This window comes from Melospiza melodia, chromosome Z (genome assembly GCF_035770615.1).
Source record: "Melospiza melodia melodia isolate bMelMel2 chromosome Z, bMelMel2.pri, whole genome shotgun sequence".
NCBI classification, from domain to species: domain Eukaryota; kingdom Metazoa; phylum Chordata; class Aves; order Passeriformes; family Passerellidae; genus Melospiza; species Melospiza melodia.
The window spans coordinates 30035286-30323643 of NC_086226.1; the positions used below are offsets into that span (position 1 = coordinate 30035286).

The 288358-nt window shown below is 37.3% G+C and overlaps 1 protein-coding gene across 1 annotated transcript; it reads right to left on the reverse strand.

The window, feature by feature from the left end:
• Positions 1-19809: 19809 nt before the first annotated feature.
• On the reverse strand, positions 19810-214500 carry HCN1 (hyperpolarization activated cyclic nucleotide gated potassium channel 1). Its single transcript, XM_063180279.1, has 8 exons — positions 214052-214500; positions 190308-190731; positions 111889-112050; positions 88540-88758; positions 63922-64068; positions 42778-43018; positions 25626-25790; positions 19810-23938 (listed from the first exon to the last, which is right to left on the reverse strand). The coding sequence occupies exons 1-8, from the start codon at positions 214423-214425 to the stop codon at positions 23106-23108; spliced, it is 2565 nt and encodes an 854-aa protein (XP_063036349.1). The 5' UTR covers positions 214426-214500; the 3' UTR covers positions 19810-23105.
• Positions 214501-288358: the final 73858 nt, after the last annotated feature.

The following is a 288358-nucleotide window of genomic DNA, read 5'->3' on the forward strand; positions in this document are numbered from 1 at the left end:
CTGAGATTTACATTTACCAATATTTTGTTAATTGTTGTTCTACTTCTGACTTAGCTGGTTGCATCTAATTTCACGGTTGAATTCCTAATAAAATTTCTGAGCTTTACTGAGCTTTATTAGTAGTGATCTGGTTATTAAGAGACATATGGTAAATTAAAAAACCCAATAGCTTGTTAAAAGGGGACCGGATGTGCAGTCTATTGAAATCAGTGGAAATTTCCCTTTGACTGTGGACCAAGCTCAAGGGAAGCAGCATCTGAGCCACCAGGAATGCTGGTAACTCACTACCTTCCCACTGCCTCCCTCCAGCAGTGTCCTGTAAGCAGTCCCCTGTCTGCTGTCTGCTTCAGTTTTACAATCTCACTATTAAAGAAGGCCATTCTTTTTTGTTGCTTTGTTTATAATTTGAACAATTTTAAAGCAGCCACATTTTATTTTACAATGTTCACTAACAATTCACTTTTGCCCACAAAATATCTAGGTGGATTCCAAAGGTCCACCTATGGCCAACACCTAGAATAATTTCTTGACCTCTAATCAACCTTCCTGCATTAAATCAATATTTATACTCCTTTCCTTATAAAACACATTGATGTCAAAAGCCAGTGATATCAAGGAATCATTGTTACTGCAGTGAAAAGTGAACCTCTATTGCAAAAAATGGAGACTATTGTAATATATTATACAACAAGTATGTGTCAAAGTCACAGAAATCTTACTTAAGATCCCAGTGTAGACAAATGTCCTTTATTGTTCTAGCTTAAATACATAAATTCACCATAGTAGAATAATATCCCACAGTCCTCTTTACAGTAAGAATCAGATTTTAAGAGCATTCCTTGCTAGATTTTCAAAGAAATTTATTTCACCACCCAAGAAAGGCCTTCTGTATTTTCTTTTTTATTTTTTAAAAAACTTTTTTCACTTCATTTTTTTCAGTAATTCAGAGTTTAAGATTCTGAGTTTAAAAGGAAATGCTGCGAAGTATGCAGCAGGTTTACATTTACCAAGCTACTTATTAATATGACAGACATTAATAAAGATTAAATTTGAATTGATATTAATTCCATTATAGCAGCACCATGTATGCATTTAGATAGGAATTGCAGAAACAGAGAGATTTAAATGCCTGCCCCCAATTCCTTTTTTGACCCTTTTCTGGGACTCCTAAAGCTACTGAGGCATGCTGATAGCTAGGACCTGGTTAAACTTGGCAGAGTCAAGTCATGTGAAAATACACGTAACTAAAATGTTAGGAAGTGTTTATTTGAGTAAAATGATACAGAATCACGAACATACAGAAATGGACCAGGTGATAGAAACAAGCAGGACAGTCTAGGCTGTGTGCCTGTGCAGTGCAAGTGCCAACATGGAAAACAGGCACACTAAAGCCACGTCATGAGTGGAGAGCAGATGTGAAAACAGCACTGCCTCAGTGATGCCTTGTAGCACACCCCTGCTCTCTGGGGACACAGTGCCCCATTTTTCACAGAGGAAAAGGTGAAATGTGCTCTTATGACTTCACCAAACATGAGAGTAAATTAGCAGGGAGTTGCTGGCACTGCAGGTTCAGCCCTGACCCACTGCAGCGGCTTGTAGCCATGTCTGTGCTGCAGCAGTGTGGATGCTCTGACACCGTGAGATTGATCTGCTGTGCATGACAGGGCCCAAGGGCAGGCCTGGGTCCATAAACAGGCTAAATTGTGCCTATGGAGGCAACACAGCTTACTGATGCCTTTACTGCAGATTTCCATCCACTGAACTTGCGAAGGTGTTCTGCTTTTCAAAACTGCCCTAAGGAACAGCTTCCACCTCAGAGCTGAATGCTGCTAGCAAAACGAAGAGTATGGCACTGCCTGAGGCAAGATAACAGACTTGAAAGAAATAGTGTGGTCTTGGCACAAATAATTTCCTAAAATGTAGGTATTTCTGAGGAAAAAAATCATGCATTAACAATTTTTAACATAAAAATGTCTGAAATAAATGTAAATTAATTTTAGAAGCCCTCTGCCAAGTATAGTCGGCATCTCCAAATGTTAGGAGGGGAGCATGCAATGGCCTCTGGAAGCAACAGTGGTGTAACATCAGGGAAGCTGAGATGGAATTAGATAGCTGGCTCTGAATGCACTCTGCAGTGTGCCCACAGTCCACAGCCAGACAGCCCAAAGCTCCCCCACCAGCACACAGAGAATGGAGGAGGCAAATAATGCAGAGGAACAGAAGATTGCAATGCAAGGACCAGCAGGAGGTCCTTGATCCTTCACCCAATGCATGAGGTGCCCTTGCTGTACCATTTTCCTGCTCTGCAGACTAAAGACATATCACATCAGGGGGCATGCTGGGGCTGGGTAAGGCAGCCTGGCCTGCTTGCTGTACAACCGTCAGCAAAGCAGCCTGATCTGCCCATATAACACCCAGCACAGCTTGGAAAAGGTGACAGGGGACACTAGTGGGGGACTCTTCTGGCAGAAGCAGAGGCACCCCTGTGCTGACTTGACACACTCTCTAGAGATGTGCTGCTTGTTGGGGGATCATGTCAGGGGTGCCCGCTGGACCCTACTGAGCCTCCTAAAAACCACTTATTACTCAGTGCTGTTGTTCCACGTGGGTGGCAGTGATACAGACAGGAGCAGTCTGAAGAGTACCAAGAAGGATTACAGAGCCCTGGAAGTGGGATCATCAATCCTTCTGGTCAAAGGGAAGGGGTTTGAAGGGGGACATCTTCCTCATATAAGAGATGCAGCAGTCCTCCAGTCATCTTCCTAGCCTCATCTTCCTAACCCTTTACTGCATCCTCTCCAGGAGTTCCCTGCCTTTTTTGAACTGGGGCTGGACACATTACTCCAGCCACAACCTCACCAGGGTAAAGTAGAGGGGCCAAGATCACTTCCCTTTACTGGCATTACACTCTTTGTAATGCAGGATACCCATTGGCCTTTCTGGCTACAAAGGCACACCAGGAACTTCAGGCTCATTTCTGCAGTTTGTTTTTCCATCAGGCCAGGCCCCATGCAGTACATGCACCTGTACTGGTGTATGGGTTTATTCTTCCCCTACTCCAGGACCCTGCAAATTTGCCTTTGGGGAACTTCATTACGTTCCTCTCCACACAACTCTCCAGCCTGTCCAGGTCTCACACAGCACCTGGAGTATCAACCACTCCTCCCAGCCCTGTGCCATCCTCAAACTTGTCCCTTCATCCCATGTCCCTTCATCCAGGTCACTGATCAATAAGCTGAACAAGATGGACCCAGTACTGAGCCCTGGGGAACACGGCTGACTGCAGGCTGACTGCAGGCTCCAACTGCACTCTGCACTGCTGATCACAACCTCTGAGCTCTGACAGTCAATTCTCAACCCAGTTAGGTGGCACAATATAAGAGATTTTAAATTATTGGAGACCGTCCAAGGGAGGGTCACAAGGGCGGTGAAGGGTCTGAAGGGGAAACTATGAGGAGCAGCTGAGTTCACTTGGTCTGTTCAGCCTGGGGAAGAGCAGACTGAGTGAAGACCTCACTGCAGTCTATGAGGAGCTTCCTCATGGGAGAAAGTGGAAGGGCAGGCAGTGACCTCTTCTCTCTGGTGACCAGTGACAGTTCCTGGCTCCCTGAGGTGCTGGTCTGTCTTTCAAGGAACAATGGGGCACTTTGCAGGATCTCAGTTTGTCAGTGTAATCCTATAACTTATTTACTACAGACTGCTTCTAAAATCCATCCAGAAAAATCTATTATGCTTTTGAGAAAGGCATCATAAGGGCTTGAATGCTGCAGCCGCCTGTACTCCAGTATTAGAGCAGTTACTTGCAATGTGACCAGATGTTTTTTAAATGGCCACAGCCTATTCTGTCTCTGCAGGAACAGCATTTCTCATGTCTGTCTCCACCGTGTCATCTGCTCAAACTGAAGGCAGCTCTCACAGCACTCCCCTGCAGCTCCTCAGAAATGGATGAGCAGAAAAGCATTTGTAAATCTCATGAGATCACAGGAAGAATGTAAACACACAGAGAAGAAATGCAGAGGTAAAAGGTTTCACAGCATGTAACTCAAAAGGTATGCTCTGAGTCAGAAAATGGCTTCTACCTGGACATTTTGAAACTAAAAGTTGATGAAAAATTACGATTTATTGGGGGTCAGGTACTGGCAGAGATGTTTTTTCTTTCCTAGTTGCAAATATCAGAGCAAAATCTGAAAGGGAAGATAGATTAATGTGTCTGGTCCTGATGAAGTACTCATTAAAGTATTTGCCCAGGTGAGCATAAAAGGATGTCATCACAGCCCCACAGCTAGGAGAGGAAGCCTGAAGTACCTTTTCCACACCAAAATTACCGACTCACAGAATACCTGAGAGTGGATGGCATGTACAAAGACCAACTTTCCATCCTCTTTTCTCACAGCAGGGTCACCTGTGGCAGATTGTTTGAAGCCATGTCCAGTAATGTTTGAATACTCCCAAAGATACAAAGTCAACACTTGTTTTTGGGCAAACTGACTCAGTGTTTGATCACCTACACAGAAATAATAAAAAAAAACCTTCATAATTTCAAGTAGAAATGAAACTTGTGCTTATTTCTTTTTGTCTTCTCTCTGGGTATCACTGAGAAGGGTATAACTTCATCTTCTTTATTTCCTCCCATCATCAGGCAGTTACCGATTGATAAGATTTCCCCTGAGATTTCTCTTCCCTGGGATAAACCCTCTCAGTTCTCTCAGTCTCTCATGGTATGCCTGATGCTTTAAACCCAGCCTCAATCATCTTAGTGACCCTTTGTTAGACTGTCTAGTATGTCCACACCTTTATTGTACTGGGAAATTAACTCCAGCTGTGTCTTACCAGTACTGAGGGATTGGATACCTTGCTCAACCTGCTGCCAGCAGTTCTGATGCAGTCCAGGATGGTTTTCACCTTCTCTGACACAAAGGACTTGACTGGCTAATGGCCATCTCATCATTTTCCAGGATCTCCAGATTCTTCTCTGCAAAGCAGCTTCTTAAGTCAGCATTTACTCATGCCTGGGGTTATTCCTCCCAAGGTCTAGGATTTCACATTTACTCTTGTTTGACTCAATGGGTTTCCTGTTGACCCATATATTTTGAATAGTGGCAGAAACAATTGGTGGCAGAAACAACTGCTGTATCAGGTACTCTTTTGTATCATCTGAAAACTAGCAGAAAACTCTGTCTCATCACCCATTAAAGAAGATGCTAAATGGGATTTGTCCCTGTATTGGAGGGAGGAGGTAGCTCATGTTCAAGGAGAGGCAGAGTATGAAATGAGTAAGGGACAGTGGCAAAAATCTAGCCTTTGATCAGGTCTTCTACTACATGATTCATCTTCATACACATTCATTAATGCAGCTGGTTTGTGACAACAAACCACCTTTCAATGTAAGTTTTCATTTCTGTAGTCTGATACTCTGTGACTGTGACTTGCTCCTTTCTACAAACCTTTCTACTTTTAGATTGTATCCTAAACATGCCTTGATAGTTGAGAGCTATTTAACTTCCAAGACCAAAGAACAGGAGTACTCATCCCAATGTGCCCAAATGTAATACACTCCAGACAAAAGACTGAGAAGGCAAAAGAGGCTACACAGCCCTGTCCCCACACAACTCTTTGGAGGGCCGAACAACAAGTAATTTGCTATGATATCAACAAATCAATGGGTTGAAACAGCTGGGGCTGAGGCCAAAAGGTTGCAAACTCAAAGGCTGCAAAGGTAACCGAGCCCTTCTGCAATCATAACCAAGCTGGGGAATGATCAGGAAAATTGCTTGAAAACCACAACTGCTCTGACACAAAATACTAAAGTAGGCACAGCCAAAAGCATAGACAGCAGAGATGGAATTTTCTCTATTTCCAAGAAAATGCAGTAACAAAATTAGTCTGAAACATGTGAGGGAACAAATATCTTTTTCCTTATTATCATTCCCTCATTTATCTCTAAGAATCAGGAAGTAGTTTCTGAGGGGAAGCAAGATAAGAGTCTAGAGAAATTAACAGGAGGCAGCTATATACATACACACACACACACACACACATATATATATGTGTGTGTGTGTGTGTGCGCACACATATGTGTGTATAAGTCCAAATGCATAACCAATCTTTTCCAAAAACTCAGAAAATTTGGGTCATGTAAGTCCTTGTTCTTTCTGTATTGTAAAGAAACACATTTTGTTTTTTAGACTCAGTTTAGAATTCTCTGAATTAGTGCAGAGGAAGCCTTGCCAGCTTAGTAAATTCCTGATGAGACCCATATATCACAACAAAACACAGCATTCAGGGGCCTAGCCTACCTTGCATGAAAAGTTGAGAATACAGCCATCAATAGGTATTTAATGTTGCCTTGTAAGTTATTGATTTTTTTCTTAAAAAAATCAAGAAAACAATGTGAGAATAATAAATCATGCCTACAAACTCTAATTATTTAATAATGTATACAAATGTGTGTATAACTGTGTATAACAGCCCTGAAAACTAGGTTTCTATTAAAATCCCTGGTGGTACTAAAGATCAAATTTACCTAATTGAAAAGCAAATACAAATGAAGTTAATGTACTGAATGTTTTTAAAAGCCATTTTTACTTTTCACAAATGTTTCCTTAGACTGTTAGAATTATTTCAATTTAAAATGGCATACTTACATTTTTATCAGCTGCAGGTTTGTTACACTAAGCAATTAAGGAGCTTTGTATCATCCATATAGAATGCTGAATCTTCTGTCAGTGTGATGATTCATATTTAATAAAATTAGTGCAAAAGTAGCAATTGGTTGAACATTGAGCCCAAGAGAGTATAAAATTTGACCTACCTTTTGTATCCCATGAACAGAATGTAATTAATCAAATAGTATTAACACTCTGGAGTATTGCAAAATAGCCCACTGCAAAGACTCTGAGGATGCACCATGTTAGGGACAGGCTTGCTGCCCCTCAGTGAAGATATCAGGTGGCAAAGTGAAAAACAAGATGCCTTTTGTCCTTCCCCCCATACTTGCATTGGTTGCAGTGCCACCAGGGAACGAGTGGGTGTCAATCTGTCAGGCTCTCCTGTCAGGCTTTCCTTTTGTTACATTCAAAGAAGACTGACAGTGACAAACTTTAGCTTTCAAATATCATGCATTAGAGCTAAATAATAGTGAAACTCTGCTCCTTTCCTTGTTTATCTTACATCCTGAACATATTTTCAGCTTGGGAAGATTTACTTTATTTTTCTTTTAGTGAAGTTGACATGCTGATATGTTCATTATTCTAGTTTTAGGGCTGCTATGAAAACTATGAAATAACAGAAGAGTCACAGTAAATTAGTGAGGATTGGTAACACTGTACCATAATAAGATGGCTGTAGCAAACACCACTGGACATTGATGTCTGCATAAAATTTTTATAAGAACTTCCATTAACTATGTGCTTTACAGTCTCCTAAATTGTTTGAATCAAAAAGGGATCCATTTAAATATAAAATCAAGGCATATTCAGTTGGCACTAATTCTCTAGGAAGATTTGAGATAGGAAAATGTTTTGACTCAGGCTAAAAGTTTGTTGGTTATTGGAGGGTTTTAAAAATAATTATGTAACCACTTTCAGAGCAACTATTTACTCTCTTTTTGAATTTGTTGAACCATTTTAGCTTACTATTTACCTAAAAGTCTTGCAGAGTGTAGCCTAAAATAAGAACTGTAAAACCAAGACATGGAAGTGAAGCAATATATGCCTGGATGCTGTTGATATTTTTGCACATTGGTTTAAACCTAGGAGGGACTATTTCATCTGCACTCTCAGTAGATAGCCAAACACCCTGGCAGAGGCACACAGATGACAAGTGACACAGCAGAGCACTGGTGTGAAGTGACACAAGCAGCTGAAAGGCAAGGAGACTTTTCTGTGTGCTTTGCTCATATGCTTTCCCTTCATGTTGCAAGATCTTAATTTTAAGGGTTGATAAATTCTTTGGCTAACAAGGAATCTCTGGAAATGGACCTCGGTGTTCAAGCAGCCAAGCAGCCAAACTAATGTCAAACAAAACAAAATACTGTCTCCTAGTTCTCTCCTTCTGCCTTTTGAGCTGATTTTGACTGGACCCCAGTGTCTAAATTTTGAGTGTGCCTAAAGAGGCTTGTTTTACTGTTTTAGTAGGCCCACATATTCTGTGAGAACATTAAAAGATATTCTTACCACTAAGCATTATACCATGTGTTGGGAGGAAAGGGTTATAACCAGATTTGGTGAGGAGTGAATAATTTCACTTAAAGTCATCTTGCAGCTGGGAATACTAGGAATATAAGTGTGGGAAAACTCCACTTATTATACCTAGTATTCACGCCCTGCCTGTTCTAAGCAGCAGAATTCCTGTGTAGAGACACTCTCACAGACATGCTTGAGCCTCCTGCTGGAGGAGAGAGAACGTGGAAGCACAGCCTCGTGGTAAAGTGTGTGTGGCAATGCTCTTTCCTACACTGGGGCAGGCAGTGGGGCCCCCGCACTGTCAGCCAGGGTGAACTGAGCCTGGCAGAGCCTGTGCCCCACGTGTCTCTGCTGCCTGATATTGGTAGGAAGGGAACAATGAAAATCTGCTCTGCATTGTGGCTGTGGTTTGCTGGTCTCCCTGCCTACCTACATCCGTCAATTCACACACCATGAAATACAGGGCACGAGCAGTACCCAACTGATATCAAACTCTTGAGCTTTCTTATGTAACCTGTCTAGTTACCTGAACCTCAATTTAATAGGTGTGTACGGCCACATCCATGAAGACAATTCTTCCTGCATTTAAGGAGAGATGTTATAACAAGCATTGGAATTTGCGCATGCACTGAGTTATTTTCCCTTCTAGTGTGTTATATTACAGCCTGGTGACTTCAAATTCAAGTGGCTTACCAAATTCTTACTTTTCTACTCAAAGGAATTCCTTCTTTGTTAAAGAATCCAACTTGATTCTTATTTTGCATCTCTGGGGCTACATGTACCACTACTGCAACAGATAATAAAATATGCAGGACCTACATGACTTGGACTTACTCTGTTTTGAAGAAGAGCCTGAGTCCAGAGTACATGTGTGATGATACAGTTTAGAGAGAATGACAGTACAAGATGCCCGAGAGAGATTGAATCTATAAGCTGCATGTACTGTCTGGGGCAGAGTGAAATCTGGGCACGCTTAAAAGCAAGGCTTGTTTTACTCTTGACTGGGGCAATGTTTTCTAGTCCTGTTTCTCTGTTCCTTGTGTGTAAATTCAGGACAAAAAAATTTCCTGGTTTCCCACGTGATTCCAAAAACTGTTCAGAAATTGCCGATATCTTTGTTATATTGACTAGCCAGGAAATTATATTAATTAGCCAGGAAATTACATTGAATAGTCAGGAAAAGTGTTACCCACTAGGTAAAAGAGGATGTTAGCAAAATACAAGCTATATGGAAAGAATAATTGTATGATGGAGTCATTTTTTAAATCATCAGATACGTGATGTTGTACAACGTTCTTTCAATAGGATGACTTAAGGACACATTTGCTAGCAGTAAAGAGATTCAGGAGAAAATAAATCTGATGGGTAAGGAAGATAACTTTTAACTTCTTAGTGTTTAAAAAAACATAACTATCTCAAAAATGTTTAATTTCTAGGGCTGTGTAAAGTATGCCCTATACTTTACTGCAAATTTTAAGAAAAAGTTATTTCAGGACAGCTGATTCTACATAGTTGAAAAGAATCCTGATTAATTTTAGGATAACTAACTAGTAAAATATTTTCTCAACATAAGGAAATGTTTGGCAGAAATCACAGTGCATGGTTTTGGCACTATTGTAAGATCCCTAAAGCAGCAGCTACAGGTGCTATGAAAAAAGAGGGGCTCTGGTATGAAAAGAAAATTCTTGCCACTTCCTCGAGTTTCTTGGGTAAGGGAAATTGGAAATTATATTAGAAGATATGTGTTTTATTCATAGAGAGATTTTAATCAACTTTGTTCTTATGTTACTATTTTGAGGAGAAAAAAAATGATTAAGAACTGAAAATAAGTTTATGTATTTCATTTAAGCACAGGTCTTTCCAATTTCAGAAACCCCAAATCTAAATGCTGTCTGTCATATCACTAAAACCCATGCCCATACTTGCTCCTCTAACAAGCCTTTAATGAAATCACAAAAAACTTTGAAGATACAATCCATCTGTAATTCACACAGAGTGCAATTAAGAGAAATCTTTTCAGCAATCTTTTCTGAGCTAATCACACCCAACTTCTCAGTTTCCATTGCACTAACAAGTCTATGCTGACGCCACCTTTCCAACACAGAACTATTCTGTCACTGATATGAACTGTGCCTGATCCGTCATTAATATGGCCTGACTTCTATTTCACCTAGAATGAACACAGCCATGATCACAAACACTGCGAGATGGGTTTAAATAATTATTTTTCTTTCTTTACAAAGCAGTATATGTTTCTTAAAACAAAGATTTCCAGGCCCAAGAAAATTAAAGCCTGACTTGTTTTGGAAACCAACTAATCACATCTTCGGATCACAGAATAGCTCAGGAAGACTTTGCTCAAATGGTTGACTCTGTGAATTCTAATAAAGCCACTAAAGTTGCCTATAACAACTTGTTTCTTGAGTTTGCACTCCAGTGTTCTGCTGACACAGCTGCAACAGAGATACACGGTGTCCCTGAGCTGCAGGATCCCTCTTGGACAAAAACATTGATCAGCAAAACTCTACTGTTAGCAGAGTTGTTCATTTCATTCACTGGACGAGCACTTTGCAGACTGTATAGATTGAAACTGTACCTTCCCATTTAGAGCCCTTATCTGGGAAACCACATTTACATCTCAGTCAGCAGTCTCAGTCCCTACTTCACTATGTTCCATAGGACTTTCTTTCATCCCATTGCACATGATAGAAACTAAGAAGCAGAAGTTGCAAGACAGCTCTCATGTCACAGGAAAAATTGCTTCCTGCGCATCATCAGTTAATACAATTGGATTTTGTTCTGGAATTTGCGTATAGACACTGCTCATCTGCACACAGGCCAGCAGAGCTATTAAGATGTCTCGGTTTCAGCACCAGTCATTTGGCAATGTATTTAAGGCTAAGTAGCATCAATAAAGCTTACGGCAATAGACAAAATTGCCAGACTGACTTTACACTTTAATTAATTAGAAGTACTTGTAAATTATCGTTATATCTTTTAGATGTAAGGCTAGCATTAAGTAAAGTAAATCACCATTAACTGTTAAGAGAAGTTGACAAGAAAACCAAGGATTTAAAAAAAAAGTCATTAAAATTAATAAAAGATGACATTTTTTATAATGGAGACAGAAATTAATGCAAGGACGAGAGGCTAAGAAAACATGGAAAACAAATTTTAAATAAGAGAGTGGCAGTGGCAGATACATAAATTGCTATTTGAGCTTTCAGACTTCCTTAATTTTTTGCTGCCAGGAATAAAGGACCATTGTGTATTCTACAAAATCACGAATGTCTGTGGGGGGGCCACAGAGTGCAATGCAGCACTTTGCAATTTTTATGCAATTTTTTATTGCTGTATGACAAATACAGGTTGTACACAATCCAAGATGTAACAAACTGGGAACAAACATCATTCTTGAAAAGGTGACTGTAAAAATTCGGCTGTTTAGGGCTCTGCATCTTATGTGTCTCAAAGGCTGTAAATCACATCTGTTCAAAGCAGAACTTGTTTTTTTTTTGCTTCTAGAAATATGGCCAGAAGGCTTCCTTTGGGATAAGAATATTCTACTGTGTTTCTTTTGGATTATGCATCCTCCTCAGGAAGATGATTTATTTGAATACATATTTCTGAGTGTGATAGGTAAGCCAAAAGGAAAGCAGAAGCTTCTTGTAGTACCAGCTGCTTGCAGAAAACTTTACTTATAGCATAATGATTCAGAGCTGACTCTGAATGGTGGTGGAGCACCTCACCTGGCTACTTATATTAACTGATGAGTAGAGTTAAAATGGTAATATGGTTACCATGGCTATCTGCTCAGTAACTAACTGAGCACAAAGGTTTGAATTTTGCAGCATGTACCTAAAAATGACTAAAAATCCATTTGACACACATAGAGGCCCTACCCCAACTTTGAGATAAATAATAATAATAATTAACTTGCAGCAATATGCAGTATACCACTGCTTCGTGCCATGCTAACATTTAAAATGCAAATTAAATGAGATACTATGAAGAGCAGTCTTCAACTGCATTGAACGGGATCTCCTCTCTGGGGCTGTTAGCTTACTTCTAGATGTCAGGTCTGAGAACAGGAAGGGGATGTTTCAAAAATGCCTGGAATCTGTCACCTGAAATAATAAAACAATCTCAGCATCCAACTTTGGTTTGTAGAACCCTTTAGAATGTCACTTGGCCAGCAAAGACAGAGAGGCCCCTGTACTGCTCAGATTTCAACCAGAAAGCACCTTCTAACCTCAAAAATGAAACAAAATAGATAACCATCTTTTTGAAGCCTAATTGAAATGTCTTCTTGAATGACAGCAATGCCTGTCACACAGTCCAAGCATGTCTGGAAAGAAGCATATGAATGTCTGTCTTCTCACATACCAACTTTTACAGGTATGAATTCTTCCTATTTCATTTTTTTGCAGCATTATTGGTCTATAAAAATCACTGCACACACACAAAATCAGTTTGATGTATAGTTAAATAGAATATTTAATTTCTTTCAATACAGAGTGAACATGCAAGGCTATGTTCAGCCTGTGTGGGGAGACAATACATACAAAACAAATATACCCTGGTTTCTGTATTACAGATGGGGAGGCTGGGCTATAATCCACACAGAAGCATAAGCAAGATGCTTCTGTCACATTTAGTATTACCTGTTGCACCTCTGCCACAAATGAAGACTGAGTTTTGGATGTATAACTACAAGTTTTCTGACAGTTTTTGTTCTGGTTTATAGCAACAGACAGAAGGGAATGCAGCCTAGCCTGCTGGCACCATAGTGTTAAGTGCAAGAGATAGTAAAATACTTGTCAGCTGAGTGAACAGAAGAGGTTTGAGAGCATGCAGAAATAAGATTGCCTGAGGAAAAACTGGCAGCTTTACTGAAGAATTTTCCATCAGGAAGGACACTCTATTACCTGGGACATTTCATTGCTTTCCCCTACTCCTCTATGTTCTTCTCTTTCCCTCTTGCTTTTAACCTGAGGAGTGATTCCAGGGAGCTCCAGTTCTCCTCAGGCATCTCGTACAAGGGCTGCTCTACAATGCCCAAGCCAGAAAAGGTCTCTGTATTAACAACAAAGTAGCAGTGGCTTTAACTTTGTGACATAAGGACGCAAGCTTGCTCAGACAAACCGGCCGGTGCTGAGATTGCAGGAGTGGTGGACACATTATAATCACAAAATCATAGAAAAATTTAAGTCAGAAGTGATATCTAGAGTCTATCCAGTACAAGTCTGTTTGAGACAGGTCTAGTTAGAGCAGGTTCCTTGGAGCAGTGCTCAGTTTAGTCTTGCACACCCACAAAGATGGTGATGCAACAATCTCACTCAGCTTGTTTTCCAGTAACTGTGTGTCCTATTAGCAAAAAACATTTCTCCTTTACATCTATATGGAACTTCATTTGTTCTAACTTATGTTCATCATCTTTCAACCTGCTGCTTGCATCAGCAAGAAGAGTCTGTGGGTGTGTCTGCAGCACATCCGTATCCTCTGATCAGGTGTTCACAGACAGGAATAAGGCTTCCCTAAGGCCCACCCACTTCATCTTTAGGCTAAACAAGCTCTCCTTGTCCATCACCCTGGATATCTTGCATATTCTTTCCTGGACTTGCTCCATTGTTCAATAGCTTTCCTGCACTGGGGAGCCCTGAACTGGACACAATACTCCCGGTTTAGTCCCACAAGTGCTGCATTGAGGGACAGGATACCTTCCCTCAGCCTGCTGGCTGCTGCTTTGCTAATACAGCTGAGCATGTCAAGTGCTGCTTTTGCTGCCAGACCACAACTTTGACTAAAGATCATCTTGTCATCTGCAGGACTTGTCAAGTCCCCAGCTCTTCTGCAAAACTGTTTTCTACATAAACATCCCTCAGTCTGTAATGCTGAATAGAATTATTCTGTCCGTACCAGTTGCAATGTTTTCCATTTGCTTTTTTGACATTCATGAGATGTCAGCCCATTTGTCCAGCTGCTGAGGACCCATTGAATGCCCTTGACCTCTGTCTTATGAACTTCTTGTCCACGCTGCCCCCTGTGGGGTGCTGGTAAATTTGCAGACAGTGCACTTTGTCCCACCACCAGAGTTATAAAGCTACTGGCTGGAACAGCGGTCCCAGAGGACCACTGCTAATTACTGACTTGTCAGCTGGACTGTGCACCCATCCCATGCAAATGGTTGTATACATCGTTTGAACTGCCTTTAAATACAGGCAATGGTGGTAAATGATCTGTTTGTCCTGAAAAAAAAAGGAGTAAAAGTTCAAGCTGGACTAGGGAAGAGTAGAAAAATAAAGGTTAGTGAATGAACTGTTAAATGAATAACCCTGAGCAGAAGAGATGCACTGAAGCTGAAGGTCTGGTACTGCCATGAGACTGGGGGAACAGAGCTGAAGATTTTGTCCATAGTGCTTTGTACAGTGTGAGATTTCTTTACTCCAGCCCTTACAGAAATTCCTCTGTTCAGTTTTATTACAATAGGGTTTCTTTCTTGTACCCCAACACTATTCCGTAATGTCAATATAAAATATAAGAAATTAAGGTAATAACCAAAACTTATTCCTTGTAACATAACCTTAATCTTAGTATACAGTATAAATCTAATATATTATCTAAATGAGGGTTCTACTTGCTGAAAAAAATCTAAAATAAGATGTCTGAAGTATTATATTTAGTATTTTTATAACTGGTTAACAGTTTAAGATTAGGAAATAATTTCAGCTAAATTTCCCTGCACTGAAAGTTTAAAATAAATAGTTTTGAGTACAACATTCTGCTGGCTGAAAAAACTTCCCATCAGCCACTGATGATATTGCATGCACTTATCAATGGCTGGAGACTACAGATGGCTGTAAACAACTTAATATCCAAGGTGCAGTCTTTGGATTCAACGTATAGAAGGTTGAGTTGTGCTGCTATCTGCATAAAACCCCATGCACAAGATTTAGACAGATGTAGATAACTGTTTCAGCTTTGTTCTATTCAATTTGGTTTGATTTATTTATACATTTATACATTACTGAATAGCTTTCCATCATTTTGCTACAAGGGCATGTATTCAAAGTGCTAGTAACAATAAAATTTCAACTAATTTACATGAGGCCTAATGAGATATGATGTTGCATCAAAAATGCAGTTTGTATGAGTGTTCCTAGATGGTAATGGTTAAATGAGTGGCATCTCTTTTCCTCCCAAAACTCATCTGTTGTAGGGTCTTAGGTATAGTCACTATTTATTTATCCTAGATTTGATGCTATTATCTGTTAGGAGCTTGCTTTTCCCCAACTATAGTGTTAAAACCTTATGTATAAAGAGAATTAAATCATATTCTAGTTATTTTATTCTTGATGGATTTCAAAATAATGAACAGCTCTCTTTAATATTTGCAGGACATTTATGAAGCAAACAAGCAGCCTTTCCTGATTATAGTCTCTGCCAAAGACAGTTTTATCACAGTTTTCTGGGGCACTGTCATGATTTGTTGACTTTCACCATCACTACAGTGATGTTCTGGCTTCACTCCCAGAAGCCAACAAATGACTTACAGGATGTGCAAAAAAAAAAAAAGGGGGGGGGGAAGGAAGATAGGGTGATGTGTAGGGCTTAAATTAGAATGAATCTTTGGGAAAAACTTCATTGGAAATCTCATATGCTACTTTTGCTGCATCCCAGCCTCCAACAGGCCCTGACCAGTAGTATTTTTGGGGGATTTTCATCTTAGTTATTTGGACTGATTCACATTAAACTTTTTTCAGCCTATGCTGAAGTTTAATTAGCAATGCTGACAAATCTTGTGCACATTTTCCAATAATTATAAAAGGAATTGTTAGACACAGAGTGCAATGCTATTGTAACAAGAAAAAAAATGCTCCAGCATTTTTCTATGTAGAAAAGGTGCTACAAGGATTCATACGTAAGTGAAGATAAAATCCTAAAATATTCACCACTTTTGTGATGTTCTTGATCATCTTTCTTACATCCTTCTTCTAGCAGGCCCATCTCTGATATTAACAGAAGGAACAAGCAAAGTAGGTCTATCAACTTTCATTATTTTCAAAATAAACAAAATAAATTACCTAAAAGAAGTCCAGTATTTGTGGCAGAAACAAGAGAGATTGATTTCTGCTGCTCCCCCAGCTTTATGGCTACCCTCATGACAGAGGCGACTGGTAGCCTTAAATAGGACATGACATGTTGTCCTCTTTGCTCCCCTATCCTTTTCAGGTCCTTCAGGGAATCTCAACACAAACGCCTTATTTCAAGGAAATAATTTGTTTCTGCCTCTGGAAATTCTCTTTGCCTTTCATCTATTCATTGTTATTGTCACTTTTGCTCTTTTCATTGTGCTTGGGCAATGACATCAGTATTTCACAATTACTACTGAGAACCTTCTGCAAACATATGAGAAAAAAAGAAAAAAAAAAACTTTAGAGAACAATCATTCCCTTGATGCAATGAATTTTTTCACCTATCACGGCTGAAGTGTTGAAAACATTGTTCTAGAACAATTTTTGTATGTTCCAGATATTCACATGTCTGTCTTGCACAGGAGTACTAGAGACAGGATAAGAGAGCAAAAAGTGACCCAAGCAAGAGTGCAGCAATAAACAATACATGACCTCATTAAAAATCATGGACTTGAAACAGCCAGTGTAACCAGGACGATGACATATGGTGCTCTGTGCTAAGTGTTGTCTGCTGTAATAACACTGCTTACAACTATGGAAGTTTACCCCAGATATGTCAGTTTTTGCCACTTATTAACAATGCCAACTTTCTTTTTCTTAGCAAGCTGCTAAAACAATGACAGAAGACCCGTTAAAAACGACTCCTCTCACAGAACACTTCACTGCCATAGAACTGAGCAAATAAACAACAGATATATAGTATTCATCTTCCCAAACTCCAAATCTAGAAGATGACATATGTGAGATACTTTCATTATGATTAATGCAGCTCTCACAGAAAACAGGAAACCAGTTGGAATTCTTATTTATAGAGGATCAAAACCTTAGGGATTTGTAATGTCCTCTTTTTGTTACTGTTTTTGTGTTTGGATTTCTTATTCTGGGACATTAAAATGTGTACAAACAAAATAGGAGATTAAAAGCGTAAAGACATAGCTTCTCACTTTCTGGCTCAGAGGTTATCTTTGATGTTACCCAAAGACAGATTAGAGAGTGTTTAGGGACAGACACCACCTTAAGCCATATATGCAGTGGTAAAAAAACGATTTTTTTTCATTGTCTAAAAGCTTGTTTTCTGATGTTATGTATTAAGATTAGCATAAACTCTATAATTTCTCTGTCTGTATTAATTCAGTAAAGTTTTCATTAGCAGCTCTGAATTGTGTCCACATCTTTTTGTCTAGCAAAAAAGACATGAGCAGAAGCAACAGCCTTGAACTACACCATCTGTATTCTTATTTGTCTTGTGGATCTGATGAACAACTTCTTGCTATTGGAGAGAACAAAGGAGATGTCAAAACCATTCTCTAGAATCTTTCCATGGCATTCACCATTTCTGGCAAGAGTGCGATTATCTGTGATACAATATCAAAGGTCCAAGTGCATCAGTGAATGTACTCGAGTCCTTCCTGAGGGAGGGCATACCAGTTGATAAAACGTACACATGCATTTCCTTTATCACGTCTGGTTGTTTTTTGTCAATGTTTTGTTTGGTTTTTTTAAAAAACCCAGATTTCTTAATATTTTTTGATATTTAACATGCAGGTATTAGCTAAACTGAAACACAGTTGAGATGCACTGTCTACAAATATTGGTACATATCTCTGTTGCCAAGACGACGTTGCAGAGGATGAAGACACATTACAGACAAAATGGGCATTGACTAGCAGGTTTTAAAAAAAGCAAAGTCTGCATCTGCAATATGATCTAGCATACCACAGAAGGTTCAGATGCGAATTGATCAGTCTGGTTCATATTTGGGAATATTTCTGGTTTTTGTAAGAATTTAATATTTAATACTGCTGTCCATCTTCTCGCTTTACCTAGATTTCCTGTAGCAGTGGACAACGACCTGGCAACAGTTACTGCTCACACTGCCTCTCAGCTGAAGTAGAGGAATAAATATAATAGGATGTAAATCTTTCAGCACTTAGAAATAATTAAACGCTATAAAAGACTGCAGGCTTCTCCTCAAAAATAAAGACTGCACATTTGGTGTAACAAACACAGCACACCCATTATTAATGTTGACTTTGCAGAGAAACAAAAAATCCAATTCAAGAACAGCCTGGCCTAGGAACCCAAAATGCCTAACTGCCCACATGAGAACAGAGATCTGCATTTATTGCCCTCTGATACGCAGGAACTTTTTAAACTTCAAAACCAGATCTGTACTTAAAACCTCTACACTGCAGTGACAAAACCGGAAACAGACTGCACATATTTGGCTTTCTGAGGAAAAGGTGTTGAAGCATTAATAGTGGTCATACTCAATGTACCACCCACAGAACACTGCAGATTTTGTGATGTTAAAATGATCAAGAAGATGATTCACAGGGCTAAGTATGCGAGCACTGTGTACTGATTGTTGGGGAAAAATCTATAAATTCAAAATTCACAGCATGTATTTCTCTTAGGACAGTAGTCAAATAGTCTAGGACAATATTAATGCTCTTACAGTCCCTTGATTAAATAAAAAAATAGAAGGCCAAACCACTAAAGAAATACATTTGCATACCCAATTCTAATAGACTGTTACAGTAATGCTTGTAGCTCAGACCTATGATTTGTAAAGAAATGTTTTCTGTTCCTATAGTGTAGCAAATTTTTTTGTGAACAGAGGACTTTTGAACAGCAGAAATTACTGTCACTGAGTATTCCCAGAGCAGCTGAATTTCAGATTAATTTAAAAGTTTATCATCTTGTTTTTCAAATAAAATGCTTTTTTCTTCACTGAACAATGTCACTTATACAGTAGAAAAGAATGCACCTGTATAGAAATACTGAAGTCAGTGTGAGAACTCAAATGTTGAAAACAGAAGTATTAAGTTAACCTCTTACTGACATGCACCAAGGCATGAAAGTTTGCTATTCAGAATAAAATTTACTTTGGTTCCAGTCCAAGGTAAGGTAGGAAGTAGGCTGAGGTAGATAGAGATATTAGACATTAAGAGATTCTAAAAAGATATAAATTAGTGTGTAAATACACATCAATATCACATATAGTGATATAAAATACCACTTAAAAACAACCCTTTGTTTTGCTTGGATCTGGACACAAAAATGTATAATAAGACTGGACCAGATAGCAATGTATACTCAGTGAAGTGATCAAATGCAGACAAGAGAACTGGATTTTGCTGCTTAACAAAATTCTTCTGGTTCAATGCTGGTATTTTTGAAAATCACCTCATTGCCTACCATTGGAATAGAGCTACATCTTAGCAATGCAAAGTAAAAAAAAAAAAAAAAAAAAAAAAAAAAAAAGAAGAAATACTAGTGAAATGAATTCACCATACACTTTACAGTGCAAATTACAAAAAATACATTAAAATAGAATACAACTACCCGTGCTTGCTTAAAATCAGTTTATCAATTTAGGATTCTATTGACCCTACTGAAGGTAATGTAAAACACACAATGTGCTATTGATTTGAACGGACTGTGCTTTTTAATTTACATTGACCTAAAATGCGATTAACGAACATTACTTCCACGTCAATGGTGCCTTGAAATCTCAACTTTTATACACAAGTTCAGAGGTACATCATCTGGGATTGGCACACACAGTAAGATAAAGTGAAATATGATAGAATACATTTTCCTTAAGTTACACTAACAACTATTTGCAATTCTCCCTCAGGATATTTAATCTATAAAAACAAGCTTAACTTTCAAATATTTGTAGTCATGATATATTTCTAATAAATGGCAATATATTTCTGATACATGAGAGTATTTTGTATATTTCTGATACATAAGTGTTTTTTGGGAAAATAAATTTCTCTAATCTGCAGAGGAAACACAGCTTAGGAATTGCTTGTGTAAATCACATAGTATCTTTGAATTTCTAAGCCTTCTTATTCCAGGAATGCACAGAATTACTCAGACAGCTTTTTCTCCACCTCCCCATACTCAGTGCATATCACTTTTGGGCACAGAATAAAGAAAAGAGATAAGCAAACAGTTCTTCTTTTATGGTAAAGCAAAAGTTGGCTCAGTTACACAGATAATGGAAGGAAAAAAATATCATGGTTTAATTTTTTTATATATTTTCTTCAATTTATTAATAATCTTTTATATTTATTTATGGCTTTGAGCAAAGACAAAAAAAAAATCTAACTCATCCCTGATCATACAATTATTGTAAGAACCAGATCTATAGTCTTCCCAGCAGCAGTAAGATCCAACCTTTTTCATTAATACATTTCATCTTGTACAGATGTGAGATTTCATACTTATGGGCCTACTTATGTACAGAGAAAATAGGTCACTTCTGAAACTAGCAATGGACCTTTATGTTACAGGAATGTGAGTCATTTGTTTCTTAATCTAAGTATATATACATTCATACATACATATATATATATACGTATATAATTTTATACCCTGTACCATTTTTTTTAAATTAACATACAAATCCTAGATATTGTCCACTCTATTACAAAGTCATTAAAAATTATTTATGGTTTCACTGAAAGACCATGTGAATTAATATTTCTTCATAGTGCTTAAAATAAAATAAAAATATATATAAAAATATTTTGCTACTAACCCCATTTCTCCTATTAAATGTAAACCTTAAACAGTTTTCAAGATCAGTATATGATCTTAATTAACTGACAGAATTTGTTAGCATTAAAATAATATAAGGGGTATTGTACTCATAAATAAATGGTCTTGCAGCGTATCCATAATGTTTGAGACACTTTTTTAAACAATCATTTCCCCATTTCCACTCCAGGTCACTTAAATTAATGGCAGCAGCATGTTAGTGGGTTAATTACATCGATCTTTACTGGTGAATGTGAGTCAGCAAAAAAAATGGACGATTTTAAAAAATTTTATTTGATGTACCCCTTTAGTAAAAGGTATAACAGGCAGCACGGGTTCAAGCTCTGTTAGCTTTAGAGAATTTACTTGGCTCTCAAGTACATCTGGATTCACTGCATTACATAGTTTGTGATGTTATTTACTTTTTCCATGCATTGTTAAACTCAGCATTGATGGGAAGAGGAGAACTCCTTTGCATCCATTTCCTTAACAGAGTCAGCTGGGTTTTAAGGAACAGAATATATGCTTGCATCATATCCATAATGCTGATTTTTTCAGTGAGTTAAATTATGACACATTTAGTTTCAATCTCTATTTAATGTGACAAATCAGGCACAAATGATTACGAATTTTTTTTTCTTTTTTTTTGTGGATAAGATAATGTGAAGGTTTGAGCAAACAAAACAAAATGTTCACAAAACAGTATGCTTTAACCCTGCTTTCTGTCACCATTCCCTTTCTGTTTTGAAGACATAAAAAATAATAAACCTCATACCTATGGGCTATGTTTGACACTACATGCCTTAGGATATACTAACCATTTAATTACAATATACACAGAGCAAATCGTGCATTTCCAGACAGACTTGATGCTATATTATATTTATTTTTGTAAATTAACACCACAGTCAACTACAAAACTACAGTGAAGACACAGAAAGCACCTGAAAGTCTAAATCAAGCTGTGGTTTACAAATAATCCTTTAAATGAAAAACCTCACTTCTAGACTTAAACCAGAGATTCAAAGTCAGCATTATAGGAATTTTAAGGTAGACACAATTAATGAATGGTTATTATTTTCTAAGATACCGTAAAGCCTTTTCCTACTGACCAAACCTATTTTTATTGTCTTTTTTTTTCCAAAGCATGCATGGAATATTCTCAGATGCTATTGAGGGCAAGAAGAAGAAAAGTGATGGCATTGGTGAAGTACAAGCGATTTGCAGGATCAAGCGTACAATTTTGCATAAAACATTGCATGTAAAAGTAACACTGTAGGTTTTAAGCCATTGCATTACAATTTAACAGTTGTGTTGCACTTAGTTTTAACAAATTTTAAAACTGTAAATTTTGAAGTGAAAAGCGGAACCTAAATTCCTAAACAAAGACCTTGCAATGGTACACCACACAGCATCTATTTTTGCTTGGGTCTAAAAAGTTATTTACAATGGAAATATATTTAGTCTTTGAAAAGTCTTTAGCAGTGTGAAGATCAAAGTCCACCCAATTCCCTTAGACAACAGACGGGTTGTCATGCCATGAGGTTACAACTTATCCAGAGGAGTGCTAGTGCCTCCCTTTACACTGCGGGTGTTTGCAATATAATTCTCTTCCAATCTAAATTCCAATGGATGGTGCTAACATATGAAATGCAATGTGAAATAACAACTGAATTCTTCACAAGAAATTAACAACGTATACACAATAAATGAAGTAACAAAGGTTTCAGAATATCACTCAGTCAGTGCTATGTGTTAGTTAAATTGATGGTTTTCTTTCCTTTTTTTTTTCTTTTTTTAAATATACTTGTTTGAAGTTTGTTGTTGTGTTGACAATTTCCCCATGAAAACAGCCAATCTCATAAACAGAGAAATCTGTTAGGCTGATTTTAAAGTCAACACATTAAAAATAAGTAATATTAGCGCTAATTTTAATCTTCTGCAATGGTTGCAAAAAGGAAGACGTGAACTCAAACAAGTTTTTTTAATTGCCTTTATATATATATATTTAGATATATATATATATAAAACTTTTACATTCGTTACATAGGGCAAAGCTGTCTAAATTATTTTTCTGATAGTAGACTGCTGGGGCACATTAGGAAACAGGCTAAAACAGTTCGGGGGATGGTGCTCGGTTTGTTGCAAGTCTATTGCTCACAGTCACCAGGGATCATAAGTTTGAGGCGAACCGCGGTTTGTCTCCCTCGGGCTCTGTGCTTAAGACTGTGGAAGAATCCCTTTGCAGCGGGGCGGCGGGCGGCGCGGCCCCGCGGTTCGGGGGGATGGCTCCCGAGGACATCTGCCGGAACAGCGAGACCCGCTGCGGCACGGTGGCCCGGCCGGCCGGGGGCACGCCGGGGCCCGGCGCGGGCTGCGGGAGGGAGGCGAGGGACTCCCCCACGGTGGGGTGAGGCCTGGCGATCAGGGTGGAGATCTCGTGGGGCAAGGAGGGCTGCGAGGCGGACAGCGGCCGCACCTCCCGCGTCAGGTTGGTGTTGTGGAGGGCCTGGGTGCTCTTGTGCACCTCGTTCTTCTGCGCGGCTCCCGGCGGCTGCTGCGCCGCCTGCGGCTGCTGCTGCTGTTGCTGCTGCTGCTGCTGCTGCATGAGGGAGAGCTGCGAGGCGGTCGGCGAGGCGTACTGGAAAGTTCGGCCGGCCAGCGGGCTCTGTACCGGCGGGCTGCAGACGGCCGTGGTGTAGGAGCAGGGCGACAGGATGACAGCCTGCTGTGGCGGCTGCGTGCTGGGCGAGGGCGAGTGCAGGTTGGTGTGCGAGAGGCTGCTGCTGGTGTACACGGGAGGGGACTGCGTCCTGCCGCGCGACGACGAGGCCGAGGTGCTGGAGTTGAGGGCTGGCATCTGCTGCAGGCTCACCGGGGCGATGGTCTGCACCATCTCCCTGTCGTGCTTCACGATCTGCTTCAAGATCTCATTCTCCTGGTTGTTGAAGACGCCGGTGTTGAGGTCTTTCTGGAACTTCTGCAGCAGGATCGAGTTCTTCTTCCCTTCACAGAGAGGCAGAAGAGTTAGTGAGCCCGAGGTGCGGAGGCAGGGCCCCGCTCTGGCTTTGTGTTCCAGCACCCATCGCGGAGGACTGTGTGTTGTAAAAGCCTCAGCAGGCAGCGGGTGGCTGAGCGGGCATGGCTCGGCCGGCCGGCCCAGGGCAGGAGGGGGCTGTGCCCCGCCGGCACTGCCGCAGCTTCCCGCGGCTGTGCTCCGCATGCAGCCCGCCCCGGCCCTGTCCGCGCCGCGGCCCTTCGCAGCCCCGCCGCGCTCCGGCAGCGGGCCTTGCTCTGCCCCCTCGCCTGCAGCTCACTGCTATTACTGCAATTACATGTAAGAACCGTCATTTCCTGAACATCTGTCAGAAAAAGTCATCGTGCTCTGCACCTACATCATCTTTCTCGTTGCAAAACTGAATTTCCACTAAACAGTTACATATGTTAAGAGCACATCTGCCATCTAGCACATTTCTGGTAACTAGTTACTAGATATCGGTAATAACCAGTGTTTTTAAGTGTTTGTGAACTAATATGAACTCGTGGATAATATGACACCTGCTTGCACAGTGAAGACTTCTGTACACTGTGACCTGATGTCTGCATGATGGCTCACAGTGTCTGTAAGATGTAGACGCTATTCTGTCTGAGTCATCAGATGCTTGGGAACACAATGGCACTCAACTGCTCTTTTTTTTTTTTTTTTTTTTTTTTCGATAAAACACTGCACTTCAAATGGGATTGCTACTCCAAGAACAGACTGGAGCTTTAGTGCTAATATTTTTCAAGAACATATTACTTAGAGCTGGACTGCAAGACAAATTGTCTTGCAAGACACATTGTAGAAGTTTAATGCATTGAGTTGATCTGGAGAAGTCCTCAGACTGAAATTTTCTTGTGAAGTTGCAGAAACACCACCAAACAGGACAAGTGACTTTTTTTTTTACAGCTGTATTTTAAAATGAGTGCCAGTAATGATGATCAGAATGCAATTCTCTTCACTGAAGACTTTATGCTTTGCCTAGTATGTCCTGTTTGGGGTCCCAAATACTGGAACAGCAAGTTTACACCTCCTGATATGATAATCTGGCATACCCTTCTGCCTTTCACTTGCATACCCTTTTGCCTTTTACTTGCATATTATTGGACAGCTTTTCTGATTGCAGGCAGATCTGAGCAGTGCCTGTGTGCAGCCATCAAGGCTAGCAGTGCCCATGTTGTGAGGAAAATGAGAGCCCTGCTGCAGAGGATTAATTCACTTCAACAAACAATGGGTTTGTGAGTGCTGAGAGGCTTCAGCTCTTCCCAGCATTATAGATGTCATCCGTAAGCAATTTATTTAGGAAAATGTCATCTACTGCTCGTGACACAGCATAAATCCTATCAAGTGCTGAAGGCAGCAAAAGAAATCTACCAGATTAATAAATAATACTAATGATAATTAAAGTATGAAAAATAATCCTCAGAGGAGTACAAGACCTTTCTAAAACTCAGAGGGTTTTATTATTTAAAAGTGAGACTGCAAAATTCTTGTCTGCACACATGTTATTTATAGATCAAGAAAACATTTATTGCAGCATGACAGAAAAAAACTTTTAAAGAGGGCTATTTTATCATGCAGCTCAAGGGAAAGAAAATGGATTTTAAGAAGGATTTTAAGAATTAATCATGTGCAAAAAATCGAAATAAATACCTATCCTGTCAAGTCTGTCAATTGCCACGGTTTCAAAGGCCCTTCTCATCATGGGGTACTCTTCCAGGACCTCGTTGAAGTTGTCCACGGAGAGGGAGTACAGGCGACAGTACGTGTCTGCTCGTACGCTGGCAGTTCGACGGCCCTTGGTTAATAAGCAGATCTCTGGGGAGAGAAAAATTCAGCACACACTGAAAACAAAGAAGTTACTGAACCATGTGAAACTTTAAAGGTAGAAATTGACTCTGTGCTAACAAGTTATAATTTAGTACTCAGCAGCAATTTTTCTATTTCTGCTTACGTAAGGTTGCAGGGACATTTCTGAAGGTATTTGATTCTATTTTTGCAACTCTGAAAAAGTAATTCATGTCCTTTAAGAGCCTTGCCTATATGTTTTCTTGGTATTAACTCTGATTTTATGAAGCCTTTTTAAAATAGTGCTTCAAGTTCTAAGAAATGATACATCAGCTGTCAAACACAGCTTGATGACTTTCACTAACCCAAGTGCTGAACTAACCCAAGTGATTCTGTTGTTTTTTTTTAAATATACAGCTGCTATAGATGACCAATCCCTTTAATCATTCACCAGATTTACTGAACTAATGCAATACATGATATTAGGATGTAATGATATTTGAATATAAGAATTGTTCTGAGAAAAAAAATAACTTGAAGCATGAACATGCCTTCTGTTTCCTTGATGTTTATGTCCTAGGTATTTTGGGGAGAGAAAACTTGCAACTTTTGTCTCATCAGATTAAAAAGTGGAATTCATATGATTAGTCTAGTAGCCTTTCTCTGCAAGTGCCCCCAACAGGAATTCATTGTTCTGGAATACTGGAAACTGAAGCTAAGAACAGCCCCAAACTTCTGACTTCTAATTCTTCAACCCACAGTATCAGGGTGACTGCATAGAGGCCAATGTCGGTGTCTGAGGCTTGTATGAGCAAAACACATGGGGTAAAATATTTATTTACTAAAATACAGAAAATTAAAAACTCATTTGCAAAAAGTAGTGTTTGAGTTCATCCTATTTTCAAACTTAAGACTAAGAACACACTTAGAAATACTGAGAATTCTTGAGCTCAAGCACAGTGAGAGACCGTTTCCCTACTCAGTTCCAGCAGTCAAGGGCTGACAGTTCATACTTCATATTTAAATAGAAAAGTAGAAAACTGTCTCCTACCTTGCTTTTTTGTCCATTACATGCTCAATTTCAATCAAACTATCATTTTCAAATGGAGAACTAATAAATAATTCTGGGGACTTCAGTTCTATAAAGTACCAAGCTAGTTCTTGGTTTGGGGTCTTTTTGCTGTATGTCTTGCAGAAACGTAATTTTTATTAATCTAGAATATGAAGAACCTTGATTTTTTTGTCACATACTTCTTGAGGAATTTCCACATGCTATCCAACCCTGAAGGCTGAGGGGATAAGATGCTTAAATTACAGTGGATAAATCAAAGTAAATTAACATTGGACCAGTACTAGTACAGAATGTACTTAAACCCCAACAGCTTTGGGGAGAATTTACAGAGACTATTGGGAGAGTAAAATACAGAATTTATAGAGAATGCTGGTAAGACCCTTGACCTAAAGTCCCTCACAAAACTTGATGCCCATGAAATAATGACAGTTTACTGTAAAGAACCAGCCAGGTATAACAGAAGTCAGTCCTTTCCTTTTCTCACTTCTAGCTTAGCCTGACCTTTTCTCCTTAGATTGAACCCACTGCATTTTATTTAGTTTAGAGAAGGACATTTTGCCCAAAGGGAGCAGTCAAATGCAGACAATACCTGTTCTATTTCCTAAGATATTCTTTAGATCTCACAAATGATAAAGTGTTACAATGCATGGTTGAATTTAGAGAAAATTATCTGGAAAGTCTGTGTGACTAATGATCACCTAGTGATTTTCAGCTCTCTTCAATTAAAATTGCTGCGAACAATAAAGATACATAAATAGGTGTCTTCTGCTACTCTCAACAAATACTTGAGTATAAAAAGTATCAAATGCTCCCCAAAAACCCAACATCTCCTAAATCCCTATCATCCTGAAGAGTGCAGAAAAAATTAGAGAAAGTACAGTTTTCATCATTAATAGTCTTGACTACTGTATTTAGATTACTTAAACAAGAAGAATGGGAAGAAACCATAAGAGACAATGTTAGGCTTCATGACAGGACAATGGGACCATAGAATTCATGGATATTACTGAACAAATAATTTCTTTTTCTCTTCTGCTTCTTTCATCTTCTATTATTTTTTGTCAAGGTGAAGGGAAAAAAATCAATGAACACTCTGATGTGCAGACTCAGTCAGCCCACAACTTCTGGTTGAAGACTATAAGTCTGGAAGGCTTTTAATATCTGTAATCTTACTAGTTAGATAATATAATAAACAACATGTCAGAAAAGATATGACAAATGTCCCAGTGCCCAGAAAATGGTCAGGGAGTGCTGGTGTGGAGCCTGCCTGCTCAGAAAGCAAAGACAGCTTTGTGTTCTCAACTCCAGTTGAATGGTCTGAACTACAGTTTCCTTACAGAAAAAATACTGTGAATGAATACCCACATACTGCATTTTCTGTAGTATTTCTTGTCTGATTAGAACTGTATTATAGTCACTGATACATTTTCTATATTGCCTTGTAATATGTATCAATAGCATCATTTGTAGTCTGTTCATAAAACTAAAGTGTTTGCTAATTGCATGTCTTAATCTGTCATCTATTTGTTTGGACAGACCCTCAAGCATAATAAGAAATGATATGTGAAATCTTTCTTACCAGGACCAGAGAGGAGGAACACAGAATACTGAAATGCGTTCCCATTAAACACTTGTGTTCATTTAAATAAACCAAAGTGTTTGTTTTTCATGAAAATAATAAAGAAATGAAAACAGCCATGACATATTTAAAATGAGCCTTTGTGGCATCAGGTACACCAGGTGCCCTTAACAATTACACTCTCCTTGATGTTCAATTGATTTAAAAAGACTAGGAGATACAATAATAGCATAGGATTGTATAGGGGAACACAAAAGGCATAGACTGTTTTTAAATAACTTGGATAAACAAGATGCTCTGTTAGCATAAAAATAAAGTGTCAGCAGCATATTACTCACTAATATTACTATGTGCATTTGGCATGGTGCATTGCCTTCATGCTGACACTTTCAGTGTGTGAAATATTACTATCTTTCCTTTCCAAACAAAAGAATGTCTTAAGTTCCAGTTAAAAATTATGTATTAGGCTAGAATGAACCTGTAATTTAATTCTAAATGCAAATTTTACTTTAATTATTTAATCTCTGTGGACAACTGTTACCTAGAACATTGTGAAACAATTGTCAATCACTGAACTAATGAAAAATGACTGTTTGAAAACACAGAATGATGCTAAAAACATTCATTTGTTCTTATAGTCCATGTTTAATGCAAATTTAATTAATTCACTTGTGAAAATCATAATTCGTGGTCTGCAAGGATCAGGTCTTTCCCATGTAAAAAGACAGCCCTCAAAGGAATATGGAAATGGGCTCAAATACAGTGTACTTTCTGCTGTGAAGTCTCTAACTGAAATGTGCAATGATAGAAGTTTAAAGCTAACCTTGTTCGGAACGTTGTAATAATCAAAATTGATCACTAACATATCAGTTGCACACCTGTGTGGGAGGTGGCTGTATGATGGAGTTGTTAGTGCTGGGTTAACGGTGGTACTCAACGATCCAAAGGTCTTTTCAATCTAAGTGGTTCTATGATTCTATGGCAGGATTTCAGCAAAAGCTGGATCAGGTTCAATTTTTGGAACCCTGTGAATTTCTAAAGGAGCTTGCCTGTATCAGTTTCTCATAAAACAGGGAATGCACAGGTTGTGTTTTACTATTGCATTAATTTGACAGAACACTCTGCATGGGAAATTCTGCATCTCTGAAAGACAGCAATAAGGAAGGCTGATTTCAGGAAAATCTGAATGAGGTAAGGTGAGTGACATAGCCCACAGTATGAATTTTAAAGAATAGGATTAATAGATCTTTTGTAAGGATCAAGTTTTGATCCTGAGACCAGGTTCATTGCTCTTATGGACTGTACTGATATGCCACTATAGGAGATAATTTTTAGCCCTCCTCTGTTGCTACATGATGCCTGAACACCTTTTTGAGAAAATAAGGATGTGGGGATGTATACGTAATGTATTACGTATCAATCTTTCCCACATCCGTGTATATGAATGTGGGGGAGATTAATGACTAGTAGCATGTATGATATTCATCTCTTCTTTAGTCTTTGCTGGATGGGTATGTATCTACTGGTCATCCTAGCAATAACTTCTGGTTTCCATTTTATAGAGAAAATTTTTAGATAAGAAAATTCCTTTTTTTACTTTGAGAAGCAGTACAGTTTCTGTGAGAGTGTATACTTGTCCATTCATCATCTGTTCATTTTACATATCATTTATATTCCAGATGTAATTACTCTACCTCATATGTCACATTAACATTTGACTACAGAAAATCTACAGAAAAAATGTGCCCACCAATTGTGTTGACAAAGGAAAGCTATGAGTCCAGTAGTTAGCAAGTTTACTGAAGGACACCAAACCAGTCGTGTCTGCATGGACCATATTTCTTAGCTTAGGATGTCACATTGTATGAACAGAAAATTCTTACAATGAACTACCGTATGTGCATCTTTGTCTTGCAAGGACAAAGTTCACTTTACTAGGTGCAGAAATTAAATTTGTGTAGTAATGAATGAATGAATTCAACAGTATTTCAGCTATATAGTGCCTATATTAAAAACAACTAAAACCAACTAACAGTTTTTATACATTTCTGTCCCCTTCCAAAGCTGTGTGATTTCCCATAATCTGTTAGATTAAACATTACAGGATCTAGTGAGAGATCCTTTCAACTGAGGACAGCTGACTACTGCTTCAGTTCCTCAACAGCAGACTTGTTCTTGTCGTGGGCATATAGGTTGCTCTGCGTGCTGTCAGATCTTCAGGCTGACTACTTCCAGCAGCAGAAGAAAGATGGAAAGTCAAAGCAATTCAAAAGCCTGGGTCAGTCAGTCTAACAGACTTAGGAATATTTTTTTAAGAACAGGACAGTGGATTAGAATATAGTTTATTTTATACAGAGCAGTGAGTTACTGAACTACCACAGACAAATGTCTAAGTGCTCTTTCCCTCCACCCATCTCATAAGACTTCAGAGTAAGCTTCCCAGAACCACCATGGCTATCCTTATTTTCCAACAGCTCTTCATAACAGCATCTCCTTGGCATGCTACAAAGATTGATAGTTCTTTACTTCTTTCAAGCAGCTGAAGTTGTCCACTGAGCAGAAACTAGCTAATGGGCACTTTCTTGCTGTGCCAGTCACAGCAAGGGACATTCAGCATGGGGCACTCAATTCCCAGCTTTACAACACACAGTATGAGTGTGGCTGGGTTCTTTTTCCCTTCAGGAAAGGACTATATGAATTTCAAGCAAGTTAAAAAAAAAATAAAATCAGTAAGCTTCTAGGCATCCCCTTCTTTCAGAAATTGAGTGATTTTCCAGTTCCACGTTGACTTAAGCATCCCCCATAGAGAAAAGAGGGAGAAGCTGTTTCATATGATAACATGTTACTTTAACAGAATCATCTACACTTCTGTTTTCTTTTTCTTTATTAAACTCTGGAAAACTCAGAAATACATTTTTCTATAATTTTTCCACATTTTTAATGTGTTCAAAATTTCACTGTATTGTTGCTAGTGTACACAATGGTGAACTCAGAGATATTATGTTTTTTTTTTTAATAGTTACTAAAATATCTTTCACCATGTCTTACAATTACTCAGAATGTAGTTTGATGCAATTAAAAGAATTTCAGTAATCTGTGTTCTAAAAAATTCAGTCCTGCATTTAAGAAATCCTAAAATATAGTCACTGCTCAAGAGGAACATTTCTGCAGCAAGGAAGAGAGCTTAAGGATAACAGAAAATGGAGATAAATCCTGCCTTTTACAGCCAGATTTGTAATCTGGACTGTCCAAAAGGAAGCTATGGAAAAACTGCCGCTTTTGCCATCATGTTTACACTAAATATGGAATTGCAGAAAAGTGAGTTTGAGTTGGGAGATACAGCCTGCATAATATCTTTGTTTAAAATATGACAGCAATAATTGTCTGTTGAGTTGCTTTCAGATATCTGGGCTCATCAGTTGGAGAGAGGTAGCCTGGATACATAACTGAGAAGTTATTGTTTTGAAGAGGGGCTGAAAATGGCTGATTGAAATGAAAAGCAATTTCTGTAATATCCCATCTCCAGTCTTTTATCACTTTTTAAACTACCTACCTGAACTTATTTTAAATATATCTATTTGTAATTTGTGATAGCTGTTGCCCTTATTAGTCATCCTATATAAAAATCCAACCAAACAAATAACAAAAAAACCCCGAAATTCCCCAAACAAAAACCTCATACATTAGTTTAGCTAACATTTTTATTGCCTGTTTGTAGTATGAAATTTCTGTCTCTGAAGACTGAGACCTGAGCTCTCTACATGTTCATAGTTTAATTAATAGTATTTTATTTAATTTATTGTAAAAATAGGAAAAGACATAGCAAAAAATTACTTGGGGGAAAAATACTCATTTGAAAAGTGCCTACATTTAATTGACCCAAACTTTGATAGAATTTATAGACAAATACTTATTAAATAAAAAAAAATATTTTAGGGTTTGCCAACAACCCTTTCTTTACTTAGCTACAAATGTGTATTTTATGCCACTTAGCTAGGAGAAACCAGTTTCTCATCTAAATAAAACGTGGCAAGTTACCTGAGCAGGAACTTCTTATTTTTCATCCTGACCTCTCTTTGCTTTCTTCCATGTGCAGGTTCTGAAAATAGCTGTGGCCAAGTTTTTATTACTAGTGCAGACAAAAGCCAGTAACAGAAACACAGAATCACTGAGGTTGGAAAAGACCTCTAAGATCATCAAGTCTGACCTTCAACTGAACTCCACCCTGTCAGCCAGACCCTGGCACTGAGCGCCACATCTAGACTTATGAACATTTCTTACATCCTGACTATTCTCCCATGTTCTACCAAATTCTTCTAAGAAAGGTCTGTAAGTCAGAACAGAAGCTTAGGATCATTTTATAAAATAGAAATAAAAGTGCATATTTTGTCTTCAATGCTATTTATGACAGAGCATCCATATGTTTTTCTTCTTACTTATTAAAGCATTCTTTCTAAAAAGAGTGATTAAGATAGTCTATTTATTATCTTTTAAAAGCCCACAACTTTAGGAATTCTATATGCTTTACAAAATTAATAATTAAGCTAAGATTCTAAGATAATATGCCTAAGTACATGTGTAGTTTCCATACTCACTGTGTCAAAGGCCAAAAGTGATTTTATCTAATTAATTTACTCCTACTTTTATTGTGACGGATGCTTACTGCCTATTGAAAAAAACCCACTTAGTTCCTTATGTATTCAGTGGTATGCTTTTGTTGAGTTTGGCAAACACTAAGAGTTACAATTTAAACTATTCAAGTTAAATTAAAGTTGACTATAAAAATATTGTACTTCTTTTCATTAAATTATTTAAAAAATTATCCGAGACTGTCAGTTCTGAATTAAATATTTAGATTAAATATTTAATCTAAATTCAAATATTTAGTTAAAATTCTACTGTGTGAAATTGAAGGTGCCTGGAAAATCTTCTGCTTTATCTGTTTTGACCACATTTGATTTCCAAGGCATGCTATGTCATATTTTACTTGTGTCTAGTTATATAAAGTTTAAATTAAAAATGTATGCTGTTAATGAATTAGTAGAATTATAATTTTAATTTATTTATGCTTTTAGATTGCAAGACATATTACTTGTGTTATGATTATGAATACTGTTAAATTTATGTTTGCTACCTAATAAAACTCCTAAACCCAAATCAGCTTCTACCTTTTAGCATAAAAGATTAAGTTATTTTCATTCTATCTTCCTAAAAATTCTCTTGTACTTTTAAAAAAATTATTGAGTTTGAATAGCAAGAAGTCCTTCTGACTATTATTTTCAATATAAAATATGATGCCAAAAGAACAACACAACAATTTATTGTCAACAAGAAATTATGCAATATTATGAGGACTATTGCATATTATGTAGCCTCAAAATGGCAGATTAGTCTGTGCCAAAAAGATATTTAATTTTTAGGCCCTCTTGCAGACAATATTTTTAGAAAAATGTACTATACTGTTCAGCTGAAAAATGTTTTACAAACGAGCTGGCATGGAGATGTGGAGATCCTGCTCCCTTAAAGCATTTAATTATGTCCCTGCTATTAAGAATACGAATAATCACACCTCAGTGGGGCTACTTATAATTAACTGTCTGGATTATAGTATGAATATTGAAAGACTTAATCCACCACTACCTTGAATAACGAATTGCCATATGCAGTATTTCTGCAAAATGTAAAATTATAAATCATACTATATCATAATGTCCATATGTAAAGCACTTCAACAGATTTTTTCCTATTTATAATCAGTATTATACTGCAAAACTTTTAAAGTATTCTATCAAAAGGAAGCACCTAGAGTGTAACCAGAAAAAAGTAAGTGGGAAAATATAATCTAAAGTGACTCAACATTTCCCATGGTATTATTTTCCACTGCACTGGTCTAAAATATACTGACAGTTACTGTTCCGAGAGGGGGAAAAGTTCCATAAATAATAGGTAGGTCAAAGAAGTTCTGTCTAATTGGCCTTCTACAAGCCGAAGTAAATGCAAAATAGAGTTTATTAGAATTTTAAGTGCAGAAGGGTAAATGTTAAAACTGCATTAAATAATTGAAGCAAAATAAAACATTTAAAATTGAAAGTATTCCATGAACTACATGTTACAAAAAATAAACCAAAAAAGAAAAGATGCTATAATATGTCTCTGGGACATTGTCTGGGAAGATGGCAATGAGAATCTGGTTTCTAGATAGATTTGCTAGATGAATGATGACATGAAGCACAGATAGTGATATCTGCCTTTGAGTAAGTAAAATAAAACATGTATTTGTCTCCTTTTACAACGCAAGAGATGTGCCAATACAATTTCATATTCACACACAGTAATTCTCATATATACAGCTCATAATTATTTTTTTAAAATCACATTCATTTCTTTGTGTTCAACACACCTGGAAGTTGATAGGAAAAAAAATAATTTAGAGGTATGAGTTTTAGTTAGTCTGAAAACTGATTTATCTACTGATTCCAAGTGGCATAATACCAGGGGGAAAAAACAATGGAGAGCTGGATCTGCAATGGATACATGAAAAAATTGGGCAGTGTGAGTTACTGAAGATTTATCTACTGGAATTATGAAACTCCTTCAGCTAACAAAACCTCCATGGGGCCCTCAGACCTAATTAATAAAAATATATCTGCACTTCATAAACACTAAGTTTGGATTTCCCTAGCAATGTCAACATTTCTTCAGCTCTAACATAGTATCTGTTAAAAACAGCAAAAAAGGGGTTAAATTTCCAGGAACATGTCTGGGCTGCTGCATGAAGGAAAACCTGTGTAAACACAGGTGGGAAAACAGATGGAGAAAGGAAAAGATAGCAGGGAGATCAGTCTTATCTTGTGTCCTTTGTGGTTGAGAGGAATTTTGCCAGTGACTACAGAAAAGAGCAGGATGAGACCACAGTGAATCAGGCCTCCGTCCATCAGTGAGTAAGCAAATGAAGTAACAGCAGAGTGCAGAATGTGTTCCCAGAAATCCTCCTTTGAGTAAGCTGTGCTGGGCTTATTGGTTGGGCAGTGGGGGATTTATTCCTTTCTTCTCCTCTCTGTAGGCATGTCAGCCCCACTCTAACACACCAGCTCATGGAGGCAAGTGCTTATATAAACCAGGACTACCTGTCCTGAGTCACTCCTCCGGTTCTGATTCTGACAGGGCTGGCAGCTGACAGGGCACAGAACCTCATGAAACCACTCCTGCTCATCAAAGTCCTCTGCACTAGCTTTGGGAGAGCTAAAACTTTTTATGTTTGCAGGGGTAACAATCTCAGGCAAGTTATCAATGGTTGAAAGCTGCTTTTCCACTTGGCTCTCGAGGCAGGAGCCTGCTCTCTGTAGGTGAGTGCATGGGAACAGCATCTGACTGAGTCTGCAGTGAGGGATGTGCAGAGGAGGGGAGGGTCACAAGGTATCAGGGAGCAGAAGGCCTTTCCAAAAGGGAAAGAGAATTTGCAGGGCTTGATCTTACTGTCATGACTGAAGTACCCTTAAGACCCACACATCTTGAGTAAGAGGAAGGAGATAATTGGAAAGGCTTTATTGTATTAAAGCAAACATCTCTTTAGTTTATTACACTACTGCATGTTTGATAATTAATGTCAGATTAATTATCAGAGATTTTGAATTACCAACTTACATAATATTATTATGGAGTGTTTCTGAAACAATTCACCACAGCAAAAATCAGAATATTCGCACAGCAGTGGTAGTACATCAATTTCTATCAATATGTATTGGTATAGGTAAATTAGATTAGTATTAGGCTCATTAGATATGTTAATAATTCTGCTCTGTAAAGCCCCTGTAACTGATGAATTAATTTCTTCTATAGGCAAAAGACTCATATACTTATGCTTCATCTCAAAAGATGTCAAAATCTTTGCATTTTGACGATTTTGTATGTATAGTCAAGAATTAAAACACATTCTGTTCAGTAATTGCTCCTGTCACAAGAAGAGCAATTTCTAATCCAATCACCTGCTACTGAGAGAAAAAGGTTCAACAGGATTGGAACCTGGCAATTTCCTTCCTACCATTTATTACTAGGATTATATCATAAATGAGTTTGAACTACCAAGATATTAAAGAGAAAGACAAATATGCACTGAGACAGAGAAAGCAAAAATGGGGGAACTGTCATTATCCACTGCTTTTTGTAAACTGTAGATACTCAGGACCAGGGACAAAATGACAAGAAAATTAAAGCACTTCATAATCACAACATCCTCAAAATACAATTGCTTACATTTTTCACCTTTTTATTCTTCATTCGAGGAAGCTGAGGTCAAGTGTGTCAATCTCAAGTTTCCAGTTCAGCTTAACTGCAAACACATGTGCAGTCAGGTTTTCCAACTTGCTACCCAAAAGGAATAGGTGTAAGCACCTTCCCACTCTTTTCCAGCTTCTGGAGGTTGTTCAAAACTGTGCTTGCCACTTGCGGTTTCCTCCCTTTCCCATCAGTCTCATGCCCATGATGTTCCCCTGCACTGTCAGCTGCTCTGTCTCCCATTTATTTGCAACCTGACTCCTACCCACAGAGTTCTCTCTCTGTTGACATCTATATCACTCCCCACGCTCTTCCCTACAGTTTTGTCCTATGTGTTAACATAGTTTGTACCATCCATTCATTCTCTCCTGACCTTCAGTCACATGTCACTAACCTTACAGGCAGCTAGATCATAATTCCTTGGATAAAGAATTTTTTGTATGGTCACATCTAGAGGGCATTTGTCAATGCTGAGAGTCCTGATGGACATCAGTGACAAGTGGTGTCCCTCATGGATCCATACTGGGACCAGTCTTGTGTAGCGTCTTCACTAATGAAATAAATTAAGGAGTTGAGAGCACTCCCAGCAAATTTGCGATGAATCCAAACTAAGCAGTGCAGCTGACACTTCTGAAGGATCGGATGCCTTGTCCAGAGGGACCTGGACAAGCTCAAGAAGTAACTCATGAGAATATGATGAGGTTTAGCAAGGCCAAGTGCTGGTGCTGCACCTGGGCTGGGACAACCCCTGGTACCAGCACAGGCAGAGCAGCCCTGCCCAGAAGGGCTTGGGGGTGCTGTGGGTGAGAGGCTGCACATGGCCCAGCCATGGCACTGCCAGCCCAGAGAGCCACACGTGTCCTGGGCTGCACCCAGAGCCCCGTGGGCAGCAGGGCAGGGAGGGGATTCTGCCCCTCTGCTCTGCTCTGCTCTGCTCTGCTGAGACCCACCTGGAGCACTGCACACAGAGCTGGGGTCTCCAAGATAGGAAGGACTTGGACCTATTGGAACAAATCCAGAGGAGGCCAAGATGATAAGAAGGCTGGAGCACCTCTCCTATAAGGCAAAGCTGACAGAATTGTGTTTTTCAGCCTGGAAAAGAGAAGGCTTAGAGGTGACCTAATTGAGATTCTCTGGTACCTGAAGGGAGTCTCCAAGAAAGACAGAGAGAGACTTTCTACAAGAGCATGTGGTGAAAGGACAAGGGGAAATGGCTTCGAACTGAAACAGAATAGATGTAAGACTCTAAGAAAAAACGAATTTTTTCTTAGAGTCTTACATCTGTTCTGTTTCAGAGTCTTCATCTATTCTGTGAGAGTGGTCAGGCACTGGCACAATTTGCCCAGAGAGGGTGCAAATGCCCCGTCCCTGGACGTGTTGAAGGATGAACACCCAGATGGGGCTTTTAGCAACTCAGTCTAGTGAAAGGAATCCCTGATCATGGTGGGGGGAGCAGAAGTAGATGATGTTAAACATTCCCTTCAACCCAGGCCATTTTATGTTTCTATGGTAATTTTGATTGAGAGCAACTTTATCTCCTGCCATATGAAAACTCCGTCAGTGTCAGTGTGAGAAGTTTCTCTTGTACTTGTACAAGGAAAAGAAGCATCTACTGCTATCTATGCTACGATAGTGGCAATCCCATTTCTAATAATGGGGAACTAGGAACAAAACTTCTAATAATGGGGAACTGTTACCAAACAGAGAACAAAAAATTAAGGACATGAAAAATCCACTGATGTTTTGGAAAAAACAAGATATAGTTAAATTAAAAATAAATCCAATAAAAGCCATCATAGAGTTTTATAATCCCATGATTCTTCACCGTTAACTGTGGCTTACATAATTTCACTGAAGTAGAAATAACTATATAACTGCACAGTATAGTGAAAAGTAGTTTCATGTCTTCTTCCTTGTCTAATTCCTGTCCCTTTTATAAAAATTCACATGAGCATACGATGAATATGGTAGGGGGAATATGGCCTATTGAAAAGGATAGTACCAGAAACTGCTTTCAAATTCCTGCTAGCACTTGGAGGAGATAAGTAGGATGATAATGTCCTTCAACTAGCAGTCTGAAAAAAACCCACTTATTGGGAAGAAATGAAATGCTGAGCTAAAAATTGCTCCTGCACACAAAGTTCAAGAAGATTACTTTTATGGACAAACATGAAGGTCAATGGACAAAAAGCTCTTCCCACAGAAATACCAGGGAGTAAACCACAAGATCTTTGTGGTTACAGAATTGTATTTACTCCTTCCCTCCCCAAAGGAGAAACCAGTGAGTGCAGATGAGGAAGGAGGCAGACAGTAGCCAAGCCCAGATCTTTCTGTTTGTCACCACTTTGCATGTCCCTGTCCTAGGGTGATGTTAATGCTGGATATCGTATTCTGTGCCTTCAAGACTGGTTCTGAGAGGAAAGGCAGGGAGAAGAAGCACGGAGTTTGTTATCAGAGACTTCACTCACTCCACATACGGCAGAACACAGAAATCCACTGTAGTGTCTGGGCATAGGCAGGGCAGAACAGGACCCTCCTTTGCTCTTTGGTTAGTTCAGCTGGCTGAGGCAGAGAAGTTCCCTGGACTGGTTTTCTCTTTCCCTTTTCTTAGAACTGTTCTAACCTGCTCCAGACGGGGACCCAGGGAAACACCGAGAGCTTGCACTTTGTGGCCACTGGGGCCTGCTGTGGGCAGCAGCCTTTGCCAGCACCGGAGGGATTGAAAACAGAGAGATCACCCACAGGAGAGGCTTTCTGAATTTGTCATCACTTCAGAGAGCAAATGAGTTTTGTCATCTGGTATTGTTCATTTTGTGTGCTGGGGAGTGCTCTGCCTGTTTAAATAAAAAGATTTTTTCCCACTTCTCGCTGAGGAAATTTTTTCCTGATCTGGCTGGGGGAAGGGGCCATGTGGCTTGGCTTTCTGCAGGGGGGGCCTTTTGGAGGTTTTCTCCCAAATTTGCCCTAAACCAGGACAGTCTCTCAAAAATGAACAGAAAGTGTACAGCAGAGGTGTCGTCTGATTAATCTATTCCACTGGTGGTTATCCAGGCATATTCTTTTTGAGAAGAATTACCAACCAACTGTAAGGTTTAATTGGTTTCCTATTAAACCAGATCTAAGCCTGTTTTTAATTAAAAACAAAGATCAGGCAAGAGAATTTAAATGTTCAACATCAGTCCTCAAACCTCAAGATGTTTCCTCTTTTTTTTACTGCAACTTTTGGTTTCATTAATTTCATTCATTTCAACTTTCATTCTCCCAACAGTCTCCATTCAAGTCACTCCCAAATACTCATGATTCTGCCTTGGTTCCTCTTAAATCTTGGCTTTCACACTAATCTCCAGTTCTCCCACAACTTAAGCGTTGTTGTTTTTTTTTATTGGTAAGTTTTTTTACCTAAATTGTTTTCCTGATATAATGTTAATAGCACAGAAATATTTTACATAATAAGAGTTCGGTTTTCCAAATCCAAGGCAGGATGCTGGTGAAAACCTCCACTGTTCTGGAAGTGAGCCTGCAAATCTCTCCAGAGCCAAGGTCCCCAGGTAACTCAGCTCGGGGACATACCCGACAGACAGAAGTTAGCATCTCTGAGCTGGGACAAGGAAGTTTCAAAACATAAGATATTTTAAAAAATTATCTGTTTAAGTATAGCACCCTGTCACCTGTATGCCCTTTGCTTGCTTTTGGGAGCTCAGGTGTTGATACTGATGTATTGTGTCAGACCTGGGAGCTATACAGATCAGTTGTTACAAGTAGCATTTTAAACATAGCGTGAGCTTCGGATTTATCATGTGTCCTTTAAGCAAAAAAAGAGATTATTGGTTTTAGGATTTTAATGCAGCCTTGACTTCCAGTTTATTATTTTATCACTATGCAAAATTCCTTGTGTCTGCTTTGGTCAGGAAGCTTTACTCAGATTCTGATACACACTTCAGGGAAAGTGGGTATTCTCCAGAGAGATGACAATTTTAGAACTATTTTATATTTTCTCCTTTGAGAATCCCAACCTTTTCAATTCACATATATCTGATTTGCAGCTTGTTTTCTATCTTTTCAGCTGCAGTCATAGAATTATAAAATCATAGAATGGTTTGAGTTATAAGGGACCTTAAGGATCATCTAGTTACAATGCCTTTGCTATTGATGACATTCACTAGATCAGGTTGCTCAGGGCCCAATCCAGACTGACCTTGAACGTATCTGTGGATAGGGCATCCACAGCTCCTCTGATCCAGATAGGTCTTTCTTCTCCCCAGCTGGAGATACACTTCTGGAAATTCGCAATATATGGTGTTTTTCTACAACAGGTCTGAGCTACATCCCTCTGGATCTTGGGGCATTTCCTGTCTCCCTGTGCACTTGTCTTTTCTCACCTCTCCTCACCCCTCCATGCCACAGCAGCAGCTATTACCTTCTGTTTGCCCCAGCAGGCTTTGGATGCATTACCACCCATTTTTGCAACACCTGTCTCATCCCAGCTGCAGTTTGGATGAGCAGAAGTGCTTTGGTATGCAGTATAGTTAGTTCCTGTAGTGTCTGGATATTTCAAGTAGCTTACTTTTTTGTCTGCATTCCTGTTAAGAAGGGTAGCAGTTGAATAGGATGAGCTAAATAGTTGTTTGCACTTCAACAACAGGCTGACAGTTATGTAAAATACTTTTATGTGCAATCTCTTCTGATCCTCTGCTGGTTCAGAGGAGTATTATGGCCAGATTCAGTACGCAGGCTCTTGCAAAGACATTTTCATAAACTAGGGCACTGCTAAGCATAGAGGAGACCAAGACCAAGGTTGCTCTGTTTCTTCATCCTCAGCATTTACCTTTTCTTTCTACTTAATCTCCTGTCTTCAGCATCTACAGTTTAATCCTGTGGGATAAGCACAAGACCTCTTTACCAAAGTGCTTCTACAAATACTGGTGATACAAATCACCTTGCAGAGGCTACTTCGAAGTGACAAGGTCTTCTGGCCAGATCAGTAGGAGTTGCTTTAGCGTATTATTCTAAAATGGGATTAGTTAAGTAACTCTATAGCCCAATTGAAATGCTGAGCCCAATTCACTTTTCTTAGCTTCCCCCTTCTCTTTACCAACTAAATGGCACTGATTAGGCTGTCAATTGAGCATTTTCTGAAAGGGCAGTTATGGCATCGTTAATGGAATTCAGCAGCAAATTAATACACTGACCAGCTAACTGCAATTTTCATGAGCAGCAGTGGTACACACACAAATATTCAAGCAGCTTCTGAAAACCAGCCTGCTTGTGAAAGCAGACACCTATTCCATTGCATAAAGATAATTTACAGTCACAGGGAACAACTATTTTGTATTGTCAATTATTATATGTAAGAAAAGCGATTGCTTTCATCAAGATATACATATTCAGATGCCTTCATCTAAGCAAATAACTATTTTTCATTGGGAGTACCAGACTAGTTTAATTAGGATTAAAAGTAATGCATGATTTAATTTTTTTATATTATTTAATAATATACATCTGTAAGAGAGCTACCTAGTCAAATAGGAAGTCCAGTTTCTCTTAGTATATATTGTCAGGATAAACACTGATGTGTGCTAAAATTCATTGAAAAAGCACAAATAACATATTAAAATATGAATGAATCACAAAATATCCCATGTAAAGAATGCTCTTCTATTCATTGTTAATTTTTCAATTCTTACTATGATTTTTACCATCAGATTTATGATTCAAACATTTTATTATTTTTTAAAGATTAATCCTGTCAGTTTTACCTTTGAAAAGCTATAAAATAACTATGCAAATTATTATATTTTTATTTAAATATATTCTGTTAAATAACAGCGATTTTAATTCAAAATAACTTCAAAATTCTGGAAGGTCATTTTGCATTTGTAACAGCTGTCCTCACAACAGTAAGCAGACTCTGAATGTTTTGTTCAGAAATATTTTGCACACTTCACTGCGGTTTGAATAGTCTAGGCAACTGACTCTTAGTTAACTTATTCAAAAGTCTCTTTTAATCTGTTATCTGTATGTGTTTTGTTTATCTGTATGTGTTTTGGTTTAGTGTATTCACTCCAGTGTTATCATTCATTTTTTCTACTCACCTCCAAAGTAAGAGCCATCTGTCAGCTTGAGCTCCTTGTTGGATTTGGTGATGACACCAGCAACACCATGTTGAATGAAATACATCTTCTTACCCACGGCCCCTTCTCGGATAATATAATCTCCAGGCTGGAACACTTCAAATCTCAGTTTGCTTAGCATGGCAGTCACAAAATTTGGGTCTGCATTAGCAAAAAGAGGCATTGTAGCCACCAGCTTCCGACAGTTGAAGTTGACAATCTCCTAAAATGGGAAGGAAACATTATGATAATAATGGTCAGTAAATATGTTCAATATGATGGGCTTTGAAAAAAAGACATTCTGCTTTCTTAATAAAGAATTTGTTTATGCTCATATTAGACTTTTCTGGGTCTCTGTGGTCACTTTATAACACATTTTCATGTGTTTCTAGAGAAGTGATTGAAACAAAAGTGCAGTCTGACTTGTATTTCTAAGGTTAAAAGTTGTCTTCCTTTGGTGACTTTTCACATGTTATTTATTATTCCCATTGGAGTTTAAGAGGACAATGTGAGAGAAAGGTAAAAATTACATAGGAATGACACTGCTTGACAACCAGATTGGCTGTTGCAATAACTATATTAAGTGATGAAATTATGCAAGCCCTATGTTTCCAAAAATTACACCATCTTTCTGTTTTGAACATATCTAGTGGTAATATAAATGTATAGTACATTAGATAGTTGAAATCAACAGGAAAATTTCCTGCACCTTTTCTAATTAATTTTGTAAACACAGAAACATACATTTCTGCCTGTTAAAAAGATGTGTATAAAGTAGGCCCCTAAATGCAGAAAGCACTACTATTCTCCTAGGGCCTTAAGGATTTCTCCTACCAAGAAGAAACTGCATTTATATTTACAGAGCACACTGTAAGCTCATCTGCATGAAAAGATTAGTACCAAAAAAAGCTGATAATGTCATACTTGCTTTAAATAAATAAAAAGAAAACAAAACCATAGGAATAATTTATGAAATATTTTCAAGCTCATTCTTGCAGACCTTACATTGTCTTGGGAAATGAACATGGTCAGTTGCCATTACAGATTTAACACTGTATTGAAAATCTGAGACTAATCAATATTTGCACACTGAGAATGGCTCAGGCAGGCAACATCTACTGAGGTAGCAAACCCAACACGACAGGAAGAGCAAATATAATCATCTGTATATAAATGCAGACAGAGCAAATAAAAGAAAAATACAGCCAGCAGTCACTTAACTGCTTGCAAAACTAAATATGCCTTCATTGTCTGCAGAGTACCCCTAGCATTTCTTAAATACTTCAAGAATGATGTAAAGGACGCAGTCTACCTATCAGTGCTCTCACTCCCATGACTGCATTCCTGCTGAAAGTGGCTCTTTCAACTTCCCATGCATCTGCTGTCTCATATATCCCATATATGCCATGCAGAACAACCTGAGCATGAAGCTCAGATAGAATTATCCAGGAATCACACAAATTCTTTTCCTCTCCCTGTCCCACAATATAATAACCTGCTTGTAGACGTGTTAGGGAAGTTCAAGTAATTTCACACCATAAGCAACAAAACCATAGTGGGTTCTTCAAATCAGTTCCCTTGCATCTGGGAAAGATGTAGGAATTCCCCTCTGAAGGGAAGACATTTGTTACTGAGGCAACTAACAGGCAAGTGCATTAAGAGTGAGAAGAGTGAAGAAACAACCACCTTTCCCTGAGCAATCAACATCCTTTCCAAATAAATCTAGTGGGACTTAGAAAAGTAAATTTGAACAAAATGTCTCACTACAAACTAGCCAGCACCCTACAAACTAGTTTCCCATGTAAAAAAAAAAAAAACATGGTAAATTTGATGCATGACGTCTTGTGTTTACCTGAATCCAAAAATTATTGCAAGTAGCAGCACGTGGACTGCCATATTGGTGACATTCAAATCTGTGAATACTGCTGAGTCAGTAGGTTAAGAAGGGCAATGCCAAGATACCCTCTAAGTATATTTTTTATGAGGCAATAAGTATCATAATGAGATTCCAACTGTGTGTCTTTCTAAGGCATGAGGACGAGCTTATTTTCCTTCTTGTTTAAACTCTACATTTATTAGTAATGCTCCAGCCATCACCTCCCTCCCAAAGGAAAGTTATTTGCTTCTCCAACTACCAGCAATGTGGTGGCATCCCATGAGGAGCCCCAGACTACATCCCCTGCTCCCCGTGAGACTGCCTCGCTGCCGACTCCACTGATGCTGGCAACAGCTATTACTTGTCTTGTCTTGCTCAGGGACTTTTCAGTAGGCTTGCTGCTTGTTTTCTGCTTCTGAAAGTGAATAGCTTGTCTTGCATGCCCAGGAGGAAGAGAAAGGAAATTACTAAAGAAAGCAAAAATTGACTGGAAATTATATAGAAGCTGGTGGGGAAGCACAGAAAAGGCTGGGAGAGTAGAAAGTTCAGCTCCAGTCAAGATTAGGAAGAGTAAAATAGATTTAGGTGGAGTAGTACTATGAAAGAGAGAATGGGAAGAAACACAAAGAAGGAACAGTAAGACCTAGAAAAAAATAAAGAGACAAAATAAGAAAGCAGGAATCTTGACTTTAAAAACAGGTTGAGAAATGGAAATTGCAGAAAAGTGAGAACACAGGAACACAAAACCTGGAGAATAGGTGTCCGGAGTGAAAGCTGAAAAGTAGGGCAGATGAAGTAAACAAAAGGGAAATTGGAAAAAAAAAGTTATCCCTAACGTATCTTTAGTATAGAGAGGGGAGAATTCAGACCTGGATGAATCCTCTGTGCAGATCCAGTCCTACCCACCCAGAAGGGAATTCATAACATCTTGGGAATCCCAACAAAACATACCTTTGAAAGAGGATTTTCACCCATGGAATCTCATGTCCTCTTATGGCTCAATCTTCTGCCCACTTTTCTGTCACATTATGTAACCTGTATCTGGATATACCCATGTATGCACACACATTATCCTGCTCAGCCTGAGTTGCCTAATGAAGGTACCAACATAGCTACAAAACCACCCTGCTGAGGTAATTTCAGCTGTTATTCCTAGTAATGCGTTCATTTTGTTGATTAGTTTTCTGTGAAAGTTTGCACTAAAGTACAAACTTCCCTTATTTAAGATGTTAGAAGGTGGAAAATTACCGAGGGAGAAAGAAATGTGTCATTTTAAAGTGCTTTGTTTTTCTTTAAAGTGTTCTTTTATTTAAATATGAGATCATTCGGAGCAGTAAAATACATTTCCCTGAATCTTAATCACAGGCAGTTCTGCAATTTCAGGTTCTTGTGTATTACTTTAAATATCATCCTGGGGAGAAAGAAACAGTAAAGATTATGAAAGTGTTTTATGTAACTCAGAAGGTACTAGGAGAAAAAGTTCTGAGTTTTAAAAGAAAGGTAACAAAAGAACAAACTGACAAATTAAGAGTTGACATTTTGTATAGAGAAAAATCTTTCGCTCTTATTTTTCTTTTAATTCTTTGGAGCTAGACTGGTGCCCAATATTATATCTTCATTAAATGAGATTTTGGCTCACCTCTACTTAAAGAAAATACCAAAAGAAGCCTGAGGAAAGGATCATGGAAGACAATACCAAATGAAGCTTGAAGAAGGGATTAGGAATGCATTATATAGCTGAAATGGTTAAAGAGCAAGAATGAATCAGACCTGGATAGAGCAAGTCTTGATCTATTCCAATTGCTGGTCTCTTACACAATAATTAAGAGATGCAATGGTCTGTTTTATATAAGAGATTGGTTAGGAAATTACACTGGCTTCTGCTCCTTTGTACTATATTGGATTTATCACTCATCCTGACCTTTCTGGATTTTTTTCCAAACTGATGTTAAAGCATCAGATGTTATCATTTTGTGTGGGTTCGATATTTCTTGATGGCTTCTCTGAAACATCTCAAGATGTTATAGAAGCAGTCACAAGGCTGTCCCAGCTGTGACTGCAGTTCTCTGATGGCATCTCTAGAAGTTTTTAGGACCTCTTTTCCAGAAGATTTTTAGATGGATTGTAGTTAGACTGACTGGAAAATCCTGTTGCCATAAAAAAGGAAAAGTTCTTGAAAGAAAAGTTCTTTACTTTTTTTACTTGCCTGAAAAGTCCTTTACTTTTTCTCAGTAATCCAGTTGAGCTAATAAAAGGTACTACTTCCATCAACAAACTATGTTATTCCTATGTGTAGGCCATTTGGAAAAATGGCTTAGTTTAGCTTTATTATGGGACTTCTACATACTATTGCAAAAATCTAGTGTATAACTGTAACACCTTTTTTTCCCCAAGTGTTCCTTTACATTTTGCTTTAAAAGGATGTGAAATTAAATCAGTCTTAATTTCCTGATCATTGAAAGGAAGAAATCACTTTACTGAGAAAAGTATTTTTTCCCTTAGAAATAACTTGCAAATGAAAAATTACTCACCCATCATTAAGAGAGAACCATAGGCATTATATTTAGGGATTGGGGTTAGTTTGAGCAGGTTAGATATATTTAAACCCAGTTCTAAGGAGCTATATTGTGTATATGTTCATAATTTCCTGTAATTTTTTAACCCTTTGGTCAATTATAGTTGAGTTTGGCAGAAAGGAGGCATCTCACTGATACTAAGTTCTCACAGGTTTTATGACAGCAGGCAGTCAGGAGGACTAGGATTAGTATCCCACTGAGGGAATGACTACATCATTATCTAACAACTTGTTAAATGCCAGAAAATCTACATGTGGCAATAGGATGCAATATTCTTCATTTCTGGTGCACCTGAAGTTGTTCAAATTGCTTTGACACATTCTGTTTTATCATCTCTACAGAGTGTATGACTTAAAAATAAATTTTGCTCAGAGGCCTTTCATGTAAGTAAAAACAACTACGTAAATTTTTTTTCTCTTTGAATGTGATTGCCTCAACTTTCCATTTTTCAATTACACTGATAAGTTTCAACATAGAGAATCTGCTTAAATTTTACTTTTAAAAATGGTAACTCTTCACCAGTATGTCTAGAATTGTGTCAAGAAACACTATTCTTTTTCCTTCAGGATTTGGTATTTTGTCATTTTGTCAATAGAACTGGATATTCCTTGTGTCTGTTTTAGAAGCCTGTGTAGCCCCTGTTGTTATATATTTTAAAGCCCAAGAATACTCTGGTCTGAGGTACCAACCTATCTGACCCAAAGACAAAGCACAAAACCTGAAAAAAGCCTTTGATCTCTAAGGCAAAGAGAGTCCATGGAATCTCAATTGCCTTGAAAACCAGCGACCAGCCTGTCTATTTCATTTTCAAGGCCCTCCAGCTCCCAAGAGTCCCAGTATATACCTGGATACAGCATATCCAAATGCAGAAAATTTGCCATCCAGCTGTGAGATAAACAGGCACAATGAAGGAAGGAATGCATAGGCATTGCAGAAAAACAATGAATGAAATTCTGATCCTACCAAGACTGACAGGACTGAGGTAAAGCAGGATTTTTTTTTTCTGTCTAGCTCTTTTCAACTGCGATTAAGACAAGTCAGCCCTAAACTGAGCATATGGTAGATGGTATTGCTGTATTCGAATAGAAAGCAATCTTTTTTATGCATTTGCAATCAGGAGGGATAAAGATTTGACCAATTATATTTTCTTGGCTTAGTTGATTAAATGTTGGCCTTCTGCATACTTTTCTGTCATTCCCTTCTTGATTAGAATTTTCTATTCAACTCTTTATATGCATTTTTTACGCTTCAGTATTATTATTGCATTAAATTCAAATGCAGACAGAATAATCCTTTTGAGGCAATATGGTTCAACCAAACCTCCAATAAAGGCACTCTGATGAAAGATATCCATCTTTTTCCCAGCTTGTTAATTGATTTAATGGAGCTTAAGAGAAAGCAGTCCTGTGCATCTCAAGCTCCTCTTCGGATTGTCCATTATATTTGGAAGATTAGAAAAGAGAAAAAGAAAGAAAAAAGACACTACCCACTCTTTCATTCATCCAACTGCTTATCCATTTTCTAACTGTTTTTAAATGGAATTCAGCTTTCATCTTCTTCAGTGTTCTGAAATATTAAATGCTGCTTAAGTTTGTTTTCCGGCTGGAAAAAGGACAAAAGGCTTTAAAATGGAAGCAGCAACACAGCCAATGTTTTAAGGAAGCCTGTCTTCCTTAAGCCAGTCTAATTTCAAAAGTCTGAGAAGTCCTGATAATTGAGATAAGTACTTAAAGTTTGGTCCATTTGACCAGTCTCTACTTCTTGAAGGTTTTACCCTTTAAACTATTCTGCTGAACAAATTTTTTCTGTATATGCTTTTTGGAAAAAACACCCACAGTTTATTAAAGAAGGTCATGTGGAATTAGTGCTTTACCATAACAGCAGTTGCTGTAGAGACTTTTCTGTCTTATTAGCTGAATAAATAAACTGCAATTCTCAAAAGTATTTAACAATCACTATTTCAGTTTTTTGCCCCTGAGTAACTAAATATCTTTCTTCCCATTTGTGTGTACACTGGAATGTTGTACTTGTTAATCCTATACAGTATTTAAAAAATAATATCGGGGGGGGGTGCTAATTAAGGCTGAAATCTTTGTTCATGAGGAATTTTAAATATTGAAGTTGCCCATTAAGCCAATGCGAATACAGATTTAAACTCATGTACTTTAACACTGCAGCAGAAAATGAATACTAAGGGATATGAAGTTGAAAAACTAACTGTTGGTATCCTGTTGGTATCCATATGACTATCCATACTTTGCGTTAGTGCATGGAAAAGTGGCACAAGTTAGATTTCATGTTTGCTTCACAATGAATGAAGCAACTTTCATGTTTTCCTAAACATCACTTTTAGTGATTAAGAAAGAGGAGAAATTTTTGCTAATAATCACAAAATTCTGTCCAGTTTGCTTGCTCACAGGTTATTCTCTACTGCAGCACTGCTTCTCCATGCCTTTGGAGCCTCCAGTCACCTCCTCCAGCTGGTGAACTGATTTAATGGTTCTGGAAACCATTTCCACTACTATGCCTTTGTATTAAAACTCCACTTGCCATCACCAATCAATATCCTTCAGTTTACCTTCTATGTCATCTGTGTGGCAGCTACTACTTTTTGATAGTACATGCTCAAAAAAAATTAGTTCAATTGCTACTTACAGCTTTGCTCAATGAAGACTACCTCCAGCATCCACCAAAGTCAGTAAGATTTTATCTGATCACCACAAGAAAAGGGGGTTTGTTTTATAATAGTGCTGGAAAGTGCTGCTGTTCTCAGGACCGTGCTTGATTCACCTGATAGCAAGGTAAAGTAATGTGCTTGAGAGAAAGAAAAAGAGGACAGTGGAGTTTCACAAAGGCAGCCTGAATTACATTTGTGTAAATTATTTGGTAAAATATATTGATTGGGGTGCTTTATTCTTTAAAACACACAGTTAGAATGCAGGACAGCCTGAAGAGTTTCTCTCACTTGAGAAAAGGAATGTCATGCATAGAATAACTTGTGGATGAAAGCAGGGAGGAAGAAATCTGTGTTTAAAGCTATCAGGGGTGACTGGGGGCTAAAACAAAGTTTGAAGCAAGGATTTAGGTGGTGGGAAAACATAAATATGCCTTAAAAGAAATGGAAACTATGGTTTGGGTACAATTTTTTTTGTGTTATTTCTGATTTGCTCTTGTTTGTTCAAGATCAGAAATGGAAGCTGCGAATGCATCCATTAATGTGTGCTCTGAAACAGGCAAGTAATTCCTTCTGCCATTCCAACTCTGCCTTTGTCCTCTCCTCCCTTCTTCTGTTCTCCATGTACTGCAACCCAGATGGCCAAAACTGAGCAAGAACACATTTCCCAAGAGAAGGTTCTTTATCTACACCCTATGTGTATGGTTTAGTTGGCACAGTAGCAACAACAATCAGGAAAACAGTTATTTAAAAATCAGTGGTGACTTTTTCACTGAGTTATTTTACAGCTCTTGAGCAGCTCTGGATGAGAAATACTGTTATCTTGTTAATTGCTAGGTTAACACTTACTCTTCTTCTAATGAATTAAAAGTCTATTGGTTCAAAGGCTCTTTCTATAAATTTATTAAGTGGCTTAAATTAAGTCTTACTGATTATACTGGATAAATCCCAGTTAGCTGAACTTGAAATATCCACTCTGAAATTATGTTTAGTGTTTTTAAGTACATTTCAGTTTGCATCTAATTTGATTAGTAACTACTCAATAAAGGCCTACATTATATTATGTGCAAGAAATATCAAAGTCTTAACTCTACCTAACACACAAAATTTAGACAGTGTTAGACCATGTATATTCCACATTTTAAAGTGAGAAAAAGATATTTTATAATGAATGAGAATTATTTAGGTTTCTTAGGTAAATGTGTGACAGGACCCTGAATGCTTGCATGTATACGTGCTAGAATATTTACAATGCCAGCTAGAGAGGTACACAGCTATATATAACAGAAGGATATAAAAAGAAAGATAAGGAGGATGCACAATCCCTTTCTAATTCTGAACTCGGCCTTCGTCACTGCTTTGCAATGTAAACTGGGGCAAGCTAATTGTAATACCATTTGAATTTGCCTTCTAAAGGAAACGGCTGGCAAAGATGCTGGAATGGTATCAGGTGCAAAGGCTCAGTGATCTTATGTTGTGAGTAGCAACTTGCAATACAGGTGTAAGAAGTCCATGACCCACATTCAGGCCACTGTACCAGAGCTCAAGCATGCAGAAGTAGAAAAATACTGAAAGTGCTGATTTTAGAGCCCTGCTTTACAGTGAAACATGAGGGTGATGCTCATTTGTAAGGATGAGACATAGAGAGCTGGCTCCAGAAAAGTTATCAGCAGGTCATAAAAATGGAGATGAATTTTCTGGGAATAATTTAGTAGAGTGTCAGCCAGACAGCCCTCAAGACAGAATTTGCTTGAGAGTACCACTTTGGCTAATATTGGTAGCTGCAGGGAAAAGAGATGAATAAATTGCAAGGGAGTTGTAAAGAGTGGAAAAAATTTGAGGAGGGCAAATGGTGACAGCAGAAGCAGCCTCAATAGCAGATCATGTGGAGCAAAGAGAAGGAAATCTGGCAGGAGTAGACAAGTCAATGTGTATTAGTAATAACAGCTAGAGTAAAAATAATGCATCAGACTTTAAACATCCAGTGTTTAGTGTGTAGGCAGACACACTAAATAATGGCATGGCATCTGAGTAACAGAGTCACTTTACAACTAGGAGCCAAATCACAGTCAAGACTTGACATATCAAGGATGCACCAGGACATCTTCAGCATTTTTACATTCTGAAAACTCTTATTCTATAGAAAATGGAGAAGAAGCAGCTATGTAAATAATAATAAAAAAAAAAAAACAGGGAAGATGCCTACAGCCTTCTCCTCTCCACATTTACAGCTGTTACTCTGTTTTGCTCTCTGAATGCCATCACTGAGGCCTTAAATACTTGTGCTTGTGCTTCCACTACAGGATTGGACATACATTAAAAGTGAAGGGGTCGGAAGACAGCAGGGCACTCAGGATCTGCCATTAGCATCTTGCATGAACCCAGGCAGCCATGTTATGCAGTTCTTTATGTAATTTTAATATTCTTTTTCAAAACAATTTCAGTTCATCTGCTTGCTCAAAGTTTAAAATGTATTTAACTATTAGTAGCATTTAATTAACTTATATGTACAATTTAATTGCTCACTTTGTGAATTAAAGATAGGCTGAGGTTTATTTCCATAAGAAATATATTCCTATAATTTATTCTTCAGAAAGTTCTTCAAATTATCTTTAGACTATATCTTAATCTCTAGTTTTATTAATAAATTTATCTATATTGATTTTATATCATAGGAGGACCCCTAACAATTGTAACAACAATTCATTTTAAAGTAATACATTATAAATGTAGTCTGGTGCCATAGTAAATAAGTGCTGAGATATATGGCAACAGCAGAAGAAGAGAGACCATATCAGAGTACCTAATGCAATATATGCACTTAGCACTTTGCAAAGGTATCAATAGGGTTCAACACAGCATTCTTCTCACACAGACATCCTGGACATGTGTTTGCATGTATGTGCCAGAGTATATGTATATAGGTGTGTATGTATATGTATGTATGCATGTATATATGTGTGTATAGCTATATATATAGATATATATGTATAAACATGTATATACATATATACACATATGCATATATATGTTCTTCCACACATGTATTGGTATGTGTACTGGACATACCACTGTGTCTTGTACATTAAATGAAAAAAAAAATCAAAGTGTAACTAACTAATGTGTCCTATTAGAAACTATATTTCAAATTAGATTTAGTTATCTTATTTAGAGGTTGATACAACTCACTAAGAGTGTGTGCTTGTATAACCCAAGTTATAATCTCCAAGCAAAGAGGTGAGAGGAAAGAAGATTCTGCTCCAAGTCCCAATTATGTTCTTTGGAAATGAAATGTCCTGATGTTCTATATTCTGCAAGGACACATGATCTGTATCTATTTTCAGTGAACATCTTCTCACATGGTGGCCTAAAAATAGGCCAGCCATGAACTTTAAATAATGGCTCAGGAAGGGCATTAACCTCTTTCTCACATTCTAAGTTTGTCCCATTGCTCTAAGTATCAATATTATGAAGAACGTATCTGGTGTTAGAGAATGACAAAGCAAGCTACATACACTCCCTTTCTGCTCCTCTACAGATGCCTTTGCCTCTTAATTCCCTTCAAGGTCTGTTATATAAATTAAGCTGTCCACACACAATACTGACAGCATTTCTCTTCCTCTACGTAGTGAACCTGTTTTCTGCCAGGTGTTAAAAAGCATGAACTATTTCATTTCCAACCCTGCAGGGTGGAAGACTTTCTAGTCTTAGTGAAAACTTGCATTTTCATAAATACACAAGTGTTTATTCAATGTGTGGCAATGATTGGTACATTGAGTTTCTGGATTTTTGTTTTGGGTATTGTGGATATCTGTATTACCTGCATTTCCCAAATACTCTCTTACAACTCCCATAGCATAATGCAGATTTTTCAAATGTTTCTCAATAATTCTGCTCTTTTCTTACTTTTTTAAGAGACACAAATACATTGTTGCTTCCTGATTTTCAACTTAGTAAAAGAAAAAATTCTCACTATGAAGCAAACTTCATTTTTTAATACATGTAAGGGATATTAATGACATTACAAAAATAATACTTTCAGTTGCACAGTGATCTAGTGACAGCCATACAGGCTAAAGTGAAAACTGCTAATTACAAAGAATGTGGCTTTTCTTTAAATTGATACCACACAGGCGTTTATTTTATCTACAGAATATTTTAGTAGTGTAGCAATCATCCCATTGCTTCAGTCAGTGCACAAACATGCAATGATCACTTCACAAATTTGCAACTGTTCATGTTTTAGGGTACCTCATTTGGATCCTTTCAACCAAGCATGGATTTTTTTTTGCATTTCACAAGTGAGGGAAAGGAAAAATTGATTTATTGAGAAGAAAATTAACACAGAATCCACAGAACAAGCTAGGAGATGAAAATCTTTTTCAAGGAATTCCTTGCCTGTCAGTGCTCTACTACTACCAAGGCTGTCTTAGGATCCAGTGCCACTACTGAGCCAGCACTGTGAAAAGGTATTGTGAAAGAGGCAGTGGGGACCGATAAAAATACTGCCTTGAACTCAGTCCAGGAGCTACCAGGAAGTCTGTACCTGTACTCACAGTGTCAGACACCACATTTTGCTCCAGCTTTTAATTTCACTCATCTCTGAGATTCTCATTAATCACTACAAGTATCATATATTAAGTTCTTTCAGCGTTAGACACTATCTTTAAATGAAACAAGTGTAATTCAACACCTTGTGCATCCATACCTATGCTATATTTAATTATCTGTCTATTTATAATAATTTCAAAAATTTTAATTCTATTTTCATTTCTATTTAATCCCTTACATAGAAATGATTCATCAAAAGAGATTAGATTTTCAAAAGATTATTCTGGAGCTGTAAAGGAGACTCCAGATTTTTATCATGTACCAAAAACCATTCAGTGTTTCAACTTTTACTGCAGTAAAATTTCTGGAGAAAAGATTTTAAGCATTTGCTTATTGCATCTTCTAGAGAACAGTTACAATACAAAAGTATAAATTAGGCAGAGTTTTGTGCAGGTTTCAAAGTAATGTACAACTTTTTTTGCTCAAGTAGCACTAGGATGGAAGTAAAACAAGGATTTAGGATTGCCTTGAGGTGCAAAATTTAACTTGGATTATCGCCCACAGCTATAACTAGGTTAACCTTCCTAAATCATTGGTGCACCAACAGGAAATTACATTCGTAAATGTACCTTCAAAACAGATCTGGTGCTCTGTTGTTTTTTGCTCTCCTTGTCTTTGCCTTTGAGATCACATGCTTTTAAAAGGCAACTACAGATTTATGCATGGGAAGTGCTGTGTACCCTTCTGTATGCTGTTACTACCATAATGTGCAACTGAGTGCATAAAAATAGGCACATGCATTTACTTCTGCATCAAACAGTTCATGGCATATTTATTTCCTCTTGCTGGAGGTGAGTCACAACTCGGATCTTTGTGATGACTTTCATGGACAGTGGCACATTAAAAGTGTGCCCCCTCAACACCGAACCTTTGGTATTTAATGCCCCTCACAGCATTTTTTCTGGTTCCAAACAAATTTGCTTCAAAAGCCTTTAGTCTGCTTTCTGAATTTAAATTCCACAATGAAAACTCAAGGAAAAGATGTTCACTTTCAACCACCGCCATTAATGAAATTTACAGGAAAGGGATGGATGTGGGCATGTCTGTACTGTGCATCTCTGTGTTGTTTGAAATATGTTTTCTACTGGAGTCCTGGCTGCATCCTGCCCTCTGCTTTCCCCTTTCACATTCCCATGCTTTCATTATGGAATGCCGTGACTTTGTTTTGCAGAAGTCAATGAAGAAGAAACAGAGAACCCTGGAGTACCAGGGTGCCAGGTCCTAATCTTGAATTAAGAGAAAGAATGAGTTTCCAGCTCTGCATCAAGAAATTTAATTTACTTATTTTTCATTTATCTTCAATTATTCTCTAAAGAGTTCAGAGGAACATATTATAAATTCTGCTGTTTTACTGTAATGAATTAGTAGTCACAATTCAGGGGCTAGGGACAATGATCATTTGGTTTTAGCTAAATAAACCAGAATTTCTTCATGTCCTACCAAAAAGGACACCTGTCAAGCCAAAGCAAGTTTAGCATTAAAAGAATATATTTACAAAAGAAGACCTAACTCAGGAGTTATCTGAAGTATGTTACTATTACTATTTTGAACCTCCTAAAAATCAGCAATGCTATTTCTAATTGCAATAGCCTATTCAGATCTGATAGAAATGAACATGTTGTGGTAGGCTCCAATTTATGGCAATGTCTCTTGGCTTTCACCAGAAACTACAAGAAGATTTAAAAAAAAAGTGCTTGACTCTTTGCATCCACTGCCCCAAGCACCACCTTGGTATCAAGCAGCTGAGCAATTCTTTGGTCTGTTAAAAACTGAGACATGACAGACACTTGGAAGCACGGTCTTGGGCAGAACAAGGCAGTGGGTGAATTTAGTCTCAGCAGGACAACTGCTATTCTCTCACTGCACTGGACCTGGTGCCCACAAAAACCTTTCTGATTCTGCTCTTCAGATGCCTGAACAGCACAGGAGCTCACATAGACTGGATTTACTTTTCTGTAACAGGATTTTACCTCTCTCACAGCATCCAGTTTGCATCTAAACAGTTTGGAACTTTTATGAAACTGCTTGCCTCGCTTTATATGAAAGACAACTGCTGCACTAAGAATCAGGCTTTATTTGGATTAGTATATTTGCAGAACTCATGAAAGAACTGTCATGTCTGAAATATTTATTAAACAATTACAACAAAGGAGTCTTGTAGGTGCAGTAACATGACTATTCAAAATCATAACTACTGAGAAGTACTGGTGTGTTATTATCTGTGCTATCGGAAGCAATTAGATCTGGGACTTGTCAAAGCATGTCTCAGCTCAGGATGGATTTGCTAATAAAGCATGTCAAACACCAATAGGACCATGATCAAAGTTTCCTGAACATGGGGAACAGCAGTGGAAATGGCTGACAATTTCACTGCAGCATGTACACCGTGAATGTGCATACATCAAAGGGCAAACACTCCCCAGAGCTCAACAAATCAAACCACATTGTCTTAGGTCTCTGGAAAACAGCTTTGAGTGTGCACACCGTTTGTTACCACGTCACACCCGTGGAGAAAAATCATCTTAAAACACAATAATCCAATCACCACCTGGTGATTGTCTGCCCATTTCCACATTAAAATGGCCATTTGCTACTATTTCCAGTTTTAAAAACTTCAGTATAGTTCCTTCTAAGAACTTTTCTTTCAGCCTTGTATACTTGGACTGCAATTTAGACATAATTTACATGGATATTTGAAAACCACCAATTTTCTTTTTCAGCGTTAGCCAAATAAATCATGCTGTGGTATATCAGCATGTATTCTGCAAGACTGACATTCTGCATAATTCACTCATGATTCCGTACTCCAGAATATGGACTACAACTCTGAGAAAAACAAACAAACAAACAAACAAACAAACAAACAAACAAACCCCCCTTTAATTCACTAATTAAAGATAAGGAGATATTTAAGTGACTTCCAATGTGACTACCTCTATAATAAGGATACATTTTTTTAGTTCCTCTCTTTAAGCTTTGTACAAAGGATCATTGCATTTTAAAATGCAGAAAAATACAGTGGATTGCAGTGAACCAGTTACCTGTTTTTATGAGATAAATTCATGGACATAAGTTGTAATGGAATCAAAATCTCCAAATTCAAACATTTCTATGATGCTTTTTTTTGTTTTAATTAAAAAAAAAAAAAAGCTACCATTATTTTAATATTTGAAAGTTCAATCACAGCCCATTTTGGCCTTATATTATTACTATGGAAATGAGTCATCTTTTGTGCACAGGACTATAGTATAGTCTAAATAAGAACACATTGCTTAGTGATTTCTAAAGATAATTACTAAATAAAAAGAAAGATATTTAAAAAGAGATAAATTTTAATAGGGAAAAGGAGAAGGACAACAATTAAGAAAGAACAATTAAGAAAGGTTACCAAATTGCTAATTTTAAAACTGACTTTAAACGCACAAAATATTTCTCTACAAAAATACCTAATTTGTTTACAAGTAACAAACCATCTGGTTTTGGTCCAATTTTCATTTAGATACAATATAAATTATAAATCCAGTAATGGAAGCTTTCCTTCACTTTCTTGTGAGAGTACATTTCTTACAAGAACTGCCACAAAATGCCACTCCTAATGCAGCACTAAGCGGTTTCTCGGAACCCTACACCTGATTCATTAGGCTGTCATAGGTACCACAATGTACCTACATTCACTATCCCCACAGGAACAACAAAGGTCAAGGACTTCACAAAGGTCTGCTCAGTTCCAGAAACAGCACCATGTAAAGGTAGAGCAGCTTGTTAAAAAGAAACTACAAGAAGCTTGTTATGGTCTGGTTGGAAGTTACTGGTGGGGAGAAATATTAAGTGATACACCTAAATAAATGCATGAAATAATGTATTTGTTACCACTTAGAGTTAGTTTTTACCATTACAATTTAAAAGAAAAAGTAAACTCAATGTTTGGCAGTGATTAGAAAGCAAATCAATGTTAGGAATTACTTGCATTATTATAGCATCAGTATTCTTGCTGCAGAACTGATGCTTTCACCTCTAAAAGACTATAGTAGACCCAGGGAAAAATAATGAAAATGGCAAGAAGAATGATCTAGCTTCCATGAAAGAAAGAATTTACATTTAAAAAATACAGTTTAAGGATGTTATCCCAAAACTATAAAATCATAACTGGCATGCAAAGAGTCAGTAAAAATTGACTGTATTATATCATTTTTGCTACAAGAATTAATGGCCACCTAAACAAAAAAAAATTTGGAGCCATTTTCAATTCCAAAAGAAGGTGGTGGTTTCTTATGCAGGAGGGGTCAGGTCTGTGCTCTTTGACAAAGGATGGTGTAGCTGCAGAGAGTACTTAGAATAAAGAATTCAAATAAGTAATTGGAAGAGATGTGTATTAAGGATTACCCAGTACTGAACCTGAAAATACTGAAACCCTCCACCTGAAAATACAGAGAGTCTAGGAGAGTCATTAAGGGACACACCACACTTTCCCTGTTCTTGTTCTTTCATGGGCATGCACCCACAGCCACTGCTGGCAAGACTGATGTCTTAAACAAAGGCCAGAGTTGAGTCACTTTGACTTATACTCAGTTACAAGATGGAACTAGCAATGTATATGTATTTCAACTTTTATAACTCAGGTGTTCTTTTGGAATATATTTCTCTTAGGAGCATTTGGGTTTTTTAGCTTCTTGTCTGTAGAGTCTCCATTTCATGTAATGACAATTACAAAGAACACTTTGGGATTAAGGTCTCCTGAGGCCAAAGGATATTCTTACCTTGTAGAAGGTAAGAATTACAAGTTTAAAAAATGTGAAGTTTGATAACTCAGCCTGCTGAAGAGCTAGAGATGATATTTATATAAGGACAACAAGCTAATTGTTTCTACTTACTGACTCAAGAAATGAGGGAGAGAGACAGTTAACTGGAACTGCTATTAAAGACAGAATTTATTTCACATGTCAATTGCTGTTAGAAAATGCAGTCTTTTTTCTAAGCTAGTCAGCTATGTTTTCTTTACTGTGAGAGCATGTGTGTGTGGGTGGTGTGTGCAGACAGAGCCTGATTATTATCTTAGACTTGTTGCAGAACTTGTATGGAGCAACAGATAGGTTGGATGAATCCAACACTGCATGGCATCGAAGAAGAAATTTAAAATCTGTCATCTCTACCAAAATTGTAACTTCCAGGAGTCTCTTGATTATCCTGTTCTTGAGAAGAGTGGATGCTTATTATCAGATAAGTCTGTCCGTGGAAATGGGGATATGCTTTCAGTTCAAGTGAAATTTCTGAATTTAACAAAAAGAAGCCCTTATCGTTTACTTTTGTCAGAGAGCATGTATCCTTACAAGCAGATATGCACATAGCATATTGCAATTTATGGTTAATTCAGTTTGAGTGTGCAGAGCTGAGAGTATCCAGTTAATTACATTACTGGTGGACTAATACACCCAAATTGTGCAATTAACTAAACAGGGGAGAATATAGAGCTTTTCAGTCTCATAAATGTAGTCTTAGTTCCCAGCCATTGAATGCAATCTCTTTGATAATACTAGATTATCCTTGAAGGATACAGGTCAGGAACCAGCTGCTTTACTCAGCTTTGAAGTACTCACACAGAGCCTTGTACACTTTAAAAAGGTTCAGGATTCCTTTTCCCCTTTTTTTTAATGAAGCCTTGTTAATTGCCCACAATAAGCATGACTCTATTATCCAACCAAGCTAGGCACTCACACACATGCATCAAATCTTTTCTCAGATTTTCATTATTTTAATCATCCAATCCACCATGTATGTTCCATGCATATTGTTCACAAGCTCATTAAAATGAACATTCATCCTCTTTTACAAAGTCTTAACCTCTGCTATCAAGGCAGATGATTGTGCTGCTCACCTTGAGTCCTGTGTGCCGTTTTGGGTGCCAGAGTATAAAATGACATTGAACTATTAGAGGAGGGCAACAAGGATGGTGAAGGGCCTTGAGGGGAAGATGAACAGGAGCAGCTGAAATCACCTGGTCTGTTCAGCCTGGGGGAGACTGAGGGGAGACCCCACTGCAGTTACAGCCTCCTTGAGAGGGGAAGAGGAGGGGCAGGCCCTGATCTCTGCTCTGAGTGCCCAGTGACAGGATCCAAGGGAATGGCCTGAAGTTGTGCCAGGGGAGGGTTAGAAAAAGGTTGGCTATTAAAATAGATATTTTACCCAGAGGGTGTTTGGGCACTGGAACAGCTCCCCAGGGCAGTGGTCACAGCACCAGCCTGACAGAGCTCAAGAAGTGTTTGAACACTCCCAGGCACAGGGTGTGACTCCTGGGGATGGTGGTGTGCAGGGCCAGGGGTTAAATTCCATGACCCTGATGAGTCCCTTCCAACTCAGCACATTCTATGATTATATGAGTCTATGAGTCTATAAGCACATACAGCTTTATTACTAGCATTGATCATGTAAGAATTATTTTTACACTAGAGTTTTGCAGCTAATTCTATGTACTTTAGCTATTTTTAATGGTTGAATGATCATATTTATATCATGCATAATTACTTTCTTGCTAAAAAAACCCCCAAAATTTTAAAACGTGGACCAAAAAGAAGGTCATCACTCTTAAAGAAAGCATAGCTGTGGAAAATTTCAGCCATACAGTAAATTTGAATGGCTGAGAACAAGAATTAGTGAAAACCCTGCAATTTTTTCATAACATTTTACGATGCTATAATTACTCATCAGTTAGTATAGTTTCTTTTGTTCTGCTTACTCCAAGTGAGGAAATAATGGTTTCAGATTAATATCTTCATCAGAAGCTACTTTCATCAAGCTAAATATGTCCTATGGAGACTCTGAATGTTTACTCTCAATTCCAAGTACAGTCAAATGTAGGATTAATTACAAACTTAAGAAATGCACTAAATATTTAGTTTTCAATGATGCATCCAGGGTATTTTTGCTATTACCTATTATGGCCTTGTGCAGCTAATGGCATGTAACATGGTAAAGCCCATCCAATATATGAACAACTGTGTTCCACCTTTAAAAGCCTCCAATTTATTATCCATTATTTGCATCAAAAAGACACCACCTGCACTACTAAGCTGCACGTACTGAAGTGGTTGCTAAAACAGAATTTGAAACTATTAACTAAGCAAAATACCTAAGTGATGTTTTCAAGCCACAGTTGATAAGCTGCCATGAAAATTTGGACAGATTCATTGAGAAACCTGTTCTGGCACTGCCAGTGGCCAGTTATTATTTTTTCTCTTTCTTTTTTTTGACCTTTCTCTGGAACTCTACTGTGCTGTCAGTAGGGTAATGTGCAACCTGATTGTACCTAATTTTTTTGTTATATAATAGAGAGGACAAAGAAGACCTGCTAAGTACAGCATAACCATAGCAAAATCAGAAGCCACTCCTTCCATAAAATTCTATTATTCTTTCATGTTTTTAGGGGCTCATTAATTTTTGAAATTTTACATGCTTGATTTCTCACCAGAAGTGCTTTTTGTTTTTTATGGTTGACCAAATTTGCCTTTCTGCTTCTTAGCTGTTAGAAAAAAAGGAGGGGAAGGGGACAGGGCTAGGGGAGGGAGAGTGGAAGGAAGGAAACAAAAAGGGAGGCAGGAAAAGCTGAAAACACAGGTAATTAGGGTGCCACAATTGCAAATTGCTGATAGTAAAATAGTATTTTGCAATGGAAGGGTTCAGGCTTTACTTTTGGATAAATGCTTTTCTTAGAAGTGGAAACAGATGAAACTGTTTCTGCTGTCAGTGTCTGTACATACTTCTGTTCTCTTAACAAAACACAAGCTCCATACTGGCCAAGATTGATGTTTTTACCCTCACTGTAGTCTAGGGATGGTTTCCACACTTCTCCTGTCCCACAAGGCAGATTCCTGCAGTACATTCTCCTCTTAGCATTTCAAAAGCTACTGAGGGGAGGCACAGTGTAAACAGGCCTCCCTGCAGAAGCCAGGGCCCTCTACCTGCACTCCAAAACACTAATTCAAAATATAAAGGAAGGCCTCAGTCTACACCTGTGTGAGGGAATTAAGTAGGTCAAGGATCTGGAACTTAGTCATGGGTTATTAAATTGTTAGAACAACCATGGTGGGCCTGATTTTGACTTTAAGCATCTAGCAAAGACCAGCAATTTTGGGCAGCACTCACCATTACCACTTGGCAGTTTGTAGGAGGGAGGCTACTATAAGACTTACACAACAGAGGTGTGGATAAACTGTGACTTGGCAAGGCTTTGTTTCTTTATGACTATTTTAAATATGGAACTTGATTGAATTTGGCAATGGATTGTATGGCATTCTCCCCTGCCAACAAAGTGCAGGATTCAGTAGAACAGAAAATCCACCACAGACAAAGATTCTCTCTTTATCCCTCAAAACTTGAAAAAAACCCTGACCAACCTTCATCTATCTATCTATCTTTCCAAAAGTACAGATGTCATGCTGTGCTCTGTTGGATGTTATATACATATAATATACAAAGCCATATATACACACACGTATGGACGCATAATCAGCACCACTCCTCCAAAAGCAGAGGATATTAGAAGCACTGAAAATTACACAAGTTTCACATACTAGACTCTTCCACCCTTAATTTTCTTGTTTCTTTTTCTCTTTCGCTCTCTTTTTCTTTTTACGCTCTCTTCCCTCTGAGATTTTCAACTTCTTCTTCTCTGGGTTTTTTTCCTCTTCTTTCAGTAGAGGATATCAGCCAACATCCTCGACCAGGTCAGGCATGAGCACAAGCCAACAGAAGACCATCTGATTTCTATTCCCATTAAGGAGCTACTTCTGCTACTGCAAGATCCCACACCAGCAGAGAAAATTCCAATTGCTTCCACACATCACATCACTTAACATAGCAAAGCATAACCCCTAAAAAAGAGATTTTTTTAATGGCTTTGATATATAATATTCCAGCTTCCTCATCTCAAGTAAAGACCACCTTTACCAACAATGCTACTTTAGAAAATGAAAAAAAGCAACCCTCCCTTTGTGGTGACTCTCAGTGGTTTTATCTGTATAGATGTATGGCTAACAAGCAGGGAGAGTAGAAAAAGAATTTCACCCAGGATCATTTTAGTCCAGCTGATCTCTGTTTTAAAAAGTGGCCGAAAAACATGAATTTCAGTCAACAATAAGGGTGTGGTTTTACTCTTTGGCAGATTTTATCCTTTGACATCCTCATGTGGCAGTGATTGACTGGCTGGTCCTGAATATAGTGTAGATCTTCTTATTTCTTTGCATCAACCTAGTATAAATTTAATTATCCTGGTCATCCATTGACTATGGTAAAGAAGCTGAAATTCTATAGAAGGTAAAGAGCATTTCAACACAGAAACAGCAAAGACAAGAAGTTTTTTCCTAGCATGAAGAGCTATTCAAATACTTTAATCTTACCTCCCTTAGAGGATCATTGAGCTCATTCAAAATATTTTCTTCATCAAAGATCTTGCCTTGGTAGCGATGCTCATAGTAATCATGGATCTTCTGGCGCATTTCAGCAGGTAACTTGTGGAATGACATGTACTGTTCCACTTGCTTGTACTGTCAGCATAAAAAAAGGAAGGAGAATTAGAAAAAAGCCTCAAATTCTTGCTATCTAAAAGCACCTACAAAATACAAATTCATTCATGTGTCCACTTAAGCTCTACATATTTTTTAAAGGTAACAATTTTTTCATATATCAGAAAACTCTCACACAAATATTAATTATTGTAATATTACTCACATGACAGCATATTTACAAATTACAGAAACTACCTTTGGCAGCAATGCTAATATTCATATGAATATATAAGTTTTAGAAGCCAAACCCTCATACTTCTCATATGTTTCCTAAATTCCCAGCTGTACAGGAGCTGCAAAAATACACCAACACAATTTTCAGCTTGTGCTGTACAGGAAAGCTGTACACAGTGTTTAGCCTGTAGCGCTGCATTCGGGGAGAGCTGAAGTTGTGAAATTTTAGAAGCTGGCTGTGCTGTATTGCTAAGCAACATATTAATGTTGTGTATGCTTATGAAGTTAAAACCTGTGGAGATAATGAAATAGAAAACATTCCTCAGAAGGGATGAAGAGAAGAAAAAGGTAAACTAGAAAAATATGTGTGGGATCAGGAAACAGAAAATGAGGGAAGAAAAAGATACCAGGATCCAGGAGACCAAGAAGAGCTCACATCATTTACCCTGTACATTTGGTTTCTTAGTTTTTACTAGTCCTTTGTCCTATATTCTGGGGATTTACCTTTTTTTGGTTTGTTTTTTTTTTGTTTTTGTTTTTGTTTTTCTTAATAGCATAATTTTCAGAAGATGAAGTCCCAAATCAACATACTCATAGTTGTAGTGTACTAAACTACATAATAATCCAAGACCCACAAAAAGGACAAGTTGTTTAAAGTGCAAATGGACCAACCCACCAGAACAAGATTTTTGCTCCTCAGAGCCCCCATCCTGGTTTCTGAAAGGGATAAGGCACTGAGGCAGAGAAGGATAAATCCCTTCTCAGGCTGAAAGGTGAGTTAAAACTTGGCAGAAACTTGATTCACGATGTAAACCGTCTTAATTTATTTTATTAGTTATTTCATGCTTAATTAGGGAATCTAAACTGTTTCCAACGAAAAAACCAATGAAGTCCTAATTAGGATTGGCATCCCTGTAGAACAATTAAGCAAATGTATAATGTACATGCCCTCTTTTGTGAACTGCAGCATCTATCCTTTAACTTACATAATTGAAGACTGCTCTATCTTCTGGAATTGAAATTAGCTTTTGCTTTGCAAAGTGGCAAAAGATTAGATGAAGCCATGTGTACAACATACATTCCAAAAATACAAGGAAAGTAATTTTGCATAGGATTATTTAACAATGAATATGTTAGGGTGATTTAACCCCTGCACAGCCATTTTGCCCCTCTGCAGTAACAATTCTTCACCCACATCTTTTAGATGTGCGATTTAAATTTGCATGCTTGACATTGGTTTCTGATCTGATATGAAGAAATTTATCCATACATTGTGGGTTAGCATTAGACATCATCACTATGGCCCCCAGGATAGAGGCTGCTCCCCCACACAATCTTATTCACACACAAATGTGGTTAAGTAATGCTAATAACTAACAATCCTTGCTAATAAAAGAAATACATTTATTCTGATGTATATTGCAAGCAAGCTGCAGAAGATTTTTATGCCAGAATGACCTTGAAATAGAGAAAATCCGAGCTTCAAGGAAATTGCTTGGGCAGCAATTTTCACTGCTGCCTTTCATTAGTGCTGTTATTTGAATGGGGGCTTTCTCCTGCACTAGCAAGATATTTTCTTTAAAAAGATTTCTGCTTTCACATGAGACTTTTAGGGAAAAAGAAAAAATAAAACTAGTAGGAAAGTACTGCTTATCACTGGCATGTCTCAAAGTGTTTTCAAATTAGTAATATGTAGAATAATAGGCACAGATGAATATTAGCATCCTTTTCTTTAAAAATCTATGAAGAAGTGAAAAGCCTTCCCCAATTCCCAGAAGTTTTTAATCATCGAATATAATACCAAGGTCTCTTCTCATATCTAAATATCTGGGCCTGTGAGTAGGTAGTATACTACCACTAGCTCTTTAATCAGTATTTTCCTAATGTTTCTCAGTGTGTGATTTTGGCTCATTTTCTATATCATTCACTGTTCTACTATCCCTTATTGATGTTCTGTTCAAAAACTTTTAACTTGCCCTCTTGTTCAGGAACTGGTATCTCTCATTAACTCAGAACAAGAAATAATTACTTTTTCAATTCCTCAGAAAAGCAAGTTCATATTGTCAGCCTGCTACATGTTACTGGCAATACTGTGGGTATTCCAGATTAGTTGCCACTGTGATGTGCCACATGACAATTGCAAAAAAAAAGTGCTGAAATGAAGACACAAAGAGAGCAAGATTAATATGGTCTTGTTAATTTTATGTAGTAAACCAGGAATTTGTCTAAATTAATATTGGAGAGTATTTTCTTTGTAGATACGGATATCAAATATCAATATCAGACCACAGATATCAATAGTGGTTGGAAATAATGGTATTTTTCACTTTAATATAATTATACTGGGTTTTATTCCTGGGACTGTTTTATGCATTACAAAAATGCAAATAGCTTTAAGAGAACTGAAATATTTTCTGGAAAACATAAAATATGTAACAAAGATTTAAAATTTTCATTAGTGTTTTGAACCCCTGAAAAATATGATAATTCAGTAGCTTTTTGATTTTTCTAAGTATAATTTTAGATCTGAAGTGGACAAAACTGTTAGTAAAGTTAAATTTTGTTTAAAAATGATATTTTAATAATATTTAAAATGGCTGTAACCCATCCACATTTGAAACTACATTTTCATATGTGAGAAAAACAATTTCTTTCTAATGACTCTTCTCATTACACTGCATCCTCTATCTTTTCCCCTCTAGACTTAAAATTTTGATTTGCTTGCTCTTTTGTTTTGGAGTGGGATTTTTGCTACTTTTTTTGGGGTTTTTTTCCCCTTGTTTGCTTTGGTTTATTCAGAAAATAGATGTCTTAATCCCACATTTATAAGAACATCTCTGGTGTTTATTACATTTGTGTAAAAAAACTTTCAGAGCCACAGTAAGCCCCCTCAAGATTGACTTCCTTTTTTTTTTTCTCTTTTATTTCTGGCTTTTTGTATGTCATATGAGATGCACCAGACTACATTCAAACACAAAAGACTGCTGACCCCCCGCTTTTTAACTTCTAATTACCTTTCCATCCTTGCTCCTACATGTAGCACTTGATTTTCCAGGAAGAACTATTTAATAAGGATGTGTGCACATCTAAAGGGATGCGCCATAACTGTTACAAATATGTATTCCTGGTCTTTTCAATGCTATTGAATGGAGTAAGTACTGTGTTGCTGACCACTCTACAACTATATATTTTTTAAAATGAATATTGAGTTGTTTCTGCTAAAATGGCTATGTATATTAATGAGATTTATATATTGCACTGCCATAATTTCAGTAATTTATACACGTTTGATATTCATCACTGAAATGAAAATGCCCATATATGCTACAAAATTGCTGAAATAGGTAACAGCTAAGTGGATTTCAAAGTTTCAAAGTAACATTCCACATATTTTAATGCAAACCACCACCCAGTAGTATCTGAATCTTGCTGTTTCAGATATAATTTTATTCATGGGATCTCTGTATGTAGCAAAATTCTGCTACTGGGCTCCTCCAGCAAAAGGTGAAGAGTATGACATCAGTTATACAGGGCCCATAATAGAATGGGTTAAATACAGTTATCTTAAAAAAATAGATATGGAAAAATGCAAAGGAGAAGAATGACATACTGTGCATAGCAATTTGCAACTGAGGCAGGGAAAATATTTTAACATTAATATAGTGTTAAATCACAATACAAAAAAATTCCCAGTGAAACCAGTAGAACAGAAACCTGAATGTTGATCTTCCATAATATATTTTAGCATATATGTTGAGCCTACCAGATCCTTTCTTCACAAAGTTTTGTAACTAACTAGTTGACCTTTTTAGCTGAAAAATTTCTTGGAGTCCTAATAATCTTTACAGCTCAGCATTCTGTCCTTGATACAATAAATGGCATAAATATTTGAAAGACATGAATCGTATCAGTTGAAAAACATGAAACGAATTACCTTCATGTGCCTGGAACTGCTCCCACCTAAACTACCTGAATACTTTTCAAGCACAAGTGCCAAAGTCAGATTTTTTCAAAATGTCAACACTCAACAACTTCCAAACCAGCTATTTTTTCAAAGAACCTAGGTGCCTCTACCATCAGTTAAAATTTCAGCTTGAATAATAGGCCTTTTTCACTTCTTACAATAATTTTGTCCTTGGCAATAGAGCCTCACTTCTAAGAAAGTTTCCCCCAAAAAACTGAGCAACTATAAATAGCATTTTATTGAGACTTATAGCCAATCAAATATATTTATAGCCAGCTATATCTTTACAAATACAAAGTTCAATGAAATCTGGGGAAACAAAATCCTATATACTGTTTGCAAATGTAAAAGAAAGCAAAGACCATTAGTGAAATCCTTCTACTGAATCAAGGAAGTTCTGTCCCACAATTTAGATGCAACAAATCCATCAGTACTCTTTAAATGGTTTGAAGATACTTGCATATCATGTACGAAAGAAGAATCTACACAGCATTAAAATATGAAAATGATTTAACTCACTGATAAGGAGTAGAAAGATAAGAGGAGGAATTTGATTAAGATGAATTCTTTCTAAGTAACAAACATGTTGTTTCAAGAAGCTCAGTGGTCATATATAGTTCTGAACCTTATTTTAAATTTTAGTCTAAATATATTCAGATGCAGTTTAAATGAACTAATGTTAGTACAAAATTATCTAGCAGTTTCAAAAGATTCTGTCTCTTGGTGTATCTCTCTGGAGTGTTTATAGTGAATTGTGTCTCTTCCCAGCCTCTTGCAGGTAGTTGATTCTGCTTTTTGTTCAGATCACAGCATTTTTGTTCACAGCATTTTTGTTCAGAACTGGCCCTCTTCTCTTTCATCTGTTCTAGTTTGAGTTCATTTCTATCCAACTGCAATTACTAGAATAGCACATAACATTTTAGAAGAACTATTTGTAGTTCAGACTGAGTTCCTTCCCATCTATTGCAAAACCAAGACACATTGAAAATGTTGTTTGCAGCCATTTTATGAGCAGCTTCAGCACTCAGATTTCTCATTTTCTCCTTGCCACTTACAGTTGCTGTTCTCTTCATCTCCCAGTTTGTAACAGCAGCTTGTATACTAGTCCCTGAGTCCCTGGATTTTGAGTTTCTGAATTTCATCTTATTACTATTACTTGATCTCTTAAAACTCAGTTCATTCTATTTTGATCTTTCTGCAATATTAGCATCTGAAGCTTTATATCACCCTAACCAACCTTTATACTTACCAAACCATTGCTTAGCACAAGCCTTATGGGAATATCATGCCTTTTGATATTTTTCTACCACACAATCACAAATCAATTAGGATGGAAAAGGATCATCAATTCCAAACTGTGACTGAACACTACAATGTCAACCACACCATGGCAATGAGTGCCACATCCTTAAACGCCTCCAGGGAAAGTGACTCCACCACTTCTTTAAGCACCAGCCCATTCCAATGTTTTATCATCTCTTCTATGAAAAATTTTCTCTCTAAAGTCCAGCCTGAGACTCCCTTGGGAAAGGCTGACACCATGTCCTCTCACTCCAGCTTGGTATCTCAAAAAGTTGCAATTGGGCCAAAATAACCAAACTTGTGTGTAGACTGGTAGTAGCACATGCGATACCAAAGAAAATTGCTGTCCCTCACCAGATTTCCTCATGAGAGAAGAATGAGGTCTATATAACCTAGCAAATCAGTTTTGTGTAGGTGACATGTTATGATCTACATGGCAAATATGTACACAGAAGAGGTGCCAGAAACATGCTGTATATCCGAATATATAAATGTACATAAAAAGCTTTTACTTCTGATTAAACCCAGGATTCAGCTGACTGACAGTTACCAAGCATTTCAAAAACCAGCTGATCTTAATAGGCAAGCATGGAATAAAACAGTCAACCTAAATACTTTTATAGTGTTCAAATAGATTTTTAGTGGTAGCTTGTTTCTATAAACACAGTTTAAAACATTAAAAAACTATTTTCCAGTATTTTTAAATCCCTATGACAGCTCAGTGGCTTTACACCTCAGAATTATTAATATCAAAGTTCCTTTTCTCTCTGCTATTGAGCTGTAAAGCCTTGAAACAAACTGAAGGAACTGAGGAGCTTTGACTCACCTCTTGTCCTTCACTTTGCAGAGCTCAAGGTTTTATTTTCTGATTACAGATTTTTATTTACTTTTCAATGAAGAAAGGGGAGAAAATCTTTCTGATTTTCATACAGACTGGGGGAAGATGGAGGAAGAGGTCCAGGAAATTGTTTCAAAACATATAAACACTCAGTTTAACAATATGCAGATACATGGAGTTTAGGCCCCTCATTTCTCTGCAGGAAGTACTCAGCAGAAAAATTGTGAGGAAAAGAGGGAAGGTTCAACAGGGATCCTGTGATACCGAACAGGAGGGATGGCATTTGCAACAACTGTATAGCCAAATACAGTGTAATATTGAAACTACCCAAAACAAAATGCAAAATGTTGTAAGGTAAAATAACATGATGTTGGAGGTTTTGCTGCAGGCTTTTTGTTTGTTTATTTGTTTTTTAATGGAAAAATAACTTTCTTGGAGTGTATAAAAGCTAATGATTTCCATGGGAAATTTTGCTTTGCGGAAAGTGTGCTTGTTATTAAAAATATCTGCCTCCCTCTCAAGCAGCAGTGATGCTCAGCTCTGGAGATAGCATGAGCTGTATGGAAGGGACAAAGCAAAATTGCAAATTGCAGACGGGGAGAAGCTTTGTCATATTAAAGGCATGAGAGGTTTTCTTCCTCTCTGAAAATTGCTCTAATGCATGGTGGACTTGGAAAGCGAACAATCAGGGAATTACACAAACTAAGAAATATTCAGGAAGCTTCAATTTCTAGTTAAACATTAAGTGTATAAAAATTATATTCTGGCTTACAGTTGATAGTAATGTCTACTACACCTACATTTGGCATTCAGCTGAGTGTTGACTTGTCACTCAAATTACATTGAGGAAGAAATTTTTAAAATAAACAAGCAAGTTTCATCTGATCAAAAATTCACAGGCAATTAATTTTAAGCATTTTATCTAGATTTCATTTGTTGAAATTTTTTTCTGTGCAGAAGGATAACTTCAAGTGCAATGAGTGACTAATGAAAAATTATAAAGCAGAACAGTTTTTTCATATGAAAAAGAAGTAATATCACTTTTTAAAAACAATCTTTCAGCAAAATATACTTTTAAAAAATACAGGTATAAGATTTGCAAAATACTGCACAAAGATCCCAGAATGAAATAATTTCTATTTAAAGATATTATTCTGAAATAAAATGTGCATTTTAAGAGCAGCTACTTTGCTAAAACACTTTATAAATGACTTCAATTAAATTCTACTCTATTATGCAATGCTATTTAAATGGTACATAAAAATTACCTTATTACCCCCCAAAAAAATGTGTCATTTCATACAGTACATATCCCCCTTTCTGTGGTATCTTTCTCTCATATAAAATAGTGAATTAATTTGCTTTTTCACTCAATCTTATGAAAAGGCAGATACTAGATTTACAATCTTTTATCTCAACCCCGTATTCAATAGTGCCAACTCCCTAGCTCAGTGTGCAGTTGGATGTCTGAATATCACATGATATTGCTTCAGTGTGCTAAACAAATAATCTAATCTGTATAAGTAATGTCTAGGAAAAAAAATCCCTGAGGAAGAATTTGAATAATATTAGACAATCATAGACACCAGGCTATCATTTTCTCCATTTGCAGGAACTTCCAATCTAACATTATAAGTGGGTTCTATGTTAAAATAATTTTAAAAGACATTAAGTTGTAGATTATTGGGAAAGGGATGAGAATTGTATAGCTAATATTTATTAATGGCTACTTAACAAATATCAATTTTTCTTGTCACATTTATTGTGAGACCCTGGTATTTTTCTCTTCTTTAACTCCTTAACTTATCATCAGCTAAAAGCATTATTCCTGACACATAGTGGTGTAAATAAGGTAAAACTGGTATTCCTGCTCAAAAAAGATGGGCCACCCATATTTCCAGCCCTGCCAGTGTTTGACTGTGGGAATCTGGGCAGGGCATGTAGCCACTGCAGGATGGTTACATGCTTCCTCTCTGTCTGATACTGCAAACCATGCTATTTAATAAGTCTGTCATCTGCCATCTGACTCTGCATTGTCAGCCTCGCAGTCCAAACCAGTTTGTGTGCCTTGACTCAGTTAAAGACCCACACAGTAACAGACTGGGTCTGCTGCTCTCTATTAGCTGAGCTGATGACTCTAGCCCTGGAGCTCAGCTACCAGCAGCCAGAATAAAGTGGAGAGCATAATCACTGACCATCTCTCGTCTACCATAAGGAAATCCTGCCTCACTAACAAGGATTCCGTATTACTGCAAGGACCTCAACTTTATGTAAACACAAGGAGCTACTGCCCTTGGGTTAGAATCAGAATAATTTTTGATTACTGGGGGACAGAATGGAGAGAAAGGCCAATACCTTCCCAAGCTGGAAGGAATTCTGGATAAGTACTCCTAAAGTGTTTAAGCTCAATGTCTGTTCAATTTCATCTGTCATTTAAAAGCATGATCTTCAGTAGCTGCTAGTATGCATTCCCTATTTGGAGTGTTCGTTCTCTTCCATAGAACAGTTTTTTCACCTGTACAGGAGTACACTTCTTCATTCTGTCCTACTATTAAAAATAATCTCTTTAGGATACTACTTCATATGTGCGAGAGGGCTTCAGCCAGTTTTCAGACACTTGGCCATTGCTCTCCAATGGAAATTCAACCAGGAATCAGGTGACACAGCTGTGCCCCTTGCAAGGGTTTCTCTTTATACTCCTTTTTGTCCTTTCTTTGACTGGTATTATTAGGAATGCAAGTTGAAATATCTCCGTGCTTCAAATGGGGACAATACTCCAATTGCTGTCCCTCTCTTGCATTTTTCCCCAACCACACTGGAAAAACAAGGAATTTCAATTTCAGAAACACCCCCTGTTTATGCGTGGTCCTCTGGCATGCAATGGCTATTCATGAGCCAGCTGAATTTTTAACCTGACCACCAAGGCACCAAAGGACACTCTCTAACCAAATACTTGGTCAGACTTGAAGTTAGCACTAACTTTAACTCACAGGACGATTACCTGTGATGGTAACTCAAAAATGAGTAAGGCCAGATGGCTCTTAAATGACTAGAGATCTGTCTGTGTTCAGAATAGACATCAAGAAGGGCACATGGCAGTCAAATATTTGGTTATCATATTTTGGTAGTAGCAAAGTAATAAGCTCACCTGTCCATCCCACAGTCACTGAAAGCTGAATTTATCAGGGCTCAAGAGATATTTCTACAATCTGCTTTCTTTACTGCGGCTATACTTCACATACAGATATTAGCACATAAAGAAAAAAACAGTTTATAATCAAACACAGATCAAAATAAAATTTAAGTATTCCTACTGAATGGCATGTTAATGGTAAGTTCTTTTTTATAATTCTTTATCATGAGATGGAACTGAAGTGATTTCTTTAGCCTAAAAGCTATCATCTGTTTACCATCTATTTTTCACTAATTACCCCCCAAAGAGTATTGTTGCTTACAAGAATGCTTTAAACTGTCATTTTACTTACAAGCAGTAATTAAACATTTCCTTTCAGTTGCCACAAAATACACAATCTCTTACTATTGTTCCTTTCAATTAGTGTAATTGAGAAATTAATTAAGTTATAGGGAGATTTCTGAACAGGATTTGTTTTCTCAGACCGTTCTTTATCTTTCACAAATTTGCTTTTTACTGCTTTAAAAAGGGGAGTGAAGCAGCATGAAAACCAGGATCAGTTCCTTTCTTCACAGAGGCAATGACAGGACTCTGATTTAATGAAACAACAATCAGAGCCCCAAGGCATGAGAAGAAAAACATCTCTCCTCTGTGCTACTCTTGGTGAAATTGTATCAAGTCTAAGGCAAGATGATTTTCTTTCTTAACGAGAAAGATACTGTAAAGATGACAACTTATTTAAAAATATCAGATATGCTGTAATGGCCTCCTTAGAGCTGCCAGTTTCAACATGAAATTTAATACCTATCCTGTCATCTTGTGCAATAATTTTCCTTATTTTTTAAACAACTTGAGTTTCTTTTTCCTTTTTTTTTTTCTTCCCCTTTTTTGAATTTACTTGGCCAGTAAGAAAGAATGTACATGCAAATAAGCGCCTAGAGGGGAGGAGCAGGAGACAAAAGGAGTTACTCCCCTGACAAGCAGACTAGGGCAAGCAGTCTAGGGAAGCAAAAGGGATCAGCTCATCCCTACTGGGTCACTTCTTCAGTTCAGTTCTGAGCATGAGCAGCATTTTCTGCAGCTCTAGGATCCATGATGGGGACATCTGGACCTGGGCACTGAATGCACACTTGTCAATCACCTATTTCCTTTTCGATGTAATGTTTTTTAAGATGTGTGTTAATTCTGCTTATCAGAAGCCCTGGTTTCCTCTGGCATGGCCTTCACCTCAAACCACCATCCTGCTGCACAGAAACATTGCATAATGCTAAATTCTGTGTGTCCCACAATGCCTTTAGCTAAATTGGCATGCTTAGTTGTGAGCACTTCACCCACAGGAAATCCAGTTATTTCAAGAAGCAAATTGAAGTAGCAATTTAGAAAAGAAATATAGAAAAATGTATAATTAGGTTGAAATTATGTAACTTCGTATCTATTGTTTAATAGTTGCAATGAAAAGAAGAAGAAAGTAAGTTTTATTAACAATGTAATTGTTACATCTGCTTGGTGTTGTGCCAACAGCTATGCTACCAGCAGCACCAGCACACACAAGACAGGAACACTGGCACAATACAGCTGCTGATCTCTGATAAAACTTAATTATGGCTTCCCAGTTCCTTTTGTATTAATTAGTGAAAAATGCCAATTCATCAAAAAGAACTTTCTTTTTTAATGCACCTATTTTCCCATTTTTCACTTCCATGTCAAGATATTTGCAGGCCAGTAAGTTTATCTTACATGGGAAGATCTGTTCAAAGCTAAAGGGAGAAACAAAGAGATTCTTCAGTAAGTAAAGTTGCTCTGTTAAAGGATGTATTGCTTTTCTTGACCTCTGATCAGAGACCCAAAACTGGCATTCCCTCATTTCACAGCAATGTCTTAATGATGGGGAAATGGTTCTTCTAGGCTGGGCAGGGCATCTCCCAGTGTCTCTTCTACTTGTCTATTACATGCATATCAGATAAAGACAGAAACTTCTCTTGTCCCTTGTTGGGACAAAAAAAAATTGATACAGACGATCACATTTGACCTTGCTTTTCCAGGAATGCATAATCACTTATATAAAATCAGGGTGCTGGGAAGCATGAAGAATCATCCCATGCACATGCTATTCATGGGGAAGAAAAGCCTACACAGGGCCATTGGCTGCAATCCATCCACCTCCCTGCAGGCATTTCACATGTCAGACAAATGCAGTACTAAGATTTTTTTAAGACCCATAGGAGCTTAAAGGAGACCAGACAACCTCTGCTCTGAACAGGTAACCTCATTAATACTATCATTACTTTACAAACTATTGTTTAATATCTGCAGTGTGAAAACTTGCATATTTTATTTGAGAGTACAGCTAGATACTCTAGCATGACACAAAGAGCCCTTCCACTTAAAAATGAGACTTGAAGACTACAACTTATTTTTTAGATAATCTAAGACTCTTTTTTGAACTGTTCAGGTGTCCAGCGTCACGTAGAAGACTGAGTTTAACAAACAGTATCACACAATATTAATGCATTCTTCACCAATACTTGCAGCCATCTTGACAAACTGCTCTTCATCTTCACGTTCACAGCTGTTTTGTTTCATTTTTTCTTCTAAACTACCCTTAATCTTCTTTTTGTTACCTTAGATTTTTATAGTCTTGAAGCATACACACTTCAGAGGCATCCTTAGAGAAATAAATTTATGGCATCTGAAGGCTTCTTTGATAATTGACAGCCATGGCAGGAAAGTAATATTCCAAGCAACCTTTTGTACTCTCCTGAAAAGCATCATTACAGACCTCATGGTTCCAGAGGAATGGCTGAGCAACAGGATGTATTCTCTTACATTCCAGAATTATGGAACTTACTCACTAGGTACAGGAAAAAAAACCCCTTCAATTTGTAATGACTTAAAGATAATTTTTTAATTAGAATAAAAATGAGGTATATATGAGAACTACAGGCTCTATCAGGAATGGAAAAGCCAATGAAACACTCGGCAAAGAACAAATTTTAAGGCAATTTATAGCTTTCTTCAAACAAGTAGACTAATTATTCCTGTAATAGTTCTGGTTATGAAGACATAATTCAATGCATTGACCACTTGATCATCCGAATGCATCAAATCTTACATAAAGAGTAGGTCTTACTTTTTATTCTCCAAAACAATGCAAAAAGTTCTTAGTAACAGTGGATTGCTTCCCAAATCTCCATGGAGATTTAACTCTCAAATTAATGTTGATACTGTACTTCTGTGCTGATCATTTCTGCAGAAACATTAGGGAAGGCTTTAATTCAGTATAGCTGGGTTCATTCAAAAGTGAAGCCACAGAGCTGTAACTGTTAAAGAAAAAGAACAGAGCTTCTGTGAAATAATACCTTTATTTTCTTTCCCATCTTTTTTCAGAACAAGAAGGAGAAATAGAGAGTGCTTTGAGGAAATGGGCAAAACACCTATAAGGTGCTATGGAAAAAAACACGAAAAGAGTAAAAGGCTAATAAAGAGTTCTTAAACAATTCTACAAACAATTCTAAAGACCTAAGCATTCCTCATAGTTTCTTCCACTTAAAGAAATACGGTTTATGAAGTGCATATTTATTTCTTCCCATCCTAAGTATTTTAGAACCACTCAACTCAGCACCTGAAATTTTAGGAAAATTTGCTTTAGAGTTAAATAAAGGATCCTTTATTTCCAGAGCAAGAGAACCAATTTGCACTCTAGTACCACTGGCTGTGACTATGATAGTCTGCCATGTGTACTGTTGTTTGGGCCAATGGGTAATTCACTTTTATTCTGAGCTAGTCCCCCAAACACCACTACAGCACTGACAATGGTGTCTCACGGAAAAGCTGCAGTGCAGGACCCCTGCTGAAGCTGAGGAGGCACCTGCATAGCCCTGGCAAGGAGGACTCTTCCTGGTAGGCAATGCAAAACACTTGGTTTTGCTAAAAAAATTGGTTTTGAAAAGAGCCTTTCTTTTTTCGTTCAGTTTTTAAAGCATGAAATAGATAAATAAAAGATCACCTTTTCATTATTCCAGAGATATTTGATGTAGACCACACGGGAAACCTTGCAAAGAGAACAGCAGTGCACCCTCAATAGAGAAACCTGGGCTCTGTGAAAACCATAATGAGGTGCTGAGGCAAGAAAAACCTTTTCATTTGCATTTTGCTTTTAAACTGAATCTGAAAAAGATCTGGAAGAATTCAGAATGTCTTCCCACTAAATCAATATATTTTGAAGCTGTACAGACAATGAAATTTTGAGTAATCATAATCAAATATAGCATAAGGATCTGCAATGCTAATTCCTGAAACAGAATATTGCTTCCACTAAAACTTCAGTGTAATGTAAGAACCTCACTCCAGATAATAACTACCTAACAATTAGGTGGTAACCTAACAATTTTAAGGCAGCAACCACTTCAGGTATAACCTGGCACTTCCTTCTGTTTTTTAAAGCACAAATTGATGGCTAAAACAGAAGCTCTCTTGGCCACCCAGGAAGAGCATGTTAGAAATGGCATATAATGAATGGTATAGTGCAAAACTTTGTTTTGAGAAATTTTCTGCCTTTAGCCCTGGTGTGGTGCAGAAATGCAGGCTAACACTCTGAGGAGCTGCCTTCAGCGGCTGCAGACAGAGACAGCTCATTTTCTCAGCCTACCTGATTGATCCCTCCTCTGCTCAGAACTGTACTGCAAATTTAAAAGCCACATGCAATGGGGCTTACACCTAAATTAATGGATATGCCACAGCACAATGCTTTCATTATTAATTTTTACCCTTTTCTTCTCCTTTTTCACATTATTCTATGTAGTTACATCACTGGGCCCTCCCCAGGAAGCTCTAACTTTCTTGAGGTTAAGTGATACTGAATCGTTTGGAAAATGAAAGCTTTCTTTTCCTGCCATGGAAAGCATGGTGCAAGGTTTAGATGAGTGTCCTATCTTCTCCAAACCACACAAAATAGACTGGTTTCATGGAGAGTTTTGAGGAAGAAGAGGACAAATGGTCTCTGCCAGATGCAGAGACTGCCTTAGAAAGAGACCCGGGGACTGAGGGCAGTGCTGGTAGACTGAGAAATAATGAAAGAAAATAAAGCTGAAGTAAAACCAAGGAAGAGCAAAGGTTTATATCTGTTCCAAATAATATCTCATTTTGGTACTATTTTGCAAGGTTATACTGTTCTCTACTATCTTAAATCATAAACTTTTGCGGAGCAAGTGCCTGTTTTTTAAATATTCTGCAAACAAATCTAAACCACAATCTCTCACCAATAAAAAAAAGGTATCTTTTCATTTACTGAGTTACATATACTGTTGGTTTTATTGTGCTATCATTTTTCATGCAGAGTTACTCTCTGACTGTTATAGCTTTGTTTTGAAATCAATGGACCAATGTAGTTCATCAGAGTTTTAAATCTCTATTTTCCATTTTTACACCAGATTTCAGATTTTTTTCCTAGCAACACTTCTTAAAGAGTAAATACTGCTCATGCCTTACAGCTGCACCTGACGGAGTAGGGATTATCAGATGCTATTTTGTCTCTGCTCATGCAACTCAAAACTTCCTGGCTGGCTGAACTGGGCAATGTGATATAGTAATCCAGGTAATCATTCCATTGATCATCCTCACTTCAGTTCTCTTCTTTTATTTGCACTGTCCGCATACAGAAGCTGCTGTTCAAAGTGAGGGGAAATGCAGGCGGAAATAGAAGGTTCATCTCTATCTCTTTGCCAAAAATTCAGAATGTGTGTCAAATGACACTCTAAATTCTTTCAGATGACATCATGTACTGCCCAATGAGAGGTTCTTGCTTAGCCATCAACAAATCCCTCAACACATGCTCCTCTGTCAGCCACAGTTCTTCCCTAAAACAAGTCAACATCATCTACCCCATGGTGCAGTCCCTGTTGTTTCTTTCATCCTCACTTCCTCACATATTCTTTGGCTCCTGCCATTTCAGACTGGTTTTCCTTGCAGGCATACCATAGGAAAAAGCCAGAGATGCCTTTCCACTATCTCTGTTACACTGACCAGTCATCTTTTGAGGCTCTCTGCCTCAATTTTCCTTTAAGTCATCCTTTTGGGTTGCCTCTGGTGTCAGTGGTACTCCTGGCTGAGGTGGGGCCACATCCATCCTCTGATGCTGCCTGATGATGCCCAAACATGGGCTGAACAACATCACACAGTGTGCAGGAATAAAGCAGCAACACAGACAGATGGACTCTTCAGCCAGGTGATCACCCACCTCTCTTACTTACATTCCCTACTCAATCAGGGGAAGCAAAGGCCTATGCCTTAAAAAATGTTGAAAAATTAAAAAGGATTGGGAGGTATCTTACATAGGGAAATTAACTCCACAGATTCTAGTTACCAGCTTCTTCATATGCACAAAAAGAAACACCCGAAGACTTCACTTCTCATTTTAAAAAATTCTCAGTGTTTTCCTCAAAACTTTATAAAATTACTTTTACATATACATCAAATTCTGACTAACAAATATTTTGTCTAGAAGGAGATTGTATAGTTATCTTTCTGAAAATTACATTTTCCTAACACCAACCTGTGAAAACATAGCACTGTGAATTTTTATTTTAAAAGCCCTTTTATTATGCTTAAGTAACTAGCATTTAGAAAAATGTTTTCTGAAGGTTTTTTTCCCTTTGGTAGCATAAGATGTAAAAGGCAGGTCTAGTGTATTTTATGAAAACAAATGGAGTTAAAAGCATTCTACTGCTACATTTATTACTGCTTGTCCTTTCTAATACATTTTCTTGAATTAGTGTTACAATATTTTTCCAAGGTTAATAACTACTTGAATTAAACTGTTAATTTATCACACAAAACAATACAAAAGGGCTTTTAAAACACTCATTTGAAGGGAAAATGCTTTGATTATTTTGCTTTCCACTGCACTCCAAAGCATTTATAAATATTGCATGTCTTATTTATACAAATTACTATGTTCTCAAAGTATACATGTGCTAATTTCTCAAATATTGAGAAAAAGAGTGAGATTGGGAAAGAACTATGATGTACAAGTCAATATAAAAATAATAAATCCTTCTTTCTTCCCCTTTTCCCTAACAAAGTAAAGAAAAAAAACCCATAATCTTTCACAAAAAGGATTATCTTCTCACTCCTAATATTATATTAGATAATATTGACGGCTATTTCCTTCTATCCATTTACAGGACATAAGCACAGTTATTCTAGTGCAACTTGGATAATTGCTACCTGCTATAGCTATCTGGTGTGAATCACAGTTTTCGCTTGTTAAATTTGTAAATTGTGCTGTGTTTGAACAGAAAGTTTGAAGCCCAAAACTTAGTTCCTTGTTTTTTGTTTCTCACTTTTTAAAAAAAATCTATTTAGTGTGGGGACCTATGGTAATTACTGTGGAAAGAAAGCAGATTGTGTGTAAAATCTGACTCTGGAATAACTTCATACCTTCACAGCTAATTTTATATAGTCATCGTGAACATGGTTGCAATTGTAATGAGCTTGCTCTGCAGTTTCATATGGAAAACTGCTAGAAACCTAATCCATAATGCAAGACAGCAGAACACTTTATAGGTATATTACCCACAACACAGCAATAAATCAGAGACAGTCCCATCTGCCATTTTAGAAGCAGCAGGAGCCTATTACAGTTTGGCACAGGTATGGTGCAGCCGGGTGGAGAGCACTAGGCTTGCACAGTACCTGCTGCCAGGAGGGACCGAGCGCCTTTTCAGAGCAAAGGCAAAAATCACCACCCGATTCCCCCAGCAAGAATGGGGTAATGAGAAGATGAAACAATAATAAAGTATCAGGACAAAAGAGGAGAGCATGTTCTGACTAATTTATATATCTCTCCAAAGTTTTGCTCTCAAACTAAACATCATATTCAGTTCAACTTGCAGAGAAAAAAAAAAATTTGATTTTTTTAATGTTGTATCATTAAAGGTGAGTACTTTCTGATTTTTGCTTGGGAGAGGGAAAATATTTTGTTCCCTGAATTTTTATAATGCTATCTATCATTCTTTCCTGTTTCAAAAATTGTGAAGACCAATGTCAATATCACAAGTATGTGCAGCAAAAATCCAAGTAATCATTATAAACAAAACACTGATAAAGATGAGAAAGAGAAAGAAAGTGATGGCAGTGAAGGCCTTATCATGACACAACAAATATTCTCATGCTCAGTGAATAAGCTTCTGTCTGCACAGCCCACACTAGTTCTCATGGCTGAGAATTTACATATTCATTTATATGTCAGTTGATTTCATGATGGCCTTAATTACACATCAAGTTAAAAGATGCATATAAATGAAAGGATTAATGTACCTACAAGTTCTATTATGTGCATGTTCTATCAAATAAAAGGATGCATCCTGTGAACTAGATTACCTGAAAAGATTTTTCTGAGATTCAGCTGTTTTTTCCCTTCCAGAATGTTTTCCCTTTCAGAATATTGAGGGATACCAAGTATCTTTTAATAGCTTGCTTTGTTCTAATAAATCTCATTGCTTTCTACAAGGACCAATAAGGCTCACAGAAGCCAGGAATACTACATCTGTACAATTAGCAGTCAGTGATATGATGTATGCCAAAACAGCATAAGATGCTTCAGAAATAATCTTAAAGCCAACACTTACAGACCCTTCTCTAACTATAAGACTGGACTTCCAAATAAAATCACAAATCCAGGAATTATAACTACCAGAAACAATCCACAAATACTATGGTGTGCAATGACTCTCAGTCATGCCTAAATATTTAGGGAATAATGAATTTTGTTGTTCACAATACTGTGATGACTATATGGCTTCTGATAAAATGAATACTTACTACTGAGGTCCTAACATGTACAAAGCTGTTAGCAACTCTTGTACTTGATCACTTGATAAAACACTTCAAAATTCTTTACCATTTAAAATACTGCACTGTGGCAAAGCTGAATAGGATATATGTCTGTGTAAGCTGATGGGAATTTTCTAAAAACCTGCAAAAGTAGAGAAACCCTGCTGAGAAAAGGGTTTGCTTTATTTTCCTGTTTTGGTTTGGGTTTTTTTGGTTTTGTTTTGGTTTCATTGTGGGGTGGTTTTTGTTTGTTCGTTTATGTGTTTTTTTCAAGTAGGTCTAATTCAAGGATAAAGGAAACCACCCCTCATCTTCCAAAATAAATAATTCCTTTGGTGTGCCAAGTATGCTGTGCTTCAAGATTTATCTTCCAAGTCACTCACCTTCTTCAGCAGCCATATGACATGACTTATTGCTAAAATTATGCTTTATAAATGAAAACAGGCTATTTTTAAGTAAAGAATCACAGAACATTTTTGTGTTACAGTATTGTCAGACTTTCTAAAAACTACTATCAGCCCCAGAAAAGCATTACTTCCATTTTTAAAAACCATGTGTAAACCATGAAAAGCTACTGAACTTAGAAATCAGTACTTAATGAGTACTTTGCTGCTCACATCACACCCAATCCAGTAATAACATTCTATGACTTCACTCTTGCAAATTCGTCTGTGTGTCTAAAATTCAGGTTCTGCAAATTGCTGTTTGAACATCTGCTCAATTTAAGCAAAAAAAAAAAAATCCATAAATCTAAATTTTCAAAGATTTTATGAATAGCATATTATGTGTAGGCATTGGAAACTTTATCAGTTTCACTCTATTTCATCTGACTCAAGTCCAGCATGGATATCTGTATTTAGTTTAATAAAATATATACACCACAAGCTGGTGTAAGCCTAGCTAAATAGTGATGTGGTCTTGAGTTGGCCACAGCTCTTCCTTTCCTATGAATTTCCATCATGACCAGAACAGCCATTTCCCAGATTCATGTGGATATACACAAATCCCTGATACTTACAGATGACATAGTTACAAATATCTAAAATTTTCCAGAAATATTTCCTAAGAACTGAAGTAGTTTTAATGAACACGCCAAGAACACGGTATTCACCTTGCTCCACTTTCAGTTTAACCACCAACTGCTTGAAACTCAAGAAAACATGGAAGTGATGTCTCCCATTCCTCTTTAGGAAGATGCAGAGGTGTCACTGGCTGGATGAGTGGCTACAAGCTTTGATTTACTCTGTGGCAGAGCCCCTCCACTGCACCCTAAAGCAACTGCCCAGCGAAGGAAGATCAGAGAGGCGGCCCCCAGTTTTGGAAGGGAGGACCTCAGCTGCATCACTGCCCAAGGTGGCAAAGCTGTGTAAGCTGAGTGTGTGTGTGTACACACACCTGGAGAGGCAGGGAAGTGGGAACATGTCCCCCCCACAGCTCCCCCAAAGCACCCCAAGGTGCTGCTATCTCTTGCAATGCATGCCAGGTATTTCCCCACGGACTGAGAGGGCAATTTAGATATCCTGTGTGTGTGTGTGTGTGTGACAGACAGACCAGAAAAGCTGGGGCAAGGCCTCGTGCTGCAAAATCTAAAGATGCCTGCTGCCCTAATTCGGTTATTCCTTTCAAAAGGTTTCTTTTGATGCTTAAGAAATGAAAAATTGGCAATCTGAGCTCCAAATCCCAATGCTAGCTATATAAAAATGCACAATATCGTATAATTATGTAGTACTTGCTTACTACTTACAACTTACTGGTTGCTTTTAAATTAATTTTATATAGTTATTACTTTTTCTCTGTAAAAAGGTACATTTAAGTTATCCTCTTCTTTTGAACTAGACTGATTTAACTGAAGACATGCTCAAAGACCATAAATTAAGAGATAAAATAAAAGCAATATATGGAGTTAGAAAATGTTCTTTGGGACATTGAAGGCAATTGTAATTTTTTCCCACTTCCTATATGTGTATAATTTAATTAAATATTTTTATGTCTCTCATATTGCTTGCAATTGGCAAAAATTGTCTTATTCTTTTTTCAACGCCTTATGTGGTTTGAGTTCTATTAGACAATAAACAATATATATAAAATGATAGCATAAAGATAATGGAAAATGATAGCATAAGGAAAATTACAATAAATTAAACAATAACCTCCCAAGCTCATACCTGGTATTTTATCAAACCAATTTAACAATCTTTATGCTATGAGACAATCTGTATGCCACTACAAATCTTGCCTCTAATAGCTTGTTGTTCCTTGATACTTTTTGCCTATGACACAATGTAACAGAGGAAATTTTAACCTATCTTAAATCATGAAAATTCTTTGACACTCACAGCATCAGGCAAACATCTTCCTGCTGGGAACTGCCAACATCTAAAGGAGGAAATATTTAACTAATGATCTTCACCTCCTTGTCAAATGACTGCTCATTTTGCCTTCTTTATTTCACACTAGATTGTTAACAAGTTTAGCATATGCATTTCTGGTTCTTTCAAATAAATGTCTTTGAAAAGGCAAAAATCTTTGAGAGGTGCTGACTTTCTAAACATTATAAAATGTCAGAGGTGTTGTCACTTAGAATATTGCTTTTAGTTATTACTGCATTTCTCTTTGACTTACACCAAAGTCAGGAAGGAGAGAGTGCTAAGATTACATTGATTGTTGATTTATTCAGTGCTTTTCTAAGGTAGAATGGTCCATCAAAGTTTATTACTGTAAAGAGAATATGGATTAAGTAGACCTGAACAGGACATCTCTCTCCTTTTTTAGGTATAAGCCCTTCACTAATTCATACCAGAATCTGATGTATGTATTAAATCTGAGAGACTTTTTTTCCTGTGAGAACAGTTCCACTACTTCAGCAGAAAAAAGACTGAACTTCAGCAGAGTGAACAGAATGTATCAATGCATTCTTTTTTGTACTGCTTCTCAGAGCACAAGTTTACTGTCCATTTCCTACATCTGATGGCTTATAATCACTCTTAATTTTCTGATACATTTTGGCCCATAAGAGTAAACCTGTGGAACAGTATTTGCTTCATTAACATGTTGTGATTTCTCTCAGCATGTAGTGATTGGCACAGATCAAATGCTTTGATAGAGTTTGACATTTGGCTTAATGAAATATCGTTCTTCTCTTCCTGTGTGTAGTTCTTCCATTTCGAACTATGTTTGTTCTAGTTTTGCATACCTTGAGCTTTGGAAGGACCTGAATGAGAGAGATTTCAGCAAATATTTTATTTCTGGCTGCTTTCAGAGTGAGAAGGACCAGAAATTTCCTTTAATTGGTTGCATTCCACAGATACATTCATGATGTTATTCAGAGAAGAATCAAATATGAACCTCTTTCTTACCTCCACTATCATTCTGTGTTGCCTAGAAATTCATACTCATTTCATTATTTTACGTAATTCTTACAAGGAAACAAATGGAACCAATAAATATACAACTCAAGATATACTTGTCTAAAAAAAGAAGTTGATCCTGGCCCTTCAAGTCCAAAAAAATGAAAGAAGTCCCCCTCTTTTTTTTTAATTTCAGAAGAAAAAAACCAAAACAATACACTATGCAGAAATAGATTATAGAATATATTAAAACTCTGAAATCTGTACCTGGAATTTCATCTACCTTTTTCTAAAGTGTCAGATACATGAAACATAAAAAAATTTTGTCTGCCAGTATTTTAGACAATATAATGACAAGATGGGTACAACAAAATGATGTTGAATGCCATTTATGTAGTTTGCAGAATAAAGACAAATATAGAATACCCTTTAAGAATTTGTAGTAATGACTTATGCTATAAACAAAGATTCATTTTAAAATAAGATGAAACTATGATAAAGAAATGGTTAAGAATGTACAGACAAATCTGTACAGTTGTTATCATTGTATCAGGGTCCAGGCTCTCAGAAATCAGTAGAAAAATAGTATTTGCTCAAGACATCCTTTTAGCCCTTAATAAACAGCATAAGAATAGATTCCAAAAAATAAGAAAAATATTTTCTCAAGGATATAAATATGCAATTTCTGGCTTATTTCTTAAATTTCTGATTGTCAGTGCCATGCTATTCTTTACCTCAGAAGTCAGGAAACAAGTCAGAAGAAAAAAAACAAAAGAAAAAATGAATGTGTTGAGAATGGCAGGAGCTGAAAAATGCTGGATATCTCCATGCTAATTTTTAACAATGTGTGTGCATAAAATCAGAGAGCAAACAAATAAACAGAAAGTTTTGTTTGCTGTTTTGCAAAAAGATGAGAAATGCAATACTGATTGATTGTTGCTGGGTTTTAATTTACAAAACAAGTGCAATTGACATGGCTTTACTCAGCACAGTTTAAAATACACAGATATATTTACGATGTACTATATTTCTGATGCTCAAAATATTGTGATATACTGCTTCAGCCAGCAAGATCTGAGGATAATGATTGACATGAGATTTCAGGTGAATAGTGACATTTCTTCTGATTTCTTAAATCTATGTATATGTGTGCATATATGTTGACCCTAGCCTGTAATGATGCTGCAGTCATACTAAATGTCCATGGTTATGAGATTTCTGTCCCAGCTTCCTAGAAATGTCCCATTTAGAAAAAATTACTTTCCTTCTTGTTCACAGAACAGACCTAATGAGCCAGTTGAGTCAGGTAACCCACCAGGATTAGCCCTTTGACATTATACTGAGATGAATAAGGGGGTTTCGTCACTGACAGAACTCATTTGGTTTTAATGATCATCTCTACTCTCTTTCTAAACCTCATATTCTAACTTATATTTTATGACACACTACAGTGTGTGAAATTTCTTGCTTCCAAACTTGAACTGTTTTGCTTCCAAACTTGTTTTTGAACTGTTTTGTCAGCCACAAGCAAATTTTTCTGTCACTGAATTTACCTTTTCCTGTCTCTCACATGCTGAACCCATGATCTGGATGCAATTTGAGCTTAACAAAACTGTATATAAACCCTTCTTCACCCACACATTCTCATTTCCTCCCTCTTTGCTTCCTTGTAAAGAAAATCCCCCAGTCCATCCTACTCTTTTTTTCCCCCTCTTTCCTTCCCAGCAAATTCAGGTCATTCCCCTTCATCCTCAGCAGATGCCAGGGTCATCCCCTTGGCTATTTAGTCTCTGCCAGTTTTCTCCCCCAGGTTTGTATTACATCATACTGTGATTTCTGCCCAGTTTGCCCTTCTGGACCTTGTTATGGACACATGCCAAATACCATTGCTCAGGCTGTGTTTCCTATTTGCTGATGCAAACTTTGATTTCACTACTTTGCCCAGCTGCTCACTACCTCTCCCCTGCTATGGCTCCTCCAGTTCCCCATTTACTATAGCAATGAATTTTGTCATCTTTTAAGCACCTCTAATTCTGCATGTTCTTTTTGTCCCTTCCTGAGGTTCATTCTGATCCTTTCTTCCTTATGCCATCATTGCTAGCCATATCTTCCAGTTGCATGCCTTGATCCACGCCTGTCTCTGATTTTTATTACACAACTGACAGTTTTAATTAGTACTTCATGAAGATCCAACCGTGTAGCCCTTCATATCTTTTTAATTCCAATCTTACACGGAATAAAACAACTTTTAATTCCTGCTTCATAGTGAACACTCTTCCACTAACCTTCCTCTACTTTTCCATGTCTGGCCAAAATCCTTTTTGACCTTGGAGAGGACCTTACAAATCATGGAGTCACATGTAAACAATACTGTTACTAAGCAAATGAAGACCTTTTCTGAGCACTCCTCTGAGGAAGTTACAAGCAAAACTAATTGAATTGGTCTGGTCCTCATGTCATGCCATTCTTTTGACATGTTCAAGGATGATCCCTGAACTGCACTCCAAAGGAATGACCGGAAATTGTAAAGACATGGCCAAGCTACCAAGGTCAAGGCCATGGTTGAAGCTACCTAGTTCAACTGCCTACAGAACGTAGCAGAGGGATACAAAGCAAGTCTGAAGCAAGGGACAGAGTTTTCACAGAAGACTACAAAGGAAGTTGAACATAAGAACCAGCTTCTCTCTAAGCAAAGTAGGTTCCTGCAAAAATATACTGATCTCATGGAGAGTTCTGAACTCCTTTGTGTTCAATGACATCTGCCAAAGGCTTCACACGCTACTAGACCATTTCATGTAAAGAGTTAAAACATCCCATTAATCCATTCCACAACCTGAGGAGTTGTGAGAAAGTGAGTTACCTTTTCTTGGTATTGTCGTCGTGATGAATCCAGGGACTGGATGAGGGCAGTGGCATGACCAACAAACATGGCATAGCAAGTAGCCCCCACGATCATACTCAGCATTGTTATCCAGAGGTCGGACATGCTGACGGGGGCGCGGGCCCCGTACCCAATGCAGAGCATGTGGCTCATGGCTTTGAAGAGTGCATAGGAGTACTGCTTTCCCCAGGAATCGTTCTGCAAGAAAAGAGACAAGTGACTGAGCCTGCAAGCCGCTGGAGAAAAAATTACATTTGTACCTGTTTAGTGGGATCATAGACTGCTGCCTCTGAAAGACTAGTCGGGTAATGTATCCTCTATGCTTGAGAAGAGATATTCCTTCTAAATTAACTAAAGTGTCAGAGATTCCAGCAGATAATACTTATCACAGTGAAATGAAATAAAATTGACAATTTTTAATACATTATTACATTCTTAAATGTGGGTGCTATCCTAATTACAAGGAGACTAAAGGTCAATTTTATTTTACAACCCATGGCTGATGGATAAGAAAAAGCTGAGTACTCAGACTTATCAAGCCCAACAAGGTGATATTTTGTTTTAATATGTGTGTACATACTCCTAAAGCCCTATTTCTTTCTTTTTGGAATTGTAAATTTTAACACACAACCATATTTAGCTTACTAGATTCCTTCCACTTTTCAAGGACAGAAAAAAAGAGTATTATTTTTTGTAATATCTGTTTATCCTGATTTTTTTTTGTTTTTGTAATATTGTGTTTATTACAAATAATAAATACAATGTTATTTATTGTGTTTATTATTTGTAATAATAATAATAATAGTAATTATTATCAATATATCAACTGAGAAATAACTCAATTGAAAAGAACTCTGTTTATTCTGTGTCATAGCAAACTTATATTCATAGTCAAGTCTGTGAAAAACAGCTCAAAAAAAAGTGATGCCTAGGTCCTGAATTTCTGATGTGCAGCTACCCCTCCCAGCCTCTCTGGTAGATTAGAAGGACATGACCTCTTGCTCATAACCTTTTAAAACTGCAAAGATGTTGGCAGTATCCTTTACATAAAGACAGTCAAAGGGGCTGTTCCCAGCACAAAAGCAGACACCTTAACACATTCCAAAAAGCCCTGGGACTCCTTGTCAGATTTTTCTGTTTTCCAAGCCAAAAGAATGAAACAGGGAGAAGAACAGTGCTTGCAGGCAGACAGCACACATGTGAGAAAACACAGTATTTACCACAAAAATAACTGAGAACAAATACAAAAATGAAGAAGTAAAGAAGGAGAAACTGGGATGACAGGAGAAAGATTAGTCAGTTATATAGTATAGTGTGTAATATACAGGACCAAAAGTAACAAATTTGTTAACATTGATTTCCATATCAGCAGCAGCAGTTATATACAAGTTTATGTATGACATAAAAATATTTGTGTCTTTCTGCTGATACAAGTTGCACTCAAATGCTCTAATTTCTCAAAGAGCCACAAGCTTGCTCTCTTGCCATTTGAATGCCAAGGTTACTACCTATCCTTGTGCTTGACATCTATTAAAATGCTTTTTCTAGACCCCCTATTAGCCTAAATAACTAGTAACAGAAGATAAGCTGCCAATTGTTGTATTGCAGATGACATAGCTAGTACTTATTTACTAAATGTAATAATTTAAAAATAAATGGTTTCTCTGTACTTAATGCTTGTTTCATGTTCCAAGTCAAATCTTTTTAGATTTGTGAGCTGTTGCTTTTTCACAAGTTAAAATTTTGTGTCATAAAAACAGCTAAGGAATAGGTTTTGAGTGTCTACACTTCAAAAACAAAAAAAAAGAAAAAAGAAAAAAATATCTTAGATAGCTCGAAGCCAGGTAGGTTTCAGTGACTAATAAGGAATATTATTTCAGACTTTCAGACCCTGAGTATTGTTTCAGACCTTTTAAATATACTCAAAAAATAAGTAACTTGAAGAACCCTCTCCAAAAAATCTCCAGTTCAGGACTGAACTATCCAGTCTGAGCACAGAAACATCTTGCTGTTGGGGTCATTGCAGATATTCTAATGCAAATTACCTATTTCTCAGGAAAGCAACTTAAAAATATTAAGGCACCATTTATTTTTAAGACCTTTTCCTCCAGCTGGCATCAAACTCCTTGTGCAGAAACAACTAATGAGGAAATTTTAAGAGAGCTGTGTCAAATTCTTTAGCAGTTGTGCTTTATATAGTTTAAATTGGGAAAACAATAAACTGCATGCTAGATAAAATATACCCAGGGTCTTTCAAGTTAATCTTGATCCTGCCTATGAATATTTGCTATCATATCCTTGGTGTGATAAATCCCAATTAAAATACCTTCTACAAAATTACATTTTTCCACCACAGTCTCTGAGTTAAGCTGAACACCAATGATTTTATTTCTTGACTGAGATATTTTTCAGGTCTGTGAATCACAATTTTAAGTAAAATACCACTGTTTTAAGAAAAAGTAAGAAAATGGAAGAGAGGAGTAGCAATAAGCAAGAAAATAGAAAGAATGTTTCTGACCAACTAGGGTAGCAGGGTGAGTGAAAAATAAATTGAATACTACTAAAGAAGTACTACTAGAAGGGAATAAATAGGAATAAGAGAGCTGTAATGACAGAAGAGAAATAACTAAAAATTCACAATAAAAAACCAACGTTAATGATATACGTTTAACTATATATCAGCCTTTTAGATATATATGTTTATACAGACATATACAGATATATCTGCACCAAAGTGTGATCCAACACCTCAGACAGTCATGACTGCACTGAATCCAGAGTGGAGGTCATGGCCATCTCAAATGGCCATTTTTTAATACAAACAGCATCAGCTTTTACTGTGTAGCTTATTACAGACCATGTTACAGGCTAGGCAGATTTCAGGCATTTGTGAATGGATGGTCCAGAGCAGCAGGTCCCCAGACAGGTAGAAAGGCTTTCACAAAAAGTGAATTACAAAAAAAGACTGACAAAGCATCTGAATTCAGCTTGGATTTCTCTGAGGATTTTGTTGCCAAAAATAGCTTGCCAATGTTTTTTTGTTTCTTTTCTTTAACAATGGGCTTTTAGTAAAATCAGGTGCAAAAATTGGTTTTTTAGTTTGCATGGGGATATTTTTTAAAATGCTGGTCAGCAAATACCATTGTGAAGGGTGCAGATTTCAGTACAGCTACTTGTGTTGCTCAATGATTTATTCCATATATAAACCACTTAAAAAGAACATTGATTCTAATGTCAAATCCTATATATCATGCATGTTACAACATGAAATAATAATTATTTATTTTCCTATTAGTCTTGTATAACCTAAGGGTTTTGCAGAAATAACACTAATTTTGTTTCATTGTGAGGGGCTGGAATTTTCCAAACCTTGTTCCAATGTGATGCTCTTTGCTGTTAAAAAGCAGGGTGTGACCATTTCTCTGATGCTGACCTACATTAGTATTTTTTTTAATAATAGGTAATTTTGCACCTACATAATGAAATTTTTGCATAACACATTTACAGATAATATCCCTGAGTTAATTAAAGGCCATTCTATGAAACAGAAAATCCTGGTTTTATACAGGCATCTTTTCTTTAATACAATCTTAAATACTAATATTTATATAATTACATATTAAGTGTTTTCCAAATACCCATATTCTATTTTTAAGGTATAGATTAAAAAACTTCAAAAATAACAACAAGAAAAAGCTGAAAAAATCGCCTACCAATTAATAAAAAAGGGCATTTAATTTCTTAGTTGACAATGGGTTGATCACTGTTTCCAGATTAGCAGTAATCAGTTTAAAAAGTTTTAAATTAAATGACATTAATTTGGAAAAACTATTAAAGACTGTAATTTTGAGAAAAGCTGTTTATCCAAGGATTGATTACATAATCTAGCTTGATGACATTCCGAAATCCTCACATTTGTGACAGGAATGGTGACTGATCATTTTCAATTAGTTCTGTAACTATATACATTAACTCCTCAGTTATCTAGAGGAATACATTAATTCCAGGGCACTTCTGATCCTTAAAAATCTGTGTCCAAGCCTTTTCCTTCACCAAAGGATGTTATGGTTTCTCCCATAATTTCACATAAGACTGCTACAAATATATTTTTATGTATTAACTTTTCACCTCAAAAGAAATAAATTTATTTCTTTCTAATGGACAAAAATAAAAGGCAAATTGTTTTTCTAAGGGGATTAAAAAAGTGTTTCTATTTTTCTATATAATCTATGCAGGTTTTCATCAGGAAATTTTGTTGTCATAAGACAAATCAATTCCACTCCCATATTGTAGTCATTCCCTCGGGCACAACTTATCTTTCTTCAGCCATATCCTTGCACTGAGATATAAATTGATTTAGAAATCTCGTACCAACGAGACTATTGCACAGACAGTAATGGTTTCCTCATTTTTGCCTCAGTCCCTTTTTTCTTTCACGTCACAATTACTGCAGGTGTTACAGAAATGTGTCTGTCAGTTGGCAAGGGCGTGCTTTGCAATCATGGAGCAAAGACTGGCTTAATTATTAAATGAAATAGTTTCTACAAGGATTTTGAATTCATCCTCTTTCTCTCTTCAAAACTGAAGCAGAAGTAGGGAAGTAGCTCTTCCTCTCTGAAAGAACTTGTCTTATCACTCACACCCCTTTCTTCTATGCTCACCACTGTCTTCAGGTTCTTTTGAAGGTAAGTATTATCTGAAGGAAGATGCTGACAGGACATATACAGTCTCTATCCCAGTAAATTAAAAAGTATTAGAAAGCATTTCTGAGCTCTAGAAGTTGATTCCTATGGTTTCACTTTTAGAAATGGTCTAACACTGGCCCCGCAGCACTCTGCAAGCAACAGCAGTTGTACTTTGGAGCTGGTCTAGGTGAGGAACCCCTCCTTCTAGGCTGCCGGCATGAGCTTGTCCAGTGCTGGCACTTAAAACATATTTATTCTGTGGATATAGTAGGTAGCTCCACAACTAGTCTCATACCAGTGCCCATCAAAATTGGGCACTAAAGGTTACCTGCGACCATGGAGGCAGCTATAAGTCCATAAGTAAGCCCTCTGGGTTTAGCACTGTCATGGGAAGCCATTGCACAAAATGAATGCAAGGTTAGGTTTTAAGAAGTTGAAGAAAGCATGAAGTTGAAGAAAGCATGAAGTATCCTTGCCTGCATGATGTCAGAGACTGCAACACAAGAGTGGCCCTGAGGAAAAATCTGCAAAAATTCTGGGCACCCTGAGCTACTGCTGGTCAAATTTACTGTAAAAATTAGTTTTTTCCATCAGGAATTCAATTAAACTGTACTTATAAACTGTTTTTTATAGCCATATATCGTTATATAAGTTAGCTGTTTACTTATTTGCAAGTCATTATTTTCAACTGTTTCTAGAAACTGAAGAGATACTTATAATTTAACTAATCAAAAAGGCATGCTAAGAAAAGCCTACAGATGCATGTTGGCAAAATTTTTTACCAGGTATATCTAACATAGCTAGAAAAAAGGTCATGTGATTCTTTCCCTGTGTCAACTACTTAAGTGCAAGTAACATGACAATAGAACTGGGTCTCTGTATTGAATCTATCATTTCCTCAGTTATCTATATATATATCTACATATATACAAATTTATATTTTACTTGTCTTTCCATCAGGAAGCTGCATTATTTTCTGCATCTGGTATCATTCAATACCTTAGAGTGATGCATTAGTTAAAACCTCAGACAGGAAATTGGAGCTAAATATCATCTCAGCATTTTAGCTTTTAAAGAAGTTGTTTGAATTGACAATGAATAACCAAGTAGGCCAATGTGAAAGATGTCCAATATTTACTGTTTCAAAGCTCATGCAATGGTGAATGCACTACCATGTAAAACCTCTAGATCTTATCACAGCTATTACTACTATGAATATCTTGTTTTCTAAAACTAGTAAACAAAGGCAAGGGATCAGACTTGGAAGACCAAAAATCTCAGTGTTCTAAAATTCTTACGAAGTGCAAGGAAGAAGAGCCTATTTTAGGAAGTGTGCAAGTATGTATGATTTAAAACAGAAAAACCCTGAATTGGTAAGCTCAGGGAAATAAGCAGATGTCTTCAGAAACTTCTGAACACTTCTCTCAGCTGGTACGTGCACAGATAGCAGATGGTGTAAGTGACTCAGCATATACTTTCAGGAGCAGTACTAGCAGGAAAAAAATAAGAAATTGTTTGGCATTCCATTCCACAGGAAAAGAAATTTGGAGGAGCAATGATTAAATATGATATATTTACTCTGTTCAGAGGAGTTACATGACTTTGCTGTCATTACAGCTTGTTCATTTTTTGATGCTATGTCTTTGGCACTAGCCATCAAACAAAAACAATGTAGCATGGCAGATCTTTCTTTTTATTTTGATTATTTTTCCTGATGCAGAAAATAGTGAACATTCATCCACTAATACACTCCCTCATTAAAAGCAAGTAGCCAGAGTGTCTACTTGTGATCACCTTTCTGAGGTAAAGATGAATAATTTTCATTGCAGAACGAAGTGTGAAAAATTCATAAACAGCAGAAGAAGGGCAGATATTTGGTTTATGCACACAGTCTGGTCTTTCACATATATTTGAGGTGTAATGTTCAAACAAATAGGTCCATTGCATTCAAAGGGATGAGAAGATATGCTCACAATTTTATAGGGGAGGATTCCCTATACACTGCTCAGTATTGTTCTTCATTCTTTGTGTCTGTGCATAGTTAAGAGATACAGTAGTGAGTTTTTACAGCTGTAAATACAAAGTTACAAACTAATAAATTAAATCTTTTGGGAAAAATACTTCTCCTGTTCTTTTGCCTGTGAATCATCTCACTATGACTCATCCTCTTATCTGACCATTGTGCTCCCTTAACTGAACCAAGATGACTGAAGAAATAACATTCCATTGCAAAGGACTATTTTAATAACAATTTTAAGGGAATTTCAGCTTACAAAGATGTTAGAAAGCTCTTATCATTTTTAAAGCAAAAAATATGAAAAGTACAAACTATATTTTTCCAAAAGAAAATTTTAAAGTGCTAGAAAACATTCCCCTATTATAGAATTTGACTGTCTATGGAAAATACTTTTTCAGAAAACTAGGTTTGGCTCAAGCTAATTATTATCTTCCAGAACAGCTCCTGAACCAGGCTGAGAGTTAGCAGAGGTTGACCTGAGGCCTCCTTGTTTTGGTAACTAGGAAATCCAGTTGCATGGAAGCATGTTGAGGAAGCAACTGACTTCCAGGATAAAAAAGAGACCTGGGCCTATTTAATCTATAATATCAGTACAACCCCCTGGTCAGCCAGTCAGCTACAAACTAAGGGATGAATACTGGTGAAAGAATTCTTCCAAATTGTACCTGTTACTTCATCTCCTTCCCATCTTCTGGAAAAGAAAATCAGAGTGCAGGGAAGCAGACAGGCATGTTTAAAGGATTTGTGTTTCAGTTCCCTAAAGAACTCTCACAGGATGTGAACTGCTTCTATAAGAGGGGTGTCAGGCAGATCTTTGCCAACCCAGTAATGATTTCTTTTTTATATGTGTTTTCAAACTGAGCAGAAGGTATCATTAGCAAAAATTACTGCTTCTGGAGAGCATTCCTTCTCCCCTGATTTCAAATCAACTTCACGATTATATAACATATTTTAAAAATTAGTTTTTACAAACATTTAGCACTGAAACAGATTAGTTACCATTTTTTGGTGCTACATTTTTGGCACCAAAGATCCATCAAACAAAGACAATGTAGCATGGCAGATCTTTCCTTTTATTTTGATTATTTTTCCTGATGCAGAAAATATTGAAGATTTATCTGCTAATACACTTCTCCAGCGAACAAAGTTCCTTACTGAAATTTATCAAATAAATTAAAAATCTGATCAAGGCAGTTGGCTTTTGTTTTCCTTTGTCATAATGCACTCAGATTTTGATTATGTTCAAACCACTATGATTTTTTATCCCAGAATAAACTAAGTGCCATCGTTTACAAGGGACTGACTGTAACAGATATACACTGCCTACAAATGGGAAAATATGTTCTAATCACAATAAGTATCATGTGGTCACAGTAAGTGATTACAAGTGTATCTACAGGTTTCTTCTGGGCAAACAATGCATCTTAAATTAATTTTCTTACAGGAAAAGAAGAAAAACTCAATACAATGGCATATCTAATAAGAGAATACAGAAATCTTGCAAGGAAGCACTTTTGATGAGCAACTTCATTCATGAAATACCTCTGTTCAGGAGAGGTAAAAATTCAGTGTGCACTAAAGACAACACATCTCTTTGTTCTGCTCCTTTCATTTGGAGAAAGGAGCTGGATATAATGTAAAACAGTTTACTTAACAAGCCTCAAGTAGTGAATCAAACCATTTATGAAATGCTTTTACAATGCAATCACCAAGAAAAGCTTTGCATTTTTAACAGTAGCTATCTAGATAGTTAAGAATAGGCAGATGATAATGTGGGCTTAATATAGAGCAGTTCTGGGAAGCAGGAGAAGGAGTGAAGTGACATAAACCTGACTCGTGACTCCATAGTGTACTGCTTCACTGAAAACTGCTAGGAAGAATCTACACCATCACAGACAGTATTTGCAACCAATTTAGGAAAGGGAACTTGGTAGAAGGAGCTCAAGCTCTCTACTATGTGAACAACTCAGACTAGACAGCAAATTATGTGAAGCATCCAATTGTAAATAAGATGACAAATAGAAATTACACGGTTTTGGAAGGGGACACTGTGCTTTCTGAGTGTTGTCACCATTCTCTTTGAATCAAAGGGATTTTAAAGCTACATTAAAAAGGGCAGGAAACAACAAACCTTACAAGTGGCAGAAAAAGCTATCATTAGGAAATATCTAGGCAAACTTGATACGTAATTTGGAAAGTACATAGACAGGTAGGGACAAAATAATAGTATCCCAATGGTTTCTCACTACAAACATTTCAAAATGTTCAAACATTTTCCAAGACACATCTTCCTCCTAGTTTTATGTATAGGCATACTCCAGTTAAAATAATTTCCCTTGTAAATATTTTTAAGAATGTGTCCTTAGAGGGAAAAAAAAAAAGGTTACAGTAGATTAAAATGGTCTAAACTGATCTACTCACAAAGAGTCTGAATATGTTTTAATCTGCTTAAAAATGAATCAAGGTGAACCAATGCTACTTTGACACAGAGAATCAGCATAAGGGTAGGACTGGGATTTGTGAGTTACTGAATCCAGTGATTTAAAAGCCAGGTTTTTTCTCTAGTAAAGTGGTTCTTGGTACCATATAGGCTAATTCAAGTACTGTTCTGCTTAGTCCATGGATATAATTGCTACCATGTTTTATTTAAGTAATGAATTTTTTAAGGCAGAGGATCTGTGCTGGTTTTAAGCTTTTTTATTTTTTTTTTTCCCTTAGCTGGTACTTTTCTTGTCATTTTTTCGATAAATTTCCTAACCTGATGCCTTTGAGACTCTACCTTGCATCTGGTTAGTTCACAGTTCTTCAGAAAATTACCTCACTAAATATCTGAGCCCTCAAGAGGCTGATCTGCATTTTTGGTAAAGCGAATTCTTCATCAAATACTACGTCCTACAAAAAGCTGTGCATTATTTTATTAGGCAGTGACAGCAGGAAGCAAAATAGTTCTGCAGCTGAAAACCTATTTTGGCTCTATGAAAAGAACAAACCTCACTGTCAAACCAAGTAGGCTGAATCTAGGTCAGAGGCTTTTTTTTTCTGAGAATACATCAGAGTTTCCTGATGACCTTTTCTTAAACTCAGAGGCCTTAAAACTGTAGGTGCTTACTAGAGTCTGCAAGACTTTCAAGGTAACATAATATAAATAAAAATTATTTAGCAGCCTAAATACCACCCACAAAATTATGTCTAGGCATTATAAGAAAAAAGACTGGCTTAGTGACTCACAAAAATTTCAATTCCCTCTTCTAGCAGAGGGAGGTTAATCTAAATCATAGAAGAATATCATGACCTTGAGGGTTTGAACTTTGGACTCTGAGGGGAAGGAGGGGGAACATGCTCCTCTTTCATCATCCTTGAGGGAGTTAACAGAGCACCTGAGTGATCCTGCAGCATTCACCCAAGAGATGTGGAGCACCCAGTTCCAGCTAAAAAGACAGTGCCCACTTGTTTGCTCTGGGCTTCCTCAGGTACGGTCACCCCAGAGCGAGGTGCAGTGTCAAGGACAGCCATCAAGGCCAGCTTGACACTGACAGTATGTGACAGCACATCAGAGTCACGATCCTGTGACACCATGCCTGTGCTTCTGGACAAATATGAACATTTTTGCATGGTCGTGCAAAAAAGGACTGGGCAGACCACTGGAAGAAACACATAGTGATAGCTGCTAAACACCTGGATACCAACTGAGAACCTCAGCAGCAAATTTCTGAAAACTGAAAGAAACATCACCCCATGCTTACTGTGGTTTGATCTTTCCTGGGCATCTTCCCTTGCCATCCTTGGAAATGGAACAGGGAAACTGCAAGGAGACTTTCTGCTGGTCCCACCTGCATGAACTCCCAACAGCTCAACCATTAACTGGGACACATTCAGTTTGTCTTTATATTACTCTTGTTTCCCTGTCCAACTTTCTACCTGTTCAAGCAAGTCCAGAGGAGGCCTACAAAGATGATCAAAGGGATGAAGGCTGAGAGAGTTGAATTGTTCAGCCTGGGGCACCTCTGGGAAGACCTCTTAGCAGGCTACCAGTACTAAGAGAGGGTTATGAAAAAGGGTGAGCAACTTTTTACAAAGGCACGTTGATAAGACAAGGAGAAATGTATTTAAACTGAAAGACAGTGGTTTTAGATTAGAATTAGATATATATGTATATAAAGAAATTCTTTACTGTGCGGATGGTGAGACATTGGAAAAGGTTGCCCTGAGAAGCTGTGGATGTCCCTCCACGTCTTGAAGTGATCAAGGCCAGGTTGAACGGGGGCTTTAAGGAATCTGGTTTAGTGGAAGGTTTAACTTTTCTTTAGCCAACTTGCCCTGTCACAGTTCCATAGTAAGTATTTATGAAACAACTGTTTCATCCACAGAACAATGGTAATGCCATTTAACTACTTGGAAATGCTTGGAAGTCCAATGGGAAAATTTCATACCTACAACATAAAAAGGAAGAAATTCTCTTGCTGCAATTAAGAGTTAAACTACATGCATGGATTATAGGAAGACCTGCAAAATAATCCTGCAGAGGAACTAAAACATCCACCTGGTGAGCAGTTCACAGGAACACAGGTTCTTCAGTGGATACTGAGGATAAAATGTTCTGACAGAAGCAGGTAAGGCTGAGGTAGACAGCCCAGACCAGAGGACAAACCCTGGGGAGAGGCCAGACATGGGATGTCTGGCTCTGATGCTTGAGGGAGGGACGCACAGCAGGAACACTACAATCCTCAGCGATGGACAATGGACAGGAAAAGTGCATTGCACTTTTTTATTGTTTGCACGTGGATGTTTGCAATGACCAGTGGCTCCATTTGTCCTGAGGTTTGTTTGTGAGAATCAGCACTAAGAGAGAAAGGCATCCCAAAATTTCACTTCAGCTGACTTCAGGTATTTCATTTTGATAGCTAAGTGAGTTGGCAGGTCTCCCTAGGCTCCCTACACAGTCAGTAAAAATCTGACTTCTGCAGATGGTGATTCAGAGTAGAATGTTAATGCAGGTGTTCTTTATCACCTCCAGGGGAGAATTTCTCTTTCCATAAGCTGCCCAGGATCCTATTCAGCTAAAGCTGCATCCATTATCTTCCTGAGCTTCCCTACTGGGCATACCTCTGTTTTCATGGATAGACTTGACACCCCATTTCTTCCTAGCACCAATCCAGAGGAGAAAATAAAACTCCCTAGAACAGTCTCTTCTCTCAAGCTCTGGTTTTATTTTGTGATCCATGTTTTTTCTCTTGCAACTGAACTTTGCAGTCAGATCAGGACATGAGTTTGCCCTTGCAAGTCTGACAAAAGTCAGAGGGGCTCTGTAAGAGGTGCTGCAGACTTGACTCGGTGAATTCTGTTCCAGCACACTGGATTTAATGAAAGCATATTACAGAGACATGGTATCATAAACCATAGATAGGAGCAGGTGAAAGACAAAAAAAGATTCCAAATGAGAACAGAGGAATGCTTAGAATGCAAACACCATAATTATTTACTTATATGGATAAAGTTATACAGCAGAGAGCATGCAGTGAGACAAAAAGAGTTCTTGGATTCAGGGACATATTTGTAAATCTGTTTATTGAAAGTATGACATTTACCTTGCTTGTAAAATGTTGGGAAGGATGTTAAACTGGAAACATCTAAAAGGACTCAGATTCTAAGGAAAAGGGCATATATTTACCTAAAAATTGCATTATCTAACATGCAAATGGTTGGAAACCTTTCTTAACTAGAACCTTCATGTTAACTGGGAACCTGCTACATTTCAAGATTGATTTTAAAAATCTGATAATTGACAGCGTATCTATTTAATGTTAAGTAGAATCAAAAGAATAGCCTTTTTTTTTTACTTAGTTTGTCAAAACAAAGTAATAGAACCACTCACTTCAGATAGGCTCAGTTAAAATTGTCTTGAAACCAATACCACAGCAATGTTTGAATCTTTTAATAAATTTAGCAAACCACAGCACTCTGCACATACATGGCACTCACTCTGAACAGTGACAAACAATAATCATTTGTTTTTATAACAACCATGATTTGCATCCTCCAAGCACATAGGGCAGACAAGTTTAAGCTGAGTTACAGATAAAAACAGTTTGTAACTCCCTTGTAAACATTACAGAGTGAAGTTTCTTTTAAATCAGGTTTCAAATGGTCTTGAATCTAATCTCTGAATCTAATTTCAGATCACATGGCTATTTCTTCCTTCTGAAATTTACATAAAAAATCCCAAAATTTGTGTTAAAAAATAAAATATACTAAAGTATTTTTCAAATCCAACCTTTATAGTTAAAACTGCGAAAAAGAACAAGGTCACTCAGTGGAGGGAAGGTCATCAGAGGATATACATCAAGGCAGCTTTTATTCTTCAAAACAGCAAAGTACCATGCTTTTTTTTTTTCTATCGTTTAAAATAAAATAGAGAGTCATTATTGATTAGAAACACACGTTATAATGCATTTGGGTGTGTTTTTGATACCATATCTTCTAATTCAGATTTTGCATTCAATGTTACCACTGTAAGTGAATATGGCATTTAAATGGCATTTTTCTGTCTTTAACATTATTAATGAGAAAGTTTTTAGAGTATGTTCTAGATAGTTTCTGGGCAGATGTCTATGTATTTACTGTGTGGGTAAGTAGCGAGCACTTTCTTATACGAAGTCTGAAGGATTTTAAAAGCAAAAGAGTAAAAACAACAATCTTTTTTTAAAGCCTAGAAACCCTTCATCTTTTATTTATCTGTACACATGCCAACTTTATGTTTCCTCAAATCATGTTGCAATGGTTGAATGCACTGGCTCACGCTTAGAAAAAACCCAACTTCTACCTCAGATGTTCTATTTCTATTTAAACTGTCGCATTCCTTCTTTCTGCTCCCCACGTCACTCTGTGTGTGTGGGAGGGTTTCCTTCACAAAAATGCAAGAAGAGTGGCTTAGGTTTAGTATATTTTATTGATCTGCAAAGCATGTTTACTTAGGAGCAATACACTATTAAATCTAAAGGCACTTTCTCTCAGCATTTATATGTTTGCATAAACAGCTTCTTTGCCAAGATACAGAACACAAAAATGTAAGGGAACCTCATCCTTGTTTATTCATACAACTCAAAAATTAATTAACTCATTCATCTCAAGTTTTATATGCACAAAAGTGTATATAGCAGCAGGACGGTCTAGCTGCAAGAGTAAAGCCATGAGCTGCAAGAGTAAAGCCATGATAGTCAGTGTTAGAGAGTAACAAGAAGGTAAAAGCACATTTAAATAGTCTGTATTGCATCTGTGTTTCATATAGAGAGATGGTGGTAAAGGATAGGCAGCATTTAGGTGAATGACATGGCCTATGAGAGCTCATATAGAGACATCTGCATAGGTCCAACAAATTCCAGGGTCAAATCTGTCCTTACTTACTGGAAATGTAGCATGCCTACCCATTCTCCAAAATGTACATTTCCAAGGTGAGCTCTTGCATTTTCTTATCGCACAAATCTTAGTTTCATTTTGCTCCCAGCAAAGGCTTTTATCAAGGATGATAAACTTAATTTCTGAACACCCGGAAAAAGCTATTAAAATAGACAGGAAACTTCCTCAAATATTCTTCTGTCAACATAGTTTTAGCAACATTTAGTTGAGTTTAGGTTTGCCATAACTTTTCTAGCTGTATCTAAGAGAAAAAATTTAAGTCTTTCATTATTAGAGATAAGGAGAGGGGTATGACATGCTACTGCAAAGAGTGACAAATGAGTGGTACACTGCCTTTATTCCTGAGCAGTACCCAATTACTCTTTGTAAAACTGAACTAGCAGTCTGAGTGCACTCCACTTGAAAACATCACTCCTAAGTAGACAGCTGTTCAAAACCAGTCATGTTAATTCTCTCCCTATCTATACAATGTAGATAATCCTGTTTTGACTGTATGTACTATTGTCAAAGTGCTACCCTCAATTGCAAGCTAACTTTATCGTCTTCCGAATATAAAAGATCAAGCGCAGTCACTAAAATGATGAATGTGATGGATTAGAAAGGGAGCATGAGTCATTGGTGAAGAATATGGGGATTGTTTTCTTATCTCATTCAAATGCCAACTGCTGGCTTTCTAAGAGGTTGTTTCAAAGCAACCCTCTCATGTTAGCAGTACCCCAAAATACAGGGAATATTGTCTTATTAAGCAAGGCATCATAGTGTGTATCTCTCTCTGCTCCACTCCACTTCGCAGGACACTGTCATGATTATTTCATAATAAACAATAGTGATTCAAAACAAAGAGAAGAGTTTAGGTCAATGTCAATAATGTTTTTTTTTTTTTTTTTATTTGAGTGGAAAAGGTTTTACTTTTGCACCTAAATTAGATAGCTGAGTACATTATTTATGCAAGATTATTTTGAGAAATACTAATAAATTTTTTATGATAACATTGCTTTTCCCCTCACATGAGGAAAAGAAACCCAGTGAAAATTATTAAACATGGCACATTGCCAGAGAAAGTCTCACCATAGGGCTTGGTTCTTTTCCTTATGTTGTTAATAATATCTGTTAAAGCATAAATGAACAAATATAAAAAACAAGGTAGGAGAAAGAAAGCAAAATATATATAAAGGGCATTCAGTATTTTAAGCTACTGATACTAAAAGTATTCATTGCTTGCTCTTACAAATAATATGTAAACATCTGTACATACATCTAGAAGATATGAAAAATTTACTCATTAGCAACAAAATTAATAAATAAACATAATAAATAAGATGCTGTATATTTCAGGAAATATAAAGATTCTTGTATGTAATATCTTGTCCATAATTTCTATTAGACTCAATTTTCTGAAAGTTTTAGGTGTCTATTTGAATTAGTTGAGGTTGAATATGCTCAAATGACTATACTGTGCAGAAAGCAGGAAGAGCAGGAAACAGATGTATGACAGCAATCTTAAAGAAAATTGTCCTATATTTTTAAAAGAGACAAAGTACCTGCAGTTCACACCCAAATAAACTGTGCACATCCCTGGTTTATATGTATAAACAGTATGGGCAAAACCATTTCAGACATGAAGGAAAATTAGTAGGCTAAAACAAATGGAAAAAAATATCATGTTATGTATTTCCTACTTTTCCTTATGTTTCGGTAACCAGAAATGAATGTAAATTGAGACCTTCAGTTTTATAGGGAAGCTTTTAGGTTCATTCAAATTCAAATTAAAGTGAAAATATGAAATATTAAAATTTCCTTGGAGAGAGAAGTTCATAAATAACCAGATTTTAAAAAGAAATATTATAAGCCCCTCTTTTCTTCATTTGGGATTTTCGGATTCTAGATTACAGATCCTACAGACTATTGACATAGGTCTGGTAGCCACAGACCTATATCTCAAGTTTCTCATGTATCAGAGTGACTTGGTTTTAAATTATGTGAATCAGAACAAAGTATCTTGCTTTGATTTTTTTCCAATGTGAAATGTAAGCATTCTAAATGTGCAATTTCAGATGGCCACTTTTTCATGTCTAATTGCATCCCAGTAGAGACTTCTCTCCAGATGCATTTTAAATATTAGAATGAGTCAGATGTTGAATGTGTGATGTGTAGAAAATTCAAATTTGATATGGAAAAACCCATCAGGTAAAAGCAGTAAAATCAGTGCTGTTGAGAAAATCTGATTCTGATAATGACCCTTTGACAAAAATATGGACCTTGTGCAAGCCACATTTTTGTACAGTCTTAAATCATATGGATCATCAATTAGGCTGTGCATTTTCATTAAGGTTTGCAATGAAAAAGGGGAAGATTTGCTGAAGAACAGCCGTAGAGGAATGGTATTCATCTGGATATGTCTAAACTGGGTTTATTCTAGGAAACCTGGTCTGGCATAAATATTCCAAGAGTTCAGTTTTTGGATACTCCAATCACAAGAGAAAAGGCCACCCAGGGAAATCTGCTTCAAAGTAATTTTTTCACATTTATATTCCAGTTCAATCCAGAGTACAACTACATGCAGATAAACATTTTAAATTTACAGAGCAAAACAGACTGATCCAGATCCCCCAGAACAAAAGGAACACTCTCTTCTACAACAGAGAATCTGCTTTTAGCCATGTGGTGCTTATAACACCTCCTGAATATTTACTCCAGGGTAAATGTGGGATACAACGTCCTAAAACATGATAGGTCCAATTTATGTTTTTACTATAGTTCACATTTTTTACTAAAGAAATGGCTTAGCACACACTTTATGAAGTCTGTTATTTTTCCCTTGAATGTCTATCAAACACAACAGAAGACTTTACAATTTTATATGCAATTTCTTCTATTCTTTCAGGTGTAAGGCTTACATAAAATATTTTGTAGTTTACAGTTACCAGAAATCCCTTCACAATATACTTCAGCATTAGCATTTATGAGTTGTGTTGATTCTTGAGAGAGAAACGTGGAAGCCAAATTTTGATGACAAATAAAGCAAGTTCTTCCTTGTATCTGCTCCTTGACATATTTCTACTAGCTCTTTCGAAAACACAGAAAAACCATGGAAATAAGTTAGAATCTTTTAAGTGTATCAACTTGCTTTTCTATGCTCCCTCTAAATGATTGTTTCATTATTCTCATCCCATGTAGGGAAGACCAGCTTTCTATCAGAAAGAAACAGAAGCATGCAAGGCAGCCAACTAATTCATTAGAGAAGTCATCCTCTTTAGCACCTATTATCACATCAGCAACAGAGTGCTACAATCAACACTTACAAACCTGTCCTAATTTAGATCCTTCCATTAGGCACTAATATCTACTAAAACCAGCAGCATTAAATAATTACACCAATACTAGAGCATTAGTTTTAAGCATTTTAGTGAGAGTAAGGTAAAGCGGCAGGGCTTATGACAATATAGCTGTTTGCAACGCTGAACAGTTCTCACAGTTGGTGGAGTTCTGTGATTACAGCTGGGAACACCTTCTCTGAATGACTATTCTCCCTTTTGAGGAAGTTATAATCCAGATATTAAAGTATAACTTTCCCTATTTTTAAACTTCTAAAAAGTTTTAAACCTCCCTGTAATTGATTTTGTACCTTTATTTTTCTGTTCTTATGGTTTTACATCTGAATTAGCTCATGGCCTTAAGACAATAAAGTAACATTTATAATCTGAGAAGACATTAATGGCAGAAATAATATACAGGGAAAAAAAGCATTCTTAGTAACTGTAAGGCTGGGGAAATCTAATAACTGTTTTATCTAAGCACATCAGAAATCTAATGTCAGAAACACAGTCTAAAGTATATGAGACATCAGAAAATGTACAGAATATTACACCAAAGAGGTTGGAAGGAAACAAGGAGTTTGGAAAGAAAAATTATTAAAATTATTACTACTTGCCATTCTAGGCCTGCAAAAGCAGACTAACTACTAACCTGTCAAAGAACAGAATAAAGCATAAATGAAAACCTATGTGGGCTTCCTAGATTCTCAGCAGTTGTAGTAAAAATGAGAACCTGATTTGTTTTCCCCTTCATTGATCACGACACACTGCGTTAAATCAACAGTGTCCTCAGATACCCTATTTCTCTAGTCCCCACTAGCTTGGCATAAAATTTTGGTATCGCAGTTAATGCATGTCCTCAGTCTGCATTAAACCTACCTTGTCATTTAGCACTGCACAGCCATAGATTTTTCCTCTGCACTTTCTGTTATGGAAAAACCACACAAATTAATGTATTTTCCTGAGCTAATATATTTTTAGGCCTATCACTTCACGCCAGACCAGTGAAACAGGTCATTACTTCATCATCTTAATGCAGGAGGAAGCCGACTGACCTCAGTGAATAGGTCAGTGCTGAGGCAGGACAGACGAGCAACTGAATTCCCAACAGCTGCACACAGAAATATAATTACACACTGTAGATTAAAAAACCTGTGTGTCTCAGTCCTAAGGATGTCAGTTACATATTTTTGTTACTGATACGACTGCATTTTCAAACTGTGTTGTAAACAGAGTATCTGACTTGAGCAATTCCACTAATTTTGATCCCAGCCTATCTCTGATTTGTAATTTCACACTTTTATCTGTTCCAAGATGCACTTCACTAACTAAATGGACACACATTAATATAAATATATGAGTAAAAAGTACATTAGAATAATAGTATACCGCATCAAATCCTTGGAACCTCTAGGAATCAGGTGATTCCCATATGGTCCATATTTTTAAAGTACCCAATATAAGATTAAAATGTACTCAGAAACATTTGTGAAGCTCTAAATTATGATTATCACATAATGATCAAATGCAGAAAAATCTCATGAGAAAATTAGCTTCCCTAATTGCCAACTATAGGGAAGAAAGTGCTAAGCTGGTGTATTATCAAAAAGGACAAAACCAATGAAGAATAACATATCAAAATAACTATAATGAAATCCTTGAGCTCCAATAAGTAAAGCAGAGATCTTACTGGAAAAAAAAAAGTAATTGTGTAATTGAAAATGGTGCTCATACGTAAGAAATGTCGATATTTAAAATTATAGTTTTGGGTAGTATACTAAATAGCTTTTTTATATATTACATGTATGTTAGCATAGTTCTTAGGGCATTATAAATCCTAACCATCTCCCGCCTTTCTGAATTTCCCTATCAAATATTAATTTAAGAAATTCATTTTATAATGAGAGAGACTTCCAGATTCTACAGCAGAAATTCACAAATTCTTTTACTAGCAATGCTGATACCATCAGAGATGAAGAAGGTCTGATTTCTATCGCCCCTGAGGAAGTTATGAGACACAAATGGGCATCAATACAATGCAAAATCCCAGGTTACTAAATTCATCCTAGAACACCCCAAGAGCTGTAAACAATCCAACTGCAAGGACAGAAAGGAAAAGACAAAACAAAATAAATCAGAGTACCTGAAGGGCTCTTGCTGAGCAAACATTGGCTGACTGCCAGGGGAAATGCCAGAAAAGTAAGGCATTCCAAAAGCTTCACAGTCTCTTTTGGCTTTTAAAAAATTCACCATTCCAGTTAAATTCTCCACTATGCTTTTATTTCACGAAGGGAACATTATAAATAAAAAGATCTGTAAAGCCCAGGTAAATGCCTTGCTTAAGGGACCATATGTTTTCCTAACCATATGACTAATTATTGCAAATACAGACAGGAACATATAGGTTGGGAATCTTCAGATATTGTTAGTAATGATCTGCTGCAAGGTATGCTTTATTACAGGCTCTGATGTTTAGATAGCCAGATGGCATCAGAGGCAAAAGTGTCATCTCTCATCTGTACTTGCCTAGAAACCCTCCCCATATAAGACATGACTGGGTGAGTTCATCACCTGGGACCCACACACTGGTTTTGCAATTACTGCACCTGAAACTGAATGCAGAATCTTGGTTTGCATAGACTGACTATAGCAGAGGACCACTGTGCTTTTCTGGTTTTGTGTGTACCTAGTGTTTTGGGTGTATATGAAAGTTTTAGTCTTAATTTTTTAAGGAACTACTGCCTCAAACTCTGAGGCATGACAAAAATGTTTAGTCTATGAGTCATTATGGAAGGACACTAGTCTAAAGCAATGCAGATCAGAAAGCTGAGGATAAATCACACAGGGAGCTGCAGATAATAGGCTTTCTGAACCAAGGAGAAATTAGGCAGCATCATTAAGAAAGTCTGTGAAACTTCTTCAGAAAAGACCTTCTTTAGGAATTAAAAAAGCCTAGTGTTTAAAAAAACTAAAATGACATCAAAGAGCTATATTCCCTCCTACAAGTAATTTATTCTTATTTTGTCTGTAATGGATGGGCTGGAATGTGACTTAAAGTGGGGGGACATGGAGGGGGAAACAGCTGCTACTTACTTTCATATTATATTTACCAATGTTCTTATTTTTAATGCCCAGTACACTGATATTCTGGAAGATGTCAGCTCTGGCAGTCATTTTATTGCAAGATGAGGGCCTAGGTTAGGAACTGCCAAGAGGTTCAAGCTGAGAGTACAGATACAATATGGGCTTATAATTATTATCATGGCAGAGAGTATAGCAATGTGATCTGAACATTTTGTTGAACTACTTAGGTCTAGGTTGGTACAGTGTTAACCAGGGGTGATCTTAACCCTTTTTCAGAGAGGGCTTTCAATTTTATCGTCTCCTTTGTGTTGCACTATGAGGTTTTTGTAACCTTTCAAAGACAAAAATCCAACTAATTTGTTTTGTTTTAATTTCATTCAGTCACATTGTTCAAAAAGGTAGCAAGCAACCTGCAACCTGGGCTCATTTTCCTATTTCTCTGTGACATTAAATTTAATCTACATTATTTCCCTTTACAGTATTTATAAATTAAAACCATGAGCATGCCTTAGGCATTTGGATACTTTCGTGTATCAGTTCAGACAGATGAAACAGCTTTCAAGACAAGGCTGTTAAAAGTTCTTTCAGTCTGCCGCCTGAAGCAACTAATGTGCAAGACAGAATGGAGCTATGGACTGGAAGAGTAGGCTGGGTTGTGTCAGCTGAGGAGACACCATGTCATCCTTCCGACTTCCTTACTTCCTTTATTAACAGATTATCTGCAAAAGCTTTGACTTGCCACTGACTTACATTTTGGAAAAACTGACTTTTTTCTGGCTGAGCTCACATTGGTTTAAATAAGTCTTCAAGCCAGTGACCACAATTAATGAGTTTAAAATTTTACTTAGCATCCAAACCCCACTATCAGGTGCATTCATTTCAGTATCAAAAGTTAAAATTCAGAGTACATTAAATTTTGATATTTTACAGTATACCAGGAGTGTAAAGTTTCCCCTCTTGCCAAAGCTCTTGCAGTATCAGGAATGTGAAACCCTTTCAAACAAATTCCCTGTCAGTTACATTCTGAACGCACCAGAAAAGCAGATAACCATCATCATCATCATCATCATCATCCTCCTCCTGTTTCCACTATCATTTTAGAGGACTGATATCCCATGACAGCTTCATTGTCTTTTTTTAGTGTTAAAGAATTCATCCCCAGAGCCTGGAAAACAACTAGGAAATGTCTTGTAACACCATGACACATGTGGAAAGGTCAATATGTTTTCCCTAAGAGTGGTCTTAAATATGCTCCTGATTCCAGGCTGGCATCCCACCTCTCTTTCTCTTGCCTCTGGCCTAAAAGACTGTCTATGCTGTGAACTTTATATTCAAATTTCTCCCCAATGTCCATTCAACATAAACAACAAATTCAGTTGCTGATAAAAAAAAATTTAGTGCTGCAAATTTCAGAAAGGATCTTTCCAAGTTTATGTGGACAGTAGAGAGAGAATATTGTTTCCATAAAAAAAGCCCTGAATGTGGGTAGATAGAAAAAAGGGTCTGAGCATGGGCATAATGTGTACAGCTTTCTTAAGACTGAATGTAGCTCTTAAGGAGCAGAGAGAATTTAAAAGTTTAGTGTTTTCTAAAAGTTAAATACTTCAATTAAGTGTAATCCAAGACTTCCTTTCATTCGTTAGCATGATTTCATCCAGATCTTTAAAAAAGCTGGTAGAAAATTTATGCTTTGTAAACATGAATGGAGGATGTTAGAAAGCAGAACACAGAATACAGCAGAATGGAAAGATGTGCCAGTCAGCACTATGGTGACCTACTTTTATTGTAGCAATCCCATTTTTGAAGACATGTCAGTATTTTTTTAGAAAAGCGGGCACAATGAGGTGTCAGCAAACATGCTGGTTATCATTAAAGATGTTGCCTGATGACTGCAAATACTTATCTGTATGACTGACAGGCTTAGTCAAGGAGCTCCCACATTAATGTGCAGTATCATGTCCCTAAAGGAACAAATATTGTTGTGGTTCTACAGTAGGAATATGTTACACTGAGCAAGATGCCCATCTACAATAAAGGTCATGGTTTATGGTTCCTTAGATTGCAAAAATTGGAGAGACACGTACTTTCAGATCACCAATGAGAGAGCTGCTTGGGGCTTTTTGTTTTGGCTTTAGACCCATTCCAACAATTTCACTGTAGCTCCTATAAAAATGTTTTGTACACTGCCAAATTATCTGACTTGATTAAAAAAAAAAAAGTATTTTTCACATCCATTGTCCTTTAAATAGAAAGTCATTACCCATCCTTATAAATAACGCACAGTCACATTCTGTCCTTGAACATTCTGTTCCCACACAGAAAACTATCCTACAACTGACTCTATTTATCTTATTTTACTTATAAAAATCTTGATCTGCGTGTTTGAAACAATGGATCATTACACAACTCAGAAGTTTACAAACTGAGGATAACATTACATGAAACTAATGCCAATAATCTACCTTCAGTAGCATTGTGAAACTACGGCCTAAACTGAAAGCAGTGATGAACTGAGTGTTTCCATATTTCTATTTATTTTTTTTAGGGAATAAGGGTTAATAAACTAGGATGACTTTAAAACTTAAAGTATTTTCTGGCTCACTTACTGACAGTGAATCAATATCATTTTATTGACCATGAGGACTACAAAACAAACTTTAGTTCATTAGCAAGTGAGCCAAGAAAATATGAAAGTAACCTTGAATAAATTGCAGGGCAGCATATTACTAGGCATGTGTTTTTACACTAAATTCTGAAGCTAACTGTTTAGGAAAATAATGTTTAGAAAGCACAATGAAAAATGAACAATACTTACAACCATACCGTTTAGGGACACCCAGCAATCTGGTGGGAAATCCTGAAGTAATGGTACTAAAAACTGTAGACAACCATCCCAGTGGCACAGCAGGAGCATCATTCCAATCAGATTAAAGATTCTCACCACTGCACTGGCCAGATCGTATGTCATGTGGAAAATCTGCAGACAAAAATTACAGGTGATGTACATGTTGCAAATCAGAAATCAAACTCATGTAATTCTCATCAGGCAGCTTAAACGAAAAGAAGTATCATCCTGAACTTCTAAAAAAGGTGAGGTTTCTAAGGCAGGATCATTAATTTGAGCACATTAATTTTAGCAGAGAACCATACTGACACACCTGACTCTTGGCTGCATGCCAGTGTTATGTAAGCTCCTGAAAAAGGCATATATTGGATAGAAGTCACCCACTAAAATGTTTTCTAAAAACCTCCTCCTCCTTTCAATTGAAGCAAGACTCACAAATTAAAAAATACCTCATAAAGCTAGTGATAACATTACTCACCTATGAGTTTGGTATCTAAATACCCAGAAGTTTTGGGAGATTTAATGATCCCTTCAGAAGATTCATTTTTGCATTTATTACCTTCTAAAACGCACAAAATTCTGAGTGAAGAATTACATTTTTTGTCTTCTACTTTTATACTTTTAATCCAATTTGTATATACCAGTCATCAATCAAAAATGACAAAAAGGTAGCTGATAGCTCTTAATAATTAGCATTTCCCTAAAATGCTGATAATCCCATGGCTACTGCATAGGCTACTGTAGTAGATAAATTCATATCAATTTAATAAAGTAAGTTGGATTTCAATGTGTTCCTCTGTTCTTTCGACACAAACCATTTACATCTGAAAAGTGTCTTACAGTAAATCACACGTGAAATTCTCAAAAACAACAGAGACACTTTTAAGTTTGTCATGGGCAAATGGACAGAATTGTCATGGACAGAATTTGCATAAAGAGCACTAGTCAGCTGTTGATATAGTATGAAAAAATGCATTTAGCATTGCTCTGCTGTACTGGTTTTAATGTACTTCCAATCTATAAATACAGACATATTTCATACTTCTTACACAAGTCAACCAACTAAAGATAAATATATGACATTGTAATATGCATAATTATCAGGAGTTATATTTAGAAACTAAAGAATGTGAAGTTGGTGTTGCATAGAACTTTAAGTATAAAATACTGTTTAGTAGTGTGACTAGACATAGAAACCAGAGGATTTAGGACTGAAAACATCAGATGGCTAGAGATATATGGGCATATTGGTTCATGAAATTTTGCATATTTAAATAAAATAAAAATCATACATAACAGAGGGAAAGTCTGTGTCCTAAATTTTACATATCTAAACTAAAAGCAGAGGTAAAGTATCCATATTGCAAATGAGTGCAAGTACAAATATGGAGAGCACATTGCGGCGTCTTTCACTTTCTGTTCATGGGAGTTGGTCGTTGTTTGAAAATGGCAGTTTATATTCCGAGTCCCAAAATGCAAAACCTGCATATTAGAAACATACTTCAGACACTAACACTATGCACAAAACATGTTTTTCAGTCTAGAGGGTTTAAAGAGAATGCATTCCAAATTTCAGTTCAACAACCATTGGAAATAGAGGCTGGTAACATAAATCCAAATACCATCTAGCTGCTGTCAAAATTGAGAAGATAAAACTGATATTTAGGAGTAGGAAATGGAAATAGTCACTATTATGCATTTTTCTTGCTAAGCAATGGATTTGTGTTACAGCCATTTCAATAGCTTCAGTTTCAGTAGCTGTTACGAACCAAAATAGTGGATGTGTGCACAGAAATCATTTTATTTTGAAGAACTGGAAAAAATAGCAAGGATTTCTACTGGTTTGGAACACCAGCTCTCATTTGGGTTGTACTTTGTCAACATGGTTCCTTATACTACAACTGCAAAGAGCAGGTAATCCCTGATCACATGAAAAGTGTTGGAACTTTTTCCCTCAAGTTTTCCATTAGGCTTTGCAGTAAGAGACCCAGGGAAAAACCTGATTGCCAAAACTCTCCAGAGTTCAAAACCCAGCAATCATATATACCCAAGGCTCTGCATCCTCATCCTGACTCTGCATCTATGGGCTTAGGAACTGCGCTGCTGTGTTTGGGCTCTTCCAGGACTGTCTTATCTTGTCACTGTTTTCTTCAAAGTCTTTGCATTATTAGCATGCCTCTGCCAAAATGGCCACATACTGCAAGAATGCTAAAAGGTTGGAAATGTTGTATGAACCCAAATCCATCAAAGGAAATGACTGCCAACAGTCTGTGTACAACACTGCAAACCTCCATCATTTCTGAAACTTTGCTCCAGAAGTAGCTTCTGTGAAGCTTAGTGTTAAAATGTTGAAAATGCTTGAACATATCCAGGATATTGTCTAGACTGCATAACATGGTAATATTTTATCAGCATTTCAAATATACCATTCCTTTATTGCTTATCTTTTGCCTATTATAGCCTAATATTTCTGTAGTCTATCCTAACAACTGTGATGCCTCTGTGCTAAAAAAATTACTCCAACAGAAAAACCTTAAGCAAGTGTTGGAAAAACATTTAAAAAAATCTTTGCATACCCACTCTGCAGTAAATAGTATCTGACAGTTTTTCTTCAAAAAGGAACTTATGGAAATGTGTCTTTCATTGGAAAAAATATTTAAATACTGCAAGCATACATTGTTCAATGTAAACAATAATGTTTGCTTGTAGTATTGTATTGACATATTTACACTTAAGGGGTGGGAGGGGTGGGATGTGTTGATTTTTTTTAGACTATAGCCAAAATACCCTGTGGACTGAAGTCACATACTGCATGTTTAATGTTCTTCCATTCAGGAATTGATTGTGATACCATGAAGCATGGAGGAGGAGTAGAAGAAACCAGATTTTTATAGCATTTTTTTGGTAATCACAAATTACAATTCTCGTATTAATGAGATAAACCTCATTAAGACTACCAGGAGATATGTGGCGTGCAGTTTTCTCAGAGATAAACTGGAGGACAGAATAGTAATGCCATTCATTTGAGGAAATGGTGGCTTGCCCATCAGCTGGTCTTCCAGTGGGATAGAAAGAAATACAAGAAGACCACGAATCAGTTTACCTTGATTTTGCAGAACAGATGTGTGCTGAAATCTCTCTATTTCAACAAGTTTTTTTAACAAGATACTATTCATAACAAAAATAATTCAAGCATTTGCACACAATTAAAGTTAAGCTCCTAAGCCCTTCACTCATGTAGTTAATATAAATGCTTGGATATCATTAAACATTTACCATGCAAAAATGCCACGCAAATAAGAGGAAATTACAACTGCAAAATCCATTTGAAAATCTGGCCACTTTATTTAGATTCCTAATTTCATACCTAAATATTTAGTTTAACTAGAAAGACAGTAAATTTTGGATGACATATTTCTAAAAAAACTTCTAGAATTACTTAGGATTACTGCTCATGAGAAAAAGTTAAAATCCTCCTAACAACTAACTGCTCCCACAGTTTTGTTTCATATAATAGGAAAAGCTTCATAAATATTTCTCCTTTTTAATTACTACTCAACTTCATTTCAGTTTTTGTTATGTTTTTCTGTATGCATTTGGCTATAGCACTGTCATTTTTCATAGTTTCCAAATACTTGAAAATTTAAAAAATCTAGCCTGTGAACTCACTTCTATTAACTCATAATTTCTTCCTTGATTAATTTTACAGGATTTTATCAATAGCCTGGAAACCTTTTTTTCCTGAATAACTGACAATGCCTAGGACAATGGCTGAAAAGAAGCCACAGATTAACAGTTTCCAGTCTTTTGGCACAATATTGCCAAATAATAAGAATAAGAAATTGCTAAAGAAGTCAGACTTCACATGTTTTATCTCAGTTTTCACTCACACTTTATTAATGACCATTTTTATTCCCACATAAGAAGCAGAAAGCAGACTACTCCTTCCTCACATTTGTAATGGAGTGTATATATAAAATTGGTCCTGCTAACTTTGATTTTTGAGCCTGAGATGGAAAAACCTTTCCAGTCTTACCAGCCCATATGCTTAATTGCATTTTAGGGCTGTCATATTAAATTAATAGCACACGTATTGTTTAACCAAGCGAACACAAAAGCTGTAGAACTGCTGTCGGTCATGCACAGGTTACCTCTTCTGCATTCTGATAATTGGGATGTAGTATTTGTTTAGTTGTGATTTTTAGTTCAGTTCAGAATCACACAATCATAGAACCATGAAAAAGATGGAAAAGACCTCCAAGATCAGCAAGTCTAACTTCTGCCTGAACACTACCCTACCAACTAGTCCATGGCACTAAGTGCCTTATCCGGTCATTTCTTGAACACTTTCAGAGATAGTTATTCCACTGTCTTTGATTTATAGGTTCAGTTTATCTAAAAATTAATTTTTATAAATCATCAGAATTTAATTCTGATTAAATGAAGAAAAAAACTATGGAATCTCCTAGAAAAAGAAATGTATTCAAATCTCATGTCATTGAGTTAATGCAGATACCTCTTCTACTTCTCAGAAGTACTAAAGGTGCTTAGCACCACAAAGCTATCTCAGGTTTAGCCTTCAAATGGAGACCTGCAACCCACCGGGGGCAATATGAAATGGCACTTGCACCAGGAGACCTGAGGAGTCTGCAATCCTAAACAGCCGCAGTGGGGAAAAAGGGAGAGCTGCTCATGTGCAGCTCTGGAAGGCATGCTGAAAGCTGTACTTCCAGCAGTGAAACTCCAAGCTAGACTGCAGGGCAAAATAACAGCTATGAAAGTGACAAGGGTTTTTTGGATTCTGTTTCTGGGTCAGCCCAAAATTATTAGTTTTATCCCTCAGAGCACCAACTAAACAGAGATTATAAACAGTAGGATCTGAATTCTCCTATTTGAGCTGAATGTTTACTTTTAAGATAGCAGCTGCAACAAAGCTTCCCCAGAAATAAAATAATATAAAAGGGAGAGCACAATGCCTCTTTTTGCGCATTCATCTCTCAATCTTCTTTAAACCACGAAAGGCAGCCATGGCTTTTTTCCTTTATCTATTTCATATTTGACAAATCAACTTCAAAAGATATTCTAAGATATTCTTCATAAATATCACTTGGGATACCACAGGTCTGATTCAACTCCTACCAAAGCCAGTTTCTTTGAGAACTGCAGGTTATCACACTCTACACTGGAAATACATCTGCACAAGCAGATGTAAACACGCATTGATTGAAATTCCTGGCTATGCCCTCAGGGTAACATTTTACACTCAACTGACTCCTGATATGTGTGCTTAATTTTATGATAAATAATTTATCATTGATAATTCAGTAGTGGGAAAAGGTATACAGCATTATTTAATCCAATTGTATTTGTGACCTTAAGCTGATGACAAATGCAAAGATCTGCTTCTGCTTGAGCTGGCCCTGAAGGGAAAACACCAGTGATTTCATAAACAGAGCAAACTATTTTTAATCAAACATATTCAGAAAAAAAAGAGCTGAGAATGGCCTATTTTATGTGACCTTTAAAATTTGTTACTTTCTAGATGGAGTCAGTCTGACATTAGGTTTTATAATAGGAGTCCCATTTATTCCAATTCAAGGAAATGTACAAATAGAAGCCAGCATCTGCTGATCAAAAAGAACATAACAACAGAATAGAAATGTGACAGGTTAAACCTGAAAGCATTAATAGAACTACTTTGCTGAAGGACTATTTAGGCAAGACTTGAAAGGTCACATATAACCAGAAAGCAATATTTATTTACCATATTTAAGTTCTGCAATATTTATTTACCATCTATAAATTCTGCAAATACTATATAATACTGTAAATTGGCCAATGCTATACTAAATATTAACTCTCACACAGGGGTCATGACTTCATTCTCAGAATGTGTGGTTTTGTTATCCTCATGTGATAAATGTGTGTCATGACATCTAAATACAGAGTAGCAGTCACTTTATAAAAACAAAAGTAAGCAAATGACAAAGGATTCAGGATTCTGAAATAAAATCACCAGTGCTAATTCTCACTTGTTTCTACAGAGGTGGAGGTCTCATTCATCACTTATACTGATGACATGAAGTACCTTATTAGATAGACTAAGCATTTACCTGAAGTGAAGCAAAGTAAAAGCAAACCAAAAACATTTCACAGCTGTCAGAAAGACATAAACATAGAATACAAACAGCCTGCCTCTGTAACAAAGTTCAGCTGTAACCCTTCTTAAGTCATAGTACTAAACTGAGTGTGAGCATGTGGCAAATAACACTGGAACTTGAACATGAGCATAGAGACTGATAATTTTGGCAGCTAGAAGTGTAAGTCTGCTCCCACTTCAGCATTATTTCAAGCATCAGCATCACCTGAGCTTCAGCTCAACTTCTTGATGGGTCAAATATTTCCTCTGACAGCATCACTGAACTCAAGCTGGAGACCTCTGAGCATGGAGCTGAGCTAAAAGGGACATTTATTTTCTTTCATAATTATTTAGATCTTAAAAAGAAGGCAGCTAGGAGATGTAGCCAGTCTGTAAATGGTCCAAAATATTATTTTAGATTTTTCTTATTAGCTGAGCAAGAGGAACTGTTTTATTTCTTTTATTACTGTGAGGATGTACTTTGGCAGAAACAAGAGAAGAGAAATAAGTTATTCCCCTTCAGTCTCTGCCAAGGCAGGGATTCCCACTATGCTAAAAAGGCAGTTGAACAAGCAATGTGAATCCTAAAAAATATCACTGCTTACAACTTTTCAAATATCAGATACCTGACTGCATCTTTAGAAATTAGTATCAGATTCTGAAGTCTATATACCCCAATTTTAACACAAATATACAAGCAGCTTTCATCATTAGTGGATCTGAAACAAGCAATAAATACCAGACTTACATTTACCAAGAAATCTACAATAAAATATATCTAAATGCAAAGCCAAGGCAGGGAGAACCTTAGGAAGTAGCAAATTCTTCACAAAAAATGCACACTTGATAAAATTTTTCTACAACATTTTTGATCATTCAAGTCTCTCAAACCCTGAACCCAATTTTATTTTCATTTTTAGGCATAACTTTGGTAGCAATTACACTCTACCCTCAGCACACTAGGTCTTTTCCAAAGAGGTGGGTATTTAGGAGAGAGAACAGAGCAGTGCCCTGACTGTACCTTACATTGAAATGGGTGGAAAATGATCCAGTCCACTGGCCCCTGGATCAAACAGTGCAATTCAATCAAAATGAATAAATACAAAGCAGTTACAATGCTTTCTATGCATTTATAAATATTTTTACAATCATCATTGTACAAATGGGACACATATAACCAACTTCTTTCAATCTCAGTTTTTTCCTGACCTTCTTTTAAATTTTTTTTTAAGGTAGTAATATTTTTATCTTCCCATCTCTGTGAATACAAAATGAAATCAGATACTTCTTCATAGTATGTTAAGTACCAGAAGATTGGATGTACAAAGAAATTTGGAATTTTTTACATTTACAAAAATTGTACCTGAAACTAATGTTGTAAAACAAATTTTTCAGTAGATCTGTACATCATGTGTCTCAGCAGATGCAGATTTGGGAAGCAAAGGAAAGTGAGTGTAGAAAAGCAGGAAGTTTTCTCTTTTGTGATCCTAACTCCTCCTCAAAGCATCACTTTGAGATTTAAGTGGATGGTTCATTAAGCACAGCTCTTTTTACGTGATGCCTTCTCCCCAACCCACATAGCCACATAGCTGAGTTTCAAATCAATTGTCCTAATTATAATATGGCAGTGTAATGATCTCATTGAAGACAATAGAAATAAGGAAGAATATTTCTTCTGGGGAATTTAAGCTGATGTCTTTCTGAAGCTGATGAGGTTAATCTTCCAAACATGGAAATAATGAGCAAGGAATTGAAAATTAAAGTAATTATGTTAAATTTCCTGTGGAATAAGTTCTGAAATGAAACTGGTTCTAAATGCTTTTTTTTAATAGCGTGCAATACCTTCCTTTAGAAAAGCCCAAGAAATGTTGCTTTATGTGGCACAATTGTATTAATGTTTATAAATTTGAGATGTTGAGAATAAATTTAAGCTGTGAATGAAATATGTAAAATTCCATACCATATTGGAATCTGAATTTTGCTTTTGCTAGTAATTTAATTGAAGAGTTCATAGGTCAATAGTTACAAAAAAAAAATCGAACACTATCAGTATAATTCAAGGTAGTTGATTAGGGCACAACATTGCATGAAATTTGGAATTGTTCAACGGTTGAATGCTTAAGGCCCTAAACACATGAAATTCATTTGCTCTGCTGAAAATTTTACAATAGTCACTCATATATCATAGTAACTCAAAGGCATAAAAATCCAGGAAATAACATGTAAAAGTACATATGTGAATAAATAACTCTTCCAGGAAGGAATCAGTGATTTGTGATCTAAGTCAATGTTTCACAATATTGACAAATTATTCTAAAAATTATATAGCTAATTGAATGAAACTATAGAGAACCTTTTCTGTAGGAAGAGAAGATCATTGTGCAAAAAAAAAAGTTTACAGTTAAAATCTTACTGCCACTAAAAGTCACATGGAGGACATCTTTTAGAGTTTTAAAGGTTTAATTAAAAAGATTGCTGGGCAGGTACAAAGAACACACCAGAATTAAAATCTTAATACCTTGCCTCAAAAATCACCAGCAGAATTTAGGAATTCAGTTGCATGATAAAGAGCAACATACAGCCAAAGAAACAAACCAACAAAAACAAACAAACAAACAAAACAAACAAACACAAACAAACAAACAAAACCACCAACATTTGAAAGAAGCTGCTTTGGAAATTTGCAAATGAGTCTCTTCAAAAATACTATGTTTATTTGGTTTAGTACATAAAACTACTTCGAGCTGAATTATTCATATGCTGAATTATTCTATTTTTCTGTGTTCAACAACTGATAAATACATGACTATCATTATTAGGAAAAGTGAGAGTATGTTTGCATGCACACGAACATGATTTGCTCACAGCCCTTAATACTCAACTTTTCTACAGATAGCCTGTCAGCCTAAAAAAGTGAGAGATTGAGAAAAAAAATCTGAAAGACAAAATAGACATATAGGTAGTATTAGAAAAGAGGAAATATAGTAAGAAGAAACAAGTGTTCTTTCATGGTCTTGTTTGGGTGTTGTGTCTGATGGTTAAAGTTTTTTTGCATTCAACACAGAATCAACTTAGATTTTACATTTTAATGCTAGTGATTTTAACAGGCTGATGAGGGGCTCGTGTGTCTAGATTTTTTCCACTGTTTTTTGATAAAATAAATGAATATTAAATAATTAAAAACATTTAACATGGTCGTTTTATTATGCAAATGTATTTTGAAAAATAAAACTGCTTAAAAAAAACCTGTTAGTGTATAGCAAGCCTAATGTGTAAGTTCCTCTCACAGTTTACTATAATACAATCTCTCAAAGTTTATGTTTGGTAACTTTTTTTTTTTTTATTTTTTAACTAGCTAACCTTATTAAACACAATGCCTAATGGGAATAATGGAAAAAGATAGATCCACTAGACTGCACTTTCCAAAAGCTGACTATGGTTCCCTGCCAGAGCTCTTGCTGACATTGGATGATCACCTGAGGTCCCTCTGCAGAGATTTGGTCTCAACATTTCATCATTCCAGTCAGATTTTATGTGACTGCCCAGTGTTGATCTGCCCAGAGATCTGCTGCTGAACACTACACGAATAAACATCTTTTGCACAATTAATGGCTTTCAGCTGGCCATTCATGTTGTAGTAGACCACACATACCATTGCTTCTCCCAGGAAAACTTCTGCCCTCTCAACTATTTTGATTTCACGTATCAACATCTCTGCTGATCTTTTCTAGATGTTATTGCCGGATTTCATTCACACAATATTTAAATCCAGCCCGCACTTGGTGACAGGAACAACCCTCTGTGCACTCATTCCTTGCACTCTTGCACTGGTCTACTGCTGAGGATTGTCTGTGGGATTGTCTGCAGCCTTTCCCAGTGGATCCACACGGACACCAGAAAAACCAGCTGTGTGCTGCTCCACTGAAGAACACGCTCCATCCTGTGCTCTGCAAACCTGACAGGTTTAGCAACCAACAGTGAGCTCTTTCTGGTAAATATCCTACCCAGACCACAATGCTGAAGGCTCAGTAATTTAGGCTGCTTTCTTACAGCTTGTTGTTTATAAAAGTGACAGAATTTTATCTGCTTTCAAGAGCAATTCATGCAGCCTTTAGCTCTCTGACCCCCGATCTCCAGATGCAACCTGTTGCAAACACACCAGCAATGAAAGCACCCTCACATCAGGATGGTTGGTGCAGGTTGGTGCTTGTGTTAGCTGTTCTTTGACATCACAGGCCAGGGTTCAATGCTGTGCTGAAATACTACAACGCTGAGCACAGCACAAAGCAAAAACATCTCTCATTTCACACTTCTTTTAACCAGATGCGTTTCACTTTTTGGTTTCTTAGGGGGATTAGCATGCTAAGCCTCGCACAGCTTTTTTGCAGTGATCTCCTGCTCTGTCTCCAAAGTGCAGCTGGGATCAAACCAGGCTCATGAGCAACAGCATAACATACGTGGCAGTCTGGCTGCCAATGGAAAAGATGTGGTGAAACAAAACTAAGAACTTGAAGCAAACGTGCTCTTCTTCTATGAATTATCCCACGTGTCCCAACTTTTTTAACTCTTCCTCAAACAGAAGGAAAACTTTGGAACATTTCCTTGGGATATTTGATTCCATTTAGATTGCAAGAACTTTCTTGCTGCTGACTGAATGCATTCCTCTGCTATACAGGCCGCAATCAACCTTTTTCCTTCTCCATCAGTCTGTTTCTGTTTAGTTCTATTTTACAGCTCTAAGCATACTGATGTTTTCCTTTTCTGGTTTCTCTAGGTTGCTTATATTTAAAAGAAAGGAAAGATTTCTAAAAAAATTGAACATAATTATTTTTAAGAAAAGAGTATTCCTACTTTCCTTTTGCCAATTATAAGCAATTCCATATTGGTACTGAGATTTTGGCTCACTTTATGTTTTGAAAGGCAGACTCTTCTGTTACTAGACATCTGGAGGGAAAATATTTACTTTCAGTAAGTAGATGAGAATTTCCCCCTAATTTCTGTGCTTTCTCTTATTCTTGTTTTCCAGAGCATCCCTGCAGTACAATTTCAGTTAATCTATTCCATGTTCTACTTTTTCCACATCCTGTCCCTCTGCCATACTTTCTTTTTTCTTTTATAGACTCCAATAGAGAACATGAGTATTATATAAAAAAATATTCATAAAAGAGTCTCAAGTCCAGAATAAGTAACACTTCCATCCTTTTTTTAGAATGACTGTACCCAATGGCTACCATGAAAAGGTCAGCAGTTCAACTACCACATTGTAGCAATATTGCCAACTCTGAGCCAGTATTATTGTGATTTAGGTTACTCTGCAAAACCTGTGATTCACTTAAAAATATCCTTTGGGTTGTTAATATTTGCACTCCTATCAAACTTCCCTCAAAAACTGATGGCTAAAAATAGTTATGAAAACATAAAAAGAAAATAGTAATAAGTCTGAGATATTTGCAAAATCACTCAACTCCAGGAAATGGGAGAGCGAAAGAAAAGCATTATTTTAAGGCCTACAATAAAAATGCAAGAGTTTGCAAGTTTTTAATGATATTTTAATCATCTCCCTTTTGCTAACTTAATCCTAAATTACAGGAACCCTTTGTTTCCAGAAGGCTAAATCCTGGAACCATTTATCCTGTGTGCTCCCTGTGCTGCAGATTACATTTCTGTGACTGTGCTGTGACGGAGAGTGAACAGCAAGAACAGTATTTACGCAATTGCAGAGTGGCAGTGGGATGGAGAGGTATTTATATCATTGCATTTGGCAGCACCAGCACTAGATGCTTCAAGTGTTTCCAAAGGCTGTGGTACAGCTAATAGCCCAGGAAGTGAACAGTGGAGAACACAGAGGTGGCAGGAGGGAGGAGAACCAATACACAGTGAAAACCAACTCATCATGCATGGAAATGGGCTAAGATTGTGCACTGTTCAGGCAGTGCCATCAGGAGCACTGGGTGACAGCACCTCACATGTGGTTGACAAGGATGGAAAAAGCATCACTGAAGCACAGAGCAACAGAAGTGGTGAGTGCCAGGAGGAGCACAGGCGTGCTGCCAGCGGGGCTGCCTCTCCTGACACTGTCTGCTGTTGATTACAACATTTCCAGTTGACCAGGTTTGCCCACGTGCCGTGACCACGTATGCAAGCTGAACCCTTCATTGTGTCAGGGTGTCCTGAAGTATTTTGTGGGCATGGTGGCAGACCCTCTTATTTATCAGCCCCTGTTATTTCTAATGAGGTGGTGAAAAAAAATATGAGGAGTTTCCAAGCAACCCCATCCCACAAGACAGATAATGTTTTATCTCCAAATACTTTTCCAGCTGCATAATGCTGTGTGCCTGTGGGGTATGCATGTGTGTAGTGTCACTCTAGGAAGGAAACAGAGCAGGAGAAGTCATGGTTTTACAGAGCTACAAAGACTATTTGTCTACACAGTTCCTGTGCTGTAGAGATGCTCTATAAACAATAAGGCTGCAGGGAGCTATCTGAGAGACTGCTGAATGTGGAGTAGCACTTACTCAATCCTTTACCAGGCTCTATTCCCTGAAGTACAATTTTGAAATTACTCTGGACAATTTATCACCTGTCTAAATGACCCTGTCACTTGGTGAGTCCACCTGCATGGAACTTGCTCTAATATTCCTAGCCCCAGAAGCATCAATAAACAACAACCTTTTTTTTAAAAATCAACCTGACAAATACAGCTCCTTCTCCTCTGAAAAGGAGGAGATGATGACATGAAAAACAAAATAATATTCATTCCTAGGTCACCCACATGTTTTCTAGACATTAAAATGCCATTGCTAAATAAAATTGAAAAAAAAATCCCAACCCACAGTCACGATCATTCTGGGAAATCCTTTGTGGTTTGACTGGCTACCATCTGATTTCTATTTCTGAAATAAACACATTAAAAATAAATAAAGAAGTTGTCTTACTTTTTAAACATTCCTCATGTTAAATATTCAAACTGTGTTCTGCACAAGGCCTGCACTTACTCTGCTCATTTGTTCTTCTTTACAACATGAGCTGCAGAGCAGGTCATTGTTGAGAAGCTGGAGACATGGATGCTATGGCTCATCCTTGGCTCTCTGCTGGCAAACTGGACAAAACATGACAGAAGACAGAGGACTCTTCTGGGGCTGATACCCTATTTCTTCTGCACCCAGCACATAGAGGTCACATGTTTCTCACATATAGTTTCAACAAATAATGCTCATCCATTGTACACCCCTTGGATTATGGAGTGGGAGTAGTCAGTTTCTTTATATGGGGAGAAACAATGATAAATATTATTCATGTTAAGAAACCCTAAATAATTAATTACGTTTTTTTTTCAAAAAAAAAGGAGTTCATGGCACCATGGTAACAATAAAGCAAACATTATATCTGAAAGTCAAACCAAAACAAATAATGAAATTACACCATTATGTTCAAAAGATGGAAAAGATTATGTAATCACAGACTAAATCCTCACTAAATCACAGTCAGGTCTCTCTCCTAGATTTTCCTTTCAAACTTTTTATTTTTTCCTTTCAATTGGTCATCCCTTTCCACTTCAGTGATTATTGATTTCTCCTTTCTGAAGGAGCACAGTTCTAACACAATTATTTGCTCTCTCAGTATTTGCCTCTTAGCCACAAGCAGAATGTTATTCCATTAGTGTACTGTTAGTTCTTTTCATTAAGGCACAACTGTTAAAATGGGAAAACAGTGTACAATTTGTTTTCTCACAATGGATATAATGTACTAACATAGAAGGAATATCCTCTACCCTGGCTACACCCCTCAACAGTGTTTCACAACCAAAAGCATCATTTCGGTGTGTAAAGGCAGTTCCTAACAATGCCCCACTCAACATGCAATTTCCTGCTCCATCTCCTTTGATTTCAAAAAGATCTTTTCTTAGGAATGTAACAGAGCTCTTTGCAGGGATTTACATACATTCAGGTACCCCAGGGGAATCCTTTTTCACAAAAGTCAGGAGGAGTTTGCTATTGTCTTCAGTGGATGCAACGTTTCACTTGATTTTCTCTGTCCTTTTGGGGCTGAATTAAATTAAATGGCAGTCTGTCCCTGCCACAAGAGGAGAAAGCTGTGGAGAGGCATGCCTTCAAGAGGGAGAGACAGCTGTTTGGCAAGGATAGCCAAAAAAGAAAAGCTGTTGTTCATATGGATTTTAGTTTATTTCAAGTATTAATCCCTGTTTTACTAGATATTGCATATTTTAATTTTATGACTGAATTAGCAAAAGGATCCATTAACATTTCCTTACACGTCTCCACATAAAAATGTATGTAAGTTTAAGTTTTAGCTGTGTATCTGTACCCCTGGCACTTAGAACATGCATGTCTCGGTTATCAACAAACAGCAATGTTGTAACAGTCTGTATTAAATGTTTTTGATTTTTTTCTATTTGTAGCAGTAAAATTGGCCTTGCTGATGTACATGCTCTTTTCTGAAATGCAAAAAATTTGTAGATTTTGCATATTTTGAAGTTTAAACAGGACTCATATGAAAATCAACTGAAGAACATCATGTGGGCATTTACTACTCTTCTATCTTCCTCTGATGACCCATAAGAAAACACTCTGATACTGCTTCATATGTTTTTTAGCCTCAAACACTCTTTAGCAGCAAGATGACAGGAAAAAGTCATCACTCTGTGTTAAATCTGGATACATAAACTCTAGGCAAGTCACCAAGCTCTGAAATCCAAGAAAGAGAATATGCATACAATCCATATAGTTTCCTTGCTTTCCTATTACTTATTTTACACCAGCTTTAAAAAAAAGGTTAAAAACCTGTCCTGCTAAACAGCATCACATAGATATGGCTAATGCTGGCTTAGGATGCAGAAAAAATACCATGCAGTTTAATGTATACAATGAAAACCAGGACAACACTGCACTGGTGTGGATCTCAAGTGCCACCAGCAGTTTTGGGTGTCTCAATAGAAGAAGGGTATCAAATTGTTAGAGTGTGTCCAGAAGAGAGGGATAAAGAAGGTAAAGAGTCTCAAGGGCAACACTGAGTGTCTAATTAAGTTGGCTTGCTTAGCTTGGAGAGGAGAAGGCTGAGGGGGGAGCTGGCACAGCAAGGTACACTTTCCTCCTGGGGGCAGAGAAGGGGAGGTGCTGATCACTCCCTGGTGACCAGTGCCAGGACACAAGGAAGTGCAGTGAGGCTGCACTGGAGAAGTTCAGGTTTGACATTAGGGAAAGGTTCTTTACTGAGAAGACAGTCAATCCCTGGAAGGGCTTCCTACAGCACCAAGCCTCTCAGAGTTCGAGGAATATCTGAAGGATGCTCTTGATCCTGTAGTTTATTTTCAACAGTCATGTGATCAAAAGGGACGTGTGGGTACTCTCCAATTTGAAATTCTGTGACTGTACAATGCTATCATCTTGTTCTCCTCCAACACACAGTCTATCTCATTTCAATCCAGTAGGCTTCTAGGCAACACTTCCTTAGTTGTAAAACTGCCTTGTGATTAATATTAATTTAGGACACAGTTTAATGTTCTTTTGTGTTTTTCAGCTTTGGTTACTTCAGTTCTTCTACATCAGATGTCACAGAAACAGTTGTGTTGTTTCAACAGGACTGAAGCCATCATCCCCAGTGCCACTTCAGCAATGGCACAGACGTCACCATAATGGCTGACTGCCAAGGCTTTTCTTCCTGATTTGGGGAAGGAAGAGGGTAGGAGGTAACAGGTGAAGACTGACTCTTTTGACATCCAAACCCTATGAAACCAAGATGAGAGTGATGCCTGGGTACTCATGCAGCTGTGCCCCAGTCCTGCATTGCCCTGTGTTTGTACCACATGAAAAGCTGACCCTGTCTTGTGGGGGATCTTCTGTCTTCACACAAACCTATGGAACAGTCACGTCCATATTTTGCAGCCAACAGATGAAAAAGCAGAACATATTAGTTAACATGCTAACAAGACTTACTGGTCACCAAAATGGATTCATTCACACAAGAGAGTCTTTAGACTTATGAAACAGGTCAATCACTCACACCTAGTACACTCCTGTTTGTCTCCTCTGTTCCTGTTGGCAAGGCTTTAACAAGGAAGTATTCAAACATGTTAAAATCTAAACAAAAACACAACCATATTTTAGTGAAAGTTTTACACCTTCTTCAAGAAAATTCCATATTCAAGTCTTTGTGTTTTGTATTTTTCACAAAATTCTAAAAAACCCTTTAGTAGAATATCACTCAGTCCTCAGACAAGAAAAATTTTATTTCATGAGTTAATGTACTGGTTTCAGATGGGACAGAATGATTTTTTTCTTACTAGCTGGTACTGTGCTGTGCTTTGCATTCAGTGTGAGAATCACGCCGGTGGCACGGAGATGTTTGGGAAGTTGCTCGGCAGTGCTCACCCTAAATCCAGGACATTTCAGTGTCCTGTGCTCTGCACTGCTCAGGTGCCCCAGAGGCTGGGGGAGCAAGGCCAGCAGAGCTGACCCGACCTGGCCAAAGGGATGTGCCCAACACAGAGCAGCATGGCCAGCACACAAACGCTGGGAATTACCTCAAAGAAGACAACAAGGGTTCAAGGACACGATTTGGCATCTGTCAGTGGGTCGCAAGAAATTTTTTCTGCATCACTAGTCTTTCTTGGGTTTTATCTCCCTCTCTCCCTCTCCTTTTTATTACAATTATTATTAGCAGTACTAGCATTACAATGATTGTGATTATTATTGTTGTTGCTGCTATTATTATTGTAGTTGTTGTTATTATTATAATCTTCTACTTTGTTTCAGTTATTAAACTGTTCTTATGTCAACACATGAGTTCCATTTTCTTCTCTTTCCTTTATCTCCTCCCCATTCCACTGATGAGAGGAGGGAAAGGAGAAGTGAGAGAGCAGCTCTGTGGTACTTAATTGCCATCTGGGGTTAAACCATGACAGTTGTTAACAAAAAAAGCTTGCTAGCCACCTTTATTGGCGAAAATACAGAATGTATTTTATATATCATGCATATTAAACTATTATGATTTTGCTTTTATTTACATATAAAGTGTTTGATTATTGTGCCACCTAGGGGTATTCATAACTTATGAATTTGAATTTTTGATAGCTCAAATATTTTCATTCTTCATAGCTGCATTCCTAGGAATAAAAATACACAATAAAGGAGGAAGTTTTGTTTTGCTGGCCTGACAACAGGGCATATGCTAACAACATAATGAAATTTATTTTTTCTTCTCTGTATCAGCCAGTAGCAATAAAATAAACAACTCTCACAGAAAATTGGAAAGGAAATAATCCTTATACTAGAAAGAAACAAATAGTAAGTGAAGAAAAGCCCCTTCTCCTGACTCAAAACTCCCACATTACCAAAACAGTGGAAAACTAGAAATCACATTAATTGGCTGTCTCAAATGTGTGAAACTCCATTTCACATGCTTGAGTTTGCATTTGATTTCCTCCAGTTCAGCATGAGCTGGTCCGGGGGAGGATTCCTCAGCAGCAGCATGAAGCCGAATGCCATGTCAGCCACAGCATCTATTTACTCACTTTAGTTTTTATTTCTTGCATTGATTTGTTTTCTTTTGTTTTGTTTTCCCCTTTGCTTGATAGCTTGTGTCAATCAGGGATATATTGGTGTTATTTTGGAGAGATTATTGATAGAAAAATTGATTAATCTACCATAGGCTACTTTCAGACACAGTTCATTGATAAAAAGTGCACTGCTTCCAAAACAAGCCTTTAATGCACTATACTGATTACAAATATGGGCTGCTAAACTTATCAAGAAAATTTTTTAATAGAAAATACTACAGCAGATATAAAATATACTGGCAGATAACTTATACTTTCTATTTTACATGCCAAATTCAGATGACCAAACTGACTACAATCATGAAAATATTTCAATCAGGCTGCTTCAGCAATACAAATTTCTCACTGCCTTCCATCTAATGGTATGCATCTACCTTGCAATAGTATCCCAGCACCTGACCAAACAAGAACTTTATACATTAGTTTGTTCAATAACAAATATGCATTTGCAGGTGATGCAGCATAAGCATTTTCTGCCTAACCCAGGAAAGCACTTAGCAAGTACTTTATTTTAAGGGCATGAGCAAGTGCTTTGATTCACTGGAAAAAAAAACAACCAGCCAAGCAGAGCTTTGTCCATCATTTTAACTTTGTGTAGGAAGGTTGGCATCACTGGAAAGCAGAGCTTTTTGTCTCTCTCCCAGCCCTGCCTCTTTTGTCAGACATCAAAGAGAGGAGCACTGCTCTCAATCCAATCTGCCCTCGCCCAAATGAAATATCCTGATATTATTTTCACAAATACAACAGTAGCAAGAAAAGCTGTTTTTATTATTTTGAATTGATTTTTCACCGACTTTCAATCTGCCTGATTTTTCAGATTATTGAATCACACTGTCATAGTAATAATTCTTCATGCTGGATACAGCCTAAAGAACCCCACATAACTGCAGAAGTGGTAGTCTATCCAGTGGAAACTATAAGAAAGCCAGACAAGTAATTTAACAAACAGTCTCTGCTCCACATAGCAGGGTTTTTTTCACAGCTTGCTCCTCTATCAGGCCCACCCACTCATCTCCATATTCAAGTAATTCAAAGATGTTACCAGAATGTCTGCAAGGTTTGAAGAATCCGTGAAATTGTATGGATTATTTAGAAAGCACTGTTCAGAAACACTGTATCATAATGGAATTTTCCAAAGAAATTGTCCAGCATTTCCCTTGGAAATGTGCAGAACTAGCAACGGTAGCACAAGAGAAAGGACTTAACTCTAAAAGTACTAAAGTCAATGCAAACATGGGCTGTGGAATCTTCATACTCAATTTGTAAATACATGGGTAATAGGGGATACAATGATAGTAACACAATAAGACTCTATTAATCCCAATAGTGATAAAAAGAGAAAAGAAATATAAAGGATATGGGATTAGTCCCTAGAAATACGGGGTTTTTCATGGACTTTATGGGAGATCAATCCTGCAAAATGCTGCGTATTCCATGGTCCAAATCCCAGGAAGCACTTAGCAAGTACCTTATTTTAAGTTTATGATCAGTTGCCTTGATGCAATGGGGGGGAAAAACAAACAAACAAAAATACCCAAACGAGCAAACAGGAGTCAGTCCATCATTCTAATGCTGCATGGTAAGGCTGGCATCACTAGCACCTTATCTTTTCACCTAACTGTAGATTCATTCTGGTTTAAAATCACTCTATTTTATTTGAAGAGTCTGCTTTACATCATCCTGCAGACCAGAGAGCCTCCTCAATTACATTCTTTTCTCTGAAGTTAGTGCTCCGGCATGTAGATCCTGCAAATCCTACTGTATCATTCCATGAGGGCTTTTGCATAAAATTTGCCAAAGTAATAGCATTTTTATACTTGCATTTCATTGCAATCTAATTTGATTTTCTAGCGCAATGCTCTAGTCGTCTACTTGGAAATAACCCCTCCTCTCGTCTATGTTCTCTGAGGCTACTGTTCTGCTGCATGGAAGGAGAACAGTTATGGACAATTAAAATTAGTCTAAGTGATAAAGGGAAATTATGAAATGTAAAATAACGTTCAATAACTAAGTGTTCTTTGAGATGATCTCTCTGCATTACAAGAAGTCCTAAAAATACAAAAACAAACAAGAACCTCTTGATATACAGATTATTGACTTTCTTGTTATTACTTTAACAAGTGGTTAGAGGTTATTGGGTTTTCTACCTTTTAAATTACTGCCCTAATTTACCCAAAGTTAAATTTTTTTGAGTCAAGGACAACCAAGGCTAATTTATCTCCATCATATTCCCAATCTGTTATATTTTTCTTTCTTCAGAGAAACTTTTACGAGGGTCCCAGTTAAATCTATGTTCAGTGACAGATCAGCTTAATACACTGTCTGCCCCCCTTCTTCTGCTCCGTAGAGGTAACTTGCAAACTAAGAAATGGTTTCCAAAGTAATGCTTTCAGCCAACTCCCCTTCCTTTCTGATGCTGGTTTGAGACATCTTACACATTTATTTGTTTAGTTCTTCATCACCTGTAGTCTGAGATCACACGGCACTGATCACACGAGAAACTCACACTGGGATTTATTCCTCTGCATAAAAAGAGGGGAAAAACCCACTAAGCTTTGTTATAAGCTTGGTGAGCTCACTCAGATGAACTTTTATGTCTCTGAAGGGGAACCACACTCAGACCAAACTGAGAACAAAAGAAGGCATTGCAAAAGAGCATAGTAAAACCAGCTAAATAAGGCAGGATGGGGTAAAATATCTGAGGAGTCAAGAAAATTCACTCAAATAAGATCTCAAAGACTGGTGATAGTAGGCAAGGACATTCAGCAATATTAGTATGCTTTCTGATTGGGAAAGGGAGTATCAGAGGACAGAGGTAAAAACAGGTTTTTTTAATTCTTCCTGCAGAGCTCATGAAGAGTTAGTGAGCATGTGGTACCATACCTGAATACCATCCAAGATCCCAGATCTAGGCTGCTGTGTACCTATGCTCCTCCTGAGGTACCTAAAAACCTCCTGAGACACGATGCACAGCAAGCAAAGATACTTGTGTTTGATATGTGGCTAGATATCTATTTTGCTATTTCAGGAATTTAGCTGTCACGGTTCTAGTGCTTTCTGTTTAAATAACAGCTCTAGCTCTAAGTTTCACCCAAATATTGTTTTTCTACATCTCACACAGAGATTCAGGCTGTCCCTGGCCAGCCACAAGGCAGAAAAAATACTTTGTACACTACTGGCCAGTTATAAGGAGTCCCCTTTGCACAGTTCCAGGCACTAGAGCTCAGCTCCTCTCTGGGTGACCAGCTCACCCTCTCTCAGGTGGAGAGGAAACAGGAGTGCACAACAGCATTTCACCTCTATGAACCTTCAGAAACAAATCTGAAATATGACGTGAACTGCAATTCTCTTTCATTTTCATAGCCTGGGCAAATGCTCTAGGATCAACTGTTTTCAAATAAAGTATCTAACTGCAGCTTTACATGTGAATTTGGACTCATAGGTCATCTAAGGGTTTTAATGGATCAACCCCATACACACTTATGTGAACATACAGAGAGGAGCCTATTTATGCAGACTGGCAGGTTTTAGAAAAAAATACAAATCAGTTAAAGTCACACACTGACCCTTGGGATCAGATGGTGGAAAACAGTCCTAAATCCTCCTATTCAGTGCTAAGAAAGTTAACAAAGTACCAATCTCAGAATAAAAGTGAAAGGAAAAATAATTGACTTCTTTGAGTTTTTAGCTCATTACTGCTACAGTTAAATTAGCCTGTGAAGAAACCTGTGAAGTTTTCCTCACCAATTCATACTGCCTGTGTCCAAAAATTATTCATAAATCTTATCCCTACAATTCTTTCTTGCACTCCACATGGACAATTGCAATGCTTTCTCAGCAGGTCTACCAGCAAAGCTGATTAGCAGACTCCAAGCAATTCAAAATCCAGCTGCAAGACACACTGCTAGAAAGGAAGGAATATTTCTCAACTGTAACCCCAGCATAAATCTTTCAAACAGGCTTTTAGTGTGCACTTGGAAACATACCGCTTTGCACAAAACACAAAAAGGTACCTAAATTACCTCACTAAGTTGCTCATCATGTACTTCATTCAGTCCTTTGGTAATATGGAAAACAAGACGTCAAACAGCCTGTTTCACCAACACAGTGTGCCATTATAATCTGAATCATCACAGAGCCCCACATTGCTCAGAACAAACTGATCCAGAATGTTTACTCTTTGACAGGGCAAATAATATCTTTAGAGTAGAGCACAGAGACAAATATAGAACTTCTCCTATCCTTATAAAAGGAAATAGGCAACAGCAAGAGAATCCCCCAAATTATCCCCATTCCAGTCATGCAAGAGCAGTGCTGTTCACTGCTCCCTCACGAGCAGACAGACCAGGGGAGGGGGAGCAGCAGAGAGCCCCGCAAGCAGCAGCCTCAGGGAACACAGCCGCGCTCGCGGCCTGCGCTCCAGCTAGGGCCGCAGCCCTGCCGACCCCGGCTGAGGCACGGCAGGCTCGCAGCACAGGGCTCGTGTGCACGCCTGCGCCTGCCAGACAGCAGCAAATGCTCCTCGGCCAGGGAGATGCACAAAATTAGCGCTGGACTTACTTCATACCTTTCCTAAATGTGATGCTATGAAACAGACTAATGGCTAGTGGCTTTTAAACAAACTCACGTGCATCTGACACAACAGAGCAAATCAGTTTGAGAGGGGATTGGATAAGATATTCCTATACATCTGCTGTACTTTTTAGACTCTCTAAGATTTTCTGCAGCAGAAGTTGTAGTTACAGGGTAAAGTTTATATCTAAGATAGGAGAATCTGCATGTCAATATACAGAAATTAAGATTTTTTCAGGAAAATGAAAATACTTAACATTTGAAATTTTGTTTTTCCTTATTTGGCATCCAAGATTACACTGCAGTTAATCTTACTATTAATTTCACTTGCACAATGAATTTCTGATATTTTTTGTTCAGCCTTCCTCTAAGTCCCCTCCAAAAGTTGAAAATTATTATTTTTCAATGTCTCATTATTCTGAACTCTCAGTCAGCTCATGTTAAGATACCAGAATGATTACACTGCCATCATCATTCTGTATGGAAGAGATAAAATAAATTACAGTCAAGTTTTTACTAAAACTTGACTGTAATTTATTCATGTCTGGCATTAAGGTACTAATGGAGTCTAAAAAACAGCATTAATAATATTACAGTAATTCATTAAAAGTATTATTTACTAAAATACAATTTTGAATATATTTACGTCGTTATTAATTGAATATTCCAAGGGGTTTTTTTTTCCGTGTGGCTATTTGACATTTTTCAGTTCAGTTACACAACCTCCTGCTTCCTCTTTTCAGTTATTAGAGCAGAGGATAAGAAGATTCCTCCTGACACCCATTCATTACCATCCTTGGTAAAGCCGCAGAGGACATCGTGACAATGAGGACACACGCAGGCACATTTTGCTGACATTTGTGCATTTGTGAAAAAGTTATCTCTAAGAGTAAAGCATGAGAAAGGAAGCATCCTCCTCACATTTTAGTGACCACCAGGTTAAGTGAACGAGCTAGACAAATACATCTTATTCCCGCAGATTCCCAAAAGGCCAACTGAGAAACCAGGTAAAGATTCTCCCACTACTGCTGGGAATTCCTCAAAAATTCCTGAGTGTCCAGATCCCAGCTGCTGGTGGGATCCATGCTCCATACAGAGATATTTATACACATGGATATTTAGCAGTACATAGGAATGGGCAGCCTGTTTTTGTGTGAGTACCATGTTTTCTGCCCACTTTGATTGGCGTGGCTGTGTACACACTTGTATATGTATATGCTAATGTATACGTATATATAAATGCATGCATGTGTGGCCTAGTGGTAACACAGGTTCAGCCTCACTGCTGGCTGGACCTGGGAACATGGAGCTGCAACAGCCTTGACTTTTTTGGGCTACTGTATTGGCAACTTCTAACAAACATCACTGACACAAATGCAGCTACTCAAAATGCTATCAGGCACTACTCAAATGGAATTAAATGAGTTAATATATCTGTAGTTGTAACTATGCTACATTATATGATGATACAATAATTATAAGGCTTGGCTTGCAGACTAACAGCTGGAAAGGGACACAAGGTTTTGGACATGTAGTTCAGTCATTATGTGACCTTGTAATTCTTAATAAAACAATCACATCTGTGCAGAAAATCTGTTTCTCCAGGTAATACATACTAGAAATACATAAAGCTGTCAATGTGACACAGAAACTAATTGCATTCGGGGACCAGTATTACTGCTGACGACAACAGCAACAGAGAGGCTTAGGAAGGCTAAGCACAGAGAACAGATTTTCGGCAGGAAAGCCAAAGGAACCAAGTATCCATGTGGTCTGGAAGCATTTTGTGAAATGACAATAAATCCTCATTAACAATCACTAAATCTAAAAATGGTTTCAAGTTCTAAGAGTAATCTAAATTGCCAGGGTCTTTCAACTGTGCAGATACTTCCTTTCCTCTCAGCTAACCCCACAAAAAACTATTTGGGTTGCCAGTATTTTAACTTTGCTTTTATATGACTAACATCCCAAGGTGTATTGCAGCAGGTGAGATCACATGAAAAGTATAAAAGTTCCTAGTCTCTTTTCTGATTCCAGCTCCTCTTGTTTCCCAGGCTGCCCACTGTTGCCTTCCCAGGGGTGGTGTCCATCGAATGTTCCCTCCAGAGCAGGGCTTCTGCCTCCATCCCCGAGGAGAGCGGCTTAGTGTTTCTGTACCAAGGTCACAGAAATGAAAAGGCCACTTGCTGCTCTGGGCAAGCAAAGGAGCAGCTGATCTCCACAAGGTCCGGGAAGAAGGCAAGGCAAATGAACCTCAAACCAGCAAAGAGTTAACATTCTTTCTCAGAATATTGGGTAAGAACTCACCAACTTCCACAAATACCCTGAGGTATTGGGAACCAGAGTCTTTGGAGATGTTGAGGTCCTAGAATACAGTTCAGGGAGGTTATTTGAAATTGATCACCTAATTCTTTCATTATTCATAATTTACATTATAATTATCCCTCTTGGTTTTACTTTCTCCAGAAATTATTCTATATTTTGCCCATTAAAACATGTAACCCATTAGATATACCTAAAATACTGCCTGAATATTTCTGTGCTCCAAAGTATATTGAAGTACAATAAACCGTGTCTTCAATTTCTTCTAAACTAGTGAATTTCTTTGAAGTTCACAAACTTATATCAGTCAAAGGAGAGATGCCATGGTTAAAATGCACTTCCATTGATGAATACGACACAATCACTCACATTAAACTAAGGTGAACCTCACTGCTATCTTTTACACCCAACTTCAAAGTGTTGCTTTGCTTTGTTTGAAATCTGAGTGCACTTCAGAGACATTGATTAAATGATCCAACATCACTTTTACGGGTAGGCCCACATTAACCCGACCTATTGGCAATCTCAACTTTAAAGTGAAAGTACCAATTATGCTCAGAAATTATTTGCAATTCAGACTCAAAATTTGCCTCCTGCTAAAAATTAAAAAGCATCATTTTCCATCCTTGCCCTAAACTACATCTAGCTTTAACATTTTTTTCTAAAATCATCAGCTATAGAATTATGTGATACTATAATAATCAAAGTTCACCTCAGCTTTTTCTTGAACAACAACAACAAAAAGTATTTTCCTCTCTGAATCTCCCAACAGAAGGAAACATAGGCTAGGTTTTACCATACTCAGGAAAATAAGTCAGCTGGAAAGAGAAGACAGATAACCTTTTTGCTCCTATGTCTCTTCCTCATCCAAAAACAAGGCCATAAAGCTCAAACAACATTAGATATTATTAACATTAAATATTAGCAGATCCATAAAGAGAAATCCTCACCCCAAAAGAACTTCAGAGATTACACCTTATTAAACGTAGGAGGATCAACACAAAACAAGGCTATATGCAAACAGATTGGAAATATCACCAATAATCAGTCTACAACCTCAAAAATACAAGTCACTAACTCTCATGATTGCCCCAAAAAACTCACAAATTAAGAACCTGGGGGCTTGCAAACCTGACATAGGCCCCAAATGTTTTCTTCACGTAATCTTATGACCACAATATGAAAAATAATAATTTCTAATGCTTCAGCTTGTATTTGGTTTCTGGAATCAATTATATGAGTTTTCATACAGTTGTGTAACCACAAATAAAATCTGTTCTGAAGGCTCTGAATGTTTTCCTTGGGAGGATGCTAATGGCACTGCTGAAATGAGTTCCTCTGGATGCTGTGAGCTTTGTAAAAGCCTCTAACCATATTATCTGGCAGAGCTTTTATTGTGATAACAGATCACAATTCTTTTCTGCTTTGCAGCATACTGAGTAAAAAAATGTAAAACTGCTATATATGCTATAAAAAAATTGGTGGAAAAGGGAAATATATTCTAAGGAAAGTTGCTTTCATGATATTGTAGAAAGTAGGAGAGTCAGTGAGTGAATATTTGTCCACTAATGCATTACAGCATATGTTTTTCTGTTGGAAATGAGAAGGAAAAAATAAATCTAATATATTTTTTTCTGGTATCAAGGGTGGGGGTCTTTTTCTGCCATTATCTTCTATCTGAATTTTATTTTGTTACAACTTTCATTCCCAGACAGTAACTACATTTGCACATGCACAGGAGTAGATATTTGCTTTGCTTTGTCTTCTTAGTACAAAACAGAGTAGATACAGAAGAGGAAATTCCACTCTAATGGACGCTTGCCTTAAATGATTTTAAAAAATATTTTTATAGTTACAGAGTAATAAGTACTCAGAAATATTTCTGGCTTCTTTTCATTACAATTGTTTCTTCATTACCCTTCCTACCCTTTCTTACAGCAGGGACCCAGATATCAAAAGGAGGAAGATGGTATATGGTCTTAGAGCCAGGCTTTTCAAAATTGGGTGCCATATTTAGGCACCTATATATAAATGGCCTGGTTTTCAAAAGAAATGAGCACTCATCAGTTCCCATTGATTTCAATAGGACCTAGAATTGATCACACCTCTGCAAATCAGGCCACTTCTATTTAGGCCCAGAAATGTGAAAATACCAGAAGCACTTTGAGCACCCGGTTTAAAAGCAACAGCAAAATGTTCTACCATAGAGTTTTCAGATAAACATTGCAATCTCTAAATGAATTCTCAACAGCACAAGAGTTTAAACAGAGGTATCTGAGCTGTGACACTTCTTATTGCCTAAATGGAGTTGGTGAGAATTTTGCTGCTGAACAGCTATTCTTCAGAGCTCTTCAAAAAACTTTTCAATTTGTAAATAAAGTGGATCTGAATAATCTCATATATTCATTTTCTTTCCCAACTAAAATAACCCAGTTCTCAGTTTCCATTTCACTAGCTGCCTGCTGTGACACTAAAAATTATGTTAGTTATGTAACAACATGCTCTTTGTAGCTGCAGAATAAGAGAATAGTGACAGCGACTGGGACAGCGAAGTCCCCATGATATTTCAGCTTTAGTTGCTTAATGACAGCAGGTTGCAAATGCACTTTGCTGAGCTGGAAGGCATTTGCTCCTTTATCTGACAGAACTAGACAGCTTCAAGAAAAAAATGGGTATAAATGGCATAAACAAGAGGCATGAACTTAATTTTTAAACATTGTATTTGCTGGATATTAAAAGACCACACACAAATGAATTTTATATGCAATTTCTGGGACAGAGAAGCAAAAAGTGCAACATTTGTCATTATCATTTCCCAGAAAATGTCAGATTGTCCTTAAAAACCATAAAAAATGAAATATTGTGATGCAAACTGCTCTCCTTAAAGCTTATGTTTCTTTAAAGGTGCTCTTTTACAAACCTCAATAAAAGGGACAAAGATCTTCACAGCAGCCTTGACTCAGGCACAATGAACTCACAGAATGCTGAGCTGTGCTATGCAAATACAGAAGCCTACCTATGGAAGCAACACATGTTTGTGATACTGTACCCATCCTCATATATCCTTGTCAGGATACCTGATAAAAGCTGCACAACCTCAAAGCAACACAGAAAAACAAGGGTTGGATGGGGAGGAGGAAGGAGAGGAGTGGTGGAAAATCCAAATAACCCAAATAGTAGCAGGCTGCCCTCAGGAGAGTCTCACCCTCAGTGTCCAGGCAGGAAAACCACCAAGCTGAGTCAACACTACCACTGCTTTTGACTGAAGGGGATGACTGGCAAGGGGGCATGGGAGGGGGCATCCCTCTGTGGGATGCAGAGGAAAAGCCAGCTCAGAAACCTTTACATCACTGTCCTCAGCAAATCTATTCCCAACACGACTCTGCCATTTGATAGTCTTGCAATCAGGATAGGTGAGATGGGTATGAAAATAGCTGCCAGTGATGAGCTCACAGCAAGCACTTTAACATGTAGGTTTGTAAATACAAACTCTCCCGGCGCTGAAATTACCAATTACTGCCTTTAGCTCCCAAGGGACCACCTCTAACCTCCAGCAATGGAGCATTCTGCATTCTCTCCTTTGCTCTTCAGAGACTCTGATGGGTATCCTTCATCACTGCTCACTCCCCACTTCAGACACATGCTTGCACCAAATCTCTTCTTTCTCCCTAACTATAAGGCATTCATATTTAGGTGCATTCTCTTTTCGACAGTTATATATGTATATGTTAAATTAATTTTTTTGTAACATTTGTTTTCCTTATCATGAGCTCATGTAATTTTAGTGCCTTTGCAATAAACAAGTCTTATAAATTGAGGTAAAGGACAGGGTTCAGGAATGAGGAAAGCTTTTGTTTCAAGCTGGCAGCTAGCATGGATGCTGCAGCTCTTTCATGGGAGCATTCTGGGATGCACATCACTAAGGTGACAAGAGAAGCAGCAACGGGAAAAAGCTGTCTTCTGACCCTGGAACATAGATTTGGAAGTTTACACTAAAAACACAGAAAGGTATTATACCTCAATGATACATTAAAGAAGTGGCTAAAAGCTGGATGCAGCTTCATTGTGAATGAATGGGAGAGAAAACAGGCATCTGTGATGGTAAATTGATCTGCTCCTGTTCACTCAATTCATGCTGTAATGGGCACTTCTAAAAAGGGCAAGGGAGATTCTGCAACCTGAGACCCTACTGCTGCTTGTAATGCTGTAATTTCTTATTCTAAGTTAAAGTGTGCCAGGGATACTTTCTCTCTGTTATAGGGAAAGAGATTTCACTGAGAGGCAGAACAGGCTGTACATAAGCACAAAAAGCTGAAGTGTAAAAAATTTAAGCAGTAAGAGTGCTGGGGAAGCTGTAGCCTGGTTCCACTTTGAGGCGAGACTGAAATACAAACTGCTGAGACAGCTCGTTGTCTTCCACCAGAGCAGAAGTGAACGTCCATGAACATACAGAAACCTTTCCAGAAGAGTACAAAACATATATATCCTTGCGCTGTGCCACCAAAAAAAAAAAAAAAAAAAAAAAAAAAAAAAAAAAAAAAAGAGTAAGTTTCAGAAGCTTGAGACAAAACAGTGAATCCATTCAGGCAAACAGCTGTTGAGAGATGGGGTGAAGTTAGGAATTTTTATAGACAATGTATAGCCCATGTAAATTCTGTTTTTCTTTCTTACCTACTTTTAGTGACAAATATTCCCTTGTTAGACATAATTGACAGCACTTTCACATACTCTTAGAAAAGGGCTGTGGCATCATGTTTCTATTTTGAGGCTCTGTTGCACTTTCGACTTGCACAAATTGCTGCCTTTGTGATTGTTCTACTAATAAATAATTTCTGTGTTTTTGCATATGTACAGAGAGAAAGTCTTGATCACATTATTCTAATCTTCCAAGTCTAAGGAGGAAAAATGTAATAATTAAGCAAGATGCTGATTCTGATGTTCTGAAAGAAATGTGCTTCATAAATAATGGGATTAAAAAAAAATTACAGATGATGCAACTATCTACAACTGAGGTTGATACAAACAAGATACCCATCTATCAAAACTGATTTCTTTAGACCCTCTTATCAGTTCCCAGCTATCTGAAGTTTTTATTCACTGCCTGGCCTTTTTTTTCCCCTATCATGTACATATTTAGCATTATTGCACATGTATCATTGACTTTATATCTTCTTTTGATGTGAATGTTTTCTGACCAGCATAATACAAAAAAATATGTCAGAAAGAGATATGAATGCATTGAACCCTGAACATAATGATTTTTATTTAAGCAAAAAACTTGAAGGGAAGAAATAGACAACTGCAGAAACAAACTATTAACCAAAGACTTCTCAACACTCAAGGAGCCTTCCCCTCCTTTCCTGTACTGGGATGTACAATGTAAGTAGAGGGCTTTTTAACAGAAATTACGTGTTTCTTCTGGTTTGTTTTTCTTTCAAGACAACTAGTAGGCACTGCCACAAAATGAACTGGGGCAATGACTGGGTTACAAAAATAACGATAAAAATTCTGTTTTGGTTTTGAGCTTAGATCTTCTCACTGATCTGCTTCACAGAGTAGACCTGACAAACACCCACACTACTGCAACCAAAGGGGTGAATTCAGATAAAAGAGGTCAAGACAGGCACTTCAGCTTTTCTGACAAAGCATATTTATCCTCTCAACTACTGTCTGAGCTACAGCTTTTGAGAAAAAAGTCCTTCCATAATGTAGAGGTATAGCCTGTGTTCTTTGTCTGTTTTAAGGACTGTTAATTCCTTAATGCTGGATTTAAATGACTGATCAGTTTTATGTCACAATGAAGTTTTACAAGTGAAGGTTTTATGTTTTCATTCAAGTTTCTGGTGAATATATGAAAGGGAATTGGGCAATGAGCAGATTCTTCCAAAAAGCTAATTTCTGAGTTAATTAGTTTTCTTTTTCTTAATTTGCAGTTTGTATTTAGCATGTTTAGGTCTCACTTTCCTCAGACCTTTTCATCTGTTCCTAGCTACCTGACTTGACAGGTATTATTCAATGCCTTTGGGGTTTTTATTTCTGTGCTTACTAGAAACGTGTATATATCACCGGTTTTGTATCTTCTCTTCATCTGGGTGGTTTCTGATCAATTCAGGCTTGAATAAATAAGGAACTATATATTTTTGAACAATCAGGAGAATGTCCTTGAGCAGTTTTTTATATTTGAAGACAATCTAACTTCAATGCATAGTCCTGTTCAGTACAGTTAGAGCATTTTGGAATGCCAGTCTCAGACAGATCTAAATTCTGAATATCTCATTTGCATATGGAAAATATAGCTAAATGATAATCAGTGCAACCTGCACAGGTTCTGAATGGTTTTCAACATCCATAATTCACTGCCCTGAACAACATCCAATTCTGGATTTGAGCTTTTTCACACAAGACTTTCTGGTCTCAAACAAGTTATCCTAACTTCTGAAAAGCTTTTTCTTTGGTTCTGAATTAATCAGAGAACTGCTGAGGTGGGATGGCACCTCTGGAGATCACCGAGCTCATCCCTTGCTCAAAGCTGAGTCACCTACATGAAGTTTCTCAGGGTTGTTTTTCTGTCAGGCTTTTTGTATCTTCAAGGATGAAAAGGCCATTGCCTTTCTGGGCAATCTGATAACCACACTAAAAGTCACCAACTAATTACAGAACCTGGGAATGCTAGCTTACTGCATTACGAATCTCTGCAGCACCCAATGTGTGGAACTTTTTTTTGCTGAAAGTGAGATAGAATACATTCTTTTTCCTGATGAATTTTAATCTGGTATTTTGATTACAGTAGTACAGAGCAGGTCCTCAGAGGAAAAAAAAAACCAAATTAAAACATTTAGTGCTATGGACTCTTCATTCTTTGCATGGAATTGCAGTCCAGCCAATATCAACCCAGGTGAGATGGATCCCAACCAAAGGAAAAGTTTGACAGAGAATACAAAGACAAGGTACTGTTCCTCTGAGTTTATGAACTGTCATTCCCAATCATAGTTGTGAAAAATAACTCAAAGCTATCTACTCAGTTCAACAGGTGATAATCTTTGGAACATAACGTGGAACTGTTACTGACATTGTAAGACTAAAGCTCTAGATTTTGGTGTTGAACTTGCTTAATGAAGGTGTTTGAGTTTAATACTTTGTACCCTCAATTGCCTGTAACAGGTAGTAATGAAATGTCTTTCCTACAAGACTTCAAATATAATTTTTTATTTTCCACTAAAACAAGAAACTGAAACCTCTCTCCTTAAAAGTGTACCAAGGCCTCCTAACTTTTTTTGTTAAATAATATCAAAATTTATACTTGTACTTTCAAAATGAGGAAACATTAAGCCTGATTGCTAAAGGACACTCCTTTTTCTCTCATGGCATAATTCTCTGCCACAATGTACATTATTGACAATTATATTTTCATTCAGTAACTCAAAGATTATTAGGAAAGTTGGACACTACAGATTTAAGCTGTAACAAAAGTCTCTTCGGGCCTACGCTGAAAAGCTTGCTAACAGCTGTTTGTCTTGTAGATTTCAAATGGAAAACAAATCACAAATATTTAATGTGGAGAGTTGCTAATTTGTCTTTTCCCTATGCTTTTTCCCAAATCTGATACTAGTCAAGTGACAGTGTAAAAAACCATAAAGAAGGTGACGTTGCTAGAAGGCAGACTGCAAGGAAAAAAAGTGATTACCAAATCAAATAAGGAGACATTCATTATGAGTTTAATTCCCCTTTCTTTGACATTTCCTCCTCAATTTAATTAGTCACTCCTGAGGCTCACAGCCTTAGCAGTCTTCCTATGCAAAAGAAAACTTGCTTGCCAAGGAAAGTAATTCCAAAACTGTCCCAACTCTGCGTCAGTGAGACTAGATTCTATAAATAACCCCCACAAAATCTACCACATTCTCAGCCTGCAAAGTCGAATTATTAAACCTGACATGTCTGTTACATCCAGCTGTGGCACAATTCCTCTTCTTTCTGAAATCTGCTACTGTACCTTGCAGACAACAGAAGCACTGCAGCTGTGGACAGCTAGTGCTCCCCGTGAGGGACTGAAGGGTACGGTGGGTGGGTGACAAGATCAACATAAGCCGGCAGTGGGCACTTCAGTCCCAGGAACCCGGCCTTGATGGATCCTGAGCTGCATGCAGAGCAGAGTGACCAGCAGGGTAAGGTGATTCCACCTGTCTGCTCTGGCCTCCTGAGATCACACCTGGAGCACTGCATCCAGCCCTGGGGTCCTCAGCACATGAAGGACAGGGACCTGCTGAAGAAAGTCCAGAAGAGGGCTATGAAGATGAACAGAGGGCTGGAGCACCTCTGCTATGGAAACAGGCTGAGAGAGTTGGGGTGCTCAGCCTGGAGAAGAGCAGGCTCCTTGGACAACTTACAGAACCTCCCAGTGCCTAAATCAGGCCTAAAAGAAAGCTGAAAAAGTACTTTTTAAGAACTCATGCAGTAACTGGATAAGGAGCAATGGCTTCTCACTGAAGAGGAGAGATTTAGACTAGATACTAGGGATAAATTTTTGCTGGGAGGGTGGTGAGGTACAGAAAAAGCTGCCCAGAGTAATTGTGGATGTCCCATCCCGGGAAGTGTCCAAGGCCAGGCTGAATGGGGCCTGGAGCAACCTGGTCTGGTTGAAGGTGTTCCTGCTCGAGGCAGGGGATTGGAACTAGATGATCATCCAACCTAAACCATTCCAAAAGTCTCTACTATCAGCTCTGTTTCTAGAAGATTTTTTAATTCAAAGTTTACATTTAAATCTTTTTATTCAAAGTTTAAGTTTAAATATATTAATAATAAAAACATGGTACTTCAGCAGCTTACTGCTTGTCAGTAGATAATGATAAAGACAAGACTAGTGAAGTTAAGCTAGTTAAGGGCCTGATTCTGCAAACCTGCTCTTGCAGAACCTTTGCATTGCAAGTCAAAAAAAAAATCACTGTTAGTCTAACAGTTCCTGACTTTTTAACTCTCATATCCTAACAGGATACCCAGGAAGTGTCTCACTTTTAGTTTTGCAATTTCTACAGAGATTAGAAAAACCTTGAAGAATACTTGTCTCAGACTGATCAAAAAAATCTAAACACAACCGTTTTGGTTTTTTTTTTTCTCAAGCAAAGGACTGTGATCTCTGAGGGACATAACTCCTGAATTTTAAACTCCTGGCAATACTTTTGTAATTTGAGCCATGCAGTCATATTGGCTTTCATGAGATACTTCCATAATTTATAAAAGGATTTATAAACTCAGCCTTTGATGACATTTCTCTAAAACAGAGATAGAGAAATATGAGCCAGTTATTATAGCCCTTAATGTTCTCACTTTTACGCAAGGTAACCAGATGTAAAATTTTGTCGCTGCTTCTAAAATCAGGATGCTGCTTTGCTTACATTTATATATTCAGCTGTCCTGTCTGTTCAATTCTATGTGCAATATACTTTCAATGCAATTTTAGTTCTTTTCAGTAGTTTATAGATGTAGCTGTGTCACCAGTCTTTTTGTAATGCATTCTTCTGTGCTCCACACTTAAAAATATGCTGCTGCTTTCTTTCTGCTTTCCCTCCATGTTGTATAACGAAACAGTTAACAGAAACAGCAGTGAACAAATAAGGACTTATTCCAAAACAGAATTATATCCTCTTTTTGTGTTCACCTTAGAGGAAAAAGAGAAATACTCAATTTTCTATTTCCTGACTGAAAAAGAACAGACTATTATATCTGATGACAAACTAGTAATGAAAGGATCTGTAGCAGTAATTGATCTTTCCACTTTACTTCTCCATATGGCTATGTCCTAAGCATCAAAAAGCTTCCAAGTGTTTTGTAACAACTTCTTCCATTGAACAGTTCATTAGTACTGTAAGGAAGCAAAAAAAAAAAAAAAAATAAAAAAAATCAGCTAACTCTCCCTTACTCCAGTCTTTTCAAAGTGCACAGAATACTTACAGTTACAGTTACACATTCCTCTTAGTATGTTTGTCTGTCATGGATGCTGACACTGTAGGCATTTACAGCAGTTTACTAAGACAACAGCCTATGACTTCAGGCATTTCCCTGGAACTCCATTATGTCATGACCCAGTTAGCTGTTTTCTCTGGATATGCTCTTAAATTGTTCGCAGAACTTTCTATTTTGCTTGACTCCTCACTCATGAAACTTACTTGTCGCTCTGCAGGAAAAGTCTACTACCTCAAGTCTTATGTCTCACACCAGGGCTTTATGTCTCACACCTAGAGATCACTCAGAACATTAGCACTAAGAGGAGCCTATTAAGAACAAATTCTTTTTGATTATGTGGATTCATGACAAATTTAAAACTAGGGATGATGTCCATATCATCCCCCTTCTCAAGCCCCAAGACAGAAGTTGTTCAGTGGTAGGCCAGGAATTCTGTATTCCCAACAAGTACTTTCTATACCCCACAAGCCCCTAATCATTCTGGAAAGAAACATAGGTTCAACATGGTTTTTTTACTGCTATTTTACTATCCAGACAGAGACAGAAGGAGAAACCATCAATATTTTTGCTATTTGCCTCTGTTAATAACTCTGATGTGCAATTTTTTTCATTTCAAGACCAGAATTTCATGCAAACAGTACTCCATAGCATTGTTCATCTTGATTTGCCTTTTCAAAGTTTACAAATGTCAGCAGAAAGAACAAAGCACAGATATAGAAATCACTGTCCTTCCTTGGCATCATCCTTAAAGTAGCTGATCTGGCCCCAGGTATTTGTAAACAAAAGTATTTCTCTTTATGCACAAACTATATAGAGCATAGTTTAATTAATTTACCATTTCAGAACCCTAACGGATTTTGAAAGGAATTCCTTTTTAAACAGTATATACTGAAAAATATCCTCTGTATTTCCCTATACTGACAAATGCAAGCACTTTGAGAATATGTTCATCCAAATGGTTATCAGTGTGTACAGGGGGAAAAAAAGTTGTTTTAGATACATAATCTGGTATTGAAGGAACAGTGACTTGCTTTATAAGCTGACCTTGACATACTGTCTTCCTTTCTGTGAACAAAGTAGTGAAAAAATTATGTTTATTTATTTATGCTAACTTTACACACACAAAAGTAACTGTACTGTTCTATAGCATAAAAAAGAAACTTCAGATTTCTTAAGTAGTCAGGTACTTTTGGCTGAAAATGAAATTCCAAAAGTTTAAACCTTTCGATGTCCTTTAATCTTCCACGGTTTCACAGTCTGTGCTGCTCACAGTCTCCAGGAGGCAGGCTGACCTAGAATCCCAGGTCTGAAAAGGCTTTACTATAGTGTACAGGTCAGCACACAGCTTAGCCAGACATAAAACCACACTTCTGGCCCCTGCGTCAGGAAATAAGGTTTGGAGCTTTCTTCTGTTCTACCAACTGCATATCTTCTGCTCTTCACTGCTCTACAGAGATTGGGCTAAAATGATAATCTTTGCCTCTTTTTTTTTTTTTTTTTGCTTTTGTCTTCTTTGTGCTTTATCCCTTCCTACAGAAGTTGGCGAGTATATCACAGTGACAGAAGGCAGCATGGTCAGGCCATGTACCCTTGAAAAGAGAAAATCCAGTTACAGCCAACTGATGGAATTATTTTTTAGCAGTTTTCAGCAAAATTTATGATGCTGTTCAGTTTTCAGAAATATTTGTCTTTATCTTCCTTTTCTAGTTTTGACTTGCATATTTCAAAGTCAAATAGACCTAAAGAGTTTTCCAATTTGCCAATCTGTGACATTATTTCATTATTTCTTGGTGTAGCTAAGTGTTACTGCTGTGATGACAAGTAAAATCATCAACAGTAATACATAACAATGAAAAATTTGTCTGATAAGGAATTTCACAACCTCAGGAATATGAATTACAAACCAGACCCCTGAGACACAATCTTCTGTTGCCCTTACCACTCCCTCTTCCCTTTTAACAACCAGGTTTTTTGCTCAGTTTTGGTATAGATTTCTTTCACTCTAACGTTTCAAATTCTGTCAGTAACAGCCTCATTTGGCAAACTTCATAAACTTCATTGTCCTCTACCAGTACTAGATTTGTTTCAAAGTCAGCCAAAATAACTTGTGAAGTGGTTAAGAGGCCTTTGCATTTTTCAAATTTCTTACTGAAGTGGCTACATTGACAGCTCATTTTTTGTGCTCTTTGAGATAAAAATAGTGTGGTTCACTCTGGATTGAAGAAGTGATCAAGAAATTCCTGATCTTGAAGTATTTGTATTTGAAAAACATAAAAAAAAGTTTGGGCTTCTAAGAATTTTGTTTGTTTGAGGCAGGAGGAAGACAGCACACAAGAAGCCCAACTTCATTTGGGGGTCTATACATTAAACAATGTAGAAGCCAAAAAATTTAAACCAAACAAACTAAACCCCAAACAAAAACCAAATTCTCAGGCAAAAGATACCTATCATAACATGTCTACAGCAAATTTCAGCCAGAAGTTATCTGTCATGATACCTCGCCAGCACAGATTCAGTATTTTCTAATAGTAATTTATTTTGGAATGCATTCCAGCAACAACTGAAATTATATATAAATCTGTTATGAAACCATCTTTATGATCAAAATATTGAGTGATTTTGTTCTCACTAAGGCACTCAAGTAAGAGAAAGGGTATACTAGTAATTTTTGACCCCTACAATTATCTTTAAAGATTATTATTTGATATCACTTAAGGTTTTGAAAATGCCCCTCAATTATCTTCCTGTAAATCACCAAACTGATATCTTATTGCTTCATATCTACTGCACTCAGAAAAATTTCTAGATATGTCATCTTGCAGCTTGAGAATCTTGAATACTAGCCTAAAACATGATTTAAATTGGTCAGCTGGATCAAAAAGATCCCTCTTGACGCCTGTTGCTTCAAAGCTTCACATTTTTAGTCTAAAGTGAGAATTTGTACTTGGCTCACACGGATTATTCCATTTTATTTCTTTAGGGCATGCAAAATTTCTAATTTTTGTATAATTTATATTAACAAACTGTGAAAGGATGTGAATGACAAGAAACTCTCTGACACCATGTGACTGCTCTTCCAGTGCAGAGCAGGAGAAAGTGCTGTTTTCACTTTCCCTCTTGTGATATGAGTACCAAGGTGTCTCCTTCACTTTTCTACCTTCTAGAGAAGAAAGCTAAAAACTATAGATGATTCACACAAGAATAAAATGAGCAAATATGGGAGGTGGTGATGGCGTTTTTCAGTCAGAAAATATTTGAGCTATTTCAGCATATTTTGTATGTTGATTTCTTATCTTTGAGGTTCTGAGTAATACCGGATATAAACTTTCCTTAATCCTATTTGAGCAAATTCTTAATCTGTAAATTTATGTTTTCAAATGTAGCTTGTTTAACCTGCCTTCTCAATCTTGAATTATATTCTGACTTCACTGAAATGATTATCAAAGTCACTTGAAATGTCTGTGGAGCTGTGATTTTATTCTTCATGTTTAGTTGTTATTGCTAAGTTAGTACGTTTGTTTGCATATTAAGCTGCATTAAGTCTACTTGGAAGCCTATGTTTCGTTTGTGGGACAACTTCACATCTTCAGCAGCAAGTTTCTGCTCTTGTTTTCACTTTTGTATCTAAAAAGGTTGGACCTAAACAAAGCCAATTGCACGCTTAAGCTGTACATGTCTCAGCCTGACAGGATCAGGGCCTTAAGTCCCAGCTGTCCTGACTATGAAACACATTATGCTGTCAGAATCTCCTTGTATTATCTAATTTTGACAGATCTCACAAAACAAATCCAAACAGATACCTGGCATCAGGAAGAAGTATGAATATTATTTTTGCAAAAACTCATTATAGTATTGCTAGGTGATGGATTTTGACATTAAACTGGCATTCTTTCCAAGCACTGTCTGTTCAAGACGTTTCAATAAATAGTGCTTCAAATGAAAATGCATGTATCAACTGATAAATATATTTCAATTAATGCCTAATCATAAAAATCTTTATACAGTTGCATGCATCCAGCAACTGGATTTATGTTAACATTGTGTAAATAAATATAAAAATTAATTAACAATAGATCATTTTGTAGCTTTGTGAGATTGGGGGTTTCTGAAGAGTAGCTGAGGAGAAAAGAAGTTGCATTGTGACTTCATCTGTAGTTAGCAGAATACCCACTGACTCCAATGTGACCCGAATTTCACCCTAGAAATACTAATTTAAATTTGAAGTGAGACATGCAACAAGGGCATTCAAATGAGGAGGAAAATGGCAACATTCTTCTGTTTAGACTGTAACTATCTCCCTTTACAAAAACCAAAATCAAAACAAAAAAAACAAACAAACAAACAAAAGAACCCCAACCCAGAATATATAAAGTGATTCATAGTCCTTGATCTTTAGGTAGTTAATTATATTCTGTCAGCACTGAGGAAGAAACATTCAAGAATTCAATAGTCCTGCTATGAAGACTTTATAGAGATTTTTAAACAGAGTGAGTTTCAAGTAAACAGTTGGTTATCACAATTTTTTTTTCTTGTGAGCATGTGTATGCATATATCCCTAACACCGGAAAAAAAATCTAAAACAATCATCAAAATTTAAAACAAAACCAGTATTTCAAATTAAAAGAAAGTTCAGTAATTTCTAATCAAATGATACTGATAAGCTTTGTACATGTCAGAAAATAACAGTCTTCAAGACTGAATGACAATATAAAAAGGAATCAAAATTGTTTGATATTTTTCAGATCTCATAAAATCAGTACACGCATGGTATGCTGCAAAATGCATAAGGAAAAAAATTGATGTGCATTCTCAAAATCCTGGGAAGTACTAAAGATAAAAAAGCCAACCTGATTTTAAAAAAAGAAAAATGAGACATATTTAGTCTGGTGAAAGGAACAAAAGAGAAGAAACAAAGCATGGTCTGGTATCGAATAAACATGGGACAGATTCACTTAAAGATGCTATTAGGCTGTCTTTGGAAAATAAAGGACAGTGCAGAAAAGGGTATGAATATGTGGGATCTAGGGTACCTTTATAACTGCTTTCATTTTATCTCCTATTTAAAATAAACTATTCAATACCTTCTACATTATGGCTCTGAGTATTGTTTCTGTTTTCTGCCCTGGCCGAAACATTGATCAAAGAGCAGTCCAGCTTGGAGTCACTACTGAGAATACAAGGGAAGGAAATAGCATATAAATAGCATATCTAGAGGCAGCGGAATATTAGACACTGGAGCTCCCAGTGCAAACTGAATGATCGTATGAAGACATAATGCATAATATAAAAAATTTCTTCTTTTATACATGATCCTATCAAAAAAGTAACTTTGGTATCTGACTCTCTGTCCTAGTTGTGCTGTTCATTTCCCAAATATATTTGAGGGTCAGTCTAAATGACAGCTGGGGATATCTTGGGTTTTTTTTCCATCAGGATTCTCATACAAAGTTAAATTTCATTAAAGTTTAAATCAGTTTATTTTACAATTCAGGCTACATTATATTCACTTTTTTCTCAAGTATTTTTTCTAGCCATTACAAAATACTACAACTGCTGCAATACTGCTCATTTCCACTTCACTCCTGAATGATCTTTGATCTGTGCTGGACTGCTTGCTAAAATATCCTCAGTTAGGTCTTCCAAATTTGCATTGTTAGCACTGAAAGAGCTCTGAAGCAGTCACACGAGCCCTTCCAATCATACCAAAGAACTGTAAAATTTTTTCAGTGAGATGAAAGATGCAGAGGTTTTGTATCACTTCACCTGAAAACTGCTCTCCTCAGTCCTCTGGAAGAACAGTTTTAATAGAATCATATGTAATACTTTCTACAACATATGCACACAATACTATAACTATTAAAGTATTTTGATTCTTTTGATTTTGAACATGCTTTCTGTTATAGATGAGGGACCACGGAGGAGTTTCAGATAGAACAATCTCAGTTCTGGCTTACTGAGTCATCACTTTTGTCTGCTCCTGCTTTCACTCTCTCAGATGCAGTGATTGACACTTCAGTGGTAAGTCCTCTCCTAGTTTACTCTTTAGCAGAATCCAGTATATAAAAACAACTACATTTACCTACCATAAGAACTTTAGAGGAGTTATGAACCACTGCAATCTTAGCTCAATTCTACCATGCTTAGATAAGCAGTAAAGGCAAAAAACATAATATCCTAGAATATTTTCTTCTCGTTTGAAGTGGTTCTAGTTAAGGAAAGGAGTGGTGGTAAAAATTAGCTTTGTTTGTTGAGGTGTTTGTTTCTAAAAAAAAATACATGTTTCCATTCTAAGCAGCATATTATAATACAGGTAGACAACCTGATAAAAAATGAAGCAAAATTCTCAGTGAGGCAAGTAATTAGGTGAAGCTATCCAAGTATGATCTTTTCTGTGCCATGTACATGCATATCCATGCTCTGTCAAATTACCTGAGAAGAGAAATTATTCGAAAAAGAGACATCATTTTTTCACTATTGTAAATACAAATATATGAAAACAAATAATTTTTCAGCACATTTAAATATTGGAACTGATGAGCTTAAACCTGTCAGATGACCTATCGTGTAATGCTTTCAAAACTCAGAGGAGGGTTGCTGCCTTTTACAAAACTGTAATCAGTCCTCAAGCTGGAGAGCGTTGGGAGCCAAGATTCTCAATAACCAATGACATTATGTGGTTGAAGATTTTTTAAGCTTTTATATGGCATCCTTCACAGACAAATAAAAAAAAAAACCTAAAAAGAAGCCATAACTAGAAGATGCTTTTATTTAAAAGGCAGCTCTACTCCGTAAAAAAAGTAGCATTCAAACCATAAAGAACCAGGCACTGGCATATGGCTGAAATGCATTTATGAGCACAGCTGTGCTTGCCCACCAAAAAAAACCTGAAATTGCTGTTTTCTATGATAGAGATGTGTCATGCCAGCTACAGGAAACAGCACAAGAAAGAAGAGCCGGGGACAAGGCTTTGAAGGCTGCTGGGGAGAAGCTGGCTCCGTGCAGAGGCAGGACAGGCAGTACAGAAGCCTGAAGAGCAATAAAGCATTTAACTTGCAACAAACAAACTTGAGAAATTTATATGAATTAAAAATCAGGATTTTTAACAGAACTTGTGAGTGCTGGTGTCAAGGAGGTACTAAGGATGATGAGCAAAAGACAAAAACAGAAGATCACAGGGGGCAGCTGGCAAGGATGCAGCAAACAAAAAGCGTTTTATAACGAAGTGTTTTAAGTCAGCTCTGCTTTCACATATTTCAACATCTGTATCGGATCAGCAAGGATCAGCTAGTCTTCCAATCCCATCTTACTTATTTTTTATGTATTTTCAAAAGAGGATGCTTTTTAAAGCTTTTTATAAGAAGAGCTTAAATTAATACTCTATATCTGAAAGAAGTAATTACCAACGGGCTTGAGGTATTTTGTGGCAATATGGGGACAGAGGATGGTGAAAGGTATTATCCTAACCAGAGACACCTCCGTTTCACAGAAATTTGATCTCCTAATTAGCACAAATGTTAGATCATGTACGAATCATAATGCAGACATAAAAAGGCACTTTAACAGTCATTCTACTGTTTGCTCATTATTTTCTAATAGCTCTGCCTATCCCCAGTTCATTTTGCTTACCACCTTTATCCTTTATTTCAAGCAGCTTTCATATACATTTTTAAGCTTTTTAAGCGTTTTAAGACTCAGATATCCTAAATACATACCTTTATATACTGCCTAACCTAAGAACTGGATCAATTTTGCATCACCTCTGAGGATTTCAAAAGCACAACATATTGCTGTTACTAGTGGCTGGAAAACAGTGTAGAAGCATCAAGAAAATGTGAAATTTTCTGCTTTGCAATTCTGGAACACTTCCAAATGTAAGAGTGATACTCATGAGAGGATGAAGAAGAAATTTCATGGCATTTTGACGTATGTTCAGTCCTGCCATAAGCATTCACAAACCAAGAAGTTAATTAAGCTGAATTACTGTATTTAAAACAAAAAAACAATGGTGGAAGGGATTAATTGATCCTGAGGAAAAAAAACAATCAGTCCAAGCCTCCCCCAACTTTGTACAGGAAGACACAGCTCTACACACTTTGCTATAAAAAATCAAAGAACTTGTATACTAATTTTTTTATAAATAAAAGTAACAGTTTTCCTACACTGTAAATATATATCCAGCAATACGCAACAAGAACAGAAGTCGTGAAGATCATTATTTCAGATTTGAATTCCCAAAGCTGAACTACACAATAAAATTAAATCCAACTGACCATTAGACAGAATGAGTAACACTGTACTTCATGTCCAATCCTTTGGTAGGCTAGGAGAATACTGTTTTGAGAAGTGTCAGTCATCAACGTGACCCTCATCAGACCTTAAGTAACATCTGCTTGGTTCCAGATGGGATCTCCAGCCCCACTAGGCCATTGGTCAAGACTACCAGCAGCACAGTCACATCTATGTTCCCCCTGAAAGTGCCTTGCTGTCTGCAAGCTGATTTGCATCCTGCCTCTTGTCTGTAGTCTCAGAGACTGAGGAGGGATCATCCACACCTCAATTATTCTAATTTCCCAAACTTGTTTATTCTATATCTGATCTAGACAGAAAAATATTAAAATAAAAAGGAAGTAGCAGGAGCTCTACTGTCAAGACTAACCAATGATTTTCTGCTCTTATTAACCTTCAGACAACAATACAGTTCCCTTCTCAGTCCATTAAAATCAACTGTTCAGCTTTTATTTTTTGCATTTGTGGTTAGGACACATTTTACATGCAATTTTACTTGAAATGCAAGCTTAGGATCACAAAATCATCAGAAAATTAAGAAAGACGTTTCATTTTTTTGTACTGTATCTGGGCTATTTTGTCTTTGTTGAATAAATTACATTGGTTATTTCATTTTCAGAATTCAGGTAAACAACACAGTCAAAAACAGCTTTAAGTCAGAATGCAAACCATTAATAATTATATTATAAAAATGTACCAATACATATAATAGTACATATTTGATATTTAAATGGTGATTCTCACATCTTAGTGAGATACGTAGATGTTTTAAGATTCTGAAACTACAGTTTGGAATCTTAATAGCAGTATGATAATACAGTCTACTGCTTCAGGCTTTAGTTCACACAGAGAGTAGCCCTTCTTCCCCTGAGCAATATTTTACAGGAGTTTTATATTCTGTGATGCGTAGAAGAAGTGAGATGCAGGAAGGGAAAAAATGATGCTGATTTATTGACCCATCCTTCAAGCTGAATAAGCAACAAAAACTGGAAGAACATACAGATCCATGAATGTTTTGCCCTGTGTAAGAGCCCACCTGGGAACATGCCTGAATATTCAAGTGGATATTCTGATCTCATACAAACACACTGCTGAGTTGCATCAGCTAACTGTTCATGGTGTCCTGCCTCAGGTACCCCTCAAGTGCAGAGGAAAATAACAGGGAGCAAGATACTCTTTATAAATCTCTAAAGCTGCCACACACCAGAGGCAAGGAAAACAGTCGTGAACACTTGTGTCCTCTGTTATTTATTCCCTAGGACAGCAGATAAGGGAAGTGGAATTTCATTATTCTCAAAAATCCTTCTAAAGGGAGATATTTCTATTTGTTATTTCATGTGACACTATGATACTGATATGCAGCTGTCCTTAACCAAACATACAATTTCTGCACCTAACTGAGGCTGAGCACCCAATCGTATCTCACCCTGATACTCAAAAGATAAAGCTCATAGCTTGAAAACACAGATATTGTTCTTTCCAGGAGTAAATATGAAACTCTGGTCACTTTTTTGGATTCAGTTACTTTTGGGAACATCGAAATTAGAGGAAAACCCTAAAATTCTTCTCAAAGTTTAACTCATGTGAGCTAGAACAGTTTATTTTCTCATAGCATCAAAATGGAAAGAACAACTGTTTAATACTTAATCTTTTCTCCACAAGACTGTCATAATTCTCAATTTCTCAGCACAATTCTTCTATATTTTATGTTTTCATTATGAAATAAACAGAGCTTTTCAGACTCAGAGAAGAAAGCATGGAACCTGCTTGAGTGATTATAGTATAGGAGTGTATCTATTACAGGTATGAAAAGGGGATTCTCTAAATGCAGCCCCATCCCAGAACTGCACTGCTTTGATGCTTAGATACTCCCTTCAATTGTCAACTGGAAGGGTTATTGCATATTTCTAATGAATTTAATTTGAAATGGTCAAAGTAGTGTCAGGAGTTTTCAAAAAGGTTTTGTATAATAACAAAAAAATAGGGAATTCATTTTAGAAAAGCATGCAGTGTATAAATTAAAAATTCTGTAATGGTGAAGTGCAATGAAAAATATGAAAGAATACCTCTGAGTATTAACAGAAAACGCAGTAGACATAAGATCTCTGCAACAATTAATGCTTATTTATCCTCAAAGTATTACTGTGTGAAGAATGAAAATGAAGTAACATTCAAAATTAATTTTTAAAATCGTATTATTCACATTAATCAACAATTAAAATAATATTATCTTGATTAGAGATAATTTTTCATTATTATATTCTCCAATTTACTACATCAGTAAACCAGTATCTCAAGCTTAATTATGATAGCAGCTATAATTTCTATCTCGTTTAAAGTGGTTAGAAATGGTCTTGAAAAATAAAACCTGTCTAAAAATACTAAGATAGCTTGAGCAGGTCTGTATTTTGCTAGAGAAAACCTAAATTCTGCAGCGCTTTCCTTCCCCAAAGCCCTGTAACCACGGGTAAGAAATGCTGATCCCTAGGCTAAGGCAATGAGGCAGTGATGGAATGAGGGTCCTTTCCCTGACGAGGAACGTCCTGCTGTGGCAAGGAGGTGCATTGGGTGTGCGCTCCCCAGCACTCGGTGAACGCACAGTAACTCCTACTGCTGGGGCTTGGATAAGGCAAGGCAGTAGAGAAATAAAGGACAGGGCATGAGAGACAGAGGGCAGACATACTGCCAATAAGGGAGACAACTGCACATCTGTTTGAAGAGCAGAACCACAATGTTGGAATATTATTTTAGAAAAGCATTAGTTCAAAATATACCAAATGAGCACAAATTGAAGAGCAAAGAAAGACACAGACTGGTTTCCTTTTTCTGCAACGAACCTTGATAAAGAACTTGTCCCCTTATATAACAAGATCTGTGGCAGCTGAAATTCAAGTAATATATTGCACAATGATGGTAAAATATGAATGGTAATATAATGCAGTCTAATCAGTTCAGGTTTTAGTCAAAAGCATTGCTGTGGCATCACCACGGTAACAAAGTCCTACTTGTGCAAAAGCTGAGCTCAGGGCAGCACAGACTGTTCTGATGAATACCAATGCTAAACTGCTGTTGTGGAAATATCTTACAAGTATCACTTTACAATGGTTATCTCTTTGCCATAGTTTAAAATGAAACATAATGAAGGCATCCAAGCACTGGATATGCAAAGAAGAACATATCATATGCCATATACCCTTTTCTTTGCTACACATGTTCTGGTCTCAAGTAACTAGTTATTTGCAGTTTGTATATCCATTATTGCAACATGAATCTGACACAAATAAATTTTTTATCCTGGTCAGAGGAAAAAAAAAATTTTCTCCTTAATGCACACAATTGCTTATTAATAACTTTCACCTGAGTTTGAAGCTTGCTTTCAATGCTTTCCAAGGTGATACTAACACCTTCAAATAGAATTCTGAAAGCTGGAAAAATAAAATATAGTCAGGTGGTAAAGACCTTTTTTTTGCTTATGGACGTGATGCATTTAGAGGGAGGTTTTTGAAGCCTGTTGAAATACTAACAGTAACTACCATTTATCTCAAGGAACACCACTTTGTAACATAACACAACTAAACTTCAAGAAATAAAATTGTTAAGTTCTTTTAGACTGCTAAAACCAACATTTTTACAACATGATGAATAAGAGAACATGAAAAGTTTATAATTCATTAGCCATGAACAGGTACATGAATGCAGAACTGGTACAACCCTCTTATAAACAGAAGTGAGGAAAATGTATTAAAAGCTAAAGATTTGGTGCGTCCAGAAATAATGACCAAGAGTATTACATTTAGTAGAAAATGCCAGAGGTCTGAAAAGAATGATTTGATTTTATGTTGCTATTACACCTTGCATAGAAAAACAACAACAAATATCATAACAAACATAGAAAAGAAAAGAAAACCAAACAGAGTAGACAAGCCTGGAATATTTTGAGTCCAATAATAGGTCATTCAGTTGGTAGGTTGGTTGACAAGTTGGTTCTGAGCTGAACTGGCAAACCAAACTAAGAGTTTTCATCATCCTTCCCTTATAGCCCTATTTAAATATACTTTGTTTTTAATACACTGTCCTTGTCTCATGCTTTCACATACTGAGGACACATTATTTATGCTAGTGCTACCTGTCTTGTACCTGAAATGACAAAGAAACCAGACTCTGTGCAGCTCAAGAGTCCTACAGGCCAGCAGGTGCTGTGATGGACACTGGGTTGGTCAGCCATTTCGAGCTGCATCCATTTTCCACACTGACTTCAAAAAATTATCAAAACAATTTCTTTTTGAAACTGCAACTGCAACAGAAATCAGCAACATGTGAGACATACAGAAAAATATTTGCCAGTAACCATTTCTGCTCATAATAATGCTTATCATAATTTTAAATTCACTCAGGAAGAGAGACCAATATAAAGCTGTACAGAGACAGAGCTAAAGAGACATTTGAAAGACACTGCACTCAGCATAAAATATAAAATATGATCAATACACTCCTTTACGGAGAAGAAGAATGCAAAAGGAATGGGAACATAAAGGATCAGTAAAACGGTGAACAAGTCCAGCATATTTTTGAAGGACTGGGGAAGGGGAGACTTGTGATGCGTGGGCAGTGTTCCGACACAAATAACATTTCAAAGAATCCAAAGGAATACGAGAGAAAAGACTCTGGAATCCAATACTGAATTCTGTCCAAAACCACACAACTGCATACACAGTTGTGATGACCAACGCAATATAAAAATGATGCTTATCTGACATGAAAAGACTTAAGAAATGGAACAATAATATTGCTTTGTGAATTTTCTAGGTAGGAACAAGAAGTTCAAATTTCATCATCTGCCATAATGTTGTCTGTTGCATTAGGGAAGATGGATTGCTATTAGTCTGACAGAAAAAAAAAAATTAAATTGGACAAAGATGCATAAGCAAGTCTCTTGCCACGACAAACTTAACTGGATTTTAAGACACCAAATAGGTGAAATTCTGAGAATATTCCAGAAGCACATGCATGAAAAACAAAGTTCATAAAATAAAATTCATAAAATTGCAGCATTTGGAAAGCACTTCGAGAGGCCTTCTGGTACAACTATTTCCTCAAAGAAAGGTCACCTTTTATCAGGTTGCTTATGTCCACATTCAGTGAAGTTCTGAATATCTCCAAGAACTGAGATACTGCAAGCCCACAATCTGGAACTCTGCTCTAGTATTTCACCAGTCTCATGGTGGAAAGATAGATTTATCTCAGATAAATCAATCAGTTCTGAGAAGAAACTCCATTCTGCCATGAATCTTCTTGATATGAATCTCTCTACAGTGTAAGCATTAGTATTTTGTAATATTTGGATTCAAATACAAGGGCACCTAGTTTTTCTTTATGTTTTTGGTCTCAGGATACCACATTTTGTGCAAGCATTTGTCCTGTACCTTTGAAAGCAATGTACTCTCTTTCCCTGGAGAAAATAGGAGCTTTTCTGAAATTGAGCTTGCATGTAAAGAAAGGTTTATGGCTTAGTAATGGACTTGATCTTTTTTAGCCTAGGGGATACTATGATTCTATTCTAGGCAATCTAAGTTTGTTACTGCAATTCATGTCCACTAAATGTCCTCTTATTTGGCACCTGAGAAAAGCCTAACTCAATCTTCCCAAAGACGGGCAGAAGTTAGGCAGCTGTAGACAGAAATCAGGTCTTGCAAAGCCTTAAATAAGCCTTAAATGGTGCCTCAGCTGCTTCTTTCACCACCTCTGTCCCAGGTCCTCAAGCATATTGATGCCCATCCTCTGCTCTTTGCTCCAGTATGAAACCTGTCTTGTCTGGCACTGGGGAACCCAAAGTTAGGCCCAGCACCCTGGATTTGGTCTCAAAGCACCCAAGATGTGGTGTCAAACAGAGGAGAAGGATTACTTCCCTCCATCTCCTCGTTGTGCCCTTGCCCCCACAGCACCGGATGCTGCAGGCTTTCACTGCTGCCAAGGCCAGGGCGGCTCCTCTGCAGCTCCTGTGTCCCCCACAGCCCTCCCACAGAGCTGCTCCCAAGCAGCCAGTGCCCAGCTTGGACTTTTCCTAGCAATACCTAGAAATCACTGCATTCACCTGTGTCTTCTAATGGCAAGATTAAACAGCTGAGGGAGAAGCTTAAGTACATCTTGCAATGCATAAACCCTCTGTCAACAGAGGAGCACCACATTGCAAAATTAACAGATTCAGCAGTTGGAAGATCAGAACTGTATCAACACTGGCAATATTAGAGGTGTAGCCATTGAACGGACCCAACTGAAAATGAAGATATTTTTGGAGAGAAGTGAAGCAAAGATCAATAAATTTGGAGAGCAAATATTTACTCCAATGAGCCAATGAAGCAAGTTCCAAGAGTAAAACAGAGCTAACATTTGTGCTGAATTAACCCCTTTTGCAGACAACACTGTTCTTGAAGCTATGACTGCCAGCTGAGGTCCTCAGCTGTGGGCTGGGAGCAGAACCTGACGAGCAAGAGGCTCAGCGTTATGGGTAAGGGTTTATTGTTTTCAGGTTTGTTTGCTGCAATGAACACATTGAGAGAGTTCATTTTTTATTCCTGGCATCCTTTGCTTTTACATTTGTAAAACACTTGTGTGTTAACTATTCAGAATGTACCAGCTGTTAGGAGACCCAGCAGGAAAATGACCCTCTGGAGCTTGCTGTGTGTCTCCAAGATCATGTTCAGAGGCAAACTGCCAGAGAGCAATGGTTTGCCATACATTTACAGCGTCACCTTGAATTGGACTGGGTACAAAACTGTCTTAATTTTAATTTTGGACTGAAAGTATTAAAGCACTACTCTTGACCATACCTAAAAAAAGACACAACCAAACCTCCTTTTACTCTGACAAAAAGTTCTGAAAGTATTTTTTGAGCAAAGGATGGCAAAATTACATCCAAATATGCCTGAAGTAATGTTTACTTTCTGCATTTATTTTCTCCATGTTAAAGTAGGCAGAACAGAGTGTACTACATTAAGTTAAAAATCTTAAATATTTCTCTGTCATGCCTGAGTCTAATATCAACTTTTTGCTAAAAAGAATCAACTGTAAACACAATCTTGAATGTCCTTTATGTGACATCCTAATCACTGCTGAGAAATACATGAGCTCCTAGTTAGGATCTTCCTCATGCTTGTTGTTATTTTAAGTAATTTAGCCAAAACTAAAATAATATCAATTACACTCTTGTAGTAATTTTGCTTTTGGTGTCCTTTATTTGACAGATTAAGATCAACAATGATTAAAATTTTTATTCATGTATCTGAGTCTCTTTGCATATGCAAAATAAAAAGTTAACAAATTCTCTAGCCGTGTGATTTGGACAGGTAGAACTACCTTTTCCTTTTTTTTTTTTTAATTGACTCCTTTTGAATCTTTATCTTCCACTTAAATCTCTGGTAAGAAAAGTGTGTTTGTGTATACTCTGGGTAACTTTCAGGTTCATGATGACACATTTCACCAGGTGTTTCCAATACTGAAAGTCCCAGGATATCTGCATTAATTATAAGCAATTTTAGCAATTAATATTAATGTGTTTCAAAAATCACACAGCTGTCTTGCTGTGCAGAAAGGTTAAAAAAGGTTATTCTGGCTTATCAATAGCCTACATAATTGTATTTTATCTCTATAGTACCCAGAGAATCTCCTCAAGCTTCAGATAATGTCATGATATTGTTTTTCATCTTAAAAAATAATACCAAACAATCCTCCAAAACTGAATTAATAAACACCATTTCTTTAATTATATTTTTAAGTCCTATCTCAAAGTGTCATATGCTACCTCATGTTGAGCTCTTTTTTCTTTTTCCCTGGAGGGCTACTTTCCACTCAGCCAGTTTTACAGGAACAGTTTTAACAGAAGAATGGCACTCACACCCTGACAAACAGCAGTGTGATCACATTTGCAAGTTTCAAGTTCAGTTCTCATCAGAAGTTTATTTAGTCTTGATGGAGATGTATATTAATGAGCCAGGAAAGCTGGAAAATCTCTGGATCACCTGAGCAACTTTCTAAGGAACTGGAGTATGTGCTGAATCCTTTAAACCCTCACTGGTACTGGTCCTGCAAAATACAGCCTGCTCAAAATAACACATGAAAATGCTTTGGTCTAATTACTGAAATATTTCTTACAATTTCACATTAGAAATAAACACACTGATATGTAGAAAGATTTTTTTTTTCTTCTTTTTAAGGGCCTCAAGAACAACATTGCTTCAAATCAGTCAGTTTGGGCAAAGCTGACACTGGAATAGTTTGAAAACAGCAAGAGAATTGAAGCAATTGCAGTCTTTGAAGAAGAGAAAATAAATGAAAGCACAGAATTAAGCAGAAAAGCAAATGTTTTTAAATGCTTCGCGATCATACATCAAAATACTAAACCAAGACCTGCTAGTTTGTCAGTATGATGTTACCAAGAGAAATCAGATTGGGAAGCCCTTTGGAAATGTCAACCACTTCACATCAAGGTTTTCTTGAATCAAAAATGCTGTAAAAAGCTATATTATTGCAGTCAATAAAGAAGAAGAAATGTCACAGGCATACGATCACAAATTAAACAACTGCAGAATGTCCTTCTTTCACTAAGTAATCTAAGATTTAATTCTGATACTCAGTTATTTTAAGCCTATTGCTTTGTAATGGAGCTAATAAGAAATATCAGAGAGAAAAAGATGTTCCAGATTCAGTCTTAGTTCAAAAAGACTGACTCAGCTCCCTTGAATTCATTCGATTTCAATTCACTTTTATCCAAATGAAATAATTCCAATATTCTTAAAAGAAATTATAACGATATAATCAGTCTTCATCCCTCACATAATTCAACAGTGACTATTTTTTAGAACATTATGTTTGAGTTTCAGAAGCTCCCTCTTTCCAGGAAGGTTAATTACTCTAATATGTTTATCTAGTTCTCTATCAGTAATACCCTATGTCACATGGCAATATCACTTTAAAAATAGGGCAGATTAAACAAATCTCTTTACTTGTCCTGTAAAAATATTGGTTGTGGTTTAAAATGCACTTTCATAAATATGCCATTAATGGCTTGTCCTCTGAAACATTAAGGCATATGTAACTATAGTATTATGTTCTTCATAAACCCTGAGGGAATGTTGAAAGAAGATAAACAGCGACTTAATTCTAGCTGCTACTGGGTAAATCTAAATGTGCTCTGAACAGATAAGATCAAAATTAAGCAATACTCAAGATCTGTCTATGCAAAACAACATGCACTTGCTAAATTCTACCACAGATGATGTCTGCATATTTCATGTTTAACATTTTTTAACAGGAAACAAAGCATACAGGTATGGAAAAGAGAATTATTGATACCACATTTTAAACATTTAGCTATGTTGTGCAAAGTGATATATGGTCTTATCGTAATAGAACACAGGTTCTCGCAGTATCAAGCCCAAATCTAACATCTAAATAACCCAGGACTTAACATGCATGCCCAGCTTTTGATTCAGCATCTTGAAACTGAATTGAAATAATTCATATGCAGAATTTTAAGCACAGTCCTGGGCTCAGGAGAGGGTTGCCCACCACTAGCACCACCACCTTCTTGTGAGAAATGCTCAGCTCTGACAGTGGCAAGAGGCCACCACCTCTGCTGGCACTGTACTTGTCCCCATGATGAACAGCTTACAAAGGGCATAAGAATATTTTCTGATAATAATTTGTTAGGGCATTGGGGCAATAAAAAAAAGGACCTTAGAAGAACTGTAGAAGGACATTGAAATGAGCTAGAAAATAAGAGTATCATTTCTATTTCAGTCTTAAGTGGCATACAAGGTTAATATGTATCCAAGATGATGAACACAGAGCCAGCTATTGCACAGAGATAAGATCTTGGGTGATGGTAGTCATAAAATCATAGAATCATCAAGATTTAAAAAGACCTTCAATATCACCCAGTCCAATCATCCACCCAGCACAGCCCCTATAATCCTAAACCACTAAGTTACATCACCCAGAGCCAGAAGCCTCTTGAGCACCTCCAGGGATGGTCACCCCACCACCTCCCTGGGTCACTTATTCCAATGACTGACCAGCTGAAAGTCAAAGTCCTTTTTTCTAATCCGATCTGAATCTCACCTGTCTCAGCTTAAGGCCATTTCCTCTTTTCCTCTCACTGTAGGCTCAGTAGAATAGTCTGCCCTCCCAACTCATTACACCCTCCCTTCAGGTTGTTGTTGAGACTGATAAAATCTCCCCCTAGACTCCTTGTAAGACTAAGCTCCCAGCTGCCTCAGCCATAAGACATGTTTTCTAGGCCCCTCCCCAGTCCCACTGCCCTCCTCTGGACACAGTCCATCACATCAAACCCCTTCTGGGAGTGAGTAACACAAAAGTGAGTGCAGTACTCTAGGAGCACCCCACCAATGCTGAGTACAGGGGGGGATGATCCCTTCCCTAGTCTTGCTGGCCACACTATTGCTGATTCGCGCCAGGATGCCTCTGGCCTTCTTGGCACACCCTGGGTCATGTTCAGCCAACCAATACCCCCAAATCACTTTCTGCCAATGAAAGCAACAGCCTAATGCTCAGCTCTGGTTAAAAAAAAGTCTATAATGTGTTTTACTTTATTAATAAAGAAATAGAGACTAAGACAATGATTACTATTCTGCGGTATAACCTGAAGCTTTCTTGCATCTTAAATATTTTTGCCTAAATTGCAGACAGAGTGCTCAGGATGCAAAAAGAGTTGGTTTCTACTACCCATTGTCCACTATTATTCATAATCAGAAGAATTAGTCTTGGGAAACAAGATACTGGACTACTATTAGCAACACAGGGAAAAAAATAAAAATAAGAGTCTCAATGAAAAAATTGTTTTGAAAATTAATATATTTACCTTAAACACGCAGTAATTACACTAGTTACATTTTTCATTTCATTAGTTTTCTTTCAGAAATAACCAAATTAAAATGAATGTCCTTATTAAGGGCAGATAGAAGTTACTCCTACCAAAAAAAAAACCAAAACAAAAACAAACAAGTAGATGAACAGTACTGATTTTGACAAGGAACAAATAGCAAAATGTCAACAATTTTATTATGATAATTTTATAGAAGACTGATGGTTTTCCAGACGTAAACATCTACATTTCTTCAGATTAATTTTATTCCATGTGTCCATACAATGCTGATCTTGTGTTGAATCTCAAGGCACTAAGACAAATAGAAAACAAATAGTCATGACCTTGGAGGTTACACTGGTATCTCAGTGGGTGTGCTACTGGAATGCAGATCAAATTATTAATAGCAGTTATTAATTATGTTATGATAGCTGCTGCAAAATCTAGCTGAAATCCACTACACAACTGTGCTGGCATATTAGAGACAGACAACGAAAACAGACCCTGTTCTAGAAGAATTCAAGACTGAAAATTTAAGTAAAGCAGAAACAATGGTCAGTCTAGACTTGTTGAATCACAAGTGAGCCAGAATGATGTCAGCAATAAAACATGAATTTTAGCAGAGTGTGTTTCATGTTTCAACCTCCATAAAGAAATCAGAAAGAAGAGAAATTGTCGGGGTGCTGGAGTCAAAACCGAATAAAAGATGGGAATTACCCGATTCCTGAAAACCTGGGTGCTCTCCAGTAGTGCCAGTAGACTTCTACATATAGACTGCCTTCATCTTCCCCTGCCCAGCTGCTTCAAGAAATCCTTGCAATAGCCTCCTCAGCACTACAGCATGTGTTCAGGGTATGATGCTGTAGCAAGGGAAGGACGGATTATGACAGAATCCCCAAATATCTTCCTCAAAGGGAAAACAGGGAAGGGGATCACTGTAGGGATTTGCAACCAGTTTTTATGTTTTTATTCATGGCTTGAAACACTGAAGTGATTCTGAAAAAGTTGGTTAAGTGACTACATTGAAGGGGTATCACAGGGAACTAAAAAGACAAGTACAGATGAATGTCTGCAAGAAGAACATTATGCCTTTAAGAAGGTGAATACTGACAAATAATTTCAGGGAGTATTAACCTTGCTTTTCTGTCAAATGCTTTGCACTTCTATTCACAGCCATCTCTTTGCATTGCAGGAATAATTTGCCAGAACAGGGCATTTAAATTCATACTAGAGAACACTAGAAAACAGAATTGTTATTTATAGCTGGGAGTACTTGTACCAGAAATATGACTGATTTTTTTCTGGCCAGGAAACACAAGAGCACGTGACACATCTATTCAGTAAAAATCAGCTGAAATTTGAAGACCAGCTTTACTTTCAGTTCCAGAAGATGAATTTTTTTTTTTTTTTCAAAAACCATACAGAAAACAGTTTCTAGTCAATATATTTGGGAAAATGCCGCATAAATAGTGAACATAGAAAATTAGGTTTGATTAATTTCAACTGCTTAAAACTAATCCAAAGGAGAAACTGACTAATCTGTGTGTCACGATCTTTAAGCAAGCAGACATGCTTACACTGTAACAAGACCAAATAGCAGGAGGTTCCATTTTGTCTAGTTGTGCATGTCGCTAACTCCAAATTTGCACTGCAGTGTAACCAAGCCCAGTCAGCCATTAAATAAGGAAACTAGCATTTCTGGACTCTTTTATAGGTGGGGAAATTAGTATTTCTAGAAAAAGCTATATTTAGTTGAGGAAGCAATAAAGAACCCATGAATTATTCCACATGAAGAGAGGATTTCTAATAAAATGCATCTGAAGTAATAACAGTCTACGCTGCAACGACACAACGGTAGGCAGGAAAACTATTGTAGAGTTTTACAGCTTCAAAATCTATTCTGTCACTGCTGAGACAGTCTAGATCCCTAAGTATGGCTGGAAGAGGAATTTTGGCTTGTCTCAGACAGAGGAAAGCAGATGGACACCCCACAGGGCTCTCTCTATATCTTGTGCAACTTTCTCCCTTCATATGAACAAGCTTATTCCGTATCTTATTTAATGATAAACCCAGCATTATTTAGAAAATTATCTATGCCTATTTTCAAAAACATAAAACTGTGTTTCTTTCCTCAGAATAGAACAGTGTACATTTCAGTGATGTGTTTGTTGCTCATATGGTAGGTGCAAAATTACAAAAAAAAATACTATGAGTTCACATGTGTTTTGAAATTTTGATTAATAAAAGCATACATAAAAGGATATACATTACAAAATTTGAAAGTGTTAAGCAGTATTCTAAGATAAAATAAAGGTACTTATGCATTCTGGGTGGAGCCCGTACTATTTGAATAGTTACACAAAATAACAAAAACTTAATTTGTAAATTCAAATGTTCCATAGATATGTGTTAGACAGGCTTATTTAACAAAACTTTTGCCTACAGAGTGAAACCTACGTTTTTCTTTTCCTCTGCCTTCTAAGAAAATCACAGCAGTTCCTGGCTTAAAAATAAGTGAACAGTTGCAGTCATAGTCCTTATGTTTCTTTTGCTGTTAGTCAAGAAAAACAGAAGTCTACCTTTTTATGACATGATAGTGTCAGAAATATTGGTAAAAATATAACTCTGACACAGGGTAAATTATTGGCACTACTCTTTCAAAGATGTTGCCAGAACCTAACCTTGCTTTTCTTATAACTTATTAAAAATGTGCATACAATTAGTACACAATTTCCCTAATTTTTCACTGAGAGGCTGTAAAACTTATCAGTGCCATTCCATTGACTCTACAAGTAAAATTATTAGCACGCATGTATTTCAGCTGTGGGTACACTGGGATATGTTTTCTGCTAATTGTTCTGTACTGCTTTATAATTATGCTTGGTTTACTTGAACTTGCTTGTAATTAGTAATTTTTTTTAGGCCAGATAATTCAGTCTAGCTTGTAATACTATTTAAAAATAGAAGTAAGTGTATTAGGGAAATACTTTAGGCGTACTGAAGCACCTCTTGGGAGCGCAGTGGACAGCTGAGCAGGGCTGCCCTGGACTTGCCCCTGTAGCAGGTGGCAGCCCTGGGCAGGGTGCTGCTGCACCTGGCAAACGTGACTGGCGTGATCCGCTTAGCCAGACACGCCTCCGCGGGAATTAAGGTGCAAACAAGGCCACACGCCAGAGTAAACAGTATGGACTTTATCTAACTATGGCTGTGAGGGAGAGAGGGAGAAAGAAATAGAAAAGAAAGAGGAAGGGGGAGAGGGAACACTTCAACATCAAATAAACTAATTTCAGGTAGGACTATGGTGCAATTAATGAATACAGAAGACCATTTGATGCAAGATTTCTTAAGAATCTGTCAACAGATTGCGTAAGAAGTGAATATCTTTGTCCTACTTAGTGGAGACAAGGGCAGAGATTGCATTACTCTCTATAATACAAAAGTCTTTGTAGCCTGCACTAGCAATTTTAATGTCCTGCTTGTGATATTGGCTTTTTTTCATCTTGCAGTCTTATGATACTATGTTTAAAACCATTATTAGACTAGAATTCATCATCAGGGTCTTAGATTTTGTTTAACTATGTGAAATAGACAATACTAAACCTAAATTTTATTTTCTTCAATGTCTCTTATTGAGCTAAAGTAACTTTTTTTGTTACTTCTATGAAAATACTGATAAGTATGTTCAGTTTATTGATACCCATTTCACTTGCTCCTCCACAAGACCATTTCACTTGCTCCTCCACAAGACTGACTTACTTCATTTATTGGAAAACTGATGAATGATGAAGCTCACAACTCAAGTAACAGATGTGACAAAATTTCAACATGTAATATTAGGTGTCTAAAAAACTTCTTACTGTGAAGAAATCAGGACAACATATTTTATCCAAACTTTTAATGTTGCTATCTTCATGAAGAGATTTTTTTTTTTTTTTTACTGTGGTTCAGGACAAGTTTTGTAGCTTAACAGAGAAGTGAATGGATCTCAAAGTCAAATGAAGATAGAACTTAAAAAAAAAATCTTACAACCAGTAACAAACTGGTGCATGTTACAAAAATTCTTTCTAGACGCAGTCAAATAGGCTCACCCTCTCTCACTGACTCTTAGCAGTTTTAAGGAAAAGATCATATACTTCCACCCACAGCCTCATGGTAAAAGGAGCCAAGGAATGAGCCAGCAGTAGCTCCCATCTTCCAGTGCAATGGACATCACAGTGAAAGTGAATGAGGCAGGAGAGAGGACAGAGGAAAACAGGAGGAAAAACCAGAATTATATAAAACCACTAAACGTCTTATTTCTGCAATAATATTGAAACAAATCTAAAACAGTAAGAGCATGAAGAATCAAAACCAACCTTGCATTAAAAGCAAACAAGCAAACAGAGTTAAAGAGATACAAGAAAAAGTCAGGTTGAGGACACAATTCTCAGCATGTCCCTGGAAGCATGATCTGGAAGTGCTCCAAGAGATCAGACTGTCTGAAGGTAGGATTATCTACACCTACAGCATTTACCTGACCTGGATCTTGTGGAATGTCTGAAGCACTATTTATTTCCTAAAGTTTTGGTGTTTTTTTTGTCCCAGACCATTTAGTTCCTGTACTACCATACTTCACCTACACAACAGAGTGACCTCCATGCAAACAAAGTGTACTCAAATGCAATCTAAAGGACAAAGGAAAATAATACCAAGAAGATGACAGCCAATGTCAAGCAAAACACAAGAAAGTAGAAACCAACTGAATTTGAAGCATGGTGTATTAGCGAATACATCATTTAGCCTTAATTTACTCTATTCAGTTTTTCAACTTTGTGTCATTTTCAGTGATACTTGCCATCAAGTCAAAACTAAAAACTGAGTAGAGAGCATGCTCCAACATGCTCCAAAAATACCACACAATCATCCCCTGGCCAGAAGTGATATTGTCACTTCACATGAAATAAAATTCAGTATGGTTATGAAGATCATATAAAGCCTAAACTGTGGGATTAATTTATAAAGGATGAAGTCCTATTAAAGCTGCTGTCTTTCTCCTTAGGTTCTTTGCAAGTGATAATAAAACATCAAGATATGTAAGGTTTTGTGACAGTCCATACAGTTTTATTCTGACTTTCTACTTAAACCAGTTTTTTTTTTAGAAACGCTGTCTACCTCTACTCCTGATTCTCTGAAAACTGCTCTGGTAGGTCTTGTCAAAGTAGCCTAATGCAAACCACCAGGAATCAAAGTCTCACAGATTTAGAATCACAGATCATAGAATACCACGAGCTGGAAATGACCATCAATCCCAGCTCCAGCCACTGCAAAAGATAACCCCAAAGAAATCACACCATGATTTAAGAAGCAACTGTTAAGTGGTACTAGCTTTGACAACAATATCACTAGCTTCTATATAATTGTTTAGGAAATTAGATACTCCATGACGGTGGAGGAGGACTCCTATTTCAGACTGTCCCACAGGACATGAGTCACCATGCTACAGACCATGATGAATAGGAAAACCCCACACTTCTCTGGCCTCTATGTGTTATACTGCCTACCCAACCACATCCGGCTCAAGGCCAATACACTTGCGGGGCACAGCATTTAGAATGACGTTGAATCCAGTTTTGAAAAAAAAAAACCATTGGCACAATTAACAGCATAAATATTACATATCAAAAGTTTTCCCTAAATATTATCTGCATGATAATTTTTATATGATAGCTTTTTTAGACCTGAAAAAGCAGAGAAGGTATGAAGACCTTAAGAAGAGAAACACTGCTAAATAATGTATGCTGTAATTGAAAAGTAAAAGCCAGACAGCATCAAGAGTGTTCCAGGCAGTGTAATGGCTTTATCTGTTCCTGAAAATGAGTCATTCTATTTCAGAAAATGCACGGTCGCCACTCTTAGTCTGCACAAAAATCTGCTATGATTTTATGTAACTCGGTAGTTTATCTGATGTAAAAAAAGATGTATTTCAGATTGGGAAGTACATTTCTTTCAAAATGAAAGAACACCACTTCTTCCAACATTTTTTGGAGAAGGAGGAGCAAGGAAGAAGTTAACGATTTGACAATATTGAAATATCCCATCTCTCAATTAAAATTAAAATTGTAACAACCGTATATATAAAATGAAAAATATAAAATATAAAAAATGAAAAATAAAGGTGAAATCAAATGTTTTGATTTTGTCACACTAACACAGTCTATCATAACTGAAGAATATTCTTTTTTGATTCTTCCTTTTTGAAAACATGACATTATTGTATTTTGTTCTTTACTGAAGCAAAGAAATATTTCAAAATCACAAAATCATTCACAAAACAGAAATGCTCCAGAAAAGACTGCCACACAACCCTAGCCTGCTGTCTCTTAAGGTTGCATCCTGAACTGTGTTCCTTCCTACACTGAGATGTCTTTATCATCATTCTCTAAATGAATAAAAAAACCCAAAACCTTCATTTAGAGTGCACTGATATAATAAATAATCATAAATCTGCATTAAGGAAACAATCACTATGAAATGGCATAAATAACTTCCTGTATCATCTTTCCTCATGATTAGATTGCACTCTGAATCTAACATACATACATGTCTTTTACCTGTGGATACATAAATAGATTTCACTAATTTATTTTTCCAAACTAACAAATTTGCCCTTGAGCTTATAAATGACAAAAATTTGCTTTGAGCTAGCAAAATAACATTGCCTTTTATACAGGATGAGGAATGTGGGATAATCAAACATTCCATGCAACACATATCAAAAATCATGAGCACTTTACAGAGTCGAGTAATAATAGACAGAAATAGAATTATTACAGTGTATTGGCATTGACCATTTTCTCAGCAAAGAGCAGCTGTTAATAATAACTTTTCCATGAGCTGCCAGCACTGACATTTTAAAAGCAATTCTGTCACCAGTGGCTATAAACACCTTAGAGTAATGTGACAACTGTCAAGACTTAGGAAGGCAAATAGAGAAAAATTAATTTTCAATGCCTATAAGATTAAAAAAAATAGGCAGAAGAGTTAATAAACATATTAGTTTCAATTTGATACTGAAATTTTGGAAAAATTTATATCTAGACATACCATCTGCCCATCTTTAGCAATGAGCCAGAAAGTTGTCCTCATCCCAAAAGCCTCTACAGCTTCAAACAAAACACAGACATTTCTATGTGCACTGTTAACAGGTCCAAGACATTTCTGCAATATAATAAAAAACAAATATGGAGGCATTTCTCCTGTGGAGCCTCGAGGCCAGACCATTATCTGAGATAAGAAATAGATGAATTATTTCCTAAGAACAAAACTGAACCACTTTAATAGATCAAATAGGGAGTACGTAGTCATCTGATAATTTGGACCACTCAGTAGGGGGTACAGCAGTGTATCCAGGCAGGGACTTTATCTGATTTTTCTGCGCTCAAGTTGAGTTATCTCATTTACTGAACATTATTCTTTTTGGCATCTCTGTCTCTCTCTTCCCCTTTTCCCCCTCACATCGATGAAAAATATTCAGATGTGCATTTTTTCCACACTAAAGAGCTGTCATTGGTAGCATCACTCTTCCATTTCTTAAAAATTATTATTATTATTTTTGGCAACATGAATTGGCATTGGCTGTGAAAGCTCACAATTTGCAGAAAATGCCAGCTCTAATTATCCTAGAGCCTTAATTTATCACTGCCAAAATGAAGGCAAGATTGGCATGCCACTTGGGTGTGTTATAACACAAGGTCAGACATTGCTACTGCTGTTACTGGAATTATCTACAGTGCATAAAAATAGCAGAACAGGAAAAGAAAATCCCTACTAATGGATGAGACATATTTAATCATCTAAGGGTGGAATTTTCCCTTCATTGGTTGCCTCACTACCACCTTCTCCCAAAGAAAATAAATATGTGGGCACAATAACATCCAAGCCTAAGCAAGTTACATACATGGAACAAAAAATTCACAACAGACAAAAAACATTTCCAATTTTAAATAAGTTTTTCCAAAAACCGAAGCTTGCTGGCCTTGTAACTGCTGCTGAGTTGATATCATTATTTTTGATATTTTTATATCAATCATGAATTTGAAAAGAAAAACGCTAATCATGAATCATCTCCAAGGAAATTTACATTATACAGACCCTCTGCGAGTTTCCCAGTGGCCCCTCCTTCCCTATACACTTATTCATGAGATTCCCTCATAACTGTATATTGAATACAGAGAGTCAATTAATTTGAGAAATTATGAAAACAGAAAAATTATTCAGACCAACAGAACTTAACTCTGAGAAAGCTCTTTATGAAATAGTACATAGCAGGAGATACGTCACTCCAGAAATACAGATTGTTAAAAGCACTTGAAGCCCATCTTCTATTTAGAGTTTGATTTATTCAGATTCAAGCCTTCAAACTATCTTCAAAGTATGCCATGTTTCAGCTTTGAAACTTAAAGTCTGTAAAATTCTCCAAAAGGAAGACTGTAGAAAGCAACGATGCTCACCAGCAGAACTGAAGATTTCACAACTTCATTAAAACTTGCATTTCTTTAAAAAGTCTTTAACAAATAATAAGACACCTCATCTATGAATAAAAGAATTCATGCTACATCCTACCTATGCTGGAAAAAAAAAATCAAACAAATCAGTTTTAAGGCACTTCAGAACTAAGACTTATGAAGCAATATTGACTTGGCTGGCATTAGACAGTGCTCACAGAAATATAACAGAAAGATGATCTGAGGCACACAGCAGCTCCCTAACAGCTGCAAGCAAAGGCAACAGGGGACAAATCTACTTGCCTAAGAACTGCAGCAGTCTCAAAGCAATATAAATGTGGGGTACATTTAACACTGGGCTTGATGTGGGCACAAGGGAGCAAGAGCAGCAGAGCATCAAGAGAGGCTTGTCTCTGAGAGCCTATTCAAGTTCTTAAAAACCTGCACCCTGGTAGGTACAGAGGTTGCTGTAACCCCATTGATCTTACAGAAATAAACAGGATAAAAGGATAAAGACATGTGAATACTGGTGGATCAGGATCTGTGATAGCAAATCTGCACTACAAAGAGAAAGAAGATTTTAGTGATCCTTTTTGGCGACTGCTGAGTCTCACAACCTCTTATCAATGGCACACCTAAAAAGGCATAGAACAAAGTGAATTTGTAACACTTTGTTAAGAATGGTGCTATAGCATCAGGGAAATCACTGACAACAATTAAATGTAAGCACTGGTATATATTTAATATCATTCTGAATTGCTGTGAACTACATCAAGGTTATAAGCCAATCTGTATTACCCTGAAAATGCCAAACTCCAACTGGTTCCCAATTTAAAAAGTGCTGACTGTCTAGAATTTAGCTGAGACAGGACAATATAACCTTGTACTTTACACTGCATTTTTATATGCCAAGGACACCATAGCAAACAAGCAAAAGGGGAATCTTCAGCTGCCTACTAATTTTAGAAATCTCAGATTTGGAATTCCACAGATAACTCATACTCTACTCCTTCAGGCAATGAGGGGAAAATGTGGCAAATTAAGAACTCTGAATAGATGTTACTTTGGGGAAAAAATTCTTCAAAGTTGTTGATGGTTCATGGAACAGGCAAAAACATTCCATGCGACTGGAGATGTGCACAATCACAATGCTGGCTTTGAAACTGAATTTCAGTTGAAGAAATTGTACATTTTAAAATAAACATTACCTTACAACAAGTAGAATAGCAATCTTTATTGATGCTGGTGCACTTAGCATGACCAAAAGCTAGAGTACAATATCTTTACATGCCAGCAAAGACAGTACTATGAATTACAAAGGTGTTACTCAGGGTAGAAACACATTTTGAAAAATAGTATAAAATAAAAGATATGTCATGTCAGGCATTTTTCTGAAGGTATGCAAGTTTTTTTTGCTCTAGCCTTTTTAATGCCATGCTCCATTTTCTTGAGCCATTTTGGCTCACTGTTTCTTCTTATACTGATTGGATATAAGTGCAGCAGATCTGTGTCAATGTTAGACCACTTTTTATCATCTTTTCAGCTACCAATAGTTTATCTCATCACACTTTTAATGAGTAAGTAGATTAAGTCACCAAGCTGCTACAGAAACATGCCCTTTTTATGCACTGTAGTAAAACCTCACAATGAGCTGTTAAGGATAAAAAGCTCATTAAAATGCCCTTTTTCCATTTGAATTTTTTTTCTAAAACAGTCATAGTAAATAGAAGATTGAGATTCTAGTAATGGGTCAAAGCATCTGATGCCTTTGAAGTACCTCTATCTATTTAAGAGTTTCTGTAAATGATTTTGTTCTACCTACATAGTGGTTTTCATCAACACTTGTGAGCTGAACACTTCTCCCAGTACTCAACAAATCTATGAGAATTCTTTCAAAAAGCATAACACAGAATACAAGACTGTTTTTCATGTATAAATACTTGATCTGCAATGGGAAACATTGTGAAGAGTTAGAATCAGTCTTTCTCTGCTACTCTAGAAATAGTCTGAGAATACCATTTAAGGTAACTGAATGCTAGCATTACTCCTGCAAAGCTCTGGCACAATCATGGAACACGTTTCTACACTTAAAATGAACAGCAGCTTTAAAATAAAAATTTTTAAAGGTCAGATCTATTCTTCTGTTCCACATTTAAAAGATCTTTCCAGCAGACCTATCTACTTTTCCACTTGAAAGTGAATGAAATGGGTCACCAAACCAAGTCTTAAAGAGACTCCAGAGTTTCCATCAGTAAAACAGAAAATTCTCACATTTTCACTGGTGCCACCTCACTGAATTCAGCTGAGCTAAACTCAGAGATGGGATCACTGAATTCAAAATATTACAAGGCAAAACTAAAGGAGCTACATCTCTCCATTCTCTCCAGGTTATACACCTTATTTCTCCTGCAGACAAGTAAATTCAATGCTATCACTGTCCAGGAGTTTGAGAGTAGCTCTAATAGCCAAGCCTAAGAAAGTCCTGATTTTGAAGTGTGTGCTTTCCAGTGATTAATGGCTGTTTGTTTGTGCCATCTGTCCAATCTTTGGAAAGAGATGGACACTTCAGATGGTGCTGCTAAGAGACGTAACAGGGGATGTGTATCTGCTGACAGCTACTCAATGGGAAATGTCAGGGCTACCCTTTCTCCATGTCATGGAACAGTCATTCCACACAACCCACAGGCAGCCTTGCTGCCTCTCCATCAGTATGAGTGCTCCTACCCGCTCCATTATGTGCTTAGTCTGGCACAAGGAATCAAATCAGGTTAGGTAGGGCAGTGTGCCAGTGCCAACTTCGTCCCATGCCAACCCTGCCTGAAGCCCTTCAGGCAAAGGAAGGAAGGGATAATATTCCTCAAGACATTAGTAGATGATACAGGGGACTTCCTTGGGTTTGTTTCCTTTCAAAAATTACAGCACTGCTACTACAGGAGAAAATTTGTAACAAGGAATAAACTTCATGAGTGGAAAAGTTCTACATCCTGCAGCTTTCATCTTGAATGGCTTGCAAAACCCCTTATTTAACTCAGCAAACACAAGTCTAGATTAGAAAACCAGTTTCCTCTCGATTCCAAGTTTAAGAAAAAATCTGGAGCATAAGTCTTCTTGGTACGCTTATTTGTACTAGCCTAAGTAAAAACTGTCACCAAAGCCTCTCAGGTTTTCCATCTTCAGTTAGACTTGAGGGGCACAGAGCTACTAATCCAGTAGCAGGCTCTAACACTCCAGAGCCACAGCCCATTAGCACAGAGCACAGGCTCTGTGTCTTACCATGACAGCAACACAAAGGAAGAGGTGTGGGACTGAAAAGATCTTGGGGAACAAATGCCTGAGCATGTATTTTTCAGCTGGAGGTCATTCAAGTACACCTGTAGTTCAATTTAAAAATGCAGTTGGATAAACTTTATCCATGTAAAAGATCTGAAATGTAAAAATTCTGAAAAATATTTAACAGGTTTATATATAAGCATTCCTAAATAATATTTTTAATTATAAGTCATTCAGTGAAAAGAAAAATGTCAGGCCCCAAAATTGCATCTCCCTGCCCTGCTAATCTACTGAATACTACACATGCCAAACGTTAAATACATGCAAATGGAGAGGAGGAATGGTGCAAATACTTCCTTGCAACATTTCTGTCCCAAGTGTAGTGATCACAGCAGCCCACCCCAGCTGCTTCTTACTCCTGCCTGGTGGGGTCTCTGCGTATCTGACCCTACTGATGCCCTCTAGGCAGCTGGAAACCTGCTTCTATTAACGTCCCAAACTGTGCTGAGGACTCGAGACAACTAAAGACTCATGAACAGTCAAGAACTAGAATGAAGTAATTGAACAGGCTTCATAAGCAGCAAGAATATTCATTTTTACTAATTACTACTAACTATTCAATTATTACGTAATTGAATTGATAATAATACTGCCAGAAACCTGGAGATGCCTGTCAAAACTGGAATCTCAAAAACAGAAACACAGATTAAAAGATGGTTTCTGTTAAGGAAATGGAAAAAAAAAACCAACCAAAAAAAAACCAAAACCAAATCATACCAAACCAACAAACTGAAAACAAAACTAAGGCTAGGTGAAGACTACAAAGCCATCAAAAACTCATGGCAGAAAATATCAGACATTGTGATTTCCAGTCAAAATTCCTTTACTCCTTTACTGTACTAAACTGCCCAAGCTGCCCAGACATAAATAAGATTTCTGTAAAAATCTGCCATTGTTTCCATAATAACAAATATAAAAAGTCAAACAAAAATATTCACACATGAAATTAATAAAAGCACTATTCAACAGACTGAGTAGAAATTACACTGAACATATTTTCTCTCTTAGACATTCAGAGAGATATTTGCTTGTGAGGTGCCACCAGTCTTGTTTCTTTCTCACCACATTGATTCTGCTGAGTACTTTCAATGACAAGAACATAGTCAGGAGAGAAACAAATGGAGTATTCAGTTTCCAGTGGCAAAGTGGATATCAGAGCAGCGGAAGAAATTGCATCAGGTCTGTGATACCACCAGTCATATAACTTGCAAATTTTCCTATAGCTTAAAATAAAATATAGTCACGGAAGATATGACAGATGAACATTTTGATACTGGTTTTCTAGACCGCAGCAGGTAACAAAAAGCACCAGTTATAAAGGAAAAATGGGCATAAGATGACTTTCCTTTTCTGATCAGATTTTTCTGTTTTCCCTGTCCTCTCACCTTCCCAAGGTGTAAGATGCATAAGGGTTAATACAGTATTAAAATTCTGAAGTATATTTAGCACTGGAGCACAAAGCTAGAAGTGCATTGCTGCTTCAAGAACCTTAGGTCAAAAGATCAAAAAAGATGAAGTAAAGGAAGACTCTTGAGTATGTGTAATAATCCTGCAAGTCCAACTTTAAGTATCTCAAACCATACGTCTGTTATGACTCAGCAAAAATTTACTGGTTTTTTAATTGCTGGGGAATTTTTTTGCACTACTCAGATGAAAATCCACCACTGGGCTGAATTTTCTAATTCAAAATGAGCTGATAATCTCTACTTCTAGAGACCATTATGATATTTGTCACATCAGGAAAAAAAAAAAAAAAAAAAACAAAGAAAACAACAAAACCCCAAATCTTTAAAGGAAGAGGAAAGAAATGCATGGAACCATGATCATGACTCATGTGGGACCTTTTTAAATGAGGAGAGAAACAGAGTTCGGTACTCAAATAATTCACAATGAAATCAAAACTTTAACTATATATGCTTCCTTTCATATTTCAGTGCTGATTTCACAAACTAGATACTGAACTGACCATCTTTCTTTCATTATCTGTTCAAAGCTATGAGAAAGAAACCTATTCACTACTTGAGGCTGAGAGCTTAAATAAAAATATTGTGTTTATAATAAATAATGCCCTGATGTACTGTTATAACAATTTTAAATTCTTAGGTCTGACTAGGTTAACACAGATGTTAACCCAGTCATACCTAAGAATTTAAAATTGTTATAAATTGATCCAGTTTCAAAATTACAATTTAGCCACAGATTTCAGGTCTTCAGCTGTTTTCTCAGAACCACGTTCACTATGCACAAAGTGTAAAGTTATCCATAGACATCTCCCCTAAGAGTAACAATGGGAAAGTAAAACGAAAAGGAAGAAAGTACATGAAGTTCTACTGGAATTTCTTTTGCAATTGTTTTTAAAATAAGATAAATAAGATAAATAAGATATCTCTTCAGTTATGTACTTCAATGAAAAAGGTTACAGTGTTGATATTCATTCTAATCATACAAAACTCTGACAACCTCATTTCTTGTGACTCGCAGTTAATACACCCAACAAAAATGCTCCAAAAAAGACTGATTTTTACAAATTATTTTAAAAGACCAAGAAATATATGTATTTGTGATATGCAAGAGTTATCAGAAAAATAAATATATAACCAAAGTGGGCTAATCTGTGTATTAAGTTATCAAAATTGACACATAGGAAAAAGGAAAAAAACACCTTTGTGGTAGAGGTTGATTTTGCCCTGGGCAAAATGAGTAAGTGATAGGAAAAAAAGTGTTTAAATTACTGATGCTGGAGATAAAACAGTGTTTTGCTTAATTAATTTGAAAGTCCTTGCAAGAAAAATTCAAGTTACTTGTTTGGATTCAGTATTTTAAAACTTCTGCTAGAAGTTCTAATCAAAATAAGGCAGAGTTTTGAAGGCAGGTAATCAAAACAAGGCGGAGTTCTAGAAGTTACCTCTTGCCTGTTGAAACTGCATTTCAGGTGCATTTTTTTTCCATTTCCTTTTTAAAACATATCTGACATTCTATTTCCCCAGCTGGGAAACAATTCTCATGTGGGATGCCTAGCTATTTTTGAGGCAGATGAAGACATAATTCATGTCTTTGGTTAAGGGAAAAATCGATCATTCTGATGAGAACTACTATATGGTTTTCAATAATGTCCTTTGGAAATCCCACAGGAAGGTACTCTTGAAAAGACATTAATTTTAAATTATGCACAGCAATATTTGCTTTCCAGGTTCAAGTTTTGGCCATAAATTTTGCATGTCACTATCTTTACAGTATAAATAGATGTATCAACTCAACAGTAAAAATTACAGTTTTTAGTTGAGATAAAGGACTGCCTGTTTGTCAGGAATCTTTGAATAGGGGCAGTCACTTCAGGTAAACTGAGCACATGATGCAAAAAGAATTGATCCAGACAGATAAAAATTGTAGACAGATACATTTTAGTCTCAGAGGTACAGAGTGAAGTGCTCCTTCTGAAAGGTGCAGAGAAGGTTAGGAACCTTCACCCTTGAAGACATATTCACAGAAATACGTACATACACACTTGTCTGAACTACCATTGTTCTCTCATGTTCCGGATTTGTGTTGTTTCCTGGGGTTTTCTCTATTTTGTTTTTGTTTGGTGCGGGCAGTTTGGTTGGTTTTTGGTTTGGTTTGGTTTGGTTTTTTTTGGGTGGGGGAGGGTTGATAGTCACATCTTTCTCTGTTCTACAGGCAGCTCAATTGAATGAAGTCCATGGTTCTGGCAAAGATTACAGCAGTTATATCATAATTAGCCTTCAGACACTTCCATTGTTTTTTTAGAGATGCGTTCCCCTCATGCATATACAGGGCTCCACTCCCACAGCTGCTCATCTGGGATGACCCACTTGGATTCAAAGCAGGATTGCAGGCATTGCATACCATTTTGTCACAAGCCCCCAGACAGAAATGGCACCAAATATCCACATGGCAGCAGCTTCTGCCAGGTCAATAACAAGTTGGAACATTCACCGGAAAGAAAGGAAGCGCAACTAAAAGGCACTGTACTAAGTCAAGCAGATGTATAGTTAAACCCATTGGTTCTGAAAGAGAAGATGGGGAAAAAAGATGTGCTTTAAGAAGATTAAAAAAGTAACAAACAAAATGCTACGAGCTTAAATACATGGAAAGATCATAGGAAAACACCTGCCTGGGTTAAGAACGGAGAAAATGGTGAGAAATAGAGCATCTTTCCAATGCAGTGTAGTGAGGAGAGATTAACAGTTCAACCACAGCATTCATTTCTACTTGGAAGCAAGGAGCTGTAAAAATCTCTGAATTAGGTGATCTCCCTGTTTTTTCCAGGTCATAACTACATTTCAGTCATACACATGTGGGATAATACTTGTTATTTGGAATAAACTCCATGAGATTCATGTTAGAAATAAGTCATTTAATATAATGCACAAATGGTAGAGCTAAATGGCTCTACACTGCCATCTCAGCTCTCTAACCCTCTCTAAATAGGTTTATGCATTTGCATCTTACTCTTAAATGGATAATTTAGGCCATTTTACCCTTTCAAAACAGACCCTTCTTCCCAATTAACTCTTAAAGTACATTCCACTGTCCTCAATGGGCGCCATGACAACAGAAGCCTACTTAAAAGAGTAATGTCACAGGTATTTTACTGTATTAGAAGGGTGTTAAATTTGATCAAATTCAGAACATGATCCTTGACCTATTGACATGCAGTATCATTTCCGCCCTCATTTGTTCAACAGAATGCCCATATGAGCTCAGGGACATGACTCACTGGGAGAATAAATAAATAAAAGTAACAGTGTATGGATGGTCTGACCAGCACAGCCCAACACAAGTTCTACAGATATCTCCATTTTCTGCCTCTCAGACCTTTCTGAGATAACCACACCTCTCCTACAAAATCCCCCAAAATTTCACCTACACAATGTTCTGCGCATAAGACAACCAAGAGAATACAGCAGTGGGCTTGTTATTTTTTTAAAAAAAACTGTTCATTTCAACTGACAATTTTCTTCTCAAAGTAGAATATATTAAATAGAATATATACATAGAATTATATTAAATTGAAATCTAATGAATTATCTTTTCACTGTTTAATAAATGATTACTTAATTTAAAAATTAAAATGCCCCTTTGTAGGCAAATGTTAGGAAAATGTTAAAATTTTTCATATGCACTTTCTACACATACACTTTTCTAATTAATTTTTTACTGTATAATTTATTTTTCAGATTTCAAATAGTAATGATGCACTGTAAGGACATCTTCTGGCTTTCTTTAATAGACACATCAATATATACTGTATTAAGAATTATTACTGTGAGTTATATGTCTCCCATTTCAGCTGTCAGCTGGCCATATTCTACCACGTGGATTAGCAACCTGCCCTCAAATGTGTGTTTCAAAAATTTATTTTAAAATTAATTATTTTTAAGGCAGCATAAAATGACCATAAAATATCCCTAACTATTTCTTCTTTAGCAGCTGCATAAAGAGAATGACTGACCTCCTTACTCACAAAGTTCTATGGGTATTATAAAAAAAACAAAGAAGGAAAGGATTCTACATGGCATTAGTGACAAGGTGGGGATATCTTTTAGTTCAATTACTGTTGCTAAATAATTTAAATTAAGCAGCAATTCTGTAGTGGTTAGTATTAATACAAATTGAAAACGCAGAGATACCTGAATGAATCATGTTTAGCCTGCGAGGAACAAAACTGCAATTGTCATTCTTGTGAAATTTGTACAATTTTTGACTTTTTAAAAACAAATTTGAAAAGAACTGAAAAATCCCATTCACATGTTCCCTGTCTGTCTCACCACTGCAGGGATCAATGCGGGAGCTTGTAACCCATGCACTCAGTGTGGGAAGGAGCCAGCAGTATCGCGGTGTCCGAATGGTGACCCGTGATCCCGACCGTGCGCTGCCCAAAAAGCTCTTTGGCTGTCATCACCTCCTCCGACAGCTCCTCAGCTGCAGGGAGGCAGCAGCACGCCGCAGGGAGCAGCCAGCAGCTCTGTCTTGCAAGAGAACTGAACATTCCTGATCCTGTCCTCCCCCCTGGCCTGAAATGGGATGCATCCAGCAGGCCATTACCCTGCAAAGCTAAGTGGGTTTTCTGCTTCAGCTAAAAGCTTAAGATGGAAGAACAAGGTTTTTTTTTTAAATAAATCTGCAGCCACAGATAGAGTGTGCAAGCTCTAGCAAATGCAAAAAAAAAAAAAAAAAAAAAAAAGCATTATTCCTAGAATGGCTTAAAAATAGTGAACAATTAGTTAGACTTTAAAAAAAATCTGCTAAAAACCTGTGTTAGGCTTAAGTGTCAAAGACATGCTGACACTGCTCTGATAATTTTCAAAACTGATTGACTGGCATTATCTATAAATGTTACTGCAAGGATGAGCCCACCTTCTTGGGTCTACAGCCAAGTCCCCCAAGAACATTACCATAGAAGCAAGGCAAACACTTGCATAAAGAAAACATTATCATACAGTTCAGGGAAATTTATCTCAGGCTTATCTCCCAGGGAAAGCATCACCACCACACAATTACTCTCCTGGTGTAGGCACAGAAGAAAGGCAGCTCAGTTTGTACAGTCTTAAAAAGGAGGTAGAACGATGAAGCAAGAAACTTTACACTCATTACACTTCCTATTTACTCTCTAGGGGAATGGATTATTCTTTCTATGAAAGTGATTACGCCTAGACCGTAAAGTAGGAAATTAAAAACCAGAATACTCCGTGTCTTGCCTGCATTTCAGTAATTGCCTTCTCTACAAATGTGCTGCTCTTTTTCAACAGTTAGTATTCTATTATTAGGACACCATGGATAATAATGCCTTTTAATTGTCTCTATCCATTATTTGTATTTCCCTACAGTTGCACAGAATTCAAAAGAGTGAAAAAAAAAACAAAAAAAACCCTTGGGTTTTTATGAGATATGTTTATGGATGTATGCTTTATCTGCAGTGGTACATACATTTCTCAAACAATTAATTGTTCTCAAACAAATAATTTAACTTGAAATTTTTCCTTACAAAATATTATATAACTGAACACAATTTATCTACCTAATGTTAAAATATGCATAATTTCATGTAAACAAAAAGGTTTACATGAAATGAGATCCATCATAATTTCCCATTTGGAACTCTACCTGTTTTGTAAAGATTATATTAGGTGCTCTGTTCAGCAAAACACAGACAATAGCCTTGTAAGTTACATGTCAAAGAAAAAAAAAATTAAAAGCACTGTGGCTTACATATATTCATGACAGTGATGAAAAAAAAATTTATTCACACATTTACTTATATTGTATAACACTTTATGTTACAATTTAGGTATCTTACCTCCTTATTTATGTAACTTACCTTCAGTTCTATCCACATATGCAAATTCTATTTAGCAAACCAGAACTACATTATCAAGACACAGCCTGAACAGTCTCAAAGAAAATGCCTTTACACCCTCTAATTTTAAGTGGGGAAAAAAAGGGCTAGTAGTCCAGGTTCCATCTCTGTGAAGATAGAAGACCTTGCTGTCATAGAGACAGAATATCCATGAGCCAACATCCCAATGGAATTAGGGAGGAATACCAGCACTGCAAGTCTCACCCAGGAATGAACTGACAGCTAGCACAACACATTCCCTCAGTGGAACAGGGCTGAGCAGCCCTCTGCTCTGATAAAGCTGGAGAGCTCATCTGCTGCAGCAACGCTGAGCAAGGAGCACTTCCAGATTTTTCAATTCAAAATGCAACCAAACAGCATGTTTAGGGTTTTTACCCTGTAGATTGAATAGAGATGGTGCTGGTCAGCACATGCCATGGACTTACTGACCACTGCTGGTCATCATGATCTCATAGGGAATGCTGCAGAGCAAAGAGGAACCCTCAAGCAAACCTGGATGTGGTCCCTGTCACAGGCTTCATGTGGGAGAACACAAATTCACTAATTTATACAAAAAAAAAGGGCAAAGCTTGTGTTTCTGTTTCCCTTCCTCTAGAGCTGGGAATTTTCTCCTACCTCCTATTTTTATCTTCTTGATGGTAGGAAGGCAGAAGACATCAATACAGAGGCTTCGTTGCATTATTCAGAGACTTCATGCCTCTTTTCCCTCAAGTTACTTAACAAACATCCTCCCTTCAGTCCTTAAGAGACAGACAACCCTGAACCATGTATTTGGTTCATGTACCTCTAAAAGGCAATAAAAAAGTGTCCCACTTTCAGCTAATCTACTTCAAAATTGTCACTCAACCTGTACTGATGTGCTGATTTGCAGTAACTAATTGACATAACTATAAGGGGCCTAGAAAATGTTCTTAAAAATACCCCCTTGGACAACAGGCGTTAGAATAAAAAGCAAGTAAAATATGCCACCTTCCATTTCCACAAGGCTGTTAATTAAAAAAAGTTAAACTGTAAAACATCATCATTGTTAGGAAAGCCCCATGCCTTGTAGACAGAGTCCTGTTAAAATAAAATAAAAATAAATTAATAATCCAGTCAGTAAAGGTAAGTGTTTTCAACCAACACTACCAAGTGCCCACCTAATTCATCATCTCTCTCTTCCCACATAAAAAGTCAGTGATCAAGAGGGGAGAAAAAAACCCCTGAATTCTTATCTGGTTTGAGATGAAAGAAAAAGTTGCTTGGTTTTCTTGTAGGGGGAAAAAGTATCTACCATAGAAACAGCAAGCTACTGAAGTAGAAGTTTGCTTCTGTTGTCTGGGTAAGTCTTCCTTTACAATCATTTTATTTAGGAAATAATAATGGTTCGTCACAGAGACACATAATGTGTGGTTTTGTACCACTGGCAACAAACAGAACAACAAGGAGAGGACACCTAGTGGTGATCATCAGGACTGGTAGCATGGGAGCAACAGATGAAATCTTTAATGCAGGACCTGATTCGGCAAAGCTCTCATACTCTTAATTTTTGAGCACTTTAGTAAGTCTTAGCAATCCAGCAAGCTTTCACTTATGCACTCTTCTGAACCTGCATTACTGTGAATATTAGAAACAAACCAGCAAATTTGGAATATGGCATGTTGGTGTGATATGCTCAGGAGTGTGTTTCGTTAAACACCAGGGCCTTATCAACAACTAGAGTTGACACTGATACTTAGGTAGGTTCATGAAACACAAAAAGGTCTGGGCAAATTGAAAACCAGATTTCAGAAGAAGTTGAACCAAAATAAGACATGGCTGCAATTCACAATTTTTGCAGATTTTGCCATGTGATTTTTTTGCAGAATATACCCTTTATTATATAACTTGCAATAAGCCTTGATTCTCTTTAAAAAGGGTTGTAGTTCTACATAATCAGACATCCCAGAACAAAAAATACTTAGGGCACATTTTTGGAAGAATGATTTCTACTTGTAGATTTACTAGGTCTTAGTCTGTGTTTAGAATAGCTGTAAGCAAAGCTATTGAAGTCTGGGTTTTATGCAGCTTTTGGAAAATACTGTCATTTTAAAGAACTAGTAAACTAGTATCATAGGCAAAAGTAAAGCAAAGTGGCATATCATTTGGCATGGAACAATGTATCTATTTGAATTGTTTCTATCTTTTATTTTAATTGTTCACTGATCTATGAGCATATTTAACTAAGAATAATCTACTAGTTGCATGTGAGCCTATGTAAAAAAACATTAAAAAGTCAGAAGTTTAGGTAGTCTCATAAAACTTAAAGGAAATAAGAATTAGGTCCAGGACCTCCTGCTCAGTACTTTTAGGAATGTAAATTTAAAAAAAATCCAAAACAAGCCCCCTGTCAGAAATTACTGCAAAATTATAATTTCTGTAATCACCAAGTTAAATACAGATTTTTTTCTTGAATATAATTTATTTTAAATAAATATATGATCTATTTTCAATAGTCTAAAGGACTGTAATATTAGAATTTGTAGCTAAAAAGCAGTTTCAGGGAAGTGTGAATTTGCACATTCAGTATATTTATTTCCTGCCCACACATCTCCTGTCCCTTTCTTGAAGTGTTTCTTCCCATTTCCACTGAGCCATTCATTTGGGTAAGTAATTATTATCAGACTGATATGAATATATCAACCAGTTTTCATATATATTCCACCACAAGCTATAGCTGTTCCATAACACTTAATGAGGACAAAGCTTCTGCAATGCATACATTATTTACATCAATATTACTTTAGGTGGCTTCTGGCAGCTTGATCTTAATTTAATTGACTTAAATGATGTGGAAATAAATAAAGAAGAGGAACCATGTTTCACCAGTGTCACGTAGGAATCTCTTAAATTTTTGCTTATCTTAAGGTTCAGGATACCAACCACCTGAATTCCACATGTGTGATATGAAGAAAAGGTCTTCACATATGTGAAGAAAAGCTCAAACAATGTCAGCTTGACTTTTTTATTTGAGTATGTAGAAATACAGGGATAACTGCCTTATCATACAACTTGGGTTGTTCATACATCAGTTTTTCATGAATAACAGTTATCCAAGTATTCTCTTGGCACATTATGAAGATTGAGTTTGCTGGCTGTCCTCTCAATATTTTTGACATAATGCTTATTTTTCTGGAACCAAATACATACATTTCAGATTTATCTGCACCACATTTAAAACCAACGTGTCAGCTCATACACAAAAACTATTAAAGCCTTTTAAGCACACACAAACAGGCTCCAGTTCTGTGCCATAAAAATTAGTTAACAGTTGCTCCTTGTTGTCCATGTGGAAACACACACATACAGAGACTATTAAAACCAGCAGCAGTCTCGCTGACTACCCCATGGGATGATCCAGTTATTGTTTCCCAGTAATTCAGCAAATGTCATCCCTACCAGTTGTTTTGTCTGTCTCTTTTAAAACATTAAGATATTGTAACACACATTTTCCAGGAAGGCATATATGAAAATCCATTACTTTCTGCATTTCTGCTCCCTGTAAAATGCTAAACAAAAACAAAAACAAATAAAGAAACAAAAAACCCTCCCTTTTTTCTTTCACACATTTCATTTTGGGGTTTATCAAAGCCTGATTCAGACTGATATATTTCTCTCTATTCTCACATGTGATTATTTTTTTCAAAATCAGCCAACAAACTTTTTGCTGCTTTATTACAGGCTCAAAATAAGTCCCAAAAAAGAAAAAAGAAAAAACAAAAAAAAACAACAAAAACAAAAACAAAAACAAAAACAAAAAAAAAAACCAAAAAAAAAAAAAACAAACACCTCTGCCTTTAGATTCCCTTTTACCTTCCTGTGAACCTATTTCACAAATTTTACTAGTGGAATTAAAGCTGAAGTTGCGATCAAGCAGCCATTAGGTAAACTGACCAAACAGCAGCTACTGCTGATTTGGACCACATACTCTTGTTGTCACTTTTAGTCCCACTTAGTGGCCAATTCAACTATTTTTATTTAGATTACCTGATTTCTGATTGACAACTGACAGAAAGGGGGGGAAAAATGAATTTATTTCTCTGCCTAGTAGCCCTTTACAGTGGCAAGTGACTAACTCAAGCTGCCAGAAAATAATGTCACTGAATTCATTTCAGAAGGTTGTCTCTCTGTGAAGCACAGAGGAGACAAAAGCACAGCTTTATGGTAGAACTGCAAAATATGCTTAATCATTTGCCTTAGTTGAATTGAGTACAAAAACTACAGTGCTCTATTTCTGTACAAAAACATCTTTTCAGTGCTTTACAGAGAGGCAAAAAGAAGACGCTTTACCAAACAGAGTAATAAAAAATAATGACCTATTTCAGGGACTTTTTGAGAGACTACTATAAATTTTTTGTACTTTTGATATTTAGCATCATCTGGCATCATGCCATTTTAAATTGTAATCTGACTTTATTTGAGATGGCTCTGCTTTTAGGTCCCTCTTAAACCAGAAAGTGCATATTATACTAGAGATAACCAGCAGAAAAAGCACCAAAAATAGTACCAAATCATCCTTCAATATTCATTTAATTAAATAAATATTTATCACAGAGATAAATAAATTTATGGAGATCAATTTTAATACTACTTCCATGATCATGCTCTACAAAACAATTCCTCCCTATCCTTACTGCTAGAAAGGTTTAGAAAAAAGCAATTATTTTTCCTATGGCTTTAGCACTTCTGTTTAAAACACATGATGATATTCAGAACTACAGAAATGAGGACAGGCAAGAAACAAAATGGTGGTACATGCTAATGCACTGACATTTCCTAACCAAAATATGCCAAAGTGGGGAATGCCATAATTTCCTGGAAAAATCACTATGCCAAATTGAAAGGCAGCATAAAACCATGCCTGGAATCAATGGAGTTGACAGTTTAGAGGGCAGTGACTCAAAATTTGAACTGCTCATTTCTTGTAAAGAAGAAGATTATTTATGGTATTTATGATATTCAGCCTACATACAGCCTTCAAACAATGAGCATTCTGAGGAAATCTACTCAATGGTAGATGGTTTCAATTTCTTATAAAATAGAAAAATATAAACAAGTTTAAGTTCTCTGTCACTACAAGAGTATTAATAAATTTACGTGCTAGTCATCAAACTCTAGTGCAGGTTTAGGTGCTTGTCAAAATTCCTAGTATTCCTTTCTAGTGCTTTATTCTGATATTTTGGACATTTTGTAACATCATTAGGAGTCCATCCATGCAAATTGTACCAATGCCAAACACATATTGGTCTCTGCCATTAGCAGAGAGAAGATGGTTACTCTGCTGGTTGTGTCCAAAAAGGCCTTGCCACTAGCATGTGCTTGTAATTACACCAGGCAGTGAGGAAAAGCTGTGTTACATTCTTGTTCTGGTGCAGCTCTTCACAGAGACTGACTAGTGTTGGGTAGCAGTAAGATCTTAGTGAATGATGTTATGACCATGTAAATCTTACCTCTTCCCACTGGTGTATGTATCTTATCAGTCTCGAAAGGCGCAATAAACGTAACAGGCTGAGGATTTTTGTAAATCTCACAATACGAAGTGCTCTTGCTGTCTTGTAAACCTCTGAATCCATTCCTTTTTCTACAATGAGAAAGATATAATCCACTGGTATTGATGAGATGAAGTCAACCACAAACCAGCTTTTTAAGTAATTCATCTTAATGATTTTAGGGTCCAGTATTATTTCAGAGCTGTCTTCATTTACAGTTCCAGTTCTAAAATTCATTATCAAGTCCAATAGAAAAACAGTGTCTGATGCCACATTGAAAATAATCCATGGTGTTGTTGTTTGCTCTGTGAAGAATGTGATTCCGACTGGTATAATGACAAGGTTTCCAACCATCATTATGAGCATGATTAAGTCCCAGTAAAACCTAGGAAAAACAGAAGAAAGAGAATGGTTGATGTGATGTGGTAAAATATTACAAAACGGTCTCCATCATGCCACCAACTTCACCACTAGATTCTGTTATTCCTAAATAAATTCTTGTTGCTTTAACTCATTCAGCATGTTCACAGTTCACTGTAACTAACACACTTCATTATGTGCCTTCCTTCTCAATGGCCTATCAGTCCATGGTATATCCCACACTGAAAGGCAGGCACGTGTGGCACTGAGCAGATTTATTCACACTCCTGTCAAAACTGTTTTGAGCTTTTATATAGATAAAAACAATGTCTTGTGCCAACCAGAAGTGCTTTATCAATGCAACAGTTTTGCTAAAATTTCTGTCCAAATGGAAAGCCAAATACTTAATAGATATATTAAATGTCAGTATCTCTTTTCAAATGTACTGATACCATTACTGTGCTGGAATAAAATTACAGGAAAAGGAAAAAAGCATTGAAGCAAAAAATAGAAACAATAATTAGATAACATAAAAACCTTCATCCACTTAGTTGAACTTTCATACATTTTTACAACCTCACAGCCTATATTCTTTCAGAGCTAGCTAAGAAATATTAGAAAAAATAACTGCAATTTGCAAAGTAACAGAAAGGGGTTCTGCATTTCACCACTTTTGCTCTAGAAGATCTAAAGGCTCCCCTCTAACATTGTTAGAATACTAACCATGCTTGATACAATGTGGTAGAAGGATGGACTCATAACTCTAATATCTGTGATGAAAATGCTGAGTAAATGCACCCATTACATAGAATATCTATCTTTATGGAAGATTTCCAGGGCACAGCCATATATACCAGATTTTAAGCAAATTATTATAAATCCTAAATGTTCAATAGTCAAAGAAAGCTGTTCTTAAGTAGTAAAAGAACTGAAATGGATACTCAAAAAAGCCTGAACCCAATGCGTTCAGTAATCTTTTACTCTGTTCAAGCACATGATCCGGTCAACTAAAACTGATTTGGAGAGGTAGAGAAACCAACCAACAGCAGTTACCCATGGACTTATCATAGTTTCTAGAAGACTAAAGGCAGCAGTGGCTCCACAGCTATCCCTCTGCTCTGTCCCTCTGTCACAATGGGGCCTGGTGCAGGGCACATGGCATTGACACACCACCAGCACAACACCTCAACACTGATTTCCAGGCCACTTCCATCACACCAATACCAGCCTCCCTCATCTTGGTAAAGGTTCACGGCAATCAGCAAAAATAATAGTTAACAGGCCACAAAATATTTCAGAATCACGAGCCTAATTTTTGCTAGACTCGCACAGAGAATATGGATTGCATTCAATTTCAGATATTGTTTCTTGGATTACCAAATTATCATAAAATCATAGATTGGCTTGGGGTGAAAGGGACATTAAAGATCATCCACTTACAACTCCTGTGACATAGGCAGGGACATCTTCCACTAGACCAGGCTCCTCAGAGCTCCACCCAGCCTGTGGATCCCCACTTCCAGGGATGGGGCATCTACACAGCTTCTCTGGGAAAACTGTGCAAGTGCCTCACCAACTTCACAATAAAAATAAGTTTTTTAATATCTAATCTAAACCTCTCTCTCTAAACCTCTCTCTGAAGCCATTCCACCTTGTTTTGTCACTGCAAAACATCTATCCATCTTTCTCTATCCATCTTTCATGTAGACTCCCTTCTGGTACTAAAAGGACACACTTATGTCACACTGAAACCCTTCTTTCTCCAGGCTGAAAAATCACAAAGATCTAGCTTTTATAAATTCCCTTTTTTCATGTCTACCTTGGAAGCAAAAACTCCTAAGTTTACAGAGTGCTCATCAGAGAATATAAATTATTATCTGCAACTGTAAAACACACTAAAGGAAAAGCAGCATAGGATTGAGAACAGCATGAGAATTCCCAGTTCCAAAATTATTTATTCCAAGAGGCACCTGGCGAGATTAGATTTAACTATCACTTGAGAGAAGAGAGAAGTTGGCAATGTACCTCTAACTGGTACTCAGAAACTCTATGAAATAGACTATAAAAATTATTCCCTGTGTATCACAATATGATTTGTGTCTTACACACTTTCAGTCTTGCAATAAATGTGATTACTAACTGCTAAAAATGTTCAATTTTATTCAGGCTGTATGTATTTTTGTTCACGATATGATAGTATTCACCATATTGGGTAAAAATTCCCCAATTTCTCCTGTCTTTTTTAATTCCTGTAATACTTTCCACTGTGCTAGATTCCTTTTCAGCAATCCGGAATTCCTTTTCAGTAATCTGGAATTACCACAAGGAAGCACTGAATTCAACACATCACTACCACTGTGATCTACAAGTAAAATTACCACAAACATTTTTAAAATGCTATCAACCAAAGTACTTCACAAAAGTGTTCTGGGAGAATAAACATCTTGGAGGAATCCTTTAAACTAGTGGAAAACAAACAGGAAATAATTACGAGAGGTGTCCTTGCAACTGTGGCTCACTCCTAAGCAAAGCATTGCTAACTTCAGGTTGACCTTTACATTTCTGTAGCACAGTTATGCAACAAAGGCTAACCAAAGCCACACAACAACCAGCCACCCAGCCAACACAGGAGATAATACAGGACCAGGTGTTTTTAACCTACGGTAATCCGCGGTTTAAAGGATCATCGCGTACTGCGATTATGCAAAACACACTGGTGTTCCTGATGCTGAATGTCAGCAAAAGTGGTAGCATCAGGGCTAAAATAACATTGACTGATAAGGACTTTTGTATTTTAGCCCACAATACAATATAAGCTGATTAGTTAGTAAGAAAAAGCCTTATTATTTTTCATTTAGAAATGACTCGGACATTTCCTTGTAGGAAAATGTTTCCAAATGCTATTCTGTTGGCCATGTTTTATTCCAGGCGAGAAAAATTAGATGCAACTGCCTATATTGCCCTTCCTTGACCTGTGCAGAGAAAGTAACACAATGAGTTCCTCACCTGTGGTTCAAAATGTCCTACTATTCATCTAACAAAGAGGAAACTGTAAGGACTCACAAGACAGTGCAACGAGCTGCCATTAACACACTGAGATAGTCCTTTGTTTCAAACTACTATTAGAATGTTTTTTCCTACTTCCCCTATGCCAGAGAGGATGGTTATGAATCCACAGTTTACAATCTCAAGAGTTCCACATTTATGTAAGGTATTATAAAATGTTGGTGAAGAGCAAGGAAGAGGTAGGCTCATGATTGAAAATTTTCAAGAATCAGGAAAAGGGCAGGAGTTAGGGGGTAATGAGATCTTCCAAAGCTCAAAATGAGAAGCAAGGATTGATCTCAACCCCACAGCACAGAGATTATTGCTCAGCTGAAGTTAACTCAGTGAATCTACTACCAAATGTCATTAACGGAGGGCGCAAAGGTGATCACTGCACTGCATTGAACTATTCCTGAAACTTCTTAAATGCTTCTAAATGTCTCAGAGGTACAATACCTCTAAGCAAAAAAATAAAGTCTTCAAGTATTACAATATAAACCCCAATCCTGAGGCACATTTTTACAAAATTTTAAAAAATATTCTATAGAGAAATACTGGGGGAAAAACCAAAAAAACAACAACTAATTACTACTTTGGAATTCTGAAAATGAATTAATAGGCCTCTTTTGATGATTTTTTTCACTCATAGTTTATTTACATATTTTCAAAAATTACAGTAATAGCAGTGTTTTTTCTACTGTGGAATATGGTGCTGAAGTCTTGGTGTTTTCTTCACTGCCAAAGGCTGTCCTGGACAGGATGAACAGCCTGCTCAAAATGAGTGCCTACCCATGCGGTGAGAAAGAGTTACTTAGTATTAATTAATCACTGTTTGTATTAGGCTTAATAATGTAAGATGCTATGAATTCTAACAGGCATTTTATTTTCCACCTTATATCCCTAACCCAGAGAAAACAGTCTTAAGGAAGGAAATTTCATCTCTGAATTAATTCGCCGCATAATTTGCTGTACATACAAATTCAGATTTGCTTGCCTTATTATTTCCTTTTTCTGCCCATCAACAGCAGAGTCTCAATTTCCCTGAATCAGCATAGTTGGAGATATGATTATCCTTACTGCACACCCAGACTGCACCAGCAGAAGCTGTCAGTGGTCTCACAAACTGCACAGCAGAGTGAGCTGCGTCTCACAGGAATTGAGGGGTGTGATTGGAGGCTGCAGGGCAGTCAGGGCTTTGCTTAAATTTAAAATTTCTCAGTTTCAAGAAAGACTGTACAAATTCTGATCTTTTATTAGAAAGGAATAAGTCATAGCAGTAAAACTTCAGGAAATTCAGTCTGAACAATGAAAATAAATACTCATCTACATTACAAACTGGAAGGCCATTGAAAAAGATACTAACTCAGATTGCTTGTAAAATACCTCTGAAGCAAAACCTGATGCATCAGAGATTAGGTTTTTTGATCTCAGATGCAACACAATTTCACTATACAAATTTAGAGAATCAGACACTGTAAAAATTTCACAAGCTTTCCTAGAACACTTGCTTCTTCTTTAGCTAAGCATTATGATTGACTAGTAGATGCTCAGTGAAATGAACAATGACTTTCCTCTTTGCTTTGTATTATTTTTTCTTAATCTTACCTTCAAACACACCTTTATTTCCTTTGCTTTCATAGATCACTGGTTTACCTAACAGAGAAATCAATGTCCTACATAAAACAATCTTAGCAGAAATAACAGTAATTTTAAATTTTGTTGTACTGTATGGTAGTGAACACTAAACTTGGTATTATTCATATCAGCATTTCATTCTCATTGGACATGTTATCTTTCTCTGGTTGTGCAACTCTGTTATTCTGCTTAGAGGGAATAAAGCTGGATGCCTGAAAACATCTACAAAACACAGATAATTACTGGGATGTGTTGAAGGACAGGAGAACGAAGAAGGGAGTGTTTTCTTCAGAGGACCCAATTCTTTCAATGATTGCACAGGTGTCTGTGCCTGAAGACTTTCAGAAAAATTATCACTATTGTTTTTTATAACCTTAAAATGAGGATATCCCCTTCCACCCAGCTATCCATTTTCATTCTGCCCATCTGTTTCTCTTACAAATACACACACCTAGAGGAAAACAGGCTGCTTCTGGGAAAAAGGCATACAAATTGAATACTAAATTCATTCTATTTTAGCAAGAAATACTGCATTCAACATCCTCCATAGAGAAAACTGCTAAATGTTGCCAATCCATACTTGATCGCTTCAGTGATTTTGGGTCAGCAGCAATTTTTCTTTTTATTTTAAGATTTCAAAACATAGAATTTACTGTAATCTGTCTCTGTGACCACATTAATACAAAGGCATTAAAATTACTAGTGAAGTGCCACTATGTTTTGATGGCCTGTTTTTCAAGAGCAAACAGGTGACTTCTACAGTTTTGTCATCCTTCTGCGTGGATAAAACTTCCCCCATCTGCATTTAACTCATTTTGCAAAGCTTTAGGAAGACAAAACTCTGGGGTTGGTATTTTGTTTTGCTTTAAAGGAATAAACTGTTCTCCTGAAATTGTCAATTTAGATTTTTTAGGTTACTCTATTTCCACCTTGACAACTTTAAACTTACATTAAGGAAACACAAACAAGGAAATGTTGCAAGGCTGAAATAAAATCTCATTCGTGGCTCACCTCTCTTGATTGCAATGCACACACAGAATTCTAACAGTGTGTCCTACACAGCCAGTGGGGATACTGAAGGGCAGAAATATGATTAAGTGACACTTTCTCAGGTGAAAGTTTCACCAGCATTTGTTATTCCTTTTCAATTCATATCACTAGCTTTATGAACATTCATTAACTTAGCAAGGTAACCTGCTAGAGCAGCTGAAAGGCTTTCTCTACCTGTCTGAAACCAGTCAGTCTGGGACAAGGCAGAGGCTGATGTTCTGAAAACTGCATTTCCCTGGCTGAAATACAAGCAGTGCTGGACTTGGGAATCTTCCAGCTTAATGGTTTCATTTTGATGGAGACTAAAGGCAATTAAAAAAATAACCTAATAATGAAGTTTTCAGACCACCAGAAATCTTAATTTTATTTCAGAATAATCCTGGAGTCTGTTACTTCAAGATTAGCCATATATACTCAAGAGATCCAATGTCTGTCCCTTGCCATTTGATTTTTTTTTCAATTTTAAAATTAATTATTTTTTAAAAATTAATTTGATTTTATTAAATGAAATTGACTATTTATTTTTAAATTAACTTATTTTTTTTCATTTCCTACCTCAAAAAGATATTACTAAAGTTCAGTGATGCTGAGTCTTCTTTTCTATATAACTACAGAATGTACCTAAAATTACAAACTTCCACAATTTCAAGAAGATTTAATTATTTTTATCTCTTTAAACCCACTTAGTGGCAATTTGCAATTTGTTGCTCAGTTGTGATTCTTTGCACAAGGCAGAAGATTAGATAAATGCAGGTCTCAGGGGACCTGATTAGAGCCCAGTGAAGCCAATGAACAGCAATTTACTACTTTGAAAAGTCTTTCGTTACATAGTCTGACTAGGTTTAAAGCTTGAGTGCTTTGAATACTAGAAAACAAAATCACAGTACTGACCATGCAAGGATACTACAAAACTAGTTAACTTACATATATTTATTTATTTATATATGTATGTATGTACCTTTTCAGTATATTTTCAATTAATATTTAACCAGTGGAGATTTCATCAAAAGACAAATTGGTTCTTCCTATGCATTCAGCAGCTTCCATCTGAAGTTTTCATAGTATTTTACATGCATTAACAAATTCAGTCTCAGACTTCTGAGAAATAAAGGTACAGTAAGGAGAAGTAACTGCACTTACTGCTTACAAGAGGAAAGGACAGAGAGTACAAAGAGAAATTTATATAATACAGCAATATTATTTAAAAAATAGACTCTTAGTTTTTAGCCAATAATCCCCTAACACAACTGCTTGAATACCACTGATATTTGCAGTTGCTTTTCCTCCACAGGAACTTATTAAACTACAGTAGATAGAATTAAAGTGACTTCCACTTCACCTTGGGCAAGAACAGCGGATCACTGTCAGTGGAGCTCTGATAATGCTTTTGCTCTCCCTCGTTTTTACATAACTCCTCCCTTCTGAGCAACTTGATCTAGCGGGTTGCATCCCCACCCATGCCAGGGTGGCTGGAACAACATGAGCTTCAAGGTCCCTTCCAAGCCTGGCCATCCTATGATTCCAAGATTCTTCAGCACCCTCCTTATTAAAAAATGTGGGTACTGCCCCTGTCCAGATAAGTACCAGACCAGAAAAAGGCGCTGATGAAGAGTCAGGGCTCACAAATACATTTTTTCATAGCAAGTGCTGATTCTGTCTTTGCATATCTGATTGAATGGATATATATCACATCATCAAGACTGCTTCTGCATCAACACATGTCACAGCACAAGCACTACAGCTTCCTCCAATCCACCCCCTCACACAAGCTATCAGACCACTGCTCACAGAATCAGGCAACATTTTGTGTAGGGGCTGTAACTGATTTGTTTCAGTTTGATATCATCAGCCCTTAAACCAACTGAAAACTGCCACATATTGGTTATCTAAGTCTCAGCGAATTTCTGTAGTGGATCGCTGTAAAATATGCATTCACATTCTCAAATTAGAAATGACCACTTTAAAGGCATGAAAAAAAGTTTGAAAGAGACAGATCTAAAAATATTTCAGCTGCAAAATAATCTTGTATCTCATGTTGAAACACTTGCATTAATTAAGAATTTTGTAGTGACAGTAATTTTAAGAGTGCCATTTAGAAATATGACATTTAGGATGCCTCCATACTAAAAATTCAGAGGCTTAAATTGGAAGAAGCCTTCTGTAATTCTTCTCAACAGAGCATCAAGTGAAAAGGAAGGTAACTTCCTAATGCCCTTCCAAAAATTAGAAAGCCAGTCATTATGAACTAATTTTTTCCTTGAATAGATTTTTTTCTTTAACCAATTAAATCTCAATTATCATCTACACTATACGATAACAGTGTATAATCTTTAAGTTTTTGCTGACAGGGAAAATTCTATTTTCTCTACTTCAGAGACGACAGGGAAGACGTCATTCAGTAGCTATTGATAGATCTCAGGCACAGGGTTTGGTGAGGAGACTGGCCATGACCAGCAAATGAGGTAGGAAAATTCATTTCTGTAATTAAAAAAAACCAAAAAAACCAAAAAAAAGACAAAACAAAAAAATCCCCACCAAAACTCAAAAAAAAAAAACCACAAAAAAAAATCCCCACAAAACCCCAAACACCCCTAAAAAATAAAAAAAAAACCAAAAAAAACCAAGGCTAGAACCATCAACTTAGATTTGAACATATATACATATATAACAATTTTATTTTGGTAATCAGAGGTAAAACTGGCTTTTTGTGTAACTGTAACATGATACAGTACATTTGGAAGAGCAGCTTCAAAGTAGGACTTGGTGTATCATTTCTTGACAAAGTGCATTGAAGGCAAGAATGGGCACTATTTTCAAACTGAAGGGAAAAAAAAGAGCCAGTTTTCAAATTTCATGAAGAGAAAAATTAGAGATGTGAAAAAGTGTGAAAGAACTATAGATAGACATGAAACAAGACGATGTACTCCCACATCATAAATGAAAACAAATATTCACGACTGCATATTTACAGTCATCTTATGTATCTACAGAGATGTGCAAGATTCTAATGCAAGACCAGGTAATCAAGATATATATATCAAGTTTAATTATTATTCCCCTTTACAACTATTTATAGCTGACTTTTGGCTACAAAGCCTATGTTTCCTTGACTATAAAAATAACTACTGAAATTTCAACCCTTTAAAATCAATGACAGTACATTTAAGAATCAGTAAGTTATTTTTATATAATCCATGAATATCACACTGCAGTAAATGATTTGCTTCAAATGGTAATAAATCTAATTTATATCTTTTAAAAATATAGTACCTTGTTTGTTCTGAAAATAACATCAGAAAATGATATATGCATGTTCAAATCAAATTTATATTACAATTTTATTAACTTATACTATGATGAAAAATATTCAAATATATTTCAGACAATTTTTAGGGAAGCAAAGGAAGAAGAAAGATTAGATTTATGGCAGAGCAACATGGTAAGTAATTAGGCTCCTGCCACATGCATTCTCCTTTCAAAAAACAACTGAATACCTAGAGCTTTCATCAACACCTGTGAATATCCATTGGATTTCCTCATTTATCTGTGGGCAGCTGAGCTCAGGATCTCCCACACCTCAGGGAGTTCACTTTCCCCAAGCCATACGGTGCCTCCCGAAGTGAGGTATGCTGCCGACATGTTCTCTCTCCCTAAACAAATATAAACTAGAGCAGGAACAAAATCTTGTTCCCAAGGAAGGCAATGATGAGACAGGAGAGGCATTCTCAGTTCCCCATTCCACCAAAGCAGAACAAATCTGAGAGAGGTGATTTTGTTACTGGAAGTGTACCAGAGGTGCTATGCAAAGTCAATGCACAGATTCAAATCCTCTCCAGCAGAGGAAGAAAATTATTCTGCAGTTTCAACATCCATGCTGAATGATTTTAATTCCTAAGCCAATAAAGGAGACATTTAGGTATGCACTCAAATACACTGAAAATTTTAAGATTATAGAATTGTTATTTTAATAATTTTATTAACCGAACTAATATTGATTTATCTAAAGCATCAACTAATTGAAAATACAGTGTGCACAACATGTAAGAAATGAAAGGAGTAATCTTTCACAAGTTTGATTATACCTTTCCCCATGTATGTTAATTAACACTTTTTTACAGGGGGATGCACTACACTTTTCTAATTACTCAGCTTGTATTCATATCTCTCTGCTAGCCGTTTGCCTTCCACAGTATTTAAGCAGATACAATGTTAATTTTAACATTTCTTTAAGACTTCCCAATTTGCATACTGCACATCCCAGTGTTACCATCCTTCTGACAGCGTAGCGCTCAGCCGGCACTGCCAAAACAAATCAGCGCATTATAGAGCTAGACAGAGAGCAGTGATCAGATAGACCTGATATTCTCTTGTTTAAAACAAAAAGGAAAACCCAGAAGAGCAAACAAAGTAAACAAGAAAGAGCATACATTATGCTCAGAGATGCTCTAGTTACCAGCCTAAGCAACCCAGACCTTGTCAGCTCTGCCTCTGCTCCCCTCCTGGACTTTTCGTGCTGCTCACCCTCCAGAAAGCTCCGTGCAAGCTGAGCTCAGCCTCATGTGCTGCTGCTGCTGCAACCTCACCCAAGGCTGGAGGTTTGGAACACAAACCAAATTTCTGGGGATCCACAATCTCTGATACTTATGCACATTGGTCAGTGTAATGGAATGCAATTGCTGAATGGCCTTTTTGCAGTTTAATCCAATATAAGGAAAGAAAGAGGGTTTTTTTTTCAATTACATTATTTCAGTTATTCTCAAAAAAGGAAACAAGCAAATTCCTTCCAAAAATCCCAAACCAGCATATATGAATTTAATATTTGAATGGTTTTGTGATTTTCAAAACAGGAGACAGCCCACAATATCAAGCACCACGAGATGCCTTTATAGCACACCTTTGCCAGCAGGAGATAATTTCCATTGCTTGCTTGCAAATAAACATGAGGGTTTATTACTTTTTATCACAGATATATCCAATAATGACACACGACTGAGATCCTAAAATCAGTATCTATTAAATTTACAAATTATATGTAGAAAGTGTTTATTGAATTACAGCAGATTATTTGCTTGAAATACATTTGTTAAGTGTTTTGTTTTATATTAGTCATATGAAATGGTTATTGAGCCACTGGAAGATACATTTTACCAAGACCTAGATTAATTTAAAATTCTGTTCTATCTTCATTGAGACAGAATCATCTAAAGTGGAGTTGTTATACAAAATACATACACTAGATAAAAGTTTTTCCTCCTCACTGCCTGTATTCATTTTTGTAAGAGAGCAAGTCACTTTAGGCACCAGAATAGCATGTCAGTTTGCAGACTGAAAAATGAAATATTGCTAAAGATATTAAGATTTGAAAATTTATTCAGACTTAACTACAGGCTTTGTTATATGCCTCATGTATAAATATTTATCAGAAAAAATATAAAAGGGAATTATTTAATAATCTGCTTCTTCACTTTATATTTTGGTAGAGTGACTTTGACAGATGACTTTGAAGTCTCTTCATGCAAAACTTCTTTCTCCAGTCTTCGGGTTCAAACAAAACAGTCTGAATTCCTTACAATGGGCTGGTCTTGACATCAGACACCCACTGCAGGTTAGGGGTTGCAGGGGGAAGTGTTTGCACCCAAGTAAAGTTGCCTCTAATTGTAGCCACTGATAAGCAGCTCTAAAATAAGCACTCAAAGAAACTTTGGTCACGGACCCATGACCTGAACTATAAACAACCGCAAGAATACCAAGGAAGCTCTTTACTTCCATACTGATAGATGACTCTTGCTTTGACACAGCAAAACAAAATGAGCTGCCCTTTCTGTGGTGAATAAAACACCAGATGTCCATCCTTATCTTCCATCCATATTCACTCAAAATGCAGTTGCCTAAATATAATAAATAGGTTTCTGCCTTTCAGCAAATGAAAACATTTTACTTTGGAGGTCTCATAAGAGGTTTTAGCCACAAGCCAATATTCCTCAGAAAGACAAAATCTAATTTAGCCAAATATTTATGTTTCATTTTTTGGAGGACAGTGAGTTATGAACTAATCAAATGTGTTTAAGCTAAAGATGTGTAATAATTAGAACTGCCAAATAGATATTAATAATTTATTGGTGGAGAGCAGCAAGAAACTGAGAGTGAAAAATTAACAGAGCTTTTCTTCATAATCTTAGAATATACATTGATCTGTAAATTGCAAATCAAAATATATAATACAGCAAAAATGGAAGCTGAAACATATTTGCATTATTCTGACACACACACACTAGTTCTGCAAAATACACAGCACCCATGGGCGACGTTTTTTAAAAATCAGGTTTACCATTTTGGGCTCCTTATGACTATGACTGGAATTCTGAAAGATGTTCAGGCATGGAGTCCAGATGCTTACAAGTATCTAGCTCCTGAAATTCAAAGATAGATGGGCTCCTGACTCCCATTTCAGATCTTCATCTAACATCCTATAGATCTGCACATTGTGCAGAGCACTGGTTAAAACTGACACTTTCAAAGCCATTCCAGAAATGGAAAAATTTGTACTGGAAACACGAAACCAAGTTAAATACCATATTCCATTTGCTCATATTGCCAGTGGCTCAAAATCAGCTTGCACATTCAACGCAGACGAACTGCTATTCAGTGACACTTCATGGAATCACGAGTCAGCAGCCCCAGCAGGAACATCTGCCACCATTTTAGGCAGATCCATGGTACCTGCATTCCCAGGCTACACAGCTAGCTCTCCTTCCCCGAAGCAAATCTGAACTCTGTCGTGCTATGAGGAACAAGTGTGGGAGTGGAAGTTCACTGCAGCTCTCCCATCCATTCCACAGAAAGATAAATTTGGTCTAGCCTGTGGAGAATGTAGAAGTTGGCTGCAGCTGAGAAATTACAGAAACAGCCATAGTCACATCAAGCAGTGCTCATACAGTCCTGGGGAATGAGGGGGATGGTGGTGGAAATTGCTGAATAACACTGACTGATTGTATAATACTGACGGAGTATTCCTCAGACCTGTCTTAATGAGAATCATATCTCGACAAAAAAAAACAAAAATTGCATGCTTGTGAACAATAAAGCACAACACACAGGCAGACTACAGAAAATCTCACTTTAGGAAACAAGAATAGAGAATAGTTTAAGGTTAAACAAGAAATTTTACACTTATAGTTAGTGCCTTTAAATAGCAATGTAAAACCAGAGATATTTAATTGGATTCAGTCACAATTTATGTTGTACTTAGTTCACATTTATCAAAATGATATGTGTATGAAATAATAAAATTATTATATACTGGATTTAATTATTTTCAACACAAAACATTGAAATTGTTTTTTGACTTCTTTTTCCATTACAGAGAGATGAACCATCCTAACAAACTCATTTCTTTAATAAATAAACAGTAAGAACATGTACAAATCCTACTGAACTTTTCAACACTCAGCAGTATATCACTGGATTTAATATTCTGTTCCAAATTTCAAAGCCACATTTAATTTAGCAAAAACAAGTATTTCATATAATGCTGGCAGAACGCATGCAATTAAAAGTCTGTTTGGTCATGTGGGCACCTCATGCTTAGGTTACTCATCTCTCACTTTTCCCACACATTCAACATCTACTGCTTAATAAGCCATTGGATTTCAGACATTTTCAATTCTGACCCTTTTTAAACGCTCTGATAGATTGCCTGCCATCTGGCAGTGCTTACTCTTGGTACCACACTCCCTTTGCATTACAAAACTGTGCTTCTGATAATTATATCTTTAATGTGGTAGATGTATGCAAGACTTGAATTCCCATGCTGGCAGTATACAAGCTGAAGGGACAATTTCGGCCGAGTGCCTGTGTAACAGTGAATGGCAACAGCATGTTCCACTGCATCACGGTGCAGTTCTCAACAGAAGGCTGCTAACCTGTCCGAGTCAAGGGAAATGGAAAATATGCGTAAAGTTTTTTTGGTTTTTTTTTTTTTTTAATTACTACAAGGCATTTTACAAACGGCAAGAGGCTATGAAAATACCTAAACTAACTTCTCCCTGCTAGTTTGAACAAACAGCTCAGTATCTCCTAGCTAACAGACTGAGTAAGAATGGAAAACTACACAGCAGAACAAACATTTTAAAAATATAAAATCAGTGCATTGTTTCCATTTATTTAAAGGAATGAATTATATCCTCAGAAAGAGATGTAGGAGGATGAAGAGAAGACAGAATGAGGGGGAAAAGGAAGTTTTTCCAAAAAAATACTCTTTCAGGGACTATATCCATGTGCTCCTAGGAACTTTTGAATGCAAATTTCCTGTAGCATGATTTCACTGACTGAAAATTAAACCATAAGAAATGCTATAAACAAAAGAAAAAGTAGGATTCAGTACTTCAGCAGTCATCTAGATAAGAGCTTCCACGAACACTGCATACACAGCTCTGAAAAACAGCACTTAAGAACACTTGGTAAAGTGAGTATATGGGAAAGGTACCCAAATAACAACTGAAGTTTGAGGCATATACTTGATTTATTTTGCTTCTTTTGTTCTGCTTCCAAGTTTCAATCTACCAGACTAATCCCAAACTGGGAAAGCAATTCATTTTGCTACCACTGGGCTTGTCTGGCACTAAAGGCAAAGTGAGTGACAGACAAGCTTGGCTCTTACCTTCACTGAAAAATCAAGTGCAAACAAGCCCATATGCAGCTATTCCAATGATCCTGTAGCACTGGATGTGTTTGGGGAACCCAGAGGCTTGCAAGCATCTACTGCCAGGCAGTAACAAGATGTTTAGGGAGCAGCAGCACCTGCTACAGGTTTCAGAGCAATTTCTCTGCCAGACCTAAATAATAAGTCCTCCTGGAATAAACAACTAGACAGAAATCACTTAAGAGTCTGATGGAAAACCTCTAAATAACCGTGTGAAAGCTTGATTACAACTCTATGGTTTTGCAGCCATGCTTTTATTCCATCTCCTGGATAAAGCTGGACAGATCTTACTTTAAATATCTTATAAAATTCTGTGTATTTTTCACAGCTTTTCCCTAGGAAAAGATAGACCAATTATTTATTATTGGGGTCTCTTTATATTTTACTCTAAATTTACTGCAATCCACGTATCTGCATTAAGGTCAGATCATTTCATCACCACACTGTTTATTGCTGCAGTTGTGCCATGAAGAGAGGTGCTTCTTGAAGGATCTGGTAAATTAGTCTAAGATGCAACAGAACCAGCTAAGGAGACATCAATATTTCCACACCTTGGTCTGCTGATGTAAGAGGACAAAAAAACTGGAGGTAACCAGGTACAACATGTATAGAATTGATACTGTGAGAGCACCATTTATTTCTATGGCACTCTTTATATACTGGAGCTTTAGTTCAAAAGATTCAGTGATTTTCAGGAAAAATTGGATGAAAAAGAGTATTTTCACTTAAATCCCTCCCCAATATTAAAAACTTATAAAAGCCTCCCTAAATTAAAAAAAAATTAAATGTTTATTGGTTATTTTAAAGTAATTTTAAAAAATAAACTCATTCAAAAATATTAAAAAAAACAGAACCAACATAGCTTTGATTGTGAACATAAAGCAACCCATGCTTTTTCAGCGGAAAACACAGCCTCTTAATATGAATTTTTAATAAATATGACATGCTTAGAGATAAAAACTTAATAGCAGTAGCACACTAAATTCCAATAGTGTATCAAAATATTTATTAAATGACATGCTTAATTAGATAATGTGTACATATTAACAACACCAAAGATAATCACATAAAAACAAAATCCTATTCTTAGCTATATAATGTAACTTAAGTTTTGGGTACTTCACTGGCAAAAATGAAAATGGCTTTGGGGTTAGTTTTCGGTTTTTTCAAATATGCAATGGAAACAGTATGCAGCTCTTTTGTAATTAAATGAACATTTTCTGAACATAAGTTTATTCCAGACTTATTCCAGTAGCATTGCACTGCAAGGCAATAAGATTACTGAAAAATACCATGCAGCTTGCCTGAATCTGTCATCAGATTAAAAGATATTAGTAGAGATTTTATAGAAGCTAAATGACAGTGTCCTTGAGGTAGTACTGACATTGACTCCAGCTGATACAGTTTTTGGTCATTAACATACCTTACTATGTGTCTAGAACAAGCTCTCCAATAATTAGAGCTGAATACACTATGATTTTTAAAATTAAATCATGCCTCTGGGAAAGAATCAGGAAATAGACAGCTAAAGGACTTTCAAGCAATTAACGAGAACTGTACTGTCAGGTTAAAAATTAAACATTGCAAAGTAGGTTAAAAGTTTCCTCTCTCAAAAAAAAATGTATATTGACATAGAAAACAGTTCTCATGCTGTTGAGTGAAAGCAAAGGTGAGAATGGATACTTCTTGTTTATCATCAAATTAAGTAAATTTCTTTTCAATTTTTCATATTTTACATACACTCATCACTAAAAATAGTTTTTTGCTTCTTACAGCTTCAAGTTGAACCTCTCAAAAAATCTGACAAAGTTTAATTAAATATTAGGTAGGTAGAAGTGCAGCACTAAAGACTCATACTTTTTAGGGGACCTCTGCATTCATACATCTCCATTTCTGCTACTCCAGGCTGAACAATCAGAAAATGAGCCACTCAAATTTTGATTTCATTATATAAACCCCCCATACACACACAAGAAAGCCTAAAGCAACATATCAAATCCTATGCATCTTTCAATTAGCTGTTGTAGTCACCAAACACCCAATCAAATCATAAATCTAGACCTTTGTATATTACTCAATGCTTTTACACAGTATTCAAATTCACAGTTCCCTTCATATACCCAAGTCTGAGAAACCCAGGATGAAGAAAAAACTTTTACTGACTCAATTACAAGCATCACTTATTTTGATGTGCTAACAAATGGAGTCACAGGACACATTTAAAAACGTGTTGACATGCTAAAACAATCAATTGGAATACCAGAATCAGTGCATTTTCCCCACAGGCCCAAGCACGATGAGACCTAATTTTGGATATGTGTGTACAGAGTTATGGATAGATCATATTTATCAAGCAATTTTTTCTCCTTGCAGTCAAAGCAAAAAAAAATAAATCAGAAAACTGAAGAGGAACTCTCATGATATGGACTGTCCGGAGTTAAATTTTAAGGACTCACATATAACATCCCCAAAATATCACCTTACACTTACAGACTTACACGTAACAGAATTATTAATGGGAATTCTGTAACATTTGGGTTTATTTAATTTTGTTGTGTTTTCTTTCTAAACTTATCTCAAAATCATGATGAACATACTTGCCTTTACACATATTGTCTAGAAAGTGAAAACTGTAAAACTAAGCATCTTGCAGAAAAAAAAAATGTACTTTTGTGCATATTCATAGCTTCCAGTGATCTTCAAAATGTCCCAAGTTAAATTAAAAGTAACTCTGAGAACTGAGTTACATTTGTTCAGCTCTTTCTCTCCCCTAAACTTCATTCAATGTTCAAGAACATAACACAACAAGAGTGTGAAAGAAAATGCAGTGAACGGATCGTTATTCCAGGACTGGAATGAGCATAATGAAAACTGGCAAATGTTCAACATATAAGTGAGCTCAAACTATGCATTAGTATTCTACATATCCAGAGACAGAAGGACATCTTATTAATAAAATGAATCCCTTTGCTTGAACAAACAAGGGCATACGGCTTCCCACATGCCCTGGAGGTCTGGAAGGCGGGGGGCTGCTGCACCAAGCTTGGGTGGACTCCACTGCCTTGCTTTAGCAGCTCTTGAAGAAAATCTCAAAGCACACAAGAGTACACAGCCCTCATGAGTCCAAAAGCACAAAATGCACCTCTCTATCCCTATTTTCCCTTATGCATCCCTGCTTACAAGTAGAAAAGTCAAAGTGCAAAAGGAAAAGTCAGTAGCTAGCTTTAGTCAACTAGATTTCGTAACAGATGAATCCATGAAAACCACTGATGAAAAATCATTCAGTACAGAAAATAATAGGAACGGGACATGAAAAACAGCCTAATGCATTTCTGGCCTATGTTTCACATCAGAACATTTCCAATAGAATATTTTGTTGCTTATTTTTGGTCCTCCCTCCTAAACATCCAATTTAGATACTTGTTGCTGCAATTCACTCCATTACTTAGATGTAATTTCCTTCCTCTTGGTAACATCCGTTCATGCATTTGACAACCATTACTTTATTTCTCTTCAGCCTGCCTTTATGAGAGTTGCATGCTACCTGGGGAACTATTATGAAGGCCATACATAACTCGATGTCAGAGAGAAATTTCAAACATTATAATTGCATTATTTAGGTTAACGCTACAATTCTGTCATTTTATTTTTAGGGCATTTACAGAAGTAAAGGGCAAAAATTATTGGAATGCTGTAAATAAAACCCAACTACAATTAATAATCTTTTTGGTACTAATGGAACTCCATGTTTAGTCAAATGTAAGGACTGAACATCTAGCAATATGAATAGTTTATCTGTACAAAGCTTTTCTATAGTAGAACTAAAAATTATAGTCACAACAATAGTATTTGAAAATTATACATGAAAGACAGCCCCATATGAATTTCTGCTTCATTCACAAAAATATAAATAATATTTTTAAAAAATTGTTTGCACAAGGAATGTACCGTATATAGCACAATTATAAATCCATTATTATGATTTTATTAGAGAATTCAGAAGTGTCAATTCTGAAACAGAATCTCAAGACAAATCCCGAACAAGAAATTACTACCTTGAGAATACAAAACTATGGCCATTTCATATTCCTACACTACCAGTGACACAATTTATTCATTAAAACCCACACAAATTTGTATCTGAACTATTTAATATAGACCAATATAGACTTGATTTATGTCTTTCATTTTGAATACATACACCTCTATCAATTACATTTAAGTCTGATACAATACATTTTGTATTCATTGCATATAGCATTACCTTCCAACACTACTGCTCTATATAAACCTAAGTATGTAACAGCTCACAAAAACACAAATCTCATTAGCTTCAAGAGAGACATTCAAAACATGTGACAAAAGAGAAGCACAAAGTGCTTATCCTAAGCTTCTTAAGACACAACTTAAGATAGGTATAACACGTAGAGTGAAGACTGGTCCCAAAAGGCAGGTTTTAAAACAATGCATGCATGAATTTTAGAGACCTGATTGTGAGCTGCACATATAACATGCACAGTCTATCACATTAGGGTGACTGCTGGTGGTCAAAGACAGGTCCAAAAGACAGCTGAAAATGAAAAAGAAAATTGATTCATAATGCAAATATAAGTTCAAATGTTTTTAAAACAGTGTAATTAAAAAAAAAAACATGAGGCATGCTAAACTATGGCAATTCTGACTTACAGTTTGGCACAGACTTGAAAATTAAAGCTGTACATGTGTATGACAACATGGATGGGTTGCATAAAACTGCACAATATAACAGAATGTTTTTTAACAGCAACAGAAGCAAATTCTTCTGTAACTACCCAGACATGCACACGCAAATATTGTGTCTTTCACCCTGATTAAAACCCTTTGAAACCTGGCATTAAATTACTTACAAGGTATTACCAATGAAGCCTTCAACGATTTATAAAGATTTCCATGATAAACCTCAAACATTCACATGATGTTTTAAATTTGTATGCAAAAAGGTTTTGAAATTGGAATGCACACAAGCTAAAAAAAAAATCTGGCAAACTTTTACTATTCACTACACTCTTAAATTTCCTGTTCAAGTTTTAGAAATAATTCTGCTTTTACTTTACTGTTGTCATTAAAATAAGGCTTTAAGTTTCTTGGATAAATGAAAAATTACCCAGAGAAATAAAATTCCAATTTTTGGGTTTTTTTTTTCCTAGTGTTGCAAATTAATTTATACTTGGTCTTATTTACACAGGGGAAAAAGACCTTCAGCTCTGCCTGCACTGTACCTCTTTACCTGCTGCTTTTTCAGACAATGCCACATCACAGTCTTACTTCATTTTGAAGCCAGTTAAAATTTTTATCCCCACTTCCAGCCAAAGGCTGCTCTCAAACATCAAGCTGACTGCAACCATCAGAGTGTGAAGGCTACATTTACGCATACACGCATTATTTCCACTCAGTCTGTCTCATACATTGCTATTTCTGCAACTCTGTAGCAACTCTGTTTTCTTTATAGATTGCTGACTACAGATGCCCTATCCAATGTGGTAATAAACCCAAGATTTCCTTGACAGTGTGAGTTTCTCTTTGGGGAGGGAGGGAGGGAGGGAGATGCACAGGGCTGGATGAGCGGCCCAGGCATTTGCAAGCCAGCCCTCTGAACATTAAAGAAACTCCTTACATGCCAAAAGACATGGAGTAATTAATCATCTAAAAATCAGTCACGTACATTTCCATTAATACCAGAAGGCCGTAACATATAAAAGTCATCCAAAGCCCATGCCCACCACTAATTTCCTATGAAATAAATGACATGTGTGTGGCAGCAGCAGAACCATGTGCAGTTGCTCCCACCTCCTGTGAGCTTTGTCCTGCTCTCATCCTGTGGCTGCAAGGCCACAGAGCTGGACCAGTGAAGCTCTCCTGAAGGCTCATTCTTCCACATATGAGAATGGACAGCTGGAGGCACTCAGTATCTCACAGAACACACACAGGACTTCAGCAAACTCTGACTGATAAATTCACTTTTGTTACTTAAGTAATTACACAGACTTGTTGACGAGCTTTAGAGATACAGTAGTCACAGCTGCAAAGTGATAAACAGAGGCCTTGCGCTGGGTTTGATGTGCATTAGGTGGAGGGTTTATATAACAGCTTCCAAATTACACATTAACCTCAGAAGACTGGGAAAAGGCAGCCACAATCAAAATGGTCCCCTTGTGGAAAAATTATGTAATACTTATTGAATTTAATCCTCCAAGGGTGTATCTGCCCAAAGAAGAGACAATTTTTCCCTGAAACTCATGCAAGATGGAGAGCCATAAAACTAAAGACCAAGCCCCAAAAGGCTGCAAGTAACCAACTGACAGAGCACGGAGTTTAGAGACAGCTTCCACGTTCTGTTCATACCAAAACAACGGGTAGGGGGGCACTGAGATGCTGCCCACTCCTCCAAATGTCGCAACAGAATATCATTAGATGTAGATTAATGTACTGTTTTACAAAACCCATGAGAATGAAATCACAAAATAAAGCCAAATACATCAAATTATCTGAGGAAATGCATACAAGCATGCAGAACTAGGAAGAAAATAAAAGAGTGAGCAGAAGCCTATACCAGAATTTTCCCACATTTTGCATGGTTAGCCCAGTATTTTCCTAAGTGTGTCTACATTTAAAGTCAACTAAGATGTTTATTTTCATAGGTGCCACAAGTACTCTAATAAAAGCTGCATTTACAAATGCATAATACATCTCCTCACATGGATACCATAAAATACTCGGCTTTTTACTTTTTTCTTGTTATTTTAGCAGAAAATTTAGCGCTTTCCTCTGATGGAAAGAACATCAAAACAGTGGCATGGGTATATCTGTGTCTCTTTGGATGCTTTAAGGCTCGTCTACACCGAAGCACTACATTGTTACAAATAACATGCAAAAATAAATCAAAGCAACTCCATCCTTACACCTGAATTCATTCCGGTACAGAGCCACTGTTAAGATGGCACTTAAAAGTGCTGTTGTAATTTCCAAATAAGGTGACTATACTGTATAGTACAACTTCTTCACGCATTTTGCACTGCCACCCAAAAAGAGTGGTACCACTGCACAGCTGCAATTGTTTCGGGAGAAAAAGCACGCACATCTCATATTTCTCACTGAAACAGTCCTACGGGCTAAAAAATTAGGTCTGGAGCCTGCCACACCATCCCAATACTAATGAAAGACTGTGAACTTTACTGAAAAACCAAACACTTACTCTAATAAAATAAAAAGTTTAAAAAAAAAACACCTGAAAATACCAGTTAATTTAAGAATATGAAGACAACAGGACTGAAAAGGATTCAGTGCTGTTTACTCCTATTGAAAAAACAAATGGGAAACATATGCTACAATCTCTAAACCATCCCACCTGAAGAATTAGGACAGAATTAGAAGATATTTCTGTAATGAAACAGAATGAACACGCTTATCACCTATTTCACAGAACTGCTTAAAAAGTTACATACTGCAAAATATGACAAATAAGCTCCTACTGCCCTATACACCATTCGAGTGTGCACCTCACTCAGAAACCAAGCTTACAACGGAACAAGGAAAATTATTCGCTAGAATAACCTCATTCATTTCAACAGAATCCTCACGTGAATAAAGTTACTCATGCACACACACAGATAAGGAAGAGGCTATCAGACCCCCCCCCATCCCCTATGCATGCTACCACAACACCCGATGCAAGCTGCTACGTCCCTCTCTAGCAGGTAGAAAGGGAGTGGGGTAGGTGCTTGGCTCTCTCTCCCCACTTAATGCACCTGCTAATGTGGCTGAGCTGGAAAAGGCACCCCAGAAAAAGAACGAGTGCAGTTTATTGAGTTCGGGGAACCAGGAAAACAAGTAGGGATTTGAAGCATGATTTCAAGTCACAACTGACTGTGCCGTGCTCCTCCACTCCTGTAGCTGCACTGCTCTCAGACTCAGCTGCAAGGTGCTAGCACAGCTCATTGTCAAACACCTCACTCCAAGCAGTCCCGCGGAAACTTGGACTTTCAAAGTATTTCTTCCTGTCCTCACTGAAAGAATGTTCTGTTTAACCCCGAGTTTTCTTAAAAGATCTATGTAACTATTGAACATTCTGGATTTTCTTTTTTCAAACGCAGTCTCCAGTGCAATTCACTTATCATATAGACGCAGGTTGTTCAATTCAAGCTGTTGATTAAGTACACTTAACGACATCGATAGTTCCTCAGAAAATATCACATAGAGTGTTACATTTATAAAGGCATACAGCCAGCTGGCATAGAGTATGTAATGAAATAATCTTACACTTTAAATGTATTTTTAAAGGGAACTGTAACTTCTTGGGCATTTATTTGCACTGCTTTCTGTATGAATATGCCAGTCCTGCATCCATGCATCTTACTGTGAAAGCAATGCTAATCTGCCATCACATTTACCTGTCTCCCTATGAAAACATAGTTTTCTACACATCACCTGGATAAACTTATTTTACTGTAACTCTCACAGAGACGCATGGAATTCCTTCTCGCAACCCCTGGAACAAGTGTTTACACACCGGGTGCTCAGGGAAGGGCAGGCGTGTGCAGACACGGGGATTTTACCGATGCCGATGCAGCTGTGTACCCCCCCGGTGAGCCCTCATCCCCCCGGGGCAGAGTCGTGCCCGACGGCCCGCGACCCCTCGGCGCAGACAGACCGGGACGGCGGGACGGAGAGCCACAGAGCTCGGCATCCTGCCTCGGGGGCTGCGGGCGGCGCCCCGGCCGGCGCGGGGCCTGCGGGGCCGTCCCGGGTGCAGCACGCTGGAGAGCGCCGGGCCGAGCCCGCGGCAGCCCCGGCCCCGCCGCCCGCCGAAGTTTGCGCCGGGCGAGGTGCGAGGCGCCGGGACCACCCCTCTCCCGCCCGCCGTGAGCCCCGCGCTAACCTGAAGTCGCTGTAGGGGTGGATGATCCAGAACCCCGCAGTTTTAACCCTTTCCTGCTCCTTCTCCACCGCCTTCTGGCTGCCGAACATGCGGAGGGAGAATTTGTTGACCCCCGGCTGCAGCATGGAGGTGAACTGCCGCTGCATGAAACCGTACTGCCGCCGGGGTCCCTCGGCATCCTCGAAGCCCACCACGGGCTCCTCGCCCCCGCCGCCGTCCACTTTGAAGCACACCGAGTTGCCATGCTCCTTCACGCCGCCGCTGCCGGGGCTGCTCTGGGCTTTCTCCGCCGAGGCCGCCGGCTTGGCCGGGAAGGAGTTGGCGCTGCCATCGTCCCGGCTGCCGGCGGAGGAGCTGCGCTTCCCAGCCTCCATGCTGCGGGGCGGGCGCACCCCAGCCGCGGGAGAGCGCGGGGAAGCCTCGCCGCCGCCGGTGCCCTTCAGCGCCGCGGCCGGGCTGTGCCGCCCTGAGCTGGGCTGGGCTGGGCTGCGCTGGGCTGGGCTGGGCTGGGCTGGGCTGGGCTGGGCTGGGCTGGGCAAGGCTGGGCAGGGCTGGGCTGGGCTGAGCTCCGCGCCGCCGCGCCGCCCGGCCTCAGCAGCGCCGCCGGCTCGGAGCGCGCTCCGCGCAGGGCGGGCACCGCCGCCCCTCGCCCGCCCCCTGCCGGCGGCCCCGCTCCGCCTGACATTGAGCGCCGAGTCCTTGAGGGGCCGCGTGGCGAGCGGGCAGCGCCTGAGGGAGGGGCCGGGGTCGAGCGCGGGCAGGGGACAGTGGACAGGGGGCAGGGCCCCCGAGCGCCGGGCCCGCGCCTCCGCAGGAGCACAGGAACACGCGTAGGTGGATGTTTCACCCTGAGCAAAGCAAGGGGCAAGCCGTGGGGGGGTAGCGTGCCTGTGCAGCCCGAGCGAGAAACAGTGGCCGGGAGTGAAACAGTGAGGCGTTTCCACGGGCTCGGCGGTCCCTTGGGAAGCCTCTGTTGCTCCTCGTGGAGCAGGCGGACTGGGAGAGGGCAAGAGGCGGGGGGGTCTGCCTGGCCTTGGGGTCGAGGGGCGGCACTGGGATTCGCGGAGGCTTTGTGGGTTCGTTCTGCTCAGGGTGCGGTGTATGTCCGGCACAGGGGAACATCGGGGCACCGTGAGTGAGCAGGGAAGGCCGGCTGTTGAGTGACATTCGTTTTCACAGAAGAAGCTCATCGGTCCGGTTAGACACCCCCGCCAAGCGGCTCTTCCTTGTCCTTTATCCTGGAGCGGGCTGAAAACGGGCCACGGGACGTGAGAGATGCTGCGAGCACGGCTGGACCACCCAGGGATGCCGTTCCCGTCGGGAGGGCTGCGCTGCCACGGACACCTGCCTTTTCTCCTTGGAAAGCGTGAAGTGGCAGGTGCTCCCGAGGGCGCAGACAACCTTTTCACGTATGCCAAGAGGTGATTCGGCCTTTGTTGGCAAGTCAGCAGCAAACTGGAGTCCACATTTAGTTTGCTCCTCTTGACATTTAAGTACATAAATTATAATTAGGAAGCCCCTAAAAAGCCAAAAAAAGCTGTCAGACAGAAAAGAAACAGTGGGTATTTCTAGCTTCCAGTACTCTACCTACACTCAAAGGAAATAGGGTATATATTGCCTTCAGTATCTCTACAGACATTGTCCTAGTGATTGCAAGTTGTAATTGGAGAGCTGTGAGGTGAGGTAGGAGCTGAGAGAGCAAATGATAAGAAGCTGTTTATAAACTCTGAGCGAGGAGGAGCTTGGTCTCTGGTCTGAAAAAATGAAAAATGCTGATACTTATCCCAAAAGCGGTGAGGTTTTTTGGGTTACAGAATGATGGAGAATCAATATCTGCAGATATTAACGGAGGAGCTCTAGCATTATGTCTGCCTGCAAAAACATATATTACAGCATATACATGTAGGTCCTGGCCTTCCATTTAGAGTAGGTTTGACATAGGTTTGTTTTTCACCCATTCCCGACACATTTTTCATTTTCCACATTAAAAGTAGAGTAGAAAAGAATTAGTAAAGCCTCACAAGCTTGACTCTTGTATTTTCAGAAGCATTTTCCACTTCATTTTTGCATGCTTTGTCCTTTACACAACAGGTACTTAAATCTAGAAGAGAAACAGATGTGCTAATCTGCACCCCACCATTTGCACAGTGTCAATCTGGTGCATTGGGGGGCTCTATTTCAACGTGGGATCTGAGGGCTTTCCTCAGCAATTGCGGCTCTAACAGAACGTTTATGCCTAGTGCACTCAAACACACCATGTTCCATTGATGTTAATGACTTTAGCGAGGAAGATGTTAACAAAATGCCAGTGTGGAAGAAGATGACAAGTACAGATGCACTAGGATGGAGTGACACTTTCCTGTAGGATTTTATCCTAAGACAGTGAAGGGTGTTTGCACAGCTGCTAATGGTTCATACACAGCAGCTGATAGACAGAAACCTCTTGTTGTTTTATCCCTAAATGATGCCCACCTCCTTCCCTCATCCAATGTCTGTCACTATACAATAATTAAAAAGTAAGAAACTACTACTGTTTTGCAGCTTTCTTAAAGAATTAACTCACATCATATTGGACAACAATCCGGAAAGGCAAAGTGTGAAGAGTCTAACTCACACAGTGCTTTTCCACTCACTCAGCATTCCACATCATGGGCAGTGGAACTGACAATTGCCATGTCAGTCGAATAAATGCTGCAACCTTAGGGTTTCTGCTACTTCTTCACAACTTATTCCACGGGACTTTTGCATTCAGTCCTTGACCTGAATGGTCTTTGCCAGCATAACCCAGGACAGCAACAGCTAGTCATGTACAGGGCAAAAATAGACCTGTAGTGGAGTAAATCAGAACAGTGAAATGGAGACATTTACAGCTGCAGTAAGCAGATTCTGTAGATCTGTACAAATATGTAAATTTTTTTAATTGGAGAAGCAATGAGCACTGGATTAATGGTGATGGTCCTTCATTTATGGATGAGGAAAATTTTGCACAGCAAGAACATTCAATTTCTTCCTTCATGAAACTTGCTTTCACTTGTATTTAATGTCTCATTTGCCAGTATTTATCCTTACTTAGCATGGACTACAGACCTACCAAAATTACCAACCCTGCCTACCTTCCCCTCTTTTTACAACAGAAGAATCTGGAAGTGTTCTATTTCCCTTGGTGGCATTATATAGATATGACAGGGGTTTGTTCCATCAATGCCCTACAACTTAGGAGAAGTTCTTAAAGAAAGAAAATAACCTGCATTACCTGTAACATATGATTTTATGCATGCTTTTCAAACACAGCATGTGTATAAACCACACAGGTATTTATCTCTTGGTAAAATTGAGATTTTGATATTTTCTGTTTCCCATGATCAAACTTTAGATTTTTGTAACTTTTTTTTCTGTATAGAAGAAATCTATTTGTACACATCTGAGTGATATTTGTCCTAAGTATGGCCTAACTGACCTTAACAACTCAACATCTTGCAATTCTTAATAGTAATCCTGAGATGTTAGGATGAGAAAGCATTTTCATGATCTGTAGTTTTTCTTGGGGAGAATGGATTCTTCCAAACAACTGAATGTTGTTTTCAGACCAGGAATTTAACTCTCCTGAAACCCACCATGTTAGCTTAGAGAATTTTGATTCACATAAGAAGAAATCATAGAGCATGGTGTGTGGGAATAGTCCTGTAGACTGCACCAGGGATGAAAATGGTTGAAAGGTCACTTTAGCTGAAGGTATAGCTTGTTCTCTGTCAAGTTTTATTTTGATTTTGTGGCCATGTGAGGAGAAACACACAGAAAAGTGAAATTTATACATGAAATTTCCAAGAAATCAGTGCTAGCAGAACAAAAGTGGCAAAAAATTGATTTTGCATCTCTTTGCTACATCCTAGATTAATCGATCACTAGTAAAAAATTAGTAAGCTGTTTGACTTGTCTCTATTAAATTATTTTTATTACTTATTCTACTTCATCAAAGTACTGTGACATCATTCGTTTCAGTGCTTTATATGACTCTGTAATGCTAATGTATACTAAGATTAATATTAAAAAAATTAATTTTCTTCTCTTCTGCCAAACATAGTAAATTTTTTGTACCTGTAGTAAATACATTCCTCCTTCTCTTTATTTTTTCATTTTGATATAAAATGAACATACACAGAAAAGTTTGGATGTAGAAATCAAAAAAAAAAAATAGCAGCCTGTGTACAGAGGCATATGTATTTGTTCAGTGAAGAAACTGGGGCATAGCCAAGCAACAAGACTTCTTTGAGATGACCCAGTAAGATACACCTGACTGCAGAACAAAGCTGTTGTCTCTCAAGTTAAGGTTTCATGCCATGTGAGATATTTTTAAGATTCTTTCTCAACACAAGGTCACCGTCAAGTCAAATAGCAAACCAGGGTTAGCAAGGAAGGAAAATAGTTATATTTACAGTTATGTAACTATGTCTGTCAGCTTAATTGAGGATTTATCCAGATTCATAATATGTGCTGTATTCCATGCCTGTTTGCTTGAAGTTTGCAATTAAATAATTTTGATTCGATCCTACCCTACTTATGTTACTTTCCATGCATACATATTCACACATACTTATTGGCAATAAATGTTTTCAATAATATAGATTTTATATTAATATTACCAGTGTTTATGAAGCAGGAAGAATCTTAGCATCCTTTGAAGAAAACATACCACAAAGCAATTGGAACTTCAACCACGAATGTTACATGGCAGCTGTCCATACAATTACTTGAGTTGTTTGGCTTTTTTTTTTTAACTCTGTAGTACAGTCTGAACATCCCCAGTGAGTACTGATAAACATGTAAATGTGATCTTGGTGATTTCTGTTCTGGCCTCGTAGTGAGTGTTGAAAGTCCTACTGCAGCATCTCAGTGCTTCAGAACTGGTACAGTTCTGGAACAGGAGGGTAAAATTAAATCACAGAATATTCCTACTGGTTTTTGCCAGGTCTCTGAAGTGTCTTTTATTTATGCAAATTACTTTCTAAATTTAATAGAATATTTGTGTGCTTTGAGTGCCTTATCTTTTTTTGAAGAAAAATACTTTAATGCCAGTTTTTATTATCTGTTTAATAAGCTGCCAGATCTTTATTCAACCCTATGGAGATATCATCGCCACAAAAGAAAAGTAAAAAATGAAAAACAAATTTGATTTTTTTAGTCGTATGTGTATCATTGTTTATTATTCTTTGCTAATGTCTGAATTGTTGGGTGCCTGAAGTGCTTTAGAAATTATTAAGAAATTGCTTTCTCTGACAAATGTTCAGCTGACTGACTAAGTGGCTATGATAAGGCACTTCAAATTTTTGATATGTTAAAAATATTTTTTCTTGTAGTTTAAATGCAAATGTACCCCAAATAAATTGTATTTAAAATCATATTCTTAACAATAACTATTTTATGACTGTATTGGTTTGAAGAACTATGATTTGACACTACAAACATGTAGACATTTCTAAATTATTTTTTTATAAATCACAGTACTTGTTTCATGCAATTCCTAATCCTGTGAACATTTCTGAAATTAGTGCATACAGATGTGAAAGGTCACATGTTACTATTCAGAGTGCTATATACTATACTAGGCTCAAGTATTTGCAGCCTTGTATCCCTTCTCTGTAATACGAGAGAAATATAGTTTCTATAAAAATGTAAATACCATTAATTGGTCTGGAGTGTAACTTGACATTAACAATAGCTTTTTTCTCCTGTTGCACACAGTGTTCGTACATAATTGCATAATCAATCCACAAAAGCAAGTCCTTGTGATTTAAAAACCTCTCCCTTCTGGAACTTTCAGAGACAAATAAATAAGTGCTTTTTAAAACTTGTATATTTCAATAATGTGTGAATATCAGCATTAAACAGAATGACCTAATTGCCACCTTCCATTAACTAAAGGGAGTTTACAAGAAAGATGGAAAGGAAGTTTTTACAGGAGCATGTAGTGACAGGATGAGGGAAAATGGCTTCAAGCTGGAAGAAAGTAGGTTTAGGAAAATTTAGGAAAAAATTCTTTACTTTGAGAATGGTGAGGCATGAGAACAGATTGTCCAGAGAGCCTGTGGATGCCCCATCCTTGGGAATTGCTCAAAGACAGGCTGGATGTGGCTCTGAACAACCTGATCCAGTGAAAGGTGCTCCTGACCGTGGCAGGGGCTTTGTAACCAGCTGATTCTTAAGGTCCCTTTCAAACCAAACCATTGTATGATTCTGTGACAGATCCTACACTACCTTTTAAACTATTGTCTTTCCATGGCCCTGATTTTTCAGAACTCAGCCATCTTTTTCATCTTTTTATCCTAACTTTGCTCACACCATCAGTACTGGTAAGATGCTTTTAGGGATAGCTGGAAAGCACCATCTTGGTGACTTAGTTCATTAGTTAAAATTTTAATAATTGTCAGATTAAATCCTGCAAGTTGCTGCCCTGTGTTCCTTGACTTAGTCTGAGTACTTAAGATCACTCACCCCACAATCATATTTTAATGAATATGGATACTATCAACCAGCAACATGCCTGAGTTGTGTCATCTATTCAATTCCTTACACAGCTCCTTATACAGAGCCATGTCTTGCAGGACTAATATCTGTCTTTGATGTAACATTCATTAAATTGAGTGTACTGCTTCAGTGTTCCAGTTGTTTCTAAATTGTAGGTAGGTCTTCAAGTTATTATCAAGGAACTTCACCAGTTAAACCAGCAATGAGGAAGAAAAACTGAAACTGAAGACTTTTGAAACAATTCTTTAAAACTACACTGTTTTTTACGACTTGCCAGAATAGCTTTTTAGAATTCTAACTATGGAAAAGTGTTTGCATTTTAATGAATGATTTTGGAAGAGCAGTGTTGAAGGTCTAACTCCTTAGATCAATGTTGGTCTAAACATTCAGTTTTACCACTAAATAAAAAGAGGTCCAGAGGAGTCCAGAGATGGTACAATCAGTAATCCAGAGCTGTATCTCACTTACTGTCTTGAAGGTACCTACAAGTGTTCTGATTGCTCAGAGGTACTTTTTGTTACTTCTAGCTAGCTGTGCTGGCAGTAAGCACATTTCAATTACTAGCATGTGTAATGAGAAGAACACACAGCACTATTCCCTGTTGATTGCACTGCCTCAGAGATGATGTCTAGATGGTGACATTGAACACACAACTCTAGAAGGATTGCCCCAGTTTTTGCTGTCAGAGTTTCGTTCCTCAGTTCACATGAGCAGCTTTCTTGCAGCTAAAGAAATCTCTGTTGCAGGGGAGGGAATAAGCTATCACAGCTGGCAGAGGCAAACAGTACAGCATGCACAGCTGAACAAATGTAACATCCCGAATTGCCATAAATACTTGGAGGCAAAAGCTGCTACAGAAGACAGGACACTAGCTGTTTAAGTTTGAAAGCATAAGGTTCCCATAGACTGCCTTCTTCTACTTGGAATGTAGATTAATTTGTGATTATAAAGAAGTTCTACCTCTCAGATTATTTTTCCCGTTTCAAGTTGTGATACCAATACATGAGGAAATGGTAACTGCCATAATGGAGACATTCCTATTGTAGGGTTAGTGTCCTTTTATTAAACAGAAATATGAATAAAAAACCAAATCATTAGCAAAAACAATGGAAAATAAAAAGTGGGGTTTCTCTATGGGTCACTGCCGGATGAAAATACACATGACATTATATACACTTCCTTAAATTAGACATTTAGATTTCTGATGGGAAATGGACTGTGGCAGGTGCTGAGAGGTGCCTGTGTGCCTGGTAGATGTATTGGAAAGGGAACATGGGTAGTTATTGTGCTCTGTAAATGAATTGCCAGATGTCTGGTCCGTGCCCATGGCAGCCTTACAAGCAAGGGATCTTGTGTGTCTGTGGCAAGTTCATGTCTTGTGAAAATGTAAGACTGACTAGAAAAAAAAACAACTTTTATTGACTGAAATTATTTACTCCCTAGAGCTGTGACAGTGGAAGCGTTAGGAACATGAAGCATAAGGAGGCCTTAACCAGTAACATCCAAGCCATCTCAGAGGACTTCAAACTTTAATGCTGGCAGTATTTATCAATGTTCATGAGACTAAAGTATTGCTGAACTAGAAGTGGCAACTGTAGAGAATTAAGGGATTGCAAATATTCCCTCTAAATGGTACCAGAAAAAGATATGGAGACTTTATTTTAAAATAAAAGGGAGGAAAATGCATACAAGCTTTAACTTTTTTGAAAGTATATGCACAGTAGGTATCCTCAGCAGTAAGGTAAGCATACCTAAAACTTCAATTAACAAAGGTACTTTCAATAATTTTTTCCTATAGCCTTTTAATATATTTTTATTTTATCTAATAATTTATTTTTTAATTACTGTATTCCTCCATGTGACTTTCAGTTTTGCTACAATTACTGCTGAAGACTTCTTAGCACAGAAGCTGGATAAACACAAATATTTACAGATGGAATTGCCATGCAACCATTCATCTTTGTATCTACGCATTCACAGAGAGAGGCGAAGGTGTTTGACACATACAACAGTGGAGATTATTTTATGTTTCTAAGGGTTGTTCTTCATTTTTGTGACTGATGGAAGAACTGGACTCAAAAGGTTAACCAGAAAAAAAAACCCAGTAAATGGTCAGTCTTTCTAAAGCATTCAATTTTAGCAAAACTGAGAGGACACAGTTGGTTTTTTGGGGTATTTCTTAGTGGTTGTAGGGAAATGAGAGGGCAGGTCTTCAGCACCAAACAATCTCTATTTGAAAATAATGTGATGCAAGAGAAAGAAAATAAGAAAGAATCCATATTTGTCTTCAAAACTTACTGAAAAATTCTGGATCTTACTTAGCAATTAAAAAGTCAGATAAATTTAAGACTCAGTGTAAGCAAGATATAGAAAGGATGAAAAATTGTAAATATCTTCAGAGAAATAAGGATAGCAGTCTGGACAAAATGCAATCTTTCAAAGTGGTTGTAACAGGAAGATACTACTTGATATAAAAGGAGTATAAATTGAAGGCAAAGAATATCCTCAAATACTTTCAAAGCTTGTGTGAAAGTACATGTCATGTGGACCAATCACAGATAAACAGAGAAAACTGGTATCTGGTACTTTATTAATGGAGTTCTCCTATCTCACTTGTTTGTAATGGCATTCAAAAGCACAACAGCCTTCTCTGACAGTAATGCTCAACAGGTAGGAGATGATATTGATAATAGATGTGAGAAAGTTATCTCGATTCCTTTTGTAAGAAAGATTGGAATTTCAGAGTGTAATATGGCAAGCTGAAAAGTCCAATCTGATAAGCAGAAGACTGTAATACAACCAGAAAGAGGTAGTGGTAGCAATAGAAAAGAGATCGGGGAAGTCTGTATCTAAAACTTGCTTTTCTGAAACGCCTGAATAATGTTTTTATACACTAGATGGCAAGTTGCAAAGGGAATGAATGACTTGTGATGACCTGTAATGTCCTAAATTTGAGAAGATTTTGTTTCACCTTTTTTTCTTGTCATTGAGAAGTACAGCCTCTCTGAGCAGAGACCATAATAGATTCTTCTAATACTGTTCTTATTTTGTGTACATCAAAGTAAGAGGCTTTTAGTCTGGTGTAATTACAAAACTGATGATGTTAAATATTTCTAATCAAATGATAATCCAACCACTTTTGCCATCTTACAAGTGATCTTTTAGTAAATTCTCTGAATATCACTTGTGTGAAGAATCACTTACCAGTTAATGTTCTGTAAGTTAGTGTTTTCATAGATTTTATTCTTGAATTCTGTATTTCCAGCCTGAATAGCTTTGTAATCTATCTTCATTCATACTGGCTGTTCACTAACTTCACTCATACTGTGGAGTATTCTTTTAGTTCTCTACTGCTAATACTGCTGTGTTGGAGCAGTAGAGAATATTGCCATTTAACACAAAAATGTACATACCCCTATCTAAAAATTCTCCATCTAAAAATTATTTGATTTTTAAGATGGATCCCTTCTATGCATTGAAACACTCAAGTGAAAACCATGAGGTCATTTATATTTTATGGTTTGAGTTTGATTCTTCTAAGTATGATTAACTTAATAGAATTTTTTAATCCATGTATCACTGAAGTACTTATCCAGGTTTGCATGATAAAGAGGCTTTCAAGAGCGTCATACAGTTTGCCAGAACTGTGGCTTCTGAAAGTCACAAGAAGCAGTTTAAAGTGCTTTAAAATATGCTATTCCATTATTTATAATCTTTATATGTTGTGCATTGGGAGATGTGGTTAGTGTAGATAAGAGTTTTGTATAGATGTATATGTATATGTATATGTATATGTATATGTATACGTATACGTATATGTATACATATGTGTATATGTATGTGTATGTGTACATGTATATGTTTAAAACATTTTCTATGATCAAAGTACACATGAGATAATATCTTAAAACTGTGTAAATTTTCTACTAGGAATTTGTCAGTAAGGATTTGTTAAGGAGTTATGGAGTTATGTTCTCTGGACTTTTTCTCTGTATTTTGAAACCTATGGCACACATCCTGCTAAAAAAAAACACAGGACAATGGGAGGCATCAGGCTTTCCTAATTTTAAAATTCAAGATTGACAAAGCCATTTGTTTTTTAGTCATATTCTTTACTAGGATTTCCCATAAAATATATTTTCCTTTCCATGCCTCTCATTTGTATCTTTTCCTCTTTACCTTCATCTGTATCTCTAAGAGAGATAGTGCATCATCAAATCTCTTCAGCTAACAGAGGGGAGGGAACTCTCACATGGGCTTGGAATCATAGAATCATTTAGGCTGGAAAAGGCCTTTAAGATCATTTACTCAACTGTTAACTTTACATTAGCAAGTCCCACTAGGCCACATCTGTTAAATACCTCCAGAGATGGTGACTCTACCACTTCCCTAGGCAGCCTGTTTCCATGCATAATAACAATTTCTATGTAAAAATATTTCCTAATGTTCAATCTAAGTCTCCCAGCTTTAGGCTGTGTCCTCTTATTCTATCACTGGTTTCCTGGAAGAAAAGACCAACCCCACCTGGCCACAGCCTCCTTTCAGGCAGCTGTAGAGAGTGATAAGGTCCCCCCTGAGCCTCCTTTTCTCCAGGACAAACATCCCCAGCTCCCTCAGCTGCTCCTCACAGCACTTGTGCCCCAGAGCCTGCCCCAGCTCCATTGCCCTTCTCTGGGCTCTCTCCAGCCCCTCAGGGCCTTTCCTGCAGTGAGGGCCCAGCCCTGGACACAGCACTGGAGGTGTGGCCTCAGCAGGGCCCAGCACAGGGGGACAATCCCTGCCCTGGCCCTGCTGGCCACAGCATTGCTGATCCAGGCCAGGATGCCATTGGCCTTCTTGGCCCCCTGGGCACAGCCTGCCTCATGTCCAGCTGCTGCCACCAGCACCCCCAGCTCCTTTCCAGCCACTCTGCCCCAGCCTGTGGAGCTGCCTGGGGCTGTTGTGACCCAAGGGCAGGGCCTGGCACTGGGCCTTGTTGAACCTCACTCCACTGGCCTCAGCCATGATCCAGCCTGCCCAGATCCCTCTGCAGGGACTTCCTGCCCTCCAGCAGAACAACACCCACTCAAGCCGTTGTCATCTTTAGAACTGGTGCTAGACAAAGAGGACAGGCATTTTGCTAATGGATTTAATAAATATTTCCTGGCAGCAGAACTAGTGGGTTCCATTCCTGACTCTGGACTCTTTAACTAAAAGATTTTGCATGTGCACTTGGAAGAAAGACCCGGGCTTCTCTGTTGCCAAGGAGCACTTCAGCAAGTGTGATTTTTTTTTTTTTCTTAAAATCTTGGATATTCTGGAACTTATTAAAAAAATTACCCCTACTTGATATAAGAGAAATATATTTTGTTTTGTCTAACCCTTAAAAAAAAACCTCTTCTGTTTTGTCCATCTGTTAAAATTCAGCCTAAGGCAGATTCCTGGCACAGGCAAAATATAACATTTAAAATCTGTGGGTTTGTGCAGCTGGCAAAATTTCTTCCCCCTTTTTTCAGCAATTCAAATGGATTTCACTGTTAGACTATCTTATTAAAAGAAAGACGCGTTAATCCCATTTGCAACATGATTATGTTGTCACTAATGTCTGATAAAAGGCCAGCAGCATGTTTTCTGGTGAGAGAAAAAGTAAGAAAGAACAGTGCTAAGTTGGACCTCCACTTTTATTTTCTCAGCCACCTGCCGCTTCAGATCTATATAAGGAATATGCCTGCCCTGCAGCCAGCAGAGAAGTACAGAGGGAGTCAAGCTATCCACACAGTTGGGCTTGTTTATATCAAGCAATCTGGTAGCAGCAGCATGGTGCCCCTATGTGAGTCAAGGTAATCGGGTGAGAAATGAGAGCTGCTTAGCTTATGCACTGATGCTTTTAGACCTCTTCCAATGCTTCTGCTATCTCTTCTAAAAGGGGTTTGTGCACTGTTATACTAATCTACAGGCATACTTTCAAAGGAGATGCTATTGTACTTGACAAATTAAATTTACAATTTACTAAATTTTTCAGATATGCTTTGTTAAAATACTTTAAATTTCTTGCTTTCTGTGTTCAAGTATTCAAGGACTAGAATCTTTACAGTATTTGTGTTTCATATACTGTAAATATCTGAGCTGTGCAAGCAGAAAAAATAATATTTATTTACAATGATCATACATTTTTTCCCATGTTTCTCAGTTTCTAAGTCACTGAAGAGTTTACCCTTATACTAATCAACTCTACTTTGTAGAGATACTTTTTCATTAACAGAGAGACAGATTGTCTTTTCCTCAGCAGTGCAGCCCACTCCAAGCAGATGACTAAAGAACCATGGAGAGCATATGCTCAGCTATGACAGTGAATGCTACACAAGCATTTTTCCTGCTGTTGTGAAATGTGGCTGTTAACATCTCTCCATTTTTCTCAGTACACTCAAAGACTTATTCAGTTGCTAATGCTGTTTGAGTCATGGAATATCTTTGCCTACCACATGGAAACAGGAGGAAAAACATGGAACATATGCTTTTATGAGGAGGCTGTAAGAGCATATACAAAAGCAATGGTGGAATTCTAGTAATACCCATAGAACTATGGAAAAAAATTTTCACAGGGAAAAAATATATCATTATCCTTTTTCTCTGATTTTTAGAGCTCAAATAATATATACACTGTTTGAAATTTAGTTTATGGAAACAATCTAACAGATTATAAATTCTGCTTTTAATTACTGAAGAATTTATATAATCGTGCCTTTAAAGGAGTCTGTCTTTAGAAATGTAGGTCCATTCACTTTGCATTGAGACTTGGATATTTGTGCTTACGGAGAGACATGCATGATTTAGGACTATGTATACAGAAATGCTGACTGAACAGATAGTATCTCAGAAAACAGTAGAAACTCACCATTTTAAGTTGTGAATATGGGTAAACAGGCAGTTGATAATCCTTAAGGACACACCTTATTAGTACAGAAGTCATGCAGACTATGTACTGTGAGCACTGAGAGATGACGTTGTTCTGTATTACTTACACAATCCTGTGATTCCTGGACAAAAGGCAAAGACATGGTTGACTGTAAAAGTTAGAGCAGGTCTGCATGTCATATAAGGACAGAAAATAACCTGACAACATTATTGCCCATCTTTAAGAATTCTGTTTTGATGAATTTCATTTATTTCCACTGTTTAAGTGAGATTCCACTAGTTCAGTTCTGTAGGATGGACTACATCTAAGCTCTATATAGGTCTGATAATCCTTCCTGAGAAAATCTGTGTGGTTCCCTGACCCCAAGTCCAACAGAACAAAGACATCAGAAGTAAATCACCTTTGTGGGGTGCAATGGGCATGAAGGCAGCTGTTTGACCACTGACCTGTTTGATAGTGCTTTTTGTACTGTAAATGTTCTTCAGCTTTTATCATATGATGCCTTGATTCATGGTCATTGAGATAAAAAGTGATATTTTTTTTGATGAAACTCTGAAAGAGAATGCAGTCATACAGGTCATCTCACTTTCAGTCATAAATCAAACAACGTATTCCATGACAAAAATAAAAATAAAATCTCATACTGCTCAAGATTATTTACCCTGCTTATACAAGATAATCAATTCCAGCCTCAGAGGGAGGTCACTGCCTGTGGTCATACTTTTAAAGATATTATACTGGCGTCTTGCAGGAGCATGTAACACTGCAGAGCTTGCAGGATTATTTCTGTAACATTTATAATAAGCAATAGAGCCCATTTTAACCATGTTATTTTAAAACTAATTTTTGCAACCTAATAAATGATTAAAGCCTAATCTATCTGCACTGGTAGGCACTTTCCTGAAACTTTTAGGTGACTATCACATACTTAATTTGCCTACCTACAGTATTTCTGTGTGATTCAGCAAAATAATTAAGCTTATGTAGTTGTATAGATTTCACAGAGATCATGCACATTTTCAGGATTTGATATAAACCTCATTAACTGGGGAACTGAGATCCAAATATTAGTCTTAGAGGGTTGCACCCATCCCTACGTATCTTGGATTTGAGTTAGTCTTCTGAGCACAGACTCTTTGGCATAGCTTTCCCTACAGGATCAGTCTTAGAAAGATTCCTAGGGTGACTTTATGTGAAAAAGTTGCAATGTAAAAATTTCTATTAAAAAAAAAAAATCACATCAGGAGCCGTTTTTCAGAAAATTACAATCACATCAAGATATGGTGAAATCTAAGCAGGACGTTCAATGCCAGGGAGTTCTTTTTCAGAAGATTCATCTTGCCATTCCTGTTCTGCAAATTAGTGTTTTCTAAAGCCTCAGAGGTGCAATGATGGGCAGAAAAATATTTCACTTCTTTGTACTTTTTCCAGTACAAAAGAGATTGTTTTCTGAATTTAGTCTGAGTTTTATTTCAGATGAATACACAGTGCTTTGCCTGTTTATCACAGTAACCCATGTCTGTATACCCTATTGTACAGACTTTTCTTCAGTCTTCTGCTTTCTAAAATTCCTTCCAAAAATGCCTTCCAAAATTTCATAATTTCATTCAGTGTGCTAAACGGTAGTTTTAATATAAATTAATATTCCACTTTTAAGAGCATTGATAGAAATATTTGAAAATGAGGACTGCACTTTTCAGAACAGGGCTACTCATGTAGTTTACATATCTTGTCTCAGGTAACCTTATCAATGGCAGCTAATAATCTGACAAAGCCATTGATAGCAATCAATTGATGAATTTACTGCTGAGATTTTAAATTTTCGCTATTCTCAACTAATTTGGCACACCTCACTGGCTGATCTGAAAGCTTCATATGATTATGTACTAAACAGTAAAATTTTAAGATTATGCTAAGTGCACCAACCAAAAATCCAGAGTTTCTCTTTCACAGCTTGTAATATTAGACATGCAATATTTTTTTCTAAAATTTGAAAATTAATAGAATTAATGGTCTATTTTTAATACATATAGCTGCAGAATCTAATTCTGACATTTTCATGTCATTTCAATTCTATATTTTCAATTTCTTCTCTGAGGCACGTGTCTCACATTTTGAAAAGTAGAAAGTCTGACTCAAATGGCTAGTAAATACTATGTGCTGAATTCTATAAATAAACTATGAGGATGAAAATATTTGCGCTAGTAATCTTCCATGCAAATTATATTCAATCAAGGCAGAATGACCCCCTCAAAAGCTCTGCAGAGAAGTACTGAAGTCTTTAAGTTTGAGATTGAAAGGGGTTTTTTGTTTCTTTGTTTTATAGTAGATAATTTAGGTGTCGCTGAATTTTTTGTTTTATGGATAATAATAACATTTGCATCATTCAGTTGTAGTAGCATTAATAGGTCTTGCTTTTAAGGCTGCCACATAGAAGTCTCCTGTGATGAAAAAAAGCCCTACAACTTTCAATCCTACTTGACTGAAACTATGCCAAAATATGAAGAAAATCCCCTAAAATCTTTCTTCTGTCTTATCCAATAAGTCTCAAATCACAGTTCAGTGGGTGCCTTGTCCTCACATCAGTGATAGCAGAATATGAATGATTATTATAGGATCAGTGAAGGGCTCACTGTATAGCCTTATGTATGTTCACAGTATTTTGTATGTTCTTTGTATAATGAAACTGGATGTAGCTGAGGGCGTTTCCTTGAGAATGAACTCCTAAGGGGACTGACCAGGGCTGTGTGGCTGAGGTCTCTCATAGCCTGAATAAATCATTCAGCTTTTCCCAGGCCTCTCTCTGGCAAAGTATTTCCTGGAGGATAAATGGAAGCTGATGTGCCAGTTGGCATTGAGATTCTGAAATGAATAAAACACTACCTGGTGTTCTTTAACATCTTCTAGTCTGTTTTATCAACTGCCAGAAAAGATTTCAAATTAGCATGTCACACTGTAAAGACAACTGAGAGACAAATTCTCCCAAACACAGTGTATTAGGCTAAATAATGTAACGTATTGTTTGAAAAATCAATAGATCAAAGTAAGTGGGTTTGGTGTCTCACAGATCCAAAGAAAAAGTACATTATAAATCAAATTAAACACTAAAACTCTGTGAGAAAAGTCCACCACATAACAGTAATTACTCATTTACTTGCTTTATCCTCCCTTGCCAGTATTTCCTATTTGAAGATTATACCATCAAGAAATAATGCTGATGGTTGTTTTCAAAGGCTTTTTGTCATAACTACTTTCTAAATCTAAGCAAATAGTAAAATTCACAGGAAATGAACAGCAGCACCTTTCTGAAGTCTAAGAAAAAAAAGACAATTTATAGGTATACTGTTTTTTCAATGAAGTGTGCACTCTTCTTATGCCAGAGGTATTCAAGATTGATTGCAATTTTAAAAAATTGCAATATTTAAAAATATTTTTGAAACATAAGAAAATTGCAGTGTCATCTGCATTTCACCAGACATGCCTCTTGAGAAGGGGTTGAATTCACCATCATGGATGTTCATCAACAGAAGTAAGATTTCCTTTCTCCCAAGTTAAATATCTTCCTTTTTCATTCCCTAAGTAAGGTTTTTTTCTCAGAACTACCTCAGTGAGGATGACTACACTCTGATGAGATCTTTGATGAGGAAGTGATTTCTGTGCAGATCTTGGACTACTGTCAAGAAAGCTTTTTGAATTTCCTAGGTATGAAATTAATTGAGTTGTAAAAATCCACAGGAAAGCTCGTAATAAAACAGTCAAGAATATGGAGATTAAATTAATTAAAATAAAGGCTTGAGCTTCCACTCTTTAGTTTCTTCACTTCAATGGAAAATTAGCCTGGTCTTCTTGGAAGTATAATACTAGAAGGTCAGTGGATGAAATAAGGGCCTAATTCTGTGAATAATAATGGGACACAGATATATTTTTCTCCCCTAGGAATGACAGCTCAAATCAGAGACTTTCAGCTTCTTCCTTTCCCGCTTAATAAGTCTTAAATAACTTTTTTGGAAAGTAGGAGCTGCTATCCCCCTTTGCAGGCAGGGAGTAGATCTAATAGAGTTAAACACCTCATCAGGCTAAAAAAATAATTTGACTGAGATTTGATGTTATTATAAAAAGTGGACATGACCCCATTTGCTGACCAGTTATACCTAGAAACAAAATTAGTTGATGGAAGATGAAACATGATTGCTTTCCAAGAATGAATACATGCTGTTGAAGCTCTTGATCTGACTAGAATTCAAGAAGAACTTCTAATCTATTAGATAGATCTGTATTTTTAAAATAAGGCTAGCCTCTGCAGCCAGTCAGGCACAGAAGGGGTATTGCCTGGAGCAGCATGGGAGATTTAAATGGCTCCAGGGAGAACAAGGAACAGGAGCTGGCAAATAGGACTTGGTGTGACAGAAGAATGGGACATGGCAGTGTGCACAGCAGTTCACACAGGCAGGGGGAGCAGGAAAAGCACAGCCAGCCTCCCAGCTCCTGAGTGGGGTATTTGGTTTTTTTCCTAACTTGCCCAGCTTGAACTGCCTGCAGTTGAAAGCCATTCTGGTAGAAGCATGGCAACCCAGACAAAGCTCCCCGAGAAGGATGGAGCTTTCTGGTCTCTGGCTGTAGGGAGTGCCTGGGCCTGATGTTAGCACAAGGAGCTGTTAGAGGACACGGGAAAAGACAGCTGTGGCCAGTGTGAGCGGGTTGATGATCTGCTCTGTCTGGTGTCAGATCTAAAAGAGGAGGTGGACAAGCTGAGGAGTATCATGAAGTGCAAAAGGGAGGTAGGGGTCAAACTCTTCCATTCCTGAGACAAACTCATTGGATGGAAAATCAGCAGGCATTGGAGGAACCTCACTCCTCAGTCAGAAAAAGGAGATATAAAAGATGGCAGAGAATGGAAATGGGTCCCTGCTAAGGGAGGTAGAAGAATTCCCTCCCAGCCTCTCTCTCCTTCCCAGGTGCCCTTACAGAACATGTATGAAGCCATGTAGCTTGAGCGTCAGGCAGATGACAGTGAAGAAGGAGGTGTATCTGTAGAGTTCACCAGATCAACACAGTCAACCAAGCAGAACACAATTTTAAAAACAAATTATATTTCTATTAAAATAGAAAGAAGGGTGGTTGTAGTGGTGGACTTACTTCTGAGGAGAACACAGGGCCCTGTATGCCAACCAGACTCATCCCACAGGGACATCTGCTGCCTTCCTGGGGCCTGGGTAAGGCCAGGAGACTCCCCAGACCAATGTGGCCCACTGATGACTACTCACTGTTGGTTGTCCAGGTCAGCAGTGATGAAGTTGATAAGCCAAGCACTAGGGTAATCAAAAAGGACCTCAAGGCAGTGGGTTACCTGTTTGAAGGGACAGGAGCACAGGTGGTCTTCTCCTCAATTCCTTCAATAGCAGCGATGAACCCCAAAGAGAACAGGAAAACCCACATAATCAATAAGTGCCTTAAAGGCTGGTGCCACAAGTTGCATTTTGAGGGTTTGATCATGGGAGCAGTTTATATGGCACCAGGCCTGCTGGAGAAAAGATGGGGTTCACTTATCTAACAAAGGAAAAAGGATTCTAGCCCATGAGTTGGCAGGGCTGCTTGAGAGAGTTTTAAATTGTGTTTGAAGGGGGAAGTAGATGAGTCCAGTCTCAGGGATAGCATGCCAGAGTCAGGGGTGAAAACATCAGCCCAGCTGAACAAACAGGAGGAGCAACAGGAGAATTATGACATAGTCACCATCACAGAAACGTGGTGAGATAACTCACATGACTGGAGTGCTGCAATGGATGGCTACTTGCTCTTCAGAAGGGGCAGGCATGGGAGGAGAGGTGGTGGGGGGTTGATATATTGGGGAGACTTTTGGCAGTTTAGAGCTTGAGCATAGTGATAATATGGTTGAGTGCTTCTGGGTGAGGATGAGGGAGAAGGTAGTGTGGCAGATACCTGGGTCAGAGGCCTGCTCAGGACACTGACTCAGAAAGTACCTTGGGAAGCAGCCTTTAAAAAAGGGCCACTGAATGCTGGACATATTTCTAGAAAGAAATCTTGATAGTGCAGGAGCAGGCTGTCCCTAAGTGCAAAAAAATGAGCCAGTGAGGAAGACCAGCCTGGCTGAGCAGGGACCCTGCACAGGAACACAGGGAAAAAAAAGAGTGTATCACCTTTGGAAAAAAAGGCAGGCAGTATGGGAAGTGTTTCAGGATGTCATTTGGCCATGCAGAAAGACAATTTGAGAGGTGAAAGCTTAGAACTTAATCTGGCCACTTCTGTAACAGATAATAAATGTTTTAATAAATACATTTATAGCAAAAGGAGGGGCAAGGAAACTCTTCATTCTTTGTTGGATGTGGGGGGAAATATATACTAAAGATGAAGTAAAAGGCTGAGGTACTTAAATCCTTCTTTTCATCAGTCTTCAGCTGTAAGACTGATGATCCTTAGGACCTCTTGAGCTGGTAGACAGGGGCAGGGAGCAGAATGGACCCTCTGTAATCCAGAAGGAAGCTAGTGACCTTTTGAACTCCTTAGATGCTCACAAGCCTATGGGAACAGGCAGGATTTATGCTAGGGTAATGAAGGAGCTGGCACAATATCTTGCCAAGCCACTGTCTGTAATTTGTCATGAGTCCTGGCTAACCTAGGAGGTCCCAATTGACTGAAGGTTGGCCAGTGTGACATCCATCCACAAAAAGGGCCAGAAGTAGGATCCAGGGAACAGCTTGACCTCACTGCTGGGGAAGGTTATGAAAGAGATCACTCTGAGTGCAATCACACAGCACATGCAGGGCAATGGGGGGATCAGGTGGCCCACCTGGTGGATGCAGGAAAGGCTGTGGATGTTGTGTACCTGGACTTCAGCAAGGCCTTTGACAGTGTCTCCCACAGCATTCTCCTGGAGAAGCTGGCAGCCCGCAGCTGGGACAAGAGCACTTTTGCTGGGTTAGAAACTTGCTGGATGGGCCCAGAGAGTGGTGGTGAATGGTGCTGCATCCAGCTGGTAGCCAGTCACAGTGGTGTCCCTCAGGGGTCTATGCTGGGGCCAGTCCTGTTTAATATTTTTATTGATTGTATGGATGTGGGTATTGAATTTACTATTAGCAAATCCACGAATGACCTCCAAGTTAGACAGCATTGTTGATCTGCTGGAGGGCAGGAAGTCCCTGCAGAGGGATCTGGGCAGGCTGGATCATGGCTGAGGCCAGTGGAGTGAGGTTCAACAAGGCCCAGTGCCAGGTCCTGCCCTTGGGTCACAACAGCCCCAGGCAGCTCCACAGGCTGGGGCAGAGTGGCTGGAAAGGAGCTGGGGGTGCTGGTGACAGCAGCTGGACATGAGCCAGGCTGTGCCCAGGGGGCCAAGAAGGCCAATGGCATCCTGGCCTGGATCAGCAATGCTGTGGCCAGCAGGGCCAGGGCAGGGATTGTCCCCCTGTGCTGGGCCCTGCTGAGGCCACACCTCCAGGGCTGTGTCCAGGGCTGGGCCCTCACTGCAGACATTGAGGTGGCATTGAGGTGACATGGAGTGAGTTCAGAGAACTGTGGTCTTTATTACTGAACATCAACATATTCCTAGAGAGATTTTAACTAAGAATCATTATTTTGTTGTAAGTCAAATTTATAGACAATAAAATTACAGTTTCATATTGTGATATCACTTATACTGTTGACAGTGTAAGTGGTAGTTCAGAGTCCAATGTGAAACACACTAAAGACTCAGAAGAATGAAGACAACAGAACTTCAAAGAATTTTTTTAAAGTAGAACCCACTTTTGATGTAAACTCATTTTGAAATCATAGAATATGAATAAAAATTGAGCTGGAAGAAATATTCTTCTAAAATTTTGCTGCTTTCACTTTACCCTAGCCTTGTTTTGTTTAGGAAGAAATACATAATGTGAACTAGTTAGGGATAGTAACATATACCATGTTAGTGATTAACTTTAGATTTATTTAATAAACACACTGAGTATGGAAACTAATTACAGATTTTGTAAGGGGAAAGGAGAATTTGTAAAGACAGACTGTGTTTCTATTTTAAGTTATGAAAAATTAGCATATTGAAGGACACTTGCACTTTGTTTTTTTTGTAACTCCCCTTTACTCCCATACATTAATGTGCAAGTCAAGTCTTGGGCGTTACCTGCTCAGGTATAACCCTAAAATACTGTGTGGTTGTGGCATCTTTTATTCATCTTGCCATGCTTACCAAATAGAGTAGATTAAGTCAATGGAGCTGCACACAGGATTTTATTCAAGGGACAACAAAATCCAGCTACATTTTTGGTATGACACATTTTTTCCATTCTTATCCATAATTCATTTGTGCAAGTGGGCTTTTTTTACATTCTAATAAACAACATGAAAGAAAGAGCTATTCTCATGGCATTTGCACAACAACAAAGAAGTGTTGAAACGTGTACAGTAGCCCTTTCTTGTGATATGTTTAGGCTGATTTCTCTGATTAAGGTGTTTAGTCATCCAGTAAACACAATTATTTAATGTTACAGCAGCCTTGGGTTTTTTTAATTGTCTAGAAAACCAAAATATTAATAAAAAAATTTATCAGGATACCATTTGAATTTGGGATAATTTTTAATTGTTTTTGTACATTTCACCAGGGAAAATTACAAGGTCTGCATTGTCCAGGAATTCTTTCCCATCTAAAAAGTGAAGTTCATACAAAACAAGAGCAAGAAAAGAAAGCAGCTAATACATTGCAGAAATAAACCTATATTGAATCTAAAGCACTGAATCATTTTGCAAAAAAAAATTGTTGTAAATAAATTTTAAAAGCAACTGTTTACTAACATTTTCAGAGTAGCTACTCAAAGCTTTCTTGTAGGAACATTGACCACCACATCTAAGATTTTTTTTTGGAGGGGGGTGTTTTTGTAATTGTGCTGCATCTGATGCACCATTTTTAAGAAAACTAAATAAACCTAAAGAGAACAGAAACATTCTTAAGCAGCATGAATCAAGAGGGATATATTGGTACACTAGGTGCTGTACCAAGTACAGTTCTAAAGACCACTAAATAATGAATGCATAGTACATCTGCTACCTCCCAGTGGTTATGAATGGTAAGTGTCTCACTTATGAGCATTGACCTGAAGGTATGCTTCAGAATTAAGGGCTAACAAATTATTTGAATTCGATAATATTTATAAAAGCACTACTTTTATTTTTACTGTAGTTGATAGGACTTGGAGACAAGGAGGTGGGAATACTTCTTTATTGCAAGATCTATTACTAAAAACTCAATATATCGATCTGTTTAAATGCAAATAACTAAAGGCAATCTGTCTATTTCCACTCGCTTAATGGAAATTGCCTTCAAATTCAGCAATTATATTTTGCTGTCCATCTCCAGTCCTCACCTGCCCTTCAACCTCTCATGAAAACTGGAAGAGTTTAATGACTTCAGAGTCATGAAAGCAATTAGAAGTATTGAAACCAGTGGCTCTTTTAATTACTTGGAGCTACTTGGTCACCCATCTTTCTTTTTTTCTTCTCAGAAATGCTCGGGAGGTATTCACTGACTCAAAGAATCACAGAATAAGCTGAGTTTCTGGGGACCCAGGGGGATCACTGAATCCAGCTCTTGCTCCTTCAAAGAACCATCCCCAAGGGTCACATGTGGTGCCTTGGTGTTGTACAAACACTTCTTGAGCCCTGTCAGGCTGGTGCTGTGACCAGTGCCCTGGCAAGCCTGTTCCAGTGCCCAAACACCCTCTGAGGGAAGTCTTTTCCTGATACCCAACCTAAACCTCCCCCAACTCAGCTTCAGGCCCTTCCTTTGGGTCCTGTCACTGGGCACAACAGAAAAGAGATCAGTGCCTGCCCCTCCTCTTCCCCTCCCAAGGAAGTTGAAACTGCAACAGTCTCTCCTCAATCTTCTCCAGGCTGAACAGACCTCAGCTGCTGTCATATGGCTTCCTCTCAAGGACCTTCACCTTCTTTGTTGCCCTCCTTTGGACAATCTCTAACAGCTTTATACAATTTTTATACTGTGGCACCCAGCAGTGCCCCCAGCACTGGAGGTGAGGCCGCCCCAGAGCAGAGCAGAGCAGAGCAGAGCAGAGCAGAGCAGAGCAGAGCAGAGCAGGACAATCCCCTCCCTTGCCTGGCTGCTGATGCTGTCCCTGATGCCCCCAGGACACGCTTGGCCCTCCTGGCTGCCAGGGCACTGCTGGCTCATGTTCAGCTTGCCATGGACCAGAGCCCCAGGGCCCTTTCCATGGCACTGCTGCCCAGCCTCTCGTTCCCCAGCCTGTCTGTACATCCAGGGCTGCCCCATGCCAGGTGCAGAATCTGGCACCAGCCCTTGTTGAATTTCATACATTTGGTGAATCCCTACTCCTCTGATTTGCTGAGGTTTGTCTGCAGGGCCTCTCTACCCTCCAGAGAGTCAACAGTTCCTTTCAAAAATCATTGAGAGAAGTTTTGCAGTGGCATCAGCCAGTTCTTTGAGGATTCTTGGATGCATCCCATCAGGATGCATAGATTTGTAGGGATACAGCTGCAGCAGCTGATTCTGCATAATATCAGTATCAACTGGGAGCTGATCACTCTCACAGGCATGATCCTCCACCTCAGGGCACTGGACCCCCCCTGTTCCATCATTCATGCTGAAGACAGAGACAAAGATTATGTTAGGACCATTTACATTGTCACAGTGGAAACCGAATATCCAGATGCAGAAGGAAAAAGTGTTAGTGATTTATAAATAAACAGAAATGTCCATGTTCAATGCAAAATTATTTTAGATCATACAGATGCATATGTGGCCATAATAACACTTTCATTATGCTATTGGAACTTAGGTGTTCAGCAGATGTTGAAATGCAATTGCTAGATGCTCAAGAAGTTTTCTAGCATCAAGTCAATTCCTGGTATTAACATGTAATATTGCATAAACAAGCCTGTCTCACACAGCTGATCATTTTAGCACAGGAATAATGCACCAATTGTTACTGTGGATAAACAAAATTCCACTTTGCTTTTGTTGTCAACTTTATGAATACTAAACATACAGGATTTAGCTTAGTTGAAATGAGTCTTTGAGATACAGCAATAAATTACTTCTATTGTGCACTACTTCTAGTACTATGCTTCCTTCTGAATGTCCCTTTAGTTTCCACCTTTGGCATGAGAAAGTGATTACATGACAATTTCCAGTGCGCCTTTGAGTTAAGGTTTGGGCCTATTTAGCTATGGTTAGCTAAGTTCTGTTTGGGCCCAACTTGGATTTGTTTGGAGCCCATCCCCACCCTCCACCCAGATTGTTCTGTTTTCTTTTACTCTTTTGGTGCTTTTGGGGTGTTTCGTTTGTCTGAAGATTTTTGTCCAGAAAGCTACAATGCAGATTAAAAGATACAATTTAAAACCGTCACAGGCAGGTTCAGTTTGGTGCCTCTATAAAAGCAAGATAACTGAACTTAGTTTTTTAGGCTCAATAAATAATAAACTAATAAAAGCAACTTAAAAACTAATAAAACCCAAATTACTTCTGCTTGTGGTGACTATTGCAGTTACAGTGTTTGCAGTAAATAATTTTGTGGTGAGTCTCTGCCTGATATTCAAAAAAATAAACATGAGCAGTACAACATCACATAAATGAGAAAAAAAACATAGTATTTCCTGATTTTTTTCAGGCCCAGGATGCAGTCTTGAAAATACTGGAGAATTAATCTTATGATATGTTCACCTTCTGCCACTTTTCTCTGTACTAGAAGCTGTATGTGGGATATGTAAATACCAGCCTCTTTTAATTGAATAATTATTCTTCAAATGCAACATAATATCATGTGCTGAGTATTTATATTATAATACCTCTTCCCTTTCTACCACACAGATTTTTATAATTTTTGAACTTGCTTATACTAATTTCCAGAGGGAAAATCTTGTCTGCCTTCTGTGCTTGGAACGTATTGTGCATGACATTAATGTTCTTAAAAGATCGTTAATTAACAGTGAAAAATATCTTGAAACACATGCAGGAATAGCATCTGACAAGTCAACATTTCACAGTTTGAGGATAAAAACATATCCAAATCACAGAAACTATTATGGTAGACTAAAATATTAAGCAAATTAAGGTCTTGAGCATTGAACATTAGAACTGAGGAGAAAATTTGATTGTTTGTATAGCATTTATCCAAAACTTCACTGAATCAAAAAAATGCTATTAGTGAAATAATGCACAAAAACCAAATTGACTTATGGAAGAACAAACCAACAGACAAACTTTTTTACTGCATGAACACAGAATGGCAATTTCAGAGAAATTAATATTCTCATGAGAAGGTGTTAGTGAGACAGTAATATCCCTAAAAATTTTTGCTTTGATGTCTTTCTCTGCTAATCCAGACTTCATGCACTCTTGCTATTCTTACCACTTTAGCTTGAGTGCCTTCAAGTAATGCATTAAGGAAATTGATTACCATCTCTTACATGCTTATCCTTTCAATTTTTTTCCCCTGAGAGGGAAGCTCATGCATTTAGAAACTGTCTTCTGTATTTTCATGTATGCTTGATGTGCACAAATAGACGTATCAATCTGATTGATCTATATGTCAGTCCATTTTATAGAAAGCCAGATTGTGGGAGCACATTTTTGCAGTTGGAAAGGGAAATTGAGAGGTTTGTGACAGTCAGTAGTTCCCTCTCCTCTGTAGTCTGTGGGAGTGCATTATCCTTTGAAAACACAAACAAGTTCTGCCTTTAATTCTAGCATTTCATTGTGCTGTCAGAATGAAATTGTTGAGCATGGTCCTTACGAGGACCTCATGAGAATAAGTGTAAATCAGTGAAATACAAAAAATTCAAAGTTGCAAATATGACTTAGAGGTCAGTGTCCAAATGGGGGTATTGATAAAATTTAAGACTTTTTTTTTGTCTTCTAGATGCTGGGAACTTAATTTAAATGTATCTGTATTGATTTTTTAGATCTGTAATTCTAAATAAGAGTATAGCATGCAGTTGGGACTCATGCATTTAAATAGAGGATTAATTCATTTACTATTAGTAGTATATTTTGCTACTCAATTGAAATACTAATTATGCAAAATCATTGTAAGTTTTAAGTTCTTATACTTTGTGAAAGTAGAGCAAGAAGTTTGTATCTTCAGTACTTCTGTAACTTTCAAGCCATTTCTATTTCCCCAAGTACGTCTCCCCATTTCTATTCGGCCTTGAAACATAAGGCTAGAAATTCCTTATACTCTGGTGTAATTGTACCAAACATTCTTGCCTAATGAAACTAGTTAAAATAAGTTAAAATACAAATCTTTTCAATATGATTTTTTTAAAGTTTTTTTTTAGAATAGAGGAAACAGGTACAAGTGATTGTTATCATCCTGTTCTTACATTGGTAATGATGTACAAAAATTTATTTTATAGTTATTAGATTCTCATCTCTATTTCAGTGTACCTACCATGCTGACTGTTACGACAATATAAATGTAAAAACATGAAAGTACAACTCATAAAACTGATAAAATCACATGAATTACCTGAAGCAATGCATTTTGTTTAATTTTTTATTTTCAAATCAATGTATTCCCATCATATTTATGATCATATCTTTAAATAATTAAAACATTTTTGTTTGAACCTGATATATATATTGAAATGACAAAAAGTAAAAATGAATAGTATTAAACAGCAAACACCTCTTAAGAAATGCATTAAGTTATAGTTGGAGGCAAGCTTTCCCTGAAGTACACCATAACAATAAAGATGAAAGGTGTTAAGCCTGATGGGATCATTTTTTGCTGAGGCAGAAATTGGCAGAAGATGGAAACCATTTATACCATGCATAGAGATTCAGCCTACAATAAGATCATGCCCTCAGTACAATCCTTCTTTTGTATTTTGTTGTATTTTCCTTTCTGGTGTGTTGGACTTCTACATTTAGGTGACCACTGGGATCCTTGTTCAGAGTCTCCAGTCAAGCACTGTGGTGATGGTGGCCATCAGGGACGTCCAGGCAGTGCTCTCGCTGAGTCAGGCTGAATTCACAGAATCACACAATGGGTAAGGTTGGAAGGGACCACAGTGGGTCATCTTGTCCAACCTCCCTGCTCATCCCAGAGCACATGGCACAGGGTTGTATCCACACAGTTCTTGAATGTCTTCCATGAGGGAAACTCCAAACCGTACTGGACAAACTGTCCCAGTGCTCAGTCACTGCGCAATAAAGTTCTTCCTCACATTCAGGTGGAACATCCTGTCCATCACTTTCATCCTGTTGCCTCTTGTCCTATTGCTCAGCACTAGCACGACCTGTTTGTAGACACTGATGAGGTCCCTTCTCAGTTGTCTCTTCTCAAGGCTGAACAGGCTGAACTCTCTCAGCCTTTGCTTTTAAGAGAGATGCTCACTCCCCTAAATTTGTTTTGTCCTCCACTTTTGCCACCGATGGTTTGGTAGACCTCTCATGTTGTCTTTCCTTCTTCTTATTAGTTTGGGTCATAGTGACCTATTTTGTTTAGCTGGTCCTTTTATGGAAGATTTTTCTTATCTTTGACCATCCTTTTTGCCTCTCTGTCTTAGTTTTTCTGTTCTATTGTAATATTCTTTAGACAGAAGAAACAATCCACAGGCACTGTTTGCAGGTGCTATGTAGATTTATATCATACCATAATGATGTTTCCTGTTCTATTTTTTATTCCTTCCTTGATTAGTCATAACGGGTTTTTTTGCTTTTACGCTTCTGCTGCACACTGAGCTGATTTCTTTATGAACTCTTCATAAAATGACTTTCTTTAGTAAGCCTTCAATTATTCAAAAATTTATGTTCTGAGTGGTTTTAGCACTCAAATAAGCCTATCATACCCTAATATATAATAAGCCTAGCCTATCATACCCTAGCTTGCCATTGTCATGGCACACACATAAGTTTTTTAAAACTGTGTCTCTGGTGATACACTTTTTACTAAACGGACTGCCTTGCCATCCTGTAACAGGGAGACTGTTAGAGCTTCACCCCTTAAAAAGAGCAATGGCAGGGAAAATGGTACAATCATGGTAAATTGGATATTGATCAGTGAAGATCGGAATGTTTTCCTTAATCAGCACTGCCCTCTGATGATCCCTTAGCAAGTAACTACCTGTCAGTCATGATTAGAGAGAGATTTCCTCCCACGCCAGCCCAAAGCCCCACCTTTATATAATGCTTGGTCTCAATGATTTGCAGCTGCAAATTGCAATGGAGAACAGGTAACTCCAGATGTAAACACAAAACACAATTATTGCAGGAAAGAAGTTTACAGACAAAGGAGCCAGAAATAATAAATCATTCTTTACAGAGAAGAGGCTTCATGAATCCTCTTTTACTGACTGCTGTATGTCCTATTTTTGAAACCAAACTGTTCCTTGTTTATGATGAAATGAAATAATTTGATAGACAGATGACAGGCATGCTGTGCACCAGAGGAGCAGCTGTTTGCAGTATCATTAAAAATTCTGGCAAACCCAAGGATATTGAAAGCAGCTGCAAGACACTTCCCAAAGTAATGTTACTATGTTTCTATACTGGTTCTTGGGAGTGCAATTAAATTTCTTAATAGTAAATCTTTGAATTTTATTTCAAGGCAGCTGAATTAGACTCCCGTTTCTTAACTGACTTGTAAGAAAATCTTCATTTTTCTGTGAATTTAGAAAATTATACCAAGTCACAAATATTTTTTTAGTGACTCAAATATAATATCCCAGTATCTAAAAAAAAAAACAACAAAAGAAACCCAAACCAAACAAAAAAAGAAAAAAACCCACAAAAAACCTAGTGTGAACTTTAGAGCTAATGTAGTACTTTTTGTTTGTTTTTTTGCTAGCTGAAAGTGTTTCTCATGAATAACAAAATGGACGATAATTTTGTGTACTTGATTCCTTGAGGTGCCTGTGTGACTGGTAGAAAGGTATCTTCTCTGCTTTGTTAAAAAAGTAATTGTGTACTTAAAGCCTCACTGTGAAACAAAAGTTAATGAACAGACTCTAAATATTCCAAAAGGAAAAGTCACTTAAATATTGCATATACATGGAAACTATGTATTGCTAAAAGAATAAATACAAATGGGAAGTCTAGTTTGATACATCTAGAATTATCTTTACGTCTTTCTAGAAAAATAAAAGCAGATGCTGAAATATTCCTCCTCCAGGTCCCTAGTCAAGATAGCTTGAACTGATAGCTTGAACTCTGATCCGTTAGGGTTTTTTTTCATGTGTTCTGTTGGCTTTTTTCCCCCCAGAGTTTTATGCTTTGCTGTAGTTGAGATGTAGGTCAGTAAGGCTGTGGTCAGAATGCCCTTAATTCACCTTCTACTTGGCTCATTTTACCTTTCAACTTATGCCTTCTGCCAAGCCAGCTTGGCATCACATAAACTGCCCTTCCATGACAGCCTCGAGGTGGGTTCACTTCTGCTTGCAGCAGGTTGTGCAAGCCTGTCTGAAGAGGTCTGGCTTTGAAAAACTAATTCTTTCCATGGATGGCATGTTGCACTTGCAAATTATTGTATTCATAATTATTCATGGGGTTATACTTGCCAGCTGTCTATACAGCTCAACAAATTATTGCGCCTGTGAAATCTCTTCTTAAGAGAGCGCCTGCAAAGCACAACTCTGATCTTTATCATCATCTCCAATCCTCCTCAGTTTCTTTTTCCTTTTCACTTCATGGAATTTTTCTTCACTTCTTTTACCCTTGAAGTGGATCTCTGTTTTGTCTAGGCTCTCTTAGAGATGTTCTGGTTCACATTCCAAAGCAGGTAGAATTACTCTTGCATGTACCTTTTCCAGTGACTAAAGAGGAAGAGAATCTAGGTAACCAGCTTACACTACATCTCTACTGTGTAGACAGCAAAGGAAAGGAGAGACAAAGTCCCCACTTCAAATGTATAGATAAATGTCCTTTCCAATGGATAAATACTTTGATTTTGAACATTTCTCTCTGCTGGTTCACGGTGTTACTTTTCCGGATTTTTATATCAAGGAGGTATATAGTCTGTTTTGTGTGGTGATTACTCAGAATCCACATGAAAGCTTCCAAATCCACCTTTTTCTGAAGGCTTTTTTCTGAGGCTTGCAGACCTTGCTGCAATGTGAATGAGGTAAGTGAGACAGTTGGAAATACCCCAATACAGTTTAACAGCTTTTGCTCTGCTGTGAGACTATAACAGTCCACCTCTACTAAGAAGATAAACTATAATGTAAACCTGTTACCATGTGAATAAAAGACCACTTAAGTTAAAGTCACAATGTCTAGCTATCCCATTATCCCATAATCCTATGCTTAGTTAATATGACCTACGGAACAACCCATGGTGGAGTCCCACATCTACTGTGGCTTAGCCTCTGGTGGTTTTCCTTTTTCCAAAATGCTGGCCTGCTTCAAAATTATATTTAGGACTGCATCAAGCTGCTGACCAGTACAAACTCTGCCCAGACTGTAAACTCATAAATCCATGAAAAGCAGAATTGAATACAGTTTAATGTACTAATTATATTTTTTTCCATAGAAAACAGTTTTAAAGAGACAAACAGTAGATAAGGAACTGATTCACAGTAAGATCTTTAAATCAGCTGCTGTAGAAATACTGTATAAATAAAATCAACCTATTGGATTCCTGTGTTAGGTAACTTCTAAACAGCACATAAGAAATGAGGGAGAGGATGTTTTATTCATGTGATATATGCAATGTTTGGCTTTGAAAAACAGCAAGGGAAAAAAAAGGTAAAACCTTCCTCTCTTTCCAAAGTGAACACGTGGATGTAGACAATTCTTGCTGTAATGAAGGAGTTTAAAAGCTTCTCAGATTACTTAAATATCATGGGAGGGGAAAAAAAATCTCCTTTTCACTTTTTTAGCATAAGAACAGTGTTTGAAGGAAAATCCTGGATGAGCATCACCAGAAATGTTACTAAAGGAGTATCAGCCACTGCACAGGCAAGAGACAGAAGTCATAATTTTGCTAAATTTGTTTCTGGATTCACTGGTTTAAAGTAACTGACAGTTCCATGGCTTCTGCAAAAACACATTATTTAGTGCAACCTCAGTTGGCAGAGCTTTTGCATATCTCTCCCTCTTACACTATGACAACAGGCTTTTTAAAGTAGTTTCAAGGAAGTCCATTTACATCTTGTAGAAAGCAAGAGAAATTCTTCTTTTGCTACTATGCAGATAAATGCTGCTCATGGTCCAAAGTATAATCAGTATTATCCCCAACATATCTAGTCAATGCAACTTCTGGTGACCTGGATTTCAGGTAGAGAACAAGTCAGTCATGCTTACCAAGATAGATAACCTGTACAAAGAACACCCCCTATACCTCCCACACAATTCCCAGCAGGTTGTCCGTCTTGGTTGCAGACCTCCAGGCATGGCCTTCATACTCTCCACTTTTGAATTGCAAATCTCAATTTCTTTTGCATTATAGTGTTAGTGTTCAAAAACACATAATCACGTAAGTGATTATATGCAGCGCTTTTATTAAGAGCTCTGGGAATCGAGGTATTACAACCCAAATCTGACTCTGACCATACATCCGAGATGATCATGTTTTTATACTCTATTGTTATATAACTTTAATGTTAATTATTAAACTTATATTGTTCTATTGGATACATAGATTTCAGCTAAGCATAGCCCCCCTTAAATTTCCAACATAGTTTCTCATGATTGATCTTATGATTATATAATAATTGTATTTAGTTACTAAACAATCATCACATCTAACAATTATATAATTTATCATACTGCTTATGCAGGTGCAGTTGATCTGGGAAAACACAAAGCTTAACATTTTTAGATTCTATCTTTAACTTTTTCCAGGGCTCCACTATCAATAGCAGTAATATCTTCTTCACAACTTTTTCAACCTTTTGGTCCATGAACTGAGAAGAACTTGCAATTTAAGCCAAAAGGATTGTTTTGAGGTATTAACCAGACCGCTATGCCTGTTTGACACTTGCTAATGAAAATTGAAGATACAGCATTTTTGTTTATATAGGGATCCCTACAATAAAATAAAATTTGATTGAAAATTACATGTGGACATATTGGACCTTACTTGTCCAAGCAGGACTATCTTCAGAGCTGGATCACCTTGCTCAAAGCCTTTATGGGAGATTTGATAATCTCCAAGGGACAGAAATTAAAGAAATCTTGGAGTACACTTTTCTAACTTTTTGGCTATCATCCTAGTGAAAAACTTGTTTTGTGATACCCAAGCTGAGCCTTCCAAGCAACAGTTTGTGCCCATCATCCTCCTTTAGCTCATCTGGCATTATCAAGACATTATCTCTGACATCTTTGCAAGTATCTTTAAAGTAGTTTCTGGAAACTGTATAATTTACAATAAGACAAAATCCTAAAGAGTTGTATGTAATCTCACATCCAATGAAAATTTCAGAAAGAAAAAAAGGACAACGATAAGTGTGGAAAGACTTTTAAAGATAACTACATTGATGAGATTTTTGTTCAAAGGGATATCTGCAACACCATATAGAGATTCCTTCATCTCATGGAACTAAATTAGAGTTATATAACTACAGCTAAAAATAGAGAAATATTATTCCTTAAATTTTGGCTTTCATTACAGGTTGTTTTTTATTTATTTTATTCACAGCAATTATGTATTATGTAAGCTAACATATGATTTGGAATATTTTCAGAATGTGCTGTAGCTAATGGCATATTCCTGAGCAAAAGGGATTAAGGTGTGAAATTGAGGCCAAAGTTAAAAGAAAGTGACTGCTCTGAATGCTATTTAAAGGAATTTAGAGAAATGAAGGCAACTCAACATTTCATATTGCTGAGTGCTGAGGATGCTATTTTTAGTGTGCTCTGGTGAATTGGTGTGAAACTCATGGCAGCTGATACTAATTGTAATGAAAAGATACTTGTAAAGTGGTGTGGGATACAGCTGTGTGTGCAAATCACTGTCTGAATGTATGAAGCAGAGTCACCTCAGGGAAAGTATGAAGTAAATGCTGTTCATGAAGAATAAAAAATGCTCAGCCCTTGGAAGGCAGATGAATGACCTCAGTGAGTTAAATATATATAACAGCATAGAAATCAGTGTTTAAAGAAATGGCTGTTGCTTTTTGCAGAGTACAAAACCACAAAGTATAATGGCGTTAAGCCATTTGAACATACATCCAACTCTAAGACCTTTACTTTTATCTTACTATTTTTGTAAAATCTCTTAAATTATCCTGAAGAAAAATTTCCAAAGTAAATCAGTGGTGGTTAGTGCCTGCAATCTGAAAAAAGATTTATTGTATAGTTTTTTCCTGATAAAGTTCTAACAAGAGAGAAATTGTTAAATCAAATCAAATAATGAACTTCATTAATTATCTGAGAAGAGTAAAACAGGCTAATTCCTGTGCAAATCCCAGAATGGAGTGGATGGGGAAACATAGTTGAATTTATAGTCTGTGAGAAAGAACATTGAATTGCAAAATAGGAGTCAAAGGGTGAGCTTAAGAGTGTTACTCCTGAAACAAAAATAAGTTAACTTTATTTGTTAGATATTGTTTGGGGAGCTATTTTAGTAAACATAAGCAAATGTCATTACAACACTGTTACAACTTTATTTTGTTCTTTGATTTTTGAATAGAACTGCTCTATGCATTTGTAACTTGTTATAAAAGGACAAGGAGTCGTAAATCCCACTGAGACCCTCTTTACTGGTACTGCTAACACAATTGGAGTCTTGTACTATAAAGATGGTAAAGATGAAGCAGCAACAAATGACTAGGCTTAAGGAACAGGAAGGTAAAAATGTACAGCCAAGTTGGGTAAGAATATCTTGCAATCTCCCTCTGGATTGTTGCAAGTGTCTACTATAGTTGACTAGAAAAGGGCAAGGCATCTCACGTTTGATCACTTTAAAAACACAGTGCTTTACAGTGTCTATTCAAACTCAGCACAGTGCGTATTTGGATGTATTCAATTTGCCTGGGCTTTGAAGTCTCTTCTTCAAAAGCGGAGAATTGCAGACTTTTAAAATATTGCCATAGATTACATAGATTAATAGCCCACTTCATATGGCTTTGGCAATGTTGAGAAATCCTGCCAGGAAAAGTAACACTTCAGGATCTATGTTCTGTAAACCAAGCTGGGCTTCATAACTTGCTATGTCTGATACAGAACACAAAGATGGGGAGAAGGAAAGACAGTGAAAGCTGTGTTTCCTTCAGCAGCAACTGATCCTGGCTGTAATTCCTTTTTTGTGAAGGCTGGATATCCTGCTATGTGTGACAACATCTCAGACTTGCTGCTGGGAGGCAGCTGCTGACACTTGCAGCCTCTGTAGGCAGCAGGTCTGTCTGGGCTATGACCTGGGGCACGGGGCATGCTGGATGTGATCAGGGTGCAAAAGCATCAGAAATTAAAAAGAAGCATTCATTAGAGCTGCTATTGAAACCATGAGCGACCATGCTCCAAAAGGTGGCAGCTACAGGAAGAAATTCATAAGCTTGGAAGATCCAGGTTTTCCTGTATTCCCTGGTGTTGCCAGATGTCACTGTGGCTTGGGAGTTTTGTTAGTTTTCTCTTAAAATCGCAGAATAGTCTTAAAATGCCATGCCACTGCATTCCAGATTGGCGGCTCTAGATCAAGACCCAAGAACACACAATCTTTGCCAATTCCAGTTTTGTTAAAAATAATTAGGGGATTTTATATTGAGAGCTCAGTACAGCATGTTTCAGGATGGATATATTCTCAGTTAACCAATTATGTATCTGTAGTGGATCTCTGAGATCAGCTGTAGGCTAGAAACAGTCAGCAGTCTGTAATCTATGTTAATTTCAGATTGAAATATTCTTAAAAGGGAATAATATGTTGGTTTTCATGGGCCTGTGGTCAAGAAGGCTCCTGATTCCTGCAGATATTTGCTCAATAAAGTGCAGCCTTTTTGCAATGCCACCTGCAAGGAAGAAAGTTGTGAGCTGGGGGAACTTTTTTTCTGAAAAGGGGAAAGTCCTTTTTCATGTGATAAGATTCTTAGAAGTTAAAGCATTTGGATCAGCTTTACAGATTCAGCCTGAGTCATGAGGAATATGTGTCTGACAGGACAGAAGAAAGCTGTGAAGTCAATTTAATTTGACACCTGTGAAATTTTGTTCACAAATCTTGAACACAATAATTTAAAACAAACCCTCCAAAACAAAATTTATACCATGCAGAATGAAGTGTGTAATTTTCATACTGAGAAGAAATGCTTTAAAAATGAGTAATTAAAATTATAGCTGTCAGTGATTTCTAAGATGAAAACATACCATTTTCTAGTAGCTTGGGTATTCTTCTCATAATAGACAATTTGGTTGGCATTTGAGGTCCTTCATGTCCTGCATGTCAGAGACTTCCTTTGTCATGATCCAGAATATTCATGCTTCCAGCTAGACCAAACTTTCTCCACGGATTTCATTGAGTATGTGACATATGAAATGGAAACTTAACTCTTACAGCTACATAAATGAAATGTAGAGTATGTAGCATGATTATGAACCTCTCAGATGCAAAATGGTTCAATATTAGCTGTAGCAATAAAAATAGATTTTAAGCCACAATATTTTACTTAAGCAAATTTTAGAGGTTCTGACTTGTCTACATTACTTGAGTAACGATTTTCAATGATTTTCCAGTGTGTGTTGGCTCCTAGTTTTATATCTCATAACTGGGTAAGCACAAAAGATCATAAGATACATGGGGCTTTGGAGGTAAGCAGGTCTGGAATTATTCAGTCTCTGATCATTTGGAGAATTTTTGCTTAAGACAAAGTCTTTAGTTATGTGATTCAATACAGTCAAATGCTAAAAGCAAGATTATAAGAAGAGATGAATGATTTAACACTCCTGTAAAAATAATGGGCTCAGACTCTCCCTAACCTGAAACTTACCTGGAATGATCAACAAATCAATAATATTGGATTCCTGAGGCCATTACAATGCACTACTCTCACTCTTTTCTTGACTAGAAGTATTGACCTTTGTTTTCTAGAGACTTGCTGGACACAACTCTTGTAAACTAAAGCAGGAGTTTGAATTTTTAAATTCTTAACTCATCTTTACATTAGTGTTCACCTTTATGTTTTTCATTATTTTGACATTTCCTGCTTCATATACCTTCAAAAAAGTGTTACCTAAAGTTTTAGACTAGCAAACTTTAAATCGCTGATTCAAAACATTTTCTAGCAGTTCTCAGTGAAATTATTTTCACTCAGTATAAGAAACTACTTTTTTTTCAAAACACCTTTGATGGACTTTTTCCCCATAACAGTAACAAATCTCAGTACACACACAGACTTTATGGAAGAAAGTAATACATTGAAATTTGGCTCCTATAAATTAAATATTTTTTTCCAGAGACTACATTAAAAGTGAAGTCTGAATTTCACATTTATCAGCATAGTAACATTAACTTATATGTGTTTTGATATATATGATATTGACTGCAGGTAATACTGCAGTTCCCTGCACAGTCCATGTAAATCATATTTTAAATTTGAAAAACCCAGATATAGATGAGTAACTGTGTGAAGCTGTTTTTTCAACATCACATTTTTTTCCTAAGGTTCACCTTGTTGGTCTTTCTCATTCTTGTATTGATTTGCTGTAGTAGCAGAAAATATTTGTAGCCACAAAAATAGCAGAGTTGTCTGAATTGAACTTCTCTGCATCTTTCAGAGTCAAATCACATCATGTAATTGCTTTTTAAGCTTCCTTCTCAGTTGTTTCCTGTCACACTTGATTTTGCAGTAGATTCAGAGAAGACCACTGCATTTTTGTCCTACAAAGTTGATTTGAGGCCATATTCTATCACTTGTCAGAGTAAATCTTAGTAATGCTTGCTTCACGTTTGCATTTGCTGAATGTGGTGAAACCCCACTGAAGCCTTTTTGCCTTTATGAATAGATGTTTGCAAATATGATCTTGCATTTAAGATCTCTGAAAGCCAGGTTTTTTCTGTTAATTCCCTAAAGAATGTGTTCAGTCCTCTTGCAGCCTCTGCACTGCAAGAGGTCACAGATAAGACCTGAGAAAAATACTTGATGAGAAAATCTCTTTAGACTCTTTACACTGCCATCAGCATTTAATGTTTCTTAATACCTCCCACTTCTCATTGAAAACTCTCACTTATCATAAAAACTAATACCACTGCAAGGATTTTGCATATGTACCGAAAACAGTCTTTAGCTGTAAAGTAATCAACTTAATTGTAATTTTGAATAAACTAAGTGGTAACCAAGGTCTCAAGAAAAAACTTTATTGCATCCATGACACTTCTGTTTGCTCATGTATTATAATTTGAGGCTATTTAAAAGAAATATTTTGGTCCCAAGGAAATACATGAAATGAATAACAGACTAAGTAGGCTCCTCTAAGTCTATGAACATTAAATGTTATGTTTCTCTCTATACTTCCATAATATTCAGGCTGCAAACATTCAAAATACTAATGAGATCCAGTCCATAATCAATTCAGATTACTTGTCACATAGTGTTCCAGTTATGAGAATCTTTACATGGTTAGAAGAATATAAACAATAGGATGAGTGAAACATTTGCAGGCCACGTAATCAGCTTTTAAGTTCTTGTTCTGAAATAGGAGTTGCTCTATGTAGATGTTATAGAAGCATTATTCTCACATTTTAAAAGATTTAAGAAAACAATCTAATATTTTTTGTTCTGAATTCTGGTAATCTCAGTTTTTAGCTTGTCCTATCTCACATAAAGAGGCTTTATATTGATCTAATGCTCATTTTTGATTAGTCAGTAGGATCAGAGAAAATTGTTCCTGGGAGTTATGTGGCTTGAGAAATTATTTAATTTGATCTATTGCCAATGATTTTCTTGTATTTAAAGTGTGTTGGGTGTGATAAAATGGACTAGTATTTTCCAGATGTATTTAAAAGCCTATTCAAGTGTAAGAAAAAAAAATTTCCTCCTTGTTAATCCAAAAATCTTGTGCTTCCTATTGTCAAATTGTTTACTTAGAATAGTTGCAAACCCCCCCCTTGCCAATTTAACAGGGAAGAATTTAAATACATCTGGATTAATATAATTTTTCTTCTGATAGCAAAAAAATTATTTAAAAAAATATTTCCATAAAGTGTTATCAATTCTGGGTAACGAGCCCCAAAGGATGAAATGGGGGTTTTGACATAGTTTTCTACAATGCTGCTATTCGTGTTATTATCCAGTTTTGCAAAAAGTCAAGTTGATCTCTTTACTGAAATGAAAACAGTTGTGAAGATTATCCAAACAAAAATTCGAACATTTTCAAGCAAATACAATGAACTAGGATCGAGTCTGTTGTAGTAACTACACTGCACTAAATGTTTTCATGACATAAAATCTGTGTGAAAAGGGAATCTCTCAGGGTGTCTTGATCTCCTAACCAACCAGTTTGGTGCCATCTAGTTCTTCATTATTACATCACGTTTTATCACTGTCCTTGATATCTTCTTGCAAAATTAAAAGCCCTGTTCTCTCTTTGTATGAAACACATTCTTTACTCTTGAAGCCATTCTCTGAAGATTTCCACTTCTTTCTTTTGATGAGTTGGAAGTATTGCACCTTAATAGCTGTGAAGAATATTTATTGTTGTTTGAATTTTTTCTTATTCAGTCAGGCTGTTTCATTGGTGGGTTTGTTGTTGGGGTTTTTTATTTGTTTTAACTCACTGACTGACAAGATAGCACATGATAGTAGCAGAAATCATCTTTGATTGGCAGCCTAAAGCCCATCAGCTGTGTCCTACTCTAGGTTAATACATTTTCTGGTAGAAAAATGTTTTCTGTGGAAACAATTTGATCCTGGAAAGGCTGGCTTAATATATGGAATTTGAAGCATAGGCATAATGATGTGACTTTACTCACAAATTTTGAGTATAAACCATACAGATAATTAGGACACCTGACTCTAACTGACATTTACAATGCCATCTGTTTTTTCACAGTCATATAATGCATCTTGAGATTTTTTTTTCCTTCTGAGGAGGTCTTGTGCTCTTATCTTGCTATCCCTCTATATGCATATACAGAACAAGAAAGACGTTTTTCTCTTTTGTTTGTTTTCTGCATAATTACTTTCCTTCCTAAATGTATCTGTAATAAAACATAATGCTCCATTTCAGACATTTTATTATCTGGAGTTTTTTATGATGAAGCTGGAGAACTTAAATATTTTTCTTCTAAGTTTCTTTTATTTTCTGTGCCCTTATTTATTTTGTTCTAATAAGGGATGGTAGACACTCACTTATTTTATCATACAGATGAGGTAATTTAACTGCAATACTTCAGAGAAACTTGATATATTAAGTACAGTACAGGTCTTGGAATATCCAGGGCAAATTCTATCTCTTACTGAGGAGTAACATGAAATACTTTGTATTTTTAGTCATGTATTAATCAATTTCTATTGAATACTTAGCCTCAAAAAGAAAAAATTCTAGAGCAGGATTATTGAATACATTAAAGTAAGTCTTAAATCTTTCTGAATCTTAGCTGCTGAAGATGGCAGCACAGCCTCTGAAAATATGGGAATTGATCCAGGATGCTTGGATATAGATATATATAACTTACATTCCAGTATTCTTTTGAAAAGAAGTGTTCTATTTTTGTTCAGTCTAAGGTCCTAGCCCACAACAGCGGTTCTACATGGACTGAGGGTGCTTCTGAAAATATTATGTAACTATTTCTTCTGCTTATATGCTTCATACTGTTCTAAGACTTTTGATAAGCCTTTTATTTGTTATCTCAACAGGATTTGCTTTATCTTTTGTATTTTTTTAATGCTATTTTGAAATGAGCAGATAATCCTGGCAGAGCATCTCTGGATATAAGCTTGTAGGTAGTGAAATGCTACCTTATGCCTGTGAATTCCTTGATTGCTAAAACCCTTTCAGAAAGTCTTCAAGTCTTGAAAGACTCGAGAAGCGGTAATTTGACTTAATTGCCTTAAGTGAAAGCGATTTAAGGACTTACATCTATATAAATTTAGGTTTTGATAAAAGCATTGCATATTTGCCCAACATCTTCATCCCTCTGCCCATCCACTGTTACAGTCATCTCCATGGATAGTGTAGGCACAGTCAGTAATATTGTAAAGCCCATATGTTTGGTTGGGATTTTTTTTTCCTTCTGTTCTTTCATAAGAACAGTACTTTATTTTATTGTTTAAGTGATGTTTATAGATGTTGAGTCAAGGAGTATAGACTAAAGTCTAAAGACAGCAATCAGATGGACTGCATGCTTCATAAGAGGAGGAGGGGTTTGGCTGCAGAGCGCCAATCCCTGACATGAACGCAACATAATGTGCCATTGATGAATGAGCTGGGTGGTGACCAATTATAGCCAGTCACGTTCTCATGCAGAGCCTTTCAAGTAGCATCTATAGAGAGCTGTGCACACCAATAAACTCTCTCTGCTGCAGGAAACCCGGATGTGCGTTGTCTCTCATCTCCACCTTCCACAAAAAAAGTCTTCCCAAAAAAATGTGTGTAGGTAACACTGTTCCTGTCTGGAGAGCAGCTGAGCTTACTCATGGAGTAAGGGAGCTTGGCAGGTAACTGCAGTGCAGAGGTGGGAGACTGCAGGGAGTAAACAGCCAGGCTTCAGAGGCAAAGGGGTAAGAGGAGCACTCCAGGTCTGAAAAGGATAGAGAAGAGTTTCTTTTTACTTGCTTACTTACTTAGTCTTGGAAAAGCTTGAAAGGGAAGCTGTGCCTGCAGGCACATAACAGGTAGTAAGATTAATTAGCACCCTGCAAAACAGATTTCAGCCCTGTAAGCCAAAACTCTTGTCCTCCCAGGAGACTGACCACGGCTACCTTCTTTTTTGTGTGAACTCTCCAGCAAGCTGTTTCTTCATCCTGTTTCCTGGAGCCTGGTCATCCCTTTCAGACCAGAAGCTCATGGGATGGTTGTGAGCTCAGTGAACACAACTGCCTCATACCATGGCGGCCTGCTACTAGCCTTTAGCTGTTTAAACAGTGAGAATTGAAGTTGAGGAAGAGAAGTGATTAAATGACAGATGTTCTTTAAAACAAAGGCTTTTAGTATCTCTGTAAGTTCACAGCACTAGACTGAGATTCCAGGCTGATACAGCAGAATACTTATAACATTGAGAATTTCTACCAGTTTTCTGGTAATGAATTGAAGTACTGTATCCCTTAAGATTTTTAGTGGTTGTTGGATTGTCTGTATCTGAATCAATTGTTGAAACATTCCTCTGATTTACCAAATATCTTAGATTTTTTTCAGAAATGTGTAGTAATTATCACTAGATTAATAAACATAACACTAGCATAAACCCAAGATGATTCTGTTGATTTTAGAATGCTCAGTGAAGCCAAATCTTGGAAGAGTAATGGAATATATTGTCTAGTAATTTGGAACATGCTGTATTTTTAAATTAAAAATCTTAATGTATGTTCCCATTGGGATGAAACAGTCTATTCAAATCCAAGATATGATGTGTTTCTCTTTATTGAATATAGGTGTTTAGACTTGTCACAGTTCATATTGAAGCATTTTTTTTTTAAATCAATATGATGTATGTCAGATATATTTTTCTAAATCTATAGTATACCTATGATTATTTAGGTATAGATACACATTCTCTGCATATGTTTAGGTGTAGATACTTAAATATTTTACATTGATGTATGTATATATCTATGTAATACACATGTATATTTAAATAGATATGCCTAGATATAATTATAGATATCTATATAGAAAAATAAATATCTATCAATTTGTTTATATTTATCCTAAATATCTACTAATAATCTACTTTATATGTGGATACCTCTATATTTATGTATCAATATATCTAGGTATTTTCTGTTTATATTTACCTATAACACCTGTTTAACACCTGAGCTAACCTGGTTCACTGTTTTAGGCCTAAGAGATGCCTTCTTTTGCCTCCCTATCCACGAAGCCAGCCAGAAAATACTATCTAAACATGAATAGGTGCATAGATAGTTTTCTATACATATTTTTTTTTCACCCCATGAAATAAATCTTTCAGTTAGCAGTGTGTCACATAGAAACACATGCTGCCATATGAGCTGCATTTATTACCAGACAGCCAGAGGCAGTGGAAGAAGTCACTGCCCAAACCTGTGTTAGCTCTAACTGAGGCTTTCTACAGCAGGGACACTTTCTGCATGTGCTCCGTGTCTTAGTGCTGCAAGATGACATGGAGCTACTGGGACACTAGCTAATACTGGCAGGAGTTGTGTTGTCCAAAGCAAAGAGTAGTGCTGAAGACTCTTTTCTTCAGACAGAAAAAAAACAGGCCAGGAATTTATAAAGGGTTAAATACTGTGGCTAGGAAAAGTTTTTTTTATTTAAACAAAACTCTTTGTTTCTTCCTCCAGAGAGATGATGGATTTAGCTTATTCTAGTGATGAAATCAGTCAAGGCCAACCAAGAAAAATGCAGCTTCAGATGTTGGGATGCCATATATAGGATTGTTCTGTCACTTACTCAAGAAGGCTTTGTGTATATTTTCCAGCATTTAGCTCCCCCAAGTTGTTACATGTCAAAGATGCAAAAAAAATTTATTTCCTTGGTTGGGGTGATCTTCTCCTTATTCTTAGCTATTCTGATGGGTTGGCTGTAGATGAATAGGCCTTTTCTAATTTTCCAGGCCTGACAGAGCAGGCTTTTTCGTATCACTTAGATTCTTATAGAAGAACACTGGAAGGATAAAACAATGTGAAAATCAGTGAGTCACAGTCTATAATTTAAACATAATTCACCATGACTCATTCATGAAATGCTTTTGCAGTTTCGTGTGACAAAACAATAACCATAAGCATAATCATCGCTGCCTACTCAATCTTCTCTTTACAGCTATGCAACTCTGTGATTCAAACGATTTTGGAGAGTCTTAGCAGATATAAATCATCACAAAACCATCAGAAGCAAAGAACTCAGTGACTTAGAGCAGCTGTGTGGTCAACCTTTGTAAGGGTTCAGCTGGCACAAACAGCTTCAGTTGTTACACAGACCCCTTTCCACCCCTTATTCAAGAATGTGGTGCGAGTGTTCTGGGATGGGCAGCCTAATCCAGACTACTCTCTCATGACCTGGCTCTCTGCTCCCAGAAGGTAACAGACCTCCTGTAGTATCACTCAGTATTGCAGCCAGGGTTTTACCTCTTATTCCAGAGGCAGATTTCCCCTGGGATGATAAGGTCTGTGGGTCTGCCTACCAATAGGCGATGTGGCTTCACTGAGATCTGCAGAATAAATAGTTGCACAGCTCTTTTAATGAGTGTGTTGTCCCTTGTTGTAAGGCCTGGATTTGGTGCTTCATGTTCTCTGTGTTTCTTGCATGACCTAGCTTAAAACACAAAAAGGAAACTCTAAAAGCTGAATAAACAGGGGTCCAATACAGGGAGTGTTGGAAGGGATTAAAATAATTATATTAGTGTTTCCACTAAATTAAAGGGGCTACAGCAAATTACTGCATTATAAGCTTTCAAGTAAAAAGGAATGCAGGAAAGAAATATGGAATTTTAATCAAAATCCAGTTTTCCAGAAGGATCCAGGTAAAAAAGAACTTCTGCAACAGTGAAGTGTCTTCTTTTGTTACCAGAGAGAGGAGACATAACATTTTTCTCATTACCTACCACAAATCCAAAATGCTAGACACTGGACAGAGCCTTCTCAATAGTTGTTAGCAGTGGTGTCCTTGTAAAGGAAATTTGCATATTGTGTCTTGGATTAGCAATCTGATTTATTCAATCATTGACACCAATATATTACAGTATATTAAATGGCACATAATCAATCATGGTTGTCAACATCTGTCGCATTAAGAATTTCATCAATTATAGAAAGCAGCCTCCCCAGAAGGAGATTTTTCAATTGACACTGAATGATAAAATGAATCTAACTTCAAAGACGGATTTATTTTTTTCTAACAGGTTTTGTGTGACCTTTCAAATTTCTTCAGAAGGTCTCAGGAAGTTAGTTTTGCATCTTAAAATTACTCTGTGCACCAAAAATCAAACAGAAAATGTGGCTCTTTACTTCTTCTGAATAAAATGTGTTGCTAAATCATATAGTGAGGTCTGGTATTAATGCTATTGGTTGAGGGCTTTGGTGATATTGCGTCTTTGATAATGCAGTTCAAAGCAGAATTTCTTTCAAAATGGCCCGCAAACTTTTAAAGGGCATTTAGTCTGATATCTGACTAGCATAACTTAACTCATTAAACTGCATTATTATGTATTTATTTTTTGTTTATAACATTATTTATTCAGCTAATTGTATAATCAGGGGAAAAATATATTAAACAAAGTGATAATATATTAAACAAAGTGATATCAAAAATTTACTATTTAGACCTTAAAATTTATTCCAGACCTTAAACATAGTATGCCATCAGAATATAAAATAAACCTAATTGTCAATCACTGACTAAAAGGGATCCTAGAAAATTGTCTTATAATCCCGTACCCAACACCAGCACTAATTTATAAGTCTCTCTCAATACCTGTAAATTATCTGTGGTATTTAAGAAATTATGGATATTCCATGACATCCACAGACAGTCTATGCCTGAAGTCTGCCTTGAAAGAAGCATTTCTAATATCTAGTCTGAATATTTTTAACTAAAACCCATTATTAGTTTTTGTCCTCCTGTGACCATGAACTGAACTGATTACTTCCTGTCTTCAGATACATAAAAACATTCTAAAAGAGGCTTATGTAAGCTTTGAGTAGCCTGGGATAACTCATCTAAAGGAGGGAATAATCTTTGATACAGGATCTGCATTGGTCTCTGATCACTCTTCTTGCTTTTCTCCTGTTCTGTAAAGTTGATCTACACTGATGAAAATTACCATGGAGGTCTGACTGTTGCTGTTCAAATCACATAGGTAAACTTGTGTATATTTCAGCTAGTGATTATGGTCTTTTCATTTTGGCAAATTTATTTTTAGAAAGAAATTAAAAGGATTTTTTTTTAAATAGTATACTTATTCCAATACATATCTCCAGCTAAAAAAAATTAACATAAGTGTGCAAGGTGTATTCCATTATCTATCGCTATCTATTATTATATAATTAATATGTAACATCTATTTTATATATTATTATATATCGCATTAATACATGTGACCAGTGTAAAATAATAATTTTCAAACCTTTAATTTCAAATAAAAATGTAAAAAAACCTTTTTTTTTGAGGTTTTATTTTTTTACTGTTTTAAGAAAATTAGGTTATGATAAAATTTTATGACATCTTTAATGATATTTTTAAAATATTTTAGTTCTGAAAGGTTTTATGGAGACCGTGTCTCAATAAATAAAAGTGTAGGTTACATATTGTCTCTGCAACTTAGGTTATACTGTAACTACTATCTAACTACTCATCTTGATCATGTGAACTATATAAATTGTTTTTCCCTAAATCCTTCTTCATTTCCTCTAGTTTATTTGTGTTCCTTCCACCTCAGCAGTTCTGCTGTGTCAGATATGTGGTATTGACTCACTCTCCAGAGGAAACCCAAAGATTAGTCCTCGAAAAGATGGCATTCCTGAAGGAAAGAGAAAATAAGCACAAGGGTTTCTGGGGTGCACTAGGTTAATTGGTGTCTCTAAAAATTAGGCTGTAAGTGGATATTGTTTCAGTTAGAAAATAGATTGAGTTTATGAGGCAGTTCTTTTTATATGATTGAATTAACTCTAAGCTTCTTTATGAGCTATTTATATTGATGTACAAATCTACTAGCAAAAAGAAAATACTTTCTGAGGATGTAATTAATTTGTTTTAATCTATTCTGTAGTTTAAATTGAAAGGGAGCATAAGCATACCACTTGAATAGCTTGCTAAGACACCATCTGATTTGATTAATAGTCCTCTGGATCAAATGTCAGCTTTCTTCCTAAATAAAATAAATTTAAATTGCTATCTTAATATAGAAATAGCAAATATCTGTAGTGTGCTTCAATATGACCCTTAGGTGCAGCTTGCAGTAACACAAAAGAAAGGCCCCAGCTGTTCTAACTTCAACCATAAGAGAGTGCCTTAGCAGGGCAATCAGTTTGTCCTAGATTCCTTCCAGCATAGTTCAGGATGCTCTCTGACAAACACACATAATCCTCTGAGAAGCTCTGTGTTGTGAAGTCCTCTTTTAGATGAAATTTTAAATAGATTAGGCTTTTTTTTTTTTTTCTTTTAGCTTTAGCTTCCAGGACTTTACATGCATAAAACCAGAAATTATGTCAGAAAACATTAATATTCTGTTACTTTCCCAAAGTTCATCTAGCCTTGTTTTTATTTTATGCATCTGTAATGTACACAGCTGTGTATGTTGCAGCTGTGTATGTTACAGTTGTCAGGAAGCTTTTCCTGAGGGAACAATAGGGTCCTGAAGAAGTCACTTAACTAAAAGAGTTAAGGTTTACTAGTCTGTATGAAGCTTTACAATTTGTATATTACTCCTGTATATTACAACATGTGTAGGGGGGGTCTCTTCTCTATTTGAGAACAGCTTTCCATTTCTTATGTTAATTTGGCTTTTTAAGGTTTTCTTCTCCATTAATTAATGTTATTTGATGTTAGTCATCATATAATCATTGATTAGTTACCGTTTGTATTCCTGAAATACTTCACCCTGTAGTGTTGTCTGGCCAGCAAAATGTCAGGTCATAGAACATACTGTCTACAGAAAGCACTAGTCTTCTTTAATTTCATTTAAAAATCTAATTATTTGGATAGTCCCATTTGAAATCTCAAAGGTTCTTTGCTATTTTCTATTTTCCCCACTCTAGTCACCATCAGAATCATAATTGTTGTCACCATGCTCATAGCACATTTCAAATTTGGAATATCTGGTTATGAGGTGAGGCTGCCCCAGGGCAGAGCAGAGCAGGACAATCCCCTCCCTTGCCTGGCTGCTGATGCTGTCCCTGATGCCCCCAGGACACGCTTGGCCCTCCTGGCTGCCAGGGCACTGCTGGCTCATGTTCAGCTTGCCATGGACCAGAGCCCCAGGGCCCTTTCCATGGCACTGCTGCCCAGCCTCTCGTTCCCCAGCCTGTCTGTACATCCAGGGCTGCCCCATCCCAGGTGCAGAATCTGGCACCAGCCCTTGTTGAACTTCACATGGTTGGTGATTGCCCATCTCTCGAATCTGTCAGGGTCTCTCTGCAGTGCCTCCCTCCCTCTGAGCTCCTCCCAGTTCTGTATTATTTGTGAACATGCACGGCCTACACCCAAGTCATTTACAAAGAAGCTGAAGGCCACAGGGCCTAAGATGGAGCCCTGTGGAACCCCACCAGTGATGGGTCACCAGTCTGATGTCACCCCAGTCACAGTAACTCTTTGTGCTTGACCCATGAGCCAGCTGCTCACTAACCTTGAGAAGTATTTATCCAGCTGTGGGCTGAACATTTTGTCCACAAGGATGCACTGAGAGACAGTATCAAAAACTTCACAGAAATCCCAAAAGATTCCATCAGTTGGATCCCCTTGACCAACTGTGTGGGTTGCCTTGTCTTGAAAAAAAATCAGGTTTAATAAGCAGGACTTTGCCTCTCATGAAGCTGTGCTGCTGTGACCAAGGACTGCATTGTCTTTCAGCTATTTTTCAATCCCCCCCACAATAACCTTCTCCACATTTACCAGGCGCAGAAGTGAGACTTACAGGCCTGTATTTCTGCAATCCTCTTTCTTGCCCTTCATGAAAATTGGGACAACATTCACCAGCTTTCAGTCAGCTGGGATGACTCAGGATTCCCAAGACCACTGAAAAATCATTGAGAGAAGTTTTGCAATAACATCAGCCAGTTCTTTGAGGATTCTTAGATGAATCCCATCAGGCCCATAGATTTGTAGGAATCCAGCTGCTAACTGCAGAGTTTCAGGGTTGATGGGAATTGGTCCTTTTTGCACAGTCATGGTCCTCCAGCACAGGGCATTGCAACCCCCTTGTTCCATTTGTTCTATCATCGGTGCTGAAGACAAAGGCAAAGAATGTGTTAAACCTCTGCCTTGTCCATGTCCCTGTGTTTGAGGGGACCATGCTCATCATCTAATTGGCTGATGTTATTTTTACATTACCTATTGCCATTAATATTTTTTTTTAACTTTTTTTGTTCTCCCTCACATTTCTGGCCAGCTTCAACTCCAGTTCAGCTTTGGCCACACAAATTTTCTCCATACATTGGAAAGCAGAATCTCTGTGTTCTTCTCGTGTCATACAACCTTGCTTCCACTGGACATCCATCTTCCTTTTTTTACCTTATTTCCAAGAGAAGATTCCTGTTCTCCCTTTTGCTTCCCCTGCTTGACTTCCAGCATTTGGGAATTGCCTGCTCCTGTGCCCTTAGGAAGTGATTTTTAAAAACTGACCAGCAGTGATGGACCCCAGCACCTGCATAAACATTTTCCCAGGGACTTCGCTTATCTAAATTCCTGAACAGCCTGAACTGAGAAGTCAGTTCTCCTTATGTCCAGAGTTGAGATTTTGCTGGCACATTTTGTCCTGTCAACAGATTTTTTAAACTTGATCACTTTCTGGTTACTGAGGCCAAGACAGACAGCAATCTCCACTCATGAGATCCACTCAGTTGACAAGCAGTAGATAAGAGGGTGTCCTTTTGAGTCAGCTCTTCTCTCCCTTGTACTTTCCAGCAACAGCTCTTTGTCATAAAACACTATACTGCAGGGTAAAAAGACTGAAAACTTCAAAGCCTATTTTTTACATTGAATTGCCTATACAGCAGGCATAATTTAGGGTAGGAATGAGTAGGTTTATAGTGCATTTCTATGCTCTCTGTCTATGCTTTCCTGCACTGCTGAATGATAGTGAATCTTGTTTTCTTTTGTAACTTTAGCTGCCAAAAATTTAAGCCATATGTCTTCTTTCTTCTACTGCAGAAAGCTGTCCTGGAAATACAATAAATTGGAAGTCACTGTGATAAACTGATCAATCTTTTTAAAAATATATAATTGTTTAAATTAGTTACTGTAAAAGTTAGGAATTTTGTATTGACTTTCTTTCCAGATCTTCATAATAATTTTAAAGAAGCTGTGATTTATGGGCTAAAAATGCTCTGATCTTTTCCAGAATCTGTAGTAATCCTCCTTTTATATGACTGAGTAATTCAACCCATATTTGTGGTATTACAGCCTAAGCCAATGTAATTCACAGTGTTGCTGAACTTATTTGCCCTGTACCAGACTCCAATGAAATGATGAAATTTTTGCATAACATCTTTTTGATTGAAGAGAGAGATCTTTAGTACTGGATGCAGTCTATGTTTTACATCAAGTAAAGCGCCAAATATTTGTGAACATGGTAAGTAGGTGAAAAACACATCACAGAATCACAGAACCACAGAATGAACTAGATTGGAAAAGACCTTTGAGATCATGAAGTCCAAGCTATGAACTAACACTTCATCATCAACCAAACCACAGCACTGAGTGCCGTGTCCAGTCTTTTTTTGAACGTTTCTAGGGATGGTGACTCCAGCACCTCCCTGGTAGATGATTCCATGCCCAATCGCTTTCAGCAAATAATTTTTTTCCTGATGTCTAACCTAAAGTTCCCCTGATGGAGCTTAAGACTGTGTCCTCTATTCTATCAGTTGCTGCCTGGAGAAAGAGACCAACCCCGCCTGACTACAGCCACCTTTCAGGGAGCTGTAGATGGTGATAAGGTCACCCTGAGTCTCCTTTTCTCCAGGCTGAACACCCCCAGCTCCCTCAGTCGTTCCTCACAGGGTTTGTGTTCCAAGCCCCTCACCAGCCTCATTGCCCTCCTTTAGATGGGTTTGAGCATCTCAACACCCTTCCCAAACTGAGGGGCCAGAACTGGACACAGCACTCAAGGTGTGTCCTCACCAGTGCCAAGTACATGAACTGTCCAAGGTCTCAAGAAAAAGAAGACATTCTTAATGGTAAAATAAGATACAGGTTTTTAGCTATTCAAGAAGATAGCTTGCCCAAAAACTTATTCTGATTCACCTGCAGAATGACACCTGAAAAGAAACCTGAAAGTTCTGCCCTCTATCTCGTGCTTGTTGACAATTGATAAACATGAGACGTCAAAAAATGTTCAAAACTTAAAAGGAAGCAGAAGACATCAGTCTCAGGGCTTTCTGGATAACCTAATTGTGTATTAGTAGTAAATGTAGCAGAAGTAAATAATTTTATATGAAGTCACCCTTTATTGCAACTCGTCCGTACAATTATCCTCAAAAGTACGTTAGATTAGGAATATAGACCAAATAGATGTTCACCAGGGACTCCATATCAACAAAAGGTAGAGTCACCTAGAATATTGGCAGACTTCTAATGTCTTCTGTACATTAAGGCTTGTGACCATTTTGGACAGCTATAAATTTTTGTTATAATTCCTGTCCAACATGATCATGGCATGAGTGTCTGTTGGTTCTTTTGTTCTAGAGCAAAGATAAATATGATTACATATCTAAGCATTTTCCTAGGTACAGGAATGGCCTTGCATTTCTGAGACCTTTTTATTAATCTCGTCTCTTTGAATTTATTTAAGATATTGGGGGTAGTTGCATTTTTTGATGGTTTGGTTTGTTTTTTTTCAAAATAAACTGATCTAGTTTTCTGTACCAGCTCATGACAATCTGAACAAACCATCACCCTTATTTTGTGGGCAGGCATACCCACAACTTAACAAAATCAGTAATTACTTCTGAGAAGTTAATGAGTATGTGACAAGTTACTCACTGCAGAAATGTAACACCAGTCCCTGAATCCTGTGCTGTAAAGACCAAACTCTTAAAGAGCAGTAATAACATGTGGCTGCTCTTGTAGCAGTCACTTGTAACAAAGCTCCCTTCAGCAGCCTTGTGCAGCCTGTTATCTCTCTCGTTGGTGCTCACTGTTAGTGGCTCTGCCCTATATTTCTGAGGTGACAAGCTCCATTTATGAATGGATAACTTTCACAGTAAACAAGCAATTGATTATCTTTTTACTTGATACTTTTTCTGTAGATAGGGGAGTGCAGCTGGTTCATCCCTAGCACCCTGTGGTGCTCAGAACTAGAGAATGATGGTGATAGCAGTGGAACAAAGCTAAGGTGCCTGGAAACTTCATTGTTGTTAAACCTCAAATGAATAGGAAGCTCTAACATCTAGGAAACTAGGAAAAATACACAAAATAAGAAAGGTCTGTAAAGACCTATTCAGCTATCTCTAGTATTATATTACAATGCAAAACTGTGATAGGAAAAAAAGTACATATTTCTTCATACTAACCAATCCAATGGAAAAAAAAAAACCCAGAAAAAATATGTATCTCTACCGCTCCTGAGAATGTTTTGATAGCATTTAACTCATTTGATTAGATCACATGAAATCACTTGTGACTATTGGAGAGAGAAGGCTATGAAGAACTGGAGGAGCATAACAAAGTTAGGTGCCTGGGAGGCAGAATGACAGAAGAGACTGTCTTTTGTCAGTGCAAGCAAATGCACAATAAAAGAGATAATTGTAACTACAAACGTACCTTGGGGGGGTGTTCTAAATTAACTGTACCTTTCAGGAAAAAGGATCTGTGCATAAGTCCATGAAATTACTTGCCTAAAACATAGTTGTGCACTAGGATAGCAAATAAGAAAATAAGGATGAAAGAATGAGAGATAATAAGGATTCCTGTAATTACCTTAGCCCTTATGTAATGAGGATTAGAATGAAATATTAAATAAGTATATTACCTATGAAACTTTATTATTATCTTATATATCTGACACCAATTATCCCATTTAGAAATAGAATATATATGTAGCATGGGAACATGGCTTTTATTTAGGCTTAAATTTACATATATAATTTATATGAATTAAGTAGAACCTTTTATAGCTGAACAATCATCATTTTTAAAATAGCTGTTTTGTACTGATGAAATAGTACTTACTTATTTGCAGGGAGGATGTGGTTCTTGGGGAAATATAATGAGATGAGGTGAGGGAAGAATAAAGTGGAATTATAGCAGAGGAAATTGTTCCACTGTTACCCCATTTCTATAGTGTTCATGGAGAAGCTGAATGGATGAGAATGTATGTAGCAGATCACCTGGAGTTCTGTCACGTGGTATGCACAGGACAAACAGGGCATCAGATGCAGCCAAGTGGGTTTATGAAGGGCAGGTCCTGCCTGACCAACCTGATCTCTCTGTGTGACAGAGACCGGGTTAGAATGTGAGGGAGAGGCTGTGGATGTTGTCTGTCTGGGCTTCAGTAAAGCCTTTGACACTGTGTCCCACAGCATTCACCCAGACAAAACTAGCTGGTCGTGGCTTGGACTGGTGTGCTCTTTACTTGGTAAAAACTGCCTGGATTGCTGGGCACAGGGAGTGGTAGGGAGTGGAGTTACAACCACGTGGTGGCCAGTCATGAGTGAGGCTAGTCATGTTTAATACCTTAATCAATTGTCTGGTTCAAGTGCACCCTCAGTCAGTTTACAGATGACGGCAAGCTGAGTGGGAGTGTTGATCTGCTGGGCAGGAAGGATCTGCATAGGGATCTGGACTGGCTGCATTGATGAATAGTGTGAGGTTCAACAAGGTCAAGAGTTGGGCCATGCCCTTGGGTCACAACAGCCCCAGGCAGCTCCACAGGCTGGGGCAGAGTGGCTGGAAAGGAGCTGGGGGTGCTGGTGACAGCAGCTGGACATGAGCCAGGCTGTGCCCAGGTGGCCAAGAAGGCCAATGGCATCCTGGCCTGGATCAGCAATGCTGTGGCCAGCAGGGCCAGGGCAGGGATTGTCCCCCTGTGCTGGGCCCTGCTGAGGCCACACCTCCAGTGCTGTGTCCAGGGCTGGGCCCTCACTGCAGGAAAGGCCCTGAGGGGCTGGAGAGAGCCCAGAGAAGGGCAATGGAGCTGGGGCAGGCTCTGGGGCACAAGTGCTGTGAGGAGCAGCTGAGGGAGCTGGAGTTATTTAACTTAAAGAGAAGGAGGCTCAGGAGGGACCATATTGCTTTCTTACAAATACCAGAAAGGAGGTTGTGCTGAGGTTGCAGTCAGTCTCTTTCAAAAGCAAATGGCGTCAAGTTATGCCAGAAGAGGTTTATATTGGATATTAGGAACACTTCCTTCAGATAATGGACTGTCAAGCACTGAAACAGGCTGCCCAGGGAAGTAGTGGAATCACCATCCCTGTGGGTATTTAAAAGATGTATAGACGCGGTTCTTAAGGACATTGTTTAGTTGTAGACTTGACAGTTTTAAGTTTACAGTTTGACTTCATGATCCCAAAGGTATTTTCCAATCTGAATGGTTCTATGATCCTATCATTTGAAGGAAAATTCTGCAGCTTCTGGATTTTGACTGAATGATGGAATCAGCATTTCTTATTTTAAAATCTAGAACAGGATAGTACAGATTCTAAATACAGAACTGTCCATATCTGCTTCGTATAGTCTCCTGAACTTTTTATTTATGAAGTATTTAATATGATAAATTAACATTGCAGTATCATATGATAAATTTAACCGTTTTAACTTAGTAACTAGATGCTTTCATGTGTCAATTAGCTCTCTAGAATCTGAACTACTTTGCAAAGTTCACTTGAAGATTATGCTACATTTGATATCTTGCCAATTGTGACTGCTTTATATTTTTGAGATTTCACTTTGTTCTAAACAAGTCTCAAAACAGTTAGGAAAATCTTTAAGATAATGTTTGAATTTTAATGAGTAGTCTGGGAGCCACAACTGTCAGTGAAATCCAGCATCTGAATATCAATTTCATTTTGATCAAGCATTACATCCTAAGATTGCAATTGATTCCATAACTCTGAAGCAGATACGTAAGTGTGATCACCATCTGCACTAGGCACAATTTCAAATCAATACTATTCTTTTATACTTTTTTTTCTTGAATGGGAGAGACCTTTGCTAATCTTATATGACATTGGAAAAAAATCTCACTATGGAGCTCCATCCAGCATAAAAGGAAAATAAAATATTAAGCTCTTGGGATATTGCCTCAATTTCTCTATTGGTGCATTCATAAAACAAATTGTTGCAAGTAGGAGAGATAAAAATGCTAGGATTATGTCTTACACTTAGCAAGTATCTAGATAACTTAGCAAATGCCTCATTTCCTTTCAGACTAAAGAACTGTCTTGAAAGAGTTAACATTATCAGTTAATTGTTACAATTTTTGTAGGACCTGATTCTGGAATTAGCAATTTGCTGAAGACCTAGGGCTGTACAGTTCTGGCATTCTGTATAAATTGCAAGGGTTAGCATGCCAGAGTGAAAGAGATGCTCTTAATAGTAATAATATTGACCTGTTTTGACTCCAAGGCATTTCTGAAATAAGTTGAACAAAAGTGCATGATATTAATGGTAATTGATTATGTTTTTTCCAAGTCCTAAACTACAAACCTGTCAACCACATTTGAATTTAACCTGTATTAGAATACTTTGTTATATTTAGTGAACAAACAGAGAGAATTTGTGTAGATGTGGCCTCCATTTGTAGGGTTTGGACCCTGATTGACTACTGAAGAAAACCCCTAGCTGGCCTTACCCTGTGGGATACAACTACAGGAAGTATGTACACCTTTTCATGCTGCAGTTTTTCTGTTTCAATTTTTTGTCAGCAAAATGAAACTATGAAAACATAGGAGAGGTCAACAATAAACCAGGACAAGGAATCATTCAGCTCAGAACCTTATCTCTGAAAGTGGACAGATGAGAATTGCTAGAGCAGAACAAAAGAACAAGGACATTTTTTACTGCTTTGTCTGCCAGCACTGAAATAAAAACATTTCAAGAGGCTTAGTGTCTGTGTGTTTTATAGACTTCTCTTCTGTGGTTGCAGCATCCATGATGCCATGCCACAGCTAATTCCTCCACTCACCTACACTCTATGAAAACAACTTTCTTACTCCTTTCAAATAAAAAAGCTCAAAACTGGTAAAAATACTTTTACTCTGTCAAGGACAGTAGCTTCTCTAATTGAGGGAATCAATCTCAAACTTGGGTGGGAGGGGAAGGGGCTTGCAGGAAATGGGCAGAAAAGTGCAGCTGTTCCCTGCAGTGATGCTTTAGTTTTATTTCATCACTCATGTGGAAAGATGATCTGTAAGGGAGTAGTGAAAAAAGAAGACTTAACTAGTTCTGGTTCATGTTTGGATTTTGTGGAGGGCAGATTTCTTCTTCTATTCTTACAGTATTCAAGGGAAAAAAAGTAAAAAACAGTCTTGTTTTTGTTAATCTCCAGGTGCCTTTGTTCTCAGGGAAAATCCTGTTTTGCTTTTGATTGTGGATGAAAATTTGAGCTTTACCATATACGTGTGCTGGATGCCTTCTAAGGGCAATGGTTTCTGTTATCACATGCTATTTTTCAATAAGCTGCACCTCAGAGGTGCTCAGCCTGAGGCATGAAAGTGTTGCAGATAACCTGCTGTGACTTGGCTGACCTGTCATGAAGAGCAGGGAAAAGACAGGATTCTGTGATACTTGAGAAACAGGGCAGCTCTTTTACCATAATGTCAACCTTTATTTCTCTGAACCAGGTGACCAGCTTGGACATCTCTAACACGAATTAATTTAGTCTTATATTAAGAAAAAAAGCACAGACTTTAAACCTGGGAGGTGGATGAGGCTTAGCAAAGATAAATGTAAATATAAATGTATTTACTGGGGACAAAATAATCCTGATCAGCAATCTAGGAGGGCACTGTGTCTCAGCAAGGGCTGTGCAGCCCTGGGGTCCCGGGGATAGTGAGGTGCACAAGAGCCACCCTGAGGCTGGCAGCAGCAAGGGCCATCCCCATCCAGTGCTTGTAGCGGGGGCACAGGCAGGAGATCAAGGGATGTGATGGTCCCCCTCCACCTGGCCCTTCCTGGAGCTCCACAGAGAAAACTGTGACCAGCTTTGGTCCCCTCCAGCTGCAGAGATACAATTGGAGAGAGTCAAACAGAGGCCCACTGAGGTGGAACATGGTTGCAGTCTTACAGAGCCTACAAGGCAGTGACACAGAAGATGGAGGTACTCTCTTCACAAGAGTACAGGATGACAGGACAAGATGCAGCAGGCATCGGTTGGAGGGACAATAAAAGTCTATATAAGACCTTTTTTCCCTGTGAGAACAATTAAGCATTGAAATAGACCCCACAAAGGGAAATGGGTGGGTTTAGGCAATGTGAGAAGTAACCAAGAAACAAAATTTTTAGGTTTGATTTGGTTTCTGGTTTTGTTGCAAGCAAAGAGAGAAGCTGAAATGAGGCATGAAACCCAAATTCATTTGGGAGATGCTTAAGGAAATATGTGTTTTGTTCTTTAAAATAGTCCCGTGAGATTCTCTTTATGAAGGAAAGCAGACAGACTTAGGACTTTTTATATGACTTCATATGAAGTGGCAGTACAAATAGCTATGTGCAGGGTTAAGCATTCACTACTACAGATTTATTTTATATTTTGGCCAAGTTTCTTAATGTAGTGTTAAAAATCCAGGGATTTTTGTTGTTGTTGTTGTTGTTTTGGTGGTGGTGGTTTGGTTTTTATTTTTGGGTTTTTTATGTTTAATTTGGTTTTGTTTCTGTATTTTAATGCTCCACTTCTTGTACCTTGGCTTAATTCTGTTCCTTGGCTTAATTCTCTTTATCATCACATCCTCAAGTGGACTATAATTGACTATATTAGTGCTTGCCTTGATTATTTATCTATTTTTTTAATTTGCCCTAACTATATATTTGTTTGGGTAGAATAGATATGAACTTTGCATTTTTTTTAAATTTTAGCGCATTCATGTACTCTCTCTCGTACCTAGGGAGAACTTCAGATTTGTTTATAGCAATCCAATTAAAACATAAGGTGATATAGTTCCTCTTCTTCCTTGTGTGGCATTGATTCACATTCAGTTCGTATGAATAGTGATAAATTGCCAACTTTGAAATAAGCAGATACTTCCAATCACAACATGTTTAATGTAAACTTCAGCACTACTACTTGACTCAGCAGACTGAGGCTTGAATGTGAGTCACAGTGAACTTACATTTCCATCACTGAGTTTGTCCCCTGGTACCAAGGTTGCATTACTATTTTATGGGGAGAACAATTTCAGACTCTTGGGGTATTAATAACACTGAACTCACTTTAATGTATTTTCAGATAAAAATTCATTGCTAAAAGACCTCATGACTTTGGCCTGTCATCTGCAAAATGTTTGCTGGATTATTGCTGCGGTACAGTGAACTGTTCCAGTTGAACAGGTAAAAAAAGTCATAATCAAGAAATCAGACTTTTAAGAGGCCTTCTCCACACTGCAGATTACCTGCAGAGCCTGTTAGTTACACCAGATGAAAAAATGCTGAAAATGATCTGGCTGGAAGTATGAGATTCCTTAATTGTGAAGTGCTGCACCCATTTGTCAGCCATGTATTCCTCAATTTAATAAATTCATCACCTCATTTGATGTTTCCAAACTTATTCTCTGTTCACTGTTGTTATCCTCACCCTTTGAACAGTTGTTGAAAAATTTAGCCTGCCTATTTTTGTTTGTCTTTTTACCATGCAAATAATTATCAGTTTGATGTTTGGGGAGAAGGGTGTGTCTAACCATTGGAGCAAACAACCTACAACACTCTGATGTGCACGGAGTAGGAATTGAGACTAAATCTGTGCTGTCTCAAGGGTACATGGCTTTTGTGTTTGAAGCATGAGTCAACAGGGTAAATATACCTGTTCCATCCAGGGGGAACTGTGTACTGTCAGCAAAGACTACGAAGTGTAGGCAACGTCATAGCAGGCTACATTAATCTACCCCTGGTTTGTTTTCTAGATGCAATTTTACACATGGAGAAATAATTCCATTTGGTCAAGGTGCATGTCAAATCTTATTTTTCAAGTTTCTCAAGGATAAGACTGCATCCTCCAGGTATCTCAACAGGATACTATTTGCTTCCTGGTTTTAATTAAGCATTCTTTCCAATATCAAATCCTTATATTTCTCAGGCTGCCTTCATCGCTTACATTTAACCTGCTCTGACATACAGCCTTGTCAAGTAGCCAGAGTGCTCTCTTCAAGAGTGTTCTATGTATTAAATGTTTTCTGAACAACTTCTTGAGCTGTTTGTTTTCTAGGCCTAATGACATTTAAAACTGCATATGTTTTTACTCATTTCCTTTGCTTCATCTGCTCCGAGGGACTCATCCTTCTGTTTTAGTTTGTTGACAAATGTAAAAATTCATTACATGGGTTCTTGATTACAATTTTTTTCTTCTAATGTCCAGATTACTTGTCATATTCTTTTTTGAATTATATTAAGGCTTTTTAATATCTACTATGGCTGTGACTTTTAATTGATCAGCTCTACAGCGTGTTGATAGCATTATTAGGCACTCCTAATAATCACTGCATTAGCTGTATCTGGGGCAAGACCAAGAAGCTGAGATTTTTAAGCTGGGTTGCAAGTCTCTCAGAAGCAAACTGGAATATTTCTTTCTTGCCCTATGGCTATCATCCCAAAGGTTTTAAGTAGTGTTATCTTCTATTTTTAGGTATTGTCTCTAGATTCATAGAGAGAAGAATTGTGGATTACCGCCACTTTGCATTACATGCTTTAGAAAATACTATGATGTATTAAAGCTTACTAGCCTTCTTTAGGGCTGATTTATCTAAATACCCAGTTGCAAATGTCACATTAGTTTGTGGAAAAATTTAGAGGTTCAAAATAAATCTTTCACCTTTTCAGTTCTTTGGCTTTCAAAAAATAAGGTGTGAAAATACAAAATGTGGATCAAATACCACTCCCATGTTAAGTGAAAACTCTAGTGTTTTTTTTAAATTTCTCCTCTCTCTTTATTATACTTAGAGAGTTCTACCAAGCAGATGGACATATATTGGGAGAAGAAATATAAAGGAGTTCAACTTATTTCTGAATCAAGTCATTCTGACCATTAGAATTAGCTAGATTTCCTGCTGTGTTAGAATGAGTTTAATGTCAAATGCTATCTCAACAGATTAGATTGCAACAACTGAAACTATCTATGGCTTTCCTAAAAGAATGACCCTAATTCTGCTGCTGAAATCTTGGCAGTACCCATGGGAGTTGTTTCAAGAAGGAGGTCTCTGGTTCTATTAATGCTCCTTGCTTTCTGTGTAAAACCTCTCAGACAACCTCTGTGACTTGCTGACAACCTGCTCCTAATTCTGCCATGTAACTCTCAACTGGAGCAGGGCAGGAATCATTCTCCCCCACATCTCTTTCTGCAAATACTAAACACTAGATATGCAAACTGTTTCTAGGCTTCTTAGCAGCAGAGATAAGAACAAATCCTCTCCCCTGCTCTCAGCATCCTTAAGGAACTGGGGTGGAAAATAGATGGGAGGAGAGGGGACTCTTGGCTCACAGTTTTTTGCACTGCTCCCTGTTTTCCTGGGAGTAGTGGCTGCCAAGAGGACAAGTTACTTGTTTCATTAGCACAGTGGGAGCAGTTTGCAGGCCGTCTGCTTGCCAGTTTTCTCGCGTAGTTGCTGGAGCTGTTACCATTTTGCTGCCCATAGTGACACAGAGTCACCTTACTCATGCTCCAGGCAGACTTCAGGGAGAAGCAGACACATAATTTTTTATAGTCACTTTGTTAGGACATCCCACGGGTTGTTAGTGTCAATAGCAGCCCCAATTAACCATGTTTTCTGTGGCTGCTGCCTGAAGGCTGGAGTAGCAGGTGACTTCCCTGCCAGCCCCAGGCTATGATCATAGCTGTGATACAGCCGCATCCTTGGACTATCCCCAGCTTTCTTCCACAGAATTGAACTTATTCCCATATGGTTTGGTTTTTCAGTTTTTAAAATACCAATAGGTATAATAGCTTAATAAAACTTGCCTTCTATGTCTAGTTTAGACTTTATCTTCTTTCCTGAGGCTAGTCTACTGTGGGAATCCATAAATCAGAGGGTTTTGGGAAAGCTGCAGGGGACAGGCCTCAGAGACAGTAGAACTGTGATTAGAGCTAAGCAGTAGCTATAAGATTGGTCAGCAGAAAAATTATGTAAGAAGTAGAAAAGCAAGGACAAATAGAACAATGGTCTTTGTATTAACACTGGTCTGGAATAACTCCCTAAGCTGCAGAAAAGTTTATCTAGTGAGATGTTAGGAAGTTCTAAGCTTAATAATGGAGGTCTGTGCATTTTGTTTTAAGGCTTACAAGCAGGTATTGTATTCAAAATAAGCAGGCATTGTTTTAACCAAGGTACATGTGCTTGTAGTGGTTAGATAGAACTACTGTCAATGTGCTTTTGCTTTGTGTGATTGGTCAAAAAACTTATAAACTAAGTTGTAACATTAAGTTCTTTGTCTGCTGCCTGGGATGTGAGCTGATGGCATCTTCCCATTGTCATAACCATGTAATGAGACTGGTGCTGGAAAACAAAATAGTTCAAGATGTGTTCCTAGCAGTCCTGTCCCATTTGTGATTTGTACATAGCCCCCAGCTGGCAACAGTCTACAACTAAAAGATTGAATCTCGCGTGGAATGCATTTTGGGAAGTATTACTCTGGGCTTGTCCTCTTTCTTATTTTTTTCATAAAAGTTTCCTGCTGTCAGACATAAAATATTGAGCTAGATGGACCTTCACTGTGACCTTGCATTGCTGTACAAAATATTAGTGAATGAAAAAAGGAACATGAGATTTGATTATCAGCCATAAAACAGTGAATTCATTGGAAAATTGATGGAATAGAATTGATATTCTAAACACTTTTATGAGTATGCTGTCAGATTGAATATGCTAGTTAAATCTCAGTTTCCACACATGGAAAATTATGGTAGAAAGCAATATATATGGAAGCAGAACTTTTTCTTTATTAAAGAAAAGACAACTGCAATGTTGTCTTGGATTCTAGTGTCCTATTAAAGGTACCATCTAAATTATAATCTGGTTCAGAAAATTCATTCCTCTCAAAGAATAGAAATCTTTAAAGAAAGATTTCTAAAGAAAATAGAAATGAATATACAGAAAAATAAATGAGTGCTTAAGAACCTAGTTTTAAAGTCTAGGTTCTTAAGCACTCATTTCTTTTTCTATAGATTGATATGAAATACAAGACTATAACCTGAAAAGAAAGGACGGATTCAGGTAAAATAAACACAAGGCAAAGCTGAGTTGTCAAATATTTAATTCCTTACTGTGTAGAAATATTTCCTGACTGAATTCCAGATATTATATATATAGCTGGCATTTACTGTTGCATCTATATTACACCATATATATTATATGGTCTGTTCACCTACATGCACTCTAAGAAAAATTAATTTTTTAAAAATATATTATCCTTTAAGTATAGATCATAAAGCATATAGTTCATAAAGGGTATAGTTCATATGATAGTTAATAAATCTAGTTTAACTAGTCAGTATTTATTGGTATGCATTTTAAACTGCTCATAAATGCAGTGCTGGCTCTGGTAGATAGGCTTTAAATTATTGATCTTAATAGAGGCAGGTTCAATAAGCATTTTTAAATTCTTGACTTCTTGCAGGAACTGTCATGTTTTAAATAGTATCAGTTTTCTGATACTTGGTGTCTCCATTAAATGACAGAAATGTCAAAAAAAATCTTTAATTCTGCTATGAAATACAATGATCTGGACTCGTCTGATTTCTCTCACTGCCGCAACAGCCAGATACATGGCCACTGCTGTTAGGAAATAGATAAAGTGTTAGTAGCTGCAGGTGAGCTACAGCTCAGTAAGTGAGGGGAAGAAGTTGAAAACTGTCTACATTTAACCATGTAATTTTCCTGCATTAGTAAGTAATGTTTGTAAATCAACTTTATAGATGCTAATATTAAAGCAACAATAGCCATTGTTTGCACAGTAGAATTAAAGGTTTTTGAATACAAAACTGTGGATCACATATCTCTCTTCCCTTTTTTCCACTAGTCTGGGATTTTTTGGAATTTTTTCCGTACTTTTGCTTAAGTACTATAAATAATTTTAACATACCTCTCAAAGGATGTTGTGAAGTTATATGAAAGTGACAAGAAACCATAACTCTCTTTTTAAGTACACCACTAAGCAGCCTGCTGTCTGGTGCCATAATCTAGTCAAGACCTCTTTCCTATATGTGTCCAAATGGAATTATGCGGGAGTAGAGTCTCATTTTAACACACTGGAGGTACCTTTAAGAGAGGGATGCTAGCTACTGAAACAGCAATACCATTTTTTGTATCTAAGTAATGTTTTCATTTGATTTCTATTGCATGGACATAAACAGGATTTCAACTAGAACCTGTAGATGGTCTGTCTACACAAGTACAAAATACTTGGTCATGTTGCACAATCTGCTGTCTGCAATGAAAGGGCATTTCATGCCAAAAAAAGTGCAACTTTTCTTGTCTTGGAATTTTTTTCAAGATACCAATACCTCCTTCCCCTGTTTCTGGTAAATGTTAATTTCTGTTTGCCATTGAAGAGCAAATACACATGCTTCTGTGAGAAACAGACAAAGCTCTTCCTTGCAGCATGCAGAGCAATCACTTTTGTCCCTTAATTTGGTGCTCCTGTGCTTGCTGGAGTTTTGTAGCTGGGAACAAAGTATCTTGCCAATAACAGATGGTGGTGAATGGAAATACAGAATGTATTTCACTGAATCATTTGTTCATTAGTTAGAGTTTGGATACAATTACTCTTGACTCTGACATATCTCTTGGGAATCCAATTTTTCATTTACGTATTTTTCACAAAATTCTCCTGGGTTCCTGTTAAAAACAAGATAAAGTACTCTGTAAAAGACATCTACATTTAAGATTAGGTGACAGGCTTTTTGAGATGGTTACTGGGAGTACTTACCTTCTGTTTCTCCATGGTATACACACACTGAATTAATTTTCCCATATCAAAAGAAAGATGAGAGTCACGCTCTCATTGATCACGCTTGATGATGTTAGGGAAATCCCCAGGAGATAAGTTACTTTATAGTCAAAATACAGGACTGTCCTACAGAGGTTTTGCACAAACTATGAGTATTTCAGCTTCGAAAGTTAAGCTTATTCACATCTTCAATGAATAAAACATTCTGTATCACTACTTTGTAACTTTAAAAAAAACAGAAAAGAAAATGAAGAAACATCAATACTGAATGGTTGCCCAAAACAGCTGATTCCCCCATCTGCTACAGATGTGTGAATCCTGCCAGCTCCATTTTGATTTGTACTGCAGCTCCTGCAGTAACTGAACAACTCCCAAATTAGGAAAACAGTAAGCACATGGAAAAATGCAATGGTGGTAATTTCTCCAAATACAGACAATTGATACAAATACCTTAAATTTTAGTTTTCCCTCCCTTATTTTGGGCTGATTCAAAAGACTTTTGAGGACTGTTGTTTTTAATCTCCTTTTCCTTCTTTCTTTTTTCCTCATTGTGTCCATCAGTTCTGTATCCTACTGTTGTAAAGTAGCAAATTCAGAAAGAAGAGATTCATCGGCTCTGAGATTAGCAATTTTTTTTCCATTTTTGCAATTATATTTTATACAGTTTTTATTTGATTTTTTAATATATAAAATTAATCTTGCTATATCACAAACAATTTTTAGACTGAAAAATTACTGTAGGAAATAATGTTCCGAATGGACATCATCATCATGGCAATGATTTGCTGTGGTTTCATATAATTTTCATGAAGAACCTTGAAAATTTTTTAAAGGAACTTATAAGAAATATTTTATATCTTCTTATATGAGGAAATGGCATTATTAGTCACTGAAGTGCTATCATAAACAACGAGAGCTTACTTTACTGTGTTTGGTAGTACATGTTGGTGCACAAAACCACCATAGGGATGGACACAATCGCCACGTTTGTGGCTCCGTGAAGACTCTGTGGGATGTGGACAGCTGGCAATCACTGGGGTTGTCCAGCTCCACATTTTGGCTAATGCTTGCTTTCCTGTTTCTTGCCTTTCTGTGGTCTTGCGTGGTGCACAATAAATCAGATATCTGGGATGAAGGTGTGCAGTATCTTTAAATTCTCAGTGCCTCCTCAGGCACACAACTGTAAATTGTGCATAAAGGAACAAAATGGCCTGGAGAACAATCTTTGATCCTGTCAACTCTCCGGACTTTCTCTAATGCATTAAATTAGTCAGCTGTTTCTTCAGATAGTTTATCATAGATTCACCAAATCTTGTAGGTCAGAAAAGACCTTTAAGATCATCAACTCCAACTCTTAATTTAAGACCATCTAGCCCAGCATGAAACCACATCCCTAATGCCATATTTCCATGCCATATTTACATTTAAATACCACCATGAGTGGTGACTCAACCCTTCCTACAGAATTTTGGAATATGTGATTCAGTACAAAAGAGAAAACAAAAATGAGTTTTAAAGGAAGATGTACATATTAATGTCCTGGAATTAATATTTTCCAACAAAGCTTCCAATCATCAACAACTTTGCTTCAGAATTTCCATGAGGTCCTTGCTTCTCCTCCATATAAATGAATAGCAGGAGAAGACTACATGGTTTTAGAAAAGGATCTAAGAAATATAAAATGCCTTAATTAAATCACAGCTTGTTAAAACACATTTTATTAAGACAATTTATGTGCATCTGCAAATAAAATGCTTGCTAATAGATGATTACATCCCTGGCATATTTAAGTCCTTGCTTCTTGGTCTGTGACCTTAAGTAATACTGCTTCAGGTTTCAGTAGCTCCTTGGTGAAAATGGCTAAGAGATCATAACACCTCATATTTTTATTTGTAATATATTATCCTTCAGTATTAGACTGACTCAAGTGCTAATTCATTTATTTCTTATTCCATTTTATTACTGTATATCAACTCCAGCTCATCAGAACATACTAAACTCATGTTAGGCTTATAGTTACAGCTCTGTATGAGACAAAATTTATAGATACATACACTGCTTAAATCTTAATACAAGAAATTTCACATAGCACTAAGTCATGATTTCTCAACAATGTAAAAATTATGGGATACAAAGTATATTTATATAGATAAATGCCATGGAAGTATTCTTTATCATACTTTTATCAGTGCACTCATCATAATGGAATTTATGTAAATCTTGAGTTTTCTTCAATACTGTCTGAATATTCACATTGCTGTTACTGCAACTGCCCTGTTGCCAAGCTCTTCACCTGGACAGTGGTCCAGAACAATCTAGAGTGTGCCCTGCACCATATGGTGTCTGTTGTGTGCGTATTTTGCTTAACTTCTTCCTCAGAACAGGTATATGGGTTTATGGTGGTTGTCTTGTCAACAAATGAAAATAGCTTGAGAGAACGGAGAAGTAATAGGCAAATTCTGGGCATCACATTCAAATGGTCATATAAAGTCATATAAAAATAAAATATTGTTTAAAATTATGTGAAAGACTCAGTTTTTAGTACAGGTAGAAGTAGATTTTAAACACCATCTCATCCCATTTAGTCGGGCTTTTGAGCAATTTTTGGGGGTAGGGGGAAGACAGGAATGTGTAATTGGGGCTTGCATTGAAGTTCAAGAGACAGACCATAACTCCACACTAAAAGTCAGATTATGACAAAAGGCCAGCCTGTGGGATATTTTCTGAATGACAAATGCAATCCTATTACTCATTAATAGGTAAAAATTGTCAGGTTACAGTTACAACCAAGTGGTAGTTTGACCCCTTCACTAATGACAGAGTGCCTTGTGCTAATAGTGGATGCTTACAGATCTTTATCTGAATGACTAGGAAGAAAGTTTACTCAAAATTACCTTATCCTGTCTACCAGGGTATCGTTCCTCATGTCTAAAGTAGTATTTAACATCTCCGTTGCCACACTAGGCTTCAGAAGATGTGCTGATTGATCTTAATTACCATGTGTCCTTTTCCTATCATGTGCTGAAATGCATAATAATACATGGTTTAAGTACACCACATGATCCAATAACATGCAGTCATCTTATCTGAAGTGTCTATTCCCAGAAGTCTTCAGCCTGGACAAAGAGACATCCTTCGTCTGAACAGTGAGGCTCAGATTGCACAGGAAAAAGATCCTGGCTCATTAAATTAATTTTTTTCATCTGTATGTAAATGCTGTATTTTCAGTATCTGAAAATACATGGAATTATTCAGAGCTGTTGGTAGAGGGAATGACTGGATGATTTAATTGGTCTCTTCTGTGTCTAATTCTTAAGACTTCATTAATACAGATAAAAATATAAATTAGGCAATATGAAAAAATGTATTTTTCACTCTTGTCTTTTGTTAGGTTTATACTTCTCAGTCAAGGGCATAAAAATTTCCTAATTATGATAATTAAAGATAGATGTTTTAATCAAGATCTTATGGGCAGAGGGAAGGTGAAAAAAGACTGAATTTATCCTTTAGTCTTTTCCCCTAACTCTAACTTTTCTCTACTTCAAACCTGTTTTTTATATTCACTCTAACTTGGAGGTATTTTAAAGTACAGTAAAGCTTTTCTATATGAAAACCAGTGCAAAAATACTATTCATTTTATCTAACTCTGAGACACAAGCTCAGGAAGAAGTGTAATTATTATTCAGTTTTTAGATGTAAGAATAATTTTCTTGCTCTTAAAGGAGTTTGCTGACAAGTTTAAGAAGTAGAACAGCTACCCAAGTAATGCATTTTCTTAGTAAACTGTCATTATCTTTCTGATGTAGCCAGATGTATCGTCTACTTTTCAGATTTTTTGAGCATATTTATTGCAATGAATAAAGCCAGCAGCTACAGAATTGTCCCCGTTTTTGTCTTGAGTGTAGCCTCTCCACACAATTCATACACAGGGAGCTATTGGGGAAGCATGCTGTTTGATATAAGGAGTCTGAAAGAATCTCTCATTCATTTTAAGGAAAACAGTTAAGACGATTGGATTTGTCCATTTTTCTTGGTGGTTAGACCTCTATGTGCTTATGGGGGGTATTTTGTCTGCTTTAATTGCATATGCCTGTATATGGAAGACAAGTCAGGACTGACTATCTTTCTGTGTACTTTGTAGTTCATAGTGAAAAATCTTCCTATTAATTTTTTGAGGATCATCGATACTTCTGGGTATTGTAAAACAGGCTCCATGAATCTTATTTTTATTCTCTTGACACTTGCTTACAGTAGAGATGGAATAATGCATTCCTCATTTGAAATGGAATGTACGTCTATTACATTTATTTCACTACTTTTGAACACATTACATATTATCCTTGTACTCTTATGTTTTTTGTATACAGGAGATGGAGTCATTATGGATAGCAGTGTCCCTTCTCTGACAACATCACAGAGAAGGCAGTCAGCATGTGCACTGTAAAATTTAGCTTTCACTATCATTTCCCCAGCAGTATGATTACTCTTTGCTTGATGCTTTATTAAATGTTCTTCAGAAAGAAAGCCATAACTTTAACACTGTAATTTCTGTGTAAATTGGAATTATCTTTGTAAATAAAACCAATGTTTTAATGTTTAAATGCTGCATAAGGCACCAAGTAGAAAGTTGGCAGACCCTTCAGTATTTTCCCATGTTAAATATTTTCTTTATTGTTTTCATTTGGAATTCCTTCAATGCTTAACTACTCAGCTTTTAATTTTATTGATACCTATATGTGCAACTAATTCTCCTCTTACATTGTCAAACAGACCATTACAGTCATGAGTCTGTTACAGTTGTGAGCATTGTTGAGTTGTCAGTGTTCAATCAAACAATCCCTTTCATTTTTAATACCTGAAAGCTCTAATAAAGATCTGAAATAGGGCTTGTTAATATATGCATTAGTGATATACGTATATATAAAAACATAATAGAAACTTAAAGTAAAATTCCTGTGAGTTATATAATAACTTCAGATAACTTCAACTATTGAGCCTCACCACCTAGATTTCTGAGCAGTAATTATTATCATGATCTTTCTCTGCTGTTCAAAAGAGGGGAAAAAAAGAACTGAGGATCTGTCTCCCATTTCTAAAACAGAACTAAAACAGAGCTTGACAGGCTCAGAACTTCTGTCTGGTTAGGATCTTTTATGTACTCCTACTTTCTGCAGCAGGAACAGTACATACTCATTTTTCTTTCCTTTTGCATGTCATCTGCATCTCAGAAAATATTTCTAGCATTTTTTGTCTACATCAATATCACATTTCACAGGCTATTGCAGAACTGTATTCTCTGACAACTGTGATTTAATATGCCATCAGCCTTATTTTTCCCATCACATTTTTTCTTCTTCAATGCAACTAAATATTCACTTACAAGGAAAATGTGGGAGCAGTACATGTCTATTTCTTGTCCAAAAAAGGAAAAGGAAATTAATGCTGCCCAGTTAATCAGGAAAAATATGTAAAATTTATTTCCACATTACCTATGATGAGAGAATCTCTGCCATATCTATCCTGTCTTCTCATGACTTGTGAGATACACGACAAAATATTCACTCTGGTTTTACATAAATGCATACTGCTTTTAACGTGGTGCTATTCAGACATCTATTTCATACAGCAATACTTAAATATTTCAATCTCCATTTTTCAGCCTAAGAACAAGAGTAACACAACCCTCATTGCTGTGCAAAAAATCTGTTGTGTGCTGGTCAAGTGTAGTTGATTTATATAGCCCAGCCTAGATACTTCACTTGAAGAAAGAGTGAGCACAATCCTTCCTCTCCACCTCCTCAGACATCCAACTGGGACAGTGAGCACCAGCTCTGTACTGCTCTGTTTCTCTTCAGCATCATGAATAAACGCCTACTCTCACTGCTAAGTAGACAAACAAAAGTACAACAATGAAGTGATGGAAACAGCCAGTTTTTATAAATGCTTCCCTTAGAGCAGAATGTTCTTGCTGTGTCTGAGAATGCAGAGGACAAAGAGGAGCTGTTCTCTTTAGAAACCTGCAGAGCCTACACACTCTGATGGCCTTAAATAATGTGGAAAATGAAATGGGGCCTTCTGCCACAGGGTGTTTTGAGGCCAGACAGATATATTAAGTACTACATTGCCAGAAGTCTTTAGATTGCTGCAAAAGCAAAGAGTAATGAGTACAGACTACTCAATACCCAGAGAGCTGGTGGATGTCCCATTCTTGATAACATTCAAGGTCAGCCTAGTTGAAGATGTCCATAGCCTGATCTAGTTGAAGATTTCTCTTCTGGTTGCAGAAATATGGGACTAGAAGACATTTACAGGTCCCTTCCAACACAAACCATTCTATGACTTCTCAGAAAAGTGAATTTGAGATGCACTAGATACCCAGAATGTTACTTTGCAATGCACTGACTTGTAATCTGCAGGTTGTGTGGCATTCCCACCCCTCAGCCAGTGCTCATACCACATCAAGATGTGAAGCTTCATTAAACATGTGAAGTTCTTGCCAGGACTGAGACCCCACCAATCTTGCCTGAAGCTTCCAGTTGTACCAGTTTCAGACTGGCTTAATATGTGAATTACATATTGATGTAATTATTTACAGCTTAACGTAATTAATTAGAGCTTAATGCTGTAATTCACTTGAGCTAAATGACTAATTTGCAAGGCTTAGAATGTGCCAGAGCAGCCTGATTATGAAGACTTAAGCTGTTCTTTCATACAAAAAATGCAAACAGGTACAAACAAGTATTAAATATATTTTACTGTTGTGTTCTGTAAATACTTCTGAAAACATTAAGTTGAGAACTGTATGAGGCTTCTTGTACAACTTGCACACTGCTGAGTGATGATTAGTCTCTATGTCATTAAAAAAGCTTGTCCTTTCAAGGATCTGAAAATACTCTGCAGAGCACATGTATAGAACATTAAAAAAAATTATTTCATCAGCCTCTCATGGGATAGCATGTAAGGAATTTTGTATGGAGATTAAAGTGTGGTTGTCTTTAGGAGTATGTATTCCTAGAGAGTACCAAAATTCTGGGACAAATTGTCAAGCTTCCTTTGCTTTTGTTCTCAGAGTCACTGAATGAGTTTCAGTTGCCTATCTTGCTGCAAAGCCCCTGTGTCTAAGGTAAAGTGTACATGAAAGGCAAGACCATTCCCTAGCCTTCATTTCAGTGTACCCATTCTCACCTGAAACATAATAGTCTTGCCTTGTCTAGGTTATGTGATAATGTATTCTGGTGTTCAGTGGTTTTGTGCTACAGCAATTGCTGCATCAGCTCTTCTAGCCAATTAATTCCAAATAAATTCAAATGTTTGTTTTCTTCCTATTTCACCTCTGTAGCTGGGGAGTGCAGCTCTGACAGCCTTCTTGAAATCACAGCATTGTTCCTTAAATCATAACAACAAAGCTTTCAGGGAAAAAGATACGCCAGAGCCGCAGCAGGGATTCTCTAACCTGAAGCATTGGTAGGATTAACATAATTGAGCTGTTTCTCAAGTTCACGTGTCTCAGCAGAGATCTGGCAGGCACAGCTGCCTGTGGGTGTCTTGCAGCACTGCTGCTGAGGGAATACATGCCAGCACATGTGTTGTCTTGTCCCACTGGACAAAAACTAATTCTTTATCTTAAGTGAAGGGCTGATGTAATTCTTGCCCTCTGATTTTGAGGAAGCATGTTTGGGTCATTTTCTCAGGTTTTTTCTGAAGTAAACCAGACTAGTCCACTATAAAAACCCTGATTACATCATCAGGTTGCAGCATTTATGGACAGTTACCAAGAATGCACAGTGATACTTTGTAATACTATGTCCTGTCAAGTATTCAAGAAAAGTGAGTCTTTGGGGTTATCTCATGCAATTATCACATACAGTTATGTGGATCACAGGTGAAACATCAGCCCTCCATTATCAAGAGTCTCTGAGGTGAGTATAGGAAGAGAACCATTGAGAATCAGCTACTGCTGACAACCACAAACATAAATTTGTTCCATCAGCTCTCAGCTGCAATTATGATGACCCTTTAAGTTCACGGAACATACTGGCAAGAAGAATATGGTAAAACCACATAAGCATCCAGAAGTGGAATACTTGGAATAAGAAGAATCAACATTTGTTACACTTCTTTACAATGCCTATTTTTTTTCTTTCTGTCTAACAGCAGCTAAAAGGAAGAGAGACATAAGTAAAGTGAAGAGAGACTTCAACTTGAGACACTACAAAAAAATTCAAAGGTAACCATGTTGCAATTTCTTAATACTGCAGTATTAACATTCATATTGGACAGTTGTACACGAAATAATTGTAATTGCCTGCTTCTGTGTCCCATAAGCAGCTAGCCCCTCTCTTTATGCAATCACTCTAAATCAATGTGCCAATTAAATCCAGAGCTGCAATCTGTTATTCCATCCTGTCCATCCCTGGTCTCACACGTCTTCCTGAAAGCTGGTCTGATCTGCTGAAGATAACCAACAACTTTGACCAGGCATTGGAAGGGTATAAGCCATGAACATTTCAGGATATTTTTTAAGGATTGCGTTCACAGTAATGAGTATCACATCAGCATTATTGTACTCATTATCAGCTTTATTTACTGACTACTTAAATTTGCATAAAAGAATCACCTATATTTCTGGAATACATAAGAAAAAGCCTAAGGATGAATGTAGCCTTTTCAAGTTCTGCGTTTTAAATAAATCCATCATCAACTCACTGCTCTTCTAAAACATAATCATAATAAAAAAAGAAAATCAAAGGGGAGGTTTTGGAGCTAAGATGATTTTCCTACTGCACAAATATACTGAGTTCAGAACAAAATGAGCTTTTAGGGTCCAACTGAGCTTGTTGAATCAAGCTACATCTACATAATTATCTTCAGGGGAGTCTTGGACATCACTAAGTCTCAGATCACAAAATATCATTGATTTTTATTACAAAGTGGATGTGGGAAAACTTGCAATTTTCTATTCTTTCCAGACAAATTATTTCTGAGATGGAGAGAGCAATTAGCAGAACTGTGTAGACTCTGAGGATCCTAAAGGTTCCCTGAGCATCTACAGATACTGTGGGGAAACCCCTACCCCTAGGTCCTGAAGCACTTACACATGTGATGTGGACTTTGACCTTCTTCTGTAAAGAAATATATGGCCCAAACAACAGGTACTATTGCTTTTTGTGGGAGAAAGGACTGACGCTCATAAAGAAAGAAGTTCTACTCTGCTCAGTGTAAATAATGATCTTTGATCTTGAACTAATAACCTTACCCTAATTTTAACAATAAAAGCTTTCAATGCTTTCATCTTCATGTGAAAAGACACACTTTTGTTCTAAAAGGCTTCTGTCTTACTGCCATTCAAGTAGCAAAAAGTATGAAATAAAATGTTATTTCCAAGCCCTTACAGCTATAATGCTTGATGCAAATGGGAAAAATGCAATTTTCTGCTAATCTTTGTGAGACAGTAGGAAGCCCTAGGAAGATCACTTGGTCTGAAAATTTTAACTGGAACTACAGGTGGAAAAGGAGTTTGAAACTTCTAAACTCTTCTGCCTCTGAGTAGCCCCTTTGTCTGACATCCCTGCAAGATTTCAACTGTTCCAGTGAGCTTCAACTGTCTTCTTTATATTTCATTGATCCTTTAAAAGGCAGAAATCTTAGGGTTTTTTAACTGTGAATAGGTGTAGGTAAACAAACATATTTGTTTTCAATAGTGTTGTAGGATCGCAGAATAGCTGAGGCTGGAAGACATGTCTGGAGGTCAGCAAGTTAAATTCCCCTGCTGAGGGCACAGTCTAATAGTGAGTCACTCAGATTGCACCTCCATTTTTTTTGTTCATTCTAGTTTGATTTTTTCAAGAAAAAAAAATTAAAGGTTTTAAATAGTAGTACTTCTAATGAAACCAGACCCTTGTAAAAAGGATACATGTATTAGAGGAGAATGAGACCCTTATTAATGAGCTCTGTATGTCTTGCTTTTCATTATAGTGGAGACTCTGTTCATGAGATTATTTAGGTATCTTCATTTTGGATTCATGCTATAATGAATAGTGACAATATGGTACTAATGGTGTGAATAACAGTATCAATATTTATTGTGGTGAGTAGTTTCAGCTTTGCAGTTGCTGAATTTACAGCCCAGCAGCTCAAGGACCTGTCTGAGGTTAATTTGAAACCAAGCTGAGGTTGTTAGGGCTCATATTTAAAGTAAACAGAAGTGATCCTGGACATCTGATATTACCTGTTGTTTGCCTTGTACCTCCTGGCATAAAGAAGTGGACTTTGCCAGAGGATACTCTTCCACTTCTCTGTTCCTGAAGCTTCTCAGGTCACTAATACTGTTGTCAATACCAATGCGATGACATATTTGGTAGGATGAGGATTTTAAATGCCCTTTATTGTCCTCTTCCCATCATAAATGTAAAGACATCTTATGGATTAATTCCATCTCTTTATGATGGTATAGGTTGTCTTTGCTTGTACACAATATTCCTGGGGAAAACAACAACAACAACAACAAAAATAAACAAACAACAAAACACAAAATCCAACAACAAAACCAAAAAAACACACAAAAACCCAAAACAAAAAACAACCAAAGAAAACATCCACAAAACCCCCAAACAAAGAAAAGCACCCAAAACCAAACAAAACCAACAAAAAACAAACCAACCAAACAAAAAACCACAACAACAGCAACAATAATAACAACAACAAAAGAACACCCCAAAAAAATTCCCCAAAAACCCAGCAAGAAACCAACAGAGAGGAATCATCCTGGTCTCTGGTTTGGCATAACTCTTGTTATCACAAGATATGAAGGACTGTTTTTAATATTTTCCTTGTTAGATTCTGAACTTTAAGCTTAGGTAAAGTAGAAAACAATAAAAATTTTCAAACACCTAATGAGGATTGAAGTATTTAATTTTTATTTCACCTTTGAAAGGTGAACAGTATTTCAGACAATTAATGTGAAGTGTGAAACATACAGAAACAATATATGTTTTAAAGAAATTCGAACACAGTGACAACATCCATAAGCTTGTTTCCTCAGTTATTTGATTTC

Bases quoted from the DNA above. Each gene is read 5' to 3' on its own strand.
- HCN1 (XM_063180279.1), bottom strand. From the start codon at position 214,425: ATGGAGGCTGGGAAGCGCAGCTCCTCCGCCGGCAGCCGGGACGATGGC. The intron at 88,759-111,888 runs GTAAGTATTGTT...CTTTTCTTGCAG, and splicing joins TGTCCCTAAACGGTATGGTT to AACGATTCCTGGGGAAAGCA. The intron at 43,019-63,921 runs GTAAGATTAAAG...TTCCCATTTTAG, and splicing joins TCAATGATCCTCTAAGGGAG to GAGATTGTCAACTTCAACTG.